The sequence below is a fragment of the Gobio gobio genome (assembly GCF_949357685.1).
Source record: "Gobio gobio genome assembly, chromosome: 4".
Classification (NCBI taxonomy): Eukaryota; Metazoa; Chordata; class Actinopteri; order Cypriniformes; family Gobionidae; genus Gobio; species Gobio gobio.
Genome location: NC_137100.1, coordinates 54,219,725 through 54,495,883, shown reverse-complemented (window position 1 = coordinate 54,495,883; position 276,159 = coordinate 54,219,725). Strand labels below are relative to the sequence as shown.

The 276,159-nt window shown below is 39.9% G+C and overlaps 2 protein-coding genes across 4 annotated transcripts in view; both read right to left on the bottom strand.

Moving 5' to 3' along the window:
- Positions 1-36,535, bottom strand: part of atad1a (ATPase family AAA domain containing 1a) — a 39,146-nt gene extending 2,611 nt beyond the window's left edge. The window contains exons 1-11 of one of the 3 annotated variants that reach the window (XM_079816177.1): positions 36,238-36,535; positions 35,592-35,820; positions 35,236-35,334; positions 32,857-32,977; positions 32,528-32,728; positions 31,503-31,609; positions 31,298-31,387; positions 31,146-31,196; positions 28,852-29,021; positions 27,512-27,629; positions 20,038-21,317 (exon numbers count right to left, since the gene is read on the bottom strand). In XM_079816177.1, the coding sequence (XP_079672303.1) occupies positions 21,315-21,317; positions 27,512-27,629; positions 28,852-29,021; positions 31,146-31,196; positions 31,298-31,387; positions 31,503-31,609; positions 32,528-32,728; positions 32,857-32,977; positions 35,236-35,334; positions 35,592-35,762 (1,131 nt within the window). In that variant the 5' untranslated portion in view covers positions 35,763-35,820; positions 36,238-36,535 and the 3' untranslated portion in view covers positions 20,038-21,314. Of the gene's footprint in view, positions 1-20,037; positions 21,318-25,887; positions 27,630-28,851; positions 29,022-31,145; positions 31,197-31,297; positions 31,388-31,502; positions 31,610-32,527; positions 32,729-32,856; positions 32,978-35,235; positions 35,335-35,591; positions 35,821-36,237 lie in introns of those variants that run through there. The other 2 variants (XM_079816175.1, XM_079816176.1) reach the window with 2 other exon arrangements.
- A 77,053-nt stretch (positions 36,536-113,588) lies between these two features.
- galnt9 (polypeptide N-acetylgalactosaminyltransferase 9) lies at positions 113,589-273,638 on the bottom strand. Its single transcript, XM_079815777.1, has 11 exons — positions 272,775-273,638; positions 256,970-257,150; positions 224,397-224,563; positions 213,213-213,387; positions 175,345-175,542; positions 163,234-163,351; positions 133,543-133,728; positions 120,709-120,846; positions 119,454-119,549; positions 115,342-115,509; positions 113,589-114,656 (listed from the first exon to the last, which is right to left on the bottom strand). Exons 1-11 carry the CDS (start codon positions 273,013-273,015, stop codon positions 114,510-114,512), a joined length of 1,815 nt encoding a protein of 604 aa, XP_079671903.1. The 5' UTR covers positions 273,016-273,638; the 3' UTR covers positions 113,589-114,509.
- Between the last annotated feature and the right edge of the window lie 2,521 nt (positions 273,639-276,159).

Genomic DNA, 276,159 nt, shown 5'->3' with positions numbered 1-276,159 from the left:
TTGACTTCCACAATGTTAAGTTGATAAGTAAAAATAATAATAATTAAAATAAAGAATTATAAAAAAAAAACAGCTTGAGCGACCTAAGTGACATCAGCATAAAAAGTTCTAAATAATAATCTAAATCACTCACTTATCAAGAAAGGTGAATTATGAATCAAATCATGTAAGCAGCCCAGCAAACAAAAACAAGTCATATAAAAAACAAATTCAGTGGAGGCAAAAGTAGCACAAAGCATTTCAAAGGCTTTTGGAGATAAAGATCACTTGAGAAAGCACAGTGAATCTGGGTGCTTTGCATGTTGTTTGTAAGTGGACACAAAACATAAAATGGGTCAGACAATACCACCCACCATTCCACTGAGATTTACATGTTCTGCCCTTCAGGAAAAGAAGGTGGGAGGTGGATGTAGACAGAGCATGTTTGTCAGGGAGCATGTGCTGGAACAAGTACTGGGGCAGAATGACTCAGGGGAGCTAGTTTTTCATTAGCCTTTACCAAATTATAATACTACCAATATTAGTAAAAAAAAAAAATTCATTTTAGATGATTAAATGGGTCATAAAAGGGATTATAAAACCAGTTCTGAATGGAGAGCTATCCTAAAACACAAAACAACTAAATTGAAGTTCTGCACAAATATCTTTCCATTAAAATTTTTTACCTAAAAGTATATAAACCCTAAAAAGTATTTGGATTGTCAAGCCAAAAATAAAAACTCATCATTTACTCGCCCTCATGTTCTAAATCTCTATGCATTTCTTTCTTCTGCTGAACACAAAAGGAGATATTTTGAAGAATGTTGATAATCAAACAGTTTTCCAATGGAAGTCAATGGGATCCGAAACTGTTTTATCTACCAACATTCTGTAAAACATCTTCTATGTATTCCACAGAACACATACAGATAAAGGTTTGGAATGACATGAAAACAGAATTTTTGGGGGGACTATCCCTATTGCCATGTGTAGCATATAGTGTGTTTTGGTTCTGTTTTCTGTATTACCAGTTCGTTTTCTTGGTTGTTAATTAGTCCCACACATCTGTTCTGTTTTTAAGCCCTCAGTTCTTTCAGTTTCCTTGTCTGGTATTGTCTTAGTTTATGCAACATAAATATACTTTAAGCAATACATGAATAAAATTGAGAGGTTTCAAATAAAATTTGCATAAAATGCAAATGACTGTTGGAAAGGTTAATCCTGAGAAAAGGTCTAGTATAGTTTGTTTGCAAATATTGATATCTAATGCCATACAATTCTGATGTGTACAAAAGTGTCCAAATACACTATCCACTGTATATACAATTTGGCAAGTTAGATAAATTAAATAGCTTTAATCTTCTCGTGGAACACTTTTCAAAGAATTGATCTAAAGTGCAGTCAAAAAGGGGCTCTAAAGACCATACATGTTCATAAATCACTGGACAACAATGTAGGATCGACTCTAATCCCAACAATTCCAACCTTGCATTGTCCTAACCAATCCCTTCTATCCCTTGCTTCTTAAAACTAGCAGCTCATATATTGGCGCTCCCAGTCTTGGATTCCTCTTTCAGTCATGCTGGTCCACAGCAAGATTTCTAATTTGCCACAAATCCGCTCTCATTTCCTGCGCTGACCCCCACAGAGCCTGGAGCCGACCACAGTGAAGCCCAATAATGGCAGAAGTGAGCTAAAGCGTCCGACTTACGAGGTAACGTAGCAAGCTTTTCTACTGGCGCACCACAGGCTCCAGCGCAGAATGTCAAGCTTTGAGCCACAGGGCGAGAGTAATGTCACAGCAGAAGGTGAACATGGCAGGAGTGTGCAGTCACATGTAACTTATGATGGTTTCTTACTAGCTCCCTAGAATGTCACATCACTTTTCTTTTTTTTGTTGCCAAAATGATGACGGTTTATCTTTGTCAACATCTTCAGTTAGGCCAGCACTGCTATAATCTGTCATCTGATCGATGACCTGTCATCCTGTCCAATATCAGGAATACACAATACTGTAGGTTCAGATGAACAGAAAAAATAAGGGTCCTTATTTGAATAGGCAAGCAGTGCTATTGCTATTTATCATATTTAAAGGAATAATTCACCACAAAAAACTTGTTTAAACTTTAAAAATAATTAAAAAAATGTTTTAAATGCAACACATACTGTACTGTAAATGTAATTTTTGAAGCATACGAATTGCTTTTTTGAATCCACTTGCCAAACAATTTAGCCAAACGTGTGATATAAAGTTGCAATTGCGAGTTATAAAGTCAGAATTGTGAGATGTAATCCTCAAGATTGGACTTTATAACAACTCGCAATTCTGACTTTATAACTCGCAATTCTGACTTTAACTCTGGAAAGAATTCTGGAAAGAAAAGTCCGAAATGCGAGATGTTAACTCACAATTATCTTTTAAAATGTTTTATTCTGTGGCGGAAACAAGCTTCCATATGTGAGAACATTTAAAAGTTGCATTTACATTTTTTTTAAGATATTAAACAGTTTTAAAGTATTAAAGGGGGTCATATGAGGGTTCTAAAAAGAACGTTATTTTGTGCATTTGGTTTAATGCAATGTGTTTACGGGGTTTTAGGTTAAAACAAAGTCATTATTTTACACATACTGTACATTATTTTTGCTCCTCTATGCCCCTCCTTTCTGAAACGCGCCAATTTTTACAAAGCTCATCGTTCTGAAAAGCGTGTTGTGCTCTGATTGGCCAGCGATCTAGTGCATTGTGATTGGTCCGAATACCTTAAGCGTCTGATGGAAATGTCCCGATCCTTACCATAATGTGGAACATCAGCTCTGGAAGCAAAGCAATATTGAAAGATGATAATGTAGGACCTACCTTATCAATTCGAGCCTGAAACTGATCTGGAAAATGCAGATGACCAAGCTGATCGATCAACTTTGCAAATTTTTGGGTTGTACTGTTCTGGAACAGTGTTGTAAATAAAGCGTAACCACTGTTTTCTAATTGTCCCCTCTTTTGGAAGGCCAAACAAAGTCTTTTGGCTTTCGCAACGAAAAACACAGCGTCTCCATGACATGGCAGCATCGGCGGCAACAATACTACAGCTAGAGTAAAATTGACCAAATTGCTTAAGTTACTAAAACATAAAAATACCATAATATGTTTACAAATATTTAGGGAACATTCTCATGAGTTTACATACTTGTTTCTCCAAAAAACAATGCTACCATGCGCTCCGTGTCGGAATATCTGTTTTTGTTTTGATTTGTGTGATAACGCACGTTGCGAATTTACCCAATAGTATTTCGACACCACAGGTTGCCAGTTGGCGGAAAATACAGCGTATTGCAGCCATGGAAGCCAGCGAACAAACCAGAGATTGCAGATTCTACCCGACCTAAAAAAGCCTCGGCATACATCTAAAAACCTCTATGAACGGAAGCACGTTAAAACGCGGATAAATCAACTGATCAACTTGTTACGTGTCCACAAACTGGCAAGCCGCATGAGCGTCGAGTTTGCGGAGGAGGGGGCAGGGGGTGGGGCCGGGGAAAGCAATTATTTGAATTTGGACTGCAGTACCCATTTCAAACATGAGCTGTCATTCTTACATATAGCATCTTTAACATATTTAAAAACATGCTAAAACTATTCAGAGAGTTGTCCTGATATATTAGCATGTTATTGAATATGGCAAAGTTAATGTATTTTGTCTTTGCGGACTAGATCTCTTGGCGCTGCTGCTGTTGATTATTGCTGGACTTGCTACTGCTAAAAGATACACAGACATGCTGCTGTGAGCATGTAAGATATGCTGCTGCTGAATAAATATACATAAATCCCGTAGCAAATCTAGGCAGGTGGAGCTGGGGAAGGTAAAGGAACTCTGATAGCACGCTCCAGGACTAGGCCAATCAGCCCGTGCCATGTAATGATGTGATTGCTTGCAGATGCATGTACAGGACCTACCAGCCTGCGCCCTCTAGAGTTTCATGACTGGTCTAAGCACCACTCACAAGCAAGTTGAATAAACAGTGGGGAGAACAAGTATTTGATACACTGCCGATTTTGTAGGTTGTCCAACTTACCAAGCATGTAGAGGTCTGTAATTTTTATCATAGGTGCACTTCAACTGTGAGAGACGAAATCTAAAACAAAAATCCAGAAAATCATATTGTATGATTATTAAATAATTATAATTATTTGATCACCTACCAACCAAGAATTCCGTATCTCACAGACCTGTTAATTTTTCTTTAAGAAGCCCTCCTGTTTTCCACTCATTACCTGTATTAACTACACCTGTTTGAACTCGATACCTGTATAAAAGACACCTGGCCACAGACTCCAACCTCTCCACAATGGCCAAGTCAAGAGAGCTGTGTAAGGACATCAGGGATAAAATTGTAGACCTGCACAAGGCTGGGATGGGCTCCAGGACAATAGGCAAGCAGCTTGGTGAGAAGGCAACAACTGTTGGCGCAATTATTAGAAAATGGAAGAAAATCAAGATGAGGGTCAATCTCCCTCATTCTGGGGCACCTTGCAAGATCTCAGGCAGGACCTGGTCAATGACCTGAAGAGAGCTGGGACCACAGTCTCAAAGAAAACCATTAGTAACACACTACGCCGTCATGGATTAAAATCCTGCAGCGCACGCAAGGTCCCCCTGCTCAAGCCAGCACTTGTCCAGGCCCGTCTGAAGTTTGCCAATGACCATCTGGATGATCCAGAGGAGGAATGGGAGAAGGTCATATGGTCTGATGACGGAAATAGAGCTTTTTGGTCTAAACTCCACTCGCCGTGTTTGGAGGAAGAAGAAGGATGAGTACAACCCCAAGAACACCATCCCAAACGTGAAGCATGGAGGTGGAAACATCATTCTTTGGGCATGCTTTTCTGCAAAGGGGACAGGACAACTGCACCGTATTGAGGGGAGGATGGATGGGGCCATGTATCACGAGATCTTGGCCAACAACCTCCTTCCCTCAGTAAGAGCATTGAAGATGGGTCGTGGCTGGGTCTTCCAGCATGACAACGACCCGAAACACACAGCCAGGGCAACTAAGGAGTGACTCCGTAAGAAGCATCTCAAGGTGCTGGAGTGGCCTAGCCAGTCTCCAGACCTGAACCCAATAGCAAATCTTTGGAGGGAGTTGAAAGTCCGAATTGCCCAGCGACAGCCCCGAAACCTGAAGGATCTGGAGAAGGTCTGTATGGAGGAGTGGGCCAAAATCCCTGCTGCAGTGTGTGCAAACCTGGTCAAGAACTACAGGAAACGTATGATCTCTGTAATTGCAAACAAAGGTTTCTGTACCAAAATATTGAGTTATGCTTTTCTGATGTATCAAATACAAATTAATAAAATGCAAATTAATTACTAATAAAAATCATACAATGTGATTTTTGTTTTAGATTCCGTCACTCATAGTTGAAGAGTACCTATGATAAATTTACAGACTTCTACATGCTTTGTAAGTGGGCAAACCTGCAAAATCGGCAGTGTATCAAATACTTGTTCTCCCCACTGTATATTTTGGTTTCATTGCCTTTTCTTTAGCTTGCTTTATGGTTAATTTGACACCTTTCTCATTGTTGAGATTGTCTGTATCCACAAATTGCTCTATGCTCTTGTATAAGCACATCTGTCTCACAAACTGCCAAAAAACAGCAATGCGATTACATTCAATAGTCCCAAAGGAGGTTTAACATGCAAGGTTCCTGGGATGAAAGACTGTAAGTAAAAAGAAACGGTGTGCGAGTCATAACAATTTTGAGAGAACAATTCTCTGTCACTGTCCTTCTCTCTGCCTTTACCTTAATTGTTTTTACCCCAGTACTGGAATAAAAAAACAAGCATTGAAGGGCAATCTGATTGTCTGGTGTAAAACACTGAAACAATAGAGACAATGAGTCTCATTCACTTATAATTGCATACGTAAGTGTTCTTATACACACAGAAAATGTCTACCAGATTCACAACAGCTGCCCACATAATGCTTACCCTTGTCCGATAATGTTGAAGAATTACTAAGTGTACTGTAGCATAATATATGCCTAAAGTACATCAAAAAGTGTCTGCTAAATGAGTAAATGTTCATATGATCAAGTAGATTCCCTTAGTTCAACATTATCCTAAATTTGAAAACAAAAAAAAGAAATGTGGTAACACTTTATTTTAAGGTGACATACTTACACGCTACTACATCTACTTACCATAGAAATAACTGTAAATTATGTGTAATTACAAGTAACTAACCCTAAGTGTAGTAAGTGTGCATAGTTAAATAATATTACTCAGTACTTATTTGAGTAAGTATAATGTAAATACGGCAACTTAAAATAAAGTGTAACCAAAAATGTAAATACAAACTTATTGATGAATTATGATTTTTCATGTTTTACCTGATGTAATAAATATCTTTGTTGATAAGTGTGTATACTTATTCAAAATTAAATTTGAATTTATAAGACAATACTGATTGAATGATCTAAACAGCATTCAAGGGTTTCCAAAATAGTCACATAAGGATACGCCACTGAATTATTGATTTTCGTTTAATATCTGAAAGTTTTTCAGAGAAGACGTCTCCCGAGAGGGAAGCTTTCAAGCATAAAATCTTGCAATCATATAGTTAATGTTAGCACAAAATTGGATGTTTTCCATAATAAGAGAGAGATCAGAAGGTCCCAGAATTCATCAATCCATCAGACCATTCAAACAGTCAACAGACGAGTCCCTGCAGTCAGAGAGAAAGAAAGAATAGGAATACTGGATGAAATTTTCGGAGTGCATGGAGTTAGTTTACTTGGCTCCGGAATATATTTAAGAAAGGGTGAGGATTTGCATACCATTTGTGCCCTTGGGCCAGAAAATACTGAAATTACATTCTGACTATTTGCACATTTCCATTTCTCAATAGCAGTTCAACGCTTATTTATACTAATCTGCACTGTGTATTTAGTAGTACAGTAAAATGCCAATATGAAGATATTTATTTGTATAGGCCAAAGCAATTTCAGAATTAGCCTAACTCAAATAAACAAACGGGAGGTATTAATGTACTATCTGCGGGATACATTCAGGAGATTAGTTCCTCACTCCAACCAACAACAGTGACAAAAGCTACACAATCTCTGGCACGAGGGTGGAATAATTGTGACTTGCTCTACAGCGTGACCCTGTAACAAAAACAGTGCCTAATCCAATTCAAGCCCCATAAATCACACCACAAACACAGCAATAGGGAGGGATCACACCACAAACACAGCAGTAGGGAGGGAAAGCAACACTTTGGATGGAAATGGATGGAAATTATGAACAAGTCCGCAAGGTTGCAGCCAGTAAATATGGGCGAAAAGCACTGTCATAATCACATGCCACAGAAGCTTTTCAAAATTAGCCTATGTACAGCGAGGATAACAGATGATAGTAAAACTTTATAATAAGGTCTCATTTGTTAAACTTAAGGCACTCATCCAGTACATACTCATTAACTCATACTCATATAACACACACAGTTTCTGCCAATCTCATGTTAATATTGAGTACCTAGAGTATTGCATCCTTCATATCTCTGAAGAGTCTTTAGTTTTATCATATTTATAAAAGACAGATACGCTGTACCTATTCTTTCTGAAAACAGCCAAACTCGTGGAGGCGTGCAGTGGGTGGAGCTAATGAGTCACGAGCACACACACACACACACACACACACACACACACACACACACACACACACACACACACACACACACACACACACACACACACACACACACACACACACACACACACACACACACACACACACACACACACACACACACAATACTTCATGACATTATCCGTGGATAACTTTCGATTCACTATACATTCGTGTTGTTTACATTATATGCACTTACGCTCCGATTGCCTACAAAACACAGACATTTGATGCAGTTTCACTCACCGCCTGTGGTTTCGACTCATGACCCGGACCAAACAAACACACTTGCAGAACTCCGTTGCTGCTCCGGAAAAACAAACTGCATCCACTTTTTCATTAACGCTGAAAAAGGTTATCTTTCCCTCACAATTAAAAACACACTTCTTTAGTGACATTGTTGATTTTGTGTTCTAAAAACAAAAGGACAGCACTACCGACGGCTTCCGTTGCACATCTGGTTGATGTGTGCATGTGCTCATCATATGGACATCACTGGGATAAAAAATGGCATGCAGTTCAGTGAATCAGATGATTCAGCAACCGCTCTGATGAATTCAATTTAGTGAAGAATTCAACCATGGCGGAGTTTGAAATCTTAAAAATGCTGCCTTCGGAGGATGCATTCCAAGGTAGGAAGGCATCAAGGCACGTCCGAATCCAATGTTAGCTTCACTTCCTGTCTTCTGAGATACCTTCATCAGATACATTTTTGAAGGCAGCATAGATGTATCCTTCACTGCCTTTGATGTCCCACAATATACAATGGGAGATGAGACTCTGATTAGTTTATTGCTAGTTATGCCCAAAACACACCCATGACTCATTAAGAGACTAGGTACAACCCTTTTCGACCATTTTCCCGTTGTTAAACTAGCAAAAGTGGATTCTGACATGCCTGCGCCATGTGCTTCAGACCATGGGCTCAGATTGTTAAAATAGGGCCCATAAAATTGCATATCCTAAATTTTTTTGCCATAGATATTGTATCTCCAGCTGCTACAGCGAGGAAACAGAAATGGCGGACTGCTGCAACTCACTCAGTGCGGGATCTACTAATAGGGCAGATTGTTACCAGTCATGGACGGGGTTTCCCCCTACTCTTACATAAGAGGATCTGGATCTGGAACCACTCGTTTGGAGAGACTTTTTATGATTTATGGGGATAAAAAAAGGAGTGGGTGGATTTTTATCATTATAGGCTGGTTGTTTACACACATCTGTGGTCAAACACCTTACACCTTAATAGGTCCCCTTTAATGAACAGCCCATCGACTAATCTTCAACATTTTTGCTCTTAAACATTCGTTTTGGATTGATCTATTTTTAGAGTTAAAAAAAAAAGTCACGGACAATTGCGTGACAGGTATGATTCAGTTTACGGCACTTCTCAGTGATTCAACGAAATTCAATGACGTCAAGGATGTAATGTAATGTGGATGTAACGCTTTTTTTCCCAATTGTACAGCCACGGACCCTTGTATCTCCCAATAATAAGACCATCTCTGTGGAACTTCCTCAAACTGGAAGTGCCTCGGATAATCTAAAATGCAGTAGACCCATTAGGAAAAGTGGATAAGAGACACAAGACACAAATGCTATGGAAGCTTATTTCTGCTATGGAATTTTCTCGCAATTGCGAGTTTATATCTTGCAATTCAGACTTTATAAGTCACAACTCAGAGTTGATCACAATTATGAGAGGATAAAAGCCTATATTTGCCTCTAGGTATAACTGTCAGACATCAAAAGCCACATCAAGGAAAGAACAACCTCCACACTTCATATTCGAGAATTAGAATTCAAATACACCACCTCTACAATTTCAAGTTGTCAACACTGGCCTCAGTGTTTTCACTGTGTGCAAATGTGATGAGTCATTAGCTCAGAACTCAGATTAAGCCAAGATTTAAATTTCCAAGCAGGAATTGCTGATCTTTACTTGGGATCACTGTATGAGCAGGTGGTCTACAATGTCGTGAGTCATATTTTCTTCCCAGTAAAGGAGAAATATGAGAGGACCCCATGAGTTAATTAGGCATCATTACCCCATCTCCTGCTTCCTGAGTGGGTGCTCTGCTTTTGTCCTGTTCTATTAGCATCTCTAATAGAGCTGTCATTGTGACTCATGCCCATCAAACTGACACATGGCTTAGTCCGCACTGCCCCGCGTTATGTGCATGAACGACGTTGGGCTGTCATCCGTACACAGATCTAAAACAGGAAGTCAGGAGCGATTATCACAGTATACACTCAATTTAATTAGAGCTGCATGGTATTTTGAAAATTAAGTGTGTAATTTTTATAGAAGCACCAGTCGGAATTGTATTTATTAATGTATTATTTATTTGTATTTCTTCTTCTTATTATTTCTTCTAAGACTTTTTCTATGTACACAAAAGGCTTATTTCTCTCAAATATTGTTCACAAATCTGTCTAAATCTTTGTTAGTGAGCACTTCTTCCAGAGTCCTGCAAAGGTGCGGGTACCCGCGGGTCACCCGTCGAATATTGCTGAAACAGGTGAAAAACATCCTACTGTGTCGGATACGGGTGCGGGGCCGGGTCGGAAAAGGGATAAACACGGGTTTTAAACAGTCACGTGCAAAAGAATATATATTTATAAATATATGTATATTGTAGATGTGTTCCTAAAAAATATATGCATACTTTTAGGAATACATCTAAAAATATGCCTTGCCTGTATCTCAAGTTGATAAAATAATTTCAAATCCATATCAGTTTATTTGTGCCCGCCCTCCCAGAAGAATCACAACTGCGCGCGCGTGATCTGCCTGCACTGCAGTCGTCGAGATGGATCTTGAGGAGTTGAAGAAAAGACAGCCGCAAATGTGGAACTTCATCGCTGAGGAAGCACGCAGATAACTGTGGTAACAAACCAAGCACAACCAGTTCTATCGAACAGTATTTTTGTTTTGTTTCCTGAGTTTGGTCTCTTAATAACACTGTCTTAATAGCCTACATAAAGCCACGTTAAGCGTTTTAGAATGTCCCGACTGAAGTTGTCCATGTGTTAATGTTCGTGTAATAACTTCTGTATGCTGACTATAAACATTTTTGTAAGTGTGTCTATAACGTGATATGCTAAACTGATTTTATTGCGGGTGCAGGTCGGGTGTCCATTCTATTTTAAGCGGGTCGGGTCGGGTGCGGATTTTATTTAATGCTGTTGTCGGAAAACGGGTTGGATGCGGTTTTAAGCACTGCGGGTACGGGTTTACAAAATCGGACCCGTGCAGGACTCTGACTTCTCCATTGCCAAGATGATCCATATCCATATAATGGCATATCAAGATGCTGATTAGACAGCATGATTATTGCACACGTGTGCCTTAGGCTGGCCACAATAAAAGGCCACTCTAAAATGTGCAGTTTTATCACACAGCACAATGCCACAAACCAGGCAAACCACTGATGTCGCAAGTTTTGAGGGAGCGTGCAATTGGCATGCTGACTGTAGGAATGTCCACCAGAGCTGTTGCCTGTGAATTGAATGTTCATTTCTCTACCATAAGCCATCTTCAAAGGCGTTTCAGAGAATTTGCAAGTACATCCAACCGGCCTCACAACCGCAGACCACGTGTAACCACACCAGCCCACAACCTCCACATCCAGCATCTTCACCTCCAAGATCGTCTGAAACCAGCCACCCGGACAGCTGCTGCAACATCAAAGAATTTCTGCACAAACTGTCTCAGGGAAGCTCATCTGCATGCTCATCACCCTCATCGGGGTCTTGACCTGACTGCAGTTTGCAGTCGTAACCGACTTGAGTGGACAAATGCTCACATTCGATGGCGTCTGGCACTTTGGAGAGGTGTTCTCTTAACGGGTGAATCACAGTTTTCACTGTACAAGGCAGATGGCAGACAGCGTGTATGGTGTCGTACGGGTGGCCCATGGTGGCGGTGGGGTTATGGTATGGGCAGGTTTATGTTATGGACAACGAACACAGGTGCATTTTATTGATGGCATTTTGAATGCACAGAGATACCGTGATGAGATCCTGAGGCCCATTGTTGTGCCATTCATCCACGACAATCACCTCGTGTTGCAGCATGATAATACATGGCCCTATGTTACAAGGATCTGTACACAATTCCTGGAAGCTGAAAACATCCCAGTTCTTGCATGGCCAGTATACTTACGGACATGCCACCCATTGAGCATGTTTAGGATGCTCTGGATCGGCGTATACGACAGCGTGTTCCAGTTCCTGACAATATCCAGCAACAAAGTGCTCACTAACACAGATTTAGACAGATTTGTGAACAATATTTGAGAGAAAAAGGACTTTTGTGTACATAGAAACAGTCTTAGATCTTTGAGTTCAGCTCATGTTTGTAACTATTTTAATGAATTGATGGCTGATTTATATTAATTCGTACAATCTCATTCATTTGTTTTTATCCACCTTATTTTTAACGTAAGAGGCCATTTGTAACTTGCATGTACGTGTGGCTGTACAAAACAGCTTGTTATGCGGCTTGATACCGCAAACTGTCTTCTAATATTATTTTAATGTATTAACCATGAACACATTAGTTTTTACCGCAAATAGTTTTACTGTTTATTGCAATTTTGTTATTCTTCTATCTAGGCCTACCTATTGTGGCTAATGAATAAAAATCTCACACATTCACAGAAAATAGCTTACTTCCACGTTGCAAAATAAATATCTGCTTATGCTTGTCTGGCAGTTAGGTTTAGGGGTGGGTGTAGGGGAACTTCATGTTTATGTTTTTTCCCCCCTAAAAATCATACGAATCACATTGCAATCAAATCACCTCGTAAAATAGTAAAATTTTCTCTTGGGTTGAAAATGAAATGTACGGCTCTGACTAAACATTTTATTTGTTGTTTAACAACAGACCAATTCAAAATATTGTGGCAATCATTTATTTGTGAATTTATTATATAATTTGGATGTAATTTACACTATAAAAATGCTGGGTTGTTTCAACCCATGTTAGGTCTAATATTGACAAACCCAACCATTGAGTTAAAAAATGTAATTTAACAATTTAAACCAATGGTTGGGTTTGTCCATATTTGACCCATGGGTTGAAACCACCCAGCATTTTTTAGAGTGTATGTTTTGCTTATCTGCTCGATATCTATATCACTAAATGTTTAGAAAGTTCCACTTTATTTGTGGCTTACTTGTCTCTGTACATTAAACTGGAATATGAGAAATTATATTAACTGAAAAAACACCTTAGAAAATTATTTTTTGGATCAGTTTTCGACTCCCCGACACAAAAACACACACAAGAAGCTGGGTTTAGAGTTGATGATCCATGGCTCTTTTACTTTGATTTGATGGATTAAAGAGGTTTTAGATCAAGGATAGTCCTCCCTCTCTCTCTCTCTGTCTCTCACACACACACACACACACACACACACACGCACGTAAACATACTAAATATCTCAAGACGGTGCTCCAGGTAACTGAAACAAACACACACCCAAAGGCCCACGCACACAGTTCTATAAAGTCTCCAATACCCACCTTTATCTGACGTCTGAAAGGGTCTTTCAAATCCCTCTTTTACACCATCTTTGTACACACTACTTTCATCTGAAAACCTCTCAAAACGCCCCTAGACTCAATCAGCAGTGGTAATGGAGCGGTGGCCTTTATATCCTGACTCAAGCTCTGCTCAGAAGAGAGAGAAAGACAGATAGAAAGAGAGAGCGGTGAACATCCTAATCATTTTCGTATTAAGATCTAGAGCTGTGATATAACCAAGACACAAATATAGACCTACATCCTGTCAGTGAGAAAGGTCATCACTACTAGAGAATTCTCCTTTCATGGCAAAAATGGTTTTGTGGGAAGCCCTTTATGGTTTTTACAAGTCATCCATTAACTGACATGATTTATTAATCATTTCTAGGCTGTACACAAGCACAAACATGTGCTTACTTTTGCTTAAAGTGTACTCTGCACCACTTTTACATTTTGATCAACATACCTCAATATTCATTCTTTTATTCAGTAAGGATGCATCAAATTGATCAAAACCGACAAAAGACTTTTATATAATATTACTTATAAAATTCAAACGTTTTTTTTTTTCAGACATTTTTAATTCATCATGTTCTGACAAGCATTATCAAATTGTATGTCAAAAAAATATGTAGAAAAACGGTTTTCAACATTGATAAAAAAATATTAAGAAATGTTTCTTGAGCAACAATCCAGCATATTAGAATGATTTCTGAAGGATCATGTGACACTGAAGACTGGAGTAATGATGCTGAAAATTCAGCTTTGCATCACAGGGATAAATTTCATTTTAAATGATATGAAAATATACAATTGTTATTTTAAATTATAATAAAATTGAACAAAATTACAGTTTCTACTGTATTTTTGATCCAATAAATGTAGCCTCTGAGAGCATAAGAAACTCCGGTAACACTTTACAATAAGGTTCATTAGTTAACTACATTAGTTAACATGAACTAATAATGAACTGCACTTATAAAGCATTTATTTATCTTTGTTAATGTTAATTTCAACATTTACTAATGCATTATTAAAATCTTGCTAACATTAGTGCTGTGAACTAACATGAACAAACCATGAACAGCTGGATTTTTATGAACTAATGTTAAAAAAGATGAACTAATGCTGAACAGAGGTGTTGTTCATGGTTAGTTCATGTTAACTAATGCATTAACTAAAGTTAACTAATACAACATTATTGTAAAGTGTTACGGAAACTTCTTTCAAAAACATCAAAAATCCTACTGACCCTAAACTTCTTTGGGGTTTTAGGACTACAAACTGAACAACTCTATGGCCCTGGTATAAATACGGAGTTAAAAATTGGGCATGAATGCCCTCTCAAGTTTTAGTTACTACTGGGAAGTTCGGGAATAATTTTGATACCCAAGTTCCCGAGATGGACAGTGATGCAGGAATGACATCACTTTGTAGGCCAAAATGCGGAAGATAGCATTTTAGCACTTGGGGTTCCAATATACCAAAGTCAATGGGTTTTTTGAATGGGATTTTGTTTAAATGGCTGAAATAAGGTTTTTGGTGAACACAAGCTCAAGACACCTACGACATAAAATACATCAGTTTTACTGCACTCGTGTTTCTTTTAAGCTGTTACATGTCTTGAAAAATGGGACTTGAGAATTGAAAGAGTTTTCAGAAGCTTACTGATGGTGATGTTGAATTCGTGGGACTGTGGTGTAGTTCGTTTATAGCCTACCTTTAGCTTTGTACTTCTGGCAAATGCATCAATGCTTTAAAGGGGTGGTAAAACACATTCTTTCGAAGGCTTGATTGTGTTTGTGGGGTGCACTGTAACATGTGTTCATGCTTCGTTTTTAAAAAATTGCATTATTTTTCATATATTTTACCTTTATTCTACACTGTCCCTCCTTGTAAAAACGGTCTGATGGTTTCCGGGTTCTATGAAGCCGGTCCCTAAAAAATACGCAATGGGCTCAGATTGGTTAGCTGGCCCAGTGTGTTGTGATTCGCTAACCGCCTAATGAACGTTTGTCGGAAACGTTACGCCCCTTACCTTTACCGGTAGACTGTGCTTTGGTAGTATTAGAAACAATGGCATCAATAAAACCATACCAATTTTAGTAAAGATGATCGAGCAGAACCTGTTCAACCTGTTCAGTCCTCAAGAGTAAAGACTGCGGATCTATAGTGATCGCTACTGAATGGCACCGTTACTTTTGTATTTTTAGAACGATTATAGCCAAATATCTGTCGCAAGAACTATTAACATTGGTTTACTATAGTATCCAAATCAAACACAGAACCATGTTTAGCATGCCTGTAGATAAACAAGCATGTAGATAAACAATACATAAAAGCTCTAATCAAAGAATAATTTACACTAATTCCAAGTTCACTGTTGAGATTTAAAAAAAGTTTGTAACGTTAGCTGGTTGTCGGATCACGTTAAGTATGAATGAGCATTTAACAAACTGATTTGCGGAGCCAAACAGTGTTGTCATTTGTTTACTTCCTTGCTACAACGTACAATTAACAATACAAACTATTACAGGAAAACACATCCGCAACAACTCTTCCCCACAGCAATACAAAATAGCCTCGCCCCCCTTGTTTAATATTCTCAGAGGAGGGGTTTATGTAAATATTGGGACTGGTGATGTCAGAAACCCTTGAGGAATGTCTAGTAGTCCCTACCGGCCGTTTGCTGTAGTCCTTAGAAATTGATTTCTTTAAAAGCAAATGTCCCTTTGCTTTAAACTTTGAACGTTGTAACTTTGCAGATGTTGTTTATGCTCAAACAGCAACATTACACACTAGCTAAATTTAGTAAAGTGAAATCGTGTTTTACCACCCCTTTAAAAATCATTTGTGATAATTATCTCGATGGACAAAATGTGTACATATCATAAAATTTTGTTGGTCACAGAGCTTGTTTTTTTGTGTTAATCCAAAAAGCCTATGAAAAAATCCTAAGTATGATGCTAACTGCCGGTTGGCCTACAAAGTGACATCATACCTGCACAATAATCATTTGAAGCGTATGTATGTATTATACACAGCAAAAATAGCTGCTTATAGACCTTATGTAGTCCCGCCCCTTTTCAGCGCTGCGCTCGTTGTCTTTTGACTTCTGGTCTGTATAGTTTTAAAATCTTCATGGTCTATTTATTAAGACATCCGCTTCAAACATTACAATGCTCATGATAACTTTCGTTAACTAGAAATATACAGAGCTACTGCAAAAACGGATGTTCAAAGACAAAATTGTAAAGATGGCTGTGCGTTTGTTTCTCTGGCGCATAAGGTCAATAGATAGTGTGGTGAATGTTTAAATGGTTGTCAATGAATGGGACGCTAAAATAATTTTGGCTTTAATAAGATTTTCCCAATTAATAGGCAAGAATAAACCTGGGGTCCTCCATGGTTCCTGTTCTTTCCGACACCAAAGCACTTGAATGCGACGAGCTCGTAATCACGACTTCAGAAGAGGGAAGCAGGACATTTCCGATAGCACGTGAAGGCAGCATAAAATGCATTTTGGTCGATCGGATCCCAAATAGACGAGGATGACACATACCCGTTTACACATGGTGCTTTAATTCGTGACTTTTGTCGATGGCGCCCAACACGGTGAGAGTGTGTTATAATTCAAAAATGGTAGACAAGGGACACACCAAGCTGACGTCAAAGAACTAGCGGTGATGAAAGCTGACTGTGTTGTCGCCTCTCATCGGCTGCATCTCGGCCAAAAAGCTGTGCTTGAAATGGTCTATGTTTACAGCCTAGACTCAAAGAAATAAAGGTTCTTTATTGGCATTGATTGCTCAATAAAAAACTTTTAACTTCCATTAAACCTAACCTTTCCATTGTAGAAAGGTTCTTTACAGTGAAAAAAGGTTCTTTATTAAACTGTTATTCACAAGAAATTAAAATTGTTCAAAGAAATTGCTCTTTCGGGGAACCAGAAATGGTTCTTTTATGGCATCACTGCAAATCCCCCTTTTTTGGAACCTTTATTTTTAAGAGTGTAGTCTACTTTACAAGCCCCAATTCAGTGACAAAGTCGGGCAAACATTAACAAAACTGATAACGTGGATAACGTGTTTCTTGTACCGCATTATACATTTGTGCAATTGGGAACATGATAAAAGGGGATACGTAATCGACAAGGGCTTAATTTCAGCTGAAAAGTTCAGCTCTAAGAAGCAGAAGTCTCAAGAGGTGATGCCTCCTTGGAATATTAAGGCTGATGAGGGATTTGAACCATATTCTACTGAACTTTAAGCAGTAATTCCCCTGAGCTTTTTTCTAAGATCTTTCACACTCCAGAAGTCGTCTCTTTTTTAAATATCAAAGGATTATTAATATACCAAACTTCATATACAAACAGAAAATTCAAACATGCCCTTCAGAACTGCAGGAGGGCGAAACATGACACTCCATTAAAAGAAACACACAGCAAAGCTTGGGCACATCCTGGGAGAGAGAAAGAAAAAGAAACTATTTAAAGTGCAAACACATAAAAAAAAAAACATAAAATAAATGCACCAGGGGAATAAATGCTGCATTGACATTTTAAAAATTGAATCCTCCATTAGAATGCTGAGGGAGTAAAATGTCTGCCACTTAAGATCACTCGAGATCTATGTAAGGGTTAACATTTTCTTTCCATCACAATCCATCCACCTGTGCAGTGGAAGGCTTGGTACATTTCCTGAAGACAACCAGAATGGGTTCCTCTCCAGGATTCAGCTCCCAGTGCTGTGCTTCCTCCCCCCCGAGGCCTGTGAGAAATGCCTCTGCTTCATTATTCTGTTCCCTGCTCCCTGTAGTAGACAGCAGGTGCCAACACTCAAGGCAGATATCTCAATTCTGAATGTATCATTAGCACTTGGGTTCAGCGAAATGACAACGCGTTCACTCGGGCGCTTAAAATTAATAGAATAACTCATGAACGCATCAATTAAATCACAGTGGGGCACTGAATAATACTTGGAAAACAGCCTTAAGTAAAATGCTAGTTCTCGTCAGCTCTGTTTTTCTTTATTGATGCAGACCAGGGTCCACAGAAAAGAAACAGAGGGTCAGATGAAGATGAGCAGTGCTCCTTCCACATGGTCAAATTACGATAAAAAACCCCCCCTAACCTCAATTGGAAGCCAGCATGATGTATTCTGATCTTCAAGCAGAAGGACCTGGATGAAATATCCTGAATGACTGAATGATATCAATCCGCATTCTGACTTGTGATGCAGCCTGAATCATAATCACGCCATGTTCGTTCATGTGGCCAGAGCAGAACTGGCCCCCTGACTGAGCCTGGTTTCTCTCAAGGTTTTTTCTCCATTTCTGACAGCTGAAAGAGTTTGGGTTTCTTGCCAATGTCACCTCTGGCTTGCTTAGTTGGGCACACTTAATTTTCAGTAATATTATTGATTTGGCTGCACTGACACTATTAAGCCACATTACCACCGCAGGAACTTTCTGCATGGGAACTAGGACTTTGGGGTGGTACTTTGTGTGTTTCGACCTCAGGGACCAGGGTTAAATGACGTTTCGGGTAATAATTTACCCCTCAAAAAAGTCCCTGCTTGCAAGGTACTACTTTTTCAAAGTTTAGGAACTTCCGGGGCTGGGACTTGGGCGCTGAACATGCTGATTGGATAAGTTCAGGTAGCATTTTGATTGGTTGACTCCATGCAGCATTTTATTTCAACCACCATTTTTAAAAGACTGTTGCAGTGCATGCAGTAAGAGTTGTTTGCCATTTGAATCAACAATGGAGTTTAAAAAATACAACCGATGGACCAACGACAAGGTTCAGGCTTTATTAAGCTTATATGCAGAGGACGAAATCCAGCGGGAACTGGAAAGTAAGTCACGCTCAGTCCTATGTCGCCGGACTAATCTACATGGTACTTTAGACCGCAATGGAAACGCAGGCTTTGTCCAAAATCGGCCCCTATACCCTTAAATAGGGCACTAGTGGACGGTTAAAGATACACCGAGAACTTACCAACACAATCTTAATTTTTGAGAGAAGTAAAGGTGAACGCATTTACAAACAAGATCTCCATTTAGGATTAAAACAAATTCAACCCAAGCGCTCTTTGGTGACGTGGATGGTTACGTTGCTGTTTATCATCTGTCCATCATCGTATGAAGCCCGCCCTGACAATTTGATTGGTCCGAACAGCTCTGGTTCGAGCATAGTTGCTCCAAAACGGATCAAGTTCAGACCGAACTTCCCGACCTCAAATGTTGTGGGAGGGGCTAAGTTCGGCTGGCATCCAGGCTAACGACATGTGTTAGCTGGGAAGGATTTGCATGCAGGTATGATGTTCATTCTGTTCATCAGGAGCAGTTTTCATGTTTCATTAACAGTCCCTGTTGGTATTGTGTATTATTCAACATGGTAACTGTTGTTTCCATAACCCCAAAATGCCACTTTATTTTCACTTTATGTTATTTTATATATTTTTTAATTAGTGTGGTGGCTTAGTGGCTACTTTATTGTATTAATCAGTTTTATTCATCAGTATTAGTCATATTAATACAATTGATGCGTTTGTTAAAGTAGGCTATTGGGACATTACTCTCTGTCTCATATATAGAGACAGAGGGGGGGTTTCCCGGTACAAATTGATCCGGGTAATTTCGGTGGAAGCAGGGCTTTAGATGAGATGCAAATTTAAACTGCATTGAGCTGAATAATGACATCAGCAGAGCTGCTCTACAACGGATTGAACTTTGATTCATAATTGACGATTTTTGCTACTTCGACACTGTTATTGAACTGAACTGAATCAACACTGAACTGATTTCAGCTGAATAATGACACCATTGTCTTTTTATAAAGCTGCTTTACAGCAGAATTTAATTCTGTTAGCATCATTGATCATTATACTGTTTATTACTGTAAAGCCACTTTGAAACAATCTGTATTGTATAAAGTCCTATATAAACAAAGGTGACATGACTTACTTGGTTACAGTAGTTTCAAAACGTACATCAAACCTGTTTTGAGATACTAGGCCCTGCTTTTTTACAAAACATTTAAAGATGCGGTAATCAGTAAAACAGCATGTAGCCTGCGCCTCTCAATCACACATCAAAACACACTACTCTAATTAAAACAACACGCAATCCTGATGACATCTGGTATTTATTTTACGGTTATAATTTTATAATAAATATGTGCATTCCATAACAGCCTATGATCAGAAATAAATGCAAGAACTCAAATAGTCCTAATGAATACTTTTCCAGTGATTTGCATTTGCATGTTATGGCAGTATTAAAGTTCCTGTTCATCAAGAAACTGCAGAATGATAATAATAAAAAAGTTTCACGTTCCCTATTTCACAGTGTGTGTAGACAGACAGAGAGACAGACAGACAGACAGACAGACAGACAGACAGACAGACAGACAGACAGACAGACAGACAGACAGACAGACAGACAGACAGACAGACAGACAGACAGATAGATAGATAGATAGATAGATAGATAGATAGATAGATAGATAGATAGATAGATAGATAGATAGATAGATAGGTGTTACCCCTCTATATATTCTGATACTGTATTGAACAATACTAGATAAAAGCTTTGATGTTTTGAAAACTACACAACCGTTCAAAAGCTTGGGGTCAGTAAATGTTTTATTAAGAAATTATTACATATATTAATCAAAGATGCATTCGAGACATAAGACATAATGCTACAAAATATTTCTATTTCAAATAAATGCTGTTCTATTCATTGAAGAATCCTGAAAAAGTATCATGATTTCCAGAAAAACATCAAGCAGTTAGACATGTGCCGGTATACGGTAATACAATATATCACGATAATGAACATGACTTCAAAAATACTGTGAATAATTATTTATTACGAATTATTCCGATTTTTAGAATGCATTTTAAGAATACTTTACCCATCAACCGTTTAAGAAGAACGTGCACTGATGTAAACAAACCCAACGTGCATGAGCAGCTCATGGCGGAACGAGTGAAGGAGATGCGCTGAATGAAAAGGCACATTCACTCTCTGACAGCAGATGGCGTTGATGGAACAGCCAAAATGCAGCCGTTTCCCCGGTAATCCTTGTAAACAAAACATACTGTGCTACTAAACAGTAGCACAGTAGCACAGTTAAATGTTTCACACAGCCATTCAGATTTCTATATTCGCTACAGTGCTCATCACATAACCCAATATTTAATACTTAAAGACTTAAAGCTATTCATTTTCAAACTTAAACATTTTTATATTTTAATCTGGACTACATGCCCTAGATATTGTTTGAATATGTTCTGATTCTTTCTTGTTTAGTCACGCACTTTACAATAAGGCTCCATTATTTAACATTAGTTAAATCATTAACAAACTGACAATGAAAAATACTTCTAATGCATTTATTAATCTTAGTTAAATATAAATTTCAGCATTTAATAACACATTATTCAAATAAAAAGTTGTAATGGCATAAAGATGATACCGTATACTGAGATAAAAGCTTCAGCAATTAATCGCAACATGAAAATTTGATACCGTCACATGCCTTGAATATATTAAAATAGAAAACAGTCATTTTAAATGATAATATTTATAATGATACTTAACAATGTACTGTATTTTTGAATAAATGCAACCTTGTTGAGCATAAAAGACTTCCTACAAAAACATTTTAAATAAATCCTACAAACTCATATGTACATTCACATGCTTCAGAGAAGAGAATTACACAGAGGCGAGAGATCTAGATTTTAAAGGAAGCGTTTTCCAGCAGTGGATCTGGTTTAATGCCTTAAGTCAGGATTTAAAGGATTAGTAGACCCAAAAATGACAATTCTGTGATCATTTGCTCACTCTCATGTTGTTCCAAACCCGTAAGACTTTTCTTTTTTCAGACATTTTGAATAATTATACTAGTCACTCTTTTCAATACAAATATGTGGACTTTGAAACTGGAAAGAGGAAGTAAAAACAGTAGCATTTTCATTTTTTTTTTTTTTTTTTTTAAAGACTCAAAATGATACGCTTACGAACTGGACATTGTTACTTGTCCAACATATGTGCCAAAGAGAGCTAGGGCATATTTCAAGATTTTCAGTAAATTATGACTTCAATTTGGGTCCATCCCTGACATAAAACTATGACTTCAAAAGACTATTGAAAAACTATAGAATATTGAAAGCATCAGTTCCCATTCATTGCGACTGCATGGGAAAGAAAACGACAGCATAATTTCAGAACTTCTCCTGAAGTTGTTTTTAGGTGAACTATTCCTTTAAGTCTCGGAAATATTGCAATACAAACACTGCCCTCTTGTGGACTCCTACTGCGGACCGTGATAAAAAACCTCTCCCTTTCAGAGTGGTTCCAGGTTAGAAATTCAATTTGATAATATTCAAGCATATAGTTATATTTCACTTTCACAGAGGAAAACTGCCAAACAACAGATCACTCATTTCAGCAACAGGCCTAATATTGTGAACACTCTGACATCAGTTCTATTTCTGTTTTCTTTCAGTGTCTATTTTTGACTGTTAACTGAGGAATGGAGAGAAAGAGGTGATGAGAGAGTTTTATGATTCAAAGAAAAAAGACTTATGACTGTAACATGTTATGCAGTTTTGATGCAAACGAGGCACAAAGTACAGCAAAGAGTTGAATGTCAACAGCTTCTCTTACGTCTCTTGTTATATTGCTAGAACAGAACACTCTGTACATGAGTGGAGATGGTGAAAAGGCCAAAAGACTGATGTTAACATCAAGAACGGTGAGGGTTTGCATTTTTACTGACAAAAGCCATGATTCTGACAATCATTGAATATATTCCAGATGGGTTTATTAGTTTATTATAAGTTGGGAAAGCACTTTATGAGAGAAGTATTTAATCTTAAATTTGGCCAGACAACGAGTGACAGGGTATCTGCAGGTTTCACCAAGTCAAATTTAAGACTTTTTAAGACCTTTTCAAGACCATTATGAATTAAATTTAAGACCTATATCACGCAATTAAAAAAAAAAAAAACGTACAAAAGGAAATGCAGAATCACAAAATTACTTGCAAAATTAAGTAAGTATTAGTAATCTTGCACTTCCTCATAGCTCAACCCCACCAGGATTAATATACAAACACACTACCCGTCAAAAGTCTGAGAACGAAAAGATTTTTTAATGTTTTAACATTCTGCTCACCAATGCTGCATTTATGTTATTAAAAATACAAAAAGCTGTAATATTGTGACAGTTCTGTTGTGACTATTTTCTATGTGAATATATAGTAGTGTCATTTATTCCTGTGATCAAAGCTGAATTTATCATCATTACTCCAGTCTTCAGTGTCACATGATCCTTCACTAAATCTCTAATCATTCTCATATGAGGATCTGATGATCAACAAACATTTATGATTATTATCAGTGTTGAACACAGTTGTGTAAAACATTTTTTTTGGATTCTTTGATGGATAAAAAAAAAGTAAAAAAAAAAAAAAGATTTCTGAAGGATTATGTGACTCTAAAGTCTGGAGCATGATGCTGAAAATTCAGCTTTGAATCACAGAAATAAATTATATTTTAAGATATATATTGAAATATAAAATAGTTATTTTAAATTGTAAAAAAAAAAAAAAAAAAAAAACATTATTCACAATAATACTGTTTTTGCTGTATTTTGGATCAAATAAATGCAGCCTTGCAGGAGAGACTTCTTTAAAAAACATTTAAAAAATCGAACCGTTCGCAAACTTTTGACCGATAGTGTGTGTGTATGTATATACATTTTTTTTGTGAGATCAAAATTACTGATTTTGTGGTGGTCATTTTCAGAAATGTGCATGTTTCTTTTTTTTTTCATAATTAGGATGCCACATTTACCATATCATTATATTAGATGCACTATAGTCACACATGGCAATAAAAACAAAACAAAATGCATGCATCTTGTTTGACAATAGGACAAATAAATACAACTTAAATATACAGATACCGGTACAAACAGTGCTTTAAGTTTATGTAGGCTACTGTTTATTTTTCCCCGTTGTTGTTGTTGTGTGATTAATACTAACGACACAGGCAGGGGTGGGTATAGGCTAGGCTATATTGGATTGCTACAGTAATGAGCCCATATGGATATCTATGAATGTGCCTAGATTCGGTACACTCGCGCGAGCGCTGACAGGCGGCAAACGCATGCAGAATCCGCGGCCAGTCTGACATCAGTCCGTGTGTCAGTAGCGAATGAGTTCGGGGTTTCCATCGCTTTTTAAACTCTTTGTTTAGTGCTATCGGGCATATCAAACTTTTATTTGGTCATTATACGAGATGGCAGGTGAGAAAGATTCGCCTTTGCTTTCACGATCGCGTGAACTGGAAGAACTGGAGAACTGAAGCTGAAGAATAAAATCCGTTTGATGTGTCTGTGGTACAATCCGAAAGAGACCCGCGCCAATAACACGAAAGCTGATTGGCTGCTATATAAGATGCATGTTGGTCTCTCACTAGCGAAAAAACGAACAACATACACACACACACTAAAACATTGCGGGAGCATTTCAATGAGCAATGGAGTAGCGTTACATGGACGTAGGAAAATTAAGACCTGTTTAAAATTATTTAAGACCTAGAACTCAATACTTCAGCGAATTTAAGACTTTTAAGGCCTTAAAATTTTGATTTAGAATTTAAAGACATTTAAGACTTTTTAAGGTCCCGCGGGTACCCTGGAGTGAATGATTGCTTTTTTCCCCCAAAGACAAAATAAGCAAGGAAATATGATAGAATTTAACAGGGAAAAGCTATTTTCAGCAAAACTATCCCAACATTAAGACCAATATTGTATGCGATAACAGAAGGTGATTGCAACAACAAAAAGCAAGCAGAAAACCTAAGTTTATTTCCCTCATCTCTTTAGATTGTTCATCATAAAACAACCAAGTACCTGATTACCAAAGCAGAACAACAAACATTCAAAGTGGAACAGAGCAGCATTAAAGGTGCCATCTGGTGCCAAAGGAAGCCAAGCCTCTCCACAAACAGTGAATTATTGTGGGCACAGTTTGCCAAACAAGCACGTTTCATTTACATGTTAAGTATGTCATATTGGCAAATAATTGATAAAAGCATCAATCTGAATAAATGTATTTGCCATTTCAATAAGCAATGTTTGACGGACAGTTAATTAAGCTGCCAGACGTAATTTTTTTTCCAACACCCATTATCAAAGTACCACATGGAGACATATGGCTGCCTCATAACATATTCAGCCAATGGGAAAACAATTGCTTAAATCTTTGGAACGGTTTGGCAAGAGCAAAAATTTTGCAATTAGAGCTGGTGAAAGGCCAGAAACTTTAGTAAAGACGGCCAAGAAGTCAAGAAAGAAACTGACCTTTGTGTCCAATTATTACCCGATAAATGAGTATCATGATGCTGGTTTGACACATTGAGTGATATTAATTATGTTCCAAGATAAAGCTTTCTAAACACACTCTGACTAATCCGAGCATCCATATATGATAGATGTTTAACATCTTTCAATAACCAATGCAACAAATGACTTCATTCTTAGTAGATGATACATGTAGCACCATTTGTCCGTGTGATTTATCCCTTTGATCAAGTATATACAACCTTGCTTCAAGTGGACACAATGCCGTCTATACCTAAAGAGCCATTTCTTTATGAGAGGCTTTTTTTATTTTTAGATATTTTTATTTCTACAACTAAATTTTTTTTGTACACTAAGACAAACAAATGATAAATATCTAGTCACTTTGATCTCACAAAAAATATTTCAACCCAAAACCAAAAGATACAAATTTGAAATTAGTCTCAAAGTCTCAAGGCGCATTGTTTGCGGATTGCTATTTTGAGACAAATGAAAACGACTGCGCCATTGACCAACAAAAACCTGGTGTTAAGTCCATGCCGCAATATTTTTGTGTTATTTAAAGAGCGTGTTAGTAATTTGCGCCTATAGCTGGGTCCACAACATGCGTACACTTTGCTTATTACACACACACTGGGACGCGCAGCAGCAAATAAACATTTTTAAATATTAAAAATAAAAGGATTCCTCTATGGAGAAGCGTTCAGTCTTTCCGCTCGCAAATCCCGCCATGTAAATAGCAAATCCGCCATGGTACAGGCGCAACTGGCTTTTAAAGGGAATGGGAGATGATACTCTGATTGGTTTATTGCACGTTACGCCCAAAACACACCCATGACTCATTAAGAGAATAGGGAAAACCCTTTTAGACTAGCAAAAGTGGATTCAGACACACTAAGTGCACTTGCGCCGTGCGCTTTAGACCATGTGCTCAGATCATTAGGGCCCATAGTAATAAAAGACAGTATAATAATACATTCAAAATTAATGTATTGAAATGTAATAAATATAATTATATTTATACTACTATATAATCATGAAGTATGAACTAAATACTTTTAAATAATATAAAACGCATATATCAATATATCACATTACTGTAAAAATTGAGAATTGCCATGAAAACAATGTCACAGTGCAAAAGAAACTCATTTTCCTTATGCAAAATTTTTTGATTTTGGGTTAAAATATGACCCAGGCATGCCCCCTACACAAATGAACACAGTCATCTTATCATGGCTAAATTGGTGTTAACGAAGATCACACATGCACCATTCAGTATAACTTCCGAGTAACACTCATGCATCCTAATAAGACAGTTAGACTTAGTGTTTCAGGAAATGTGGTCCTAAATACTAAAACATTTATAGACATAGCAAAGTTTGTTTATTCCTTACTCTCAAGTCCAAAAAGTGGTTCGATATTTGCTTCTACACAATATGCACCCAACAGATGATCATATCAGAAATATGTATGCTTGTATACTATTATTATTATCATAACATGGTCTGTCTGAATACTCGATTCTGATTGGCTGGAAGGTGTGTAATAAACAAACATCAATAACAGCTTTAAGTTGTCAGTGCTGGCAAAATATAAGCAGGATAATCCATGGCTAGCTGTGCATTAAACGATTTTGCACTTCGTTGATGCAAACTCTGCTTCGCGTCAGGCGGTTCTTTGCCTCCACGTCGTGCATTAAAATAGTTAGCTAGCCGTGGATTATCCCTTATTTACTATTATTATTGTTACAATAAATATGCACATAGTTGTATTCAGTGTGTGACTAAATTCATTATAGTGCAAAGTAATAATGTTTGAGACAGAAATGTGAAAAGGAGAGAAAGACTGAGGCAGAAATAAGTGAGAGAGAAAAAAATGAGAGCATGAACGTGTAAAGTGAGAGGTTTTCAGTCCAGAGGCACCTCTCTCAGATTTGCTGGGTCAGCTGGAACTGTGGCCTGTTTGGACTCTCTCATCTTATCTAGGCCAAACAGCAGGTCCAGTTGAGTCACGGGCCTCAGCTGCGTGCTGTCCACATGCCTGAGGATACACCAGAGGACATCAGGGACAAAATCAGTGACATGAGGCAAGGCTAGATTTAAGTGAGCAATATACTTTTACATTCACTCCTACATATTTACACAGCATTTCAAAACTTTCAAGAATATCTTGAAGAGTATATGACTTTTTTTGCATTGTGACATTATTTTCTTGTCAACTAATTTTCAGTTTTTACAGTAATATACAGTGAGAAAAAAAAATAATTTAAATTCACACTGAAACCATAACGGACAATTCTTGATTTTTTTAATGGAATATTCCAGTATTTATTATAATTGTATCTCTTCTCTGATGACGCATTTACTAGCGTGAGGGCTGGACAACCTGTCACTCACATAACACCCTACGAGAAGCTGTTTTATTCGGATATACATCATAATAGTAAATGGTAAATGGATCGCATTTATATAGTGCTTTCAACAGACCCATGGCCATCCAAAACGCTTTACATATTGCCTCACATTCACTCATTCACACACCGACGGCGGTGTCAGCCATGCAAGGCGCCATCCAGCTCGTCGGGAGCCACTGGGGTTAGGTGTCTTGCTCATGGACACCTCGACACTTGGTCAGGTGGAACCGGGGATTGAACCACCAACCTTCCGGTTTGTAGACAAACCTACATGAACCACTGAGCCACTGCCGTAAAAAAAAAAAAAAAACTATCGCTGTTTCGTGCCAACTTTAAATGACATTATATTTAACACTGTGGTGAGGTTGGCGAGCGAAAGACGTGGGAGGAGTGAGTCCTCTCATGAGGGAGCCCAGAGGCATATAAGAACGAGCGACACCAGTGAAGGACGAGAGAGGACCAGGCCTGGACTTTACGTTGTTTTGTTTACGTTTTGTTACGTGTGTGCACGGCAGTAGTCCGTGAGGGGCTGCTGCTTTTACTTTGCGTTTGTTCATTTATTTATTAACGTCTTTAAATGTTTGCCAGTTCCTTCTTTCCATAACCACAAACGGTATTACAAACACATTTACACATTATCTCAAAACTCACAAGAATATCTTGGTTTGTTTCTCTTCTAACAAAACAGAAAGATGAACCAGTTGAGAAACGACTTGAGATTAATGGGATAGATTTCTACAGATATTATAGACCTCTTTGGTTAGGACATGATGTGAGAGCTGCGTTTTGTGCACACACATAAAATGAAATAACATTGTGTGTGTATTATAAAAAGCATCTTAGACATACTCTTCCTCTTCATCCAGCTGGAACTGTTGTGCAATCTGTTTCATCTGCTGTTTGCGGACATAGTCTCTAACACGGTACATGGCGGCGTCCCTGCACAGCTCTCTCAGATCACTGCCGGAGTAGCCCTCGGTTTGCCCAGCTATTTCCTTCAGGTTAATTGCGTTACTTAACTGATGAAAAATAAAGATTAAAATAAAATAATTTATATATACTTGTATATACACACACAACCGTTCAAAATTTTGTGGTCAGTTTTTTTATTAAGCAAGGGTGCATTAAATTGATCAAAAGGGACAGTAAATACTTTTATAATAACTTGGTATTCATCAAAGAATCCTGGAAAAATATTAAGTATAATATTAAATATTAAGTAGCACACATTTTTTCAACATTAATAATAATAAGATGCTTCTTAAGCACCAAATCAGCATATTAGAATGATTTCTGAAGGATCATGTGATACTTTGATTAAATAAATGCAGTCTTGGTGAGCATAAGAGACATACTTTAACACATTACAATAAGGTATCATTTTTTAAAGGGATAGATCAGCAAAAAAATTTAATTCTGTCATTAATTACTCACCCTCATGCCATTCCAAACCCCTAAGACATTCGTTCATCTTTGGAACACAAGTGAAAATCTTTTTGATTAAATCTGAGAGCTTTCTGACCCTCCATTGACAGCTATACAAATATCATTTTGACACTTCAAAAAGTTCATAAAGAGATCGTAAAACTAATCCATATCAGTTGAGCGGTTTAGTCCAAATTTTCTGAAGAGACAATCTTTTTATATGATGAATAGTTTGAATTTAGGCTTTTATTCAATAATAAACACTGATCAGCATACATAAACAGAAGCTCAACAGAACCTGCTTGACGCTCGAGAACAAACAAACCTCTTGCTGAAGCTCAAACGTGCTGCGTGACACACGAAAATTAACCTCATTGGTTCTTGCAGAAGCTCAAACGTGCTGCATAACACAATAATGAACCTCACTGGTTCTTACACGTCCAGCGAACATGCTTGAGCTTCCGTTTACCATATCTGAGGATTTAGTTGATGTTTAAATGTGAATAAAAGCCTACATTTAATCTGTTCATCATATAAAGCGAACGTGTCATCAGAAAATTTTGGACTGAACCACTCAATTCATATGGATTAGTTTTATGATCTCTTTATGAACTTTTTGAAGCGTCAAAGTTTCAGTTGCAATGGAGGGACAGAAAGCTCTCAGATTTCATCAAAAAGATCTTCATTTGTGTTCCAAAAAGGAACAAAAGTCTTATGGGTTTGGTTTGGAATGGCATGAGGGTGAGTAAATGATGAATTTTCATTTGTGGGTGAACTAACCCTTTAATTAATGCCTTAACTAAAAAAAGAGAAATATATATTTATAGCATTTATTAACCTTTATTAATGTTCATGTTAGTTCACAGTGCATTGACTAATGTTACCAGATACAACGTTTGATCTCTCAAATTTGTATTAGTATGTTGACATTAATAAAGATCAATAAATGTTGTAAAAATATTGTTAATAGTTAGTTCATGTTAACTAATGTACACTCCTGGGCAAAGAAATAAGGAAAATTAAGAAAATTGGCAAGAATTGCACAAATACTGTAGTTAAAGCACAAAATAGCATTCCCCTTTGTTTTATTTAAATGCTTAAGCCATGTGGGTAAACATGCAGACAGTTTTTTTTAACAAACAGTTCATGAGCAATTGAAAAATGTCTCCCTGTTTGATTTTAATGTGAACATTCACAATGAACAACCCACTATAGGGTTCAAAACATGAGCCTGATGGGCTTGTTCTCAAGCCACTTCTTGGTTGTCTCTGGAGCATCACCATGCAACTCGTGTTTCATTGTGACTCATCGCTCCACACACAACTTGCCATATTCTGCCAAAAACTTCATACAGTCTTTGATGTTTATCTAAGACAACAATGTTTTTTTAAAGTATAAGCATTTGCTGAAATTTAGCTAATTTGTCAATAATTTGTGGTTAAGACAATCAAAAGCTTAGTGTTTACCCATTTTGGGCATGGCCCATTTTTTTGCCCTGGAGTTTAGTTGTATAAGTATAATGTTAACAAATGAAATCTTATTGTAAAGTGTTAGCAAGATTTCTTTTTTAAAAACATTTGAAAATCTTACTGACCACAAACATTTGAATGGTAGTGTAAATATATGCCACATCACCTTTAATATAAGTAATATATTTAAACAGACAAAATATTTTGTGAATTAATTTTTGTGCAGATGAGATGAGCTTAATGTCTTACGTTTTCACCAGACAGAATTAGTCGAAGGATTTCTTCTCTTTGAGCTGCATTCTAAAAATAGACCAACAATTATTTAGTTTTGTCATGATTAAGATGGGCAATTAACAAAAACAGAACGTAAAGGTGTGTGTGTGTGTAATAATCAGACTCACAGGCAGGCCTACATGAAAAGCAGTAGGCATTCTGCGCAGAATTGCTGCATCCACATCCTGTGGTCTGTTAGTAGCCCCCATCACCATTACCTGGACATTGACATACATTTTTATTTCCTATCACATTTTATATTCCTAACACTTTTGAAGAAATGCAATGACCTATGTGTGTGTGTGTGTGTGTGTGTGTGTGTGTGTGTGTTACCTGACTGTTTGCTGCTGTGTCTAGTCCATCCCACAGACTCATGAACTGGGCCTTCATCATAGCTGTGGCCTCATGGTCCATACAGGAACGATTCCTCAGGAATGAATCTGAGACAAGAGACAGATTATATTTAGATATATATTTCATAACTGTAAACTATAAAATCAACCCAAAATCAAAAGAAATTTAAATTATATTTAGCATGAGGAAAATTAAATGTAGAACTACATATACACTATTGTTCAAAAGTTTGGGGTCAGTAAGATTTTTTTGTGTTTTTGAAAGAAGACCTTTAATGCTCACCAAGTCTGCATTTATTTCATCAACAATACAGTAAAAACTATTTTGTTTTAATGCTGTTTAAAATGATTAATTTCTTTAAAAAAAAATCTTACTGACCCCAAACTTTTAAATATTTAATTCATATAGTATTTAAACATATTTATAATTTACAGTTTAGGTAAAATTGTATACAGTGCAAAGATATAGTATTTGTAGTTATTTTTTTATATTTTATACAATAAATTAAAGCAACTACATAGAAACTTTTTTGCAGTCATAGTTTTTCTACAATTCTGCATCTTCAGCATCTGTAATTTAATCCACGGTACCGGCTTTAAAAAAAGCACAACTAATTAAAATAATTTACTTTTACTGACGTTTCAGCTAGTACACTATGATAAAACGCCTGAGAGACTCGGCGTGCAGCGTCCAGACTCTTCAGTTTCACAGATGACGGGTCACAGAACAGTATTATTCAAATGTCATCAGCATTGAAAATATAGTGCTTAGACAGAGCATCGAAAACATTGCAGTCATTATGCAAATGTACACGTACCACGTTTTCCATAAAATCCATGAATATAAAACACCGGCATATCCATAGTGATTACAGTAAGCTTATCACCCTAGTAGTGCTGAGTAAATTTATTTGGCACATTAAACAAGCTGGCATTGTAATTTTTTTCCTATCTGTCTGGAATCTCTAAATATCTGTCCAATTTTAGAGCATATTCAGTGGTTACCTATTTCATCAATGAAAATGATGCAAGGCTGAATCTTGACTGCCATTGAGAATACAGCAGCCGTCAGCTTTTGCGATTCGCCGTACCACTTGTCAGTCAAAGTGGAGGCCTGTAGATTAATAAAGCGGCATCCAGATGCTTTCGCTGTTGCTTTGGCAATTAAAGTCTTACCACATCCCGGTGGCCCATACAACAGTACACCTGGGAATTGCAACAAAAAAAAAGATGAATAACAAATTTCACTTTGATATTTTACATATACTGCTACCTGCAAGTATGATAAAAATGTACTGACAAGTTCGGGCCCATACGCTTTTTCCATGACTCACCTTTGGGAGGTTGCAAGAGTTTGGAACCACAGAAGAGATGACGTTTCTGGAAAGGCAAAATGACAGTGTCTTGCAGCTCTGAGATGACCTCATCTAGCCCAGCAACATCTCTCCATGTCACCTTACAAAGAAAAGGAAGAAGATTTTCAATCATATAGGCTAATAATCACTTGGAAGGGCGCTATCGGGCCAATAGACCTTAGTCAGGTTAGATGCCAGACTGAATTTAACGCTGATGAAAATGAGATAATGACTTTACAGTCTTTTTACAGTCTCTTTACAGGGACAGTCTTAACAATGGCACGCACTGTATAAAGGTTCTAGATCATGTAATTTTCACAACTTTTAAAACTGTTTTATGGAGTTTTTGCCTACTGAAAAAATTGATATCCAGAAAGATAATTTGTCATCTGAACAATCGGCATGTTGTCAGGGATGGGCAGTATTTCAAATACATGTATTTAAAATACGTATTTGAAATACAAAATACTATTTTGTATTTTAAAGCCTTTGGAAAAATCTAATGTAATTTGTATTTAAATACATTTAAGATGAGTATTTTTGTATTTTCAAAATACTCAAAATACTTTGAGCCAGTCAACCTCTTTATCAGGGTGCTGTTTTTATGCACATTCATGCATAACTTTTCTGGAATAAGGATGTCATGGTCAATTCTACTTGTTGATAGCTTGTCAAATGAAGTATTAACATTACTGCATGTTAGGGATGGAATGAGTTATTGGGTGTAATGTGATTTATGTTATTATAACTGCCGCGAAAGGAAATTCAAATTCACACTTGTACGTTGGCAGGCAGTTTTTTTGCGCACGCGCTCCGAGACGGAGTGGAACGCTGACAAATAGGCCTACACTTTTGACTTAAAGGCCAAGCGGTGGAATCAGCACACAGTTGCCGCTTTCTCTTTAGCTTTGTGCAGTTGAAGCCACTGTTGCCAACAAATTTTCAGGGGAAGTTGCTAAAGGCAGATCGAGTTGTTGCTAAAAGTTGCTAAATGACGTTGTGACGTCATTGCGCTATGACGTCATTACGTAATCGCAAGGCAAAACTACGCCATTATGTAACGCATAGATATTATTTGAAATACTAATTTAGATTTGTTTGTAAAATAGATTAAAGCAATGTGTTAGTTAATATGTACGGATCGAGCCCCACACATGACGTGCAAGAAAAAAAAAAGTTAATTGTGCGCAAAATTGACAAATTTGTTCCATCGATTTGCTTAACCGTTCACACGATTTACTCATTTGTTCTCTCGATTTATAAATCGTGTGCACGATTTAGCCTACTAGTTTTATCCTGCATGTCTTATGCAGGGCTCCGTAAATATGCTACCTAAATGATCAGCGTAAGACGCTGTGACGTGTTATCTAGTATCTGCTATCGCACCAGATAACACGTCACAGCGTCTTACGTCAGCAGCGTCACTGTGGCGTCGTGAACGCGGATTCAAACAAAAGCGGAAGAGAAGACAATGCTTAATAAAGTCTTAGTTTTTGTTATTTTTGGACCAAAATGTATTGTCGACGCTTCAAAAGAGTCTAACTAACCAAATGATGTCACATATGGACTACTTTGATGATGTTTTCATTACCTTTCTGGACGTGGACAGCAAAGTGTGCATACACTTACATTCAAAGGACTGAAAGCCCTCGGACTAAATCTAAAATATCTTAAACTGTGTTCCGAGGATGAACGGAGGTCTTACAACATTGGGGTGAGTCATTAATGGAAGAAATTTCATTTTTTGGGTGAACTAATCCTTTAAAATTCAAAGCCTAAATTCAATCTGTTGATCATATAAAGCAATCGTGTCCCTTAAGAAAATTAGGACAAATTATCACAGACAGTTGTCATTCACTGCATTTCCTTAATATAAAGTCAGTTAATATAATGATTTTTAATACAAAGTATTTTTCCAAATCAAGTATTTTTCTGCTGTGACCATGGGGGCAGGAACATGTGTGATGTAGCCATGCAAACTTACTAGACCGTCTCATTCTAGTGTTCAATGCTGAGGAGGTGTCTAGCATAGAAACTCCTGAAGGACTGATCTAGGAAGGACGCAGCCTCACTAGGATGCAGCTTTCCATTTGAAAAGCACCCAAGTCATCCTGAAGACCTTGATTAGCTTGTTCATGTGAGTTTGATCAGGGTTGGAGATAAACTCTGCAGTAAAGAGGATCTCGAAGGCCAGAGTTGAGAACCCCTGGCCTATGGTAATAATGATTACAGGTTTGCACCTTCATGGGTGTGAACAGGGAAAACATTTCCAATCTGTCAACACAATATGATGAGATGCACAGAGTGATTTGATGAAAGGTTTCCATTGATTGACATGACAACAGTATTGGTGTTTACTTTGATGCTGCGAGGATCAACAAGATGAGTGGCGATGTTCATCTCGTACTCCGTCAGACTGACGCCCTCTACGCCTATCTGCTTCATCAGCTGCTCTGCCTGGGGAGAGTGCGGGAGTCAATAAATAAATAAATTTACAAGAAATAATGGTCAAGCCATTATCACTATTAAGGGTCTTTTGAGTCACTGGGATGAATCAATATAAGCCATGATGAAATAAATCCTTACAAATTTATTAAGCACTTTGAGCTACAGGCTCGCATGAAATATGTTCTGTAAATTAAGTTTAATATTCCCTGGAACGACATTTACTGTCACAGTTATTATCACACGCCCAGTAGCAGAGATAACTTTACCCTTTTCTTGGCTTGGGATTTTTGTTTTTGTGTTGGGTCCAAAGCATCCACCACCCATTTGATGCTGTAATATGTTGCAGCTCCAAAGATGGTCAGTCTAACCAACATCCCCACCACCTCATTCCGGGTGAGTGGGCGGAGGAGGGCGTCCCGAGGAATGTCACTCAACATCTTGGTCCACCCCCGCTGTCAGCCCATTGGGCAAGAAGAACAAACTGGGTGTGTCGATCTAAAATACAGCAGGTAGAAATAATCAGTGCATCTGGTACATGTCATAACCTCTATCCTATTATATTTTCTTATTATATACTTATGGAGAGATGGATTGACTATATAACAAATTGTAGACTTAATATCTAGTTATGTGTGAAAGATATTCAGACTAGAACAGTATCAATATTACTATAGAGTATAAATATTATTAACAGATTCAATTAATTAAATAACGACGCCAGAAAATAAAATAACTTAGTCGTCTTTAAAAATAAATAGGCTATTTTAACGTTATGCATGAGCCATATCTTCCTGCGAGACAAAATAGAGGTGCGATTTAGAGATTACTTCAGGGACCGTGACCACGGAAACCACGAGTCTCATAAGACATATTAACATCATAAAACAAGTACATTTGATACAATTCACTCACATTTCACTGCATCACTGTAATCCTTAACCGTCGACTTGTGCAGCCGCACTAAACTCGCCGTCCGGAAAAGATTGCTATAAACACAAGTTCCTACGTCCTATCTGATTTTTTTTTTTTTTTTTTAAATCTTTTCAGGACGGCGAGTTAATATATTGAATGGCAAAATGGCATAAGTAGTCAATTTCCAACAAGAAACTGACATGGAAGAACACCAAATAAAATGTACAAACAAATACACAGAACATTGACAAGCCTATCAAAATGTCTTCAGACAGGCTATTAATAGTTCCCCTTCAAGGGAACTCGAGCTGCGTCACCGCTTTGGGAACGCCCCTGCGTGATTGCGTCGTGAAGCACGTATGTCATCAGTCCAATAGAGAGACGGAACGTCATAGGCGGGTGACGTCATAGACCCGGAAGCTATAAAGCACACCGGCAAACACACGCCGTTAGCTTCTGTTGCCTTCAACAAGCGCTCTGTGTTATTCTGTCCAAGTGTCTTTGTGTTGTGTCTGAGTTCAGATTGTTTTGTTACGTTTGCACTATTCACCACATTGATACAAGAGAAAAAAGTATGACGAGCGAACAGCGTTACAGACAGTGTGTTCCTCCCTGCTCACGTTACATCACGAGCGGGGATACACACTTGATGTGCGTTGTTTGTTTGGGAGAGCAGCACGCGCAGTCGGCACTCGAGGGTGCCGGCTGCGAGCATTGTGAGGCTCTGCCTCTTCGTGTGCTGCGATCCCGCCGGGCGCTCTTCGAGGAGGGCGTCCCGGTTAGCGCTCCCCACGGCACGGGTCCCGCTGCTGCTGAGGCTCAGCGGCGACTCATGTCGTGGGGTTCGCAAAAGGATCTGACGGAGGGGATGGAGACGGGCCCCGCCCTATCTCTTCCTTCACCCGCCAGATCCAGCGCTGCCTCTCTGGGATCGGGAGCCCGCTCTGCGGCTTCTCCCGCCCGGGGAGCGGCCGCGATACTGCAGCTATCTTCCTCCGAGGAGGTTGATGTCTGTAGCATCGATGCAGGGGGTGGAGACTCGTCACTTCATTCCCCTGCAAGTGAGGAGCTTATGGAGGTGCTGAGCAGAGCGGTGGCCAGACTACACATTGACTGGCCACACGAACATCATGAGCGAGCTGCCGTAAAAAGCAGACTCGACGAGCGCTTTCTCCCCGCGCACTCTGTTCAGCCTCCTCGAAGGAGTCTGCCGTTTTTCCCGGACCTCCACACCGAGGTGTCGAGGTCCTGGAAGCGGCCCGTGTCTGCACGCATTTTCACCCCGCAAACGTCTGTTTATAGTAATATCACGGGGTGTAAGAGACACGGTTACGGTCAGCTGCCTCGGGTTGAACAGACGCTTGCGAGCCATCTGTCACCCGAGTCTGCGTCAGCCGTAAAGGCTCCGACTTTGCCCACAAAACCTCTGAAAGTGACATCATCGTTTGTGGGCAAAGCATATTCGGCAGCAGGTCAAGCCGCCGCGTGTCTGCACACTATGTCTATTGTGCAGGCATATCAGGCTGATCTGCTAAGGGACCTGGGGGAAAGCCACGAGATCGGAGTCGATACTATTAATGAACTTCGATCGACTGCCGATCTCGCTCTCCGTGCCACCAAGGAGACGGCCCGATGCGTCGGCCGTTCTATGGCAGCCCTAGTGGCCACGGAGAGACATTTGTGGCTTAATCTTACGGACATTAAGGAAAGGGACAAGAGTTTTTTGCTCGATGCGCCGCTGTCTCCGGAGGGCCTGTTCGGTGACGCTGTCACCACGGTTACCGACAGGTTCCTGGAGGCGAAAAAGCAGGCAGCGGCGCTCAAGCAGTTCCTTCCCCGTAAGCCCCAGGTCTCGTCTGCTGCTGGGCGGGAGCAGCAGATGCCGAGTACGAGCTCCTCACACAGGGCGCAGCAAAGAGTGAGTGTCGCCACTCGTACACCCCCGCAGAAAGGGTCGTCGGGTGCGCGGCGCTCACAGGCGCAGCCTTCTAACCCCAGGGCTGATCTGAGGACAGTCATTGTGGCGAGGAAGGCTGCGTCAAAGAAGTCCTGACGCCTCTGGGCCCAGGACAGTGAGGGTGGTCCCCTCCGCGGACGCACGGTGCTTACCGCTGTACACGGTACCCGTGCGTCCGCGGTACCCTCACGGGGTCAGTCCGCCAACCCCGCCCGAGTGCCGGGGCGCGGAGGGGCCCCGCGGGTCATTCGAGCATGGCCCGCACCCTCTTCGGAGGGAAATTATGCCGTCGAGTCAGTCGTTCCCTGCCGGTTCGCCGCTTCAGGGCGCTGCACTCGCGGTGCAGAGTACATCAGAGACCAGCCTCGAGAGGCTGGTTCCCTTAGTAGATTTTGTGTCAGAGTGGGAAAATCTGCCTCACATATCTCGTTGGGTCCTGCGATGTGTAAAGTTGGGGTACGCGATTCAGTTCAGATGCCGTCCCCCCAGCTTCAACGGGGTCCTCTCCACTGTGGTGGACCCGGTGCAGGCTCTGGTGATGACTCAAGAAGTACAGACTCTGCTGCAAAAGGGGGCTATAGAGAGGGTTCCCCCCCCGGACAGGGAGTCAGGCTTTTACAGCCGGTACTTCATAGTGCCAAAGAAGGATGGTGGGCTGCGCCCCATCTTGGATCTTCGCGTCCTGAACCGAGCCGTGGCAAAGCTCAAGTTCAGGATGCTGACACTCAAACAGATCGTGTCTCAGATCAGGTCCGAGGACTGGTTTGTCACGATAGATCTCAAAGATGCGTATTTCCATGTCTCCATCCTTCCGCAGCACAGGAAGTTCCTGAGGTTCGCTTTCAGGGGAGAAGCGTACCAATATCGGGTGCTTCCTTTCGGTTTAGCCCTTTCACCCCGCACGTTCACGAAGTGTGTGGACGCTGCTCTGGTCCCCTTGCGTTTGCAGGGGATCCGCATCCTCAATTACATCGACGACTGGCTGATACTAGCACAGTCAGCGCGTCTCGCGGTTCAGCATCGAGATGTTGTTCTCGCGCATATGAGGAGGTTGGGGCTGAGGCTCAACTCCAAGAAGAGTGTTCTCTCTCCTGTGCAGAAGATCACTTATCTCGGGGTGAGTTGGGATTCGGTCGCTATGCAGGCTCGTCTGTCGGAGCCTCGCGTGGGGTCAATCCTCTCAGCCGTGAAAGGGGTGAAGCTAGACCAGCCGCTCACTGTAAAGCAGTTTCAGAGACTGTTGGGTCTGATGGCAGCCGCGTCCAATGTTATTCCTTCGGGCCTGCTGTTCATGAGGCCGCTACAGTGGTGGCTCAAGACCAGGGGTTTTTCCCCGAGGGGGAACCCCTTTCGCGTAATCAAGGCAACGCGGCGGTGTCTCCGCACCTTGGTTATGTGGAAGGACCCCAGGTTCCTGACCCAGGGCCCGTCGCTGGGGGCACCGTGTCAGCGTACTTCTCTGACCACGGATGCCTCCCTGACGGGCTGGGGGGCGACCATGAGTGGTCGCTCGGCCCAGGGTCTGTGGCAGGAGCACCAGCGTTCATGGCATATAAATTGCCTGGAAATGTTGGCGGTGTTTCAGGCTCTGAAGCACTTCCTGCCGCATCTCAGGGGCCATCATGTGCTTGTACGCACAGACAGCACATCGGTGGTCTCCTACATCAACCATCAGGGGGGTTTGAGGTCTCGTCGCTTATACAAGCTGGCGCGCCTTATCCTCCTCTGGGCTCAGGGAAAATTGCTGTCAGTCAGGGCTATGTACATTCCTGGGCGGTTGAACGTGGAAGCAGACATCCTGTCGAGGCAGGGGCCAAGGCCCGGGGAGTGGAGACTCCACACCGATGTGGTGGAGCTCCTTTGGGAGAAGTTTGGCAGGGCCCAAGTGGACCTGTTCGCCACTCACGAGAACTCTCATTGTCATCTGTGGTTCTCCCTGTCGCCTCCAGCTCCTCTCGGACTGGATGCGATGGTACAGGAGTGGCCGAGGCTGCCCCTGTACGCTTTCCCCCCGATCGCTCTGCTTCCGGGAGTTCTAGAGAGAGTGCGCCGGGACGGGGCCCGTCTCCTTCTAGTAGCCCCGTTCTGGCCGGGCCGGGTATGGTTCTCGGATCTGGTGTCTCTCCTCGACGGCTCTCCCCTGGAGATTCCGTTCCGGAGGGACCTTCTCTCTCAGGCGGGCGGAGTTTTTGTTCACCCCCGCCCGGAGTTGTGGAAACTGTGGGCTTGGCCTCTGAGGGGACCCAGCTCATAAGTTCCGGTCTCTCAACTGAGGTTGTTGAGACCATTCTACACTCCAGAGCTCCTTCTACGAGGAAACTTTACTACCTGAAGTGGAGACTCTTCACCTTATGGTGTCGAGATCGCCTGCGGGATCCAGTTAACTGCCCTGCGAGCGTGGTGCTGGAGTTCCTGCAGGAGAGATTCTCTGCTGGGTTAGCCCCCTCCACACTAAAGGTGTACGTGGCGGCCATAGCTGCTTACCACACTCCTTTGAGTGGTGTTTCATTAGGGCGACACCCTCTAGTAACTCGTTTCCTCCGTGGAACCTTGAGGCTGAGACCTGTGACACGCACCAGGGTGCCGGCCTGGGACTTATCCATCGTCCTTCGAGGCCTTTCCGAGGCTCCCTTCGAGCCGCTCGAGGAAGTTCCTGAGAAATTTCTCACTTTCAAAACTATTTTTCTTCTTGCTATTTCTTCTCTTAAAAGAATTGGGGACTTGCAAGCCCTCTCTGTCGCACCCTCGTGCTTGGAGTTTGCCCCGGGTATGGCTAAGGCCTTTCTCTCTCCGAGGCCCGGGTATATTCCTAAGGTCCTCACTAATCCTGTGAGACCTATTGTGCTCCAGGCCTTCTGTCCTCCTCCCTTTGTGACGTCAGACCAGGAAAAGTTAAATCTGCTTTGTCCAGTTTGCGCCTTAGACGCCTATATCCACAGAGCTGCCCTGTGGAGAAAAACTGATCAGTTGTTTGTTTGCTACGGACCTCCATCCCGTGGGGGTCCGGTGTCAAAGCAGAGGATGAGCAAGTGGGTAGTCGAGGCTATCTCACTGGCTTATGGGGCGGCCGGACAGCCTTCTCCTTTGGCTGTTCGGTCCCACTCCACTAGGAGTATGGCTGCTTCCCAAGCTCTCTTGGCAGGGGCCTCTCTGCAGGAAGTGTGTGATGCGGCGGGGTGGTCCTCGCCGCATACTTTTGTCAGGTTCTATGAGCTAGACGTTAATTCTACTCCGGGGTCTCGGGTACTCGCCTCGTAGCTTGCACAGGCGGGCATCCAGACTCGCATGGGGACGTGGGTATTCTCGTTCCCAAAGCGGTGACGCAGCTCGAGTTCCCTTGAAGGGGAACGTCTCGGTTACGACTGTAACCTTAGTTCCCTGAATAGGGAACGAGACGCTGCGTCACCCGGCCATACTCCTCGCATGCCCGCAAGCGCCTTGTTTCAGGCCTTCTTCAGAAGCTAACGGCGTGTGTTTGCCGGTGTGCTTTATAGCTTCCGGGTCTATGACGTCACCCGCCTATGACGTTCCGTCTCTCTATTGGACTGATGACATACGTGCTTCACGACGCAATCACGCAGGGGCGTTCCCAAAGCGGTGACGCAGCGTCTCGTTCCCTATTCAGGGAACTAAGGTTACAGTCGTAACCGAGACGTTATAGACATACACACACTTCAGCAACGCTTGTGCTTATATGAATTCTATTGCATTACATTGGTTTGCTGGTCTCTTGGTTTACTGGCCTCTAGGCCTGACCAGCTGAAAAGTGACCACAAGAAAACCCAGTTAGACCAGATTAACAATACCAGCTTTAAAATAAATGTAGCTTGATTTGATATTTTTTTTGATAGAGGGCCATTCCTGGGATTCAGTAATATTTCCACTGAATTGTTGTTGTTTTTTTTAAACTTGAATGATTAATTTTCTAAATACCCCACATCATTAGGCACATATCAAACCTCTAACAAGTTATATTTTCCTACCTTTTATTATAGGCATTCCCCCCTCAACCCCGTAATGGACTAAATAGAATTGGTTTAAAAAGGATTTTACACAAAACTAAAACAAATTGTGTGTCTGTGGTCTCTTTATTTTTGTAAAACATGTTTTCAATTTAGATGTGTAACTAAAACCACAATTTTATTGTGTTAGTCATCCTTAACATGTCAGGTGGTGATCAGCAAGAAATGCCCAATTTTTTGCTAAAAGAATAGTTGAGAATAGTGTGACGGGGTTGAAGACTGTAAGAGATTTGAAGGGAGACATTGCCTTCAATTTTATATTTTTAAATTTTGTCTCAATCCCATATTGTGCCCTTCTTTCTGGGTCAACATCTGCATACACAACACAGTCTTTCTGCTGCGGATATGGCAGACATTTCTGACATAGGATGCTTGTCAGTTTTTTAAGTGGACTCATTACATAAAATATTCTATTGTCATGGTTTTGGTAAGTATTTATTTAATTAATATTTTTTTTATTTTTAAAATCATTCATAAATTAAGTGAACATTTCAACCCTGTCACAAGCTTTCAACCCCGAAACAATGAGAAATATACAGATATGGGACAGGGTTAAGGTATTTTGCTCAAAATGGCCACTGCTCCTCATGCAATGAAATAAGTACATTGTATAAACTTATGGATTAAAATAATAATTTTCCATCTTAATTTGATATGATGGGGTTGAGCTGTTAAGCTTGCTCAACCCCACCTATAATACACCTCAAAATATACACCTCATATGAAGTATGAAACTACTTACCATCTTCTGCACCATTGTTAAAGAGACTTATGATACCATTTCTGGTAAATTATGTCACATATAGGTGAAGTCTAAATTATTATGGGCGAAGAATGGTTGGAGTGACAGGGTTGAGTTCAGACTGAGGGACATAACTTTTTGTGTCTATTTTTCATAAAATATCTTACATTTTTTAGAAAATATATTTTTTTCACAAGAAAGTAATGCATATAAATACTTACAATATTGGCAAAAATTATAGACGCTGTGCACATTTTCTTAAGTATTTTCTAAGTATGTATTCGATTAAGTGCCTCAGGGACATGACAAAGGGTTTGGATAGAAACAAGACATTATTTTATGATAAAAGTATGCGCAATTCAATTTACTTAGGCTACCAAAAGTCATGAAGCTGGCTGATCTGCACACATCACTCCCTTATGGATGTATGGATGTCCCTGCATTATGGATGTAGGCCTATGTTCTATCCAGATAGTGTCTACTTATTATAATATACTTCATCACTATATTAGGTTTGTTTTGTTGGCGTCCTGTACCCTCCAGTTGGCTCCGATGGACAGCAATTAACAGTCTTTTATTAATCATCAGTTTACCAATCCAGCCGTCAGTTCCTTTACAGACCACACGAGGGCAGACTTGGCATAATCAAATAAACTAGTGGCAGAAAGAAAGACTGAACAGTTTTGATCGGATCAGCCTCCATAAAAAGCCAGAAACATGGATGCATGTAATATATTGAAGGTTAATTAAACTGGAGAATGGATGTTTGCTGGCATCAAGGAGTCATTATCTTCAAGAACAGGGACTCGTTTTGGCTGCAAGCCAGTGACTAAGCTAAGAATTGCTGTGTTTGATTAGTTGCCATGGAGCTCGCATCTTCCTGTGATGGATGAAAACTGGGAGATGCATTCATCTAATTTCTTCAATCTTTCAATTAGCGGAGGAAAATGTGCACTTAGATAGCGCCGCAAATGCGAATTCTGGTGACTCTCACACATAAGCAACGTCTTTTATTAATCTGTTCATCTTATCTTTTTAGACATTCCTGCTAGTGCGCATTTGGCTGCTATTCAGAAACATCATGTTTGGAATTATAGCCTACTCTTTTTATTTTTATTCCAGCGTTATCTGAGCTAAAGAAGGGAGAGGGCATATTAACAGTTTAAAATGTATTTGTAAGAAAGCATTGAACAATACTTATGTTTTATAGAATATTTCAGTGTTTATTATAAATGATGTATCCACTCACATCATTACTATTTTTTATTTTGCATGCTTATCAAAATAACTCTTGCATCTTTTCTCATCTCTGTTTACTGGTGCAAGGGCAAAATGCCACTCACATGACATCACAGCAATAGCAAACCAACGATCCAATCAATTCTCAATGGACAAAATCAAGTCCCGCCCTACATTTTTTCTTGTTTGAGAAGGTGTTTGGCTACTGGACATCACAATAGGGAAAAAAAGACTATAGCAACTTCCGTATCATTCCGACTTTAAATAAAATGTAATATTCAATGAGAAATTGCAATGTAATTGTAATTTGATGCTCACAGCTGATTCAGAAACACAGGAACTGCCGCATCACATAATGATATATCTGGCGGTGAAGTGCAGTACTAAAGTGCAACAAGAGACCTGCTCAGCAACCTCTATCATCTTATTTTGACATCCCTCACTCCTCCGAGACTAAAAGTCTCTCTCCTTCCCCGACTTCAAGTCACCATTGTATTGTACGTGACTTAAAAGGATCAAGTAGTTCCTGTGGGAAATTGTTATGGTGATTGTTCCTGTCACCTCTCTCCCCTCTGTTGATAGCAAACACAAGCTATGACAGAAGTGTACACTTTAGAGGGAACTGGATTCCCAGAGCACCCAATATCTAATCTTTTATTATGCTGAGAAATGAGGCCAACTTTCTTTTTTTTTTCTCTCTTTTTTTTTTTTTTCCACTGTAATTAAAAAGCGAATCAAACTGCACGGTAAGAAAAGTGGTGCAGAGATGCAGATGAATCCGTTTTCATTTAAAGTCAAGCAAATTAAAAGCAGGTTTCCTCTGTCACAGATTCATGTTTATTTTTCTTGTATTAAATCCGTTAAATCAACTAAAGTAAATATGTAATTTTAATTTAGAGAGAGGGTATTTTTTATTCACATGCCCTCGTAATCTTTAATTAAAATAACTTCCCCTTCCTCCTGCAGTGTAATCTCTCCTCTTCTCTGATGACGTATTTGTGAGGGCGGGACAACCTGTCACTCACATGACATCACAGCAATAGCAAACCACAACCATCCAATCAATTCCAACTGGACAAAATCAAGTCCCATCCTACATATTTTCTTAGTCGAAAAGCTGTTTTACACGGATATACTGTATGTCATAATAAGAAAGAAAAGAAGATCACAACTTCTGTTTCATGCCGACTATAAAGATATAGTCCTCTTCACATAAAATGCAATTGAAAACTGACTGAATTTTTATTTCTTTAATTATAAGAACATTACTTTTTATATCAACATTATAAAAAAAGGGTATAAGGATAAAATAAAAAGCATATTTCAATGTATTATAAAATTAAAGGTAAAAGATACATCATGCAGATGCTCTGGAACACATCATCATTGATGTGTTCTGGAGTCATTGGGTGTTTCGGGTCTCTCAACATCAGACCACCTCGTTCAGGGGACCCGGCCGGAGTTCATCAGACCCCATGTGTCCCAGCAGCATTTGTCCACTGTTCTTCCCTCTTAATCCAAAGCCAACTAGTAGCTTTCTCTGCGGCTTCGGTTGCGGATCTGATCGCCTTCCTATTTGCCTCCCCAATAAAGCTTTACAGAGTGATCGCCCTGCAAATTCTCTGCAGCCCACCTCCAGAGGCTCACAACGTGTTTGCCAGCCTTGCCTCCTACACTCTTCCACTAGCTCCTGGTACTTGGCACGCTTCCTCTCATTGGCCCCGTCCATGCGCTCTTCCTTAGAGACAGTGAGCTCTAACAAGATCAATTGCTTGGTAGAATCTGAGACAATGATCATGTCTGGACGAAGCTGGTAGATATTATCCTGGTTGGGATCTTCAGCTGTTTGCCCAGATCCACCTCCATTTGCCAGTCATTGGCGCTAGTGAGGAGCCCAGACTTTGCTCTCGGTTGTGAATGGACCTTCTCTCCAGCTCTGAGAAACTTGATGGTCATTTGTTTGTGGTGGTCCTTGATGGAATTAATGGCTGTGGCTGCGCTCAGCAACTGCCTTAAGCATGGTTCCAGTGATAGCGCCCATCTCCAAGAGCTCCAAGAGAACAAAGGGGACAAGATGGTGTCTCGCTGTGTTTCGGTAGGACATCATAGATAGTTTAGACTAAAAAACGCTTTTTTAGTCTCGGTTCCCTGAGAAGAGGGAACGAGTATTGCGTTTGCTAAACGCTACAGGGAATTTCCTTTCCTCGAGATTTTGAAGCAAATTTTTATCCTAAAAATACCATGTAAAACGCAGTGCAGCTGCACAGCTCTCAGCAGGAAGCAACTGCGTGCTGATTGGCTGTGTTGCTGCAACTGCAGGAACCTATGGCGAGACCGCTGGGCGGGAAGGACCAATCAGGTCCCTCTAATATTCCCGCCACAGGGGGCAGCAGAATTTGCATAGCCAAGGGTATAAAAGACCCTGTCTCGCCAGGTTCGTCAGGTTAATCGACTGAAGCGACTCCCTGAGCAAGCGAAGCACGGCAAGCAAATGCAATACTCGTTCCCTCTTCTCAGGGAACCGAGGTTACATAAGTAACCGAAGCGTTCCCTTTCGAGAGTACTCTCGTATTGCGTTTGCTAAACGCTACGGGGAACCAATGCAAAATGCTGTGCTCGTTTAACGGCTCTGATAGCCTGGAGAAACCAAGAGAGACCTAAGTGGGCCCGTAAATATGATATTCATAGAAGTCCCCAAAATGAGCCAGACCTGAGTCGGGCTATTTCAATGAGAATAACACACAAAGATATATGTACAGTATATATTAGTGGTGGGCCGTTATCGGCATTAACGTGCTGCGTTAACGTGAGACTCTTATCGGGCGATAAAAAATATCGCCGTTAATCTATTCTCAAAGTTGGGTTGGGAGCTGGGTCTATACTACGCAAGCTATGATGACTTTCACCTTGATATTTTAGCGCGGATGTATACCTAGCCAAAGTGCACTGTAGGGGCGAGAGAACGAGTCTTTGAACCTGTGTGTATGCCTACTAGTGTTGTCAAAAATATCCATATTTCGATATGTATCGATACTGAAATATCTGAAACGATACGAAACTCATTTTCTACAGTATCGATATCAGCTGCGCTCTCCTCTCCTTTCCGACCGACAGCGCCTCCTCTCATTCAGTCCGGTTATCCTCTGAACATGGCGAACGGGTGTTCTGCTGGATTATTCTTCATGACAGCGTGTTAAGCCCGGGGTATACTTCACTTTCCGTGCCCGGACGCGGACCGGTCTTTTCACACTCTTCTTCGACGGCTGAACACTGTGCTCAATACTGTGCATATTGCCACCTAGTGGACTCTTCTGTACTGCTGGCGCATGCGCTGTTGCACGCAGACTGTCCGCGCGGTCTCGAAATTTGGGCTGCGCGCAGACGGGGTGTGCGGCCAGCCGCGAGCCCTCCGCATGACGAAAATTACGTCATGCGGACGGTGCACGAACGCGGACGGCCGAAGTATACCCAGGCCTTTAGTGTTGGTGTGACCGGTCTGAATTTTGCGCGGGGTTGCACATAATGTTAATTCTACTAATTCCCGCAGATTTCGCGCTCGCATCTGAAGCGCACACACACATACTGCAATAAAGCCGCCTCTGACATACAAGTGCAAAAATGAGCTCCTTTTTCCAGCTTATTAATGGTCAAATACACTCAAAAAATGTCTGAATGCCCATCTTGGTGAGTTTTAACGTAAACACAGTCGTAACCAACAGTGTTTGGATCCATGCGTGCGTCAGGTCTTAAAGGGACAGAAGTTGTTTATTATTCAAACTACAAAAAGACATACACATACACATATTCTGAATGGAGAATGTGTATGTGAACCATGAACATTTTAATCTAGATTAATTCCAAGAATACAGTGAGATTAATCTAGATAAAAAAAAAATATCTATGCCCACCACTAGTATATATATATACATAGACCAGAAAGAGTTGGGCCAATAGGAATATTGAACGACCAAACAAGTTGAGTCATATAAGGAATGTGCCTATGACTTATACAATACTTAACCCTAAATGCTTTAACCCAATACTTAAGGGACACTTTGCCCCTGGACAGCATGTCCGGACCCAGATTCAGAATGCCTGGCACATGAGTCGCTCTCAGCGAACTCAGGTTGTGCTCCGCCCATATTAGGACTTTTTTTGCCATGGTGTGCAGACCAATAGATCTTAGGCCGCCCTGGCAATTTATATAGGCTACCACTGACCTGCTGTCCGTTCCGATCAGGACATGGTAGTGCTTTATGTACGGAAGGAAAGCTCTTAGCGATAGCATGACCGCTTTCATCTCTAGACAGTTTATGTGAAGGCTCTTCCGAGTCTGACCAGAGACCGTAGACTGGCCTGCCCTCGTGAAGGGCTCCCCAACCTAGGTTGGATGCATCTGTCGAGATAACTTTCCACTTCGTAACAGTGCCCAAACTCACGCCCGTCTGATACCAGACAGAATTTTTCCAAGGAGCCAGAGCCAATACGCACCTGTGGTCGACCTTGATTTGTAATCGGCCCGAGAGCCATGCGTGAGCTGGAACGCGACAATTCAGCCAGCGCTGGAGAGGGCGCATGTGTAACAGGCCTAGTCTGAGGACTGGCGCCGCCGAGGCCATGAGACCCAACATCATCTGATAGTGTTTGAGAGGAGTGTATACACCGGACCTGAGGGAAACCGCTCGGTTCTGAACAGAGTGCGCGCTGTGATGTCAGTTGCGCGTTCATCTGTAGTGAGTCTAACACTGTTCCCAGAAACTAAACGTTCTGTGTGGGAGACAATGAGCTCTTTGCCACATTGATTCTGAGGCCCAAGCATTTCAAAAGGTTGAGAAGCCAAGATATGTGGTTTAATAACTGTATCTCTGACTGAGCTATTATGAGCCAGTTGTCGAGATAGTTGAGAATTCTCATTCCCCGAAGCCTCAGCGGGGTTAGCGCCACTTCCATGCACTTCATAAACGTGCGTTGAGCCAGAGATGGACCAAAGGGTGGCACCCTGTATTGGTAAACTTTCCCCTTGAAGGCGAATCTCAAGAATGGCCTGTGATGAGGGGCTATTTGGATGTGGAAATAGGCATCATTTAGATCTACAGTGAAGAACCAATCTCCCGGGCAAATGTGCGCGAGGATTTGTTTAATTTTCAATATTTTGAACGGGCCCTTCATAAGGGCCTTGTTCAGATGTCTGAGATCTAGAATGGGCCTGAGACCGCCGTCCTTTTTTGGTACAAGGAAGTAGCGACTGTAAAAGCCTGACTCGCTCTGTGAGGGGTGCACGGTTTCCACCGCTCCCTTTATTAACAGTTTTGATATTTTGGTTCGAAGCACGTGACTCATGTCGCTTCTCACCGTTGTCTCTACCTTAAACACCAATTCCCCCGTGGCGTTTAGCAAATGCAATACGAGAGTACTCTCGAATGGGAACCTGATACAGTGGAAATCTGCTTTCCAAATTTCAGCACAGGTGATCTTCCGCACAGCTCCTTGCTGTCCCATTCCCACCATCCTGCTAGCTCTTGCTTCCTCCACGTCTGCCCGCACTTCCTTCTGAACAATATGTTGACGCTCTTTAACTTGAGCTTTGTCAACTTACCTGGAAATAACCTACACGCCCTGTTGCTATGGGCCCCACAAGTGCCTTGTGCCTCAGCCGTGACTCAGCCACCTCCAGTGATTTTTCTGCACTCCATTTCCTGCCTGTTCACACCTGTATGCCAGCCGTTTGCCACCTTTGGACCCTTAGATTCTCTGTACTGCCATGCTTCCCATGTTCTTAAAACCATGAACTCTTAAGCAAGGCTGCTGATCGGGATTGCAGGACGTTGCTGGTGCCGTACAAAGCAGCACTGCTGTGAGATACACCAAGCTACCTTCACAGATAGCTGCTGATCTTTCTCTCCAGGGCCTCAACAGGGCTCTTCGTAAACCAGCAGGGGCCACAAGACCCAGGGCAGGATAGAATGCTGGTATAGCCAGGCCTTAAACTTCTGTGTTCTTAAAACCATGAACTCTTCAGCAAGGCAGCTGATTGGGGGACGTTGCTGGTGCTGTACAAAGCAGCACTGCTGTGAGATAAACCAAGCCATCTTCACAGATAGCTGCTGATCTTTCTCTCCAGGGCCTCGACAGTTGTTATGGGCACTTAATTTGACCTGATTTGTCCACCTTGCTAAGCCATTACTCAAGCTCTTTGCTGGCTTTCTGAATGGAGGCAGAATCTTTGAGACCGCAGTCAAAGAGCTTACCGAGGCTCTTGACTGGCTGCTAATGGATGGAATGGTGGCTTCCATTGAGTGAAAATTGGAACCTATCCACTACTTTCCCCTTTTTGAGCACTACCTATAATAATACAGATAATAATTTGTAATAAAAAACGATATTTAGTCATCTGTTTTATATATATTTGTTTTGAAGCATCGACAACTAAGAACAGACAAAAAGAACTGTATGTGCAGACTCTTTCCATTTGTTCTTTCCTGCTGTATCTCTATTGTTAGTGTAAATGTCAGATGATTTACATGTCAGATGATTGAGCGTTAATGTCCTGGTTGTCAGTGAAAACCCAATCCACCAAACCCTTCAAATGATGTGACACTGATAGATCTCTTTCACTCTTTATATTACTGTGTCTTATTAAGTCTCAAGGTGTGACCACCTTGTGGCTAGTTCTGTCTTTGCTAATAGAGAAAGAAGCAAACTCCTACTTTGATACAGTATATGTTCCAGATCATGGCATAAAAACACCACAATCTAATTACATTTTCAGTCAAGTTGAAAAAAAGCAAATATACTGTATCCTTCATAATGAGGGCAAAGGCCCAGTGGTGCAACTGATAGGACCTGAATAAAAAGGTAACAATTGGATATTTTTACACTGCCTTTTTTTTTTTTTTTTTTACTTTCACAATGTATGAATATGTTTGTATGCCATTTATTAAATTTTTTCTCTTTTCTAGGGGAGACCGGGCTAGTTGTCACATGGGACGTTTCAACACAATTTCATGGCAATTCGTAATTTTACATTTTGGCGAGTTGGTGGCTAATTCGTATGAATTTGTCCACTCTCATTGGTATGTTTTCGAGCAATCTGCTTATGCCCCAGTGGTGGTTAGGTTTAGGGGTGGACTTTCATGCTTACTTTTGTCCAAAAAAATCATACATTTTTGTACGATTCATATTATATGAATTTATACAAAATCACCACCTTGTAAAATGGTTATGTTTTTTACCCCTTGAGTATGCATTTTGGATATAACTGAAGAGATACAGTATTAAACATAATAGGCTACAGTAATAACACAGAAATACTGTGTGTATTTAACAAACCAATGAAAAAAAAAATGATCATGAAAATCATGTGAAAACTACAAAAAATATAATAGCAACTCGATTACAAACTCAATTGAGTTTGTTCACGTTCGACTAGCATACAAAGAACTTCATGCAAGCTGAACTTTGCATGTCTTTGATTTTAGAACATGATGATGTGATTTAATCAAATATCTCTACAGCTGATGAAGGTACAACTCTGTGGAAACCCAACTGAGAATGTAGAAACTGCTCAAGTTCCCCAGTCTACCAGAGTATGTCGATTTACTCTTATTAGCTGATAATTCTGATAGACGAAATGGACACATTTCTACTGAAACTATTCTCTCTGAGAAAACTTCAGACTGAAATCTATATTGATCTATTCAATCAATATATATATATTGATTGTGATTGTTTTGCCACAGTCTTCAGACTGTGGCAAAACTAGTGATCAGGGGCCCGTTCTTCGTACCTCGCTAACTCAGTTAGCTGGATTTGATTGTTGACGATTTGGCATGATCTTGGATTGTTTGGTTCTTCGAAGCTCATCCTGGACTTGCTGTCATAGTAACAGGTCCGTAAGCTTAAACCTGCTCGGGAGCAGGCTTATTTCATGTAAACAGGATTAGATTGCATCTTGAGGTGATCCTTAAAATCTGTCCCAGCCACTGCTACTTTATTACAAGAGTGCATTACTGAACCAGGGGCAATAATAATCATTTTAAAGAATAATATAAAAATTATATTGTATATGTATATGAGAATGTATAATGTGTATAATAGGCTACTATAGACACAGCCACTTGATTGAGCGATTTATTTGTGATGGAATAATTACTTTATATAATTTTATTTTTATTGGTTTACACATGTTGTACAGTTAATCTGAGCCGTGCATTAAGTGATCACGAATATTATGGGAGTGGCTTGATGCAGTGCAAGAGAGGATAATTTGATCTTGACCCATAAGAAACTTGAATACTGTCACGTTACAAATCTGTTTCAAATTGAATTAAATTAAATTAAATTACAACATTGAAATAAAAATGTAAAGGGTGTACAAATACTGTATAAAATCGTGAATATAAATAATTGGTAATCATGTAAAAAAAAAAAAAAAAAAACATTTATCTATTATAACTTTTATGTTGGTTTGGTCGTTTGGCTGTTTCCTTATAAAGGTTCAGAAATTCGTGGGGGTTTTTTTGTGTAATTTGTCAAGTTTTTTGCCAGGTGGCTTTTTAATTATATGATGTCATTATGTTGCTGTCTTGACGCCAGCCAATCGCTGCTTTGCTGATCGTGGTTTCGAGTATCGATGCATCTGCCCTCTTCAGGGAAAAAAAGAACGCTCAGTAATCTTAGATCATTTAATCCAGATATTTTAATCCAATCTGCAAATTCGTTTGAAGAACCAAATTAGCCAGAGATCAGTTATCACGATTAAAAGATCTGGGATCTGTCTAATCATCTTCAAAATGAAATCAGCAGTGTTGGGAGTAACGCATTACAAGTAACATGGATAATCAGATTACTTTTTTGTGTAAAGAGTCAAGTAACACATTACAAGTAACATGCTGTAACAGTTTATCCACTGGAGGCAAGTTGTTGGACCCAAGTGCAGCTTTTTTTTTTACAAAATCCAAACATAAAACAAAGACGTTGCAAACTAAACTGACTTGACTTGACAAAGAAACAAAGACTTGCCTGACAACGGGTTACAATGACATCAACAGCCCAGGACACACGGTAAACATGAGGGCTTAAATACACTGAGACTAATGACAAGACAAGTGACACCTGTGAACCGTGATTAAACAATGAACCAATGACAGGACAAAACACAAGATTACATGAGGGCATGGGAATCGCATGACAATGAAACATGACAAAACCAGGAAGTGAATTACAAGACTAACTTAGAAACATGACACTCAAACATAACATGAACATGATAAACTAAAAACATAACCCAAGAACAATGAACATGAACCAACACCAAACACCCTGTGACACATGCATTACGTAATCAGATGATTTTTATATTATATTTTTCTTATGTAACTGCAAATTACATTTTAATACCACAAAAACATTTATTTACAGCCGATGAAGTTACTGCAGATTACGTTTTTTCAAAAACGGTATGAACTGTTGAAATTTAGCTATAGATGCATGATGTCCAATTTACTGACAGATGCTTAATCAGAATTTCCTCCCATACAATCTAAAATCAATACTTCGATACTTTAAATGTCACAATGATATGACTCCTTAGATGTTACTTGATTCAACAATTATTTTTTTTTACCTGTAAGAGGATAGAAGGAATGGATATTCCGGCGCAACTTGGCAAAGTCATGGCATGGGTTTCATTCCCAGAGAATGCATAAACTGATGAAATGCTTATATTGAAAAGTGGCTGCCAAATGTAACAGCTATCCCTGTTTTTTCTTTGGTATACTTAAATGCTATTTACTGTGGGTGAGAGCCAAACTATGCGAAAAGTCATTAAAGATACTTTCACTCTTTTTTTTTTTAAATTGTTACTTTTAATAGTCAGTTACTAAGCCAGAAAGAGTTTCTCTAGTGTGATGATTTCAGTCACCTGCATTAATCAGTCAAATCTCGATATTCATAAGGGTTCAAACTGCTTCAACCTTTTTTTTTTTATGCAGATATCATATGAAAACTAATTTCTGTATGATGAAGAAATAGAATTGTCTATTAGTGCAACTGGAAACAAATTTGCAGAATAATGTTCTTGCCAGACAGATGTGCACAAAGCAAACCAGTAAGCGAGCAGCCTAATCAAGAACATAATGGTGTAGCTGATTTGACTCCTCGTGCAAGAATCCGGTAATAAACATCTGATTTCCCAGATGAGTTTCTTTAGAGACTTATGGTAATGTCGGGAAAAGGGTTATCACTTTCTTTGTGAGGGACATTCGGGTTTCAAGGGAATGAAGGCCCTTTACTGAACAAATACAATTGGCTCTTTCCAGATCCCATTCGTCAGTGTGACAGTGCTGGTGGAAATGAATGGATAAATAGAGAGAACACATTTAGGTTGCAGATTATTCCTGGCGCAGGGAGACAACTCTGACGCCAGGGTGACAGAACATGTTTGGAGGACTGTCTTTTGCAATGCATAAACTTCACAAAACACACACACACACACACACACACACACACACACACACACACACACATACACGTCTATATTACCAACAGGGGACCATCACTCCACACTGACCAAGAGGGGACCTGTGTTTCTAGTCATTTTGAAGAAACAAAACTTAGATACAAAATTTTGTTTTAAGGTCTTTTTTCATAATATAACTTCAAATAAGCATTTATTTTTTTATTTTTAAACATGCCAAGAGGGGACCTGACCGATGTCTACCTATCCAACAGGGGACCTCCATAGCCTGCAATGGAGCTGTGTGTGTGAAAGGGAAGAGAGCTGGCAGTCAAGTCTGTCTTCATTATTTAATATATATATATAATTATAATTATATAATGTTCACACAGGCATCAGGGAACACAATGAGCACACAACGGAGAAAAAGCCATGTTGTGGACATTACAGAAAAGAATGTAAGAAATAAAAAAATTCTTAAAATTAAGAGTTATCTTTAAGAAATTCATTCTCTGTTGTGTCTTCATACTTACAGTATATGATCCGTCCACATCTCTCATTTAAGCTTATTTTCAAGAACACCAACACTGTAAAAAAAAATCAGGTCTCCAATTGAAAATTTTCTAGTGACCGATCACATCTAAATTTTTTAGTTGGCCAAATTGAATTTCTTGAATTTTAATTGAATTAAAGTGCATCAATTTACAGAAAATTTTCAATTGGAGACCCACATTTTTTTTACAGTAAAGGTATTTCAATGTGTGACTTATTTTTGAATAAAACATAGTTTCTGCTCTCTAAAATCCCAAAAAATGTCCTTTGTTTTTGAGATTTTTAGAGTGAGATTTGATTTCTTGCACCAAAAAAAAAAATATATATATAGGATTGGACAAGCAGAAATTGTTCTTTAAGGTAATAATCACAGGTCATCACTTTATATAGTAAATAATGATTATGTTAAACACAATGACTCGGTCCCCTGTTAGATAGTAAATCACGACACCAGTGTGTTTGCTTTGTCATTTCTTGCCATCTCAAACACACTGTGGAGATTTAGAGTTTTTATAGCAATAACTGAGTTTTAAGAGTTAAATCAAGCAGAAATATTTCTATAATGTATAAATTGCAGATCATCTTTGAATAATGATTATGTTAAACACAATGACTCGGTCCCCTGTTAGATAGTAAATCACGACACCAGTGTGTTTGCGTTGTCATTTCTTGCCATCATAAACACACTGTGGAGATTTAGAGTTTTTATAGCAATAACTGAGTTTTAAGAGTTAAATCAAGCAGAAATAGTTCTCTAATGTATTAATTGCAGATCATCTTTGAATAATGATTATGTTAAACACAATGACTCGGTCCCCTGTTAGATAGTAAATCACGACACCAGTGTGTTTGCTTTGTCATTTCTTGCCATAAACACACTGTGGAGATTTAGAGTTTTTATAGCAATAACTGAGTTTTAAGAGTTAAATCAAGCAGAAATATTTCTATAATGTATAAATTGCAGATCATCTTTGAATAATGATTATGTTAAACACAATGACTCGGTCCCCTGTTAGATAGTAAATCACGACACCAGTGTGTTTGCTTTGTCATTTCTTGCCATAAACACACTGTGGAGATTTAGAGTTTTTATAGCAATAACTGAGTTTTAAGAGTTAAATCAAGCAGAAATATTTCTCTAATGTATTAATTGCAGATCCTCTTTGAATAATGATTATGTTAAACACAATGACTCGGTCCACTGTTAGATAGTAAATCACGACACCAGTGTGTTTGCGTTGTCATTTCTTGCCATCATAAACACACTGTGGAGATTTAGAGTTTTTATAGCAATAACTGAGTTTTAAGAGTTAAATCAAGCAGAAATATTTCTATAATGTATAAATTGCAGATCATCTTTGAATAATGATTATGTTAAACACAATGACTCGGTCCACTGTTAGATAGTAAATCACGACACCAGTGTGTTAGCGTTGTCATTTCTTGCCAAAAACACACTGTAGATATTTAGAGTTTTTATAGCAATAACTGAGTTTTAAGAGTTAAATCAAGCAGAAATAGTTCTCTAATGTATTAATTGCAGATCATCTTTGAATAATGATTATGTTAAACACAATGACTCTGTCCCCTGTTAGATAGTAAATCACGACACCAGTGTGTTTGCTTTGTCATTTCTTGCCATCATAAACACACTGTGGAGATTTAGAGTTTTTATAGCAATAACTGAGTTTTAAGAGTTAAATCAAGCAGAAATATTTCTATAATGTATAAATTGCAGATCATCTTTGAATAATGATTATGTTAAACACAATGACTCGGTCCACTGTTAGATAGTAAATCACGACACCAGTGTGTTAGCGTTGTCATTTCTTGCCATAAACACACTGTAGATATTTAGAGTTTTTATAGCAATAACTGAGTTTTAAGAGTTAAATCAAGCAGAAATAGTTCTCTAATGTATTAATTGCAGATCATCTTTGAATAATGATTATGTTAAACACAATGACTCGGTCCCCTGTTAGATAGTAAATCACGACACCAGTGTGTTTAATTTGTCATTTCTTCATCTCAAACACACTGTAGATATTCACTGTATATATTGAGATAACTCAATTTTATGGTGACTTGCATTAAAATGTTTATCCGTCTCAATTAAATTATGTGAACTGAATGACTTTTAACATTGACACTTTAGTTATTTAACCAACTGATGATTTTCAAGTCAGCAATCAACACACAACTGAGTTTTGACCTCCAAAATCTTATTATAGTGTATTTTTATGGTAAGTATTGGTGTTTTATGTTTTAAATCAAGCAGAAATCACTCTTTAAGGAAACAATTGCAGGTCACACTTTATACAGTGAACATGATTTCCTTAAATTGACTTAAGTCCCCTGTTGGATGGTAAAACACGACACCTGTTTGATTGCTTTGCCATTTCTTGCCATCACAAACACACTGTAGAGATTTTGAAGGTCAGAACTAAATTTTTTGGTGACTTGCATGAAAATCTTCATCCGTCTCAATTAAATTATGTGAACTGAATGTCTTTTAACATTGACACTTTAGTCGAAGATTTTCAACTCAACAATCAACACACAACTGAGTTTTGACCTCCAAAATCATTATACAGTGTATATTAAATTTAAATAAAAAAAAAAATTTCCTTACAAAACAGTTTGACTCAAGTTTGACTCTCTACTGCTTATTCATTATTGTTTATGTTACATGGTCCATGTTTACATTACAGTATAAAATTGTTCCTAAGTTTTCCCCTTTTATATAGATGGTAATGACTAAATATCCTCGCACACCGAAATTTTCACACGTTAAAAAAAAGATCAAGCACGTTTACACACAGCCTCTGAAACTTTCCTTCCTTCATCATAAAAAAAAATCTGATCAGGTTCAGTTTTCTGCATTTTTCGCATCCATAGCAAGCATTTAAAGAGGGGTTTCAAATTTCTGTGTTATTCATTTTTGTGTTAAAATTTTGAACATAAGTTGAACAGTTTAAAAAAGAAAGTGTGAACCTTCAAATTAGCCATTATAGTTCATAAAGTTTTGCTGGCGTTTGTATCTAATTGAGAAAAGAATGAATGTAAATTGAAAGATGTCGTCATTGAACGCATTTTGTGCCAAAGCAAATAAATGATCCACAGTTTAGCCACATAGGCTGATGTGATCCCTGAGTGAAGAGTTTTGAAAAAGTGATGAGTATTCAGAAATGTGTCCTAGCAGATGTTTAAAAAACCCTGTAATATCACTATTAGTAAGGGATCACTGTATAATATCAGTCTTTAAATGTGAGATATTTAAAGTGAACCTAAAGTATACTTGCAATAGTGTGATTTTAGCACAATTAAATATACTTAATGGATGTTTCGCAAAAGCGTTGTTTAGTGATATTGCGTCCTTGTGTTTCTGCTGTACGTCATCAGCAACTGTCTAAGTTCAATTACAAAACTCAAGAACACATGTACAGAGGATGCACAAAAGTACCCGGATGTTATAAGATATATGAGTATAAATAACTCCATACAGATCTATTGTTTTACAAAAATAATCTATTGTTTACAAAAGGAGAAAACGTGTGTACTTTAATGAAAACTTGGACCATGTGACATAAACTGAAGTTAACAGCAAAAAAATATACTATAATGCTGACTGTTGTTAGTGTTTTTTGTTGTATGAGTTAAAAGTGTATATGTTGGGTGAATCCTCATTGTGTTCTGGAAGAATGAGTTGATTTAAGACATCAATGAAGTGTTTTGGTAGTTTTAGCACATTTTGAACGTGAAATTAACTGCTTTGCTTTGAAAGGTGTCCTAGCGGGATAAGTTTAAGAACAATTTTTTTACATTTTTTACATTTGGATAAGTTTAAGAACAATTTCTTGCAAGTTTTGAACAAAGTTGCGCCTTTCAAGGAGGTAAGAATAAAACAAAGAACAGAACCATGGATGACGGATAGTATTTTGAAGGATATTAAGGAACGCAATGATAGTCTAAGAGGATTTAGAAGGAATGGAAATAAGGATGACTATGAAAATTTTAAACACAAAAGAAATGAGATAAGATGTAAGATTAAAGATGCAAAAAATGATTTTTTTAAATATAAGATTAGTGAGGTAAAACAGGATTCTCAAAAATTATGGCAAGTTCTAAATGATTTAGGATGTCGAAAAAGAGCTAAAAGTAAGGGTTCGAGAATTAGTCTTAAAGTTAATGATCAATTATTGACAGACCAGAAAGAAGTGGCCAATTGTTTTAATAGATTCTTTACTAATGTTGCTGAAAATTTGATAAAGGAGTTACCAGTTCAGACCGGTTTATATAATGACAAATTAGTTAGGGACTATTATGCCAATTGTGGTGTCACTTTAGGAGGTTTTTCATTTAATAAGGTAAATGAGACTACAGTTTATAAGAAACTAATAGATTTGAAATGCAATAAAGCAACAGGTTTAGATAATATTCCAGTAAGGTTTATTAAAGACTCAGCTAATTTTATAACCCCTATGGTTACTCATATTTTAAATCTCTCTATAGGCAAATCTAATGTACCTGATGAATTAAAACAAGCAAGAGTTTTCCCCCTTTTTAAAAAAGGGAGTAGGTTGGAATGTAACAATTATAGGCCTGTGTCTATTTTATCTTCCTTGTCCAAGGTGTTTGAAAAGATTTTATTTGACCAAATTGTAGAATATACTTCTAAATTTAATATTTTCTATGAATTTCAGTCTGGCTTTAGGAAGATTCACTCTACTGAGACAACAATTTTGTATTTGACAGATTATATTAAGAAACAATTGGATAATGGTAAATTAAGTGGGATGGTATTGTTAGATTTACAGAAAGCCTTTGACACAGTTGACCATAATATTTTGTTATTAAAATTAAATGCTATGGGTTTTGACACTAAAGCATGTAAATGGATTAACTCATATCTTTCAAATAGGTGTCAAATGGTAGATTTAAATGGAGTGTTTTCAGATAATTTGCCCATCTCTTGTGGAGTACCACAAGGTAGTGTATTGGGACCCTTACTTTTTTTACTATATATAAATTATCTAAAAATGGCTTGTTCTAGCCACCTTCTATTATATGCTGATGATGCAGCAATAATTGCCACTGATGAGAAGAAGGAAATAATAGAAAGTGAATTAAGTAGAGTGATCGAGGAAGTATCCAATTGTTTTTTTTTTTCAAAATAAGCTGTTTTTACATTTGGGTAAAACAGAAGCTATTTTATTTGGTTCTGCGGCTAAATTGAGAAAATGTTCCAAATTAGAAGTGAGGGTAGGAGATTTGATGATTAATGCTAAGCAAGAAGTGAAATATTTAGGATGTACTTTAGATAATAAACTGACTGGGGATAGTATGGCTGTTCAAGTGCATTCTAACGTTTGTAAACAAATTAAATTCTTAGCAAGACAGGCTGCTTACCTAGATACACAAACCTTAAAAATGTTAGCTGGTGCATTAGTACAAACACATTTTGATTATGCAGCAGCTTTTTGGTATAGTGGCTCTACCAAACGAGTGAAAATTAAATTACAGACTGCTCAGAACAAAATGTGTAGAATTATTTTAGGCCTTCATCCACTAATGCATTTAAATATTAATCATTTTAAGGAAATAGGGTTTTTAAAAGTGGACAAGAGGGTAATTTTTCTTAAGCTGATGATGGTGTATAAAATATTACAGAGAAATGTTCCTAAGTATTTGTGTGACTACTATGTTTTCATAAGAGATGTTCATTGTTTTTCTACAAGGTCAAGGATTAATAATATATATGTGTGTCGGTATAGGGGTATAAATGGGAAGAATTCGTTTTTATATTCCAGTGCAGTTGCTTGGAATAAATTGCCTGATTGCTTAAAACAAATTAAAGAAGAAGGTCCTTTTAGAAGTGAAGTCAAAAATGTCTTTTTAATGATGTTTGAGGTATTATATGTGTATGTGATTGTGTGTTGTGTTGATCTCATTCCCATTATGAACTGCTCGTCTATCTTGAACTCTGAGGACCACAATGGAAATAAGCCTATGGCTTTTTTGTGTATTTTATCCTCGACAATTTTGTTTTTTATATGTATGAAATGGTCTTTTGGGCCTGATTGTACTTGTTTTAAAATTTAATTGTTAAATAAATCAAATCAAATCAAAAAGCGATTGTAGCTGAGAGATAGACGTCAAACAGACTCAAACAAAGACCCAGAATTCTGTGGTGTTACAGCACTGTGGCTGCTGTAAATGGCTGCTGTACGGTTTCTTTATGAAATAACAGGCACAATGGCAAAGATATTTCTGCAAAAACTCCAAAGTAATGTTCGGTTGCAGTGAGAAAGTCACAAGAGACAACTAAAAAAACTCATGCGTGTATTTAGCCTAGTGTAGATCTGTTTGCTTACACATCCCCCAAACTCCATTTACATATGAATACAGGAAAGGCCAAAGCCATTGTCTCACAGGTGAGGAACAGGCCTAACAGAGCTGTTAGACCCATGTCACAGACACAAACTTCTCATCCAAACTAGAGAAAACGCTGGGATTTACCTGGGAAAATTAAATCAATGTACACTTTTTCCAATCCCTACGACACATTTTTCAATACTTGGGTCACTTTTTTAAAACTCTTCACACACTTTTTCACACAAATTCACACAACTGAATTTCAGCTTGGCACAGCAGTTATTTTAGTGTTCAAAATGCACTAAAACTACCAAAAAGGACCCAACAAACACACTTTTTCAATCATAAAACACAGACCTAAAACACATGATCATTACACAATGTTTTCTTTTGTAAAATTTTCTTTTCAAAAAAAGACTTACACTATAATTCACTGCAGTTTATGTTACATGGTCCTTGGTCCAGTACAGTATAACATTATTCCTAAATTTTTCCCTTTTGAATGGATGGCAATGCAATTTAAAAACTAACACCAGCTAAATCTATTTGTTTTGATAGTATTTTAGATTCAAAATATATTTCAATATGGTATTACTGTCGAAATGTAGCAAATGTCTATTTTTTTTAACATAAGTTTAACAGTTTTGAAAAGAGAATGTAAAAATGTTCAAATTGGCCTGTATAGTACATAATGTTTTGGTGGTGTTTGTGTCAAAGTCAGAAAAGAATGAATGTAAATTGAAAGATGTCGTCATTGAACACATTTTGTGCCCAAAGCAATGATAAATGATCCAGAGTTTAGCCACATAGACTGATGTGATCACTGAGTGAAGACAAAAAGTGAACAGTGAAAAAGTGATGAGGATTGAGAAATGTGTCCCAGCAAATGTAAAAAAAATAAATAAAAATAAAACTGTTGACATGTTTTAAATTGTTTTAAAAATTAAATTAAATATATTTTCATCTTATTAGAAGTGATATTTTCTTGGTGTTTAGCCCCACAGCTTTCTGCATATCGCTTTACGTTTTTTTTTTTATTGCATTGGCCAATACTAAATTGATATGTTAAAAACTGTGAATCATTTTTCATTGCTTTCACACAAAATGCATTCAATGACCACATTTTCCAAAATCCACGAACACTTTTGTTATTCGTACCTAACTATCTGCAAAACTATATTTTAGCACATTCTTTGAATGCTAACACACTGCTTTCAGAACTGATCAAACACATTCAAGTCAGAACGATGATCAACTCATTTCTGCAGGAATTATACTGAAATATAAAATCTTAAAATCCAAAGGGACCCACTTTATATTAGGTGGCCTTAACTACTATGTACTAACATTTTAATTATCCATTTGATACAATGCACTTATTGTGTACATACATGTCTTTACATTGTACTTACATTTTTAAATATACCTGCATGTAATTACATCTGTAATTAATTTCTGTAGTTACATTTGTAATTACACTGTTGACACTTCCCTTACATCTAACCCTACCTTTAAACTTACCAATACAACCACACCTAACCCTACCCGTATCCCACCTCAATATCAGCAAAAGTGTTTTGCAATACAATATGAACACAATAAGTACATTGTACCTATTTAAGTACATAGTAGTTAAGGCCCCCTAATATAAAGTGGGGCCATCTAAAGTCATAATTTATCATTGATTTGGCATAAAATACATTCAATGGCGACATCTTTCGATTTATAAGAATTATTTTCTTACTTCAACACAAACACCACCAAAACATTATGAACTGTATAGGCCAATTTGAAAAAATTTTGATTCTCTTTTCAAAACTCCCTAACTTATGTTCAAAACTTAACTAAAATTAATTAAAAACAAACAAACAATTTGCTACATTTCGGCAGTATTACCATATTGAAATATTGGGTGATTCTTTTGAATCCTCAGAATCCTTTTTGGTAGTTTTAGTGCATTTTGAACACTAAAATAACTGCTGTGCCAAGCTGAAATTCAGTTGTGTGAATTTGTGTGAAAAAGTGTGTGAAGAGTTTTAAAAAAGTGACCCAAGTATTGAAAAATGTGTCGTAGGGATTGGAAAAAGTGTACATTGATTTAATTTTCCCAGGTAAATCCCAGCGTTTTCTCTAGTTTGGATGAGAAGTTTGTGTCTGTGACATGGGTCTAACAGCTCTGTTAGGCCTGTTCCTCACCTGTGAGACAATGGCTTTGGCCTTTCCTGTATTCATATGTAAATGGAGTTTGGGGGATGTGTAAGCAAACCGATCTACACTAGGCTAAATACACGCATGAGTTTTTTTAGTTGTCTCTTGTGACTTTCTCACTGCAACCGAACATTACTTTGGAGTTTTTGCAGAAATATCTTTGCCATTGTGCCTATTATTTCATAAAGAAACCGTACAGCAGCCATTTACAGCAGCCACAGTGCTGTAACACCACAGAATTCTGGGTCTTTGTTTGAGTCTGTTTGACGTCTATCTCTCAGCTACAATCGCTAGGACACCTTTCAAAGCAAAGCAGTTAATTTCACGTTCAAAATGTGCTAAAACTACCAAAACACTTCATTGATGTCTTAAATCAACTCATTCTTCCAGAACACAATGAGGATTCACCCAACATATACACTTTTAACTCATACAACAAAAAACACTAACAACAGTCAGCATTATAGTATATTTTTTTGCTGTTAACTTCAGTTTATGTCACATGGTCCAAGTTTTCATTAAAGTACACACGTTTTCTCCTTTTGTAAACAATAAATTATTTTTGTAAAACAATAGATCTGTATGGAGTTATTTATACTCATATATCTTATAACATCCGGGTACTTTTGTGCATCCTCTGTACATGTGTTCTTGAGTATTGTAATTGAACTTAGACAGTTGCTGATGACGTACAGCAGAAACACAAGGACGCAATATCACTAAACAACGCTTTTGCGAAACATCCATTAAGTATATTTAATTGTGCTAAAATCACACTATTGCAAGTATACTTTAGGTTCACTTTAAATATCTCACATTTAAAGACTGATATTATACAGTGATCCCTTACTAATAGTGATATTACAGGGTTTTTTAAACATCTGCTAGGACACATTTCTGAATACTCATCACTTTTTCAAAACTCTTCACTCAGGGATCACATCAGCCTATGTGGCTAAACTGTGGATCATTTATTTGCTTTGGCACAAAATGCGTTCAATGACGACATCTTTCAATTTACATTCATTCTTTTCTCAATTAGATACAAACGCCAGCAAAACTTTATGAACTATAATGGCTAATTTGAAGGTTCACACTTTCTTTTTTAAACTGTTCAACTTATGTTCAAAATTTTAACACAAAAATGAATAACACAGAAATTTGAAACCCCTCTTTAAATGCTTGCTATGGATGCGAAAAATGCAGAAAACTGAACCTGATCAGATTTTTTTTTATGATGAAGGAAGGAAAGTTTCAGAGGCTGTGTGTAAACGTGCTTGATCTTTTTTTTAACGTGTGAAAATTTCGGTGTGCGAGGATATTTAGTCATTACCATCTATATAAAAGGGGAAAACTTAGGAACAATTTTATACTGTAATGTAAACATGGACCATGTAACATAAACAATAATGAATAAGCAGTAGAGAGTCAAACTTGAGTCAAACTGTTTTGTAAGGAAATTTTTATTTTTTATTTAAATTTAATATACACTGTATAATGATTTTGGAGGTCAAAACTCAGTTGTGTGTTGATTGTTGAGTTGAAAATCTTCGACTAAAGTGTCAATGTTAAAAGACATTCAGTTCACATAATTTAATTGAGACGGATGAAGATTTTCATGCAAGTCACCAAAAAATTTAGTTCTGACCTTCAAAATCTCTACAGTGTGTTTGTGATGGCAAGAAATGGCAAAGCAATCAAACAGGTGTCGTGTTTTACCATCCAACAGGGGACTTAAGTCAATTTAAGGAAATCATGTTCACTGTATAAAGTGTGACCTGCAATTGTTTCCTTAAAGAGTGATTTCTGCTTGATTTAAAACATAAAACACCAATACTTACCATAAAAATACACTATAATAAGATTTTGGAGGTCAAAACTCAGTTGTGTGTTGATTGCTGACTTGAAAATCATCAGTTGGTTAAATAACTAAAGTGTCAATGTTAAAAGTCATTCAGTTCACATAATTTAATTGAGACGGATAAACATTTTAATGCAAGTCACCATAAAATTGAGTTATCTCAATATATACAGTGAATATCTACAGTGTGTTTGAGATGAAGAAATGACAAATTAAACACACTGGTGTCGTGATTTACTATCTAACAGGGGACCGAGTCATTGTGTTTAACATAATCATTATTCAAAGATGATCTGCAATTAATACATTAGAGAAATATTTCTGCTTGATTTAACTCTTAAAACTCAGTTATTGCTATAAAAACTCTAAATATCTACAGTGTGTTTATGATGGCAAGAAATGACAAATTAAACACACTGGTGTCGTGATTTACTATCTAACAGGGGACAGAGTCATTGTGTTTAACATAATCATTATTCAAAGATGATCTGCAATTAATACATTAGAGAAATATTTCTGCTTGATTTAACTCTTAAAACTCAGTTATTGCTATAAAAACTCTAAATATCTACAGTGTGTTTATGATGGCAAGAAATGACAAAGCAAACACACTGGTGTCGTGATTTACTATCTAACAGGGGACCGAGTCATTGTGTTTAACATAATCATTATTCAAAGATGATCTGCAATTAATACATTAGAGAAATATTTCTGCTTGATTTAACTCTTAAAACTCAGTTATTGCTATAAAAACTCTAAATCTCTACAGTGTGTTTATGATGGCAAGAAATGACAACGCAAACACACTGGTGTCGTGATTTACTATCTAACAGGGGACCGAGCCATTGTGTAAATCATAAATAAATCAAAAGTGGTTTGTTTAAAAAAACTCATAAATGTATAAGGTGGTAAGGTGGGCCTTTTACACCCCATTTTACATGGGGCAAAAGTCACACATTATTTATACAAATACTTGAGCTAAAATGTTTTTTTTTTAAAATAATGTCTTAACACTTGTTTAAAAGAATAGTAAAGTTTGTACTATTTTCTGTTTATTTTGATAAATACAATAATATTCAATGAATATAGGCTACTGTCATTAAAATATGTTAAAATAAAAAATACAAAAACAAAACTTCTAATTACATTCTGGTTGTTTAGATTTTTAAATCCTTTTTTCTTGGATTCTGTGTAGAATTTAATTGTAATGTAATGCAAAGTTTGATACTAGTCAGGGTATCTAGTAAAGAGATGTAATGCTTGTTCCTTTAGTAAGCAGCCTGTTAAACAGCAGAGTCTCTCTGGGACAGCAGGCCATTCAAACAATAGAGGAGTGTGTGTGAACGACGTGTGTTTAAGAGCCCTTACAGTTCCTGCTCCAGCCTACAGGGGAGCTGCTGAGTATGACCTTAAACACACACACACACTTAGGTCCCCACTTGGTCATAAGTTTTAAAAAAATTACCAGAGTGTTTTTACTTAATTTTCACATGATTTAAACACACACACTTGTAGGTCCCCACTTGGTCAAAAGTAAAAAAAATCACCAGAGTGTTTTTTTAGTGTTTTTACTTGATTTTAACATGATTTAAAGCATGACCAACAGGGGACCTGAAAAATGTCCCCTCTTGGCTCAGAGGTCCCCTGTTAGTGAGTGTGTTACGACACCAAGGTCCCCTGTTAGATAGGTAGACAAGTACACACACACACACACACACACACACACACACACACACACACACACACACACACACACACACACACACACACACACACACACACACACACACACACACACACACACACACACACACACACACACACACACACACACACACACACACACACACACACACACACACAAACAGGGGTTTTCAAACTTCAAACCAAGGAAGGACCCCCATAAATGATGATACCTTTGCAAAGGACACCCTTCTTAAAATATAAAGGCTTTATTTTTAAAAATGAAGAAAAACAAATTTTTCTTTTTATATTGAAAAATTATATTTTATTATATTATATTCATTATTTTATTTTATATTATTTTATATTGAAAAATAGTATATGATATTATAAAGCCAACATGTTCTTTAAAATAAATAATTGTCATTGTAAAAAAAACAATTCTGGAAAACACATACATTTTTTGTATACCCAATATAATATTAGGGAAACATTTTAATTTCATTTTAGATTTATTTGTATAGCATTTTTTTCAAAGTAATTATCTTTCAAATGGAGTTTTACAGATTAAAATGCCAGACTACTTTTGTATGTTGCAAATTATTTAAAAAAAAATTCCAAACTATAGCCAGATTTATATCTTTTTTTTTTTTTTTGCAGACAATAACTGTTTTTGACACTGTAAACACTAAAAAGTTTGCAAAGCACATCACACACAACTTTAAATAGTAAGAATTACTTCTATTTGAGTTCAGTCTGACTTTCCAAAAATACCTTTTTACACTGTGTTGGTTTGCCTCTTGAGCTCTGACCTCCATTCATTGTTTTATTGATTATCATATCCCCCTGTGCCACCCAGAATTCTGTTACCATAGCAACCCATAGAAATGGCGTATCCGTGGCATAAATGGGATTGGTCAACCTCAACATTGTACATACTTATGAAAAATGAATCTGTTGAGTATTGGTCCATACTAGTCTGATTTAGTCTACAGAGGGTGAATATGTGTTGAATTTCACATGCTATTGCATAAAAGAAGCATTTAAAGTGCAGATGAGGACAGGCTTTCTAGGTGAAATCATATATCTGCAAATTTGATTCCTCAAAATGTTGAACAATTGGATTAAAGTGTCATGCTACATTTATTTCGTTTCTGACTGTCCTCTTCTTGGTCCAACAAAAAGTTTTTTTCATTATCACATGGGATCCTTCATCCGAGTAGCATCACTCTTGAAGTGACACTTCCATCATAAATTACATTTCTAGCATTCCCCATCTACCGCTTTCCTCCCAGAATCCACCAGGTGGCTGAACTAACAGCAATAAGTGTCTCTCTCCAGCGAACAAGCCGCCATATTGATCACTGCTCATGTTTCTTCTGAATCAATCTCCATCACCCAGTGGCCATTTTCCACATCATATTTCTTTTCAATGGGAGACCGATGTTTCTGATACTTTGAGAGGGGGGAAGGGTCTCAAACAAGGAGATTCCATCAAAGTAAAGGTCCCTAGTCCCCCCTCAAGGCACCACTGCTAATGCAACCCAACACATCACTGTCACACCTCTAGGTCTCTCAGGTGCAGAAAGACAACACTATCTGTAATGGATTTAAAAGATGTCAAAATAACTCAGATGCCTTCGGCAATGGGCAGTTTCATTGCTTTGAAAACTTTCCTGGCCTATTTTCTTTTAACCCGTGTGCATTAAGGTGACAATTTTACAAGGTAGCTAGACTTATGAGAAAATGTAAAAAAATCGTTCAACTAGTATCTCTCAGCAGATGCTAGAATAAAGGAATAAAGGTGCGGTCATATACCCTCGCTCAGCATCATTTTGTGGGTGAAATCTAGTCATTACAATAGGAATCAATGCAATCGGAAGTTTGCTGCTGGCTTAAAAGTTTGCTTGGTTGTGTGAGCAGTGCTTCATACGTCTCTACGCTATTGACAATTTTGTCCATGAAATTTCTGGCTTTCTTTTTTCACTGTTATACGGTATAGGGTGCGCTATGACATATCATCTGAAAGAGGACTGAATCTCCTTATCAAAAGACATGTGAAGAAGAAGCAGAAACAAGGAATAGCATATGTTAGCAGATACATATGTTAAATAATGCAATCATCAACATTAAACAGCATATAAATAAAAACTGGCTAATGTTATACCGAATGAAATGTCGACCAAGGACATGTTTTAATGAAATTTACCCACATTCAAGTGTTGATAAAAATAAAATGAAAATTTGTGAATAAGATCAAAAATGCTATTGATTTAAAAAGAGTTGGAAAGAGGGGAAAGAGTTAAAATACCTATTATGCAAAATTAACTTTTATGTGTGTTGGAACATAAAGGTGTGTTGGCAATGTGTACACAACCACCCTATAATGGTAAAAATCCACCCACTCCTTTTTTTTAATCCTCATAAATCATAAGCAGTGTTTCAGAATAAGCCGTTTGCAGTTTCTAACCAATGTCACGTCATATTGCACAGGCCCCGCCCACAACTGTTTGCAGACTCTGCCCTATTAGTATAGACCCCGCCTTGAGTGAGCTGTTCACAGGCCGCTATGAGGAGATACAGCAGCATTCAAGTAAGAAAATTATTATTAAAGCTACTAAAGATATTCAATCAAGAGCAGTAAGTTATTTTCTGTTTTTCTTTCGTTGTTTGATTCATATTAACAGCATATATAGCAGAAGGTACTTTATATTATGCTGCTTTCACTTTAATATAGATATATAACACATGTGATTTCTTAACTTGCTGTTTACGTTCAGACATAACTGACTGTGTTTATATGAACTTTGTGTGTTTTTGACATAACCTTGTATGTATTTGACAGTTAAAGCACAATAAGACGTGAAAGAGAACTCAGTTCAATACACACGGGATGCGCCGTTTGACATCCAGCTTTCTGTGTGCGTGCTTCGGGTGTGTATCAGAAGTTAGACTGATATGGCTTTAAAACACATGCAGATAATACACTTTCATGATAATGAAGAACTGCAGTGTCACGTGAGCGTGACCGCGACTGCGATAGAGAGGATAATCAAAGCCAAACAGATGTTTTATTTTTTGGCAGAGTATCAGAGGCATGAGCTGTAAAGGCTCCGCCCTCTTCTGGAAACTGGGCGGAGAGCTGCAGCTCATTTGCATTTAAAGATACATGCATGAAAACAGAATATTTTTCCTTCCTCTCAAAAATGGGCATTTATAACATGGTGTAATGATCTGTGGGGTAACTTCACAGACATATTCTGGGGACAACTGATACTTATATTATATTACTGATACATCTTGTAAAAAGGAGCATAATAGGTCTTTAAATAAACTTTAACTAAACACTTTAACTAAACACTTTAAATAAAGTCACTTAACTGTTCATGCATGCATATGATATGATGTAGATAATAAATTAGTAATACTTTATTACTTAATTAGTTCCTTTTTTTAGGAAGTAACAAAATATTGTAGAAAAATATTGTTACTTTTAAAAGCAACTTTCCTTGACACTGCTCATAAGTGTTTTTGATCCACTAAAGAATTGGCTCATAAGAGAGCTTAGTTCGAGAATCGGACTACACTGATTGCTTTTTGATTCATAAGAAGATTCGGCTCACATTCGGGAATCAGACTACACTTGTCACGCTGGAACCGAGAAGAATCGGCTCAAGTTCAGGAATATAACTACATTTTGAACTGTATGTTTGGATTCACTAAAAAGAACCGGTTCATAACAGTGATTCGTTCACTAATTGAACTACATGTCTATTTTTAATTAACTAAAAAGATTCAATTCATAAGAGTCAGCCATGAATAAGATACCTGATCACAATTGTATCATTCTCTCAGAAGAACCGCCTCAAAAAAGACATTCGTTCAGGAATTGAACTATGCTGATTCTGGTGTCAGTTTGATTCACTAAGAAACCAATCCATAGGGAAATCAGCCTAGACTGGTAGCTCTGTATGTTCCGCAAATACATTAAATAGTGCACAGAATGCATAATCAAGAACTGTCAACAGAACTGAACTTCATGAAAATCATTCAGTTGTTGAACTTAAAGGGATAGTTCCCCAAAAAATGAAAGTTCTGTCATTAATTACTCACCCTCATGTCGTTCCGACATACTCACCATCATGTCAACCTTTGTTCATCTTTGGAACACAAATTAAGATATTTTTAAAATCCAAGAGCTCTCTGGCCTCTCCATAGACAACTATTTAATTAACACTTTCAATGCCCAGAAAGGTAGTAAAAACATTGTTAAATAATTATTTTTGTGCGCAAAAACAAACAAAAATAACATATTTATTCAACAATCTTGTTCTAGCCTGTGCCAGTCTCCTACACAGTAAAAACAGTGCAGCTCCCGCATCATCATCACACGAATGCGTAGTGGTGCTCACGTGAACAGCATCGGCTAAACAAATAATAAAATTATAAAAGAATGCCTGTTTTCATATTGAGTATCAGGTATCAGGTCCATAACGAACCTAGATGTGTAAGTATATTTTTTTTGCACTACAACAATTGAATTTTTGATTACTGAATAAGTGCAATTTACCTTTATTCCTCAAGGTGGCAATGTCTGATACACAATGATGAAGTGACATTTCACTCATAGTTACTGCAGGCAGAAAACAAAAGAATAGGAAGTACTATCAGCCAAACTTGAAAGGGCTCAAGGATTTACTGCAGAGCAAGTACTGAATGCAATCAAATATTAGTGTCACTTTCACTTGATGGTGGATCTGGTGAAAAAGTATTGATTTTGAAGATGTTGAAAATTATAGTTTTAAAAACTTATGCCAGATGCTGTATGCACTGGGAAATGAGCTTTGACGAGGACAGTGATGATGGTATAAAACATTTGCTCAAACTGAACCCCTCCAAGCTCCAAAAGGTAACAAAATATGTTTTATTTTATTCTTCTGTAATTGTTATTCTAATATCAGGGGGTTTTATATTATCACGACAGGTAGAGATCCATCTGTGTTATATATAGTTCCGGGTCACTAAAGACCCGAATATGTAAGAATGATTGGTGAAACATTCATGCATTTAAGGGTTAAAAATAGAACTGTGAATTTAAGAGGGTGATTTAGCCCTCTACTAATAGCACTACTATTTATGGAAACAAGTGTATAGTGCTTCAGATAGACCATGATTTACTCTAATAATGAGCTTTGCATTTAGATACTTGATACGAGTGCTTGCTAGAGTCACCATAGCGGCTCTGAACTGTGAAATAGGGTTGAGTTTCTATTACTTTTCTTATCTCCAATGACTGGTCTCTCTCCAAAGCTCTTAAATGGGTTTTTGGCCCAGAGAAAATTAATATTGACTTTCTATTGACACCAGACCATTGCTGCGGGTCTTCAGTATTACACCCAAATGCATTGTTCATTTCCCAGTGAGGCTGATTCAAATTTGTGGCCTAGCTCTTCAGAGTGTGCACTGAACCAGCTACTGAATGCAATGAAGAGAACTGTCGGTACAGCTCACCTCTAGATTATCTTATTCATTTAGATGGGTCCTTGACATTGAACTCTACACTGACCATTTTAATTAAATTTTCACAGTATTAGAATCTAGGCTAATTCAAACCATTAAAAGGCCCCTCAAAAGATGTAAATCTCTAAGATTTATTGCACATGAATTATCCGTTTATATTCAACATTCAAAAATGTTTCATTCTTGACATGTTATTAGAGTTATTAAGCATACAGAAATGTTAAATGCTTAATTCCTGTTTTCCTCTGTTGTCATGCCTTAAATAACATACTGATGTTAGTTTTTTTTTGCTAGCTGTTCTCATGAAGAAAGAAAAAAACTGCCTTGACAGTATCTTGTTAAGGCCTACTCAACAAGCACACAGTAACCGGGAAAAACGTTTTTGTCCAATAAATTACACTGTCCTTTTTTACCTCTTTTAAAATAATCTGTCAGAAAGTTTCTCCATTTTTTTGCAACATGTACTTGCCTTGTCTATAAAAATATCAATTTGATATCCATTATGAAACACTGTGCTTGTCAGCTTGAGTCAAATGGAGCTGTCAAGGAATGATTCTCTCATCAGGCCCGGTCTGTTGAACAGCTTTACAGCGCGCAATTGATGTTTGGATAAGAAGCCAGTCTTTTTCATTGAAAGGTGGCCTAAAGTGACAAATTTTAGCAAAGGTTTACAAAAGTTGGCATTTTGATAAAGCAATACAAATGTCTTAGGTTCCACAGATGTAGAAACTACAAACCTGATCCTTATTACATAGAGCACAATGAAAAGTATATATATATAATAAAAGGCTTTATGAAGTGTGACTTTATATATTGCTGTGAGAAATGAGAGCTGGCGTCGTGGTTGTGAGTTATGTTGGACAGGATAACAGGGCTCTAAATCATGAATTCAGTGACACAATTCTGCCACAGTATGACAGATCTGATGTCTGAATTCATTATATAGATTTGTTACTGACCTCACAAGAACAAAACGGATTAAATACTAAATACTATGCCGGCTTGGCTTGTTATAATCGTTACCCAGTTTGGAACAAGTTTAAACTGTCACTCATTTCCTTTATGACAGCATTGCACTGATGTGCTGGCCTCCTGTTTGTTGTTGTGTACATTCTGCATAAAATGACAATACAATACTTATTTTTTTTAACATCTCTAAAACACACAGGGTCATTTTGTTTTATTTTAATGGTTCAACACATTTAGGCAAGAATATTCACTCAAAAAATGCTTGTAAATGTCACAATTAATTACAAAAACAGCAAGTAACACGTTGAATTAAATGTGAAATATTTAAGTAGAAAGACAGAAATAGTATTTAAATTTTTTTATCATTCAAATAATTTTTTACAGTGTGGATGATCGTGTTTTAGATTGCCCAAAACAAACACAACTGGTGAGACCGGGCCTAGCTGTCATATTTCTAATGTTTTTTTTTTCAGCATTTCTAATGGTTTAAAGCCAGTTTCAGTATAGGCACATATGAACTTATTACAATAAAATATATTGAACATTTAGAGGAACAAAGAAGCAGTTAATTTAACACACATTGACCTTTTGTGACAAGAACAAGAACATGTAGTCACACTATACAAGGAAAGCCCAGTGTGACAACTTGCCCCGTTCTGCCCTATGCACTTTCAAAAGTAATACAGAGGTCAAATGTTCAAATGTTGTCTTCTAATAATATTCTTTGAATCAGTTCCTGGCACCATCTCTGTATCACAATGAATGTGCTAAGGCACCTGTAGGCCCATGGCAACTTTTCTGCTCTGATGCAAGACTTGCGCGTACCACGGAAATGATTTCTGCATTGTAGCTCAAAAAGATATTGTGAAGACATTATCCGATATGAATGAGGGACTGAATACGCACCTTGCAGCAGCAGGTCTTCTCTCCACTTTTTCATCTCTTTCCTTTAGACTTTCACATTGCCCAATTTTTCTCTCATCAAAGCCTCATCCTCCCAGCTCTGACCCCTCTTTCTCAACCTCGGCCTCATTCTTCTTCTGTTCTTGAATTCATTTAATTCCCACCTGTGTTCGTTCCTCATAGACTCTTCAGCAACAGATAGCCCACGAAATTATGTTTGACTGAACTCATATAACATTACTATTACTATTTCTGCCAAAAAAGTATAAACATAAAATCCGATATTAATACAATCTGTGCATTAGTGATGGGAATCAAGTTACTCTTTTCTGCAGGTTACATAGATACACCATAGATAAACATAGATAAACGATATATGCTCAACAACACTGATCCATTCAGCTAATCAGTTGTCTAGCTGCATCCGAAATCGCATACTCTCTTGAGTAGGTATTTGTTTTGATGTGTAACCGGTCCTACTTGACCCGCTCCAAGCTGGATTTGAACCGGGATTTCCAATGGAAGGGTGGGCGCATTAACAAGGACACTAAAGATCACAGCTGCTAGCATCAGTCGCTAACGTGCCTCTTGAGGTCAGGGGAGTTCAGGGTTGCCAACTCTCACGCATTTGGCGTGAGACACACGCTTTCAGGATCTGTCTCACGGTCTTACTCTGCCCAATTTAATCTCACGCCAAATTGCCAAACCTGCTTTTGATATTAAACAAAGTCTAAGCTTGTACATTTTTTTAAGATTTAATGTGAAATTCAAACAATAAATAGCGTTTTGGCGCTAATGTGGCATAACAGTTAAAGGGTAACTTTAGTGATTAAGCATTAGGCTTTGTATCAGTAGAAACCCGGTAGTATATTAAAATTATGGTACTTTCCCCCCTCATATCCCCCTGAGACGAGAGAATTATGAATTTTATTTCTTGAAAAAATCCTCAGATGACGCAAATATCGTCATTTTGCGTCATCGGAGGATTTTTTGACCAGAGGCTAGAGACTACAGCCACTAGATGGAGCTGTTCCGCATGTTATCAACCCGCCCATAGGGGAGAGATCTCACGCACAGAATGTAAGACACAGACGGCCGCACGGACAATCATAACGGATCGATGTAGAGCAAAGTGAGTGTTTCAACTTTTCAATGAATTTCTGTGATAGTTTAGCTTCTATGCGATCTGAAAACGTCCCAGACGTGATGAATGAAATCTGACTCTTCATGATGAATGAAATCTGACACTGCTGCGTCTGTGCCGTGACTTTCGTTCGGCTCACTCACACTTTATTGAAAAGACACGTTTATTTTTTAATTGTAGTGTTTATTCTCTAACTGAACGAAATTATTGTATTACTATGAAGATCAAAACGACGGTGTACAGACTACAGAGTGGCCTCGTAGGGCAGCGAAGCAAGTCCATTCTGGAAGTTGTTGTCTTTCATCCACATGAGACAAAAATACATTTTCTGTCTTTTCTCAGTCTAGAAGGCACCAAATTCAAAAATCATTTCACATTTCTACGACATAAATGACCCAGTTTAAATACAAAGCTTAATGCTAAATCACTGAAGTAACCCTTTAAAGCCAGAGGCATTGAAAAACGGGGTTGCGGCATGATTTCATCTCACGGCGGCACGCGCAGTCATATGGTTCATGAGCTCTCAATACTTCTAGTGCTGTGTCAATACATTTGAATGGCTTAAGCGGATAGACAACAGTTTCACTATACAGGTTTTTGCAGCAAGTTTTGGTAAACAGTACAGCATAGTGTGCATTGATTATTACGTCAACCATATTTACAGGATCGTTTTATAATGGAGAGTGATGGAGATGCAACATTGTTAACATTAATGTTAATGTTTTTCTTGTATTTTGGCCTCATTGCTTACTAATTATATAGGTGAGATTAGGTGACCATAAGTCTGAGTGGACATCCATGACATGCGGAGTCCCACAAGGGTCAATTCTTGCACCACTCCTATTCATCCTGTATATGCTGCCACTCAGCCAAATAATGAAAAATAACAAAATGGCTTACCACAGCTATGCTGACGGCACCCAGATCTACTTAGCCCTATCACCTAATGACTACAGCCCCATTGACTGTCTATGTAAATGCATTGATGAAGTTAACAGTTGGATGTGCCAAAACTTTCTTCAGTTAAACAAAGACAAAACTGAAATCACTACATTAGGAAACAAAGATGAAATTCTCAAGGTGAACGCATATCTTGAGGCTAAAGGTCTAAAATCAAAAAATCAAGTCAGGAATCTTGGTGTGATTTTGGAGTCAGACCTGAGTTTCAGTAGTCATGTCAAAGCAATAACTAAATCAGCTTACTATCATCTGAAAAATATTGCAAGAATTAGAAGCTTTATTTCCAGGAAAGACTTAGAGAAACTCGTTCATGCTTTTATCTCCAGCAGGGTGGACTATTGTAATGGTCTTCTCACTGGCCTTCCCAAAAAGACCATTGGAAAGCTGCAGCTTATACAGAACGCTGCTGCCAGGATTCTGAGCAGAACCAGAAAATATGACCATATCACACCAGTCCTCAGGTCTTTACACTGGCTTCCAGTTACATTTAGGATCGATTTTAAAGTACTATTACTTGTATACAAATCACTAAATGACCTAGGACCTCAATACATTGCAGATATGCTGATTAAATACAAACCCAACAGATCACTCAGATCATCAGGATCAAGTCAATTAGAAATACCAAGGGTTCACTCAAAGCAAGGAGAGTCTGCTTTTAGCTATTATGCCAGCCGTAGCTGGAACCAGCTTCCTGAACAGATCAGATGTGCTCCAACAGTAGCCACTTGCAAATCCAGACTCAAAACACATCTGTTTAGCTGTGCATTCACAGAATGAGCTATGCCACTGTATGTGCGACTGATTGCACCTTATCTTATGCATTTACTCAATGAGCTCTGTGCTTTGTCCGAACTGCTTGCACTTTAAATATGTTTCATTTTAACCCTGTTTTATTTTTATTTTTTATTTATACTTTTATTTTTAATTATTTTTTATTTTGTTAAGGCTGTATGGGTGGAAGAGGTTGAGAGACGGGGAGAAAGTAAACCTGACTCTCCATCTTCTTCCACCCCAGATAGGGGATTTCATCTTTATTTTTATTTCCTTTTAATTTCCTTTTAATTCCTATTATAACTATTATACTATATATATTTTTATTTTATTCAATTATAACTATTTTAACTTCATTTCTGTGTAAAGCACTTTGAATTGCCACTGTGTATGAAATGTGCTATACAAATAAACTTGCCTTGCCTTGCCTTGCCTTGCCTAATTAGTCACACTTATACTCATTGGTGGTCAAATGTGACCATACACCTTAGCTATTTTGCAATTAAATAAATGTTATATATTTTAGTTCAATAATATTTATTGAATATTTTGAGGAGATCTTTTGGTAAATACTATTTGTGCAATAATTGTCAATTAATGACCACATAAAATATTTTTTTTCTAATATTTGTATTATTTAAATTACAATTAGTATAGTAATTAAGTTTAAAATAGACAATTCCAATTCAAAGAGGCAAATTAAAGTCATTTTGTGGCTAGAAAAACGTTAATAACTTACATCCTAATATTTTTAATGATCAGGGGCATCGGACTGGGGGTAAAACCAGTACTGATTACCAGGGCCCCAAGGGCAGAGAGGGCCCTTGAAAAGTCTGGGATATATTTTAACATGGAACATGGGGGCCCATCGGGACTGCCTATGCCCCAGTTAATGATACTTATATAAGCACATGCAAGTGAATATTAATGAATGCAAGCTCATTCAATTTAACCCAAGAAACATTTAAAATAGTGCTAAAATAGCGCTACGGCAAACTTATTTTTCCTTATATGTACAGTAGGCTATATACATATGAATTGATACTGAATCAAGATCGAAATCGATATCACCTCCATCCCCCCTCTCTCCCCCCTAAAAAATAAATAAAATCTCACTCCAACCTGAACTTAAAAATTGGCAACCCTGGGAGTGAGATTTATACGCACAACTCTTACTGGCCTATGTCCGTTACACTCATCCCCCTAAACCTCACACCTATCTTGGTCGTGGCACCAAATGTCACCGGTCCTAAACTTGACCTGCTCCGAAGGGGATTCTGGCATGGGAGGTGGGTGCGCTAACAAAGATGCTAAAAACTACAGCCTCTCGCGGAAGTCACTAGTGCGCTTTTTGAGGCCAGGGGAGTGAGGTTTACTCACACAGCTCTTAGCTGGTCTAAATTACACTCACCCCCCAAAACATCACTCCCCTTCAGGTCAATGGCACCAAATGTTACCGGCCCTTTACGTCCGTTACACGAGTGATAAAAATGTATGTTCTAGTATGAATGTAAACCAGACATATTTCCGGCATGTTGTCATTGTCATGCGACCTACCAGCGTCAATTGCGTTGCTTCACTGCCTTTCATAAATCCTCTACTGTGGCCTCATGGGATAGTAAAGTGTCCATCATATGCACACTTCAGAATTTCGCTGTAAATAATAGTACATCCGAGTACTTTTTATCTACTCTTTTATCAATCACATTCGCAATCGTTCTTGCACGACTATTATTACCTGCCCTAATATTCAAAACATGTAGCCTAATTCCCAGCTAACAAAAATATGTTCTAAGAAAGTTGTGCTAATGTTCCCATTAAGTTATGGAAACATTATTTCTGAATTATCAAAATGTTCAGTTCTTTTTAAGTTATGTGAATTTTTAGGGGACATTCCATTTGATCATTTTACAAACATTATGGGAATGTTAATTTTGAATGTTCTCTGAATGAAAGATATAAATAATTTCGTGCAAATGTTTTGAGAATATTATTAGTCAAGTCAAATCACCTTTATTTATGTAGCGCTTTATACAATACAGATTGTTTCAAAGCAGCATTACAGTGATAACAGGCTGTGCATGATTCGGCTATACAGCAGCTCTAAAAGAAAATTGTGTCACTATTAAGTCAGGTCATTGTTGATTCATTTCCGTTGTAAAGATCATCAATTATTAAATACCAGATAACTCTGAACGAATGTTCTATTAATGTTACTGGAAGAACACTTGTTCACTGCAGAGAACCTTAGCCAAAGTTCTGAGAATATCTGTTTGCTGGGTTATAAACTGCGCAATTATTTTCACACAAATCTGTTATTGTAATTGAATCTATTTCAGATAAATATGCCCACTGCACTTAAAAACAAAATTAACTGTGACTGACTGTTGATGTGTGGCTACATAAAACGGCATTACCCATTTAATCTTCTCCTCTACTCCTTTTTTTTCTTCTTTTCAGACTATCTTTCATCCTCCTTCCTGCATGATATACTTTTTTTGTCAGAAAATAATGAGGTTTGGTTACCCTTACAATGTTCCTTCACACAAGGTTATGCAACCACATGCTGGCCCGTCCCCATTCAACACCATGGTTCAGTGGGAGAATATCAGTATCAGACTGATGAATAATACATCCTGATTGCTGTCACATTTATGGGCTATGATGCACTACAAACACAGGGTTCACGGTGAGGGTAAGCAAGTTGCTCAGCGCAATGAACATAAATTGTCCTGCTTCTTCGGCTATCACGGACTATGATGCTATAGAAGCTATTAGATTGAGAACATTGTTTCTTGAGAAGGCCTAAAACACCCCAGTAAGGTCTGATTTTATGGCACAAAGAAAAAAAGTACAACCAAATCAACAAATAATAAAATACAAAATACCATCAAAAGTTTACAAAGACCAGTATGCTAACCAGAAGGCCCAATCAGAAGCTACAGCAGGGGTTTAGATCAATGAAACTAATTATGATACGAATAGGATACCTGTTTTTGACTATTATTTTTCAGTAGTATATAATATGTACAACAGTGAATCAGTAAACAAACAGTTTAGTTTCTCTCCAGACTATCAAAGTCACTTATTTGCACAGAAATTGGATGAAGGCACCTCGGATGGGAAGTCAAGGTTTTGTTTGTTTTTGTTTTGACTGTGAAAAGAACTAGAGGTCCAGTTCACGTCATGTGAGGATTTGGGATTTGATATGGTTCTGAAACAATGGGAGGCCTCCTTTAGCTCATTCCTCAAATGGATCCTGGTGTTCTTAGCCTCAGTTTTCACACACACACACACACACACACACACACACACACACACACACACACACACACACACACACACACACACACACACACACACACACACACACACACACACACACACACACACACACACACACACACACACACACACACACACACACACACACACACACACACACACACACACACACACACACACACACACACACACACACACACACACACACACACACACACACACACACACAAAAAACATGTATAACATTACATATTTAGGATGTAAATTGTCAGTGAAACAATACTAGTGCCTCAAAATGTCCAGTCATGCTGATGCAGCAAACAAAATGCAGTGTTTTAGTACAGTAAAATGCAGTTAATGAGTTGAAGAAATGCAAAGTAGTACAGTTAGAATGATGCAGGAAAGATTAATGAGCATACGTTGGCGTATCACTTAAAAAGTTGTTGTAGTACAAAATCATTTGACAAGAGGTAATTGATTACAAGAGTCTGGCATCAGGTACGGAATATTGCTTTTATCTCTGAATGCAAATGATGTGATTATGATTAATGGGCTCTGGCCTTGGGAGTTTTGACTTTTGCTTATTCTGCATCTGGGGAAAAGCATGAAGTTGATGCTGCATTTGGAAACAGAGTGGCTTAGAAAAACACAACACTGCCCTTGTGTCATTCAGCCATTGGCGAGGCTGTCACCGCAGCGCTGGTAAATTCTGTTTTTCAGACAGTAGGGTACAACAAAGGCCGATTTAATAAAAATGCCATCAGCATGACCGAAATGGTTTAAAATCTGAATAAATAACTGAAATCCGCTTTCAATGTGATGAAAGGTTCTTTCATAAGATTAGAATGGAGTTGAGAAGGGCTATCATTTCTAAACAATCCAATTCCCATATACATTACCCATGTTAGGCGCAGCAGATCACCAGAACTTTTGTATAGAATAAGGAGACAACAAATGTGAGGTGAAATCTTATAAACTGAAAGAATAGATTAAAGTTTAGAGCCATACTTTTAACTTCAGATAGAGGAAAAGCAATAACTGTGAAGCAAAACCCCGAAGACAGTTCAGAGAGATTCTGATGTTCACTCAAAGCTGTTATTCTAACTGAGGAAATATGACCTTATAAAGCTGGAGGGAGGGACACTTTTTATCCATGTCATCAATCAAACTCAGAAAACAATTTAATGCCTGTCAATAGAGAATGTTGCATGGCGTTCAGCACAGACGCCTCCAGAAGACATGACTAGTCAAGCACACGACTGACGCTTTCTCCAAATACCCTTTTCAAGACAGAGGATCAAAACTAAAAACTACCCCCCCCCCACCAGATACATTTAATGTTTTGTTGCAATTGATTTTTGATTTATCTTTCTCTTTGAGGTCCCATAGATCCCAATAACATATGAATGAATAATTTTCATTTAAAATTTATGATTAATAATTGTATTAAAAAATAATAGTATTTTAAATTAAATGAAAAAAAAATCCCCCCTTTAAATTCCTTTAATATGTTGCTCTGATCTATTTAAATTCTTAGCAGATCTATTGTATCACAAAGTAGACCAGCACTTTCCATAAATTTCATTGTTAATCAGATTACAGTGTTGTTCCCTTTGGGTTCATATTCAATAATATGATAATCCCAAACTGGTAGGAATGTGTACACGTATAGAAAAGCATTGGAAATGTGGAGTCCCCAAAGAGTTAATTTACAATAAGTTTTCTTATAAGTTTCAACCTGATATTTTAGAGTTAACATGATGCCATGTATTGTGCAGTACTGCCAACTAGATTTTATTTTTTATGCATAATTGCTTTTCCAATATCAAAAGACTGCAGGACACAACTTGTTTGACAAATGGTTTTCAGAAGATAGTTAGGTTTTTGTTGAAAAGTCATTCTTGTATGATAGAAAAGAGCACAAAACCTTCCCCTATTGATGTATTCTAAGAACAAATGTGCCTTGATCTTAAGAGACAAGAGGGCTTCTTGAAATAAATCGAAAAGAATGAATTTGCAGTGCTTTCCATGGCAAAAAGAAAGCCTTACCATCAAAGGTTCTCTTATGAAGGCAAACTGGCTCTATTGAGGACAGAGGAATTGTACTGCCATTCTCTGCACTATTGGCCTTGTTGAAGAATATGGATAATTTCAGCTCTTTTACTCCTGCGGTGAATGCATTTCTTTCTTTCTTTCTTTCTTTCTTTCTTTCTTTCTTTCTTTCTTTCTTTCTTTCTTTCTTTCTTTCTTTCTTTCTTTCTTTCTTTCTTTCTTTCTTTCTTTCTTTCTTTCTTTCTTTCTTTCTTTCTTTCTTTCTTTCTTTAATTTATCATCAACATTGCACTCTCCATTTTCAGTACTCCAATTTTTCCCGAAAATGTAACCCAATATTCGGCTAACTCATTTGCTCATATTCAACTAAAGCTATTTCTGGTAATCCAGTAGACCATGACTGATTTTATTGCATATTCTCTGTGAGTGCTTGACTATTTCTTGCCATATTAGCAAAAAATGAATTTGCACACATTATAGCCTGAAGTCCTTCTTGTGTTGAACCACTTTTTATATTGATGATAATCTTCTTCTCCAAGAAGCCTAGAAATAGTGATTAAATGTTGATTTTCCATCAGTGGAGCGGCAGATGAGATTTTACATCCCCATATCCCTGAAATCAGTTGAGGACTGATAAAACGAGCCATCTGAAAGCAATATCCTCCATGTTTCAGGGGTGATAGGGTCTGCTTTCGGTGTAATACAGTTTTTTTTATTCGCTTTGGTACTATTTTCACAAGCAAGGTGTACATTTTCGAAACTCATAGTGCTAACATCACAACAGATCATCAAAAGTGCACTTTTTTCAAACATTTAAGCATATTTTCAATTGTGTTAGTACAATACACAAAACCACAAAGTATCCTTTTCACTACACAAAATAAGTGTTTCATCTTTATAAATGTTTCATTCACAGTAACTGCCTTTCATAAAGCTCTTACTATCAAACTTTTGATTTGCATCTCTTCTCGTTCAGTTTTATACATTTGTCTTTTATTTAATCCAACTGATCTTAATGGTTAATCAATGAATCATTTGGTACACCAATAGATTTCTATATATATTGATTATATAGACATAGTTTCTACTTTGTTTGCAATTTCCGAAATGGATAACCATATGAAATGAATTATTTTAAGTTTATGATTTATCTTTGATTATAAGGTGTGTGTTTGTGGCCTGGTAAACTCTACATTATGGGGACAAAAAGACAGCAATATCCTAAATCCTTTTCCTTGCAGGGACATTTTTTGGTCAAGCTTATGAATCATAGAGAATGAGTTTTTTTGAAAATGTGAAAATGCAGAAATGTTTCTTTGATGTGTAGTGTAAGGGGAAAGAATATAGATTTCGAACAGTATAAAAATCATAATGTCTATGGAGAGTGGGACAGAAATATTTTCAATTTGTGAATAGAGCAGAATAGAGTATAAGGGAGTGGAAATAGTCAATGACGGTGTAACATCAGACTGATCAGAAATCAGAAGAAGGGAGACAGATGGTATCAAATATAGAATTTTACATTACAGTATGTATGACATGTGATACTGTAAACAGATTACCATGGTAGAGACTGCCACATTACTGTAACTCACCCTTATAAAGCTCAACTACAGTAGATTCAGTCATATGGTACAGTGAGAACATGTATGTGAGAACATGTATGGGCAGCAAACTCTGTTATAGCACAGAACCTCATGGCTGTGTCATAACTTTATCACACCTTTTTGATAACACACTGAATACTATTACAAACATCATTGGATTCAATTACATAAGTTAGGTAATGCAAGTGTATTTTCTAATGAGGAATATGTAGCCTGTGTTACTGTAGATACTGTAGATAATTCAGCAACGAGGGAGATTTGAAACATGTATCTTGCATTGTTTGCTGTTGGATGAACTGATTGTTTAAAGTACTAAATTGAAAGAAGATCACACTGTTGTGTCTTGGTGATTAAACCAAATGTTCTCATTACATATTACAATAATCTTGTGTTTGAAAAAGTGATTATGTGGACTGAAAATATGTGCAAGTGAATGAAAGCATTACATCAGGTTTTGAAAGAATGACTTGTTGTGTTACAAGTGTGATCAGTTTGGATTTTTGTACGATGAGTTTTGAAAATGTACACCTTACTTGTGAAAATAGAACCAAAGCGAATACAAAAAACTGTAAATTATCTTAATGCTTTTTAACTAGATGACAAAACAGGAATTTGCAATTCTTGCTTTAAGCCTCAACACATCTTTGTGATGAAGCTCTCTACTATCTCAATAGGTTTATGGGTAGTGTAGTGTAGTTCTTAACTTCCTGGTTGAGAATTACATGGGCTATGTTTAAGTCAATTTTTTATATGCCCTTCATTTGCTAACTTCCCTCCGCCTCGTTCACTTGGATGTACATCATTGCTTACGTTGCACGAGTGCCGACTATTGGCGTAACCCTTGCAGTGTGTGTAAATGGAACGCCCTAAGCCCTTGATCACTTGGAATCCACAATGAAGTTTATGTATTATTTAAAGTTTTTTTTTCCTTGAATTTGTTTTACGCACCATTCTATAGACCTGTAAGTATGCTTGGGCAGTTGGAGAAAATATAAAAAAATACACAAATGAAAATGACATGATACAATAAACTATAACTGTGTAAAAAAAATAGTCAGCCTAGATGTAGTTAAATGTCAAAATAACTCCAATATCACTAGATTTGTGTGGGGTGGGAGTAAATTAACCCTTAAATGCTTGACGGTTCTGCCAATCATTCTTACATATTCAGGTCTTTAGTGAACTGGATCTATATCTAACACGGATGGATCTCTACCTGTTGCGATAATATAAACGTTTCTTACATCAGTCATTCATGTTAGTGCTGGGCTAATACATCGATACAGTTCCCACATGTGCACCGCAATAAATTAGAAATATACACATGGGTTTGTTGATGGACATACACTTGTTATTGGTGAGAAATTACAGTTGCAACATCTCATAATGTACCTCAGCGCTCAGGTTGATATGGTAAAATCGTCTCCATCATTACTGTCTTTACGGAAGCCTCCGGAGCTGAAGTTCAGTTATGATAATGGGCGTTTAGCTTCCGACACGCGCTGTAAGTGGTAGACCAATCCCAACAGACTCTGGCCAATCAGAGCAGAGCAGGCTCGCAGAAAGGAGGTATTTAGAGACACTAATTCATCCAACGAGTCGTTTGAGAATCAATGAAAAATGTGGTGATGTGCAATGTATGTCATGAGAAAATGAAACTCTTTTTTGACTTTTGATGCATGTAAACCTGTTGTAAGAGACCTCCAAAACAAAAGTCTGGAGCCTTTAAAATAGCATAATTGGGCACTTTAAACAAGGAACAAAATCGGCAACTGGTATCGGAATTGGCCAATTTGCTTGTAAAAAAAAAATCACAATCATTCATGAAAAATCATGATCGGTGCAACACTAATAATAAGTACTGCGGTTATTCCGTAAAAAAAATAAGAATTGTCTATTTTATTTCCTGGTGACTTCAAGCTGCAGTTTTGAAAACAGCTGAGCTACTGTTACTGTACTGAAAATGTATTTTAGTGAGGTCACAAAGATGCTTGAAAACTATGCATTATTCCCCTTTGCAGTACACACTCCAATTACTTTACATTCATTCATATTGTTTGACTTCCTCTAGGTCAATAATACAGTACATTTATCCAGTCTTTATTAAAGCCAAATTGTCCTCAACAATTTCAAACATTTGTTTGTGAGTCTATCATTGAGTGAGTGCTGGGTAATTTCAGACTCCGTCACAAAACGCATTTCATTCCGCTACTGATGTCAGGGAAGATGGAGCACTCCGCAGTGTATCATTGCAGGGCTGGACGCTGTCCAATGAGAGGACGCCAACTCTGACAATTCAATTAAATCATCCAGCGGCCATACCGTGGCTAGCTGACCCGCTTGTCCGCACTGAAGCTGCAACAAAATGATGGTGTCATTTGCCTGAGTGTTAGAGAGTTAAAATCCATTTAGGCAGCTCGAGCAGCTATTCATCAGACTAACTAGAACGGTACTAATAGAAGGCAGTGAGCTGAGAAGAAATCCATATGTACGATGAAATAAGACGTATTGTATGATGTACTCATTTAATTTTATTTGTAAGAACAGTGTTCTTTTTGGAACTGCATTTTTCCGTGGCACTTGAGCGTATGCAATACATTTTAATTGTGAAATGAGGTACTTTTCTGCAAATTGTCCTAGGCAGAGAGGGACTTGCCTCAAGTGCTAAATTACCAGTGTATTTCTGACTTCATTAGCAAATTGTTCTTCTGTTGCTGGAGGCCTCTGTGCTTTTTTTATGCTGCGGTGCTCAGGTGCGCTCACCATTGTAAAAGATGTGTGTTTTACTTCCATGCTTTGTTTTGCAACAACAAATAGTTTCAGATCAATTTTTAAATAGCTATTAATGTGTGTTTGTTAAATGAGCTGTTCATCAAATGATAATTAAAGTGTGATTTTTATTTTAATATTGTGATTGTGTTCTTGTCTGTGTACAAAAGGTTTTTGCACAAAATGTACAGACCTTTAGGTGCGTTAGGACGCCAGGTGCGACGCAAGTGTTTTTTGCTAGTTTCAGTTTGACGCAGTTATAATTTTCACATCCAGCGTCATGTTGTTTAAATAGCAAATGCATTCGTGCCCATCTGTTCGCCCTTGGGTGTGCTGGTCTGAAAAAAAGGTGTGTTCAGGCGCATTGTTAGCGTGTTGCTATTTTGAGGCAACTGAAAACGACTGAGCCATTGACCAACAAAAACCTGGTCTAAAGTCAATGGCGCAGTATTTTTGTTGTTATTTAAAGGGCGTGTTAGTAATGCCTATAGGCGGGTGCATGACACTTGTACACTTTACTAATTACACACAAAGGGACGCACAGCAGCACACACATATTAAAAATAAAAGGATTAAAATGTAAAAGATTATTATTGTGTACATAAAGATAAAAATGCCTACATGTCATAATGGATAGTCATTACATGTATCAGAATTACCTATCTGCAGTAATGATGAATGAAAGTGGCAAATTATTTGACCAATCAATACACGTGGCAATACACACAATTTAACTGACTCGTCATGTTGAGGGTGTCTATTTCCCGGCATGTAAATAGCAATCTGCCATGGTGCACGTGCACCTGGCTTTTAAAGGGAATGGGAGATGACACTCTGATTGGTTTATTGCATGTTACGCCCAAAACACACCCATGCCGACCATTTTTTTTCCATCATTAAACTAGCAAAAGTGGATTCGGACAAGTCCTAAGTGCACCTGTGTAATGTACTGCTCCAAGACACAAAGGCTGAGGATCCAAACGCAGCTTTATTAAGAGGATAATCCACAATCGTGGTCAAAAACAGGCAAAAGGTCATACACAGGCAAACATCCCAATGTAGCAACAATGAGTTTCGGGGAATAATTAATTCAAATGGTATAACTATTCATGAGTCTATGAATATGATTTGCTTGTTGTACAGACAATATCAACGTATAACAGAACCTTTAATCATTTAAAAGTAACCTTTATCCAAATTGATTTCTTCATCTATTATCAATCTTACAAACCTTAAGAAACATTCATCTGCTTGATCAGGACAAATAATATCTCTTATGTTTGTACAATTTGTATTACTGAAGTAGTAATACAAGAAAATCAAGCTTAAATGGGTAGCTAAAATCTTACGTCTCATTGACTTTGATATTTGTGAGCAAAACAATACGGATTCACTTCAATGCAATCATTGGGTTTTAATAAAACAACTACAGTTTACAAAGCTACGATTCACACGGGGGGAAATATGCATATGTAGGAGAAAACGTCTCGGTTACGTATGTAACCCTCGTTCCCTGAAGGAGGGAACGGAGACGTACGTCGGAACTGACCGACGAATTGGGATCTGATCTCAGAGACCAATCTACTTCGAGTGTATTAAAAACGAGCCAATGGAGATTGGCATGCGATCCACGCATTCCACGCACCGCCCCGCAGCGCGGGTATAAATAAGGAAGTGGAATGCTTGATCATTGCCTTTTTCTGCTGAGGAGCCGAACTAGTGACTCGGCCCCCTAGCGGAAGCACAGCACCTGGCGACGGGACGTACGTCTCCGTTCCCTCCTTCAGGGAACGAGGGTTACATACGTAACCGAGACGTTCCCTTTCAGTCGGTCACGTTCGACGTACGTCGGAACTGACCGACGAATTGGGATCCCTACCAAAACGCCAGGGCGCTGGCCCTTCCAGCGTCCTGCTTGAGCGCACTGGACCGTCTTAGATGGTACGGAAGTCAGGGCTCCAAGCAGGGAGGTCAGTCACTGCTGTTTCTGCAAGACCCACTCAGTGTGACTATTGGATAACGCTGGGAAAGCGTGCCCGTCTCGGGAGATGGTACGCTGCGGAGCCACGTCCTTCGTAGAAGGCTAGGTGGCAGAATACACATAAGGACTAACCTGGCAGGGTAGTGCAACATATGGCAGTCTCTGGGGTGGTTCCAGCCTGGTCCCAGGGGGGAAAGAACACGCCCAGAGACGACAGAGCGGGCTCTGTCAAGGGAAAGACACGGGGCTAGCCGAGTAGGGCAGCTGGTACCGTGGAAGAATACACATATGGGGTAGCCGTGAGGGGACCGCTACATATGGAACCCAGCCTACACACACGTTTCACAAGCATACGGGTGCAGGCCTGGCGTCAGACGACCGCAACGTCTGGCACCGCAGGGGTGACGGAGGAGCTCGACAGGGTTAGCCGTTTCCGGGGAACACAACTGGAGAAAATAGACGCACGTATCCGGCCCAGAGGGCGGGAGTGGCGTTGCAAGCCGACACTTAGAACGGGCACTTAGCGCTACTGGCCACTGGGGGCGATGATGCGGGAAGATACCGGCTCTACACGGAGGCTATAGAATCTAGCGAACGTGTTAGGTGTCGCCCAGCCCGCAGCTCTACATATATCTGTCAGCGAGGCGCCTTGAGCCAGCGCCCAGGAAGAAGCAACACTCCTTGTTGAGTGTGCTCGCAACCCGAACGGGCAAGGCACGTCTTGGGACTGGTAAGCCAAGACGAAGCATCCACTATCCAGTGGGCTAACCTCTGCTTGGAGACAGCCTTTCCCTTCTGCTGGCCTCCGTAACAGACAAAGAGTTGCTCTGAGGTCCGAAAGCTTTGAGTCCGGTCGTCGTAAGCGCGAAGAGCGCGGACGGGACATAACAAAGCCTGGGCTGGGTCTGCCTCCTCCGAGGGCAGCGCTTGCAGGTTCACTACCTGGTCCCGGAAGGGAGTGGTAGGAACCTTGGGCACGTATCCAGGCCGGGGTCTCAGGACAACGTGAGAGTTGGCCGGCCCGAATTCTAGGCACGATTCGTTGACCGAAAGTGCATGCAGGTCCCCTACCCTCTTGATGGAGGCCAATGCCGTCAGAAGCACTGTCTTCATTGACAGGATTTTAAGCTCCACAGACTGCAAAGGCTCAAAGGGAGGGCTCTGAAGTGCTCTGAGCACTAGAGCTAAGTCCCAAGAGGGTAACGAGTTTGGACGAGGAGGATTTAGCCTCCTCGCACCTCTGAGGAACCTGACGATTAAGTCGTGCTTTCCTATGTACTTACCTTCGACTGCATCGTGATACGCCGCTATTGCTGCGACGTACACTTTGAGGGTGGAGGGAGACAGCCTTCGCTCCAGCCCATCTTGCAGGAAAGAAAGCACGACACTAACCGAACACCTTCGGGGGTCTTCCCGGTGGGAAGAGCACCATTCAACGAACAGGTTCCACTTCAAAGCGTAGAGGCGCCTCGTAGAGGGGGCTCTAGCAGAAGAGATGGTGTCCACCACTGCCTGTGGTAGACCACCTAGAACCTCCGCGTCCCGTCCAGGGACCAGACATGGAGTTTCCAGAGGTCTGGACGCGGGTGCCATAGAGTGCCCCGTCCCTGAGAAAGAAGGTCCCTCCTCAGGGGGATCGGCCAAGGAGGGGCTGTCGCGAGGAGAGTTAGTTCTGGGAACCAGGTCCGGTTGGGCCAGTAGGGCGCAACTAACAAGACCTGCTCCTCGTCCTCCCTGACCTTGCACAGGGTCTGTGCAAGAAGGCTCACTGGGGGGGGGGAACGCATATTTGCGCAGGTCCCGGGGCCAGCTGTGCGCCAGTGCATCCGTGCCGAGGGTGCCCCCGGTCAGGGAATAGTACCACTGGCAATGGGTTGAGTCCGGAGAGGCAAACAGGTCTACCTGTGCGGCTCCGAAGAGGTCCCATATCAGCTGGACCGCCTGGGGATGGAGTCGCCACTCCCCCGGAGGTGTCGACTGGCGAGAGAGCTCGTCGGCTGTCTGGTTCAGCGCACCTGGGATGTGAATGGCACGAAGCGACCTCAGATGCTTCTGACTCCAAAGGAGGAGGTGGCGGGCGAGTTGGAACATGCAACGGGAGCGTAGACCACCCTGACGGTTGATGTACGCAACGGCCGCAGTGCTGTCAGTACGGACCAGTACATGCTTGCCACGTAGCGGCCCCTTGAGGCGGCGCAGTGCCAAGTGTACCGCTAACAACTCGAGGCAATTGATATGCCAATGCAATTGAGGTCCCGTCCACAGACCTGAAACTGCATGCCCGTTGTACGTGGCCCCCTAGCCCATGGAGGAGGCATCCGTGAAGAGCACAGCATGCCTGGACACTTGTTCTAAGGGCACCCCGGCCCGGAGAAACGAAGCGTCGGACCATGGGCTGAAAGTTTGGCGGCAGTAAGGAGTCACGGGGACCCGGTACTGGCCGCTCTGCCACGCCCACCTCGGGACTCGGCCATGGAGCCAGTGTTGAAGCGGTCTCATATGAAGCAATCCGAGCGGCGTTACCGCGGCTGCAGATGCCATATGCCCCAGGAGCCTCTGAAAAAATTTCAGTGGGACCGCTGTCCTGTTCTTGAACGAATTCAAGCAGTTCAACACCGACCGGACCCGCTCTTCCGTGAGGCGCGCAGTCTGGCTGACCGAATCCAGCTCCATACCGAGATAAGAGATCCTCTGCGTGGGACAGAGTTTGCTCTTCTCTCGGTTGACCCGAAGGCCCAACAGGCTGAGGTGACTGAGCACCATGTCCCTGTGTTCGCACAACTGCTCCCGAGACTGGGCGAGTATGAGCCAGTCGTCGAGATAGTTGAGGATACGAACGCCGCGTTCTCTGAGCGGAACAATGGCTGCCTCTGCGACTTTCGTGAAGACGCGAGGCGACAGGGACAGCCCGAAGGGCAGGACTTTGTACTGATATGCCTTCCCCTCGAACGCAAAACGTAGGAACATCTGTGTCGAGGAAGGATAGAGACATGAAAGTACGCATCCTTCAGGTCGATCGCTGCGAACCAATCTTGGGGACGGATGCATTCGAAGATGCGTTTCTGCGTTAGCATCCGGAACGGGAACTTGTGCAGGGCCCGATTCAGGATACGCAGGTCCAAGATTGGCCGTAACCCACCCCCTTTCTTGGGTACAATGAAGTAGGGGCTGTAGAACCCCGCCTTCATATCGGCTGGAGGAACCGGCTCGACCGCGTCCTTCGCCAGTAGGACATCGATCTCTGACCGCAAGACCTGAGCATCGCTGCTTCGCACGGAGGTGAAGAGGATGCCCTTGTACTTGGGAGGCCGGTGAGCGAACTGAATCGCGTAGCCGAGTCTGTTGGTACGGATGAGCCAGCGAGACGGCCTGGGGGCCGAAGCCCAGAGACCGCACAAGCGGGACCAACGGCACCACAGACGTACCCGGGGTGGGGCAGCGAGGCGGAATAGACAGACCCGACTCGGGAGGCCCGGAGGCGGCCCGGAGTGTTGTCTGAGTATTCCAGGGTGGGGCAGAGTGTGGGTGAGAAGGCCCGGGGGCGTTCTCGGTGCCCACACTGCTGCCCCCTGGCTAAGGGAGGGGAGGAAAGAAGTGACAAAGCCCGGGGGCGTCGCACACTGCCAACCTGGCCCTCTTGGGGCCCAGGGAGAGAGGAAACTGCTCTGAAAATGTGGGTACCGCTGGACTCCGGAGAGCCAGCGGCAGAGTATTGACACCAGTCAGGGCCCCCGGTCCTCCTCCGGGGGGGTGAGGGAGGGGTGCGGACACCAACTCCCTCGGAGCAGCTCCTGTTCTCCCTGGGCTGCCCATCTCAGGGCCGCTTGCCCTTACGCTTGCTTGTAGACTAGCAAGCCCTGAGTGGGTTGGGCGCCTCCCTTACGTCCGGCACCCTGCCTCCCAGATGGAGGCTGCTGCCTGGGTTTCGCAGGGGCAGAGGCGGACGCAGGGGGGGCGCCCTCGGCGACAAGCAGGCAGAGGTGCTGCGAATTAGGATTTTTTTTTTTTTTTTTTTAAACCACCTCTGTCTGCTTCTAGGCCATCGAGAACTGCTGGGCAAAGTACTCGACGGTGTCGCCGAAGAGGCCAGCCTGACAGACAGGGGCGTTAAGGAACCGAACTTAGTCGGACTCACGCATATCTGCCAGGTTTAGCCCCAGGTTCCTGGACCACTAGTGTGGACATCGCCTGACCCAGGGAGCGTGCAATGACTTCCGTCGCCCAGAGAGCGAGGTCCACCACCGCACTTAGTTCCTGCATAACCCCTGGGTCGGGACTACCCTCGTACATGCAGGACAGAGGGTAGTGAGAGAGGGAAAAATTTATACAGATTTCGGCCCTTTTGGTGTTCCATATTTTGACACCAAATAGTTCCATACTGCTAATTTTTCCAATGCCCATCCGGGAAAAAAGGCACGGGGGTAGGCAAGGCGATTTAAGCGTTGCACTACGCCTCAGCCACCCGGGAAAGCATGGCTGCCAACTCTGAATCTGATTCAGCAAAAGCACACACCATTATAGTGGGAAACTCAGCCTCATCATTTCCAGTGCATAACAGCCCTCTCTCCGATGCTGCAATTGACATCTGTCCTCTGCCAGAGCCACAAATGAAACATTAGGTCTCCTTGTTTTAAAAGGACCAGCAATCCCATCTGTAAGCTACCAGCAGGCATGTGAAACAGTGAACGTGGCCGTCAAACTCGACGGCACACGGTGCGCTGAACGCTCAAGCCCTATGAAAAGGCAAGACGAACACCGCACCGACGTGGTCATGTTCTCATGAGAGAACATGAACCACCCACGAACAAAGTCTCGGCATGCTCATGATGCGATAGAGGAGTGGGGGCCCGAAGAGATGTACCCGGCGGGGATGCCCCACTGTAATCCTCAGGTCCACCAAAGCTTATTAACTAAAGTAGTCCTTTTCTGATGCACCAGAAAAGAAACTAGATCAGGGAATAAGGAAAGGGACTCAACCCCATTTGAGGTTTCATAGTCTGGACCGCGCATCTAGAGAGTGCCGAGTGACGCGCTGGGTTGCCGTGGCAACCCCCGCTGTCAACCGGCGCTCGACGGCACACGGCGCGCTGAACGCTCGAGCCCTTACGAGAAAGGTGAGACGAACAACGCGCCGACGTGACCATGCTCTCCTGAGAGAGCATGGATCACCCACGAACGCAATCACATATGTTTATATGTGAGAGAGATCGTGGCCGTCAAATGAGGACAGGAAACAACCGCATCCAGAAACACACGGTTTGAATGACATCTTGAAAAAGACGCAGGGTCAAACCGTGTTGCTCTTTTAGAAAAGGAAACCCGCTCTTTCAGTGCTGAAGCACTCAGGGAGATGACCGCGGCTCACGCAGTTCAGATAGTGCAAGCCTGCGTGAGCACTCAGAAATGGAAACGCCCAGCCAACCAACAAAACCAGCTCTTTATCTCCTCTGAAGCGGCCACCCGCTGAAAAGCGCCGTCACACCCGCACTGGAACAGCAATCCTTCTCACGAGACTCGAATAACACTCTTCGTAGACACAGCAATGACGCTGTTCGGCTCCGAAAAAAAAGGCAATGATCAAGCATTCCACTTCCTTATTTATACCCGCGCTGCGGGGCGGTGCGTGGAATGCGTGGATCGCATGCCAATCTCCATTGGCTCGTTTTTAATACACTCGAAGTAGATTGGTCTCTGAGATCAGATCCCAATTCGTCGGTCAGTTCCGACGTACGTCGAACGTGACCGACTGAAAGGGAACAAACAATATGGTACAAACAAGGAAACATGAAACTTAATGAATGAGGGAAAAAGAATGATGGAAAGAGAGAATTAACAAGGGAGAGAGAGAGAGCGAGAGACAGCTTCATAGTCCTTTCGCAAGAGCCCTCAAGAAATTAATAGTCACGTGAACGGGAATAATTCAGACAACCTTTTCCAAGCAGTTTGATTGTGAAATAGAATACTTGCATTATTACGGCTTCTCGTGTAAGTGTCTGAGTTCGAATCGTTGGGGAAGTTCGCTAAGGATTTGCGGGTCCAGGAGAATTTCTTTGAAGTTTAGGAAAGTCGCTCCAGAAGTCTGCCAGTTCCTCTCTCCGTGCGGGGAGGCCTTCTCTCAGGATTGGGAAGACCAGGGTTGGTCTTCCCCTTCATGGCGAAATGCCAAGAGGTCCGTTCCTTGTGGTGGCGAAAATGCAAAGAGTTGATGGTCGCTGCTGTTCTTGTAGAGGGGATGGCCGACGCCCAAAGAGTTCAACGCTCCAATCTTTTGCGGCTACACGATGACGCCTCGGATCTAATCAGCGAAACACACAGGCCCTTTGTTTAAGTATGATTTGATTAAAAAAGTCATGAGGGCTGTGAGGTGTTCAGACTTTGGCCTTCCTGCCAGACGACTGATTGAATCATTACTGTTACACCAAACAGGCAAACATGGCAGGAGAGACAGGCAAAAATGGTAATCCACGGAACAGGCAAGTAATCCAAGAGACAAGAAACCAGGGAGAATGCTCAGAAATGCAGTATTACACTTAACAAGACTAAACAAGGCTGTGGATGTAATCAGGGATGAAGAGTCTGGGGAGTTATGGGAAATGAAGTCCTTGATGGAGTGACAGTCCGGGGTGGAGTGCCCTCTGGTGGTAATCACCGGCACTCACACTGGTGAATCGTGACAACCTGCTCCATGCGCTTCAGACCATGCGCTTAGATCGTTAAAATAGGGCCCTTAGTTTGTTGTGGCATTTTCTCTGTGACTCTTTCTGCAGGTTACACATTAGCCTGTAGGTGGTGGCATGTGACAGCCTTTGTGAGTCACTGAATCATCCTTTAAAATGATTCGTTCAAAACGCTGATTCATTCAGTAAATAAGGCACTCACTTTATAAGTGAGTCATTTATTCTACGAGAGCCCGGTGCTGCAGCTATCAGAGCTATGTTGGATGTGCTCAGCATTGATGCAGGAAATTGAAAAAAGTTATTTTAAATTGTAAAAATATTTCACAATAATACTGTTTTTGCTGTATTTTTGATCAAATAAATGCAGCCTTGGTGAGCAGAAGAGACTTCTTTCAAAACCATTAAAAAATATTTTTGACTGGTAGTAATTTGCATAACCCTCAGCACCCCACCACCCAAGTTACATTACTGCCAATGGAGGCCTTTCTGAGCCATCGGATTTCAACAAAAATATCTTCATTTGTGTTCCGAAGATGAACAAAGGTCTTACGGGTGTCCAACGACATGAGGGTAAGTAATTAATTACATCATTTTCATTTTCATAATTTTCATATATATATATATATATATATATATATATATAGATAGATAGATAGATAGATAGATAGATAGATAGATAGATAGATAGATAGATAGATAGATAGATAGATAGATAGATAGATAGATAGATAGATAGATAGATAGATAGATAGATAGATAGATAGATAGATAGATAGATAGATAGATAGATAGATAGATAGGAAGATAGATAGATAGATAGATAGATAGATAGATAGATAGATAGATAGATAGATAGATAGATAGATAGATAGATAGATAGATAGATAGATAGATAGATAGATAGATAGATAGATAGATAGATAGATAGATAGATAGATAGATAGATAGATAGATAGATAGATAGATAGATAGATAGATAGATAGATAGATAGATAGATAGATAGATAGATAGATAGATAGATAGATAGATAGATAGATAGATAGATAGATAGATAGATAGATAGATAGATAGATAGAGGGACTTCAAATGCACTTTCAAATAAAGTATTGGGATCACATCCTCCAGGCTCACATCAGAGAGCTCTTCTGTTTTTTCAGCGTTCTAAGAGGCAACCATTATAACTGTCACTTCTCATGATGCATAAAGGACTCTGAGCCGATTGGATGACCTTGGCAGAACTAATTTGCATAACCCTCAGCACCCCACCACCCCTGCCAGTGTGCCATTCTCAGTTAAGGCATGAAAATGCAGCTTGCTTTAAAAAAAAAAAAAAAAAAAAAAAAAACCTTTCCCCCTCTCAGACACACAAACACATAGTTCGTAATTTGCTTGAGAGCTTCGGATATTACAAGATCTGCAGCTTGATGTAAATAGAGTCTATACTTATGACTTTGCAGAGTGCTCACTGATGCTGATCTTATGCGGCAAATTCATCCTTTATTGGTTTTTAAAAGTAGAAGAGACGTCGGAATGTAATTATTTGAGTATTGTGTATGTTGCTGCATAGCTTCGTGCAAGCTCATTAATGTGTTTGTGACTGCAGACAGAGAGAGGAAGACAGACAGATTGCATCTTTGCAGTACATTTTTAGCATAATGAAATCAAAGGCTTTTTGAAAACAGAAAAATATAATTTAAAGTAAAGATCCTTATGTCCTTTCTGATGTTCAAACAAAACCTACATCACTTCTCAGATAAATTGTAATCTTTATATAACATATTTGTTCTGGTTATTAGTGTGTGATATATTTCTAGCATCGGCTTCTAAAAATCGATACGTCTAAACTTTCACCATAAATCTCACATTTACACAGGATTTTTGTGAATAGGTGTGACAGTCCTTTCTTTAGAGTAATTGCAGTGCTTTTAATTGCATTTTCAATCTTGGTCCAAACAAATCTTCACATTCAACAGAGATTTACATTTAAATTGACATTTTATCTTGAGAGCGTGGCAGATGTTTCATTCTCCGAGGCTTTAAGTGTAAACTTTTCAGATGCTTTTCTGTCTTTGTTGAATTCAATGCATCTGATACGTGGGCATGCAGTAAGGGTTAGGAGATCTCAAATGCATTTTCTGTATCTTTAAAGGGATAGTTCACCCAAAAATGAAAATTAGCCCATGATTTACTCACCCTCAAGTCATCCTAGGTGTATGACATTCTTCTTTCAGACAAATAAAATCGGAGTTATATTACAAAGTCCAGGCTAATCCAAGCGTTATTATAGCATTAATAGTCGCTCTGTTTTGAAGTCCTTAAAAAAAAAATGCATCTGTCCATCGAATAAAAATATCCATGTTTAAAACTTTATCAAGTAAAGTTCCAGCCGATCACCTTCCATGGAAAAGTGTTGAATGTGAAACTCAAGATGCGTACGTGACGTCATGACGAGCGTACCTGGTCACGTTAGTCTTTCGATCGGCAGAATACCATTCAACACTTTCAATAAATTGAACACGGAAGCGGTCGGCCGAAACGTTACTTTGTAAAGTTTTAAATATGGATATTTTTCTTACATAAACGCGTCAATTCGCTTCAGAATATCACAGTTCTATGAGAGGACTCAAATGCAGGAATGAGTGATCAGGGGTTTATTGACAAACAGCTGACAAGACAAGAAATGGTGAGGAGGTGCACAGTCCAAACAGTAGGCAGGTTAGGAGCACAATCACAGGCAGGAAGAGCAGCCACAATAACTAACTCCAGAAGGTGGTAGACTGGAGAGCAGTTCTGACAGAGCAGCATGAGACCAGAGGATACCAGCGATGACCAGGCAAGAATCCTAGGGCAATGCAGTCAGGTCTTGTCAGGAAACTCACCAAGCTTGCAGCTAGGCAAGGAGAGAAAGCTGCCTACTTGCAAGCTCCTGCAAGCTCTACTTGCAGGACAGGAACTAGAGACACAGAAAACAAGACCGAAAGGCAGCACAAACACTTAGCAATACTAGCAACCACACGTAGGTACAACGTATAATGAACCAGCAACCACATGAGGAAAAGAACACACTTTATAAAGGGAGCAGAAAACCTGAGGAACAGGTGAACGCACTCAGACAAACAAGGAGCAGAGAACATGAGAAAAGGGTGAGCACACTCAGAACAAGGAACAGGTGAGCACACAATCAGTTAATCAATGAGGACTAGACAAGTGCTGCATCCCAATTCGCATACTCTCCGTACTAAATAGTATTCGGAAAAAGAATTAGTATGTCCCAAATCTTAGTATGTTGAAAAAAGTATTCCAAAGATTCCCGGATGGTTTACTATTTCCGGTCAGAATCCGAAGTGCAGATCGATGCGCACTCTAACAGCTGATATTGCCCACAACCCATTGCGAGATGGACGAGGATTCGATTAGAACTACAAACGCGGATAAAAAGTGTTTAAAAAACTACAAACATGACGGTTACGCGGGTCTGACGGTTAAGTGGAGAGGATTAGATAAAGTGGTTTGAGTGAGCAATTATCAGTATTTAACCTGACGAAAAGATATTTATTCAATATTATCCACATTATATTTCTCCTTCAGCAGCATTGAGAACTTTTGTAATGATACGTTTGGCCATTAACTTTGCAAACACATGAGAGGAGTCTCTGCATTAAAGACCCACGAAAGGCAGATCAACGAGCGACTACATTTCTCTCCGATACGGTAGGAAATTAAATTGAAAGTGGGGGATTTGAACTGTGACGATGATTGACAGGGCAGTTTAAATGGTGACGGGACGCACGTAACAGAGTCCGTTAAAGATGACGAAGTAGTATGTCCCAAAGCTTGCATACTCTTCTGCTACACACTCAAAAGTATGTACTTTTTCTTCACAAAAAGAGTACATACTTTTAGGACGTAGTATAAGTAGGCGAATTGGGACGCAGCCAAGGACTAAACAAGGGGGCGTGCTAACAGGAAACAAGGAGGCAGGACACAGTGAGCACATGGCAAACACAAACCAAGACAGAGCCATGTGTTCATGCACAACACAAACAAAGACACATTAAACAATGACAAAACATACAGAGCTGTCAGAGGAGAACCCTGACACAGAAGGCCTTTATTAACACCCCGGAGCCGCGTGGAGCATGTTATTTGATGGGCAGATGCCCTTTTTATGGACTTCAAAAACAGAGCAACTATTAATGCTATAATAATGCTTGGATTAGCCTGGACTTTTGTAATATAACTCTGATTTTATTCGTCTGAAAGAAGAATGTCATATACACCTAGGATGACTTGAGGGTGAGTAAATCATGGGCTAATGTTCATTTTTGGGTGAACTATCCCTTAAGTGTGCATCCATTTATTGTGGCATCTAAATTTGGATTTTCTGAGAGCTAATTTCATTTACATTGGGTACAGTATGAATTAAGCAAATCATACCAGCAGACTGATGCCCAGATTAATTGTACACCATCATAAAAATGCTATTCCTGTTTATTAAAAAAAAAACTGTTCAGCTGGCTTGTGATCACAAACCCTGTTAAAATCAGCAAAACAGACTATAGCCTTACTAGCCTGGGAAACTATCTAAGACTATGAGCTAGGCTGGTTTAAGCTACTAAAACAATATACGTAGGCCCACCTTTTGAATTACAGTAAATCCATGACCAATTTTGTATGGTTTTAAAATCATACAAATAAGGTAGTCATGTGGATCAATAGAAAATCAACAGTGACCATTTGAAAGCCTGAAGTAAAAATACAGGACCTTGCAAAAATCACTTTAGAGAACGAGTGCAGCTTTATTGGAAAAATAAGGAGTGCAAAGGCTCAGAATCCTATTCGAGAGCTCTTAAATGCACCGCACCCCACTTAGAGATCACCCAGTCATGCTGCAATTCAGCCAGAATCTCAGTCAGTGACCTTGACGTCTCAGCCAAAGACAGTCCCACATATCAAAAAAAAAAAAAAAAAACAGATGTGAGACCAGTGGCCTGCTGTGACCGGCAGGCAGGAGGCAGCATCAGCCAATCAGGTGTTAGAAGCACTGATATGGACACACAAGTGGTTGTGCTAATGAGTATTCTGCACATTTCTAAATCAAGGGCAGCAATAAGAGGGAATAATCATAGACATTCACTGAATTAAGTCAATTCAAAGATGATAATATTTCAGTTTAGGTGTTAAAAATCAAAGAATCATTTAACATGAGATTTACCCTCCATCCAGCGAAATAAAAAAATGAATGCAAATGCAGCAACTTCATTCTGAAATTAAAATCTTTCCCTGTGAGAAAACACCCGCAATCCAACTTTTGAAGCAATCCTAATTCAAAAGGATTTAATTTTCAACTTAAATATTTTAGCACTTTACAGGAGGGTTGTATACATTAAGTTAGCATGAAAAATATATTTTCAGGATTTCATTATTTCGGTTAAAGTTAATTTCTACATTCTCTACTCCATTACAAGTTGTATATCGTCGCTGTCCGATGAAAACCACGTATGTCCATTTTGCAGATTTTGAGATTTTTCGACGGATTGAATGTCCAGGTTCATTTCTGTATACAGTATGCTTCACATATCTAAATGGCCAATGAAAAGTTGTGAAATCATGTCATCTGATTTTCACGTATATCCATTTGGTGCCAAAGCTGTCAATCACGCCGCGGATCTCCCGCCCTGTGGAAGCATCTCGCCGGTCTCGTGAAGTTGCATCTTCATTTTCACTTTTCTTTTCTGCAATACATTGCCAAATAAACATAGCCTGGTGAGACAATGACTTTCCTTCATCGAGGTAAACGTTTCCCCCCTGACGCCAGACGTACGTCTAGGAGTGACAAAATTACGGTAGGACTGTACAAACAAAGTATCTGTCTAGCATTACCATGTCAGTGTATTGATTCATTGTCCCTTCATAGTTTGCAAGAGACATTTAATAAATGTATAATTAATATTAAATAAACTAAGCGTATTTAATAAACTAAGACGAAGGCTATTTAATAAACTGAGCGTATTCCTCTGTCAATATGAAACGCGACTTGGCCATTCTAATTAATGATCGGAAGAATGCGTATCGACCACCGTACTGTAAAATATGTCCATTTAAACTCAATTTTGGTCAAATGTGGATTATATCATTACACTGGCAAGAATATGGTTACATGTAAAGATGCCGTACCAAGTATGACAACGCTACATTCAACTGCTTTTGAAATACGGTGTTTTTTTCACTTCCTGAAAAGTAACTGTTTTGGACATACGTGAGTTTCATCGGGCAGCGACGATATGTTAACATTAGTAACATTAACTTAATGAACATTGGTATATTTATGCAGTAAATTAATATACAAATGTGTTAAAGTGGTCATGAACTGAGAAATCAAATTTTCCTTGCGCTTTTGACATGTAAGAGGTCATGATACTATAAGAATATCCTGTAAGTTTCAGAACTGAAAACTTCCTTGTTAGTCCAAAAACAGCTTTTATTGTTCCCAAGCCCAGAAAATGACACAATGTGGAATGTGCCTATGACAAAATAGATAGGTGATAGACCACCTCTGCAGATCAACACCTACATCATCATTGCAACTTTCGACCTGCCCACTGGTGTGTTAGTGAGATGACGAGGAGAGAAGAGCAATACAAGATGGACTACAAATAACATTCCCTTCCAAAGGATCCTAATGCTAGGAATGTGGTTGCTTATTTTCTGTTGAGCATTATTAATTTGTATGTGGTACATTTCACTGTGGATTCTTTGGTAAATCAGTTTCAATTTCAGTGCAGGCTTTGCAAACAGACTTTTACGATATGGACTCGACAGAATGTAAGTAACTAATGCCTGATCAGTGACCAGTGATTTCTGATATGTAATGATTCACGTATAGTCAGATGTTCTTTTTCTACGTGTCAGTAAATCAAACCAGTGACTAAACAGTCAACTTTACATTGTTTCTCTTGGTAGGATGAAAATAATATGTTATTTAAACTGTGATTAAATTACAGAAAGATATCAAAGAAAGCACCCTTTGCAATTAACCTTATTTTTTATTTATTTATTTATTTTATTTATGCATTTGGCAGACGCTTTTATCCAAAGCGACTTACATTGCATTCAAGGTACACATCTTACATTTTTGTCAATTCTTGCTTTCCCTGGGAATCGAACCCATGACCTTGGCGTTGCTAGCGCCATGCTCTACTGTTTGAGCTACAGGAAACCTTGAGAGCTGTAGTAAAAATATGCTAAACGTTTGAGACAGCAACACACGAAGAGCTCAGATGCAAAAGCCGCTAAACGCAACCTCTGTCAAAAATGAAATATAGGTAAATGAAGATAATGAGATAATACAATTGAGCGAATGTTCTCCGCACATAAAATACTTTTATCAAATATTTTCGCTGAATCCTAGAGTCAGCCCATTTGGAAATACAGATTCATTGTCAGAAACCGCTAAACGCCACTTCCCTTTGTTAACAAAATCCTCAAAGTCCACAGAATCAATCGAATCATATGATTTCAAGACGAATGATGGTGTGCGTATGAGCCCACTTTCAGTTGCCGAGCTGCAAGTTTTCATCATGTTTTAATTCAATATTTTTTAATTTACAATTTTTTGAAAGATGTTTTTTGTACCAGAACAATATGTCACATTTGGAGAGATGTTGCACTATTGTGGTCTGTGAGCTGAGGAGGAATTTTCCAGATTTTGACAGGTAAGTAAGAAGGGAGTGACCAGCCTCTGATCAAAGCAGTCCAGCTGACGTGTATGTTTTTTCGTAAGAACAGGTCATTGACTTCATTGAAGACCACAAAGTGTCTTGAAATTACTTCTGGCAGCTGCGGGGAGCCAGCGCAGAGACTTGAGCAAAGATGTGATGTGTAAAAATTCATGAATGTTCAATGCAAGTCAAGCAGTGGTGTCCTCAATGTTGATGCAGTCAGGCCAGAAAGGAATAATTTACAATAAGCATGGAGTGTGTATATTGTGGGACACTGCGGCAGTAGCTAGAAGTAAAATTTGGCCAGTGAAATTCGGTTGGTTGTTTGCGACAACTCCTCTGCTTTGTACACACAATAGCCTATTGTTGAAGAAAAATAATTTTAGTATTATTTATGAACTGTAACGTCAAAGGGTAAAATAGTCAAAAGCAGTCAAACAACTGATAGCCACGCCCCAAACGCACAACAACTATTGAAACAGAACAAAATTGATGAGTGTTTATCTCACAAATCTCTCATGAGATTCTCTATGCTTTTTAGTATATCCATGCAGTAAACAGCTTTTTAAAAAAAGATTGCTGTTGCTACTTTATTATAATCGTCAAAGTTCTTTCAGGTGTATTTGCATACAAATACAGTCATGCAGGGTCTGGTTTTAATTGTGTCTTGGAGCGGCATCTTTCTCTCTCTCCTCTGGAGATCTCATTACGGTTTCTGCAAGCTGTTCGGCCTCAGCAGTTGTCACACATGCTCATCATTATAACACGGCTTAGCTCACTGATCAGAGAACTGTTGTAGTGGACCACCTACAGTGTCTAAAATGATGTTGAAAGTGCTCATTCTAGATCAGTGTTTAGAGCCACAGCCACACCTATATTGTTTATTCTTGTTATACACACATTAAATGAGAGACAAATATGTACTTACAGCCAGTAACATTTTCGAGAGACTGCTCGATTCACTTCCTGTTTTGCCAACAACACCTTCTCACCGATTCCTCAGACTTCTATAGCCAGCCCTTACAAATTAAAACTATGGCACTGTGATGGTTTCAGATGGTAATACCACAAAAAAGAAAAGCTTTGATATTGAGAGGGAAATGATTGCCATATTCATGTACTGTTATTTATATTAAGATTCATGGCACATTTAAGTAATTCTGTGCAAATTTAAAATATTTCCACAGTTAAAAATTTTTGATTTTGTATTTTTTTTTTCTGAAGAAAGACATAAATGGTGTTGAAAGCCAAACTATTAAATGCCATGGATGAATATTTATAGTAATCAACTATAAAAAAAAAAAAAAAAGATATCTACCTTTGGTCTGAGATATGGAAGCCCTGAACGGCATGGTGGAGAAAAAAAAGAAAGAAACGTATATAGTGAATGTGACACACATTCCACATACCACACGTATCTCGTTATTTCAAGATATTAAGTCGTTATTTCGAGATATTAAGTCGTTATTTTGACATTATATCTCGTTATTTCAACATAAGTTGTTATTTTTACATAATATCTCGTTATTTCAACATAATAAGTTGTTATTTTTACATATCTCATTATTTCGACATGTCGTTATTTCAACATATCTCGTGATTTCAACATAATGTCTAGTTATTTCGACATAACTCGTTATTTCGAGATATTAAGTCAGTATTTCGACATAACTAGTTATTTTGAGATATTAAGTCAGTATTTCGACATAACTAGTTATTTTGAGATATTAAGTCAGTATTTCGATATAAGTCGTTGTTTTGACATATCTCGTTATTTCGACATAACTCGTTATTTTGAGATATTAAGTCAGTATTTCGACACATCTCATTATTTCGAGACATTAAGTCGTTATCTTGACACAATATCTTGTTATTTCGACATAAGTTTTTATTTCGACATAACTTATTTCAACATAATATCTCGTTATTTCAACATAATATCCTGTTATTTCGACATAACTCGTTATTTCGAGATATTAAGTTGTTTTTTTCGACATCATAACTCGTTATATCAACATAACATAAGGGGATATTCTAAGATGTATTAGGATTACGTTAAGTGTTTTCTTATAATGGTTTTCTATGGGAGGAAAATGCTTAATGTGTAATTAAACGCGTTGCGTTCATATTCTTGGCTCATCTGATTTTTTTGTGCATAGTATACTTTATTCATGATGTTTACTTAGTTTACTTACTAGTTTGGCCTGTTAATATCACTGTATTAATGCATTAAGTCACGTTAAAGAATTAGTTTACTTCAAAATGAAAATTTCCTGATCATTTACTCACCCCCATGCCATCCAAGATGTTCATGTCTTTCTTTCTTAAGTGGAAAAGAAATTAAGTTTTTTGAAGAAAACATTTCAGGATTTTTCTCCATAAAAAGCACTTCAATGGCAACCAAAATGTTGAAGGTCCAAATCAATGCAGCTTCAAAGGTCTTCAAAGGGCTCTGCACAATCCCACCTGAGGAATAGGGTCTTATCTAGGAAAACCATCGGTCATTTTCTACAAAAAATTTAAATGTATATATTTTTTAACCTAAATTGCTCATCTTGCACTGTTCTACGACACACCATGGATTGCGCAATCACGTTGGAAAGGTCACGCTAGACGTAGGTAGAAGTTCAGACGTGATTGCGCAATCCGTGGCACGTCGCAGAGCAGCGCAAGATGAGCAATTTAGGTTAAAAAGTACTTAAATGTGTAATTTTTTCTTGAAAATGATCGATGGTTTCGCTATATCAGACCATATTCCTCATCTGGGATCGTGCAGAGCCTTTGAAGCCCTTTGAAACTACATTGATTTGGACCTTCAACCCGTTGGTTGCAATTGAAGTACATTATGTGAAGAAAAATCCTGGAATGTTTTCCTCAAAAACTCAATTCCTTTTCGACTGAAGAAAGAAAGACACGAACATCTTGGATGAGATGGGGGTGAGTAAATTATCAGGAAATTTTCATTTTAAAGTGAACTAATCTTTTAAGCGTTTTCTTATAATGGTGGTTTAGGCTTAAAATAAAAAAAGAATAAAATAAAATAAAAATGAAGCATATTGTAATTGCTCAAATGTTTCTGACTCTGATGTAATTTCCTCTTTTGTAAATAAAAGATACAATAAAATGATGTCTGACTTCGGTTTGAGACAGTGTTTTAGGCTCCAAAATGGAAAATACATTAACGTAAAATAAAATAAAGTGAAATAAAAATTCTGAATAAAAGAAATGTTCCATTTTCACTCTCCAGTCAGTACCTCAGTGAAAGTATTCTTGGAATGGTGTCCTCATGACCTGCTTCTCTTCTTCTTCTCATTCCCATCCTGCCTTCCTCTATCCCGCCATCCATCCTGGGTGTCAGAAGAAAGAATGGAACGGATAATGTGAGCCGTACATCAGTTTCCACTCTCCTGTGTTGTGAGGGGAGCTGCCCTTGTCAAAGGCGTGAACCTGTAACTGTCCTCTTTGGGTAAATTGAAAGCTGTCTCTCTCCTTTTGTGTCCTCTGGGTGTTTAACAACTTTGGGAGTGAAAACATTAACATTTAACAACTTCTGCTTTTATCCTGCCAGGCCAGACTACACAACACATTTGTTTTTCTCTCCCTCAAACATGAAAGAAATACTGTTGTGGAGACACTGTCATTTGAAGACATTTACAATCATAATAACTCTTCTGACAGAGTGAAGATAAAAGTAGAGGCATTTATTTTGGTTTTAGATACAATCAGACTTACGGAGAGTTCACCCAAAAATGAAAATTCTCTCATCATTTACTCACCCTCAAGTTGTTCCAAACCGGTATGAATTTCTTTCTTCTGCTGAACACAAAAGAAGATATTTTGAAGATTATGCAACCAAACAGGTGATGGGCCCCATTGACTTCCATAGTTTGGGGAGAAAAATACTATGGAATTCAATGGGACCAATCAACTGTTTGGTTACTGTTAACTGTTTTGGCCCTTTGTGAGCTTATTTACCAGGATAGTCTTTTGCAGCAGCTTTAAAGTCGACATGAAGTGAAAATTCACCCTATATGTATTTTGTAAATGCATGTTATAAATCTTATTGTGAATGATCATGTAACATTTACATGTTTTTTTGCTGCTGCTTGTTCAAATTGCCTGATTAAAAGGAGCTAAAGCAACACAATTGCTATTTTTGGGCTAACTTAATTTGATTGTGTTCAATCTACTTAAATATAAGTCAAATTGAAGTTTACTATACCTGTTTGTGTTGGGATTACAATGATTGGTGTTGCATTATCTGAAACGGGGCATTGCTTGTTAGTTCCCAGCATGCTTTGCATATGGCTGAATCAAAGGAGAGTAAATGTTGAAATTAAGTGTTATTTTATGGGTTTTTGAGCAAGATGAGAAAAGGGGGAGACTTGATAGTGTGTAATAGTGTTTAATGTTCAATTAAATTGGAATTATTAGAACCATTTAAATTACACTGGGTTACCATTATGGAGAAGAGTGGAGCATTTGCTTAGGCTGACTGATGCTAATTTCATAACTGCTTTGTTGAAGAAGCATATAGCCTATGTAATAAGGGGGCAATTGGACTATCCTCTCTGAGCGCCTCTATAGCAGACAACAAGCCAACTCTGTTTACCACTTATGCTAAGATTATGAGGGCATGCAAACTCATGAACTATAATATAATACAATATTTGTGATTTATATCTAAAAGGTGTATCTAGACAGAATGCATGCACATTTCTGAATGTGCATCAATGTAGGAAAATGCTTTTCGGAACCAGATGTGTAGCTTATGGAGCCAAACTCCTTTTGAAGCCAAAATTGAAGGTATAAAAGGAACAGAAGTTTTTAATTGGCTAGAAAAAAATAGTGCTGGCCAGCCTATGGCTGTCACAGAGACTATGTGAATTCTCAGGACACCTATTTCAGTGATTTCTGTCAGGTAGCAGAGATGTTTTATGCATGGTATTCAAAAACATCACTTATTAAACAACTTCTCCTATCACAGATTAATGTGCAGAGACAAAGTAAGGCTTTTGTAGGCTGATTTCCCCAAAGACTGTAAACACTGTGACTCTGTGAAGCTTTCAAAACATGCTGTGCTTGTCAACTTATGAATCAGCCAATGGCATGAGTTTAGTGCCGAACCAAAGTCCCTTTTAAGGAAATTCTGATCAGTTGGCGGCCATATTTGCTACTCTTCTGGGCAGCTATGTCGGGCATCCAAGACCAAGTCCTATCTATTTGAATGGGGGAAATCTCACAAATCCTGAAATCTCAAAAACTGCTTTCCAAACTCGCAATTAAATAACATATTTCAAATCGGCAACAGAATCTGACATGAACTATCCCATAAATGCAGTCCTATGTGCAAGTCTCAGATTTCTATGGTAACTGGAGCTTCTAACGGCAGTTACTGGGACGCAATGACTTTACCAATCAGCGATTGGCTCTTTTATTTAGAAGGCGGGACGTATTCCGGCATATTGCACGCTGGAGTTTATCCCATTCATACCCTCATTTATTCGTAATTCTCAGGGTCAGTATCTCATCCATTTTGTGACTCACCCCACTTCAGTGTTTGGCATGGAATAACCAAATTTCTAACTACAATTAACTTGTAAATTAGTGTTTTATTCAAACAAGTGTTTTAACTTATTAAATGTAAAAAGCAGTACTTCTTTTTAACTACAAAATTGTGTTTTTCAGTGTACGCTACACACTACTGGCTCAGAGCGCAGGACTCAGCAGATCTACTGCATTAGTTGGTCATCCTGGAGGAAGCAGATTGTGGAATGATTCATTGGTGCGTGCTCACTGTGCGTTTCCTCCGATGACTTCATCGCTGAACTGCATCCTGTGTAAAAAGGCATAAGCAAAAACACAGGCGCACCAGCCTGGTTATGTATTTCTCCTATTTGTTTCATTGCACCACATGCCTGCTATGAGCACATTTGCAGCAACAGCGTTTGTTGAGTCTCCAGTGTGGTTTTAAATAAGATCTGCTCCTTGTAGATGAGTGGAGGGAGAAGACGCTTTTTTATGAAACCATTCGAGCTGAACAGCTGAAGCCTGGCTGAGCAGGCTTCTGCAATCTCTCTTAGTAAACTTTTAGCAATTCCGATTTAGCCTATCGATTCAGATTCTTTTCGATTTCCCATTTTGATTCCAGTAAGGTAAAAATATTTATTCAAACATTTATATCAAACATACTTATTCCGTCTTTTGGCAAATCATTTTGTTGCAGCTGATTTCCATGATTAAAAATCAGCAGCCTATAGAACACTAACATTTTCCTATGGTTTTAACAAAAGTACCACAGCAAAAACAACTGGACGAATGAATATAAATGTCGAACATTATTAAAGATATAAATAAACATAATAAAATAGGAGCAAATAAAAACAACCGAACAAAGAAATTTGAGTTAAATATTAAACAGAAATTCTAATCAAATGTAAAATACCACTGCATTGTTTTCTTTTTATAAATAATATATATATAAAACCTTATTAAAGTTACAAAAATTATTCAATCAAGATCAAGTGAGTGCTTTTCTTTTTCCTTTTGTTCTTTGATTAACATTAAAGCAGCACTAGGTAGTTTTTGCTCTCTGGCTCCCCCTACAGTTGGGAAACAGTATTGTCCTCTACTACTGTCGTAAACTGTCATTCTACATCAGGGGATGCATCGCACGTGCATTTGTTGACATGACAACTATGATAGCCCTGAACACTGCAGGAGGAGTTCACCTGTCTATGGAGTTCACATGCAGGTGTTCTGCTTGCGTCGCGTGTGAAATGTCTTCATCCCAGGTACAGTGGCATATGTTTCAGCATGTCATATGAATATAATTTCATGGGTTTTATTTTTTTTCAAACGCCAAATGATCGCGATGCTCACGTTTACAAGCCAGCGTCATTATAGTAGCCTCATAGCCTTATAGTTAGTTTTACGGAATCTATATGATACTTCAATTCAATGTTTGAGTGGTAGATAATAACCATATATCGTCTATATTATAATATCAAGCTAGCCTAGATGAATCTGCAAATTTGAAAAATTGATTTGCATTATAGCTTGAGGCAAGACAAATAAACCAATATCACAGACATGTTAGGTATCCTAAAATATGATTTTGTACGTCTTATCATATGTATTTACTTGCAAGAATGTAGCCCCTCCTCCTCCAGCTCACGCCAACGAGCAAACGCTGGCCCAATGTTGATCCTCGTCCTGCCTTTAATCCCATCACTTTCTCGTTTCCTCTTTTTGCTTTCCTCCGACAAAACCTTTGCTTTCTTATTTTTCTGTGCTGCTTCGGCCATGACTATAACATCCGGCAAACAAATGATAGTTGTTTAGTTGCACGTTCGAATTTAAGGAAGTGGAGGTGGTGGTGGAAGTGACCGATATGCCGTAAAGCAGTCGAATTTTGTAGTTCTTTTTTTCTCGGGTTACTACCCGAAACCCGAAGTTTAAAAGTACGATTAAAAACGATACAGACCCCGTCAGGCTATGGCAGACGTGTCATTCAACCTATTTTAAGTCGATGTATCATCACAAGAGGTTTGAAAATATATTATAAAGGTTGAAAAGTTACCTAGTGCTGCTTTAACGGCACAGACTGCAGTTGGTTTATTAGGCTGCTGTCACTTCATGCAGGATCCAATATACTGTTACTTACACATGCGTTTTCTTTCTCATATGTTTACGTTCACTTAAGACAAGACCAATTGTGTTCATGAAGATATTTTGACATAATTTCCTGCGTATTTGTGCATTCAATTGCAAGAAGATGTGTACAATAACTCAATTCAGTAGTGTACACTATGAGAGGTGGCTCTCTATGCATGCTTTGGATGTGTGCAAAATGAAAATAGCACGTGGTGCCGATTTGAGTTCTCTTTTGCGTCTTCTTGCTCTTGAAAATGGGTTAAAATCATATAAAAATACGCACACAAAAAACGATAAGTGGGATAAGCCATAAGTATCCGATTCCTGACCTTAAGCATCCGATTCCAGAATTGGAATTGATTTTTGATTCCCAACCCTAGTAAACACTCAATTAGAAATGCCTTGAGAACACACAGGTGGCCATATAAGAAGTGCTTACAGTTGGATGGCTTCTTTCTGCATTCAGGCACTATGCTCTCTTTCAGGACTACGTTAGCAATACATACTTGAGAGGAAAGTGATGGAGTGGCTTTCACTGCAGATGAGAGAGGAAAAAAAGAGAATACATCAATGACAATCAGTGACATTTATTTTCGAGATTTTGAATTTGCTTCAGAGGGAAAAAAAGAAGCTGCACGTTGAGATTGATCGCTTTGAGAAGCGTTCAATGCTCCGATTATGTGTTGTGTGGTTTGTAATGATTAGACTGTACAACCTGTGGGGAAAGAGTGTGTAAATGCAAAGCTTAACTTCGGTTTTCTTTTCTGTGTCAACCAACTAGTTTCTCAGGCCTATGGACATAGATAAATATGCCAAGCTTCAGAGAATAACCTAAGGAGGCAAAACATTTTAAAATCTAAATTCACTTTTTAGTACATATTCATGGTTTTACTTTAAACGCTTTATCAGTGAAAAGTCCAATATTCAATAAAAATCTACTAAAATAAAAGCCTATAGTTTTTGGTATTGACAACCACATTTACTTACAGGTGTGAGTCTCAAAATGTCCCGTTCACACAGCAACTTAATAGCATCTTGGATACTGTCAAGTCAAACCCCTATTCTCTTACCAGCAACCATAGTGATCGTGACCAAAGTCCAAGACCAAGTGACCAAGATGAGGAGGTTCATACAACTGTAAGTCTTTCACCTTTGACACGACGAGAGCCAAACGAGCCGAAAGTTTGTGTGTAAAAATCTTTATTAAACGACGGCAGCTTTTATATCTGGGCAGAGGATGTTACACTCTCCCCTCATAACCTCACTCCCATCAGGGTCACGGCACCAAATGTAACTGCTCCTACTTGACCCCAGCCGCGGCTCGTCTGTAAGGGCAGAGCCCCCCCTAAATATTCATCCAAACATAGACCTAATAATAAATTATAAATGTGTTCAGCATTCTGCAACAAATATTTTTGGGATTTTCTAGACTATTTTAAGCCATAAAGTGAGCAGGATATATGGATTCGACAGGCATTTATTTCTGATACTAGATGGGGCAGCTGACCTCTGAGCAATTTAAACATGCTCATGTGAATAGATTTATATACAGTAGTTATGTGGTGTGTGTTTTATGTTTGTTCTAAGAATAGACATGGCTTTTTTTACTCACTGGAATCCCTACATAACTTGTGATATTCTAAAACAACATTAGGACGCAATAAATAATCCAATTCTAAGATTGCGTATGTTGTGTGTAATGAAGTCTGTCAATCCTTATTAGAGCGCCACCCTCAGGCTAAATAACGCAAGTACATTAGAATTCTGTCAAAAGTGTTCAGCGATTAGAATATAAAGCTTAGGTTATCATAAACTAGTGCTAAGAACCAGAATCTGCCCTACGTAAATTTACAGCCAGGAGCCGCTACTGCTTGACCCACTCCAAGTAGGATTTGAACCGGCATCTCCGGCATATGACGCAGTCTCTGGCATCAGTTGCTAGTGTGCCTCCTGAGTGAAGTGAAGTTTACTCGCACAACTCTAACTGGATGGCTTCTGTTACAGTGACCCTCCTAAGCCTCACTCCCATCCGGGTCACGGCACCAAATGTAACCCCTCTACACATGAAAACCCGCGACACATAGATGACACGCATTTATGCAGAGCAGAGCGGCTCTCTTGCACTGTATATGATGTGACAGACAACTCGTTCACACAGCGTGGGTTTTCAATACAGTTATGAGTCCTAAAAATTTGTGTGAGTTCGGTTAAAGAATGCGGTTGCCACTCCTGTAAAGAACCGTACTGGGTGAATGTAACTGTATTAAGGACTCTATGCTACAATATGAAACAACTTTGATCATTTTACAGCACTGATTTTCACATATAATACATCATGCAACATTGTACAAAAGAAAAGAAAACTTGTTTTTATTGTTTTGATCTTCCTGGATTATCATGTTTTGAGTATTTTACAACGCGTTTCTACAATAAGACCTCTTAACATTATATTCATATTTTAATTAATTTAAAAATCAAACATTTTGTACATGCTTAGGGAGGAACATTCCCTGGTCTGATGGCATAAAGATGGAGAAAGGCACATGAGTTCTTGAGTGAACACATGGTTTTGTTGTGCATTAGCAAATAAGTCTGTAAATAAAGGAAAGAAAATACACAAATAAAATAGCTGAAACTATTGTGTCGGATTAAAGTCTATTCTACTTTCTTTGTTTGTTTTGTAGCACTTGGGATTAAAGTTACAACGTGGATAATCAATTATCCAAAGCAATTCATAGCCTGAAGAAAAAGTGTTGATATGGCAATTGATAAGAAGTAACACTCGAGACTTTTGTTTCCTCTCTCTTTGTTTATCCGCAACTCTTTAGAATACTCCTCTCGGAATTTCACTAAGACAGCTCATCAGAATTCCGCTTGGGAACACAAGTATGCTGCAGTACGCTGGGAGTCTGTACAGTGGACTTACAAAGAGCAAGTCTTTCTCCTGTGATGACGGTCTTCTGATTTAGCTGCTCATTCAACAGTAAATGCGTCCAAAGACAATATTCCACCTTTAGACGTCTATATTGAAAGCATTTTACCCTGAAAGAGAGTATCTTGCACCCGAGTTCATCTCTTCTGTCTCAACCCCAGACTCAGGGTTTGTGTCTATGGCTACTCTTCAGCTCAGGGAGGTTATTTTTCAGGTTGGATGTTCCTCAGTGTCTGGGGTGTTTTATCCAGTTCCGAATCATCCATTTCTGCCCTGAGCAGCGCTGGACGACCAGCCGCAGGCCAAAGTTCGCATCTTTTGACATTTCAACCTCCAGACAACGTCCTGTGTCTCGACTAATGATGGGCCCATTCTAAGAAACAAATATTCAAGAACACAAAGGAATTTTATTCAGCAAAAATGCATTCAATCAATTAATTAAGTGTCAGCAAAAACATTAATAAATGCTGTTCTTTTGAACTTTCTATTAATCAGAAATGTACAGTTTTCACAAAAATATTTAGCAGCACAACTGTTTTAAAAATCGATAATGAGAAATGTTTCTTGAGCAACAAATCAGCATATTAGAATGATTTCTGAAGCAGTAATTTTAGTGTCACGAATATACCATTAGTTGGTATAGTTTTGGTTAATATTTAGAATTCGATTGTATTTTCTATATTTTCAACATTTCAGCATTTTGTTGTTTTACCATTTTTATTATGTTTTGTCTTTATAAAGATAAAATATAACAAAATATTAACAAAATATAACTGTTTTAATCAGTATTTTATCAAATAAACAGACGTGGTGGGCATAAGAAACACCAGTGTGCATTTATAAAATATACTTGAAGGTTGCTTATTGAAAAGTAAAACATTTTAAGAATCTAACTTAAATACTTGTTGCTTTTTTTCGACAAAACAACCATCTTCATTTCGGAAACTCAATACTTAAGACTTAATACATACTTAAGTCTCAAGTGGAAAATAAAATATTAATATGAAGAGTTCAGCAAGCTAATGAATAAATTGTTTTGTATGAGTGCATTCTTTTACCTGAGTAAAATCCCAGAGCCTCTGGGAGGACCGGGTGACAGAATCACATTTTTTCAAGCTGGGACTCCTTCCTCTTCCATCATCCACCAGGCATTTCGTGTCAGGCAGAAACGTAGTCGACCCCAGGGGTCCTAACTGCAATAAGCCCTCGGTGGTGTACCTTGCCAGCTGAAATGAAACATCAAGTTACAATGTGTAATAAAAAAAGAAAATAAGAAAAAAGAAAAAGAAAGTATGTGATGTATAAAATGAAATAGAAGATCTTAGATTCATTTTAAGAGGATAGTTCACCCACAAATGAAAAGTCCATCATAATTTTCTCACCCTCATGCTGTTTCAAACCTGTATGACTTTCTTTCTTCTGTGGAGCACAAAAGAAAATATTTTGAAAAATATCTCTTTTTGTCCAAACAATGATAGTCAGTGGGGTCTAAAGACGTTTTGGACAACATTGACTTCAATTGTATGGACAAAAACAGTTTCTTCAAAATATCTTTTTTTGTGTTCTGCAGAAGAAAGAAAAGTTTAAAACAGCATGAGGGTGAGAAAATTATGATGGAATTTAACAGCTTAAATAGCTGTAATTCGTGAATGATTTGGAATAAAGACATAAAGTTGGTCTCTTAAAAAAAAGTTATAAAGTGTAATTTTACTCTAAAGCAAATGTGAACTAAACATTTTTAATTTCATATAAAATATATATTATTCAAAATAATTTGGACTCTAAACTTGCTAGAAAATCCAAACCATGCCAGGTTGTGTTCCAAATTTGAAGTTGATATCCCAAAAATTGAGCTAAAAGGTTTTAAAGTACCATTTCCATGCTTTCGAATGATACCTAATTTATGATTACTAAAATATGTGATAGTAAAAAAGGCAATAAAAAAGCTTACCAAATGTCCCGCTACCTGGACACTGACAGTTAAATGAAAATAGCAATATATTCTATTTACACTAAGTGACAATAGCAGCATTTTCTTAGCAATGCTATTTACACTAAGTGAAAATAGTGATATATTTTCACAATGTAAAAGTAACAGTTCTTATATGTGTAAATAGTATTGATGCTATTTAACATTTATTTTGGAAGATACATACTATTTGCACCCCAGTATTGTTGTACATTAACAGGATGCAATAACAACACAGAGTGTAAAAGATTATATTTATTACTATTATTAAATGGATGCCGCCTTAATGGGGCAATAAAAGTCCTCCCTACACCTAACCTTGTCCAATAAATACTCAGTAACACTTTACAATAAGGTTTTGTTAGGAAACATTAGTTAATGTATTAACTAACATGAACTAACCATGAGTACATTTGTTACTATATTTGTTGATCTTTGTTAACGTTAGTTAATAAAAATACAGCTGTTCATGGTTTGTTCATGTTAGTTCACAATGCATTAACTAATGCTAACAAGATTTTAATAATGCATTAGTAAATGTTGAAATTAACATAAACAAAGATAAATAAATGCTTTATAAGTGCAGTTCATTATTAGTTCCTGTTAACTAATGAACCTTATCGTAAAGTGTTACCAAATACTCGTATTATTATTAAAAAAAAATGATAGGCACTTAAAAGTGCACGTTAGGCACCTTATTTCCACTTTTAGAACATTTTCTTCATTTTTATTGAAAGTAAATGCCTTTCTGATGTGATATGTATGGGAAAAGGGACCACATTCACAGACAGCGCGTTCTCTTTTGTCTTGTCGCGCTTGAAAGGTTTAAAAGTATTCACACGAATAAGAGCGTGATCCTATAATGTAATGCTAGCCAAAGGATGACCGCGTTAATTGCGTTAAGATGAAAAAATGTATTGCATGTGTTAACGCACTCATTTTGACAGCACTAATCAACACATGACCATAAACATCGTGTGATTCATCAAAACCTCAGGCGATTCATTCAGACATCAAGTACGTCACAAACTGAACTGTTCTTTTAAGAAAACTCCAGATATGAGCAATTCTTAGCTGTATGATTAAAACCACCATCATACTGAAGTGTACATAAACTAGCCAGAGAGATGGAAGTCTAGATAGCAGCTATCTATTACGGTAAGTACACAGCACTGAATAACACAGGTCAATAATTCAGCTGAAAGTCAATCTCTTAGACATCAGATCCCAAGGTCGGCACATCACAATGAAGTACAAGTTGACATTCAATGAAAATCAAGCTCGCTCTATTGAGTAAAGTTAATCTATAACTGAGGGTAATTGTCCAGTGACCAAGGTGAAAAACAGCACTTGGACAATAGAGTGAGCTCATCTTCATGTGTACTGTAACCCAATTCCAGCTCTCATAGTGGTCATGCATTCACTTATATGATGCGCTCACAGAGGACAAAGTAACACAAGATTTTTGATTAAAAGGATGAGACGGCACATTGTTTTAAAAGGCTTGACAATTAAAACGATGAAAGAAAAAAATGATCAACATTTTTTTTTCCTCTCCAAGAGTCTTAGAGAACAAATACTTCAATCACAATAAATACAACAAAAGACCTCGCACAGCAATTATTCATACCAGTAATTCTACAACCAATATTAATTATATTCATTTAAATAAATAAATGAAAAACGAAAAAAAACAAAAAAACATCAATTCATTCACATGGGGCTTAAATGGCACATGAATCGTTCCTGTTTTTAATTTGTCACTGGGCAAGGATATGAAAAAAAAAAAAACCTGGATTGAAATGAAGCTAAGCTGTATCGTGTAAAACCAGCTTTTATTGTAATTTAATGATACAATGGGAATATACTTCAATTGCTTTATTTCCCTTAGGCCTGGATTATGGACTAAGACTGTCATTCCCTTACAAGATTTAGGAGGGAGGGAGAAAGAAAGAGAGAGGGAGGGAGAGAGAAATATCGTATTTGAAATTGTTCAAAGGATCATATCTCTCTTGTGCATGGATGACAGCGAAAAGGTCACATCGCACTGTCAAAGGTCATAGCCCGGTAGGAGAACCGTTTAATTATTCCACATCCATTTAATCCGAATGAATAAAAATGTCAGATGTCAAAGTCACATAAACTGACAACTTATAACCTCTATTTTGCAAGGGAGGCAGTTATGAAAGGACAGTACACAGAAGTTGAGATATAATCTACTGGTAATTTGCTCTCTATCTCCAGGCAATGTGAAATAAGTATACACTGAGGTTGCAAAGATGTTTCAATTACAAATCTCATTTAATTCTTGCAATTCGCATCAATATGCACTTGTGAAAATGGTGCATTTTTTCCGCTGCATATGTCAATATGGATATAGTAATTTATCTTTGCAAACGTGGCATATTCTTGGCTCCCTGTCCTTGCATTTGCCAGTAACAAGATTTTTACTGTCTGTTCGGGATATAAATGTAATGTAAATGCAATGATGTAACCACATGAAGATTGAGAACAAGATTGAGGGGAACAAAATGTAATGTTTGAATAAATTTTTTTTAACCCTTGAAAAAACCCTTTCAGTTGACTTTAATCTACTAAACATGTCACACTCATGTCTATGGTGATTAATATAACACTACCAAATGAACCAATGAAGACCATGAAATATCACGAATGAAAATGTAAGAATTATGCAGTGACTTCTAATATTACATTTTAAGTTTTATTTATAACTCTTTCCCCGCCAGCATTTTTGATCATTTTCCCAAAATTTTCATGGCCCCCAGAATATTTTGTTGTATGAATATCTGAACATGCAATATATCAAAAGAGAGAAAATATCATCTGCTTTTAAAGGTGCAGTATGTAGTATTCATTAGGATCTATTGACAGAAATTCAATATAATATACATAACTATAAGTTTTCAGTGTTGTATAAAGACCTTACATAATTAGAATGAGCCATTTCAATCAATACACCGCGGATCCATTTAAAATGAAATCGCCATTTTGCGGCGTCATGTTTCTACAGTAGCCCTAAATGGACAAACTTCTCTACAGAGCGCTAGTCACTCTCTGCTCTCTCCGACGAGTTGATTTTGACCTGTGTCGGCCCCCGTAGCTTCTCTATGTGCTTCGAAAGGGAGGGGTGTGATTGCAATTCACAACCTCACCGCTAGATGCTAATATAAACACACTAACCTGCGATGACATGCCATGACATGGGTAGAGAATGGCCCTGTCATCCTCATCTGACCCCTGGTCAAGGCAGTACCCACTGGCTTTACTGTTTCGCACCTGAAAAATAAATAAACAATAATAAACACAGACAGCTAAATCATGACGCATCAAGCATGAGCACACATGTACTATTAAGTCACCCAATTAAGCCTATAGCATTTGTGCTGCTCTGAAGGTTGAACATAATTGCACATACACATACTTTGTCAAATCCATTTGGGAGATGACAACACTGACCATCCATAAAACCTAATACTGGGCAGAGGATGAGATATATGGAATCTGTGGTCTAGCAGGGATATTTTCAGAGACAAACTATTCCAATACAGCTATAGATTTTCCGCCCCAGCAGTTTCAGAGATCAATGTAGAAATGCAGGTCTCATTTTTTTCTCCGACAAATTGAAAATGCTGTAAGATTTCTCTTCTTTTGAGATTTAGGCCTGTTGAATTCTAATACACACACACGTTGGGTTTTCAAGTTTTATGGGACTTTCCATAGACATTTTGATTCTTCTACTCTACAAACTGTATATTCTATCCCCTAAACCAAACCATCAAACACAACCCTCACAGAAAGCGTCATTCATCATTCTGTATAATTTATACTGTACACGTTTTTCCACATGAGGACCAAAAAATGTCCCCACAAGGTCCAAGATTCGTGGTATTGCCATCCTTGTGAGGACATTTGGTCCCCATAACGTAGGGAATACCAGGCACACACGCACGCACTCTAAAGTTAATAAGGGCCTCATTAAATCTAATTATAAGGAAATTGGAGCTAATCCCAATGCTTGCTACAGTGTTTCTATGGAAACCAATTATCTTTAAATACATTTCTGTTGTATTACTGCAGTTTTTACCATCCAGTACAAAAATGCAACTTGCAGTGCTTAAATAATGGAATCATATGGAAATGGCTATACTCAAATATATAATGTTCTAAGTCACTATAGACAGATTTAGTCAAATAAATCATAAACAAAATAGCATCTATCACTTCACTTACAATGGTTCTTTCTTCACAGGTACTTAGTATATACTTAAAATCTTTTGCAAGCTCCTGAGGTGACATTATTACTTTAAAATCTGCCAAAAACTAATTGTAACAGAATGATGGATTCTTCACAGGAGTATAGAGGCATTAAACTAACAGTGTATGAAAGGTTTGGTTGATTTAAAAGGGGCCTAAGGGGTTGGATTGTCTTTATTACCTCTCCATAAGTGATGGTGTTATTGTAAATTCTCATCTCGGGATAGACATGCTCAAGGTACCAGCGAAAGCTCCTGCAGTTCATTTTCGTCCTCAGCGCTGCACGTTCTGACACGTCTCCAAAATCCACTCCTGGGTTCTGGAACAACAAAAAGTTACGTTTTATATATAATTATATTAAATATAATGTGTATATAATGCTGAAAAACAAAATCCACTACCCCAAGTGAAGTGTTGTTAGGATTTATTGTCACACTAATAATAAATGGTTTTATGAATTTAGCCTGGTAACTAAAGAACCTTTCATTTATGAAGTTATTGGGATTACATTTCCACAACCTGCTGTTAACTTCACAGACTGTTCAAGCTTTTTATGAACTAGTTAAGTAGCTTTGGACAGTCTGTTCCTGTAGTTCGTGTTCGTCATTTTGAATTTCATATTCACTGTGTTCGATCATTAGACCATCGCACATAAACAAAAGAGCTCTAATCTGCCTGAAAATTGTCAGGGAGAACAGGAGGAGTGCGTGTTTGCGTTTATGTCAGTCATGGGAGACTGCAATTGTTCATTCATTAGGAGCCGCTAACATGCTAATCATCTGTTTAATTACCAGCGCTAGCGAGTGGGCTCAAGTAAGCATGGAGAAGTGCTCAGTGAACTGAAGCAAAGAACTTCTAATGGTATTCAAAAACTCTCAGAATCTAAAACTCAATTTCTGATTCTCAGTGGTAGGGTTGCCAACCATCCTGTATAATTCAAAAATTGTCCTGTTTTTCAGGGAACAGAACTATGTTCCATGCATACCGAATGAAGTCTGTCCCATATTTGGGAAGCTTGCACCTAGCAGCCGAGAACCCTTTTGTATTCATCCATATTTTTCACTGGTTTTGAAGCTGTGTTAATTAAAGTGTCCAAAATACAAAGCACTTACAATGTGAGGATTTTCAACTTGACATATTTACATACAGCCACAACTCTCTGTTATAATTTGTCTATGTAGAAGCTAAATTGATATGTTTGTAATGATGTGTAACAATTTATTATGACATTAAATTTAATTTATGTTTACAACGGAAGCAATGAAGTCATACGTCAGTAAGCAAAAACATCGAAGTGAGTGTATTTCAAATGCATTTTAACACTTAATTCAGTCAAGCAATTAAACTTTTTATACACATACATAGCTGCAACCATGTCAGTGCTGCAGCAACACAGTTGAATAAAATAGAAAAACAAATAAAATAAAACAAAAAAAATAAAGAATTAACCTAAAATGTAACTTTACTTTATCAATACAATAAGCAACATAAAATAATGGAGTAACCTATATATATATATATATACACACACACTGAACAAAACTATAAACACAACACTTTTGTTTTTGCCCCATTTTTCATGAGCTGAACTCAACATGTACACAAAAGGCCTATTTCTCTCAAATATTGTTCACAAATCTGTCTAAATCTGTGTTAGTGAGCACTTCTCCTTTGCCGAGATAATCCATCCACCTCACAGGTGTAGCATATCAAGATGCTGATTCGTCCACACGAAGCCAGAGCTTTCCCTATCCAATCTTTTTATTTTCCTTGTTTCAAGAAATATCTGTGTACACACGAGAGCATGAAAAAGGCTCAAAACGATGTAGTGTACATGCCAGGCCAGTATGTGGCGCTGTAATTCTGCCACAGAAATACACAAAAAAGGGAGAAGAAGAGTTTTGGCTAGAAGGGGTACGACAACAGTCGGAGGTGAGGCAAAATCTCACAATAAAATAACAATAAATAAATGTGCTACTTACCAGATGTGTTTTATTAAAGCCTACACCTACCCCAACCCTAAACATACCCTTACAATAATGCAAATACAGTAATTAAACGACGCAGTATTGATGTGCGCATGCCCAGTGCGCGTAGTTGTATCCCTTCTAGTCTTCCCTGCGCAGGACGTTGTGTGATGACATCACAAAATATACGGATTGGCTGTACACACGAGAACGCAAGGGTGTCGTTTTCAGATTTATCCACTCTGGGACCCGGTTTCAAAAAATATCGGTTTCATGCTCCCAAAACGGCGGATCTGTGTGGACGAAACTCTGATATGGTACAAAATTTTAATGTACGCGTCTCCGTGTGGACGGGGCCTAAAATGTGCAGTGTTATCACACAGCACAGCACAACGCCACAGATGTCGCAAGTTTTGTGGGAGTGTGCAATTGGCATGCTGACTGCAGGAATGTCCACCAGAGCTGTTGCCCATGAATTGAATTTCATTTCTCTACCATAAGACATCTCCAAAGGTGTTTCAGAGAATTTAGCAGTACGTGTGTGTGTGTCACAGATGCATCAGCGTCAGACCTCTACACTCCGCCCATCCGCTCCGCTTCACCCGAGTTCTGATTCACCGCACCTGTGTTCATCACCTGTCCCTAATTCCCCATCACTGCACTTCCTGTTATAAGCACCTTCAGTTCCTACAGTCATTGTCAGGTCTCGTCGATACTACATCGCCATACTGACTCACTCACTCGATCCTTACCTTCAGAAGACTTACCTGTGTTCCTTCATCCGACGATCCTTCCTCAACCAGCCTGCCTTCTTCAGATCACCAGCCTTGAACTTTCACCATCCCGACTTCCATCCTGCATCAGATAAGAGACTCATTCAGAACACTTCATCAGTTACCGCTCCAGTTTATCTCATCACTTCTTCCTGTCTGCCGTGACCATTATATGTTTGTGTTAAATAAATATCCTTTCAACTTACCTGTTTGTGTCATTCAGCAACCCTGACAGAAGACCTGACCAAACATGCACGAACCATCTGGTCACGGCGACGGAGAAGCTTCCACGCCGATCTTCACCACTGGATCCTCACCTGTCACTTCATCACCCGCCATCAATTCTTCTTCGTCTGCCTCTGTCAGTCCCATGGCCCGGCCAGCGCCCTTCTCTGGCGAGGAGGGGGAGTGCAGCGGATTTCTCCTGCAGTGCGAGCTGTTCATGGAGATGAACGCATCACAATTCGCCTCCGAGAGATCTAAGGTAGCTTTCTTCATTTCCCTTCTCACTGGAAGAGCATTGCTTTGGGCACAATCGCTTTGGGAAGCGAAAGGAGCTGTGACTGAGACCCTGAACAACTTTATTAGTCACTTCCGGGTTGTATTTTCTCCAGTCGCTAATGCTTTATCAGTTCATGATCAATTATTTCATCTACGACAAGGCAAGTCATCTGTTTCTTCATATGCCCTTCAGTTTCGAACCCTAGCAGCCTCTAGTGGATGGAATGAGCCGGCTTTAATCACCGCCTACCGGCAAGGGTTAGATCATGAGATCCGGTTACAACTCACCATTCATGATGATGCCATTGGTTTGGAAAGTCTCATTCAGCGTTCCATCAGAGTGGACCAACGCCGCACTGCCTGTCTGCTCGCTCAACCTGCACTGCCTCCTCCTCGTCCTTCCACCACAGTCAACCCTCTAACACCAGAACCCATGGACCTCAGTTCTGCACATTTATCAGCAGTTGAACGCCAGAGACGTATCTCTAACAACCTGTGTCTATACTGTGGATCCGCTGGCCACCTGCTAGTCTCTTGTCCAGTTCGTCCCCCACGACCGGCGGTGAGTACAGTACATCTTCCATCACCCATTTCTCAACTGAAATACACTACTGTTCAGATCTCACATCGTCAGCACTCTCTTCCAGCACAAGCGCTAATCGACTCTGGGTCCGCTGGTAACTTTATCTCCCGTTCCACTCTTCAAAAGCTACAAGTCCACCATGAATCCATCCCGCAGTCTCTTCAAGTGCATTCCATCCTCGGCAGACCGCTCGGTCGTGGGAGGATATGTCACCGCAGCCCCTCTGTAACAATGAAAGTTGGTTGTCTTCATCAAGAGGAATTGTCTTTTCTGGTGTTGGAGGGTTCTACGGCAGATATCATCCTGGGACGCCCGTGGTTGGAACTTCATTCTCCAGATATCAACTGGTCTACGGGAGAGGTTCGTCAATGGGGAAGTAACTGCTTTTCACGCTGTTTATCTCAGGTTAAAAGGGTGTCTCACCATCACTCATTACCCGTCCAAAAGATTTCCATGTGTACTACCTCCATTGAAAGCCCAGCTATTAACGACCATCATGAGATTCCTCACAGTTACCGGGCGTTCCAGGATGTCTTCGATAAGCAGCTGGCCACGAAACTTCCACCACATCGGCCATGGGACTGTGCGATTGACCTACTGCCTGGGGCGGTCCTACCGCGTGGTAAAATCTACCCACTGTCCATCCCAGAACAGAAGGCCATGGAGGAGTACATCGAGGAGGCACTTCACCAAGGATACATCCGACCTTCTACTTCCCCTGCTGCTTCAAGCTTCTTTTTCGTCGGTAAGAAGGACGGAGGCTTGCGCCCCTGTATAGATTACCGGACCCTCAATAATTCCACCGTCAAGTATAGGTATCCTCTTCCTCTGGTCCCAGCCGCCTTGGAACAGCTTCGTGGTGCAAAGGTATTCACTAAACTTGATCTCCGTAGTGCTTATAATTTAATTAGAATTAGAAAGGGAGATGAGTGGAAGACCGGATTCATCACTCCTGCAGGCCACTATGAGTACCGCGTCATGCCCTTCGGGCTGTCCAATGCTCCAGCGGTCTTCCAGGGGTTTATGAATGAGATATTTAAAGATTACCTGAACCAGTTCGTTATAATCTACATCGATGATGTCCTTATATATTCTACCAGCCTGTCTGAACACCGCCTTCATGTCAAGTCAGTTCTCCAACGTCTTCGGGATCATCAGCTGTATCTAAAACTTGAGAAATGTGAGTTCCATCAAGAAACCCTCCACTTCCTAGGGTATGTGATCACTCCTCAGGGAGTCACCATGGACCAGAGGAAGGTGGATGCCGTTGCCAACTGGCCATTACCCATCACCATCAAAGAGCTGCAACGATTCCTGGGCTTCGCAAACTTCTACCGTAGATTCATTCAAGGTTACAGTCAAATCAGTGCTCCTATCACCTCACTCCTGAAAAAAGGGGCCAAGTCTCTGTCCTGGACCTCTGAAGCCACCCAAGCGTTTGATGTGTTGAAGCAATCATTCAGTTCCGCTCCTACCCTTGTGCATCCCAATCCAGATCTTCCTTTCACCGTCGAAGTGGATGCGTCCAACACTGGGGTAGGAGCGATCCTCTCTCAACAGCAGGGGAAGCCTCCTCGACTCCATCCATGTGCCTTCTTCTCCAAGAAGATGTCCCCGGCGGAGCAGAATTATGATATCGGCAACCGGGAACTGCTGGCTATCAAGCTAGCTCTGGAGGAATGGAGACACTGGCTGGAGGGAGCGAAACATCCCTTTATAGTCATCACAGACCACCGAAATCTGGAATACCTTCGAGAGGCCAAAAGACTCAACACTCGTCAAGCTCGCTGGTCCCTTTTCTTTACAAGATTCAACTTCAAGGTAACATACCGTCCAGGGGACAAAAATGTCAAGGCTGATTCACTATCTCGTATACATCAACCCGATACCTTCACTCCAGAACCAGAACCTGTCCTCCCTCCAGCCTTGATTGTTAGTCCCATCCAGTGGGGTATAGATGACCATATAGCCGACGCCACCCGAACCGAACCTGCTCCGCCGGGAGGGCCAGTGGGACGGACTTATGTTCCCACGCGTCTACGTCCGTCCCTCATGGACTCGGTCCATACTTCGCTGGGCTCTGGACACCCAGGCAGTCAACAGACCCTCTCGCTCCTTCAACGTCGGTACTGGTGGCCCAGTATGAGCCAGGATGTGTCCCAGTACGTTAAGGGCTGCTCAGTCTGTGCCATGGCCAAGGTCCCTCGTCGGCTCCCAGAAGGTAAATTAGTACCCTTGCCTATTCCAACCAGGCCGTGGTCCCATCTGGGGATAGACTTTGTTACCGATCTCCCTTCTTCTCAATCTCAAACATGTATACTGGTGGTTGTTGACCGTTTCTCGAAGGCCTGTAAACTCATCCCTATGCCAGGTCTTCCCACTGCCTTCGAAACGGCAGAAGCATTATTTAACCAAGTCTTTCGTCACTTTGGGTTACCAGAAGATATCGTCTCTGATCGTGGACCTCAGTTTATATCCAGGGTATGGAGAGCCTTCTTCAACCTTCTGGGAGTCACAGTCAGCTTGACGTCAGGATACCATCCCCAGTCCAATGGCCAGACTGAGCGGAAGATACAAGAGGTCGGACGGTATCTTCGATCCTACTGCCATGACCATCAAGACTGCTGGAGCAGGTATCTACCCTGGGCCGAGTATGCACAGAATTCCCTTCAACAGTCTACTACTGGTCTCACGCCGTTTCAGTGCATACTCGGCTTCCAGCCGCCCCTGTTTCCCTGGTCAGGTGAGCCTTCAGATGTTCCAGCAGTCCATCATTGGTTCCAGGAGAGCGAGAGGGTCTGGGACTCAGCTCATGTTCATCTCCAAAGGGCTGTTCGGAGACACAAGAGTCAGGCCGACGCTAGAAGATCTGCGACTCCGAGGTATCAACCAGGGCAAAAGGTCTGGCTCTCCACCCGGGACATCCGTCTCCGTCAGCCCTGTCGTAAGCTGAGTCCCCGATATATAGGTCCATTCGCAATACAGAGGCAGATCAACGACGTCACCTACCGGTTATCACTCCCTGCACACTACCGCATCTCACCTTCATTTCATGTCTCCCTGCTCAAACCCTATACTGATCCTTTGTTTCCTCACTCCTCAGAGCCTGGCGCTGATGAGGTACCTCCTCCTCCCGTGGACCCCGCTGACGAGAACATCTACCAGGTCCAGGGCATTCTCGATTCCCGACGACGGGGCAATCAACTGGAGTACCTCGTGGACTGGGAGGGTTTTGGACCTGAGGAGAGATACTGGGTTCATCGTGATGACATACTAGACCCTATGCTCCTACAGGACTTTCACTCATCTCATCCCAATCGTCCGGCGCCGAGAGGTCGAGGTCGGCCCCGTCGTCGGGTCTTTCGGCCCTCAGGAGCTGGCCGTGGAGGAGGGGGTACTGTCACAGATGCATCAGCGTCAGACCTCTACACTCCGCCCATCCGCTCCGCTTCACCCGAGTTCTGATTCACCGCACCTGTGTTCATCACCTGTCCCTAATTCCCCATCACTGCACTTCCTGTTATAAGCACCTTCAGTTCCTACAGTCATTGTCAGGTCTCGTCGATACTACATCGCCATACTGACTCACTCACTCGATCCTTACCTTCAGAAGACTTACCTGTGTTCCTTCATCCGACGATCCTTCCTCAACCAGCCTGCCTTCTTCAGATCACCAGCCTTGAACTTTCACCATCCCGACTTCCATCCTGCATCAGATAAGAGACTCATTCAGAACACTTCATCAGTTACCGCTCCAGTTTATCTCATCACTTCTTCCTGTCTGCCGTGACCATTATATGTTTGTGTTAAATAAATATCCTTTCAACTTACCTGTTTGTGTCATTCAGCAACCCTGACAGTGTGTGTGTGTGTATATACAGAGTATATATATATATATATATATATATATATATATATATATATATATATATATATATATATATATATATATATATATATATATATATATATATATATATATATATATATAGGTAGCAACACAGTTGATAAATAAAAAAATTAAATTAAATACAATTAAATAATAAAGAATTAACCTAAAGGTTTAACCTTACTTTATCAATAAAATACGTATCATAAAATAATTGAGTAACCTACTAAAAAAGTCTTACAGATAACGCTTACGATAACTTACGTAACCTCGGTTCCCTGAGAAAAGGGAACGAGTATTGTGTTTAGCTAAACGATAGGGGAATTTCCTTTCCTCAAGATTTTGAAGCAAATTTCTATCCTAAAAATACCATGTAAAACACAGTGCAGCTGCACAGCTCTGAGCAGGAAGCAGCTGCGCGCTGATTGGCTGTGCCGCTGCAACTGCAGGAACCTATGGCGACACCACTGGGCGGGAAGGACCGCCACAAGGGGCAGCAGAATTTGCATAGCCAAGGGTATAAGAGACCCTGTCTTGCCAGGTTCGTCAGGTTAATCGACTGAAGCGAAGCAGGGCAAGCAAACGCAATACTCGTTCCCTCTTCTCAGGGAACCAAGGTTACGCAAGTAACCGAAGATCCTCTCTATGACCTGAGGTAACATTGAGATTGGGGGAAAAGCATAAAGAGGAAGTTTGGGCCATTCGTGGGCCAATGCGTCCTTGTGCTTGGAGAAATATATTAGGCATTGAGCATTGTCTTGTGAGGCGAAAAGATCCACTTTTGCCTCGCCAAACATGCCCCAAAATTGTCTGAATCATTTGTGGGTGAAGAGACCACTCTGCTGGGGACACTTTGCCCCTGGACAGCATGTCTGGACCCCGATTCAGAATGCCTGGCACATGAGTCGCTCTCAGCGAGCTCAGGTTGTGCTCCGCCCATATTAGGACTCTTTTCGCCATCGTGTGTAGACCAATAGATCTTAGACCGCCCTGGCGATTTATATAGGCTACCACTGACCTGCTGTCCATTCGGATCAGGACATGGTGGTGCTTTATGTACGGAAGGAAAGCTCTTAGCGATAGTGTGACCGCTTTTATCTCGAGACTGACCAGAGACCAGAGACTGGCCTGCCCTCGTGAAGGGCTCCCCAACCTAGGTTGAATGCATCTGTCGAGATAACTTTCCATTTTGTAACAGTGCCCAAACTCACGCCCGTCTGATACCAGACGGGATTTTTCCAAGGAGCCAGAGCCAACACACAGCTGTGGTCTACCTTGATTTGTAATCGGCCCGAGAGCCATGCGTGAGCTGGAACGCGGTAATTCAGCCAGCGTTGGAGAGGGCGCATGTGTAACAGACCTAGTCTGAGGACTGGTGCCGCCGAGGCCATGAGACCCAACATCCTCTGAAAGTGTTTGAGAGGAGTGTATGCACCGGACCTGAGGGAAACCGCTCGGTTCCGAACAGAGAGCGCGCGCTGTGACGTCAGTCGCGCGTTCATCTGTAGTGAGTCTAACACTGTTCCCAGAAACGAAACGTTCTGTGTGGGAGACACTGAGCTCTTTGCCACATTGATTCTGAGGCCCAAGCATTTCAAATGGTTGAGAAGCCAAGATCTGTGGTTCAATAACTGTATCTCTGACTGAGCTATTATGAGCCAGTCATCGCGATAGTTGAGAATTCTCATTCCCCGAAGTCTCAGCGGGGGTTAGCGCCACTTCCATGCACTTCGTAAACGTGCGGGGATCCAGAGATAGACCAAAGGGTAGCACCCTGTATTGGTAAACTTTCCCCTCGAAGGCGAATCTCAAGAATGGCCTGTGATGAGGGGCTATTTGTATGTGGAAATAGGCATCCTCTAGATCTACAGTGAAGAACCAATCTCCCGGGCGAATGTGCGCGAGGATTTGTTTCATTTTCAAAATTTTGAAAGGGCGCTTCATAAGGGCCTTGTTCAGATGTCTGAGATCTAGAATGGGCCTGAGACCACCGTCCTTTTTTGGTACAAGGAAGTAACGACTGTAAAAGCCTGACTCGCTCTGTGAGGGGTGTACGGATTCCACCGCCCCCCCTTCATTTCAACAGTTTTGATATTTCGGTTCGAAACACGTGACTTGTGTCGCTTCTCACCGTTGTCTCTACCACGGCGCGGAAGCGCGGTGGTCTGCGAGCAAACTGTAGCGAGTAACCTTGTTCTATTATGTTCAACACCCATTTTGAAATGCCGGGAATGGCCTGCCAGGCCTCAGCCTTCGAAGCCAGGGGCTGAATTAATTTGTGGGGCGAGCCGCTGAGTAACAGGGACTCGGTGGCCCGATAATGTTGTGTTAAAGTGGCGCTTATCAGAGCGTGTTTGTTCACGGGCTCTCTAACTGCGAGAGAATTGTTTCCCGCCGCCTGAGTGCAGGGGGCCGGGGGACATAGAATATTGGTGCTTGTGTACAGGCGAGCGCATTTGAGTACGGGCTCGTTGACTGTTAGGACAGTGTTTCCAGCCACCTGGTTGAAGGGAGCTGGGGAACGTTTTGGAAGAGAGCGAGGTGGTAAACTGGCCGAAGCGGGTATTATCCACATTCTCTTTGTGCCTCTGGCTAGGACGGCTTCGGCGGCTTGGGTTTCGACACATTGCTGGGTCGGGGACCTCGACGCTCCGGCGGTCTGCTGCGGCTCGAAGAGCGGGAACGCTGTCCAGGCTTAGAAGCCGTGCGAGGCTGGTGAGCTGATGGCGCTGCCTTTGTGGGCCGGGCTGGTCCAGCCTTAGTGTGATGGCTAGCGGAGGAGCTGGAACGCTTGGGCAGGAAATGTTGCATTGCCTGTGAGGCTTTTTGTGCCTCGGTGAAGCGTTCTGTGAACCCAACCACAGAAGGACCGAATAATCCTGAAGGCGACATGGGCGCGTCCAGGAAAGTGGTCTTGTCCGAGTCTTTCATCTCGGTTAGGTTGAGCCACAAATGGCGCTGGCCATGCATCTGCCGATCGTCTGAATGTTGGCCTTGGTCGCACGCAGGGCCAGGTCAGTGGCGCCGCGCAGGTCCTTCATGGGCCTCGGTATCAGGGACAGACTCATCCAGGGAATGGAGGAGTTTGGCCTGGAAGACCTGAAGCACCGCCATAGAGTGTAGCGCTGAGGCCGCCTGGCCGGCGGAGGTGTATGCTCGAGTAGTGCGGCAGGCCTTAGATGGGTGTACAGCCTTTGACTGCCATCCCCTGGCGGAGGGCGGGAAAAGTTGTGCAGCGACAGCTTCCTCGAGGGGAGGAAGAGCGTGATATCCCTTTCCCTGAGCGCCATCGCCCACCGAGACAAGGGAGAAAAAGAGGATTTGCCGCGAGATGAAAATGGCGCCTTTCACGACTTGGATAATTCCTCAAGGACTTCTGGGAAGAAGGGAGCGGGTTTTTGAGTGATCGGGTGGCGGCGGTTCTCGAAAAACCACTCGTCCAGCCTGCTTCTCGTGGGCTCCTTGGGTTGAGACCAGTCAATACCGAGGTCGTCCACGGCCTTAGTGAGCAGGCGCATAAGCTCAGCGTCATCTGAGGTTTTGCCGCTCATGGCAGTCCGCGTCGAAGTAGCGTGCTCCGAGAAGATGTCCGACCACCCACATTCAGATGCAGCAAGCTGTCATCCTCCTCCTCTTCCGGTCCGCCGAAGGAAACAGTAGCAGCCGCCAGACGAGGGGAGCTGTGCTGTTCCTCGGCGAACATGACAGGCGATGGCGAGGCACGCGGGGAAATGGCCGGCGTTTGCTCGTCAGAGCGCTCCGGGGGCCTCTGGTCGCGCCGTTTCTTCTTACACGGCTCGAGAGGCTGAGAGCAAGGGATGGGATTCGGATCGAAACTGGCGAGCCGAGCCCGAAGGGTCTGCAGCGCCAGTTCGTCGCACTCCGGGCAGCCGCCCTGGTAGAGTGCGGCCTGCGCATGGTCTCGTCCGAGACATGAGACGCTGATGATGTGCCGATCCTCGTCCGGGAGAAAACCTCTACACGAGGCGCAGGAGGAACGAGACATTTGCAACAACGTCTCGGCTCTATTCGTGAGTGTGTAGCAATGGCAAACACACGGATTGGTATAAAAGGATATGTGCCGGATGGTGCAGCTGGAAGGCAGGCTGAAGGTGGAGAATCCAACGTCCTCAGGCTGCAGAGTTCCGCTGGGTGCGTGTCGACTACAGGCTTCAATCCAGAGCTCAGCGAGGTGAGTCGTTGAAGAAGAAATAATCTGATGAACCTGGCGAGACAGGGTTTTTTATACCCGTGGCTATGCAAATTCTGCTGCCCCTTGTGGCGGGAATATTAGTCCTTCCCGCCCAGCGGTCTCGCCATGGGTTCCTGCAGTTGCAGTGGCACAGCCAATCAGTGCTCAGCTGCTTCCTGCTGAGAGCTGTGCAGCTGCACTGCGTTTTACATGGTATTTTTAGGATAAAAATTTGCTTCAAAATCTCGAGGAAAGGAAATTCCCCTAGCGTTTAGCTAAACACAATACGAGAGTACTCTCGAAAGGGAACCATTTTATAAATGACAGCCATTATATAAAGGAAATATTTATTTAAAATACATTCTGAACTGTTTATGTGCTGTGTGAAACAGAGCAGAAACAAAGTGTTTAATAAATAAACATCACTATCATTGAGTACTGAAGACCAGTTACAAGCTTAGTGAGGGCACTTCTGTGGAATGCAGGAATTCAGAATGCACCATGTGGAATTGAACACTACAGCATTATGAATAACTATTAATAATGTTTGCTTGGCTATTATGAACTTGCTTTCCATTTAAAAATCATCTGATATAATTGTTAAGAGGTGAAGTATCTCGTTGCATTTATTGACCAAGTCCATTCCTGAAACACTTCAATACAATTAAACCTTTTAATAACTTAAGTGCTGGCTCTGGTTAAATTCAGGAAGAAAAATGCCTTGTGTTTACAAATCATGATTCGTCCAATTAAATGCATATTTTATGAATGTAATCTGCAAATTGCAAGGTACAAGAGTGCCATTAATAAAAAACTTTAATTGACATACAGCTTATGCATTTACAGCATATTTGAGTGCAACTCGACATAATCTACTGCACAGACAATGACTGCAGTAATTGTGTGTTGAGGACGACATTAAAACTGACTCTGACAAGTTGCCAAACTTAATCTACAATCTCGTTCTGTGTATTGTGCTTTGCGCAGAAGACGCACAAGTAAATTAATCATGACAAAATTAATCACAGCAATCATTTTCCATTAACCATTGGCTGTCTAGACTCAAACAAATGAGGTTGGGTGAGCATGATTACTAAAACGTTCACTCACATTCATTGGGATATTCCAGGCCATGTAGACGTGGGACTTGAACTCATCCATCCAGACCTCTGCTGCCCGCAATGCATTTCGCTTGGCATAGTAGTCGATGTCATTGTTGTATGGTTTCTTTGTACGTTCAATGTGTGCCACTCTGGCACATGGAAGAACCTCCATACTGCCGCCGCACTGCCACACCTGGGATTGAGAGAGTAAATAAAAGTTAAAACTATTTTTCTCTATCTTTTTTTAATAGTGTGTGAACAAAAGTTTCTAGCATGTGCAAAACTGATGCTAAGATGCCTATCATTGAATAATAAAGGTAGTTACACTGGCAGTTAAAAGTGTGGAATAATTAAGAATGATGAAATGTTTCAGAAAGAAGACTTTTATGTTCAGAGAGACTGCATTTCTTTGAGGAAAAATACAGTAAAAACAGTGTAATATTATTATAATTTAAAATAACTGATTTGTATTTGAATATATTTTCAAATATAATTTATTTTTGCCATGGCAAAACTGAATTTTCACTAGCCAGTCTTCAGTCACATGATTCTTCAGAAATCTTGAGCTGGTTTGGTGCTCAAGAAACATTTCTTATTATTATCAACGTTGAAAAAACTTGTGCTGCTTAATATTTGTGTGGAAACCTTGATACACTACCATTTCAAAGTTTGGGTTAAGATCTTCTTTTTTTAAAAAAAGTTTCATTTATTTCTTTCTATTCATCAACGAATCCTGTAAATAATGTCTCCTAGTTTCAACAAAAATATTGAGCTGCAAAAACGTTTTTCAACATTGATAATAAAAAACATTCATAATAATTGAGCACCAGAAATAATTTATAATAACTGAGCAATAAATCAGCTTATTAGTATGACTTCTGAAGCATCATGTGACACTGAAGAAGTAATGATGCTGAAAATCCAGCTTTGCCATCACTTGAATAAATGACATGTTATAAATATTCAGTTATATATAGTTATTTTAAATGGTAATACTATTTCACAATAAATCTGTTTTGACTGTATTTTATCAAATATATTTAGCCTTGGTAAGCAGAAAAAACCCCGTAATTATTCCAAACTTTTGACTGCCAATGTAAACATAATTTTTACATTGAAATAAAAAAAGCGCCTTTTTTTGCTTATTGTGTGCAATTCTGACAGTTATATAACCATAACAAATGATGTGCAATTTATAACATATGAAAAAAAGTCAAAACATTCTCATCCAAACATCAGATTGTGCTCAAAATGATCTGCTTTTTATTTGGGACGCCTACTTGCCCGTTGAGGTTTGCCTCCTTCATAATAGAAAGTGTGTGAGCTTGCTTGATACAGCAATTAAGTGTTAAGGGCCATTAGTTTGTGCTGAGATGAGAGAAACAGGGGATGATAAATGAATGTGTGGAAGAACGAGTGCAAATATGTTCTTCCCCCGAGACCCACCAGTCACACTAATATGCTGACTTTGTCTGCCTCCACATCAGAGAAATATATGAAAAAACAGGCAGCAAATGTACACTCTAAAAAGTAATACAGTGGACCTGTTACCACAACTAAAATAAATGTATGATTGCAAGTTAAAAATTCAGAATTACTGATTTAATTAAACCTTTTAAGATATTTTTTTGAGTTCTGTTGACATAATTTTGATCGTCACATTAACTTAATATTGTCTTGATAACTTTGGAAATTGGGCCATTATAAACCAGATCCAGCCTGCTGCTGCAGTGACAGGGGCATGAGAAAGTTCAAGGAAACGTCACTGAAACGGCTTGGAGTAGATACAGAAGGTCTGCTGACCTGAGAGGCCGGCTCCTTACAAATGAACATATGCAGATTAATAATCGGCTATTAACATTACATGGCTATGGCATCCTTGTGCTTTAAAACAGAAATATGCTACTGCTATGCTGTGCTAACAGAATATGGAATATGCTATGCTATATAAACAGAACAACAACAGCAGCTCTAGGCTTGAAAAGAACAGACATTCTACACATGGTCAAAGGTTTTTGCACCAAAAACAAAATACTTTTCTACCGTCATTATGGCTGTTAGAATAAATCATGCAATGTCTAAGAGTTCTATATGTAAATTACCTCTGTTATGATTTACGCTACTGTTTAAAAGTTAAGGATCAGTAAGAAAAAAATTATATTTTTTCCCAGTACGGATAGATTAAATGTATAGCAAAAGTGATAGTAAAGACATGCACACAGTAACAAAACATTTCTATTTCTAGTTCTAATCATCAAACAATCCTGAAAAAAGTATGGGTTTCACAAAAATATTAAGCAGTCTTCAACATTGATAATAATAATAACACAGCCTTTGCCATGACACTCAAAATTGAGCTCAGGTGCATGCTGTTTCCACTGATCATCCTTGAGATGTTTCTATAACTTGATTGGAGTCCACCTGTGGTAAATTCAGTTGATTGGACATGATTTGGAAAGGCACACACTTGTCTATATAAGGTCCCACAGTTAACAGTGGATGTCAGAGAATACAAAATGATATAAAACAAAGTCAAATTAGTCATAATATAAATAGAAAGGAATTTATTATTTTTACAAGATTAAGAATGGGTCACACCAATCTTAATGCAACATTACATGGGCAAACACAACTCTGGTTTTTGTAATGTATATCAGGAAATGGAAACTGTAGAACATGTTTTGATCAGATGTAAAAAAATTTAACAAGAAAGAATTGATCTTATAAGAGATATGCAAGCTTTGGGTATTACAGATTTCACCATATATAATATTTTGAAGACAGTCTTTAGACCTCCGAGACAGGATTGTGTCTAGGCACAGATCTGGGGAAGGGTACAGAAAAATGTCTGCAGCATTGAAGGTCCCAATGAGCACAGTGGCCTCCATCATCCTCAAATGGAAGAAGTTTGGAACCACCAGGACTCTTCCTAGAGCTGGCTGCCCAGCCAAACTGAGCGATCAGGGGAGAAGGGCCTTAGTCAGGGAGGTGACCAAGAACCCAATGGTCACTCTGACATAGCTCCAGTGTTTCTCTGTGGAGAGAGGAGAACCTTCCAGAAGAACAACCATCTCTGCAGCACTCCACCAATCCAGCCTATATGGTATGGCCAGATGGCACGACAGTCCGTCTTGAGTTTGCCAAAAAGGCACCTGAAGGTCTCTCAGACCATGAGCAACAAAATTCTCTGGTCTGATGAAACAAAGATGATTCATCAATGATGAAAAACGACATGTCTGGAGGAAACCATGCATCACCGCTCATCACCTGGCCAATACCATCCCTACAGTGAAGGCATGGGGGTGGCAGCATCATGCTGTGGGGATATTTTTCAGCGGCAGGAACTGGGAGACGAGGGAAAGATGATTGCAGCAATGTACTGAGACATCCTTGATGAAAAATTGCTCCAGAGCACTCTGGACCTCAAACTGGGGCGAAGGTTCATCTTCCTACAGGACAACGACCCTAAGCATACAGCCAAGATCACAAAGGAGTGGCTATGGTACAACTCTGTGAATGTCCTTGAGTGGCCCAGCCAGAGCCCAGACTTGAACTCGATTGAACATCTCTGGAGATTTTCACATCTGAAAATTGCTGTGCACCGATACTACCCATCCAACCTGATGGAGCTTGAGAGGTCCTGCAAAGAAGAATGGGAGAAACTTCCCAAAAATAGGTGTGCCAGGGTTGTAGCATCATATTCAAAAAGACTTGAGGCTGTAATTGGTGCAAAAGGTGCTTCAACAACGTACTGAGCAAAGGCTGTGAATACTTGTGTACATGAGATTTTTGTTTTGTTTTTTATTTGTAATAAATTTGCAAAGATTTCAAACAAATTTCTTTCACGTTGTAATTATAGGGTAAGGCTGTCCCATAACAAAATGTGGAAAAAGTGAAGCGCTGTGAATACTTTCCGGATGCACTGTATGTTGCTTGCATATTTGTATTCAATCAAAATCCACAGATAATTCTGAGTATGAGAGAGGTGCTTTTTGCAGCCAGATGGTGTAGTTACGACATATACCAGCAGTGGCGAACAGAAACCAGGGACTCTAGAACTAGAACTAATTGAAGAGCAAATTAATTAAATTAATGTGTTTGATTAAAAGAATCTAGACAAATAAAGGGAGAACAACATAAACACACAAGAAATAATGAAAAACATAGAATTCATCAAGCGAGAGAATAGGAAACTGGGGGGAAGACCAAAACACAATTAGGAGTAAATCAGTTCAAAATCAGTAAAATACTATAATGCTTTTCTTCTGAAAAGGGTTGTTTTGAACAGAATTTGCATCTTTGGCGACTTTATGATCAAGAACTACTAGTAAAAGGGCACTACATCTCTTCTGCACTCCTTCGCTTTGAGAGCTTGCGGTCCTCTATCTTCCACTAACCGTGACATTAATGGAACTAGCTATGCATTCACTGACTTTCATTAGCTGTGGAAATACTTTCAACTTCAGCACCACTGATCCATAGTGCAACCTTGGTGTACAAAATCAATCTCAGAGTAGTAGAGTCCTGTTATGGTCTTACTGCCAGACGACACACGCTGTAGGGCTACCTTTTTTCCTGCTCTCTCTTTTCTGTGAATACTCCATTGTATGCTTTGTTCAAGCTCAGTAAAAGCCTACTTTCAGTCACGGAACAGACAAAAGACAACAAATTAACTTGTTAGCCCTGACTGTTTGGATTGGAGTTGTGTAAAGAGACTGCCCACTCTCTGAGAAGGAAGTTAAAGGGCCTGCATTACAATTCTAAGATTAAAACCATCAAAATAGGAGTTAGCATTAAGGTTATCTATATGCTAATGCACTTCTAAATGTAGACAAAATTAAATTATAGCAGACAATTTTCATTGAAAAAAAAAAAAAAATCATTTTGAAGAGGCATATTAAAATAAATTTTTTTTTTAGTTGTCTTGTCTTTAAAGACCAGCAGCTTCTGAATCAGAAAATCAAATCAGGGTTTGCCTGGTGTCTTTATTGCTTTCGTCTGTTGACAAGCAAGGTTTTATAGGCCTGTGATGTTAACTAAAGACCACTGACTACTTTAAAAAGGCCCAAGCATTAAATGTCCCACTGCAACTTCCTGTTTCAATAGGAAATACATTAGTACTGTACATTAAAGAGGCCATATTATGCCCTTTTACAAAGTCTTGATTTTGTTTTAGGAGTTTATTGGAATATATTTTCATGCTTGAATGTTCAAAAAACACTATTTTTCACATATTTCACATTATTGCAGCACCTCTCTTCCCAGTCTGCCAGTAACCCCAAAGCCACTAGACGGCAAGCCTGCAACCTTTAGCCCCCCCCCCCAAAAAAAGCGGACAGTTTGGGCTGTTTCCACTAGATTCCAAAAAATTGTGGAAAAAATAATTTTGTCTGTATCATGTTGTACGCAAGATTTATACAAATGGATCTGAAGGGAGGACCTTCCCACCACTTACCCTCCTACCCCCCCCCCCCCCCCCCCCCCCCCATACAATATATAGTGGTATAAATGCAATATCCCAGTGTCATTGAATTCTTTTTTCCAGTGTTTGCTGACATATGCTGGAAACAACCAAAACTGTCTGCAGGGTGTTATAGGGCACACAGGGCCTGAGATATACACTTTCAAAAATGCCTATTTTGTTTGTCTGTTTTTTTTTTTTAATATTTTATATGTTTATTATATCACACACAACCTATACTATAATATTTATCACTTTATCAGTGTTGTAAGTAATTTCAGGGTTTTCTGTAAAAAAGACACAGGGTTTTGCATTTATACCACTGTATATGGGTATGGGGGGGGGGGGGGGGGGGGTAGGAGGGTAAGTGGTGGGAAGGATTTGAATAAATCTTGCTTACATGATCCAGACAAAAATCTTTTTTCCAGTACAGTGTTTCTCACACATAGACTAATTTGTGGCGGTGCGCCACAGAATCAACACTGGCCACGTCAAATTATTTTGCGTATGCGTATGGGCGGGAATTATTGAAATAATTTCCCAGAAGAAAACTCAAGACCACAATCGAGGTGATTCAGGGAGTTCAGAAACAGTGCGCACTGATATCAAGAATAACTCCCTTTATATTGGACTTTTTGCTTTGTAACTTTGCAGACCTTTTTCATGCTCAAACAGCAACATTACACACTCAAGAGAGTTGAAAATGTAAAAAAGCACAATAGGTCCTCTTTAAAGACACTGCAAAAATGCATATGCCACAAATAATTTGTTAGTGAGCCATTGTTTATCAAATATTTAATATTCAGCTTTGCATGGGTATGTCGATATAATGCATTTCAGTGTCTTTCATATCCAGCAATGACCTCTGTTTTTATGCTTGCTTCTGAATGACCGGGTATCACTGATTAAATAACAACATTTATGTAAGATGTCCTCTATAAAAATGGTCTCTTTTGCTGTTTAGATTTGACCTTCTTTGCGTACAAGCGGGGGTGATATCGTATGATTGAAGGGGACGGTAGGTCAGCGGCATGCAGGTCACGTTCCTGCGCGTCTTCCTGCAGGTCTCCTTCAGAACATTAGTAAAACAAATCAGACTCTCTCTGGACTCAGGAGCCATGTTGATGAAATGATGATTGTTGAAGAGCACCGACAGGAACACATTTACCTCATGCCGAGAGGGAGGGATTGTCATTACTGAGTTCCACTTTTTTTCCCAGCCGTAATTAAGCGGTCTGGAGAAGAGGCATCAAGGTCAAAAAACACATGCAGAACAAGATGGTGGCAGTACAACTGTAAGAAGCTAAAGCCAGGAACACACTATAAGATTTTGCTGTCTGAGACAAACCATTCTGTTAATATTGCTACTAAATGTTTCCAAAGCCCTCAGAAGAATATTATACAGTGTGTCATAAAAGATGTCACTAAGGTCATATCAAACAAACAACAACAGCATAATGAACAAAAAAGGACAGTGTACACTCGGCTTAAAATAAATGATATATATGGGCTGCACAATATATCGAAATTATCGAAATATTGCAATATCATATATGCATATCGCAACGGCACGCAATATCTAATATTCGCCATTCAATTAAATAAAAAGATTGCAGCTTCAGAAATGACTTTCATCTTGTTTTATAGCTCATTTGAGAACGTTTTATGGCGTTAAATGTTGAGAGCACATTATTGTAACATGAGAGTGCATCCATGTAACCAATCTCTCCGCTCACAGGCAGATTTCTTTTTACTCTAGCACAAAACTTACCGGAAACGCGCTTTCAAATATGGCTCTGCTCTCGCTCACATTTTACGCGTACACACTCAAACTTTGTCCAGTGTGCTCTCATGAATCTCCTTGCTTCTTCTCTAGAAATGTCTTCTGATTTGTCCAGAAACCTGCCATTTTCACTACAAGGATAATTTACTAAGCATGCCCAGCACCTACACAGTCTTTGCAAGGGACTTGCCTCATCGTCATGGCAACGGTTTGTGTCCAGGTCAGATTACATCAGAGTTTGTTGACATTTGTTGGAAAATCATACCACAGTGTTTAGACATACCACGACCCAACAAACGCTAATTGAACATGTTCAGTCTGGTGAAAACAAACTCCAACCAACTGCAACAGATGCCGAGAGGGGTAACACACTGATCCACTCCGACAGACTTGTTTGTTGGCATATGTCTGTGTGATGTGAATTGGCCTTAATATGCTGATTTGGTTGTCCATTTCTTATTATTATAAACAGTTGAAAACTGTTGTGCTGCTCAAATATTTTGTGGAAACTGTGATATACTTTTTGGGGGGTGGGGGGCTGGGGGGCTGGGGTCTTTGTTAAATAGAAATGTCAAAAGAACAGCATTTTTTTTTAAATAACGTTTGTATTTGTAACAATATAAACGTCTTACTGTCACTTTTAATCAATTTAATGCATCCTTGCTGAATAAAAGTATTCATTTATTTTTTTAAATCTTACTGACCCCCAAACTTTTGCATGGTGTTTTTTGGGGAAAACACTAAACAGGGATAATGTGTGCTGTATTTCTTGTTTACTAAAACATCTGCATCCAGTTTAATCAGGCATTTCTAAAAGCCTACAGTAGCTATTAGAACCAACCCCTGAAAATTGTGATGAGCAAAATGCGTTCAGCACAGATTTTGTGGGTGTGTTTGCAGTTACATGTTTTGCATAATTCCTTTAGTGAACTGTGCGCTAAAACAATGCAAATAGCACATGCAAATTAATGGCGGGAGCAATTCATTCACTCCTCCCTCTAACTCTTAATCAACCGTGCTTGGCCAGAGTTTGAGCGATATATTTTCATTTGTTTTTACAAAGTTACATCATCTTATCCTCTGAGACACATCCCAACCCTTTGAGAAAATCCCGCTCCTCCTCTCTTACTCCCTGAGCATTATATTCTCTGTCTCACTCTCTTTTCTATTCTTCCTATGACAGGGAACAGACCAAGCTTTGCCATCTATTATTTTAATCACGTTAATTATATCAGACGGTTTTATGTGATGTACGGTTCAGATCAAGCACTGGCTAATTTAATTGGACCCTCTCGCCAGCCTGTGCTCTCTGTTTCAGTGATCAGCCGCTATTGATGATCATTACAATGATAAAAATAGCTATAAAAGGCCATGCCTTAATGCTGTCACACCAGCAGATAGATAAAAGTGCCTCTGTAATTCAAACGGAGATTTCAAAAAGCTACTAAAAATGATTTTGACATCATGTCTCATTTGCTAAAAAGATTTCCCTGTATAAACTATATGGTGCCTAAGGTTTGGTGGTGAACAACATGCACAGGCTGCATTCCTCTATAAAAAAAATGGACCAAACTGACCATGCTTTCAGCCAAAATACAACAGTTAATACAGCTATTACAGTAAAACTGCGGGGACCTGGTATTAGAAATCAGTGTCAAACAAAAAGGAAACTGACTGAAAGAGATTCCATAATCATTTACTATGATTTTACTTTAAGATAATCATAGCAACTGTGGCATTTTGGAAGAAACAGTATAGTCAGCATAAACCAATATATTTGGTAATTAAATATATATAACTGAACTAATACAAATTACTATAGCGCATAACAAAATTACTAAAACTTATTAAAATAAGAAACAGCAAATATAAAGATACATTTTTTTCATAAATACTACGAAAATAACAATGATATAAATGCATACAATAAACCAAAATATTTGGTAATTGAAGTAAAGCTGGAATAAAATTAAATATAAATATTAATTTAAAAATGTAACCGTTGAACTGAACTAGTAAAAATTAATACAGCACATAAAACATTACTAAAACTTAAACTAAAATTAAAATAAAAACAGAAAATAATAAGATAAAAAATATTCATACTGTAACAGTATACATACTACTAAACTACTAAGCATAAACCAAAGTATTTGGTAATTGAAATAGAGCTGAAATAAAATAAAATATAAATATTAAATGAAAAACTTTAACGTTGCTTTAGGAACTAACTGAACTAATCAAACTTACTATAGCACATAACAAAATTACAAAAACTTTAACTAAAAATAAAATTCAAAATATTCATAAATACTATAATAGTATAAATACTACAAAAATAACACTGATATACGTATGCATTGAGTTTATACTTGGACAGGAAGGATAAATCTGGCTAGACGTGTCTAGCTTTGGCTACTGGAGTATGAAAGAGAAGCCACGAGCCTGAAAGCATCTGTCCACTGTAAGCAACTTGAATAGGATAATCGACTTTTCCATTGTGCCCTTTGGGGACATTCTAAAAAAAAAAAAATTAGTTTAAGATTCAAATTACATATTCATTTTCCCTCCCAGGACAGGATGAGATGCATAGGCTGCATTTCTGCCAGTGAGCTTTACTAAATGAATTATCATTTCCCCCTCAGTCGTCGCTAACTGTGTTTGCCGAGGATCTTTAAACTGTTTGGATTGAGTTGCATAGTAATAGTTTTTGCCAAGACATGCAGAAGATAAAAATGACAGAAGGAAATAGGGCTGGATGATGGCACGTACTTATCATAATGTCACGTATTAAAGAAGCATACACACATCGGCATTCAAATAAGATTGATGAGGAATTAATGAGGAATCCTTTGAGGTAAATGAAGGTTTATATTTCCTGTTCAAGAGATACACAGTAAATGTTTGCTCTTGTTCACATTACATGTCTAAGCCACTAGTGAATGAGGCATGCTGTGGGATTCTTGGGGCGTAGCAGGGAAAATAATCTTCTCACGCAGAGCATGTGATGATATATAACGCAGTGATGTTTGAAGGTTAATGTAAAGTTTAAGCTCAGGGATGTTAGATATCATAAATCACGGCTTGGCTTTAAACTGTCAGACAAATGCAAGCACGCTAAGGCCCAATATTCTATATAAGGGGTTGCTAACTATCTGATGTCAAGGACCCCCCAATATGATGATCCCCTTGTGATCCCCTTCTTTATATACAGGCAGCTGTACAATTTCATGTATGACCCATTTAAGCGGTGTGAGACAAAACGTAATATTACAAAGACAAAAATGTTTGCAAAATGAAATAATTGACTGTAAATATAAATATGTTATGAAGACAAAATTAAAATGTTATGTAGAAATTATTCAATTTGTACTAAGTTGACATCTGTTTTTCTACCCACTAGAGAGGTTCAATTACATTCAAATTTATTTGTGCAGATTTTTTCCTCATTGCTAAGCCGTTTTCAGAGAATATTACCCTTCAATTCCCATGTGAGCAAGATAAAGGCAACAATAGCAGGGAGAAACTCTGCAAAACGATACAAGAACAAACAATTTTTTTATGACAATAGACAAATCTATATGGAGATTTTTTTTATTTTTATTAATTATTCATTATATTATTTTCATTTCTGTCAAATATGATTGTCAGCAGTGTTGGGCAGTAGCTAGCTACAAGTAGCGACTCTACTAGCTTAACTACATTTTTTAGTAGCTTGTCAGTAGCTCAGTTACTTTTAAAACAGTGTAGCTTTTCCAGTAGCTAACTACGTTATCCAGCAAGTAGCTGTGCAGCGCGATTTAATTATTATGTTATATAAATACAAACACATGCATGTATATATTTAAAAATATATATATATATTTATATGTAACATATTTATATTCATAAATAATATAAATGATATACAAATATATACAGTATACATGCAAATATTTCTTATATACATGTATGTGTGTGTGTATTCAAATATGCATAATAATTAGAAACAGTACACACACACATATATTATGTAAACACAAACTTTTATTTTGGATGCGATTAATCGCGATTAATCGTTTGCCCAGCACTAAAAATATATTAAAACAGAAAATTATTTTCAATTGTAATATTATTTCACATTACTCTTTTTACTGTATTCTTGATCAAATAAATTCAGCCTTGGTGGGCACAAAGGGGATGGTCACACTGCACTTTTCGTTCCATTGACTTCCATTCAAACGCAAGCGATTGGGTTAGACCGGAAACGCAAGCTCATGCGAAAAGTTTGGCATTTCGCTGCATTCCAAAGTTCAAGCTTGGTGAACTCATCGTGACAATTTTATTTTTGCAGTAAAGTCGAGTATATATTGTATATATTTTTTTGTTACATTTTGAGTGCATTACTATTTGTTATATGTTGAATTCATGTTTATAAAAAAGAAGCTTTTAGAGAGTGACGTCATATCACGACCGTTGCCATGTCGGAAGAAATTTCGCATGCTCAAAGTCTAGTGTGACCGCGGCTTTAGAGACTCTTTCAAAGCATTAAAAAAAAGATCTTACCGACTCCAAACTTTTGAACGGTAGTGTATATTTGAAGGTTCCTTTATCTATATTTGTTCCCACCACAGTATCAGAAGAAGGCAAGTTAAGTATACATGATATTCAATGTCTATCAATATTCTCCATGTATAAGTATATGTGCATTTTTTTTAGTGTATATGATTAAAATATTATGATATTTAATAGCTAAGTCTGTACGCATGTGAACAGTTGTACCAGTTCTAGAAGAAACCATTTAAAATTCAACTCATGCCATCTTATCTTTGCTTTACAAGCTTTTACTCTAAATTCTGACATTCTTGACATTTGCTCTTTTCCTTTAATATGTGTTTGATAAGCTGTAGTCTCTTCCCCCCCGACGCCAGCTGCTAGAGTACTCAGGCCGCCCTAGCTCAGAGCGCCAAGCTGAGAGAAAGCCACCATGAAAAGAAGAACAGCCATCCATTCCTTCCATTTTAACAAATTGTCAAAACTTGGTGCCTCAACTGAAGCACAAAATTACTAGCTCTCTCTGTATATGTGTACTCTGATGGGTAGGTACAGAACGGCGAGAGGATATACCCGTGCACACACACACACACACAAACACATAATGTAGACACTTCACATCCCCGGAGAACTAGTCCTCTGAAACAGCATGATCTGTGGGATGTATCAAAAACCTCATATGAGCCATAAGGGAGCCAAGCATCGCCTGCATCTCTCATCTCCTCTCTCTTCACTAAACACAGAACAGGGGAGGTAAAATGAGTTTGTTCCAGATCTGCAGGGTGAACTAAGCCTAATGGAAATTATAAAGCTCAATTTTGGCTTAGAGGAGAAAATAAATTCAGATCGTACAGTGAGGGAAACATTGGAACAAACATATCCTTGGCTCAGGTCTTTACGAGCTTTCTGTGCCATATTATTTTTGTCAGCTGTCAAGTAATATATTCATTATAAGATTTATAAGACAAATTAGGCTATAAGACCAAAAAAAAGGGGACATACATTTTTATATTTTTGGGGCATTAAAGTGATGGTCGGCCTAGGAAAAGTGATATCTTCACCCTTTATTTAAACATTAGAAAAAATTAAGATTTTGTACGCCTATTACCTAGTTGTGCTTGGAGTCAATTGTTTTATTTGTGATAATGCCATGAAACATAGCCAAACACATGCAAAAACGTATATGAATAACTGATTATGTTGTGTCAATATGTATGCTTTTTCCTGAGCTTTTATTTTTCTATGCATTTTTTGCACAGTACAATAAACCCAGCTATAGTTAGCTTTTTTTGCCAAATAATTTTGTCACAATAAATACATTTACATTTACATTTACATTTATGCATTTGGCAGACGCTTTTATCCAAAGCGACTTACATTGCATTCAAGGGACACATTTTTACATTTTGTCAGTTCTTGCTTTCCCTGGGAATCGAACCCATGACCTTGGCGTTGCTAGCGCCATGCTCTACTGTTTGAGCTACAGGAAAGCCTTAACCAAGTTTAGTGTTTTGTTCTTCCCTCATATTTAAAATGTTTTTTTTTAGACCCCTTAATCACCTACGTCACTGTGACGTCATCGCTCTAGCTGGAGGCAAAACATAAGGAAGAACTCATAGCAGGCGTGCTAAAAGTTTGGTCCTAGTTTGGTCTTTTAGTCCTAACCACTACATACACGGTGGGGGGTACTCTGGGTTCGGGCCAAGTCCGAGCTCGAAGCCCTCCCCCCGGACAGCACGCCAAATATGCATTTAAATTTACTCTATAAATTATATGTAAGTGTGAACTCGTGAATTGTGGTTGAATGCAATACGGCCCGTAGCTTTTCTCGTCTGTAAACACTTGGTGACTCGATGAGGTAAGTGTAGATGTCCGGCCACTCCATCCTCGGCAGCCCCGTCAACTCTTCATGCCACTCCCGTGGCCGTATGGCATACGGGTCAGGCAGCCTGCTTCCATCCGCGAGAGTTAATTTACAAAAATAGCTGTCATGGTCCCGCAAAGTTAGTGACTGTACATATTCGGACAGTTCCGAACATTCTTCTGCATCCATGTTTAAAAAATCCCTCCAAAAACGCACTTGTCAACATTGTGTCCAGCGCCTTTTTTTGCCTCCAGCTAAGCCCCGCCCACCATGAAACGTTGCAATGTTTACAAACTTTTAAGGGGTCTATATCATACATCAAATATCATTCTAAACAAGCATCCCCTCCAGATATCACTTTTGTACACTACAATATTGTGTTGGTCCCCCTTTTGCTACCAAAACAGCTCTGACCCATCAAGGCATGGACTCCACTAGACCCCTGAAGGTGTGTTGTGGCATCTGGCACCAAGATGTTGGCAGCAGATCCTTTAAGTCCAGTAAGTTGCGAGGCGGGGCCTCCATGGATCGGACTTGTTTGTTCAGCACATCGATTAAGATCTGGGGAATTTGGAGGCCAAGTCAACACCTCAAACTCGTTGTGCTCCTCCATGTGTTCCCCAGGTAAGCGATGCACACGCACCCGGCCATCCATGTGATGTAAAAGAAAACGTGATTCATCAGATCAGGTCACCTTCTTCCATTGCTCCGTTGTCCAGTTCTGATGCTCACGTTCCCTCTGTTGGCACTTTCGGTGGTGGACAGGGGTCAGCATTGGCACCCTGACTGGTCTGCAGCTATGCAGCCCCATATGTAACAAACTGCGATGGACTGTGTTTTCTGACACCTTTCTATCAGAACCATCATCAACTTCTTAAGCAATTTGAGCTACAGTAGCTCGTCTGTTTGACAGGACCACACAGGCCAGCCTTTGCTCTCCATGTGCATCAATGAGCCTTGATTGCCCATGACCCTGTCACTGGTTCACCACTGTGCCTTCCTTGCACCACTTTTGATAGATACTGACCACTGCAGAATGGGAACACCCCACAAGAGCTGCAGTTTAGGAGATGCTCTGACCCGGTCATCTAGCCATCACAATTTGGCCCTTCTCACTCAACTCACTCAAATCCTTATGCTTGCCCATTTTTCCTGCTTCTAACACATCAACTTTGAGGACAAAATGTTCACTTGCTGCCTAATATATCCCACCCACTAACAGGTGCCATGATGAAAAGATAATCAGTGTTATTCACTTCCCCTGTCATAATGTTATGCCTGATCAGTGTGTGTATATATATATATATATATATATATATATATATATATATATATATATATATATATATATATATATATATATATATATATATATATATATATATATATATATATATATATATATATATATATATATATATATATATATTTTTTTTTTTAAATGCATACATGATCAGAATGATAGTAAAAATGGAAATAAAAAGACAATAAAACAAAAATAGGATTAAATTGAAAATAAAAAAGAAATATAGAAGAATATACGAAAACACAATGTTAAAAAAAGGATAATGTTTTGAATTAAACAGGATTAAACTGAACATAATTTGCTGCTGTACTTTTATGGCTATCATCATTCAACAACAAAAAAATTAGACTTCTGAGTAAACACTCTCCCTTCAAGTGAAATGAGCAGCCGCTCTTACTAATGGTTTTTGAGTTCACTGTCAGGTCCAATATAGTTTACAGTTCCCCATCCTTCATTAACAAGCTCTTTACAAAGCTACTTTTTTATGTAGTGTTAAATTCAATGACGTGAATTAATTTCTAAATTTTTAGGTCACTCTTCCCATTATGAACACAACAGCTGTCCATGTGGGCTAAACTGTGGATCGTTCATCATTGCTTTGGCACAAAATGCACTCATTGAATACTTTTTTCAAATTACATGAACTGTTTTCTCACTTAGACACAGCCACTACCACCAAAGAAAAAATCAATGTCCATACAGGCCAATTTTCACATATTCTTTTCAAAACTGTTAAACTTAAGTTCAAACAATGATTCAAAACCGAATAAGACATTAATTTGCTAAATTCTTTACAGTAATACCATATTGGAAAATATTCAAAATCTATACGTCATAGCTCACGATATCACCCACAAAACAAGTTAGACTACATTCCAGTTATGATGAGTTCTTTATCTTCCAGGTTACATCAGATGGGTTGTGAAATTACCTAGAAATGTCTGTGATTCTTAGAGTTCTGAGCTTGTACACATTTCAGAGTCTGTTGATCTTCTTGAATATAATACACACAGACAGGGGAATGAGCTCCAAAGAAAGCGTTCTGTCTCCGTGCCTCTGGCAGTTTTCTAAAGCAACTAATAATCATACCCCCCCCCCTCCAATAAAACAATTAAAGTGAAAAGCTGCACTGATCCATGTGGTTAGTCACTAGTTAGTTATGCAAATGAATTCCATCTATCTACATAAAGCAACAAGAGACAGGCTCTCAGTAATCAAGCAGCTTCCCATAGCACATATCAACAGGACAAAATATATGCCTTTGAGTCCATTAAAGCTGAATTCGATTGACCCAAGGTCAACCAATTGAGTACAACCTCAAGCAAAGATGCTGCTCAGAAATATTTAAAAGCTTTACAGTTCGCCAAAATGATCCAAAAGGTCATCTTCCTTCTCTCTTTTCACCGGTTGGTTTTGTATTTGCCTTTCAGCGTATGTATGTGTGTGTGTGAGTGTGTGAAGTGAAGCAATCGCAGATGGAAAAGACCCGCTCGCCCCTGTTCATAATGGAAAAATTGCTCCGTTTTGGATGGTTTAAAGCAAGGACAAAAGTCTGACATGCTGCTTTAGCCTCTGTTCAGGTTTTTCTTTACATGTGATTCTACATGAAATCCATCTCATTAAGTCCTTTGAATCATTAGAAAAGTTTCTGCAGAATCGAGTCTGTCTCTGAGCTGAATTTGTTCACCGTTTGTTTCATCCTGAATAAAGCAGGAAAAAAGATAGCAGAAATCTGTGAAAAGATGCCTCCATCTTTTGCCATAGTTTATTTTTGAAATCATTGACACTGATTTCATCACACATTTTTACATAAAAAATTGTCATAGTTTAGAAATAAAAGGCATTTTTCTTAGCCTGATTAGCGCTTGAAGGGGCGTGTCTGCTGTGAGGCTTCAGTGTAACGCCCATTGCTGTGATTGTCTGACATCTTTGTATATGAAATAGCTAAGTATTACATGTGGAATTCTCTCAAAAACTGTTAGCACGTTTTTACTATTATAGCTCTCAAGGTTCACTAATTGTGAAAAGTGTTGATTATAGCATTATATTTAGATTAGATATAGAGATCGGTATTGATTTAGATATAGAGATCTATAGCCTTACATTGAGATAGTGGCATGAAAGGTTGCAGTGATGAGCATTGTTGCCGATCACAGATATGTTGAGCGCATGAATGCAGCGATCTCATCATTACAACTCGATTTCTGCACACTGTTTCATCATAACAGTGCAAACACGATGCAAATAAGCGATTTGTTGATTATAAAGGGAGTTTTGGCGAGAGTCCAGAATTCAGTCACTGATCTCAAACTCACACTGTTTGATTGACAGCTCCAGCGATTGCAAAGGGAGCGTTCTTTGAACGCTTAAAGGGTTAGATCACCCAAAATTGTGAAAATTCTGTCATTAATTACTTACCCTCATGTCGTTCGACACCCGTAAGACCTCCGTTCATCTTCGGAACACAAATGAAGATATTTTAGTTGAAATCTGATGGCTCTGAAAGGCCTCCATTGGCACAATGCATGGTACACTCTCAAGACCCTGAAAAGGTACTAAAGACGTCGTTACAAAGTCCATCTCACTACAGTGGTTCTACAATAACTTTATGGAGTGACGAGAATAGTTTTTGTGCGCAAAAAAACCCTAAATAACGACTTATATAGTGATGACGATTTCAAAACACGGCATCATGAAGCTTCGAAGCGTTATGAATCAGTGAGTCGAATCATGATTCGGATCGCGTGTCAAACCGCCAAACTGCTGCAATTTGGCGATCCAAACTGCTGAATCGACTCACTGATTCATAACGCTTCGAAGCTTCATGATGCCGTGTTTTGAAATCGTCATCACTATATAAGTCGTTATTTAGGGTTCCCTTTCAGTCGGTCACGTTCGACGTACGTCGGAACTGACAGACGAATTGGGATCTGTCTTCAGAGACCAGTCTACTTCGAGTGTATTAGAAACGAGCCAATTGTATTGGCATGCGGTCCACGCACCGCCCCGCACCGCGGGTATAAACACGGAAGTGGAGTACCGCATATTGCTTTTAACTTCGGAGCCGAACGGTTTGCTGTATCAAGCTGTTTCTGCAAAGAGTGTTTAAACGAGTCTCGAGGAGGATCGCTCTCTTACCTGGGTGCTGGTGTGACGGCGCGAGTCAGCGAGCGGCCGCTGCAACATACACTTGTTCCTGGCCACGATCTCTCTCGCATATAAACATGTGAGATTGCGTTCGTGGGTGATCTGCGTTCTCCCAGGAGAACGTGGTCACGTCGGCGCGTTGTTCGGGCTCGAGCGTTCAGCGCGCCGTGTGCCGTCTGGCGCCAGCTGACAGCAGGGGTTGCCACGGCAACCCAGCGCGTCACTCGGTCCTCTGGTGCGCGGTTGAGACTGTGATACCTCAAACGGGGTTGAGTCCCATTGCTTATTCCCCGATCTAGTTCCTTTTCTGGTGCACCGGAAAAGGTCTACTTTGGCTAATAAGTCTTGGTGGCCTGAGGATTATAGTGGGGCTTCCCCGCCGGGTACATTCCCCGTGGGCCCCCACTCCTCTATCGCATCACAAGCATGCTGAGACTTTGTTCGTGGGTGGTTCATGTTCCCTTATGAGAACATGACCACGTCGGCGCGTTGTTCACCGTGCCTCTTTCTTGGAGGCTTGAGTGTTCAGCGCGCCGTGTGCCATTCAAGTCGGACGGCCACGCTCATTGTCTCACATGCCTGCTGGTAGCTTACGGATGGGATTGCTGGTCCTTTTTTGAAAAAAGGGGGGACCTAGCGTTTCATTTGGGGCATCTGGCGGAGGACAGATGTCAATTGCTGCATCGGAGAGAGGGCTGTTATGCGCTGGAAATGATGATGCTGAGTTTCCCACTATAATAGTGTGCTCATGCTGAATCAGATTCAGAGTTGACAGCCATGCTTTCTGGGGTGGCTGCCCGGATGTGCATTGGAAAAACTTAGCAGTGTGGAACTATTTGGTGCCAAAATATGGAACGCCAAAAGGGCCATAATGTTTAAGTTTTTTCCCTCTCTCACTGCCCTCTGTCCTGCATGCACAAGGGTAGTCCCGACCCAGGGGTTATGCAGGAACTGCGTGTTGTGATGGACCTCGCCCTCCGGGTGACGGAAGTCACTGCACGCTCCCTGGGTCAGGCGATGTCCACACTAGTGGTCCAGAAAGCTGGGGCTAACCTGTCAGATATGCGTGAGCCCGACAAAATTTGGTTCCTCAACGCCCCTGTCTGTCAGGCTGGCCTCTTCGGCGACGTCATCAAGAACTGTGCCCAGCAGTTCTTGGTGGCCCAGAAGCAGATGGAGGTAAAAAATAATAATAATAAAAAAAAAAAACTTCCTGCCACGACGACCAGCTGCTGCCTCCACCCAGTCGTCGTCCGCAGCACCTCCATCTGCTTGTCGCCGAGGGTGTCTCCCTGCGTCCGCCTCCGCCCCTGCTAAGCCAAGCAGCAGCCTCCACCCAGGCAGCAGGTGGCCGGGCGCAAGGGAGCCGCCCAACCCGTCCAGGGTCCCGCAAAGTCCGCTGGCAAGCACAAGGGCAAGCGGCCCTGAAACGGGCAGCCCAGCAAGAGGGGAACTGCTCAGGGAGTCGGTGTCCACACCCCTCCCTCCCCCGGAGGAGGACCGGGGGGAGAATATATTTTTCGGTTTCGGTCCTGCCGCTGGCTCTCCGGAGTCCAGCGGTACCAACGTTCTCAGAGCAGTTTCCTTTGTCCCTGGGCCCAGAGAGGCTCAAGCCGGCTGTGTGCGACGCCCCCGGGCCTTGCTACTCCTGGCTTCCCCTCTCTTCTTCGCCAGGGGGCGGTGTGAGGCTAGAGGACGCCCCCGGGCCTTCTCTCCCACACACTGCCCCACCCTGGAACGATCAGACACAACTCCGGGTCGCCTCCGGGCCGTCCGGGTTGGGTCTGAGCGTTCCACCTCGCTGCCCCACCCCGGGTACGTCTGTGGTGCCATTGGTCTCGCTTGCACGGCTTCTGGGGGCCTGGCTAAGAGAGCCCCCAGACCGTCTCGCTGGCTCATCCGTACTATCAGACTCGGCTACGCGACTCAGTTCGCGTACCGGCCTCCCAAGAACAAGGGCATCCTCTTCACCTCCGTGCGGAGCAGTGATGCCCATGTCTTGCGGTCAGAGATCGATGTCCTACTGGCGAAGGACGCGGTCGAGCCGGTTCCTCCAGCCGATATGAAGTCGGGGTTCTACAGCCCCTACTTCATTGTATCCAAGAAAGGCGGTGGGTTACGGCCAATCTTGGACCTGCGTGTTCTGAATCGGGCCCTGCACAAGCTTCCGTTCAGAATGCTAACGCAGAAATGCATTTTCGAATGCATCCGTCCCCAAGATTGGTTTGAAGCGATCGACCTGAAGGATGCGTACTTTCATGTCTCTATTCTCCCTCGACACAGACCGTTCTTATGCTTTGCGTTCGAGGGGAAGGCATATCAGTACAAAGTCTTGCCCTTCGGGCTGTCCCTGTCGCCCCGCGTCTTTACGAAAGTCGTGGAGGCAGCCATTGTTCCACTCCGAGAACGCGGCGTTCGCATTCTCAACTATCTCGACGACTGGCTTATACTCGCCCAGTCTCGGGAGCAGTTGTGCGAACACAGGGACCTGGTGCTCCGTCAGCCTCAGCCTGTTGGGCCTTCGGGTCAACCGAGAGAAGAGCAAACTCTGTCCCACGCAGAGGATCTCTTATCTCGGCATGGAGCTGGAGTCGGTCAATCGGACTGCGCGCCTCACAGAGGAACGAGTCCAGTCAGTGTTGAACTGCTTGAATACATTCAAGAGCAGGACGGCGGTCCCACTGAAATTCTTTCAGAGGCTCCTGGGGCATATGGCATCTGCAGTCGCGGTAACGCCGCTCGGATTGCTTCATATGAGACTGCTTCAGCGCTGGCTACACGACCGAGTCCCGAGGTGGGCGTGGCAGAGCGGCCAGTATCGGGTCCCAGTTACCCCGTACTGTCGCCAAACCTTCAACCCTTGGTCCGACCCCTCGTTCTTACGGGCCGGAGTGCCCTTAAGACAGGTGTCCAGGCATGTTGTGGTATTCACAGATGACTCAGCCACGGGTTGGGGGGCCACGTACAACGGGCATGCAGTCTCGGGTCTGTGGACGGGGCCCCAGCTGCATTGGCATATCAATTGCCTGGAGTTAATGGCAGTATGTCTTGCGCTAAGTCGCTTCAAGAAGCTGCTTCAGCACAAACACGTACTGGTCCGCACGGACAGCACTCCGGCCGTTGCGTACATCAACCGTCAGGGTGGTCTGCGCTCCCGTCGCATGCTCCAACTCGCCCGCCACCTCCTCCTGTGGAGTCAGAAGCATCTGAGGTCGCTTCGTGCCATTCACATCCCAGGTGTGCTGAACCAGACAGCCGACAAGCTCTCTCGTCAGTGTCCACTTCCGGGAGAGTGGCGACTCCACCCCCGGAGCGTCCAGCTGATATGGGACCTTTTCGGAGCCGCACAGGTAGACCTGTTTGCCACTCCGGACCCGTCCCATTGCCAGTGGTACTATTCCCTGAACGGGGTACCCTCGGCACAGATGCACTGGCGCACAGCTGGCCCCGGGACCTACACAAATATGCGTTTCCCCCAGTGAGCCTTCTAGCACAGACTCTGTGCAAGGTCAGGGAGGACGAGGAGCAGGTCTTGCTAGTTGTGCCCTACTGGCCCAACCGGACCTGGTTCCCCGAACTTACACTCCTCGCGACAGCCCCACCCTGGCCGATTCCCCTGAGGAAGGACCTTCTTTCTCAGGGAGGGGGCACTCTATGGCACCTGCGTCCAGACCTCTGGAAACTCCATGTCTGGTCCCTGGACGGGACGCGGAGGTTCTAGGTGGCCTACCACAGGCAGTGGTAGACACCATCACTTCAGCTAGAGCCCCCTCTACGAGGCGCCTCTATGCCCTGAAGTGGAAGCTGTTCGTTGAGTGGTGTTCTTCTCGCCAGAAGACCCCCGGGAAGTGTTCGATTAATGTTGTGCTTTCTTTCCTACAAGATGGGTTGGAGCGAAGGCTGTCTCCCTCCACCCTGAAAGTGTACGTCGCAGCAATAGCGGCGTATCACGATGTAGTTGAAGGTAAATCCTTAGGGAAGCACGACTTAATCGTCAGGTTCTTCAGAGGTGCGAGGAGACTAAATCCTCCTCGTTCTATCTCGCTACCCTCTTGGGACTTAGCCCTGGTGCTCAGAGCACTTCAGGGCCCTCCTTTTGAGACTTTGCAGTCCATTGAGTTAAAAATCCTGTCTATGAAGACGGTACTCCTGACTGCATTGGCCTCAATCAAGAGGGTGGGGGACCTGCATGCGCTTCGGTCAACGAATCGTGCCTAGAATTCGGGCCCGGTAACTCTCACGTCATCCTGAGACCCCGGCCCGGATACGTGCCCAAGGTTCCTACCACTCCCTTTCGGGACCAGGTGGTGAACCTGCAAGCGCTGCCCTCGGAGGAGGCAGACCCAGCCCTGGCTTTGTTATGTCCCGTCCGCACTCTTCGCGCTTACGTTGACCGGACACAAAGCTTTAGGACCTCAGAGCAGCTCTTTGTCTGTTATGGAGGCCAGCAGAAGGGAAAGGCTGTCTCCAAGCAGAGGTTAGCCCACTGGATATTGGATGCTATCGTATTTAGCGTACCAATCGCAAGACGTGCCTTGCCCGTTCGGGTTGCGAGCGCACTCCACAAGGAGTGTTGCCTCCTCCTGGGCGCTGGCTCAAGGCGCCTCGCTGACAGACATCTGTAGAGCTGCGGGCTGGGCGACACCTAACACGTTCGCTAGATTCTATAGCCTCTGTGTGGAGCCGGTTTCTTCCCGTGTACTCGCCTCCAACGGCCGGTAGACGTGAAGTGCCCGTTCCTGTGTCGGCTTGCTACGCCACTCCCGCCTATGGCCGGATTTGTGCGTTTATCTTCTCCAGTTGTGTTCCCCAGAAATGGTGAACCCTGTCGAGCTCCTCCGTCACCCCTTCGGTGTCAGACGTTGTGGCCGTCTGACGCCAGGCCTGCACCCGTATGCTTGTGGAACGTGTGTGTAGGCTGGGTTCCATATGTGTTGGTCCCCTCACGGCGACCCCATATGTGTATTTCCACGGTACCTGCTACCCTACTCGGCTAGCCCCGTGTCTTTCCCTTGACAGAGCCCCGCTCTGTCGTCTCTGGGTGTATTCTTTCCCCCCTGGGACCAGGTTGGATCCACCCCAGAGACTGCCATATGTTGCACTACCCTGATAGGTTAGTCCTTATGAGTATTCCACCTCTCCTCCCTTGGAGGACGTGGCTCCGCAGCGTTCCATCTCCCTGACACTGGCACGCTTCCCAGCGTTATCCAGTAGTCACGCAGAGTGGGTCTTGCAGGAACAGCAGTGACTGACCTTCCCTGCCGGGAGCCCTGACTCCCACTCCAACATAGGAGTGGTCCAGTGAGCTCAGGCAGGGCGCTGGAAGGGCCAGCATCTCTGGCGTGTTGGTAGGGATCCCAATTCGTCGGTCAGTTCCGACGTACGTCGAACGTGACCGACTGAAAGGGAACGTCTCGGTTACGTATGTAACCCTCGTTCCCTGAAGGAGGGAACGGAGACGTACGTCCCGTCGCCAGGTGCTGTGCTTCCGCTGAAGGGCCGAGTCACTTATTCGGCTCCTCAGTTGGAAAAGCAATATGCGGTACTCCACTTCCGTGTTTATACCCGCAGTGCGGGGCGGTGCGTGGACCTCATGCCAATATAATTGGCTCGTTTCTAATACACTCGAAGTAGACTGGTCTCTGAAGACAGATCCCAATTCGTCGGTCAGTTCCGACGTACGTCTCCGTTCCCTCCTTCAGGGAACGAGGGTTACATACGTAACCGAGACGTTTTTTTGCCCACAAAATCTATTCTTGTCACTCCATAAAGTTATTGTAGAACCACTGTAGTGAGATGGACTTTGTAACGACGTCTTTAGTACCTTTTAAGGGTCTTGAGAGTGTACCGTGCATTGTGCCAATGGAGGCCTTTCAGAGCCATCAGATTTCAACTAAAATATCTTCATTTGTGTTCCGAAGATGAACGGAGGTCTTACGGGTGTCGAACGACATGAGGGTAAGTAATTAATGACAGAATTTTCATTTTTGGGTGAACTAACCCTTTAATACATATAATTTAAACATAGTTTAAATAACAGATTATCACCCTACTAAGAGAAACAATGTGAAGTTGACCATTTAGTTACTGGCTTGATTTACTGACACATGAAAATCAATAAACAATTTTGAGAAGATCATCTTCTCAAATAAAGAATATCTGACTGTACATGAATCATTACACATACATAAACACGTACACATAATCAGTACATGTCAAACCACCTTTTACTCACACAAATGTGTCACGCCATTACTGTCAGATCCAATATAGAAGGCACAGCATTGTTTTTTTATTTATTTCAGTCTCTCTGCAAATCCAGCATCAGAAGGAAGGTTACACAGCGACAGTTTTTCCCAAATCTGGCACTGCACAACATTTTGCACTCTTCAAAGGCATGTTTATCGCTTAGCTGCTCGATCCAGTGTTAGTGTCACGTACCTTATTTACCTATTACTTGTCATGTGCCAATCAGTGGGTGGGGCTACAGAGGTAACGATGTAGACATAGGCGTTGATCTTCTTCTGCATAGGCGGTTAAATAGGCACATTCCAGAACGAGTCGTTCTCTGGGCTTGGTTTTAATAAAAGCTGTTTTTGGACTAATAAGAACGTTTACAGTTCTTAAACTTACAGGGTATTCTTATAGTATGATGACCTCTTTTTTGTCAAAAGCTCAAGGAAAATTTCAGCAGTGTCATAAGATAACTGCATTTGCTAAATGCATACATGTAAACGAACAAAAAAATGCAGTTGGAAAAGTAAGTAAACAAATGTGTTGACATTCCTCATACAATAAAATACCACTCAACAGACCCCTTTGAGTCACCCTCCCCCAGCATGAACTCCTACTTGCAATGCTAAAAGAGCAAAATGTCACTTCAGAATAAAATTTTACTGATATACACTAAAATGCAATTACTTTGGGCCATAAGTGTCAATTCAGCTCTTTCTGAGCCACTTTACAGCAGTTTTAATTTCCCCCGTGGGCATTTGGTACACTTCACACAAATTAAACTCCCATCATACCTCTTCACATTTTTTCTAATGTTTTTTAGTCTTTATATAACCTATTTAATCAGTGCCAATTCCTCTGAATTGTCATCTCTTCGACTCCCCACCTCTGAATATCTTTAAGAAGGGAACTAAGGTTGTCTGTTTGGTGTGACATAAGGTTAATTATTGAATATGTTACTGTCAGTCAAAAGTTATCCCTCTTGAATGAGCTGCATCAGCTTTGGCGGATTAACTAGAGGCTGAGATGGATCATATGTTCCATCACTGTGTTCGGCATCAATAAGCATTCGGTTTATTTCAAAGCTGAGAATTTGATGCATTTGCTAAATTGGCTAGCAGCATGCAAGGAACAAATGGAATTGACATTGAACAGTCTGCTGGGCTCATGCAAATAGTGGGGAGACATGCAGATCCCATGCTTGTGGTAAAATAGGATAGAGTGGGGTAAGCCTGTGCCACTTTTTATTTAAAGATGTAGTTCAACCAAAAATGAAAAAAAAAAAAAAATCATGAGTGTTAGCAAACGCTGACCAAGTATTTGAAGGTTAAGCAGTGAGCTCATTGGCTACTGATACAGCAGGAACCAATCAGAATATGTGACCAGTGCTGGCAAAAGGAGTCAAATTAGCAATTTTTCAAAAATTTGTTATTGTTACTTTCACATTCTCTATTAAAAAACCTTTTTGAATTTGTTTGAATCAGACAAAAAATGACTGAGCTACACCTGTTTGAAATCAATAGAGTCAGCTCTGAAGGTTTCAAAACAAAATCACCATGCAACCATACCTTAAAATCCCTGGTAATAACACCATATTTGACACACACCTTGCATCAAATATCTATATGAAAAATATATATATTTTACTTTTGTTTCTCCAGTATACCAGAATTGTTTGATTAACATTAATGAAATAGACAGTCTATATAAGACCGCATGGATCTAAAATAATGTTACACATCAGATGTTTTTCCCAAACAGTTAACCAAATGTTCACAGAAGACATAACAGATAATGTTTGCGTGAATACTCGCCAATAAAGATATTTTGAAATACTATAATTCTGTGTATATCGGGATCGCACACTGTCTGAGGCACTTTTTACTATTTACTAATGCTTAACCCGTCTCCGGCGTGATGACTCAGATTGTTCGAATATTCCTATTTAATAATTGTTAAATCGATATGTCATCCTCAATAAAACCCGTCTCCGGCGTGTTGCCTCCGATCTTTCGAATATTGCACTTTAATAATTGTTTCATCAATACGGCATCCTCAATAAACCCGTCTCCGGCGTGATAACTCCGATATTTTGATTATTCCTATTTAATAATTATTTAATCGACACATCATCCTCAATAAACCCGTCTCTGGCGTGTTGCCTCCGATCTTTCGAATATTCCGATCTATTATGACCTGTAAAGTTGTCAGAATAATAATCATACGCTGATTGTTAATTGGCCAGAGGAGAACTGGCACCCCGACTGAGCCTGGTTTCTCTCAAGGTTTATTTTTCTCCATTAGGTCACCTGATGGGGTTTTAGTTTCCTTGCCACTGTCGCCTCTGGCTTGGCGTGCTCAGTTGGGGACACAAAATGTTTCAACTAAATATCCAAATAAATCTAATCATTAAACTAAATTAACCATAGAAACTAAATTACTGATCTAATTACTGATCTAAAGCCCACATTGTCACTGTATGATAATTGAAATGAACTGATGACATCCCCATTTTCTCCGGAACGGCTATATGGCTGAATACAATTCTGTTGCATTATTTTCCTGTTTAACACTGTGGAGCTGCTTTGAAACAATCTGCATTGTTAAAAGCGATATATAAATAAAGTTGACTTGACTTGACTTGAGGCGTCTTTGAGCGCACAAATCGGATCTGTCAGTCAGCACGAGTGAGATAATTTTCCTGAACAAAAAAGGAAAGGTACTCCTCTCCGAAAATGTACAAATAAAGACACTTTTAGATGTTGTATTACTATTTGGAGCATTGGGATCGCTGGACGAAGGCTTAATTAACTAATTTTTTGTGAAAACCTCAAAATCGAACAAAATCTAAATTTTTCGCTTATTTTGCCTGTAGCTCGAAATTATTCAGTGCTCATTCTGATTCCTTTTGCCAGCACGGGTCGCATGTAGTAATTGAAAGCAGATTAAGTTAATGACCTATCAGTCTGCGCTATCTAGAGCTATCTCCTTTGTAAAAGCTTTACGAGGCATAAATAGTCCCCACTTTAGATGAGCTCACATAATTAGTTAACTGACAAATAGTAAATGTTTTATAACTACCTGACTTAATCATGAATTACAGTATGAATACATGTTAATAAAGCATTTATTAACACCGTGAGTAAGTATTACTATATTTCTAAATAATAAGATGTATAAATGTACATTTAAATAGTTTATTAATCCTTTACTTACACTTTCTAGATGATCATATGAACCACTGACAACTCCTAAGTAACTGGTTCGTAAATAATGTAATACTTAATTTAGAAATTATTAATTGATCATTTATAAAGTATGAAAATACAATTATTAAACACATTATAGATATGCTTATAAATCAAGAATGAAGCATTTATAGCTGTATTTATAAACAAGATATTAATGTATATTAATGCTTTATAAATTAACTATTAACTAATGCTTAACTAATGCTTCATAGCGTGTAGTTATTATAAAGTGTTACCCATTTTTTAAGTAAATTATCCAAAAACCACTAGGCCAGTGTTATATATTTTGTTCAATTGAGTACTTACAATATCCCACATGTTTCCTACTATTTGTAAATCGTGAGAAATTCGCTATTTTAACCAAGGAACTGGGACACGTGAGGGAGTCGCCTGTCAATTGTGTCATATCTGTGTTACCTTTGGTTTTCGCTTTACTCTTATTGCAGTGTGCAACAAGTGTCATAGTAGCCGCCGAGCGGACGCACAGAGTAACGTCATAACATCATTTTCAACACACCCAAATATATCTAATTTGATAAACAGAGCTGCGTTACCTCATACTCATGACCGGAAAAGCGGAAATGGCGCAGATGACTGTGGCATAATAAAAGCTCTGCAGCTCGCGAGGCGTGTGTTGTGGTCATCACTATTGCTCCGGCGGCCTTGTTCAGCTTCCACAACACTCAGTCCTGCTCTGCTTCATACTACAGTAACGTTAATAATCGCATCCATGAATATGATTTCTGCCTGAGTCCTATCCCGATTCTTTTCCACCGGCTGTGAGGCGAAGACCACATGTCCCAAGAGTCTGCGCTCAAACTTCCCGTCATCAAACTATGCCTTTGTTTTGAACAGACGACCTCTAGCGGATGGAAAAGCTACATAGTGCACCTTTAATAGTTAAAAAATAAATGAAATAAATAAATATTACATATATGAACTTAAAATATTGGTAAATATGTGAACAATTTACATTTCAAATAAAAATATTAAATCTTATTTTGCTGCTTAAATCAGCCAGGATATGTCTGACCAAACACAGCGCCACAATAATCTATTGTACAAAAGCAAACAAAAATGTCTTAAAATCAAGTATCAGCACATAAGCAGCTAAGGAAAATATCAGAACATGTGTACTACTCTCCATACTATTAGGGTGCAAATAATCACTGTGCAATTTCAATCAAAACCAAAATAAAGGAAAAACTATGTTTCAGCAACACTGTTGATGCTGATTTTGTAACTTTGAGACTGACAACTGTATGTATGTAAGAGAAAGTACAACATTACAGGAAACTGCTTACAAAAGAAGCCCACAAGTGACTCAGTCTGCTATTGTGTTAACTGTCACTGAGACTTAACAAACAGACAATTTAACCCTTCTTCAATTAGACATTTCAAACAATACTATTTGTCTCTATAGTTCAGTCTATCATCAGGCTGAAAAGACCTTTCTGTCAACCAACACTGGCACTGAATCTTTAAAAATGAATAAAGGATTTTTATCCAAATTATGCAAATCTTCCAAGGATATTCGACACCCCACAGAAAGAACAGTTTCTGAATTTAAACAAGTTCAATTCTCCACAGGCTCACGGACCATGTGGGCCATGAAATTTCTCTCAGGGCTGCAGCTGCAGGAATCTACTTTCTTTGTACCCTACTGCCTTTAAAGCATTCAAGTCTGTGTAATTTGGCACTGAGTGCTTCCATTTCCTGTGGGCAATGCATTTACCCCTTGATGGAGTGAGGAATCTGCATGCTTACCCCCAAAGTAAGCATCTAGTATGACACCTTGTGCATGAAAGCATGAAGAAATATAATTAAACCTATGTCAAATGCTCGAGCTTCGTAAACAGAGCTAATTATATTGTCACCTGTGTATTTACAGAAAGGGTGGCCAGAATAGTGAATTGTAAATTATGAGAGGGTCTCATATGCTTCAATGCTCCATGATGAATTCCAATTACGGGAATACACTGCTCTGTGAATATCTCAAATGAACAAAATGAAGGCAGACACTTCTTTGTCTCTACTGCAACTTGAAATGATTTTAACAAATGTTTAATTCACCATACTTTGCTTATCTAAGGCAAACAATGATATTAGTGCTACTCACCCTCATACCAAGCTCAATGTTCTCTCCTCCATAGACCTCCATGCCTGGGTCAAGCAGTCCGATTTCTCCAAAATACTCACGATCCACCACAAAGGAGCAGCCAATCATTGCCGGTGTCCTGTTTAAAAGATAGAGAAATGTAGATGAGCAGTGTATTCATATTCATACATTCAGACAGACAGGACATGCATGGATGGATGGATGGATGGATGCACATAATGATAGATAGATAGATAGATAGATAGATAGATAGATAGATAGATAGATAGATAGACAGACAGACAGACAGACAGACAGACAGACAGACAGACAGACAGACAGACAGACAGACAGTAGATAGATAGATAGATAGATAGATAGATAGATAGATAGATAGATAGATAGATAGATAGATAGATAGATAGATAGATAGATAGATAGATAGATAGATAGATAGATAGATAGATAGTAGCTGACTCTGAACATGGCTAGGAAAAGAAGTGCTGATGAATTAATTGCTCTTAGAGAGAGAAGTCGACTGGAAATCATTTTACGAATCAGAGGTTGCAGAATCTGCCCTCTCACAGAGCATGAAGAATTTGTGTTGAGTGGGAGTGAGATGAACCAGAAGTCATAATGTAAAGTAGAAAATGTGTGTTTAAACAGAAATACACACAACTGAGAGATTGTGCGGTGAGTGTAATCATGCATACAGTAGAGAAGTGTTTATTTGTTTTGGTAAGTGGGTCTCTTTCTTTCCACTCTCCCTATATTCTCACTTGGTTTCTTTCTCCTCAGCGTGTAATATTAAAACAACTCCACATATGGCAGTTTGCTGAGAAGGCAGTTATCCCTAGATTCCCAGGTCAGAGATAAACAGAACTTCTTTTAAAGAGTTTGGAATTCAAAGTTGTTACGAGCTCCGAGGATTTTGTGTATGGCTGTTGTTTGTCCTTTACTTTCACTTTCTCTGCTATCACCTCTCAGGGCGATACTATTGGCTGGTATGCTGTCGGGCATCATTACGGCACTGACAGCTGAATGGCCTTCTCGGTGATAAAAGGCAGACGCGAACCGGAAACGTTTTTTTTTTTTTTCATTTTCAAGTTTTTCTAACGCTTTGTCTTTCTTTTTGTGTGTTTTGGGTTTTTGTTATTTTACTTTTTGTTTGCTCCTTGAGAGTATGATTTCTGGTTATGAGCTAATTCGTTTTTGTCAGGGAACTGAACAAAGAAAAGGTGCGAGGACAACGAGGTTGCAGGAAAAGGGTTTAATGTGACTAATAAAAATAAAAATAAACACAAACCAAAGCACCCACGAGGGGAAAACCAAACTAAGAATACAATAAACAACTGGAGTAGAAACATGTAGCACAACGGGGGAAAACGGATGACAAAGACATAAGACAACGATCCAACACTGGACTGCATACACGAGGAGACTATAAAGGGTACAAATCAGGAAACAGGGGCCAATTAAACAATAATCAGATAACAAGAGGGGTGGGGTCAAGACAGAACACAGGAGCACATGGTCCAGAAATAAACCAAAACACCACATGTGCTAAACAAGACAAGACAGACATGTGACAGTTTTTTTGGCCCCACTTTATATTAGGTGGCCTTAAGTACTATGTACTTACATCAAAAAATAAGTACAATGTACTTACTGTGTTCAAATTGTATTGCAAAACATATTTCGCTGATATTGAGGTGGGATACGGGTAGGGTTAGGGACAGGTGTGGTGGTGTGGGTAAGTTTAAGCGTTGGGTTAGGTGTAAGGGAAGTGTCAACTGTGTAATTACAAATGTAACTACAGAAATTAATTACAGATGTAATTACATGCAGGTATTTTTTTAAATGTAAGTACAATGTAAAAACATGTATGTACACAATAAGTGCATTGTATCAAATGATTAATTAAAATGTTAGTACATAGTAGTTAAGGCCACCTAATATAAAGTGGGTCCGTTTTTTTCCCTTTTGGTGGTTTGTCCTTGAGTTATTTGATAAGTTGAATCTTTATTCTCTTCTATTGGATATTTTTCCCTCCAATATTTTATCTCGACCAGGGAGTAGGGAACAGGAGAGAATGTCAAGTGACTTCCATTTCGCAACATCTAGGGAACCGCGTTGTTGACACACTAGGTAAGGAGCGGGTGCCATCATTGTATGTTTTGAGTTTTGGGTAACACTATTTTAAGGGTCCAGAATAATGCATTAGTTAAGCATTAATTAAGGATTAACTTATTCATAATTAAGCATAAGTTAAGCACGAACACACTAGTAATTAATGATTAACTTTACATTTTAAGGGTCCGGAATTATGCATTAGTTAAACTAGTAATTAATGATTTGCTTGTTCACAATTATAGTTAAGAATGGACACGATAGTAATGAATGATTAACTTAACATTATAGTAAGGCCATAACATATTAGCCATTATTTAGAATTTACTAAAACATATATTATTTTTGTGAAGTGATGTAATTATATTCGGTGTATTTTCTGTTAAGTTAACTGAACAATAAGCTAGTAATTATGTTTAATTAATGCTGATTCTGCCGTTATAAATTGCTAAAATAGTGTAATAAAGACAATTTGAGCCCCTATTCTGAAGTGAAAGTTGTATTCTCATTAATTATGGCACTTATTGAGTGATATTTAAGTTTATTAACCAGAATAAGCCAATAATTCGTAATACTAGTGTAATACTAGTATGTTCGTGCTTAACTAATGCTTAATTTTGAACAACAGGGTTCCCGCAGGGTCTTAAAAAGTCTCCCCGTTTTCTTCATTTAAACTCCATTTGCTCTTGTGTTATTTTTGCACCAGCACAGTTGATAACGTCAACCAGGGTTAAAAGATCCGGGAATCTATTCATTTATTTTATGTTGTGTTGTGTTCCCTCATGCCCGTAGCCATCTTTGGGACGTAAGAAAAGTAAATGTCATTCTTTGACAAGATTCTGATGGCCATTGATTCAGGAGTAAAAATAATAATAGTAGTTTCAAGATGAGATACTATTAGTTTTATACAATTTGATATGACTCTTTTATATAATTAATGGTAACACTTAATAATAAGTATGCAGTAATAAAGTATTTACAAAATATTAGTTTATAGTTAATTAATGGCACATTATGTAATTTTCACCGCTAGAGGTCACTTATTCAAAACAAAAGGCGTAGCTTGATAATGCCTTGATTTTTCGGAATCATAGGAGTTGTCATCTTCACGGTAGAAAATAATCTGATGGAACTCGGGCAGAAATCATATTCATGGATGAGCTAATGTCTTAAAGATTTATTAGCGTTACTGTAGTATGAAGCAGAACAAGGCCACGAGCGATTGCTAATGAGAGACGAGTGCGACACACGGCTCAAGAGCAGTGGAGCTTTTATTATGCCGCAGACGACCGCTTTCCGCTCATATGTATGTGGGGTAACTCAGTGCTGTGTTCTCATATTAGATACATTTGAGTGTGTTGAAATTTATGTTACAATGCTACTCTTTGTATTCACTCTGCGCTACTATGAGAAACTTGTTGCACACTGCAGTAAGCTAGATCGATATTAAGCATGGTAAAACATGGCACTCACGGTAAATCAAGAAAACGAGATTTAAACAATAGATCACTATGGGCCCTATTCTAACGATCTGAAACGCAAGTGTCAAAGCGCGAAGCGCAAGTAACTTTGTGGCCGGGTCTCGGCGCTGTTGCTATTTTCCCGGCGGGATAAATGGCTCTTGCGCCCGGCGCAAATCTAAAATGGGTTGGTCTGAAGTAGCTTCATTATTCATAGGTGTGGTTTGGGCGTAACGTGAATAAACCAATCAGAGCGTCATCCAACGTTCCCTTTAAAAGCAGGTGCGCAAGTTCCATTATGGATTGCTATTATTATGGCGTATTTACCAGGCGCACGCCAGGAGCGGTTCACAGCCGAGGAGACTGATGTTCTTGTAAGAGCAGTGAAAGACAGAGAAGTGAAGTTGTAATGTTGTACATTATGGTAAAGGTGATTTCACAGTCTTTTTTTTTTCAGTCTTTCAGTCTTTTCAGTTTTTCAGTCGATTTTTTTTCCTGGTTCTTGACGGACAAACCAATTTGTCAGATGTCCTTATATACATATATGTCTTGCCACTATTGGGCAAACAGGTCTTATCCTTAATTATTACAATTAGCCTGAATAATTTGTAAGCTAGATGTATGCCTATTTTTTCACATCTTCGTGGCACACCACAATGATTTCCGTCATCTCATGTGTTAATATTTTTTTAGTGTAACAATTTATGATTTGCAAAAATAACTGTTGCATCTGTGTAGATTACATGAGCAAAGTGTATGCGCGTTGTGCACGCTATACATTATGGTCAAGCATGCGCCCTTAAAATAGCATAATGAACAACGCGCAACGCGCCACTGACTTTAGACTAGGTTTTTTCTGGTCAGTGGCGCAATTGTTTAATGGAACAGCAAAATAGCACCAGGGATTGTTTGTGCCGGAACACGCCTCCTTTTTTGCGCTGAACCGCCCAGGGAGCGCAAGTTCATTCACTAGTTTAGCGACGTGCTTCTGTGGAGGGAAAAGCGCGCTTTGCGCGGGTGCAAAATAGGAATGACACATGCGTCGGTGTACAAAGTCAATTGCGCTGGGTGCAAGATAGGGCCCAAAGAATGAAAATGAAAAAAAAATCACATTTCTAAGGGTTCACTTGGTTCGTACCACAAAAAAAAAAAAAATCCTGCTCTGCTTAGCGTTCAGATTAGCATTTTAACACCAAACCTAAAGATATACCTAAAGGCAAAGGGATACATTCACAACCTGATTGGTCTGCTATTATAATGTATTGCCTATTTTGAGACGGAATTACTGAACATCCAAAACAATGCTGTGTGCTGGGATAAATGCGCTCGTTGTACGTATGATCAACTTAGAACTCATGAATAGCTTCTAAAATGTGTAAAGGAGTCAAGGAATCCCTCCGTCACACACACAAACGAAGATCTGCTTTGAGGAGATGCGGTTCTGATGCCTGTACTGAACTGTGATGTGCGACTATGATTAGAAAACACAGGTATGCGTGAGCATTCTGTCCTTTTTAGGGTCTCATTCCTGTTTTTGTTCATTCCGGTTCGTTTACATATTTCATATTTAAACCGCACCAGAGTACATCATGGACGTGACCTTTCCGACGTGATGAAGCCATACATCGTGAAGAAGCACAACACCGAAGTCATGCATTTGTGGTTAAAAAGTATATAATGTATTTTTTTCGCAAGATAAGACTCTATTCCTCGTCTGGGATCGTGCAGAGCTTCTGAAGCCCTTTGAAAGTGCATTGATTTGGACCTTCAAACCGTTGATTGCCATTCAAGTGCATTATGTGGAGAAAAATCCTGGAATGTTTTCCTCAAAAAACATAATTTATTTTCGAGTGAAGAAAGAAAGCAATTAAATCAATAGTGATACTATGAAACATTTTCATTGTATCGCTATTGATTTAATTGTGTTTTTTTTACCCCAGAGTAAATCATAACCACTATACAGATACTTTTGCAAAGAGCAGATCGTTTCAAAAGAAATGTTTTCATTGCAAAAGTCTGGTATGTGGTGTGTTTTGACAATGCGGATTCACACATTTATTCCTTTAATTTTGCATTTGCAGTCAAGTACAGTGCCTATAAAAATATACACACTCTTGGAATGTTTTATGTTTTATTTTCTAACAACACTGAACCACAAAGGAATTCATTTGACCCATTGTCACTGAACAGAAAAATTTTCTTTTGTCTGACAAACTCTTTACAAAGTTGTGCAGTGAAGACAACGTTCCGGGTGCGATGTGATGTGGTCCTGGTTAAAATGGCTTATTTCTCTGGATTTGAACATTCTCTGAAACATTTGGGATAATATAAGGACACAAGTCAACAAAATGTATAACATTGTCTAGTTGTTTTTTGATATTTTAATCCAAAAATCTTACACATTGTGCCTTAAATAGTTTATAAACTGTAGTTAATACATTAATAGACTATATACAAACAGTGAGTTCTTCATTCATTGACACTGTAATTAACAAATTATTATTGTTTAATTGCTCATAAACAAAGAGTTAGATAATGCTAAGTTAGATAAATAGTTCTCAGTTTAGATTAGGTCACGGAATATCGGAAAATGACATTAATTAAGTGCTTAACCTTTATTGGACATTAATTGCATTAATATTAAGAGTTCCTTCAAATGTTTATGAAAGTACATAACGACAGTGTTCTATTTCTGGGTAAACGCCACATTCACACATCAACAGAAGACGGTTGTCAGTCCTGTATTTAAATCCTTAACGTTCACACACAGTTCAGTTTTTAGTTCAGTAACATTTGACAGATGAGCTCGCAGCTCAATTGGACTTTTGCTTGTGTCAAAAGTGATACGATTTTCCAGTTTTATGGATGTCCCCATCTTTGATATTACTTTGGTCACTGTCATATGGTTACTGGTAAGAGTTTGCAAGTTCATACAGTATTCAAGACGCTGTTGTAAGTTGCTGTGTGAACGGGACATTTCGAGACTCACACCTGTAAGTAAATGTGGCTGTCAATCCAAAAAACTGGCAGTGTGAATGTAGCCATAATGCCAGAAATGTGCATCTTGAATGCTTTGTAAGTCAAATTGAATAAAAGCATCTGAAAAAGCATTATATATAAATGCATAAATATAAGTAACATATATTATATATTTATATAAGCAAACATAATTGGACAACACAACACACAAAACATATATATATTTGGAGTTCTTGTATAAGTTGAAGAGAAACCTGCATGAGCATGTAGGAGGCAAGTAGCTAAATAAAACATTTCTATTTATTAGCCTCAGTGTGTTGGAGTCAAACAGACACAAAGTACTGAGTTTTTTCACCAAGTTTACGTTTCACTTGTATTTGTTCAAAAATGTTGCCTTTCTTACAAAACTTTTGGGTCAGAACTGAGGGTTGTTGTGAACACAGCAAGGGGCAAGAATGATTGTGAGCCGCCTCTGAAGCTGTAAAATCTCCATAGACAAAAGATCTGTTGTGTTTCAGAAACTCAAGAATTTGTCATTGAATGTCGTTTTTGGTTTGGTGCATTGCAGGTGGGATGAAAGTGAATTGTTTGTTGGCGAACCACAGGTGGGCTGCTTTGAGAGGCTAATGAATGCACAAGCATTTCTACTGTGATCCATTATTTAGATCACAAAGAATGAAAATAAAAAAAAATCACATTTCTAAGGGTTCACTTGGTTTGTACCACAAAAAAAAAAAAAAAAAATTCCTGCTCTGCTAAGCGTTCAGATTAGCATTTTAACACCAAACCTAAAGATATACCTAAAGGCAAAGCCCTGAATAGCTTCTAAAATGTGTAAAGGAGTCAAGGAATCCCTCCGTCACACACACAAACGAAGATCTGCTTTGAGGAGATGCGGTTCTGATGCCTGTACTGAACTGTGATGTGCGACTATGATTAGAAAACACAGGTATGCGTGAGCATTCTGTCCTTTTTAGGGTCTCATTCCTGTTTTTGTTCATTCCGGTTCGTTTACATGTCTTTGGTCCGTGTTGCGTTCATATTTCATATTTAAACCGCACCAGAGTACATCATGGACGTGACCTTTCCGACGTGATGACGCCATACGTCGTGAAGAAGCACAACACCGAAGTCACGCATTTGTGGTTAAAAAGTATATAATGTATTTTTTTCGCTAGATAAGACTCTATTCCTCGTCTGGGATCGTGCAGAGCTTCTGAAGCCCTTTGAAAGTGCATTGATTTGGACCTTCAACCCGTTGGTTGCCATTCAAGTGCATTATGTGGAGAAAAATCCTGGAATGTTTTCCTCAAAAAACATAATTAATTTTCGAGTGAAGAGAGAAAGCAATTAAATCAATAGTGATACTAGGAAACATTTTCATTATATCGCTATTGATTTAATTGTGTTTTTTTTTTACCCCAGAGTAAATCATAACCACTATACAGATACTTTTGCAAAGAGCAGATAGTTTCAAAAGAAATGTTTTCATTGCAAAAGTCTGGTATGTGGTGTGTTTTGACAATGCGGATTCACACATTTATTCCTTTATTTTGCATTTGCAGTCAAGTACAGTGCCTATAAAAATTTACACATTCTTGGAATGTTTTATGTTTTATTTTCTAACAACACTGAACCACAAAGGATTTCATTCGACCCATTGTCACTGAACAGAAAAATTTTCTTTTGTCTGACAAACTCTTTACAAAGTTGTGCAGCGAAGACAACGTTCCGGGTGCGATGTGATGTGCTTAAAGCTCACACTTTAGAACCAGTTGTCTGTGCTTGAATGGGTTCAATTCTCAGGTATGGAGCCCCTAAAGGGACATGGTGAAGGAAAATTCAATGCAGAATTTTGTGAGCAAAGGCAAATGTTTCAAAACATATTTTTTCCTCCCATTTAATTTTTTTCACCACTGTGTGCCTTTAGTGGCTCCGTATTTAGGGAATGCATGAACTGATTAAATAAAAAATACCTTTAATGCAATGTAAGTCATTTTGGAAAATGTGTCTTGCAGTAGTCTATTGGTTTACATTTGTTCTATCCAAATTAATAACACTTTATTTTTCATATCTCGGCTGGTCTTTAATTTCATATTACCGAATAGAAAATATTGCACCTTAATTTAGCTTAAAAATGTGGAAATCATGTTTGTGAGAAAAAGTATCATTTTAATTTCTTTCAAAGTAAAAAAAGAAAAAGAAAAAAAAGAGCAGAAGTAGACACTGAATGTAAAACTATAACTTTACAATAAGATCCCATTAGTCAACATTGTCAACATAGTCAACTATTATTTCATGTAGCTCAGGCCCATTAAAAATCAATTCAATAAATCGTTCGGTTACACTTTATTTTAAGGTGACGTTACATTGTACTTACTCAAATAAGCACAGAGTAATATTAATTAACTTGGGTTACACTTTTTTTTAATAAGGTGTTATTGTTACAGTGTAATTATATATTTAAGTACTGAGTAATAATAATTAACTGCATGTACTTACTCTAGGGTTAGAGTAGGATTAGGGGTTGGATCAGTGTCCTTGTTACATATAACATGTAACAAGGACACTGTAAAATGAAATGTTACCACACGTACTTACTATAGAGTTAAGGTTTGGTTTAGGGTTCAACCTTCTTGTAAAGTGTTACCACTATAACTCAAATTTTCTATCAGAGTGCTCCTAGTGAATTAAATCATTGATTATTTTAGATGACTTTATAGAAATTTGTCTTCATTTCAAGAGTAGAGGATCTTTTTCTGTTGATCAATGCCAGAAAGCCCAATTAAGTACATTGTGATTCAATGCTCTAAAACAACAAAACCTAGTGAAATTCATAAGCACTTGTATGCATTTTCATAAGCACTTCATGTGCACAGCCTAGCCAAAGGTGGTCCTTCTGGAAAATGTCTTTGTGGAATATCATAAGCAGTCATGGCGTTTATCCCCTTAGAGCGACTAATTGCTTATTTACAGACATTTGAACCGGACTGTCCTTCATTTAACAGTAAACATGAATCATTTAAATAAACCCTGCTGCAGTGTGCTATGAGTCTTGGGATCCTCAGTGCTGAATAGCCACAGGCTAGCTGAGCTGCAGTGGATATACCGAGAGCTTGAGAGAAGTGGAGCTGGAATGATTTCCAATAGCGCACCACATTGACACACTGCAGGGCCGTGGGCGGCCATTTTTAACCTGTCAATATCAGCACTTTAGAAAAGGGCCACATGGACGATGAATGCTGCCTTTTTCTGTAATGAGATTTTGTTGAAAGATTTAACTTATATTGTTACCTCAGGTCATATATACATGTTTTTTTTTTTATTGAGTAGTGAAGTATAGTGGAAATCGATCTTGAGAGATTAATCATATTCATCTAAATTAGTTTGGAAAAACTCAATAATCAAGAGATGTAGAAATGCTCAAAAATATAGGTTTATTTCATTGTATGTATAATAAGTGAGAGTAAATATGCCTTTACTTTAAAAATGCCATATTATATGCTCTTTTTCAAAGTCTTTATTTTGTTCTTGGTGTCTACTAAATTAGGTTCCTAAGCTTGGATGTTCAAAACACATTATTTTCCACATATTTTACATTGTTGCAGCACCTCTCTACCCAGTCTATCAAGTAACGCTATGTTTAGTTCTGGTCTCTTTGAGGCCCCTCCTTCCGAAAAGCATAATGCGTTCTGATTGGTCGGCAACAATCAAGGGAATTTTTAGGGAGTTCAGAAACAGTGCTTACTGATATAGAGAATAACTCCCTTTGGAGTAGACTTTGTGCTTTGTGACTTTGCAGACCTTTTTCATGCTCAAACAGCAACATTACACACTCAAGAAAGTTGAAAATGTACAAAAGCACAATAGGTTCTCTTTAATAATTACACTTACGAACACATTTCACCTGGTGGCATTCTTACAAGATTTGTGTCTCTAAAGTTTAATATACATTTAAAAAAATATGTTTAAGATGCAATGTGCTAGATACAAAAAATGTGTTATATGTATGTTAGGTAGGAATAGCTATAAAAACGAATGAGATCGCCCTGGCTCTGCAAATCAAAAGCTCTTAGGATATTAGATATTCCTGGAGAAAAGAAAAAAAAATAATAATAACTTTTCAGTAACCAATATGAGGCATCACGGGAATCAGCTCCAGTAATACTGGGCTACAGGCCTAGTTTCTCTCTCCAAATAGCTATCAGTCAGAGGCATGAATAATGAATGGGATTTCAGCTGTCCTGATACTCTCACACAATAGTGACCTTGACCAGATTTCATACGAAATGAAAAAGTCCACTCTCTTCTGGCTGGGTATATCCATTGCTTTCGGGGGTTTAGGACTGAGCTGTAACAAAGCTCATTTCACCAAGTTGGTTTTAAGCATAAAATGAGTATCTCACAGTAGAGGCTCATGATTTGAGAATTGCAGCATGGGCTGGGCTGAGCGACATCAAAATTATACCTTGGTATATGAGCACCTTGGTAGGAATACTAATTGTAGTTAACATGTTTACACCATCTGAAATCATTTTACTTGCATACGGTACAGTGAACCCAAAAAGTATTTGGACACTTAAAAATGTCGGAATTTGCATTAGAGTCATATGCAAATAAATAATGATGCTAGAGCTTTTTTCTAGAGAGAGTTTTTTGCGCACAAAAAGTATTCTTGTCACTTCATAAAATTAAGTTTGAATCACTGTAGTCACATGGACTATTTTAATGATGTCTCTACTACCTTTCTGAACCTTGCAATGATGTTGCTGCCTATGGATGGTTCAGAAAGCTCTCTGATTTCATCAAAAATATCTTAATTTGTGTTCCGAAGATGAATGAAGGTCTTGTGGGTTTGGAACGACATAAGGTTGACAGATTAATGACAGAATTGTCATTTTTGGGTGAACTAACCCTTTAATTGTAGTTTAAGCATCCAAATACTTTTTGGGGGCCACCATATATAGGTAATATTTGAACAAAAATATATTTCATACTTGTAGAGCTTTGATTATAATTAAACTCCAAGTCCAACATGAGTCCAAATTATTTCACATATGTGATTAGATAAATGTCGAATCACATTAAAATAGTTACATTACATTTACATTTATACCTGGCACACACATTTGACATTGATATTTACATTTATCTACATATTTGGCAAACGCTTTTATCCAAAGCATTCGAGGTATACATTTCATTAGTTCAGCCATTCCCTGGGTCAAAACATACCCATGATTCTAAGCAGCATCACATTGTCATCCAGTTTAGACACCAAAAAAAATCCAAAATAATGACCTCAAACTGTGGTAAACCATGGTACTTTTTTAGTACTGGTATGACGTGCAATCCTAGAGTGTTGACTGAATTTTTTTCTACACTCTATGAAATAACACTAACAAATGCTTCAGGGAAACGAAAACATTAATACATTTATTGCACATGCAGGAAGCTAACGCCACCTTATCACTTCTAAAATATTAATCTCTTATATCCCTGGTCATTTATATTTCAGAGAATGTCCTCATGCATTATGGAGTGGACCACTGGATGCCCTTACCTGATGGGGGCAGTCTCATCTCCTTTGTCCAGCCAATCCTGCGGCGGGATGATGTACATGCACCAGAGGCCCCAGTTGTAGCCATGAGCTGCATTAGCGTATTGCTGCACCTCAAAGGTGTTGTACTTGATATTATCTATCGCAGGGAGGATTATCCTAGTGTGATCTTCTTTCACTCTGGTGAGGATAGGCTCAGCCCTGAATAAGTGATAGAGATCAGAAAGAAAGAAGAATAAGAGAGAGAGAGAGCGAGAGAGTGAGTTGAGACATATTGAGCTTTTCTTACTTCCAGTACAAATAGGGGTTGTTATATTCCTGCTACACAAAGCAACAGAAATAAAAGCAAGTGTTAGGATGTCAATGTAAAATATTCATACAACATTTTCTTAAAATGTTCTCCAAAACGCCTATACCAGAGGTTGAAAGCCGGACTGATGGGGGAACCTACATTCTACGACTGAGAAACTGAGAAACAATAACACTTGCCTGTATAAATCTTCTCAGATTTCATCCATATTGTCCACACAAATCAAATTTTGCATGTCATAAGAATACCAAATTAAAACAAATATTTAATGAGATATCCTTTTCGATGTTTCTTTTTCTTTTGATGAATAATTAAAGTTGTTGACAAGGTGTTATATTCACATTTTACACTGCGCCTCAGTGAAATTGTGAAAAGTAATACAATTTGCCTCAGATGCCTCCATAGTCAGCTGACATTGTAAATAACCAAAACAAATTAAACGCTACTTTCTCGTTCAATTCATTCATTTAGTATACAACTTCTGTGTTTACTTTAAAATCATGTGGCTGTTTCCAAGAATAATCTTGGGTAGAAAATTGATTCTGTCATTTTTGGAAATAAGCTTGTTTTCCATTATCAAAACTGGTGTTGGTTTAAAAGGAGAACAATCAAGCCTGACAGCGTAATCATCACATATTGACATTTTCAGAAGAAGCAAACACAAGACTAACAAGAAAACCTGCATAAACTTTCAGTCCCTCCCATCAATGTCCTTTTTGTACCTTCTTCACCACCTCACAAATCATTTTTGTACACTGTCACTCTTTGTCTTCTGAATGTAGGCCTACTATTTCTTAGTTTTACATCCTCACATATCTCCTACTTTGGTGTCCTGTCCTTCGTCTTTTTTCGAGGTCATCCTTAAAAAAAGCTCAATCACATTAAGGTAATGATCAACATGGAGACATGAGTTTTAATAGGGATGGGAGTAGGGCTTTCAAAAAAAATAGCCTGCTGAGAAGCTTCTTAATGCATGTGTCCAATTAACAAGAAAAAAAAAAGTGTTTTAAAAGGGCTGCATATTGGTATCTGTAATGAAGTTCATTGATATGGAAGAAGGAGCCGGGAACCGTTGAACGTCAATAGACTTTAATCAAATAATAAACACAAAATGTAAAATTGTTTTGTTCAAAATTTATTTATTTATCACCAATCCTTCTTTCAAAATGTGTTTTTGTCTTACCCTGATTTACTATGGTAAGCCTATTTTAAGAATTTATATTTTAGACCAGGTTAGATGGTTTTCATTGGAAATTGTGTACATGTTACCCACCAATGCATGTCACGTCATATCCGTAAATAGAGAAAAGTTGCTCTGGCTATTATCTATTGTGCAGGGTCAATTCATTATGGTTGTTCTAGCTCTGTACTGGAATTTATTTTCAAGGATGTACCGTGTCTATTAATGGTTATAGCTACAGTAACATCTTCAGCTAGTCAGCTTCAGATCCTTCAAACAGAGCATTCAAGCCAGAGGGCTAAAATCAGGATAAAAAATGCAGTTTATCTGTAAATTATGACATTTAATGATGTAAAAATCATACTAACAACATAAGTACACCTAAGGAAACATTATAAAATAATAAAACATCCATATCATGGGACATGTAAGCCTGCTAGTGAATGTTTTATGAGAGGTCTCTTTTTTTTTTTTTTAGTTATGACAAGGAACCATATTTGTCTGCATAGTCACGCAGAGCTAAAGCACAACCAAAACAATGTTCTTCTGCAAAATGCATGCAGTTTTGTTTTATAGTTACATAGTGCACCTTTAAAATTGATTTTTTTGTGACATTCATTTATTTTTATTAATTTTACAAATTTAAGGCTTCCTTTTTTGAATTAAAGTATCAATTTCTTAATTAAGACTCTAAAGCTTTGACTGGTAGTGTATATACACCCAGACAGAAAGAAAACATAATATATACAGTATAATAACATATAACACTTTGGGGGTTTTTATTCATATATATTTTTTTGAGTGAGACAGGACATGATGGGTAGAAAAATGAGGATGGGATTGGAAAATGTCACAAGCCAGATTTGAACTTAAGTAGCCTCCAGGCCAAGTCTGGTTCCAACTGACAATTGGGGTACAGGCTGCACATATTTACATCCATAATTTTTGATCTTTCATGAAAGCTTGGTCCTCAATGAGCACGACACAGCACATGTGGGGAATGCGAGGATGTACTAAAATGCTAACCTTGCACGATAAACCATCCCTCTTGCGAATCCATCTATTCATCTTCTCTGTCCTTGGGCCGCTGGCGTCATAACCTGGACTAGCTACATGTTAGATCCCAAAGGAGCCCACTCTGGGCTATAAAAAAACCTGTGGTGTGCAGATAAGATTCACAACGTGTAGTCGACTCTATTGGTTATCATATATTGTGCTGTTGAAAAACAATCTGATAATCTATCTAATCTGATAATTTGCTTAGTAGAGTATCCATAGTGAGCTGAGATGGTAAGAAATGGTTTAGTTGAGAGAAAAAAAATTCCAGTGTGATACATTACAATTTTTACAAAGCTAATAGCAATATATTAAATATGCTAATGTGGAAACATGACATTCAAATTAACCAAGCACATCAGCTTTCCCTGATTTTATCATCCTATTTTATAGTCTTATGTTATCACTGAGTGCTAATATGCATAACCACTGAATGCAAGTAGGAATATATCTGTCAAAAAAAATTGTTATGAAAGGAAATGTTACAGCCCACGTTCCGTTCACTCCAGGATGTCACCAAAGAGAACAAAAACAAAAGAAAGAGGGGGGAAAAAATCATCAAAATATAACCTTACAGTATCACAGTACCATGGCACACACCAGAGAGCTACATAAGGCTCAACTCAAAACAAACATATCAAGTGCCACAAGAGACAGAAGGAGAAGAAGAAAAACATATAGACTATAGACAGAATTTAGCAAAAATTATGCTGCATTGCCTCCCATAAGATGAAAGTCCAATTTTAAAAACCCTGTCCTTATACTAACACAGCTGCCAGTAATTGCTAGGATTAATTACAAAAGGGACTCTCTTTGGTATACAAGACGGGGTGTGCAGAAGGGCAACAGTGATCAGTTCTTTCATTACCCACAGGATCTTTCCAAAATAGATGAAAATGCCAGACATGAAATCAGAAATAATAAATAAGAAAAAAAAATAGTCTTCGCCTTAGACTGACAACCATATACAATTAAGAAGCCTCAATGCCACATTTTAAGTGTCAGATTTATTTATTATTATTTTTTCTTCATTCCTTCATGTACACTTTGGGCGCTATTTTAACGGTCTGAGCGGATGACACAGGTGCACTTAGGGTGTTTCCGAATCTACTTTTGCTAATTTAACGATGGAAAAAACGGTCGGCATGCCAGGCGCATGGACCTAAAGGGTTGTACCTAGTCTCTTAATGAGTCATGGGTGTGTTTTGGGCATAACATGAACTAAACCAATCAGAGTCTCATCTCTCATTCCCTTTAAAAGTCCGTTGCGCTTGCACCATGGTGGATTCGCTATTTACATTTGAAAGCGAAAAGACTGAACGCTTCTCCAGAGAGGAATCCTTTTATTTTTCATATTTAAAAATGTTTGTGTGCTGCTGTGCGTCCCTGTGTACGCATATTGAGCACTCTCACATAGGCGCATATTACTAGCGCGCCCTTTAAATAACACAAAAAATACTGCGCTACTGACTTAAGAGCAGGTTTTTGTTGGTCAATAGCGCAGTCGTTTTCAGTTACCTCAAAATAGCAACACGCCAACAATAAGCATGGCCACACCTAGTTTTCAGACCAGCACACACATGGGTGAAGAGATGGGCACGAGTGCATTTGCTATTTAGACAACGTGGCGGTGGATGTGAAAATGCTAACTAGCAAAAAACATTTGTCGCGCATGGTGTCGCATTGCGCCAGGTGTATTATAGGGCCCTTAAAATGTATATTATGTTTCAGACAAAATCCAACTCTGGATGAATCTTACAGCAGACACACAGTGGAGTCCAAAATGTCTCCAGGAATCTGGGATTCGAAATGTAATGTAAACATTAAAATAAACAAAGAATATAAAAGTACATATTTCGGGAATTTTTTTTACCATTTTATAACATTATCATTTATATAATATAATTTTTTTTTTTTTCAGATCAACTTTTCACTCAAATTGTTATGCTGATAATATTTATGTATTAAATGTGAAAAATTAAAAACAGAATGTAATGAAAGGTCCACTGGTGGCAAGTTTTATGAACCCATGTGCAGTTTTATTTAAACAGCGTGAACAGATACAAAATAAAAAAAGGCTTTACTTGACTTGACTTGACTTGACTTGACTAGAAACAGAGAACTCACCAACAGTGATTTACAGGGAACAATACTCAACAAGGACACATGGCAAACATGAGGGCTTAAATACACAAAGACTAATGACTAAACAAGACACACCTGTGAACAATCAAGACAATGAACCAATGACAGAACTGAACTGAGAACACATGACTAAAACAACCAATCAGAAAATAGGCTTGTTCGATTTGATACAGCGCTGCACAGACCGATTGGAGGCTGGCCTGAAGCAGTGCATGCGGGTTAGAAATTTTGTCCGACTTGAGGCGGAGGCGGAGCCGACACCACGTGACTGTGACGTATGTCAACAAAGTGCCGCGAGAGGGATTCGACTGTAGCCAGCTGGTGCATTTTGTGCAGCTTTGCGAGAGCGACTGCACGAGCTCTGCATGACGACATAGCTGTTCCACGATTGGCCGGATTCACCCATGACAGCGAGCACATGTGGTCCGTGTTAATTCTAAAACCTTCAGTTCCATTATAATGCTCACAAATATTTTTTTTATAACGGTAAAACCTCTTTTCATGTAGTCACAATGTTATATTGTCATGGTTATCAAAATAAATCTGATAAAAAACGTAGACCCCACTTCATTGATAGTGTAGGTTTATATGTTGAACTTTATTCTAGTACAAACAGACGCTGTATTAAGCAGTATAGCCAACATAAAGTATTGAATGAAAATGTCTCTGAAACATCTGTGTATTTGACAAATATTGCATTTATTTCACTTCAGCTGTGATAAAGTATGCAAACACGACGAGAGCATCACTGCGGGAAGCAGAAAGTGTCTGACTTCACGTCTCCGTTTGCAGCTCCTCCCCGCCTGCACGCGGCTACTCTCGCCGATCGGTTGCATCCAGCTTCAGCCGATAGGTGTGTTCGACATCGGCTGCGGCTGGATGCAACTGATCGGTGAGAGTAGCCGCGTGCAGGCGGGGAGGAGCTGCAAACACAGACGTGAAGTCGGACACTTTCTGCTTCCCGCAGTGACGCTCGTGCTGTGTTTGCACACTTTATCAGCTGAAGTGAAATAAATGCAATATTTGGCAATACACAGATGTTTCAGAGACATTATTGTCATGTAATACTTTATGCACTGCTTAATACAGCGTGTGTTTGTACAAGGATAAAGTTCAACATTTAAGCCTACACTACCAATGAAGTGGGGTCTATGTTTTTAATCAGTTATATTTTGATAAACATGACAATATAACATTGCGACTACATGAAAGGAGGTTTTACTGTTATAAAAAACAGATTTGTGCGCATTTTTGGAGCTGAAGGTTCTAGAATAAACACAAAACACACGTGATCGCTGTCATGCGGTGGAACGGCTGTGTCGTCATCAGAGCCCGTGCAGCCTCATGCAGTCGCTCTCGAGAAACTGCACCGGCTGTATTCGCCGGCTGCTCTCGAATCGCTCTCGCGGCACTTTGTTGACATACGTCACTGTCACGTGGCGTCGGCGCTGCCTCAAGTCGGACAAAATTTCTAACCGGCATGCACTGCTTCAAGTCAGCCGCCGATCGGTCTGCGCATCGCTGGGTGAAGTTGAACAAGCCTAGTGTCAAACACACCTCATGACACAAGAGACTAGGGAAGCACATGACATGATCACATGAGGGAACAATGGAATCACATGACAAACCAGGAACACATGACAGTGAACATGAACCTGAAACAAAACACTAGACATTACACAGAAGCATTCTCAGTCTCAAACGTTCTCACCTCACAGTATATGTTCTACCCAGTGTTGTTATTGTTATCTAAAACTATTAACATTGGTTTTGGTAACAGAAAACAGAAAGTTGAAATGAAATAAAATATAAAATATAAATATTAGCTGAAAAAAATATTTAAAAGTTTTAATAATTAAGTTTGCGTACTACCTAAACATATAACATATAACAACATTGTTTTATATTACATTTATATATATTACAAAAAGGACAAAAGCACATAACAAATTGAGAAATCTTAAAATTTGAAAGCTAAATAAAAAAATAAAAGCAAAAAAATATTAATAAATAATATAATAGTAAATAACGCTAAAAAACACTGGTAAAACAAAGGGTGAGAAATAGATGTACAGTCTGTTCAGTGATCAAATACTGAACATTTTGACGCAACCTGAGACCTTAAAACACGACAATCCCGCAACCCATATGTCTATCTCTCACAGCCACGTTTTCATTCATGTCAAATTAAATATGGCGTCTACCTTGACTAAGGTCCATGGGGTACATCATAAATCACTTATACTCTTAGTCGAAACAATAAAGCTCTACCCCGTGCACAGTCTCGGACAATTTACAGAGTAAACGGATCTCTATCACCCACTGTGCTTGACTTGGCATGTCATCTTATGGAGGTAAGTCCTCCTATCTTCCCTGTCTTCCTCCCTTTACAGATAGCCAGTAACACAGTCCTTAGAGATTAGCCCTCCATTCTCCACAACTGATGAAACTCCTGTGAGACATATCCAGAATTAGGAAAGTTTCTCTCATGTGCCTCTATCAGAAAATGAAATCTTGCCTCATTCATTGCGAAGATCCCATGGACTGCTTGTGTCTGCTTAGTGTGCTGGGAATAGTGCCTGGTTAAAAAGGTTAGTCTAGGCCAAAATGTTCCCCAAAGCTTTTTTTAGGATGGAGGATTTAATTTTTTACATGCTGTTTTTAAGCACATTATGGATCTGTTGAGCAGCTCAGAGCTGGGATAGATTTATTGCCTTTGGACATGTTGCAGCCTGTCACGGTAAAGCTATGCTAGCCTCATCCTGTTAAATGTTTTACTTTTTTCCCTCCTAAATATTTACAAAATGTTGCCAAGAGCAAGTCCATCATTCTCACAGTATCTGTGTGCTAACTTTATAATACCATGCTCTAAAAATACATAAGATCAATTTAGAAAGTAAACTCATTACATTACGTAAAAAATTGGCCACTTGAAGTATTATCCATATTAATTAACTATAAACAGAATGATTAATCACTCACCAAATATGATAAATGATTAATTTCATTTTCCAATAAGCCGATACAACTAAATATGTATTAATTCCTTCAACATCAAGGTATATTCAAATCACATCGCGCTAATTGGTGATTTCCTGGACAGAGACTAAGCCCACTCTCCTGATAAATCTTTTAAATATGGATTAACAGTATTTCTCTATAATATGAAATCAGCAAAGACCTTGACTAATGTTTGAAGTTTGAACATAATTTAAGTCTGAATTACTAGTTTTACTTATCCAGACATTTGATTATCAGCTGGTCCAAACTGCCGCTTGGTCTGGCTAATATGATGGGTCGATCTCACAAACACATAAAGTTACCAAAATAAAAATACATGAGAAAGATGATAGAAAGAACGATAGACAGAACGATCAATCGACAGACAGATAGACAGACAGACAGATAGATTTTTGTAGCTGTTTTGTACTGTTTCTGATGCAATGAAATGCAGAGATTTTTAAGTGTGACTTAAGGTGTGTGAATACATTTACATTTTATTTATATATATATTATAAATATATTATATACATATTTTAAAGCTGCTTTAAAGTGCTTTACACAATATAAGAACACAATCATTAAAAAATACATTAATGAAGAGCTATACACAATATATGAACAAACAAAATGTAATAAAAATATAAAATATCAAACCTCGACATTCAAACGTCATTTAAAAAAAGACACACATTCAGCAAGTCTAATATCCACTGGCAAACTATTCCATAACTTTGGAGCCCTAACTGCAAATGCTCTCTCTTCTTTAGTTTTACTAGTTTTAATACGCTTCTGGAAGAATGGTCACAAATTCCCATAAACACACTCCCAAACCTTGTGGAAAGCCTTCCCAGAAGAGTTGAAGCTGTTGTAGCTGCAAAGGGTGGGCCAACTCTATTAAACCCTACAGATTAAGAATGGGATGGAATTAAAGTTCATGTGCATGTAAAGGCAGACGTCCCAAAACTTTGGGCAATATAGTGTACATAGGTGCAAAACCATTTAAATCCTTTGTATGTTAACAATAAAATCTTAAAATCAACCCTAAAATGAACAAGTATATAAAAAAGCTAAAACAGGTGTAATATGATTCAATAACTTTGTTTGTGTCAATAGTCTGGCCACATGCATTCTGTACTAATTGTAAACGCAATAAAGTATAATATGATATAGAAGAAAACAAAGCATTGCAATAATAAAGACGGTATGAAATAAAAGCATGAATAAGCTTCTCAGTATCATTAAAACTCAAAACCCAACTGATATTCAAAATTTAGATTGGTGTCAAAATAATCACACACATTTCCGACTATCTGCTTAATATTCAGAAAAGACTTATTATTACATAATTATTATTATTTTGGCAACACTGTGTATGTCCAAAATAAAAAATAAAAATGACCAAACCTTAGGCCTTAAGCATGCTAAAATAGTCCACAGCCTATTTATTTATTTGATTGTTTTACAGTGGATGGAAAATATGTGTATAGGAATCAAATATAACCTGAACTAACTGGCTATGCTGAGTATGAATACGCTGAAAGTCAATGGCATGAATATCATTGGTTCTGTAGTGGAGGTCTGGCCGTGAACCTCTCACTGCGAGCTTTTAGCTTCATTTTGCAAGTAGCCTACTGTGTTTGTACTTCCAAATGACTGACTTCAGAAATGCTCATCTCTCATACTTCATTAGTTTTAATCACTTCAAATGTTTCATCTGGAGTTCTTCATCAAGTTCCAGTAGATTAGTGTGGTAAAAGGTGAATCAACAATTATGTAAAGCAGCTCTAGAAAGTCTTCAATGGTGCATGCAAGCTAACAGAAAACTGCACCTGTCTTTAGTTCTGAGAATATCACATCAAAAAGGGCACAAACAAAAGCATAATGACATTTTACCAATATCACTGTTACACCTGCCAGCTGGAGTGCCCATGATGACCAGAGGGCACACCTTCCGTCTCCTTTACTGCTTCATCAACTACATTTCCCATAACCCATTGCCTGGACTGGTCTGATCACTGCCACCTGTTTGTAATTATCTCGTTTATGTTTGACAATATAGCCCTGTGTGTTCTTTCACTCGTTGCAAAGTCTTGTTTGTATTATACTGAATTTCTGAGCGCTACTTTTGGTTTCCATCTTCAGCCAATCTCCCTGGATTTCCCTGTTTGCCTGTGCCTTGGACTTTTGGATGGTTTGCTCTGTGGTTTTGACCTTATGCCTGTTTTATGGATTACACTCAATAAAGATGCATTTGGATCTTCAACCCAAGTCTCGGAGCAGTACATACCAATCACACAGATTGTCAAAGTTGTAAATAAAAGTCTCGGTTACGTATGTAACCCTCCTTCCCTGAAGGAAGGGAACGAAGACCTTACGTCAGTTACTGACGAAATGGGGGTTTCGCTTAGAAGCCAATCGCCTTTGAGATCAACAAAACAAGCCAATGGCATGAAAATGCCATGGGTCTGCGGAATTTGCATAATGCAACCTCGCCCCACCGCGTGGGTATAAAGGGCGTTGCATTGCACACTCACATTATGTTTACCTGCTGAAGAGCTGAGGCATGAGCGCCTGGCCGTTCCAGCGGTACAGCGATAGTGGCATGGGGACGTAACATTCCCTTTCAGTCAGTACACTACAAGTTACGTCAGTTACTGATGAAATGGAGGTCCCAATATCAATCTCGCCACGACGGCTGTCTTCCACAAACGAGGGACTGGGCTCAATGCCAATACCAAGGTACACTGGGAAGCATATCCCACGTGGAGAAATGCAACACAATGCTTAAGAGGGCTTAAGAATACACATATGACCCCCGTAGGGACTGCATACGGAACACACTGGGGTATCCAGCCGCAGGTGGAAAAATTTCAAACACGAGGAACACAAGGGCTGACCAATCGGGCATGCACTCTGGTGTCCGCATCAACTGTGCTGGAGGAACTCAGGGCCTGCTGAGAAGCTCACCTGAGTGGAGATGCGCACGCATCCAGTCCGAGGAGTGGAATGGCGCAGCAAGCGATGACACCTGAGCCTGTCCAGTTACTGCCCATTTGGGGCGAGTACACGAGAGGACACAGGCTCCACTCAGAGATTATAGAATCTTGCAAATGTGTTGGGTGTTGCCCAGCCTGCAGCTCTACAAATGTCTGACAGCGAGGCGCCATGCGCTAAAGCCCAAGAGGAAGCAACGCTCCTAGTGGAGTGTGCTCTTACCCCAAGGGGGCATGGCATGCCCTGAACCTGATATGCCAGGACAATGGTGTCCACTATCCAGTGAGACAACCTCTGCTTGGAGAGAGCCTTCCCTTTCTGCTGCCCTCCGTAACAGACAAAGAGCTGGTCTGAGGTCCTGAAACACTGCGTCTGGTCACAGATCGGCCAGGAATGCGGAACTCGCTGGACCGCACGTCACACCAACACTCTGGAGAGAAGCTCGTCTTGAAGAGATATAGAAGCTCAGGCAAGTAATACTCGGCTCTGAAGCAGAAACATAATGCGAGTGTGCAATGCAACGCCCTTTATACCCATGCGGTGGGGCAGGGTTGCATTATACAAATTCTGCAGACCCATGGCATTTTCATGCCATTGGCTCATTTTGTAGATCTCAAAGGCGATTGGCTTCTAAGCGAAACCCCCATTTCGTCAGTAACTGCCGAAACTTGTAGTGTACTGACTGAAAGAGAACTAAAGGCGCGTTTCCACCGCAGGAACTTTCCCCAGGAACTAGGAACTTTGGGGTGGTACTCTAAATGAAGTGGAGGGTCTAAATGAAGTTCCGGGTAAATATTTCCCCCTCCGAATGACCGTAGTAGGTAGAGGTAGTACTTTTTCAAAGTTCAGGAACTTTCAGGGGTTGAACTTGTGTGCTGAACATGCTGATTGGTTGAGCTCACGCAGCATTTTATTTAAACCGGCATTTTTAAAAGTCTTTTGCGAGGTTCGTTCTGCGTTCAGTAAATATCAGTCTTGCTGTTTCTGTCCGATGGAGCGTGTTGGTCTCAGCCATCTCACCGTCAATGTCCGTAATAGCTGATAATAACCTACATTGTCTTATTTTAAATCTAGCTTTACGAGCTTTCAGAATACACTTTAGTTTCAGTGCTCGTTTCTTTTCCACCGTTTTGTTAATGACCTCTTTAGTAAACCAATACATAACCAGCAAAAGCAGCGCTGCTTGAATCTCCTCCATACTTGTTATTGTTGTAGACAGTATCGCACAAAAAATATTACTGTCCGTCGCTGACTGGGAGGAGCAGTCGCGCCCAGTCCCACGTCTCTGGACTAATTTGCCTAATCTTACGGTACTTTAGACCGCAGTGGAAGCGCAGACAGTAGCAGGTCTGGGGGAAAAAAGTTCCTGTAAAAAAAGTTCCTGGTACAAATTGTTCGGGTAATTTCGGTGGAAACGGGGCTTAAGATTATTACAGTGTTCTACAAGAAAACTATTTCAGTCTTTCTGCTTCAAAATTTAATGTTTAATTTAACGTGTTACCTGTAATTTCTTTTTAATTGTTTGTCAAATTTACAAGTAATGGGCCTCATTCATGAAACACGAGCAGAATACACTTTTGTGCAATTCGAAAAGCCGTTCTGATGTACATTTTTTGGATTCACGAAAATGTTTGTATTTTCAAAATGTTAGTTGGTACGTAAAAAATGTACACCTGCTCCCTACCACATGTAAATGGTGTGTAAAACATTTAAATGTTCTGTGTTCTAATAGCAAACTGTTGACATTGCATTTTGATGCAATATGTACGATAATAATATTTCACGTGTTGATTTGCTCAGTGTTTTTTTTTTTTTTGAACTGTTCAATGGGTAATAGGCAGTGCTCGTCACTGTTACTTTTTACTCAGCCATCCAATCACAGTGGAGTAGGGGAGGGACAAATACTACACCGACCAATCATCCTACTTGTACAATGACTGAACAACAATGGAGAAGTTTATATTGCTGGTTACAGCCTTTTTATATTCAGTAATATTCTTCAAAATGAGATACTAATAACACATTACTGCCATGGATATTCTGTAGAGCTGTTTTCAGAAGAGCACCAGGCATTTGGGTGGACACATGATAATTGAACATTTATTGCTAGGCAAATGGCAATTGGTCTCTTAAGCATTTATGTAATATACTGGAGCCAAACCTGAGAAGGAAGTCCAGAAGATTCCACAGTGTTCCTGGACACAATATTTGTGTAGCTGTAACTCATTATGCTAATTATGAATGAGCGTGCAGGCGTGCCCTATTTACCAATGTTTGGAATTCATTAATATGCACACGTTTAACTATCGAATCCGTGGTATACCAAGCGTTTGTGAATCCGGAGGAGAAATTCGTAAAGGTCAGTTTTACGCTCAAATCACTACGAATTTTCTCATATATTTACGAAAGTTTCATGAATGAGGCCCAATGTCTGTGTGAAAACGTTTTCAAAGTATGTCTACACCATTTACAGTGTACAGAACACTTTTAATTCACACTCTTTTCCCGTGTTTTCATTAGCTTCTTAGAAATTTTACACTTGATTTCTAACCTAAGTTAGAACAAAGTAATTTAACAGAAATTAAGCCTACACAAATAGTATTGACCTACAGTACCAGATATTTGGCTCCAGATACAAATAATTCAACCATTTAGTGAACTACAGTTTTAAAACTGTTAGTGGTATAGCCTAGTGGTTAAAGATTCGATCTGATAATCAATAGGTTGTGGGTTCAAACCCTGCACAAAGGGGAATCTATAAACTATCATCATGTGACCTTGAGCAAGACACTTAGCCTGACATTGTTCATGTAATAATACTGTAAATTGTTTGGGATATAATTGTCAGCTAAATGACAAATTTGAAATCATTTTTATCCTGAGATTCCCTTCCTGAGATAATGTAAACATTTATGAAACCATTGATTAAGCAATTGAAAGGTCATTTCAATAGTGCAACTGAATGGCAAACAGAAAGGCTTTCATTTGGAGGAACAAGGCCATGAATCCTTGGAGGTTTGCTTGAAATGTTCATGTGGGCTCCTGAAAAGATCTGTCCAGTGAAAGCGGTGTATTGATTAATGTTTTCATTGAGATACTGAGGTCAGAGTGAATAAAAGTCAGGCTTTAATGTGAATCCCATTAATCATTATTTTGAAAGTATGTGACACTAATTATCGGATTTTTGCTTTATTGATTTTTGAGAGTGCCTTTCTAACCAATAAGCAACTGTGTGGTACATGTAAGATATTATCTTATAGAAATCTCTCCTCCACAACACCACTATGGTAACCACCATGAATGCATTTCAGTGCTATGAAATCATTAGATGTAGATTTAAACTGATCTAAATCTCTTCGCAAAATGTTACAGTCACAGGCGGAATGCCAATTCACATCCTATTTAGCACGCAAGACTAGGATCAGTGCATCCCAAACTAGACAAAAACCAACGCAGATAATCCCCAAATTACAGTACATCACTTCTCAGACATTTCAAGAGTGCTGGCGAAAGTTACTTGGGAAAGTAAAGCAGTACAATATTTTGTTAGTCCTTAAAAAATTTACTAATTGCATTAGTTACTTTTTATGAAAAGTAATGCGTTATGTTACTTTTGCCTTACTTGGGCTGGGCTTGCTTGTTTGTTTGTTTTTAATAACAAAAAAACAAAACAAAAAAGCAAAATTTCTATTTTTAGCAAATGTAAAGGCCCTTTCACAACAAAAGTGAAATGAATAAGCCTCAGGCTGAAGGAAGTGCAAATTTACGTCTGTACAGTTAATAAAGTGAGATTAAATACATAAAGTATATGTGTTATTTTTTATTATTTTAGCTCTGAGTAATATTCTTGAGTTTGCATTTAACTGTTTTTATTCATTTTGAGGAATACTGAATCTGTTTTTGTGCAAGTGAGATGAGTAAATGCTTGCTCACATTTAGTCTAGAGCTACAATAACCATCATGTTTAAACAGCACAAACAACGCCTCAGCACTTACACCCGATTACTCTCAACATGAGGACAGGAGAGGTATCAGTCAATAAATGGGAAAACAAAGTAACTTGTGTTACTTATTTTAAAAAGTATCTCAGATATTTTGTTGTAAAATTAAAAGTAATGCATTACTTTACAAGTTACTTGAAAAATTGGTGAAAATAAGTGTTGACCAGTGGCAACATAGACCAAAAAGGGTATGAACGTAGGTTGCCGTAGGTTGGTATCTAATGCAGTGTGCATTGGTCTTAAATTGCGCACACATGCATTTAGTCTAAAATGTTCTACAGTTTTAAAAAAATGACAGTGAATAAAAGGCAACAACATTTTAAATGTATAAACCTAAGATTGTGTAATTATAAACATTAAAGCAATACATTGATACTAACACTTAAGCCCAATTATGTCAAGTGTATGCCATAGCTACGCCGTTAACTGTGTGTTGCACGCGTAGCCTACGACGTACCCTGACGTGCACCTCTCCAAAAATGTAACAACGCGTCAATTCTACGCGGACCGCATTGATTGGTCTGCCAGAACCCCTCCCTTTGGGGTACACATGCTCCCTCTGCATGTGTAACTGCACGTTGACACAGACAAGGATGAAAACTGACACGTAGCCCATGGCGTAGAGGCTACGGCGCAGGTCTGACGCATAAGTATAAATCAGCCTTTACAGTATGCAACAAAGGGGTCTGTGATCCTTTTACTGCACACAATGCATTTAAACACAATAACATGCTATACAACTATGTAAATTGAGATTCAGCCACAATCATTAGACAAACCAAGAGTATAGTAAACGTAACCAGTTGACTACACTGAGTTAAGTAAAATATTCACCGCACTAACTTTAGCACTACTATATTAATTGCACAAAGCAGCAAATGCCATAAACATCATATAACCATCCTACAACCCAACCATCTTGTACATTGCTTTAAACACTTGTACATTAAACAGTAAGATAAAACACACAAGCACTTTACTCATAGTATTTGTAAGTCACACACACACACACACACACACACACACACACACACACACACACACACACACACACACACACACACACACACACACACACACACACACACACACACACACACACACACACACAGTTGTTTTTTTCTCCAGTGTGTGCAAGTGCAGCCAAGTCCTGCAACTTCAACAAGGTCACATTCTGGCCCACATAATCCATCTCATTTATCAGTCTCTGCCATCCTATATTGCCATAATATGAAGAATAGGATGTTTCAGCACCTTTGTTTATGAATATATTTATGGCTACAGTTATCAAATCCATTGAAGCAAAGGTGAAGGCATAGAAATAGCCTGTTGTACACGATTTACATCTATTTCAGCAATAATCTTGTGGTTGCACAGAGACTTCGGTGCTGTTGTACATGAGAGGACAGTAGAATCGTGTATAAGGAATTTGAAAGATTAAACTGAAAGCCTACTTTACTTTTACTTTGCTATCTAAATGGGGACATTCCTTAGACTATTATTTTTATATACAGCTAGTTATAAATACTATAACCTAACCCTAATAAACATCCTAACCCTACACTCTAAAAAATGCTTGGTTAAAAATAACCCAAGTTGGGTTGAAAATGGACTAACCCAACGATTGGGTTGTTCCCTTTCGAGAGGTCTCTCATATTGCGTATGGGAAAACTGCTTGGGTTATGTATATAACCCTTGTTCCCTGAGAAGGGGAACGAGCACTGCATCGGAACGACGCTTTGGGGATGCTCCCTTAGCATCAGCGAATCTGAAACCAGAATGCCAATTAGGCCAATCCGATTGGCGTGCGTGATGACGTCATTGTGACGGCATACCCGGAAGTATAAAAAGGGAAGCTGGAACGTAATGGCGGTAGTAATTGCTCTGAAGCATGCGCTCCAGGCGCGCCGAGGTGTGGCGTCGGGATGCAGTGCTCGTTCCCCTTCTCAGGGAACAAGGGTTATATACATAACCCGAGCAGTTCCCTTTCGAGGGAACTCGCACTGCATCGGAACGACGCTTTGGGGAACGAGTACCCACTAGGCCACACCGAAGGGTAGCACCTGCCCTAGTGTGAAGCCGGAGACCGGGCACAGCTAGGACTGGAGCACCCTAGCACCAGGCGTCGTAGGGAGATCCAGGCTATAGAACCTGATAAAAGTGTGTGGGGTAGCCCACCCGGCCGCCTCGCAGATATCCTGCAAGGGGACCCCAGAAAGAAGGGCCACCGAAGAGGCCATGCCTCTGGTGGAATGAGCCCTCACGGCCACAGGTGAAGGCAAACTGCGCACCTGGTAGGCCATGGTAATCGCCTGGACAATCCAATTACTGATTGTCTGAGTAGACGTAGGCAATCCCTTCTTAGGTGAGCCAAAACACACCAACAGTTGTTGCGATCTCCTCCACTGTGCAGACTTCGCCAGATAAACTCTAAGGGCCCTAACCGGGCAGAGTAGGTGAAGCCTCCCCTCTTCCGCCATCACGTGAGGCGGAGGATGGAATGCCTGCAGGACCAATGACCTTACCACCCTTGAAGGCACCATAGGCACGTAGCCCGGCCTAGGGTGTAAGATGGCTTTTACTCCTCCCGGGGCAAACTCCAGGCAGGTCGGCGTTACCGCCAAGGCCTGGAGATCTCCCACTCTCCTAAGAGAGGTAATGGCAAGGAGAAAAGCCACCTTAAGGGTCAGGTCCTTTGGTCCAGCCGACTCCAATGGTTCGAAGGGGGCCTCAGCCAATCCTTCAAGAACCACTGCCAGGTCCCAGGTTGGAACTCTGGAATGAGCCGCAGGCCTCATCCTCCGAGCCCCACGGAGGAATTGTACAACCAGATGGTGCCTACCCAGAGGCCCATCACCCATAGGAGCGTGGAAAGCCGCAATGGCAGCCACGTACACCTTGAGTGTGGACGGGGTAAGCCCTGCAGAGAAGCGATCTTGGAGGAACTCCAGCACTGAAGCCACCGGGCAGTTAACTGGGTCCACCTCACGCTCCCGGCTGTACAGTCTCCTCGTAGACGGAGCCCTGGAACTGAGTAAGGTCTCTATCACCTCCGCCGATAGGCCAGCCTCTAGGTACCTGGTCCCCTCAGGGGCCAGACCCACAGGTTCCAAATCTCCGGCGCGGGGGAAAAATATCGTACCCGCCGCCTGAGATAGGAGATCCCTCCTCAGAGGAATCTCCCACGGCTGACCTGTTAGCAGAGCTATGATATCCGAGAACCAAACTCGAGTCGGCCAACGGGGTGCTACCAGAAGCAGACTGACCCCCTGTCGCCTGACCCTCTCCAGGACTCCCGGAAGCAGAGCAATCGGGGGAAATGCGCACAGACACAGCCTCGGCTACGTCTGAACCATGGCATCCAACCCCGGCGAGGCTGGATGCGTGAGGAAAAACCACAGTGGGCAGTGGGACGTCTCTCGAGACGCAAATAATCCACTTCCACTGGGCCGAACCTCTTGCATATGGCCTCCACCACCTCTGGGTGGAGTCGCCACTCCCCGGGCCTCAGCCCCTGCCTCGGCAGGATGTCTGCTCCCTGATTTTGGACCCCCGGGACATCCATTGCCCTGATGGACAACAGTTTCCCTTGGGACCACAGGAGGATGTGATGCGCCAGTCTGCACAGAGGGCGCAACCTCAAACCCCCCTGCCGTGCCCCAACCAGTGAGGGAGGCGTCTGTTGAAACGGATTTCCGGCAACAGGACGCTCCCAACACTGGCCCTTGGGACAGAAACCAAGGTTTCTTCCATATGACTAGGGAACGAAGGCCACTGCGTGTTACCCTGATCATACAGAATGGATTTCCCCTCAAGGAAAGCCACCTGGTTTACTTCCCATAACCACGTCCCAGCCAGTGAGGGAGGCGCCTGTTGAAAAGGATTACCGGCAAGAGAACGCTCCCAACACTGGCCCCTGGGACAGAAACCAAGGTTTCTTTCATATGACTAGGGAACGAAGGCATCTGCGCGTTACCCTGATCATACAGAATGGTTTTCCCCCCGAGGAAAACCCCTTGATTCCCAGCTACCACTGTAAGGGTCTCATGCAGCAGGCCAAGAGATATTCTGTTGGACGCAGCCGCAATGAGCCCCAGCAGACCTTAAACTGCTTCACAGTGATGCTGTGGCCTAGCTTCATTTTAGAGACCACCGCCCGTATGGACTCGATACGTTCGGGAGACAATTGTGCCCACAACGTAGAGAATCCCATACGACTCCCAGGAACACAGTTCTCTGAGAAGGCGTCAACACGCTACTGCGTGTAGAGTCTCAAAGGGCTAGGCCGCCTGGAAGAACCCGATATTGGTACGCTTTGCCCCAAAAAGCGAACCTCAGGAACTTCCTGTGACACAGAAGGATGGATACAGGGAAGTATGCGTCCTCTTCAGACCCATCGTGACAGACCAGTCCTCAGACTGGATCTGAATCACAATGGAGGAATTGCTAAGCATCTTGAATCTGAATCTCCTCAGAGAACGATTCAAGTACCTCCGGTCTAAAGTTGGATGCAACTCGCCATCCCTCTTAGGAACTATGAAGTACTGGCTGTAGAACCCGGACTCCCTGTCTGGCGGAGGAGCACATTCTGTGGCCTCCTTACCAACAGGGAGTGAACTTCCTGTTCCATTACCCGAACCTGCCCAGGGACCACTGCCGTCCAGACCACCCCACTGAACTTCAGGGGAAGGTAACCGGACTGCAGTCTGTATGCCCCTTCCTACAGTCGCAGGCCCCAAGCTGATATATTCGGAGGCATAACCATGCGCCGAGATATTCTGCTAAGGGAACCAGCCTCTCGAGGCCGGTCTCGGGTGTCAACCGAGCCTCTTCCCCGACCCCCTGAAGTGGCTAACCGGCAGGGCGAAATCAAGGAAGATTTTCGGTATGCGTACACGTTTGCTGGACCACCGCAAGTCTTGCTAGAGGCGGCTGGTGCAGCACGCGTGCACGGGGAAACGATGTGGCCCGAAGCGTACTAGACGGCGGGAACACAGCATAGACTCCCGAAAAACTCCACAGGGGAGACGACCTCGATCGCTCCTACCCGGGAGAGGGGGCTGGCCAGCAGGGGCCTCATCTAAGGGAGCAGCTCAACAGGGCCACAACACTAGAGCGGACACTGCGATTAGCAATTGCCTGAAACTGATGTGTCCCGCAGGCCACAAGGCGGCGAGAACGACATCAACTTCAGGAGGGCTCCATCTTAGACGAATATCCAGTTCACAAGTTAAACACGCTTGGGTGACAGAATTAAAGTATCCAACTTATCAAAGTCGGATAACATGACACTCAATTCCTCGGAATTAAATGCCATCATAATCACCAAACCCGTGCAACCTGATCTGAATAATAGGCTGAATAAAAAATATATCTAACTCCTCAAAGTCAGATAATATTTTAATTTAATTCCTCAGAATTAAATGCAGCCACAATAAGGTGAAACATAGTCTGAATGATAGGCTAAATATCTAACTCCTCAAAGTCAGATTATATTTTATATATATTTATATTTATCGTCATAATACAATTGGTTTTCATCCCTCGAGAAAAAAGCCAAACAGTGTCACACAATACGGTGAAACATCATACAGAATGGATTTCCCCTCAAGGAAAGCCACCTGGTTTACTTCCCATAACCACGTCCCAGCCAGTGAGGGAGGCGCCTGTTGAAAAGGATTACCGGCAAGAGAACGCTCCCAACACTGGCCCCTGGGACAGAAACCAAGGTTTCTTTCATATGACTAGGGAACGAAGGCATCTGCGCGTTACCCTGATCATACAGAATGGTTTTCCCCCCGAGGAAAACCCCTTGATTCCCAGCTACCACTGTAAGGGTCTCATGCAGCAGGCCAAGAGATATTCTGTTGGACGCAGCCGCAATGAGCCCCAGCAGACCTTAAACTGCTTCACAGTGATGCTGTGGCCTAGCTTCATTTTAGAGACCACCGCCCGTATGGACTCGATACGTTCGGGAGACAATTGTGCCCACAACGTAGAGAATCCCATACGACTCCCAGGAACACAGTTCTCTGAGAAGGCGTCAACACGCTACTGCGTGTAGAGTCTCAAAGGGCTAGGCCGCCTGGAAGAACCCGATATTGGTACGCTTTGCCCCAAAAAGCGAACCTCAGGAACTTCCTGTGACACAGAAGGATGGATACAGGGAAGTATGCGTCCTCTTCAGACCCATCGTGACAGACCAGTCCTCAGACTGGATCTGAATCACAATGGAGGAATTGCTAAGCATCTTGAATCTGAATCTCCTCAGAGAACGATTCAAGTACCTCCGGTCTAAAGTTGGATGCAACTCGCCATCCCTCTTAGGAACTATGAAGTACTGGCTGTAGAACCCGGACTCCCTGTCTGGCGGAGGAGCACATTCTGTGGCCTCCTTACCAACAGGGAGTGAACTTCCTGTTCCATTACCCGAACCTGCCCAGGGACCACTGCCGTCCAGACCACCCCACTGAACTTCAGGGGAAGGTAACCGGACTGCAGTCTGTATGCCCCTTCCTACAGTCGCAGGCCCCAAGCTGATATATTCGGAGGCATAACCATGCGCCGAGATATTCTGCTAAGGGAACCAGCCTCTCGAGGCCGGTCTCGGGTGTCAACCGAGCCTCTTCCCCGACCCCCTGAAGTGGCTAACCGGCAGGGCGAAATCAAGGAAGATTTTCGGTATGCGTACACGTTTGCTGGACCACCGCAAGTCTTGCTAGAGGCGGCTGGTGCAGCACGCGTGCACGGGGAAACGATGTGGCCCGAAGCGTACTAGACGGCGGGAACACAGCATAGACTCCCGAAAAACTCCACAGGGGAGACGACCTCGATCGCTCCTACCCGGGAGAGGGGGCTGGCCAGCAGGGGCCTCATCTAAGGGAGCAGCTCAACAGGGCCACAACACTAGAGCGGACACTGCGATTAGCAATTGCCTGAAACTGATGTGTCCCGCAGGCCACAAGGCGGCGAGAACGACATCAACTTCAGGAGGGCTCCATCTTAGACGAATATCCAGTTCACAAGTTAAACACGCTTGGGTGACAGAATTAAAGTATCCAACTTATCAAAGTCGGATAACATGACACTCAATTCCTCGGAATTAAATGCCATCATAATCACCAAACCCGTGCAACCTGATCTGAATAATAGGCTGAATAAAAAATATATCTAACTCCTCAAAGTCAGATAATATTTTAATTTAATTCCTCAGAATTAAATGCAGCCACAATAAGGTGAAACATAGTCTGAATGATAGGCTAAATATCTAACTCCTCAAAGTCAGATTATATTTTATATATATTTATATTTATCGTCATAATACAATTGGTTTTCATCCCTCGAGAAAAAAGCCAAACAGTGTCACACAATACGGTGAAACATGGTCTGAATGACAGGCTGAATATCTAACTCCTCAGAGTCAGATCATATCTCATTTAAATCCTCAGACTTAAATGCAGCCATATCAGACAATACTGATTTAACGTACTATACGGACTCGCCGTTAAGCCAACCAGTATCTCATGCACACCGATCGCGTGTGTTCACTTTAATTGCAGACCCATAACCTGCGCGCTGCCTTTTTTTCTGCAATCGCGAGATGGAATCTTGCATATTTAAGAAGTGCTTATAACTTCGACTGCCACGATGCTGAGCACGTCTAATTCCTCAGAATCAGACCGCTCACACATCGGGTCCTCCGCCCCGGGGGAAGAAGCCGCAGCGCGGGCTTCCACACGGGGAAGGAGAACATCTGAACTGTCAGATAAAGACTGGGAAGATGCCTCAGCAGTCCCAGTCCCGCTGACAATCCATCCGTGAGCCCCATGACCAGCCTCGCCGCACCGCCTCGGCGGATGCGGGACCGATCCACGGGGCTCACGAGGCTGGCCGGCCTCATCGAGCACGGCCAGCCGAGAGCGGAGCACCCTGAGCGTCAGCTTCTTGTAATGCTCACAAGCGGCTCCCTCGAGAGCCGCTCGAGCATGCTGAACGCCCAGGCAGTGCACACACAGCAGGTGTGTATCCGAGCCCGACATGAAACGGGGACACTGATGCACACACTGCTTAAACTCTCTCACATTCTCACATTTTTCCATTTTTGCAATCACACACACTTTCACTGACATACAACAGTAAATAGACAAACAGTTTGACAGATAGCGCTTGCTGAAGAGCAATAACTACTGCCATTACGTTCCAGCTTCCCTTTTTATACTTCCGGGTATGCCGTCACAATGACGTCATCACGCACGCCAATCGGATTGGCCTAGTTGGCATTCTGGTTTCAGATTCGCTGATGCTAAGGGAGCATCCCCAAAGCGTCGTTCCGATGCAGTGCGAGTTCCCTCGAAAGGGAACTCCTTTTCTCGAGAATATGAAGCAAAACTTTTATTCATATAAGTATCTTTGTAAAACGCAGTGCCGCTGCACAGCAATACAACAGAGCGAGGTGCGCGCTGATTGGCCGTGCTGCGGCAACTGCAGGAACCTATGGTGAGGCGGCTGAGAGAGCGAGCCAGTGGGGGTCACTAGAAAGACCCGCCGAAAAGGGTCTCCTAAATTTGCATATTGAAGCTATAAAAGACCCTGCTTCGCCATATAAATCAGATTTTATCTCCTTCAGCGATACCTTCGCTGACCTCCGGAATTAGCAACCGCCGTCGAAAAGCAACCAGCGGAACTTCCTTGCAGCCCTGAGGATGTCGGATTCCCGCCTGGTCTCCGCCTTCAGCCTTGAAATATCCTTTATATACAACAGAGTTGTTGAAACTGTTAGGGAAGTGAGCGGTGAAAACCGTGCACCCGACGCTAGCGGGTCAGGATGGTGGCCTCAGGCCCATACCTCAGACATCTGAACAAAGCACTTATGACGTGCTCGTTCAAGATGCTGACGATGAAACAAATCCTTGCGCACATTTGCACGGCGGATTGGTTTTTTACAGTCTACCTGAAAGATGCTTACTTTCACATTCAGATAGCACCCCGCCACAGGCCATTCTTGAGATTCGCCTTAGAGGGTCAGGCTTCTCAGTACACAGTCCTACCATTCGGGTTATCCCTGGCACCTTGCACTTTTACGAAGTGCATAGACGCATCTCTAGCCCCACGGAGCTGCTGATACTGTGGTAAGGGTTGCCGGTTCGAGCCCCGCTCTTACAGGCTTCTCAGTGAAATCTCAATTTAGAGGTTTTTTCCTCTGTTATACTGTAGGCATTGTGTCCATGATACAGTGTGCACCCCCGCATATAGCACTGTTTATTCAGTTTCACAAAATCACCCTAAAGTCCCGCCAAGGCTGGATTACCACTATACTCAACTACCTCAACGATTGGCTTGTAATAGCCCAATCAGAGACACAGTTTAAACCACAAGTCCTTCATGTATGGCCCATCAACGGATACCAGGGAACCTCTCTGAAAGAGTTCTGAATACTATTTCCCCCCCGCAACCAGGCGGCTCTATGCTCTGAAATGGTCAGTATTTTCTAACTGGTGTACAGTATGAAACCTCGACGCGCATTCGTGCGTGGTGGCAGAAGTGCTCACCTTCCTTCAAGAGCTAATGGACACGGGTCGTTCCCCCTACACGCTCAAAGTATACGTTGCCACCCTAGCAGCTTATCACGCTCAAGTCGCGGGACAATCACTGGGGAAAAGTGAGTTTATCATACGCTTTCTTAAAAGGACCAGGAGAATGAACCCACCTCGCCCCCCCTCAGTTCCTATATGGGACCTTGCCACAGTGCTAGAAGGTATGAAGGGCTCCCCCTTCCAACCGCTTCAGTCTGCGAGCATAAAGAACTTTTCACTCAAAACCGCATTTCTACTGGCACTGGCCTCAGTTAAGCGAGTTGGTGATTTACACGCACTCTCCGTGAGTGCTTCCTGTCTTGAGTTCGGGCCTAACGACTCCAGGGTTGTCCTCAAACCGAGACATGATTATATACCAAAGTGCTTTCCACTACCTTCAGAGCACAGGTAATTTCACTGCTGGCCTTGCCCGAGTCACAGGGAGAAAAAGACGCTAGCCTGCTCTGCCCAGTCAGAGCGTTGAGAATATGCCTAGAGCGCTCCGCCCCTTTCAGGCAGTCAGATCAGCTCTTCATATGCTTCGGTGGCCGCACTAAAGGTTGTGCTGTCACGAAACAAAGACTGTCACACTGGATAGTGGACGCTATCTCACTGGCTTATAAGTCTAAAGGTCTCGTTTGCCCTATAGGCATCAAAGCCCATTCCACTAGAGGCATGACCTCGTCATGGGCATGGTCATGTGGCATTCTATGGAAGATATCTGTGCGGCGGCAGGCTGGGCCTCTCCGTCCACTTTTATTAGATTCTATAATTTGGAAGTTCCTGCTTTGCAAGTGGGAGTTCTCTCCATCTAGAGGCTCTCATATTGGCCCTTATTGTGCCCTTTATTCACGTACAGATTGTCTTCACAAGCATGTGTTACATTATACCATAGGCCCGATTATGTCTGGTCAGGTGTTCATACGGCACAATTTTATCCGGCCTCTTCATTCCCTTTATAGGCCCACTCTTGTCGGGCGCACCAGAGATTTCATTACTACCCATTATCATGTGTAACTGGTTCCTCGGACCAGGTTGGGTCAGTCAGCATGCACAGCGTTTTACATTGGGTTCCCTTAGGCAATATGAGAGACCTCTCGAAAGGGAACGTACTCGATTACTTTCGGAACCTCAGTTCCCTGAGAGAGGGAACGAGTATTGCGTTCCTCCCCGTGCTTGTGCTTCTGCTTCTCAGGTATCGCTTCAGTCGATTTTTAAAACCCGATTTCTTTGGCGAAGCAGGGTCTTTTATAGCCTCAATATGCAAATTTAGGAGACCCTTTTTGGCGGGTCTTTCTAGCGACCCCCATTGGCTCGCTCTCTCAGCCGCCTCGCCATAGGTTCCTGCAGTTGCCGCAGCACGGCCAATCAGTGCGCACCTCGCTCTGTTGTATTGCTGTGCAGCGGAACTGCGTTTTACATAGATACTTATATGAATAAAAGTTTTGCTTCATATTCTCGAGAAAATGAGTTTTCCCATACGCAATACTCGTTCCCTTTCTCAGGGAACCGAGGTTACGAAAGTAACCGAGTACGTTTTAACCCAGCAATTGGGTTATTTTAAGCACACATTTAACCCAACCTCTGGGTTAAAACAACCCAATCGCTGGGTTTGTCCATTTAACCCAGCATTTTTTAGAGTGTGCCAGAAATCTTTCTGCATTATTACAATTAAAACTACAACTCTTTTACTTTTTATATACTGTCATACTATATACAATTTTATCAGATTTAGCTCACTTCTGAGTCAAAAGTTGTTCCCAAAATATGTTGAAATAGTAGGCACACATACAAACATTGTGGTTTATAGATGGCATCCTGTAGACGCGATCATCACTCACTCGTTTGTTTGGGTGGCATTTTCCTTTTACTTCTATTGTATACTTGGCAGGTTCCCACAGTACAGATGATTTCAGGTTTTACCTTCCTCATGGGGATATCTGATCTCCACAATGTATGTAAAACCTCATGCACACACACAGGAGAAGACAAAATAGTTGAAGGGTGTAATATGTGTGCCACTTACGGGACTAAAGAATAATGATTTTCAGGGTTTCATGCAGATCTTCCAAACACTCCAACCACCCCATTCCATGTTTTCCATTATTTGGTCCGGCTCAAAATTCTAAACTCTAAATCATATGGAAAAGAGGTTTGTGAAGTCACAGCGTAAAGGTTTGGAACATCATAAGGATGTATAAATAATGAATTCTCATTTGTGTGTGAACTATCCCTTTAAAGATGAATTATGTATTTTCTGTTAAACTAGCAGCACCAAACCTAATAACAGCTTACCAAATACTCAATTTGTTCACGTAATCCCACTAACAAGAAGTCAAAGAGCGTTAGACTGCTAAAAACAATCAAAGCCACATGTTTACAGTCTTCAAGATGTCAACTAAGTAAGCCATTCTTATAAATTCAGCACACTAAACTGGGACAAGAGGAAGTATTTTGAAATTGAAAAAAATGACACGCTTCTGCTTTAAAACATATCAAAAGATCAGACAATTACACCCACAGAAGGATCTGATAAGCAACTACTGTATGCTTGTTTATATTGTTGTGGGACAAATACCTACAGGACTTGATTTTTTTGGTGTTGCTATTGAGTTTTCAGAGTCTATCTAGAACCACATATGTAATACATTTCAGATTCTCTAATGTATCACTGTGTTTCTCCCTTTAAATCAAACAAAGCTCCCCAGAAACCTAAGGCATAGATGCAGGAAGAAATTGAAAGAGAGAGAAAAGGTGTGGAAAGATTGGCAAATCAAACCAGTGCCAAACACAACAGTGAACAATGGGGACTGGAAGAATAGGACACTAGGGCAAAAGGTTACAGCAGTGCGAGGTTGGACATACTTTTTAGAAAGGAAAAAAAACGCCTACAGATGAGGGCTCAACAATATCAATTATGAGTCAACCGTCTAATGACGCACACACGCACGTTTAGCATTTCAGAATTCAACAGCAGATGATAAAAGACCCAAGTCATGAATAATCAATAATGTTCAACAGAGGCCTTCTCCTGTATTCATACAATCACAGCTAATTCGGCCAGTCTACCGAACACTGTGCTGGGCCACTCTGTAAAGGTTAAGCATGTTTTATAAATAATGAAATTCTGTCAGGAGCCAGACGCTTTAATTCAGGCCTGTATGCCCAGTACAATGCATATTGAAATGCACACTGATTGTGACTGATGCAAAGGTAGATCTTGTTCAGTTCAGGCAGCTGAAAATTTCTGAAATGGAAACACCGAGATGCAAATAAAACTGTGACGTTCAAAATTTAATTAAATACCTGCATTTGATTTGAAGTTTAGAATTTTAACTAGAAAAGCACATTTGGCAAGGCAAACGTTGAATGCTGACTAAATATCTTATTTGAAAGGTTTTTAAAAAAGCTTATTCCTGTCATTTCAATTCAACTTTGCTTCAATAAGTCATGTGAATGAATAATGAATGAGTTTAGAACACTATGTTCTGTCCTGGAGAAAAGGTTTTGTGTAAGACATAGTAGGTGCAATTTATGACCTACTGGACTGGCTGTATACTTTATCCTCATGCCACACACACACACACACACACACACACACACACACACACACACACACACACACACACACACACACACACACACACACACACACACACACACACACACACACACACACACACACACACACACACACACACACACACACACACACACACACACACACACACACACACACACACACTACATCTTGAATCTGACAGGCTGACACGTTCAAATTAGGGTGGAATTACAGGCTGTGGTTTAATTTGTTATGTGCCGGCCACAAGTGTCACTCACACTGAAGACTGAAACACCTTTAGAAAATTACATAATTCACAATCTAGAGCTCTACAGACGACAAGCTAAATTACACATATGCAACTGTGTGAGAAGTAGAGTGACTGCAAAATTCCCCCATGCCAAAATCTGGAAAAATCTAACCTTGTTCATGTAATATAATGTAGAATTATAGGGGGACACATACACTTTGAAACCATGTACCATGCACCAAAATACCAACAAGGAACAATGCTCAACATGACTTGCATAAAATGACAACCCACAATATTACTGATGCATGATCTCTGCATAAAAGTTGGCAACAGTGATTTTGGGTTGAAAAGATTTGCTGAACCTGTCAGGAGTTAGAAGTAAGGTTGAAAGATAACTTGTCAGACCATAATACACTTTCCGTTGCCCAGGGGTCCAGGTTTTATGCTCCATGCACCAGGTTATGTCTTTGTGTGTTGGCCTTAGAAACAAGAGGATTCGGAACAACATCCCAGCCATAAATCTGAGCTTTGTGAAGCTCATGACATATAGTCTTTTTCCCCAGCTCAGGTCACAGAGGATTCAGGTCTGTGGTCATTTTTAAGGGTCTACTTCTGAGGCACCATAGCAACTGTACTGTGAAATATTCATCTACTTCTTTTGGGAAAGGAAAAAAAAACTTTAAGTGAGGACTTGAACTGCGCTCACTGATAACTGGTTATTTTCACACTCTGTCTGGGTTGTTTCAGAGCTTGTTTCACTAAAGGAATTTCTATGCACATTAAGCCACAAAATCTAAACTCAAAATAATCTGCATGACATTTACAGTGGGGCAAAAAAGTATTTAGTCAGCCACCAATTGTGCAAGTTCTCCCACTTAAAAAGATGAGAGAGTACTATAAAACAAAAAAAAAATCCAGAAAATCACATTGTCTGATTTTTAAAGAATTTATTTGCAAATTATGGTGGAAAATAAGTATTTTTTCACCTACAAAAAGCAAGATTTCTGGCTCTGACAGACCTGTAACTTCTTCTTTAAGAGACTCCTCTGTCCTCCACTCGTTACCTGTATTAATGGCATCTGTTTGAACTCGTTATCAGTATAAAATACACCTGTCCACAACCTCAAACAGTCAGGGTGCGTTCCATTCGACCGTAAGTGGACTGTGAAGTGGACTTCAGAGGGTATTCCGCCATCTAAAGTGAGATTCCAATCCAAAGGGAGCGAACATGTTCAGTCCGAAGGGTACTGCGAACGGCGTAGGGAAGAAGGGAACATCGATACATCACTTCACAGGAAGTAGAGAGTGAAAATCACCCAAATGTCTTTGCGCGTCGCGTGCATCACCTGTCTGAACTAATGATGGTGCAGAGCCGTTGGTTGGAAGAGTTTTTAAACAGCTCTGCGATTAAGGAGTTTACATATGCATTTGAATATTCATAGTTATTATACAAACTAGAGTATTTATGAATGGTTATGGCAATAACTGTTACATTTGTATATTATATTTTATGAAAATGTAAACAAATTAAAAGTGTTGAGAAGCACCTGAGGGCTGTCATGTTTTATATTTTACTTTTTTTACCTCAGGAATGTTTACTGTGCAGCTGCACTTGGGAAAGAAAGCGCACGAGATGAGACCGCTACAAAGACCATTAAGAATAGCCTACATAGTTAACCAAATCAAAGTATTTTCATATTGAATGACAGGTGCATCTTCAAATCTGTTCATAGTCAATACAGGTTATAAGTAAACTAATAAAACTAATGGACAATGTTTTGATTATATGTTTTAGATAGCCTATACTGTGTGTTTTTGTAAATGTATTTGCTTATTATATGGTTTTCAATTTGAAAGTAAAGTAAATTACAATATTAATTTATGTTAGGCTATATCATAATCTGCACCCGTCGTTGCCTTTCTTTGATGACGTTGCAGGGCGTTCCAAATGAGCGATTATTGTCAGGGAAGTCCACTTCAACTGATATACCGTGGTCAGGGAGTAGGGAGCAGGGAGTAGGGAGCAGTGAACAGTGTGTAGGGACCCTGTCGAATGGAATGCACCCTCAGACTCCAACCTCTCTATGGCCAAGACCAAAGAGCTGTCAAAGGACACCAGAAACAAAATTGTAGACCTGCACCAGGCTGGGAAGACTGAATCTGCAATAGGTAAGCAGCTTGGTGTGAAGAAATCAACTGTGGGAGCAATTATTAGAAAATGGAAGACATTCAAGACCACTGATAATCTTCCTCAATCTGGGGCTCCACGCAAGATCTCAACCCGTGGGGTCAAAATGATCACAAGTACGGTGAGCAAAAATCCCAGAACCACACGGGGGGACCTAGTGAATGACCTGCAGAGAGCTGGGACCAAAGTAACAAAGGCTACCAACAGCAACACACTACGCCGCCAGAGACTCAAATCCTGCAGTGCCAGACGTGTCCCCCTGCTTAAGCCAGTACATGTCCGGGCCCATCTGAAGTTTGCTAGAGAGCATTTGGATGATCCAGAAGAGGATTGGGAGAATGTCATATGTATCGTGAGATTTTGAGTAAAAACCTCCTTCCATCAGCAAGGGCATTGAAGCTGAAACGTGGCTGGGTCTTTCAGCATGACAATGATCCCAAACACACCGCCCGGGCAACGAAGGAGTGGCTTCGTAAGAAGCATTTCAAGGTCCTGGAGTGGCCTAGCCAGTCTCCAGATCTCAACCCCATAGAAAATCTTTGGAGGGAGTTGAAAATCTGTGTTGTCATCACTGCTCTAGAGGAGATCTGCATGGAGGAATGGGCCAAACTACCAGCAACGGTGTGTAAAACCTTGTGGAGACTTACTGAAAACGTTTGACCTCTGTCATTGCCAACAAAGGGTATATAACAAAGTATTGAGATTAACTTTTGTTATTGACCAAATACTTATTTTCCACCATCATTTGCAAATAAATTCTTTAAAAATCACACAATGTGATTTTCTGGATTTTTTTTTCTCATTCTGTCTCTCATAGTTGAAGTGTACCTATGATGAAAATAACAGGCCTCTCTCATCTTTTTAAATGGGAGAACTTGCACAATTTTTGGCTTTTTTGCCCCACTGTAAGTGCTCATGGTACAGCACTAGCATCACTATATGAGCTCCCTAGTTAAAATTCTGTCATAATTTATATGTATCTCCAAACCTGAATGACTTTATTACTTCTGTGAAACACAAAAGAAGATATTTTGAATGTTTCAACTGCTTTTGTCCATACACTGTGAACCCGAATAAGTTGGCAAAACTCCAAAAAAGTCAAGTTAAGAAAATCAAATTTAAAGGCGCAATATGTACGTTTTTTTTTTTTTTTTTTTAAATATCCAAAAACCACTAGAACAGTTTTATGTTGACTTGTGTACTTACAGTATCCCAAAAGTTTTCAAGAATGTTTAAATCCAGAGAAATAAGAAATTTTAACCAGGACACGGACCGTGTCCGTGCGTTGCCTATCAATGACATCATACCCGCGTTACCCTCGATTTCCGGTTTTATTTTGCAGAAACCATGGAAACACCAAAGACACTTTAATATATTATGTGTTTAATTGGACAGGTGAGCAACTGTTTGGATACATTCATCGACAGAAAGCTAATCATTATTATATAGCTCAACACAGTTAGTCTTATTGTCTAAATCTCTTTATTTACCACGAGTACCATATTTTACCATGCCTAATAATGATCTAGCTTACTGCTTCGTAGCATTATAACAATTTTCAACACGCTTACATTTATCTAATATTTGATCGCGTTACCCCACATACGCATGAGCGGAAGAAGCAGAAGCAGTCGTAAAAGCTCCACTGCTTTTGTGTCGTGTGTCGGACTCGTCTCTCATTAGCAATCGCTCCAGCGGCCTTGTTCCGCTCCAAAGCTTAACGCTAAATATGAATAAATATTTAAAACATTAGCTCATCCATGAATATATTTCTGCCCGAGTCCCGTCGGATTCTTTTCCACCGGCTGTATAAGGGAACACAACAACTCCCATGATTCCGAGAAATCAAGACGCCATCAAGCTACACCTTTGTTGTGAATAAGCAACCTCTAGTAGTGAAAATTACATATTGTGCCTTTAAACCAGCAGAACTAGCATATTTTTATTTTGTACTCATACATTTTATTTGCTCTTAACTTGAATTAGTTAAGTAAGCTAATTCATACATTTAACTTAAAATTATCATGTAACCTCAACTGAAATATTTTTAGTAGTGGGGATTTGCCTAAAATTAACTAGCTAATTCAGTAAATACTTGTTAATTGCTAAATTTGCTAATTGGTAACACAATGCATTGATAGCATTAGCATAGCATACCAATTGCTGAATGAGTAAAGCAATATAGAACATTTAACAATATACCTGATCTCAAACCAAACTCATGCTCCACTCATCACCCTGATGGTAACCCCCCAAAAACCCAACATAATAGAAACTCTTCTAAATTAGCATAGCAAAATATTAAAAACCACTAAACATTAGGCTATAATATAACACTAAATTTTAGCATTTACTTTGAGTGTCATGGTAAAGCATGCTGGAAAATAGAAATCCCAGCTCAGTTTCAAATAAATGTAAGATAATCTAAATTAAAATAAACAAGTTCATAAAATTCAAAACAATTAAACAATTCAGATAACTTTTTTGTGTCAGTTTTGTGAACTCAAAAGAAAAAGAAAGATCTATATACTCCTAAAAGTTCATTTGATTGAAATAATTTGTTTAATTTAAGTTTATCCCACTCAAACCTGTTAATTATTTTAGCATTAGGGTTTACAGAAATTTAAAGGGGTCCAACACAACATTGGAGGCCGAAAAAAAAACCCCACTGAAACATTCTTCAAAATATCTTCTTTTGTTTTCCACAAATAAAAGAAAGTCATACGGGTTTGGGTCAGTAAATGATGACATGAATTACTACAATTTAAAAACTGTTGTTCTTAGCATATGAAATACTTCACATTTTCTGTAGGCGAAGCTCTTGCAGTTCATATATTCACTAATTGGCCTCTTTGCATTTCTGTTAGTTGCCTCCAGTTACTTTGAAACGTACACATCAAAGTGCTAATTGTCAGCCCTCCTGCATTGCATGATATATACTGCCAATATGAAATCAACTTTCCTTTGAAGCTGTGCTTTACATCAAGTTACTTCAAAGTTTAATGCATGATGTTTCTATAAATAGAAAAATATTTTTCGTAAAATGTGGACCATATCCATGAGAAGACCAGATGGTACAATGACTAACAATAACTATGTGCATTTAAAGTCCTGGGTCAGGCGGTTCTATCTGACAACAACAGGGTGGCGACCGAAAGGATGGGCCGGTGATGACATGAGTTCAGGAGTTCTTATTTTTTAACTGGGATATAAATCACCCTGTGAAAACTAACAGTATGTTAAAGGTGCCATTTTTTTTGGAATCACATTTTCCTTGATCTTTACACATACAGGACCTTGATGTACTATGAAAATACATGCTAATATTCAAAACTTCTGCTCATTTTACACGTGAAGAGGTTGTTCCTTAAAGGCGCAGCAGCTAAACATATTCTGTTTATTTCTAAGAGTCAGACAGGGGGAGGAAAATCCGTATGAAAAACAGAATTACATAAAACAGGTGGAAAAATTACATAAAAAATAATCTCAGGGGAATGCTTAAGGAATAAAATCATAAATTATGATATGACCCCTTTTAAATAAAAAACTAAAACGCATTTCATTTCCGACCGTCTCATTTCACACCCTGAAATTTGGAGCTCACACAGAAGGAAAACCCATTTAAATGAAAGAGCAATCCAAGTTTTGCATGAGGGAAGCGATAATGAAACGAATTTCGGTTTGGCTCCAAAACAAGGTATGCATCTCCTGTCTTTCTGACCGCAGATTCAGCATCATGTGCCTGATACTGTGGCCCCATTCAGAGATGATCTCTCCATTAAATGTTTATGTTGTGGAACAAAGAGGAAAATCTCATTAATGGTTAATCCATAATTCCCCAATGGAGGTCAGTCATACTACTCTAATGGGAGGCCTTAATGAGAACTCATTGCTGTCGAGTTGAAGGAGGTGACAGATGAAGGATGCTTAAGTTCATTTAAGGATTGGGAGTGTGGGCTGGTAGTGCAAGTCTCAGCACATCTGAGCTGTTTTGTGTTTTTGGAGGCAACAAACAATGGATCTATTACTGGATTGTAGAGCTGAATTATTCTGGATAAATTGAGAATTTGTTTCAAATAGAGATCACGATTCTCCCACGATTCTAAACAGCCAACTAAATAAAATAACGCAATTCACTAGAGGTTCTGACAAATTATTAATTGCTGCAGTCTATTTTAAAATGTTTAATTTATTAGAATAAATTATTTTAAAAAAAATATTGGTTTAAATGAATGATTCAATGACTCACTCATAAATACTTCACTTGTTTAATTACTGGATGAATCTTCACTAATCACTAGCCTGGTTTCCATGACAAATTTTTTTTGTGTATTTTCTAAATGTCGATAAAAAACTTTTGCAAAATGACGCCGTTTCCATTAATCGATGTTATGCAGCTAAATTTTTTTTTACCTCTCGCAATAAGTAATTCCAAAAATCATGGCAACGGATGTTGGTAGGTTTATGTATATAGCAGCCATGCAACATCGCATGGCGGTTGGGGACAGTACCTCTGGACTGGCAGACCGGGGTGGTGGTCCCTCTTTTCAAGAAAGGGGACCTGAGAGTGTGTTCCAACTATAGGGGGATCACACTTCTCAGCCTACCCGGGAAAGTCTATGCCAGGGTACTGGAGAGGAGAATTCGGCCGACAGTGGAACCTAGGATTCAGGAGGAACAGTGTGGTTTTCGTACCGGTCGTGGAACACTGGACCAGCTCTAAACCCTTTTCAGGGTGCTGGAGGGTTCATGGGAGTTTGCCCATCCAGTCCACATGTGTTTTGTGGATTTGGAGAAGGCATTCGACTGTGTTCCTCGTGGCATCCTGTGGAGGATGCTCTGGGAGTATGGGGTCGGCGGCCCTCTGCTTAGGGCTGTTCGGTCCCTGTACGACCGGAGCAAGAGCTTGGTTCGCATTGCTGGCAGTAAGTCAGACTTGTTCCCGGTGCATGTTGGACTCCGGCAGGGCTGCCCTTTGTCACCGGTTCAGTTCATAATTTTAATGGACAGAATTTCTAGGCGCAGCCAAGGGCCGGAGAGTGTCCGGTTTGGAGACCACACGATTTCGTTGCTGCTTTTTGCGGTTGATGTTGTCGTGTTGGCCTCCTCAGACCAGGACCTTCAGCGTGCACTGGGGCGGTTTGCAGCCGAGTGTGAAGCGGCTGGGATGAGAATCAGCACCTCCAAGTCCAAGGCCATGGTTCTCAGTCGGAAAAGGGTGGATTGCCCACTTCAGGTTGGTGGAGAGTTCCTGCCTCAAGTGGAGTGGAGTTCAGGTATCTTGGGGTCTTGTTCACGAGTGAGGGAAGGATGGAACGGGAGATTGACAGACGGATCGGTGCAGCTTCTGCAGTAATGCGGTCGCTGTACCGGTCTGTCGTGGTAAAGAAGGAGCTGAGCTGTAAGGCAAAGCTCTCGATTTTAGCGGTCGATCTACGTTCCTACTCTCACCTATGGTCACGAGCTGTGGGTCATGACCGAAAGGACAAGATCCCGGATACAGGCGGCCGAAATGAGCTTTCTCTGTAGGGTGGCTGGGAGCTCCCTTAGAGATAGGGTGAGAAGCCCGGTCATTCGGGAGGAGCTCGGAGTAGAGCCGTTGCTCCTCCACATCGAGAGGAGCCAGCTGAGGTGGCATCTATTTCGGATGCCTCCTGGACGCCTTCCCAGGGAGGTCTTCCAGACACGCTGGAGGGATTATGTCTCCCGGCTGGCCTGGGAACGCCTCGGGGTTCCCCCAGAAGAGCTGGAGGAAGTGGCTAGGGAGAGGGAAGTCTGGGCGTCTCTGCTTAGACTGTTGCCCCCACGACCCGGCCCCGGATAAGCGGAAGATGATGGATGGATGGGCAGCCATCGTACTAGTGTTAATTTCGTCATCTATTTTTTTATTTTGTCTCAGTCTTAGTCCTGTGTCACATGTGCTTGTCCTGTTTTTGTTTAGTCAAGTTTTAAGGTCCTTCCACACCGAACGCAAATCTGCTGTGACGAAAAAACAACATTTATTTTTTCAGTTTCTATGTCGATTTTTTTTTTACTCTAGCAGCGACAGAAACGGCTTCAACCAATCACATACAAGGAAACAAAGGTGACGAAATGTCCAATTGATGTCACTAGTTTTTCAATCTACATTAACCATTGCCAGGTATCGCATTTCTCACGAGATTACAGCTGTAGTTATAGTTACAGCTGTACAGCTGCATCTGTGTTTGCCCACTGTAGGCTACAGACAGCGGTCTTTCGGTCTTGGCGAGCAGCGGTCTTTCGAATCGGCTTTGGCCGCGACTCTGGAAGACTTGTTGTTAAGCTTTTCTTTGATGAAAGAACAAAGATCGGCACTGAAGTCATTCTTAAGAAAGGAAGATGTGTTCTGAGTTTTGCCGACCGGATACGGCGAAAGCTTAATCTATCAACTAGCTCCGCTTCACCTTCTTCGTTGCTCTGGTTGGTTGTAGCGCTATCCTATTGCGTGGAAATTTGAAAGACAACCGTTTATCCCGCCCCTCAGATTGAGCCCTGCCAATGGTGAGTTCCCAGACCCAACATCTTGATGTGGGTCTGGCTTGTCAGGCTACGGGCGACCGTCATATTAACGAAATTAACACTACATCGCACTAGCCATTATTTTAATCGAAGGAGACATAGGCGCGTTATCCAAGCATTAATGGCAAGGAAAGCCCCTTTTACTTGGGAGAGGCCACAGGTGTTTCTGGGTGCTTCTCCCGCATATCTGCTTCAAGGTCTTGATAAATTGTGGAATTTCTTTGTTGTTTAGAATCCAGTATTCCCATAATTATTTTGTCTTTTATGGGTTTAATAAAGAACTCTGTCTCGTCTTCTGTCCAAACATATTTAAAGAAATCTTTAAAGAATGATTATGTGACTTTTATGACTTTTATAAGCGGCAAGTTACTTTCAAAAGGGGATCTGCTCTATTTTGTTTGTTACTGTAGACATTCTGCGATCATTTGAATTATTGTATGACAGAAATAATGACAACTGTTTTGTTGAAAAGACTGTTTGTGAAGTTGTTTCATTCATGTCGACTGCTCTCTCTGGGTCAGCAGCAGCACCGACAGAGATTTGAATGTTCCAGGGTGATTTTGTCAAAGTTTTAATAGACATCACTGAATCGTTGTCATTTAGGAATAAGATTCTGTGGATCTTTTAATGATTAATCTTGCAGCTCTACTGGATTGACGTTCATACATTGCAGCTCAATGTATGAAAAAATACATTGGTCACCAGTGTCTATTGTAGTTTGGATGTGGGTTCCCAACCAAACCAGCACTAAACGGCATGCAACTTGAAAATTCCTGTCGGTCTTTTTTGTATCATTGAAGCCCATTATCATCAGAAAGGAAAAGGTTTATTTAATTAGGGCACATCTTATTCATCCATTTCTGAGATCATTAATCTACCAGTTGATTTTTGACAGACGCTTTAGATAAAAATCCATCAGGCAGCTTTCTTCGGCATAAAGTCCCATTGATGTCATGATGAATATTCTCTGATAAATCAAGCCTTTGTCTTGCGAAGCATGCCAGTGATACTCTGAGTGGCAAGACAATGCCTGTAAAATAAATAATAAAAGACTGAATCCCACTTACCAGCCCGTGTTGAACTCCACGTGGGCGTCAAAGAAGCCCACAACAGGAGCAGTGGCTGCGTTCCAGCCATGAATCCTGGCCCGTATGAGTCCCTCTCTCTTACTGTTCCTTACAATCTTCACCAGGCCAGGATATCGCTTATTCACGTAATGATCCAAATTGAACTTCAGCTCCACTACGAGAGAAAAACAGATAATGTGAAGCAAGGAAAACTTCCTACATAAATAATAGGGATCTTGACATTTGTCTTTTTATTATATGAAGGTTGTATTGTTTTGTAAAGCCTTTTCCCTGCCACATTGCCTTTCTTTTATGTTTGTTAATTGTATGTGTCATTTTTATTGATTATTAATGGTTATTGATTCAGGCCATCAAACTTATGAATTCATCATACAAATCTAAATAATTTAATAATCTAAACAAACAGTAAAATAAACAAAAAAATCATAATTTGTATAAAATGTTAATCTAAACCAACATTTCTTTTTTTTTTTCCAAATGTTAGTGTTCTTGGTACATATACATACATATAAGGCTACAGATGCATATAATGCTATATATTAAATGTTGTGTATATATACAGTATATATACACACACATATATACATACATATATATATATATATATATATATATACATATATATACATACATACATACATACAACATGTCTCTTAACAAGAGTCTTTTTTCCTCAAAATTTGAAAAGTAATGGAAATGTCCCTTAAAAAGACACACAAAAAAGGCAATTCTTCTGTGATATAGTTCTATCCACAGTTGCATGCAAATAAACAAATTAAACATTAGTGAGAGTATGAGTGTGTTTTAAGTGAAGTTCACATGGCTAAAATCTGAAGAAACACCCATAGACTCTTTCGCTCATGAACTTGAACCAAAATAAACGTTGAAAAAACGTTCAGGTTTAAGGAAAAGGCTTGTGCGGAATCCTGTATAATAAATATAACGGCATAAAAGAAAAAAGAAGGTTTTAGTGCCACTATAAATGACATGGAAAATAAATCTGCCTGAATCTCCCCGCTCCTTTAGTCTCTCAGAGTTAGCTATCTGTCCTCATTCAATAAGAACTCTGGGAGGTAAACAAATGGAGTGCAAGGAGAACACGCACACACTCAGAGAGATGCATGCACACATATACACACTCAAGAAAGATAGATGAGTGTTTGGGCTCTTTCCTGCAGGTTGCTGAGTGCTCTAGTTTCTATGGGGAGAGGAGTAAGGAGGAACAGAGAAGTCTTTAAGGCACTGATGCACACAACTACCTCCCCTCTCATTCATCAGCTCAGAAGAACGATTAACAATTCAATCTTTCAGGGCAATGGGAAACCTTAGAACTGGGCTTAATCACCTAAGAATATAATTTGAAATCAAATATTATAGGACACATAGGCCATAGGACAAGTATGACTATAGTGCTCTGGAGGTTGACGTCACGCAGCCTAAACTCCGCCATTTTGGCAGGCAACCAGGGGGGCGCTAGAGCGGCTGTTGCATTGGTATCTATAAACTAATTTAAAACCAGGCTGTTTAAACCTTACTATTTCAACATGATGGACAGGTGATGTGCGCCGGGATGCCAGAACAGGCGGGGGAAAGCAAATGGGAAATCGTTTTATCACAGTTGTTGAAATGCCGTGAATTTCAGTTTATTCCTTATTCTTTTCTACTTTTGCCTCACGTAACTAATGATAAAAATAAGTTCCCATTAAATACGATACTTAATCGTGAATCTTTTATATATAAATAACACCAAGACAGGCTATTTGAAATGAAATTAAGGATCAATAAATAAATACTGAAACAAAAAATAAGAAATGACATTTATTGATTATGACTGATCTTATTTGACATGCACAACGCGGACCTATGGAACAGATGCACACAGCGGCACGCTGTTTTGGACGGGTTCGTGAGCTCCGGAGCTCTATTTACTTTAACATTATGTATTAAAGTGCCCAATTATGCTATTTTAAAGGTTCCTAATTTTGTTTTGGAGGTCTCCTCAATAGGTTTGTATACAGGTCAAAAAACACTTTCTCACAATATACATTGCAGCATCACCTCTTTTCTCAGTGTCTGAAACGGTTTGATCAAGGATTCAGTCTCTCTCTAAACCCCTCCTTTCCGAGAGCCTTGCTCTGATTGTTTAGATGACCCAGTCTGCTGTGATTGATCTACCGCTTACGCTGCGTGTTGGAAACGAAACGCCCATTACCATATCTGAATTTCAGCTCTTGAGCTTCCTCAGCACTTGTATACACAGTGATACAAACAGTAACGATGGCATAGGTTTTACCATATCAATTTGAGTCCTCATCCATGCAAAGGGGATTTGCTTTCACAGTGCAGAAAACTCAACATGTCGACAACCTGAACCAAACTGTCCCATATGGCTGGCATTAAGCAAATTTGTTACAAACCTTGTTGCAAACATAGGTTCGTGCAGGAAGTAAGACTGTCAGGTTTCAAACAAATCAGAATCAGTTCTTTCTTTTGTGGAGACAATAACTCCATTTATCATGCACTTTGATTTTTGAACATTTGCAGACTTTGACATTCATGTAGTGTGTAAAACACCTGTTTGTGAAAGTCAATATCCGAAAAAGAATAATAGGGGCGCAAAAATAAAAACTGTTATAGTGTTATGAAAAAAATCTCGTTCTCATTACTATTATAAATAAATAATATACACTGCCGTTCAAAAGTTTTTGATCTGTAAGATTTTTTATGTTTTTAGAAGAAGTCTCTTATGGTCACCAAAACTGCATTTATTTTTATTAAAAATACAACAAAAAAAGTTATATTGTAAAATAGTATTAAAATGTAAAATAACTGTTTTCTATTTGAATATATGGTGCAAAGCTGCATTTTCAGCATCACTATTCCAGTCTTCAGTGTCACATGATCCTTCAGAAATCATTTTAATATGCTGATTTGGGGCTCAAGAAACATTTATGATTATTATCAATGTTGAAAACCGTTGTGTAAAACATTTTTTTCTGGATGCTTTGATGAATAGAAAGTTCAAAAGAACAGCATTTATTGTATGATGTCTTTACTGTCAATTTTGATCAATTTAATGCATCCTTGCTGAATAAGGGCCCTTTCATAACTACCTTGTTTGGTCCAGATTTTTGGAATTTTCAGTCCGAATCAAAATTACAGGCGTGAAACCTCCCCCGGATCACGGTCCGGGCCAAACAGACAAAATTTGGTCAGACGAAAAGAGGTAGTCTCGGTCCGGATCAAACGGAAAAAAGGTTCGGTTCGTTTCTAGTGTGAAAGCATTTTCTGTTTGGTTCGGACTTTCAGACCATTTACAGGAAGTTCCTGTTTATGTTTAAATATTATAATGTTATTTTTAAATTTCATCTAGGCTATATTGATTATGAAAAGTGAAAAGATTTGCAATAAGACAGAAGAAAGAAGGTCAGAAATGATTTTGACCACTTCATTCAGTTTTGTTTTGTAGAAAGCCTTTCTTTAAAGTGAATTTCGTTCAACACTGATGTTTTTAAGTGGTATGGTATAAAATTGTGTTAAAACACAATTAAGCCTTTGGAAAAACTATAACAAAACTGAATTAGCTTGTGCTGTTACACATACATACATTTAGCTCATGCATGTGCTAAAGTTGTATAGCAAATATGGCCAAGTCAAAAGAACTCTCGCAAAAGCGATAGTGAACAAATTGTTTTATTACATAAGAAAGCCTACGGCTACAAGAAGATTTCCAAAATACTAAAAGTTTAGAGACACAGCTGGAAGCCTTATTCAAGCCTTATTAAGTTTAAAATGTGTTGTACCAGAAAACCTTTGAGGGTGTTGAAGAAAAAGCATAAATAAAAAAGCACAATATCATTAAAGGGTTAGTTCACCCAAAAATGAAAATTCTGTCATTAATTACTCCCCCTCATGTCGTTGGACACCCGTAAGACCTCCGTTCATATTCGGAACACAAATGAAGATATTTTAGTTGAAAGCTGATGGCTGAGAAAGGCTTCAGACAGGCCTCCATTGGCATTCAGTACATTGACACTTCCAAGATCCATGAAAGGCACTTAAAACGTCGTTACAAAGTCTATCTCACCACAGTGGCTCTACAATAATCTTACAATGCGACGACAATAGTTTTTGTGCGCAAAAAAAAATCAAAATAACACCTTTTTCCAACTTGTTCTCGACTTCCGTGTATGCCTCCACGACGCATGCGCGAGAATATGACGTAGCGCCGGTGTGCCAAATGCAACTCTTGACCAAGAAAAACATAAAAGGCCGACTTGAATATGCTAAAATTAAATTGGACAGACCTGTGGAGCTCCAGAAGAATGTTTTATGGAGTGATGTGATCAAACTGGACGTTTTTGGACCCGTGGATCAGCAGTATGTCTAGTGCAAAAAAATGCAGAGCTTATGATCAGAAGAACACCATCTCCATGGTCAAACATGGAGGCGGTCCAGACTTGTTATGGGAGTGCTTTGCTGTTGCAGGAAGTGGAAATCTTGTATGAAGGAGATCATGAATGTATCAAGTAGGGGTGTAACGGTACACGTATTCGTACCGAACCGTTTCGGTACAGGGCTTTCGGTTCGGTGCACGCCTGTACCGAACGGTTTCCGAATGTAATCTTTAACAATTAACAGTCGGCTTGTTTTAAGCGCGGAACACACTTCAATCCCACACAAACATGTTAAGTATTCAGTCCATTTTATCACGAAATTCAAATGATAAATGCCGTTTTGACGCTCTTTAATGTGGCGTGACTGAATAGGCGCGTCAGTTCAAACGGCCGCGCGGCACACATGTGAACGCAATCATCTGTGAACGCGATCGATCAACATGCATCAATATCTTAAGGTATGTTAAAGATACATTACAACTTCCTGAAACGCATTATATGTGGTGTAATCGCTCAATCTGTGTTTCAACAGGAGAAAGACGTCAATATTTAAACAGCTAATGTCACGCAGTATCACATTTACCTCAGGCAGTCATTCAGTATCCACAGCTGTTAGTTTACTAGAAAAAATCATCTTTCACTAAATATATGACCTATATTAGCCTATATATTCATTATATTCTACTGAACCTGTTACTGAAGTCTTGATTATTTAATGCATGTTCACGAAAATGACAGCCACTGTGTATAAATGATTATATTTCAACAACGAATTGAAGAAAAAACGTTCATAATTTGATTTAGAAGTTATTGCAAAAACTGCCTAATGTGAAGTTTACATGTTTGCGTATTATGTTATTTGAGTGTTGATTATTATACCTAAAAATAAATAGCAACCATCTTTAGGCTCATAGTTTGGGCTCTGTTGTTAACCTTTAATATTAATGTTCAAGTAAGGGCTCCCTATAGTTTACAGCAATATCTTCAATAAACTTTGTTATAATTTAATTCATTTAAGGACAGACACAATTTTTTTTTCAGTAAACCACTGTTTAATAAAATAAATAAAAAACAATTTTGTAAAACTGCTGTACCGAACCCGTACCGAACCGTGACTTCAAAACAGAGGTACCTAGTATCAAGCCATTTTGGCAAAAGATGGTCATCTGCCTTCGTTGCAGAGACTGCCATCCCTAAGTATTCATCAAAAACTCGAAAACCAAAGATATTATCAGTGATCTGAAAGCTGGGTCAAGTGAGGAATGGGCCAAGAATTCAGTAATAATAATAATAATAATAATAATAATAATAATAATAATAATAATAATAATAATAATAATAATAATAATAATAATAATAATAATAATAATACGTTTATTTTTTATAGTGCCTTTCAAGAACCCAAGGTCGCTTCACAATGTAGTACAAGAGTACAATCAATTGACAATCAAAATAACAGTCAGCCTGCTCATTATTATAAATAAACAAGCAGATGGAGACAACAAACAACTACAGATAATTAACATAAGAAGTTATAGAATCAAAGAGAAAATTAAATATAATAAAGAAGTCATATAACATAAAATGAAAAAATGTGAAATCACTTGAAGGTAGAGAAGTAGAGAGAAAAATAATTATTTACTGAGCATAGAGAATAGATGAGTTTTAAGTTGAGACTTAAATGTCTGGAGAGTATGTGCGGAATGAAGATTCGACAGTAGAGAGCTGACAGAAGCTTCTAAGCACTTACAGACAGCATTTATTGGCTGTAAAAAATATATTTTTTAAATTCTGCACAAAATTTGACTGGGGTTGAATAATTTTGCACATGCATGTTTAATCTATTTTATTTTTATTTTTTTTCCCCATCAGCTTTACTTTCCTCAGAATCACTCAAATGTGTATTAATAAACTTTCTAATAATTTACTGATGCCTTTTTTGAATTGTTTTCATAAAATGTTGTTCTTGGCAGCAAAATGTCTTGCAGGTCAACGGGGTTGAATCATTTTTAATGGCAACATTTTTTTACATTACAGTAAGCTACTGTGAATTAAGCCAGGGGGTTTCAATGTGATTGTCAGGAAAATACAAATGCAGAAAATATAATCCAGAATTAGCTTTTTATATATATATATAAAAAAGATATTGAATAATATATGCGCACATGTAATTTTATAAATCCTTTTGATTTGATTTGGACATTTGGGATTCTTATTTCCAAGAGATTCACTCGAGTGCTTTTGAGAAAAGTCTTAGCTAAATTAATAAATGTGAATGTATAATACATAAATATGTTTTTAGTGTCAGCTATGCTCTGGTGATTACAACATGGCCACATTAGAGCAGGCACAAAATGCAATTGCGTTGAACAGCGCGCACACACACACACACACACACAGAGAAATGTGTTAGGGAAAGTTATAGGATCCCCTCTGGTGCATTCTGAATGATACTCAAATTAAGAATCATGAGGCAGAAATATTTTATAAACATTCCCCAATCAATATAAAACAAATATCCATCCATCATACTGTGAATAGAAAAGCAAAAATAAGTTCTGCAACGCAGCAGATCAAAATTGAGCATTATGACAATATTTGAAATGCATGCTGATCCAGATAAATGAGCTATGGCAAAGGGATTGCTTTGATTTATTTAATCAACATAGGAGTTTTTATCATTTTTCATCTGCATACATCAAGAACTCCGGCTTGATATACAACCACACACAATAAATAGTGAAGGCTGCGTATGGCACTGGAATAGTAATTAATGTAATTAAAGAAAGCCATTTTCCTCATGGATGCACATGTGTACGTGTGTGTCATTACACTTGTGTAAAAGTAAAGCTTAAAGGGATAGTTCACCCAAAAATGAAAATTCAAATAGTTCTCCTTTTGTGTTCCATGGAATAAAAAAAAGGGTTTGGAATGACATGAGGGCAAGTAAATGATGATAAACGATTCACCGCTAATGTTATCTATAGAATTTGGCTAATTATACAATTAGATTTCAAATATATTAGGATTTTAATTGTGTAGTTTGCTTTTGGGGATAAATCCAGATGTCATTTACTAGCTTTATTCTCATATAAAAGAACGTCCTTGAAAAGTATTAAACAAACTCTTGATCTAAAGGGTCTACATTTGGATTGAAACCCATTATTATCTGTTTACAAGCACCGTCTAAATGAATTGAATTTCAAGGGCGCAATACAACCCCATGTCTGATGAGATGAGAAAAAAATAGATGCAATGTCCCTTAATATTATTCACAAGGTGAGAATGAATGTTACCCTGCATAACAGGATTCAGCTGAGATTAATCCAAACAGACAGGGATGATGGAGGGACAGAAAAGGAGGACAAAAACCTTATTGGCTTCAATGAATAGTGAAACACGAGCACGGCACTCTATTAAATATCTTCATAATGGACAAGAGACTTAGAGAGACAGAGACACGCTCTCTAAGGTCAATTCATTATTCAAGTGTTGAGGGTGCCTGAACGGTTTTTGGGCGTGAGCGCTAAACCAGAGACGACAAGCTACAGCGCTGAGAAAAGGTCAAGCAGGCAACCTTTGCATGTTAACAGTTTAATGTCAGCTGGAAGAAGCTGAAACATCAGCAGGAAATTAGCATATGAAATTAGAAATGGTCAACGCCACATTCAGAGAAGCTGACTGTGTGAGATAACAGCATATTGGGAAGATAACGGTACTGCAAGTTATCTGTTCTCCACAACGCTGCACCTGTGTGGGTATCTCTTTTTGTTCCCAATCGAGATTGAGAAGTACTGCCGTTTTAAACGTGCCGTTTGAAATCTGCTAAAGGGTCATTCTGTCAGCATTTAGGAGTACACACTAGCATTTAGAAAAAGTATAATTAAAAAAATACAAATATATACATACACATCCACTACTGGTCACAAGTTTGGAATCATTAGGATATTTTAAATGTTTCTGAAACATGTTGCTGCATTTATGTGATCAAAAATACTTATACTGTGAAATATTATTACACATTGTTTCCTATTTGAATATATTTTAAAATCAGTCATAAGCAGTCATTATTCCAGCCTTCAGTGTCATGATTAGGGTTGGGTACCGAAATCCGGTGCCAATATGGTACTTATATAACCGGTATGTACCGGACCGAATCAGAACGCAGATTTCGGTTCCTCATTTCGGTGTCAAAATTCAAACGTGCTTTTGCGCTTTGGCTGGCACCGAGCCAGAGACAGACGCTCAGCGCTGGTCACATCACAACTCATGACAACTATTCAGTGTTTTCAACCACATCATGTTTATTTCAGGTTTCAGACATTTAAATGCTCATAAGTAGTCTATTAGCAAAAAACACACACTGATGTCTATGAAAGCGGCTATGACAATCCTTTCAGACGGTTATAATTTGACTAACGTTACGTGTTTTATTCACATCAGATACATGCACATTATATAGTAACTATATAGTTTACTCTATTCTTCTTCCAGTTCACTGGTCAATTACTTTCATGTATTCCGTGAGACGAGAATGAACTCAAGTGTTGTAAATCCGACAGATCCGATTCTGAGGCGCAAACTAACATGGCGCCGCCCATTGTGCTTTATAGATCAACTAACACACATTCACTCAACATTTGAACATCAGATAGTTTGTGAATATTTTGAATAAAAAGAAAAAACGAAATAAACCCGATACAGCTGAGCTGTCAGCGCTATTGCGGCTGCTGTGTGTCATGTGAGAAACATGACGCGTCGCCATGGAAACATTAAGGCGATGCGTTCTAAAATATTTAGCCAGAGAATATGATCATATTTAAAAAAAAAAAAAAAAAAAAAAAGCTGAAGCTCGAAGCTGGTTTGTAGCATACCAAGAATACAGACTACTGCTGTTCATGATCCTCCAGAAATTTGGTGTTCAATTATTATCAAGAACTGATCAATTAATAATAATGGTTCTTATTATTATCAATGCTTAATTATTAATATTTTTATGGACAACATTATACATTTCTGCCATTTCTTTGATGAATAGAAAAAGAACAGCATTTATTTTAAACGTCCACTGTGTAATATTTATGAGGATCTATTGACAGAAATGCAATATAATACACATAACTATGTTTTTAGTGGAGTATAAAGACCTTACATAATGTACCGTTATGTTTTTATTATCTTAGAATGAGCCATTTCTATCTCCATACACCGCGGGTCCCCAAACAGTGAAGTCACCATTTTGCGCCGCCATGTTTCTACAGTAGCCCTAAATGGACAAACTCCTCTACAGAGCGCTAACTACTCTCTTCTGTCTCAGAAAACAAAATCTTTGTCCAGTGTCAGCCCCCGTAGCTTCGAAAGGCAGTGGTGAGTGGTGTAAACTCATTTGCTAGATGCCGCTAAAATTTACACACTGAACCCTTAAATGATATTTTTTTACATTATAAATGCCTTTACCGTCCCTTTTTTAAATCAATTTAATGCATCCTTGCTGAATAAAAATGTATTATTATTATTATTATTATTTAAATCTTACTAAGATTTTGAACTTTTGAATGGGTCTTACAAAAATATTAGGCAGCAACATTGATAATAATAAGAAAATGTACCAAATCAGCATATTAGAACAACTGTTTTGACACTGAAGACTGGAGTAATAGTTCCATCACAGGAATACATTACATTTCAAAATATATTACATAATTTTAATTTTAGATTGTAATAATATTTCATAATATTAGTGTTTTTTTACTGTATTTTTGGTCAAATAAATTATTTTTCACAAAGAATAAAAATACAGCACAGCAGTTTCTGGGAACTCGGAGAACTGTTGAGAATCAGAGAAAATGGTTTAAACCATTTCATTTTAATCCTCAGAATGAACAAATCTGCTAAAATGAATCCAAACAATACTTCAGAGAGTGGCCCTGTGTCAAACGCCACACTCGATGCAGACTTTTGGTCTCATGGCCTTCGTTCAAGCGTGTCCATGAGCCTGTAGGGTATCCCATTTATCATTTTTTGATTCAGAAGGGTGCTCTGAGCGCCACCCTTTGCATCCTCTGTGGTCCCAAGCCAAACCTGCAATCAAATGAACTACTACCCAACAGCGATGAAGAGGATTCTAGAAGAGAATGATTGATTATTGCTCTACTTACTTAGTTTTTAGAACGTATGCTATACAAAAATGTGGCACATTTTGTTAAAATGTCACAAAAAAAAACACTATTTTGAGAACGGTTGAGTTGTTGTCGCACTAATGAAAATTAAGACATATTCAGTTAGTAGCATCACTACTTTTATACTGGTCTAATTTGACCAGATAAAACGACTGCAAAATCTACATTACCGGTGGCAACAGTAAAAAAAAAAGTATTTTCTTGAAATGGTTATTTATAAACCTGGAGCTGTGTGTACGAGTACACACCTAAAGGTTTACTCTCAAGATGTTTTTCTCTTGCTGTTTATTTTTCCTCTTTTTCTTAGTCTTTAAACTCTGTCTCTAACCAAGCAACAAAAATGTTTGTTTGCTCAGACAAAACCCAGACTGTAGCTGCACACCAAAACAGGTAAGTCATATTTTATCTTGGGATGTCGTGCTCTGTTTATTTACACCGCATTTTATGTACACTTTCTTTATAAAAGCTTTTATGTCTGGAGCAACAGGAGAAATTGGTAAACGTTTAACAGCTGCATTTGTTTCAGACTAAACAAAGCAATAAACAAACAAAATCATTAAAGGAATCACAAAGGGATGCGTCCTTACCACTGTCACTGTTGTCATCCACCAGTATGATTTCTTTGAGCAGGTGTGCCGGGGTGTGGTTGACCACGCTGTGTACAGAACGCAAGATGACAGATAGAGCTTCATTCACAAAGATGAAGACCACAGAGATCTGGGGAAGGTCCTCGGGGTAGGTCAACTGCTTACACCTGGAAAAAACAGACAGTAAGGACATTTAATAATTTTATTTGATGGAAAAAATCACAATTGACCATACTGAATAATACATTTTCCAGGATTTAGAGGAAGAGTAGGATGCTTTATTGTCATTGTACAAGGTACAACACATTTTAGAGTGAAATTTTTTAACTAATGTTGTGTTGGTCCCCCTTTAGCTGCCAAAACAGCCTTGACCCGTCGAGGCATGATCTCCACTAGACCCCTGAAGGTGTGCAGTGGAATCTGGCACCAATATGTTAGCAGCAGATCCTTTAGGTCCTGTAAGTTGCGAGGTGGGGCATCCATGGATCAGACTTGTTTGTTCAGCAAATCCCACAGATGCTCGATTGGATTGAGATCAGGGGAATTTGGAGGGCAAATCAACACCTCAAACTTGTTGTTGTGCTCCTCAAACCATTCCTGAACCTTTAAACCTTTAAAATTTCATAAAGTAAATTACACTTTTTGTGTAAGTTGAATACGGAAGGCGATCGGCCGGAAGCTAGAAAATTTACTTTATAAAGTTTTAAATATTGGGTATTTTTCGTACACAAACACATCGATTCTTTATTAACCCCCCGGAACCGGGTGGAGCAGTTATATGATGGACAGATGCACTTTTTTTGGACTTCAAAAACTATGCAACAATTCACTGCCATTATAATTATTGGATTAGCCAGGACTTTATACAGTACACCTAGGATGACTTGAGGGTGAGTAAATCATGGGCTAATTTTTCATTTATGGGTGAACTAACCCTTTAAAACATAGCATTTCAGAAAACCTGCAAAACAAAACAATTGTCGAAATGTATGGTGATTAATAATTTTACCTTATTCACCTGTGGTGTCTTGTCTCAAGAAATGTAAAAATGTCACACATAAAGGGAGAGGCTGCATTATTCTCCACACTGTGAGCAAGACTCAAACCCCATTGAATTTCAGTCAATACGTCATCACAGCTCCAGTCGTGACCATAAGAATTTCATGATATGCCAGTTATAGTCTTACTGGGGTATATTAGAAACATAAAGCATTGTATTACATGTAGGACCCCTAGAGGAGTTCTTACACAAGGTAGGAGGACTTATGACTTTTAACTATTCAATCTACAGTATTAGTATTTTATCCTTCTTAAATGATCTTAACATGTAGCACTTTGAGATTTGTTCCAAATGTAAAGTGCAGTACAAATAAAATGTATTATTATTTATTATTATTATTATTATTACTAAAGCAATATAATACAACCTTAAATCTCAAAATTTAGGATTAGTTGTCTTGCCACCAAAATAGATGTGCATTTTGACTGTGTTGCTAACACTTTCTGCATTCTAGCTACTGACAGAAGCTGACAAGCCCCTAAATTCATTCCCACATTTACCAGTATCTTGTGGGGAAAATTGAGGCATGCCAACATAGCCTTTATTTCACACTGTAAATGCTGACTAGTTACTATGGCAACCATAAGTTCTTGATCAACATCTCACTGTGAAATCCCTCCCTCTATCCATCCTGAGCCCTGCGAAAACAGCATGAGGCTCCTGCCTGTGTGGACTTTACTCTCAGCTCTTTTAATATGGCTGAGGATTATGGAGCTCAGGAATAGGTTATATTTCATAAAAAACGATTACAGAGTCTAGGTTTGGCATTTAGCAGATTAAAATTCTCTGGGCAATCACATTATTAAAGAATACCAATGTTGTTTGCACACAAAAAAGGTATACTGAACAAAAAAAATTATCAAATTATATGCAACCAAGGCAATAAAAGCATATATGTGCATCAATCTTGCATAAAACCTATTTTGAACCAGAAGATGAACTGGTATTAGTTAATAAGCATCAGTACAGTATGTATCCAAACATGTGCAGACACTACATCATAAACTATTTACACGAATACCAGAATTGATTCTAAAAAATCTTTTAGTCAAACAGCAGAAATACTAAGTAGAATCTCAAGAGAAATGTAAACACTTTCCACACGTCATGTTAACAAAACACAGACAAAAAACAGAGCAAAACAGGTGTGTATACACAGGGATAACAAGGGAACTAATTAAGCGACATGTGAATGTTATAATTAACTCATGAGAAACCAAAACAAACAAGGGTGATGAGAACGATACACTGAAAGCATATACAAGAAACCAAAACACATGAACAAAACACAAAGAAACTAAACATAACTCTTGAAATTTTTTTTTATTTTTTTTTGCTGGCAAAACAGCCCTGATCCATCGAGGCATGGACTCCACTAGACCTCTGAAGGTGTGCTGTGGTATCTGCCACCAAGATGTTAGCAGCAGATCCTTTAAGTCCTATAAGTTGTGAGGTGGGGCCTCCATGGATTGGAGTTTTTTGTTCAGCACATCCCACAGATGCTCGATTGGATTGAGATCTGGGGAATTTAGAGGCCAAGTCAACACCTACAATTCGTTGTTGTGCTCCTCAAACCCTTCCTGAATCATTTTTGCTTTGTGTCAGGGCGCATTATCCTGCTGAAAGAGGCCACAGCCACCAGGGAATACCGTTTCCATGAAAGGGTATACATGGTCAGGTAAGTACATGTCAAAGTAACATCCGCATGGATGGCAGGGCCCAAGGTTTCCTAGCAGAACATTGCCTAAAGCATCATGCCAACTTGCTTTCTTCCCATAGTTCATCCCGGTGCCATGTGTTCCCCAGGTGATTGAAGAACACGCACCAGGCCATCCACGTGATGTAAAAGAAAACGTGATTCATCAGACCAGGTCACATTCTTCCATTGCTCCGTGGTCCAGTTCCAATGCTCACGTGCCCACTGTTGCCACTTTCGGTGGTGGACAGGGGTCAGCATGTGCACCGGCTATGCAGCCCCCTATGCAACAAACTGTGATGCAGTGTGTATTCTGACACCTTTCTATCAAAACCATCATTCACTTCTTGAGCAATTTGAGCTACAGGTCATCTGTTTGATCTGACCACAGGGACCAGCCTTCGCTCCCCACCTGCATCAATGAGCCTTGGTCAATTATAAATTTAGCCCACGGCCCTGTCGCCGGTTCACCGCTGTTCCTTCCTTGGACCACTTAAGGCCTTTGCACACTGAGTCCGAAATTCGCATGCAAAATTTTTGCACGTCAAAAAATAAATTCTACCTCACGTTATGTCAATCACGCTTGCACACTGCCTCCGAAACTTTCGTCAGTCAAAAAAAAATTCGGAACAGGTTCAATTTTCTGCGTTTTTTCGCATCTACAGTGCTGATGCCCAACCTAAAACTGCTGGCAATGGTGGTGAACAAATCGCCAGTGCCTACAATTATATATACATATATTATTGTATCAAAAATACTACAAATATTATTATATCACAGCTATAATTATAGCACACCAAGTCCCTGTAAACCGCGCGTGTGTGTGTGTGTGTGTCTGCGCGCGCATGCGCGCGGTTCAGGATCGATTGATTCAAGGAAATTGGTGGTCTTCTTTTTAATATGTGGCTCCAGTATCGCTAGCAAAGCATCAAACTGTCAGAGTTTTTGTCTTGTAATGTTTTATTTTGGCAACTAGAGGTCCCCATAGGACTCATGTCTAAACATGTGCCTTTTGTAATCTGTGCTATTGTTTTCACCTGTGTCTCATTCTGTGCTGTGTATTTAAGCTGGTTTGTTTCTCTGCATCCTTGCTTGGTTATTGTGGTTCCTAAACCTGTGACTGCCGTAAGTTTGCTCTTGTCCCAAGAAGTTTTCTTTTGTGCCTTTTTTGTTTCCAGAGTTTGCTTTTTGCTGTTATGGGAACCTTTTTCCTGAGCTTCTGTTTTTGAGATTGTTGTCTCTCCTTTTTGATTTTTATGTCCTTTTTGGACTGGATATTCCTCTGTTTTTGTGAATGCCTGGAAGAAAGGGCTTTTTGTGCCCTTTTCCTTTTTTGTTAATAAACTCTTTTTGATTCAATTTAAGCAAGCGTCTGACTATTGGGTTCAAGCCCCTCCTGTGGCTCAGTGGTGGAATCTAAGACTTTCACGCCAGAGACCCGAGTTCGCTTCCCGGCTGTGACAGAATAACCAAGCCAACATTATGAACCCAGAGACGCCGAACCCTCAAGAACTCTTTGCCACAGTTACTCAGCATGAGTCCACAGTTCAGCGTCATGAGACAGCCCTAGCTCAGCAGGAGACTTTGATGGCTAAACACTCACAGGTACTGACCGATATCATGACTTCTATCCGTCAGATCTTTAACCGGCTGCCATCCACTCCAGCTGCTGCCTCTACTGCTGCCTCTGTACCTCTCCCGGAGTCTCAAATGCTCTCTCCTTTGGCTGAACCTCGCCTACCTCCACCACAACGTTTCTTGGGTGATCCCAGTGCATGTGATGGGTTCCTAACTCAATGCTCCCTCACATTTGAACTACAGCCATCTTCCTTCCCCTCAGATCGGGCCAAGATCGCATATGTTATCACCCTCCTTTCTGGCAAGGCTCTCTCCTGGGCAACAGCGGTCTGGAAGGCAAAGGCGGTCTGCTGTTCAAGTTATTCTATGTTCAAAGAGGAGTTCAAGAGAGTCTTTGACCACCCCCTCAGCGGTCGGCAAGCCTCTAAGAGACTTCTCACCCTCCGACAAGGTAATGGCAGCGCCGCTGAATATGCCATTCAGTTTCGGACAGTTGCAGCGGGAAGTGGTTGGAACGACGAGGCCCTCATGGTGAGTTTCCTGAACGGTTTATCTGAGGCAATCAAGGATGACCTGGCTACCAGAGAACCGGCCCGTGATCTTGAGACTCTTATCGATCAAGCAATCAGGCTAGATAATCGCCTCAGGGAAAGAAACCTGCATCGCCAGTCTGCTTCCACACTGTCTGCCAGCCCAGCTCCTTTTCAAATGCTACCAGTGCCCCAAGATTCTCCAGAACCCATGCAGTTGGGTAGGGCTTGACTGTCTCCTTCAGAGCGAGACCATCGTATAAGAGAGCGCTGTTGTCTATATTGTGGACTGCAGGGTCATTTTCGCTCCTCTTGTCCCGAGCTCTCGGGAAACGCCCAGTCCCGCACAGGCAAGGAAGGACTGTAACGGGAGTAACATGCACTGCTTCACCTTCCAACGCTGGGTTGTCCCTTCCCATCACACTCACTTGGGGAGACCAGGAACACCAACTCCAGGCCTTTATTGATTCCGGTGCGGCCGGGAACTTCATGGATATTTCCCTTGCCAATAGTCTCCAGATCCCTACTAATTCCCTTCCTGCCCCCCCTAACTGTAACCACCTTGGATGGAAGACCGTTAGCTCCTGGGAGAATAACCCACATCACCTCTCCCCTTTGTCTCTTCATTAACCAGCACCAGGAGAGAATGCGATTTCACATAATACAGTCTCCAGAGTTCCCTGTTATCCTCGGTCACCCCTGGCTCCTCCAGCATAACCCACACTTTGATTGGTCCACTGGCGCAGTCCTCAATTGGGGTTTCACCTGTCAGACTACATGCTTGGCCCAGAACTCCCCTTATCCTGTTCGCGAGTCCCAGGAACCCTTAGACCTGTCTCAAGTACCTACTCAGTATCACCACCTTAAGACTGTGTTCAGCAAGAGGAAGGCCACCTCCTTACCTCCACACCGCCCCTATGACTGCGCCATTGAGCTACTCCCTGGAACCTGTCCGCCCAGAGGTCGTATATTCTCTTTGTCTTCTCCTGAACGAACTGCTATGGACAAGTACATTGACGAAGCCCTTTCAGCAGGTATCATCCGTCCCTCCACTTCCCCTGCTGGAGCTGGATTCTTCTTTGTTGGGAAGAAGGATGGCGGACTTCGGCCATGTATTGATTATAGGGGTCTTAATAAGATCACTGTTCGTAACCGCTATCCCTTGCCATTAATGGGCACTGCCTTCGAAATTCTGCAAGAAGCCTCCATCTTCACTAAGCTTGATTTGCGCAATGCCTACCATCTTGTGCGCATCAGACAAGGAGATGAGTGGAAGACCGCATTCAATACGCCCACTGGACACTATGAGTACTTAGTTATGCCCTTTGGTCTCACTAATGCCCCTGCAGTCTTTCAAGCTCTCATTAATGATGTTCTCAGAGACATGCTCAACCAGTTTGTTTTCGTCTACTTGGATGATATACTCATCTTCTCGAGTTCCCTCCAAGAGCATGTGAAACACGTCAGTAGGGTTCTCAGATGCCTTCTGGACAACCATCTGTATGTCAAACCTGAAAAGTGTGAGTTTCATGTGACCAAGGTCCAGTTCCTGGGGTTCATCATCAAGCCTGGCCAAATACAAATGGACCCTCAAAAGGTTCGGGCTGTTGTGGATTGGCCCACCCCCTCATCGGTAAAAGAGGTACAGCGTTTTTTTTTTTTATCGCAAGTTCATCCTGAACTTTAGTACTGTAGCTGCCCCTTTATCTGACCTCACTAAGGCAAACACAGCCGGCTTTTGTTGGGGGACTGAAGCAGAGTTGGCCTTCAACAAACTCAAACGCCGTTTCACCTCTGCACCTGTTCTTATTCTACCGAACCCAGATATTCCCTTCATTGTGGAGGTTGATGCCTCGGACGTTGGGGTTGGAGCTGTGCTGTCCCAAAGGGGTGAGGACAACAAGCTGCATCCTTGTGCATTCCTTTCCCACCGCCTTACATCGACAGAGAGGAACTATCATGTGGGGGATCGAGAACTACTGGCAGTTAAGTTAGCGCTTGAAGAGTGGAGGCATTGGCTTGAGGGGGCCAAACACCCATTTCAAGTGCTTACAGACCACAAGAACTTAGAATACATTCAGCAAGCTAAGCGACTCAACCCCCGCCAGGCACGGTGGTCCTTATTCTTCAATCGATTCCAGTTCATCTTATCTTACCGCCCCGGCTCCAAGAACCTCAAACCTGATGCGTTGTCCCGAGTATATGCCAACACGCCTCACGAAGATTCCATTACTCCTATTATACCCAGTTCCAAGATAATAGCTCCTATCAGGTGGGAGCTGGAAAAGACTGTAAAACAAGCCAAGCCCGAGAACCAGACCAAGGAGGAGGGCCAACCAACTGTTTGTTTGTCCCGAAAGCTGTCCGCTCTCAGATCCTCCAGTGGGGGCACTCCTCACGCCTCACCTGTCATCCTGGCATGTCTCACACCCTTGAGTTCCTCCAGAGACGGTTTTGGTGGCCAACTATCAAGGAGGATGTCACAACATTTGTAAATGCCTGTCCCACATGCAACCAAGGTAAAGTCTCTCACCGTTCACCCCAGGGGCTACTGCACCCTCTTGCTATACCACATAGACCATGGTCTCATCTTTCCATGGATTTTATTACTGGACTTCCGCTATCACAGGGCAACACCACTATCATGGTCATAGTGGATAGATTCTCTAAGGCTGCCCGATTTATTCCCTTGCCCAAACTACCCACTGCAAAGGAGACTGCGGAATTGGTTGTAAACCATGTCTTTCGCATCTTTGGCATCCCACAAGACATTGTCTCTGATCGAGGGCCCCAATTTTCCTCCCGGTTCTGGCGGGCATTTTGTCAATCTCTGGGGGCTACGGTGAGTCTATCTTCTGGGTTCCACCCGGAGTCCAATGGGCAAACAGAGAGGCTTAACCAGGATCTTGAGACTACCCTGAGGTGTATGGCGGCTAACAACCCATCCTCTTGGTCCTCCTTCATCATGTGGGCAGAATACGCACACAATACACTTCGCTCCTCTGCTACGAGCATGTCCCCTTTTGAGTGCCAGTTCGGGTATACTCCTCCACTATTCCCTGAGCAAGAAGTGGAGGTTGCAGTCCCCTCCGTGCAACAGTTCGTCAAGCGCTGCCGCCAGACATGGAAGAAGGTCAGACTCAAGCTCCTTAAAGTCTCCCAGCAGTACCAGCACCAAGCTAATCGCAGACGCAGACCTGCCCCCACTCTGCGCCCCGGCCAAAGAGTCTGGCTCTCCACAAAGAACATTCCCTTGCGGGTGGAGTCCCGTAAACTTTCCCAGAGGTTCATCGGCCCCTTCAAGATTGCCAGGAAAGTTAACCCAGTCACTTATCGGTTATACTTGCCTAAGTCTTTAAAGATAAATCCCACATTTCATGTCTCTCTGTTAAAACCAGTTTTGTCTTCTCCCTTTCTTGCGACAGGTAAACCTCCCCCTCCTCGTGTCATTGGTGGCCAGCCAGCCTACACAGTCCGCCGAATACTGGATGTCCGTCAAGCACGTGGGTCCCGGCAGTATCTTGTGGACTGGGAAGGCTATGGCCCTGAGGAGCGCTCCTGGGTCCCTGCCAGGGACATCTTGGACCCAAAACTAATTCGAGAATTTCTTGCTTCCAAGACTGGTCGTCCTGGAGGGAACGTCAGGAGCCGTTCCTAGAGGAGGGGGTCCTGTCAGAGTTTTTGTCTTGTAATGTTTTATTTTGGCCACTAGAGGTCCCCATAGGACTCATGTCTAAACATGTGCCTTTTGTAATCTGTGCTATTGTTTTCACCTGTGTCTCATTCTGTGCTATGTATTTAAGCTGGTTTGATAAGCTCCTTGATAAGGAGGTGGAACTCTCCTTCCTCTCTACAAGATGGCAGGAGTGGATGGACCCATTATTTCCTCTTTCTTTTTCTCTTTTTAAGAAGAGAGAGGACAAAAAAATCATCTTCACTACTTGAAGACGCCATTTTGTATTGTTTTGCGTTTTTGTTCGTAACGCATTCATTAATACGCATCGGACTCAATGCGTAAGGTCTCTGTGCATGACAAATTTTTCGGATCACGAATACGAAAAAACGCATGCGAAAATTTCGGACTCAGTGTGCAAAGGCCTTTAGTCTCGCTCAAATCCTCACGCTTGCCCATTTTTCTGCTTCTAACACATAAACTTTGAGGACAAACATTTTACTTGTTGCCTAATATATCCCACCCACTAACAGGTGCCGTGATGAAGAGATAATCAGTGTTATTTACTATGCCTGATCGGTATAAATATATATATATATTTCAAATAATTTGGCAGCAGTTACTGCATTGACACATGCATTTTCTTTCTCAACTATTTACATTCACTTAAAACATAACTGACTGATTTTACGAGAATACTCACCAAGACCGACATTTTGACATTATTTTGTGTGTGTTTGAGTTCTTTTGTGCTGCTTAAACATTTGCGCTTAAACAGTCAATTTAGTACTGAGAGGAGGCTTCATGTGTGCACACTTTGGGTGTGAGCCCAAAATTTGCAGGAATTATGCGCAATATGCCAAAATTCAAGCCCTGAAACACCAACAATATTCATCCAGAGCAAATCAAATGAGTGAATGAGGGGAGGAGGGTGTGTGTGTGTGTGTCAACTCCCTGTCGGAGAAATGATCGAGATGCGAGAAAGCGCATCTTGTATCATGTGTCTATTCTGCAGAGAATGAGTATTGGAATCGTAAAAAAAGAAAAATTTGATACTGAAAAAAATCTAATGGTTACATGATTTATGCATAAGTGCTTCTCTACATTATTACAGGACAAGAAGTTTACTGTGGGCAAACATCTGAAGCCTGGATTTTGTGTTTTTTTAGCACAAGTATAAGTTGCATTCATTTTTTTGGCGAACTAATGTTTTTTTTTTTTCTTTTTTAACTTTTTGCAGATTGCAGCTTTCTGAAATGCAACTTGTAAAATAAAATCACCTCTGGCATTTGGGAAACTACTCTGTTGTAGTTTAAAAGGGCTGGTTTTATGTTCTTCTCTGCATTCGGCGAGTTCCTCTCCTCTTGACGCCATCATTTTTCATCCGCGGCAGCATACTTTCTGCATACTACTTATAAAGCTGCTCTAATGCATGTTTTCATCTTTACTTCGAGCATAAATAAGTCATCTGTAGATGAATATGTAGAGTGGCCTCTTCCTTATCTCTTTGACCTCGAATTTAACTCAGCACAACCGCTTCTGCACTTGCACACACGTAGAACTCTGCAACGCTCTCCAGCCTAACACTCACAGTACTACTGTGAATACTATAAGACATCATATAAATGTTATATTCATTGTATTATAAATAAATTACCAATGGAACAGTTACATAATTGCCCATTTAAGGCTTTTCCAGTAAATAAACATAAAGCATTAGACATAATATATTATAAATAATAAAGCATTAGACACAATATATTAGCTAAATATGTCAAAAGCTTAATAATCCTGCTGCTGTTTTTAATGTAAATCAAACAAAGGACAAAGAAATCACTCACTGCTCTTAGCTGAATGACTTTAATAAAGATTCATCTATATTTAATTTATGCAGTGAAGACTATGCAGTGTTATTTATATTACATTTGATTATTCAAATTTTGTACCTGAAAACTACTATTAGAACTACCTGAAAACCTGAAAAGCACTATTTCATTTGTATATTTGTTCTATTGAATTTGTTCTTATTTTACTACTGACTGTTTACTTTTCTTTAATACCGTTTTAAATGTACATGAATACTACTAATAGTTTGTAGTGTCAAAATTGTCACAGAGAATATTAGCATAGAGCCCTGCTGAAGCAGCTCTAAACATCTGCATATGAAGAGTGTATACAATGTGTCAAATGAGGCCATTTTTTTCATTTATACTGATCACAGATGACTAAGAGTCCACGAAAACAATGAGTGTGGCAGTTTATGCATGGGAATTTCTTTCATTACAACCTCCATAAATTAGCTGTAAGATCTGAGGACAGCAGGCAATTCACAATCACACTATCACTCTATCCCAAATACTATTTTTCTTATGCCGAATGAAGGCTTTTTTGAAATAGCAAGCATAAAATATCCCTGTCTGACAGACATCACTGTAATACTGTAGTCCTGAGAAATCACAAAAGACTGTGTCTTAGCCCAAGGCTCTGTACACAGTAAAAAGGATAGCCTATCAGAAAACCTGGAGTCGCACTTTTACCCTGTCAGTCATACATTGCAGCATTGATTTTGAAGGATGGAGGTGAAGAAAGGAGGTATGCGGTTGAAGGGATGAGATGTGGTCCTCAAGGTCCACTTACTTGCAGAGTTTAGCTCCAACCTTGATTAAACTCAACTATCTTACTAATACTTACTAGTAATCCTGAAGACCATGATTCATTTGTTTAGTTGTGTTCGGTGCTTGACATTAACTTGGCACTAACCAGCCACTAGCCTCTCAGCATTTTCACTGGCCACAATTTTGTTGTTGAGAAATTCTGTTTTAGTAGGGGTGTGACGATACACTTAGCTCACGAGACAAGACAATACATGACCGCAGACAACAGAAGTTAGATAGTTTCCTAATTCCTACTGTATCACAATGCATTTTCCCGGACTTTGTGAAGTCATAATGTTACTCATATAAATAATCCCCACCCACGGAATATGCAAATAAGGGGACGAGGCCTGGTTGAGCTGCATTAAAGAAGAGAGTGTTGTTGCCATGTCAAAGAGACACTGTTTTGTCCACCCTTTTTCCAAAACTCATTTGTTTGACCTTCCTAAATCTGACGAACTTAGAGTGGTTTAAATTTATTTTGACTGTACCTTATAACCCCAACATTTAACTGTGTGCTGCACGTTTTACGGAGAAAAGCTTCCAGAACCTAAGAAAGTACAATGCAAGCTACGCGGGTGCACAACGCGAGTACACTCTACTTGTTACACATACAAGGGGTTAGCTACACATCAGAAATCACTGATCGCAGATCAGGCATTAATGAACACTGTTGCTCACTGTTTCTGGCGGTGCTGTTGAATCCATATCGTAAAGTCTGTTTGTAAAGCCTGTGCTGACATAAACTGAATCCATTTTCTCTGAATGCTCTGGGCGGGCAAAGCAGAGGAAGGGGAGGTAACCTTTCCTGGTATGACGTCACAACAGGAAAATTCAAGATCAGCTCGTCTGAGCTGTCATTTTCTCAAAGGCAGAGCAGGATACCCAGAACTCTGTTTACACCCATCACAATTTCTAGCCACTTGGGGACCATATACAGGGTAGGGGAACTCATATTAATGTTAAAAAACCTCATCAAATGAAATTGTCATGCCATGGGACCTTTAAAAATAAAAGGATTCATCTCTGAAGAAGCGTTCAGTCATTCCACTCACAAATTCTGCCATGTAAACAGCGAATCCGCCATGGTGCAAGCACAACTGATTGGTTAAATCAGCATGTTACACCCAAAACACATTCTAGGTACAACCCTTCAGGACCATGCGTCTGGTGCACAGACCTTTTGTTCCATCATTAAACTATCAAAAGTGGATTCGGACACACCCTAAGTGCACCTGTGCCATCCGCTTCAGACCATGCGCTCAGATCATTAAAACCACTTCAGCTCTGCACTCCCTCACCGACCCACCCGTGGGTCCAATATTGCATCATCATAATCATTAGAAAAAATCTATAAGTTGTACAGCACAAAACTAGGCATATATGGTATCGTTTGAAAGATTAGAACCTCAGGTTTCTTGATAACCCCATCACTTTTGCATTTATGTTACATTGAAAAAGATAATAATGTCTGAATTTGACCCCCCTGCAATGACCCCCCCTTTAGAAAATCATATGAATAATATTAAATTTCATATTTATATCACACAATCTCACCAAAAATAGACAACATATCAAATGAAAGCTCTTAACATCAAGAATATCATTGTGCAGTTTATTTTACCGATCCAACACTTTACAGTAACGTTATTATCAAAAGAATCACAAAGATGGAAATGACTCCTTTGAACAAGCAAACACATGAGTCATATTCCGGTTCGGATCAATAACGTGTTGTGGACAAACGCTATATCAGCTCTTTCCTTAGGTTGTTTTCTTCAAAATGAGACCATTTTCACATGTCTGTGAGCATGCATGGCCAAATGACACTGTAATATGTCACAGATGTCCAGATCAAAACCTGTGATGCAGACAAATATTTTTATTATCCTTAGTTTTGATCGTCTTTGTTAGCCACAATTTTCGATGACGTCATCATGTATTGAGTCATACGTCAAAAAAACTGAGTATCTCAGCTTTCTATAGACCGATCATGCTTCTAGACCAATCAGAGCAACAAAGTTGCGGAAGCAGAAACTTCTTTTCAATTTCCTAGCAGCTATGGAAAATCAATGGAGATGAGTAGGAGTTATTAGATAGTTTGCACAGATTAATCTCAATAACTTTTTTTTGGAAGGAGATATCAAGAAAATTATTTCCCCCCCTTTTTACTGACACCTAGTGGAATCCACAGAAACTTTCTGAAGGGAAGAAGACCAAACAGATTAAAAATTATAGGTTTTCAAATAACAAATTAATAAATCAAAATACTGTATGACTTTGTATATATGTTTATCATAACATTGTGAATAAATACAATATAATATATGCAATATTCCACCACTGTGTTAAAATTTAGAGTGTTTTGTGTAAAATGAGACCATTTTTATCAATTTATTTCAATGTATGTGGGTAGGGCGCTCTTTTAAATTCAGATATGCCTTATTCTCTAAAAAAATCTAAATATGCTGCAGAGCTGAAGTGGTTAAAATAGGGCCCAATAAATCCTTATCTTGAGGAAAATAAGCAAGCTGACATTCAGTACAATCTACATCTTTTATTTTGATTAGATACATATGTAATTTACGTCTTTTAGTTTTATGTTCAGATTTAAAGCACAGTTTTTGAAGAGTTCGCATGTGTATGTGCTCATGTATCTTATGTAAGAATGAGCCTATGATTGAATCTGGAAATAAAGCAAAAAAAAATTTAATTATTCCTCAGATGCTATGTCCGTAATTAATAACAAAAAGGCATTAATTCGATTTCAAGCGTATTCATTAAAATAAATTATTACTCAACCGCCTGAGTGACATCATTAACCAACATGATGAACGACAAATTTGCAACAATACAGTTTCGGGAAAAAGTTGTGACTAGCTAGTTGATTTCTTCAACGGTGCATCATACTATAGTAGTTAAGCAGCTAGTTATGTTCAGGGCTGGACTGTGGCTAAAATTCGGCCCTGGCAAACCCAGCCCATCCTGCCCATGAGTTCCCTGTGAATGTTTTTACTGGGGTTAGGGCCTTAAATTAAAATTTACCTCGTCATGTATTTACATGCTCGTGGCTGTTTTAAGCTAAATTCACCACAGAACCTAATGTTCCCATATCACACAACTGTATAAAACAAAATTCAGAGTCAAAGTGCCGTTATTCACTTCATAGAGCAGCAGAAACACAGCGTAGGTTCGTCAGCGGCAGCGCTGTGTGGATATTCACCTTTTGCAGGTTCCCATGCGCTCAAACAACAACAACAAAAAACAGTCTCTCTCACTTTGGCCAGTCAATTCAGAAGACAAACCAACGGGCCGCTGTCCCTGCATGATGTCAGTGGCAAAAACAATTAAATAAATAAATAACGGCCCCAGTGTGTCAGCCCACTAGGGAAATGCCTGGTATTCACGATTACCAGTCCAGCCCTGGTTATGTTGTTGTACAGGAAACACACCCCTGGACGATCCTCTTGTTTGTTAACATTCTTAAGTCTAAATCAGGCTTGAATTGGTTTGAAATTGACGGCATCCTTTAAATTTACATCTGAGTAGAGCTCACTGTTATGGGTCAATGTCAATCACAACACACTGAACGAATCACTAAACATTTCGTATTTCGTAAGGCTTCATCACGCTCGTGCCAGACTGGGAAGAGAGGCGCTGTAATAATGTAAAATATGTGAAAAATAATGTGTTTTTTGAACAATCAAGCAAGAAAGCATGTTCTAGTACACCCCAAAAACAAAATCAAGACTTCATAAAAGGGCATAATAGGACCCCTTTTAAGGACATGGATAATGTTTCCTGATGCCTCCTGCTACCAATCAATAATATTTAATGGCTCTGCCCCCCTGCAGGGAAAATCCCCTCACCCAATCTGGAGCAACAGCTTTCCCTGTGTGAATTTACACACTTGCACACACACACACACGTGTGAAAGAGCCACGTAGTCTTAGCCCTATTCGGACGGGATTAGTTTAACATGGGGAGGTGGGGGTAAAGTAATTTTACCTCAGGACGTCTGTAATATTAATGGCCAATTCGCACGGGATAAGACATCTCAGTAAAACTAGCAGAATTGGGAGGGGTAACTCGCTTTACGCACCAACGTAACCTCCTTGTCGTCATGTGCGTTGCTTCCTGTTTTCACGTGAGCAAACACACAATGGGCCCTATCTTGCACCCAGCGCAATTGACTTTGTACACCGACGCATGTGTCATTCCTATTTTGCACCCGCGCAAAGCGCGCTTTTCCCTCCACAGAAGCACGTCGCTAAACTAGTGAATGAACTTGCGCTCCCTGGGCGGTTCAGCGCAAAAAAGGAGGCGTGTTCCGGCGCAAACAATCCCTGGTGCTATTTTGCTGTTCCATTAAACAATTGCGCCACTGACCAGAAAAAACCTAGTCTAAAGTCAGTGGCGCGTTGCGCGTTGTTCATTATGCTATTTTAAGGGCGCATGCTTGACCATAATGTATAGCGTGCACAACGCGCATACACTTTGCTCATGTAATCTACACAGATGCAACAGTTATTTTTGCAAATCATAAATTGTTACACTAAAAAATATTAACACATGAGATGACGGAAATCATTGTGGTGTGCCACGAAGATGTGAAAAAATAGGCATAAATTTAGCTTACAAATTATTCAGGCTAATTGTAGTCTAATAATTAAGGAGACCTGTTTGCCCAATAGTGGCAACTTCTGGCAAGATATATATGTATATAAGGACATCTAACAAATTGGTTTGTCCGTCAAGAACCAGGAAAAAAAATCGGTGAGGGTGGACGCAGCGATGTCCTCTGCTGGCGTCAGGTCCTGAGTAGAGGCAGATCCACCTCCCGTTACACGGCGTGCCCGATTGATGCTGGCAAGCTTGGACTTTCCCCGTCTTCTGATGTCATTGTAGCGCTTGCGGCACTGGTGCGACGTCCTGGGGATGCCAGCTGATGAAACAATTGTGGCTATTTCCTCCCACGCCTGTTTAACCGACGCTATTTTGGGTGGGTTTCTCCCATCCCCATACAACACAACTTCTCTGTCTTTCACTGCTCTTACAAGAACATCAGTCTCCTCGGCTGTGAACCGCTCCTGGCGTGCGCCTGGTAAATACGCCATAATAATAGCAATCCATAATGGAACTTGCGCACCTGCTTTTACAGAGAATGTTGGATGACGCTCTGATTGGTTTATTCACGTTACGCCCAAACCACACCTTTGAATAATGAAGCTACTTCAGACCAACCCATTTTAGATTTGCGCCGGGCGCAAGAGCCATTTATCCCGCCGGGAAAATAGCTACAGCGCCGAGACCCGCCCACAAAGTTACTTGCGCTTCACGCTTTGACACTTGCGTTTCAGATCGTTAAAATAGGGCCCAATATGTGTGTGTGTGTGTGTGTGTGTATATATATATATATATATATATATATGTATATAAACATAAACATTTAGGTCCAGTCTAACGATTCTGTTTGGATTGTATTGTTAATAGACACTTACCTAAAGCTAAAAGAAGTGTTGTGCCTCTAAAAAGTGCTTTCGATCTTATTGTTGCTTTAAATTGTATGCGGAAAATACTGGAGGTTTGCCACAGAGTTGTCCCACCCAGTGACGCCGCTACCACCACGCGCATCACGCGCTGCGCGTAGGGCACCAAGTGCTCCGGGGAGCACCACAAGAAAATGCTCTCTCGACCCTCCCGCGGCTGCAAAATTTGCGAACGCCGCCACTTAGGGCATCAAAGCGGCCAGCGGCGGGACTGGTCCCACCACCTACAACGAAACCGAGTGCTTCTTCAAGCGCTTCCATGCTTGCAAAATGCGCCAAAACTACTTTTAAACAGGAAATGATGGAATTTTACCGTACATTTTTACACCGGGTCTATTCGAACGGGATTAGTTTTACCCAAGGTCATTTTTCCGGACCTTTTTACAGAAGGTAAAAGTCTCCGTAATCTTTACTGACATTGTCCGTAATGATTACCGAGATGGCACATTCGGACGGGACTAAAATCACAGAGAACCTCTGGTAATAATTACTTTACCCCCACCTCCCCATGTTAAACTAATCCCGTCCGAATAGGGCTTTAGTGAGTCAGTAATGGTGATGTTCAGTGTTTTAACTGCAGGTGGAGAACAGTCAGCCTGAAATGATGCAGCACTAAGTGTTGGTTTAATCCAAGATATCCAAAACACAATTCCCATTAGGTGTTAAATCACAATACGTGTTAAAAATCTCAAATCCCAGCTTTATGTATAAACTATATGCAAACAATTAGTGCACTATAGACTAAACCAGGGTTATTAGTTAAAGTCAACATGAAACGGAAGTTGTGAAGTATATCTTTGTGAAATATTCTCAAACTAATAAAAAGGGTGGGACTTGATTTTGTCCATGGGATTTGATTGGATGGTTGTGTTTGCTATTGCTGTGATGTCATGTGAGTGACAGGTTTTCCCGCCCTTGCACCAGTAAACACATCATCAGAGAAAAGGGAGGGGAGGTTATTTTGAATAAAGATTACGAGGGCACTAGCCTGGATGCCAGCCGAACTTAGCCCCGCCCACAACATTTTTACTCGGGCAGTTCGGTCTGGACTTGCTCAATAGAGAAATAATTATGCCCGAACAGAAGCTGTTCGGACCAATGAATTTGTCAGGGCGGGCTTTAGACGATGATGGACAGATGATAAACAGTAACGTAATCATCCACGTCATCAAAGAGCGCTTGGGATGAATTTGTTCTAATCCTAAACGGAGAACTTGTTCATATATGCATTCACCTTTACTATTTCTCTCAGAAATGATGATCGTGTTGGTAAGTACTCTGTGTATCCTTAAATTCTTTTTTTTACAACACCGGCAAAGTTTGTTTACACTCATCTTTTTCTTCTAACGTTAGGCTACTTATTCCAGCGTGCGTGCAGACAGGGTTGCCAAGTTTTTACAACAAAACCCGCCCAATTGCTAACGTTCCTCAAAACTAGCCAAAAACAAGCCCAGTAGCTTTCCAGGGGGGTTCTCTGGGAAAAAAAGGCATTTGGGGGGTAAAATATGTGTTATTTTGGAAGGACTGCCTGCTAAAATTTGCATTCCTGGGTCTGTATATCACATAATTGGGGTCGCTTCAACCCGCGGACATGGCAACACAGTGCAGTTGAGTTCTGTTGACATTTGACTACTAACGTTATGCGTGGCTCGGTCGCTCCGTTGCTCTGATTTGTTGTAGGTCTATCCAATTGAGGTCTTTCCTGGTTCGGTTGAAACACGCCCCATAATCACAGCCCAACGGAGCAGTATCAAACTCATATTCTGACTAGAATTGAGTATGACGACGTCAGGCTACGAGGGCACATGAATTAGAAAAAGAATTATGTGCACAGACAAACAATTTATAATAAATTTGGCAATATTCCATAAAAATAAGTGTCTTTAAAACAAAAACCATTAAAAAAACATTTTTGTTACTTGAAAATAAAAAAGCAAGTTGCCACATTTGTCATTTTCATTTAGTTAAAAATATAGTAAAACTTAAACTGAAATAAAAATGACTAAAAACTAAGATCCATAAAAAAGAATCTTGAAAATGAAAACGGAAAATATAAAAATAAAAACTAATTAAAGATTAAACTCATATCCCTCAGTGATACTAAAACAACACTTACATTTACTCATTTAGCAGACACAATTATCAAAACTAGTCTCAAAAAGTCAAGTGATCAATTCTTGGATTGCATGATTATGGAATAGTTCTTATATCAGCTAGACTGTTCTAAAGTGAGCATGCAGCTATGGCTATAACATCCAGTGCATAAAAAAATATTATGATAGTTTCAACAGTGACAGCTGTGCAAATATCATTCAAAGATATTTATAACAGTCCTCTAATACCATGTAGTTTTGCAGCCATAGCAGCATAAGGAAGGTTTGATTGATCAGGCCATTAAAGCATTTTTTTCCCTTCCCAGCAGGCTGCTGTTTTTACAATCCCTTATTTTTTTTCTTCCTCAATTGCGCATGCAAAGCACAGTGAATGCAAAACTGATGTTACCAGCCGTATTTTCCCACAAAATGTGCATTAATACATAAAAGTAAATCCTTCTACATGTTATCACAAAGAAAAGCACCGATGCGTTCAGGTGAAATAGCAATTGTGCCAAAACAGCAATGCAAAGTCATATCAACACTTAAAAAAACAAGCCTATTTTAAATAATTTGTGTAATCTTTAAATGAGTACAAATAAAGTGTATATATAAAATACATACACAACAGTTCTTTCTGATTGGCTGAGAGCATTTTTTCTGCCATGCAATATTCTTCCAGTATAAGCACTGGAACTGCTTTACCTGCTTTAACTGTGGCTCAGTGGTTCATGTAGGTTGTCTACTAACCGGAAGTTCTATCCCCGGTTCCACCTGACCAAGTGTCGAGGTGTCCATGAGCAAGACACCTAACCCCAGCTGCTCCCGACGAGCTGGATGGCGCCTTGCATGGCTGACACCGCTGTCGGTGTACGAATGAGTGAATGAATGGGTGAAAGATGTAAAGCGCTTGTAAAGATGTAAAGTGCCATTGGTCTGTTGAAAGCGCGATATAAATGCAGTCCATTTACCGTTTTATCACATGGCAGTCAAGCAAATCTACCATATTTAAAAAAATACTCCCAGTTGTTGTGTCACGAAATGTAGTTTTAAAGGGGTCATAGAATGGTACATGCACTTTTACAAGTTGATTATACGGAAATGTGTGTTGGCAGTGCCTGTACACAACCATCCTATAATGATAAAAATACATCCAGTGTTTTTTTTTAATCTCCTTATATATTTTCCCCTGTCTCAAATCGAGCCGTCTGATCGTGTGACGTTACACGGTGTACGCCCCTCCTAAGATTGTTGATTGACAGCAGCGTTTCAACACAGACCCGCCCTGAGCGAGCTGTCATCAGTCCGCCATTGTTGATACTCTGGAGCAGAATGGCGTCTAAGCGATTGTGGTGTTGTGTTGTTGGGTGTAATAACGAACACAGCAGTCATTTTGATGTTCCTAAATCCGAACTGTTGAAGACCCAGTGGCTGCTGAGTTTTGTTTTAGAAGGGAATATTCCCCCCGATCAACGTCAATGTTTGCGCGAATCATTTCTCAGCAGACTGCTTTATAAACGAGCGTCAGTATAAAGCAGGTTTTGCTAATAAGCTGCTCTTGAAAAATGGATCGTGTTCCTGCTGCACCTCAGGAAGATGTGAGTGTAACGTTTTATTAACCTTTATATTAATCTTTGCAAATCGCTTGCACGCTTCACGATGAATGAGGCTAAAGTTTACAGGGTAAGTTACATTACGGCATGCTTTCTGTGTATGACGTTCTCAATATAATTCATAATCCCACATTTATAATGAACAACGCGTTATGTTTGTTATTACAAACTGTGTACTCGGGTGATAAAGTTAACGTGGTAACACTACACTAAGCTTACTTTTGTACATGGTTTATAACGGTGTCTGTTACTGATTAAGAAGTAATGTAAAAAAAAAAATCTTATAACATAACATCAATCTGTCAATGAACTAAAACATCAGTAAACACATAGCAACTACGCTACTCTGCCAGTACAAAGATAGATCAAAGTGACATGACGTTAACCAACCATTCAGAAACGTCCTGTTCGAACTTCGATGGGTTCGTCATCTGTTCCTGGTCCGACTCCGGTTCAAAATGATAAGGTTGCTTAGATGTGTCTTCAGAGACTCCCGTTGCCATTATTTCTCGAAAATATACCCTCAAATGTTGTCAAGGCAACACTCCACGTGTGTTGTGGTGTTGTGTCGGGTCGAACCGAACGCCCCACAGAGCAGAGGGGGCGGGGTGAGCAAAGCTCATTATCATTTAAAGTCACATACACTGAAATGACTTGCAGAAAACTGAGCTGGTTTTGACCAGGTAAATTGAGTGTTTTCTTACAATACTAATGAGAATTTTTAATTAAAGTATATTACAAACTTTTCATTTAGACACTAAAGAATCATATTAACTTGTACAAAAATGTAATTCTATGACCCCTTTAAGAGTTATTTAGTCAAGGATGTAGTTATTTAGACCTCAAATATCTGATGTATATATAAAAGTAGCTCCTATTTTACAATTTGTTTTGATGCTTTCGCAGATGCAAGTTTCAGGCTCATGAGAACAGCTTCATATCAGCCAGTCCTTCAGGAATTGTTACTCTTATGTAGATAGTATAACTGTATAATTAATTTGGGATATATCGAACAGGCAATCTTTGGGTTAAGGGAAAAATATTTAGGCTATATTTTAACTTAAATCCTCTACACTCTAAAAAAAAAGGCTCGTAATCATAGGGGAACCTTTTTTAGTGCTATATAGCACCAATTTTGGTGCTTCAGTGGTTCTTCAGCGGTTCTTCAGAGGTGCTATATAGCACCTTAGTCAAAGAACCGGTGAAGAACCTCTGAAGAACCTCTGAAGAACCGCTGAAGAACCACTGAAGCACCAAAATTGGTGCTATATAGCACTAAAAAAGGTTCCCCTATGATTACGAGCCAAGAACCATTTTTGGTGCAATATAGAACCTTTTTTTTTTTAGAGTGTACTAGAGCGCTACTTTTGTGTTCCCGGACTGCAGTGGTCAGTATCTATCAAAAGTGGTGCCAGGAAGGAACAGTGGAGAACCGGCCACAGGGTTCCAAGGCTCATTGATGCATGTGGGGAGAGGTGTTTGTGGTCCGATCAAACAGGCGAGCTACTGTAGCTCAAATTGCTCAAGAAGTTAATGAAGGTTCCTGATAGAAAACAGTGGGCACATGAGCATCAGAACTGGACCACCGAGCAAGGGAAGAAGGTGGACTGGTCTGATGAATCAAGCTTTTTTTTTTACATCACATGGATGTGCTGAACAAACAAATCCGATCCATGGAGGCCCCACCTCGCAACTCACAGTAATTAAAGGATCTGCTGCTAACATCTTGGTGCCAGATACCACAGTGGAGTCTAACGGAGTCCATGTCGTGACAGGTCAGGGCTATTTTGGCAGCAAAAGGGGGACCAACACACAATATAGCCATAGCTCACTTTAGTACAGTCTAGCTATATAGTTGATAAGATAAGATACATTCACCTAAAGGATTATTAGGAACACCTGTTCAATTTCTCATTAATGCAATTATCTAATCAACCAATCACATGGCAGTTTCTTCAATGCATTTAGAGGTGTGGTCCTGGTCAAGACAATCTCCTGAACTCCAAACTGAATGTCAGAATGGGAAAGAAAGGTGATTTAAGCAATTTTGAGCGTGGCATGGTTGTTGGTGCCAGACGGGCCGGTCTGAGTATTTCACAATCTGCTCAGTTACTGGGATTTTCACGCACAACCATTAGGGTTTACAAAGAATGGAGTGAAAAGGGAAAAACATCCAGTGTGCGGCAGTCCTGTGGGCGAAAATGCCTTGTTGATGCTAGAGGTCAGAGGAGAATGGGCCGACTGATTCAAGCTGATAGAAGAGCAACTTTGACTGAAATAACCACTCGTTACAACCGAGGTATGCAGCAAAGCATTTGTGAAGCCACAACACGCACAACCTTGAGGCGGATGGGCTACAACAGCAGAAGACCCCACCGCACGAGCCGCACGAGCTCACCAAAATTGGACAGTTGAAGACTGGAAAAATGTTGCCTGGTTTGATGAGTCTCGATTTCTGTTGAGACATTCAGATGGTAGAGTCAGAATTTGGCGTTAACAGAATGAGAACATGGATCCATCATGCCTTGTTACCACTGTGCAGGCTGGTGGTGGTGGTGTAATGGTGTGGGTGATGTTTTCTTGGCACACTTTAGGCCCCTTAATGCCAATTGGGCATCGTTTAAATGCCACAGCCTACCTGAGCATTGTTTCTGACCATGTCCATCCCCTTATGACCACCATGTCCCCATCCTCTTATGGCTACTTCCAGCAGGATAATGCACCATGTCACAAAGCTCGAATCATTTCAAATTGGTTTCTTGAACATGACAATGAGTTCACTGTACTAAAATGGCCCCCACAGTCACCAGATCTCAACCCAATAGAGCATCTTTGGGATGTGGTGGAACGGGAGCTTCGTGCCCTGGATGTGCATCCCACAAATCTCCATCAACTGCAAGATGCTATCCTATCAATATGGGCCAACATTTCTAAAGAATGCTTTCAGCACCTTGTTGAATCAATGCCACGTAGAATTAAGGCAGTTCTGAAGGCGAAAGGGGGTCAAACACAGTATTAGTATGGTGTTCCTAATAATCCTTTAGCTGAGTGTATATGTTGCTTGTATATGCAGTATATGTTATTTTATAATTGACTCATCAAACCAAAAGAATCTGTACGCACATTTCAAGTGACAGATGCTTTCCTATACAATGTGGGCTGCGCTATGTCATGTATTAATTTAGCTTCACGACCATAAGTAATGTTACACTTTCATTGCTCTAGTTACTACCTGCAATCTAGGCCATTGCTCAAGTCTGAATTTGTACCGCTGGACAGGGGCAGGCAGCTGTGGGCTGTAACAAGATGAGAGATGGACTCATCCGTGTGAAATAGAGCCAAAGCTGGCTGTCCAGTTATCATAATTTGACCTGGAACAAAGCATGACAGAAACAGACACCTAGATTAAGATGTATTCCCATCTCGCTCTCTCTCTCTCTCTCTCTCTCTCTCTCTCTCTCTCTCTCTCTCTCTCTCTCTCTCTCTCTCTCTCTCTCTCTCTCTCTCTCTCTCTCTCTCTCTCTCTCTCTCTCTCTCTCTCTCTCTCTCTCTCTCTCTCTCTCTCTCTCTCTCTCTCTCTCTCTCTCTCTCTCTCTCTCTCTCTCTCTCTCTCTCTCTCTCTCTCTCTCTCTCTCTCTCTCTCATCTTTAACATTTCCTTTGCATTCTGGTTCCAGTCTTGAAGCAACTTTCTGATTGTGATCATATACCTCTGCTAAAAAAACAAAATTTGCCTTGTCACTGCAATGTTTTCACTGATAACATTTCATCAGTAGAAGAAGGAGTGTTGATAGATCTCAACACCCTTTTGATCTAATTCCTGATAAATAAAGGCTCAAAAGAAGAACAATCCATTGGTTCTTTTATACAAGTTCTCTAAAACCGTAAACACTCTCTTGATGCCATACACACAACGTGCCAATACATTTCATTAATTTGTGATTGTTCAATCTCCTTACAGTTTCCTGCTTCATCCTTTCCTGAGTCAATAATAAAATGGCTCCTTGAAGTAGCTATATCGATTTGTTTTCTTTGGTTGGTGGTAAATTAATTTGTAAATTAAAGCTTGACCTTTTTAAGAGAGACTTTTCTTGTGCCTGCATAAAAATATGCAGCCTTTGTAGTTTGAGAAAACACATCAATTAGACCTTCAGCCAGAGAGACCGAAGAACAAGGTCCTGGATATCTGCAATTAAATATACATTAAAGAGAAATGGCCATCAATGCACTGCCCCTTCTGGACATCTAAGACCTTTGGAGAATGACTCCTCAATTAGCCAAGTAACACATCAACAACTGCATGAGATTTGCGTCAGAGAAACAAACCACTCTGAGGCTCAATGCTGCTGGCTGAATGCAACTGGTTGTGTTTTCTAGGAACTGTTTCAAAAGAGCACTGGGCCCTGGGGCATTAACATCACAAGGACCATCCAAATCTACCAAGCGAAGACCTATACAAACACACCATCCATAAAACTCATGTAATGAGGTCTTCAAATTATACTGCTGATGCAATTATTTGCTGCATACACTAACATTTAAACGTTCAGCATTTTAGAATGATTTCTGAAGGATCATGTGACAATGGAGTAACGATGCTGAAAATTCAGCTTTGCCATCACATTAGTAAATAAACAGTAATTTAAAAAAAATTATGAAAAACTGAGACCTTTCTGTCCCTCCATTGACAGTTACGCAACTACCGTGTTGACACTTCAAAAAGTTCATAAAGAGATTGTAAAAATAATCCATATGAATTGAGCGGTTTAGACTCGATTGCTTTATATGATGAACAGGTTGAATTTAGGCTTTTATTCACATCAATAAACATTGATTAGCGAACATAAACAAAACCGGCTTGATGCGCGAGAACAAATCTCAATGGTTTTTTTTGGAAGCTCAAACGTGCTGCGTAACACGAGAATGAATCTCATTGGGTTTTGCGGAAGCTCAAACATGCTGCGTAACACGAGAATAAACCTCATTGGTTCTTGCGGTGCTCAAACATGATGCGTAACACACGAGAATGAACCTCATTGGTTCTTGCGGTGCTCAAACATGATGTGTAACACACGAGAATGAACCTCATTGGTTCTTGCGGTGCTCAAACGTGTTGCATAACACACGAGAATAAACCTCATTGGTTCTTGCGGAGCTCAAACGTGTTGTGTAACACACGAGAATAAACCTCATTGGTTCTTGCGGTGCTCAAACGTGATGCGTAACACACACAAATGAATCTCATTGGTTATTGCGGAACTCAAATGTTCTGCGTAACACAAGAATAAACCTCATTGGTTCTTGTGAAAGCTCAAACGTGCTGCATAACACACGAGAATAAGCCTCATTGGTTCTTGCGGAGCTCAAACGTTCTGCGTAACACAAGAATAAACTGACACAAGAATAAACTCAAATGTGCTCAAATGTGCTCAAATGTGATGCGTAACACACACGAATGAATCTCATTGGTTATTGCGGAGCTCAAATGTTCTGCGTAACACAAGAATAAACCTCATTGGTTCTTGTGAAAGCTCAAACTTGCTGCATAACACACGAGAATAAGCCTCATTGGTTCTTGCGGAGCTCAAACGTGCTGCATAACACACAAGAATGAATCTCATTGGTTCTTGCGGAGCTCAAACGTTCTGCGTAACACAAGAATAAACCTCATTGGTTCTTGTGAAAGCTCAAACGTGCTGCGTAACACACGAGAATAAGCCTCATTGGTTCTTGCGGAGCTCAAACGTGATGCGTAACACACGAGAATGAACCTCATTGGTTCTTGCGGAGCTCAAATGTGATGCGTAACACACACGAATTAATCTCATTGGTTATTGCGGAGCTCAAATGTTCTGCGTAACACAAGAATAAACCTCATTGGTTCTTGTGAAAGCTCAAACTTGCTGCATAACACACGAGAATAAGCCTCATTGATTCTTGCGGAGCTCAAACGTGCTGCATAACACACAAGAATGAATCTCATTGGTTCTTGCGGAGCTCAAACGTTCTGCGTAACACAAGAATAAACCTCATTGGTTCTTGTGAAAGCTCAAACGTGCTGCGTAACACACGAGAATAAGCCTCATTGGTTCTTGCGGAGCTCAAACGTGATGCGTAACACACGAGAATGAACCTCATTGGTTCTTGCGGAGCTCAAATGTGATGCGTAACACACACGAATTAATCTCATTGGTTATTGCGGAGCTCAAATGTTCTGCGTAACACAAGAATAAACCTCATTGGTTCTTGTGAAAGCTCAAACTTGCTGCATAACACACGAGAATAAGCCTCATTGGTTCTTGCGGAGCTCAAAAGTGCTGCATAACACACAAGAATGAATCTCATTGGTTCTTGCGGAGCTCAAACGTTCTGCGTAACACAAGAATAAACCTCATTGGTTCTTGTGGAAGCTCAAACGTGCTGCGTAACACACGAGAATTAACCACATTGGTTCTTGCGGAGCTCAAACGTGATGCGTAACACACAAGAATGAACCTCATTGGTTCTTGCGGAGCTCAAACGTGATGCATAACACACAAGAATTAATCTCATTGGTTCTTGCGGAGCTCAATTGTGCTGTGTAACACACAAGAATAAACCTCATTGGTTCTTGCGGAGCTCAAACGTGCTGCGTAACACACGAGAATGAACCTCATTGGTTCTTGTGGAAGCTCAAACTTGCTGCATAACACACGAGAATAAGCCTCATTGGTTCTTGCGGAGCTCAAACGTGCTGCGTAACACACGAGAATAAGCCTCATTGGTTCTTGCAGAGCTCAAACGTGCTGCGTAACACACGAGAATGAACCTCATTGGTTCTTGTGGAAGCTCAAACGTGCTGCGTAACACACGAGAATGAACCTCATTGGTTCTTGCGGAGCTCAAACGTGCTGCGTAACACACGAGAATGAACCTCATTGGTTCTTGTGGAAGCTCAAACGTGCTGCGTAACACACGAGAATGAACCTCATTGGTTCTTGTGGAAGCTCAAACGTGCTGCGTAACACACGAGAATAAGCCTCATTGGTTCTTGTGGAGCTCAAACGTGCTGCGTAACACACGAGAATGAACCTCATTGGTTCTTGTGGAAGCTCAAACGTGCTGCGTAACACACGAGAATGAACCTCATTGGTTCTTGCGGAGCTCAAACGTGCTGCGTAACACACGAGAATGAACCTCATTGGTTCTTGTGGAAGCTCAAACGTGCTGCGTAACACACGAGAATGAACCTCATTGGTTCTTGTGGAAGCTCAAACGTGCTGCGTAACACACGAGAATAAGCCTCATTGGTTCTTGCGGAGCTCAAACGTGCTGCGTAACACACGAGAATGAACCTCATTGGTTCTTGTGGAAGCTCAAACGTGCTGCGTAACACACGAGAATAAGCCTCATTGGTTCTTGCGGAGCTCAAACGTGCTGCGTAACACACGAGAATGAACCTCATTGGTTCTTGTGGAAGCTCAAACGTGCTGCGTAACACACGAGAATAAGCCTCATTGGTTCTTGCGGAGCTCAAACGTGCTGCGTAACACACGAGAATGAATCTCATTGGTTCTTGCGGAGATCAAACGTGCTGCATAACATTCAAGAATGTTTGTTACATGCAAAATTATTAAAGTGAGGACTGCAAGCCAACATGTTTATTTTAATTTATCATGTTTCTTACCAAATAAGGAGCCAGTTAATTATTTACCATGATTCTCTACCTACAGTAGCCTACGTGATAAAGAAATCATTATCATTGTGTTTTCATTCTCATAACAACGAGAGGTTCCTTCCCCTCGTGCAGAGTGAGGGTTGGATTTGTGATGGCTTGGATTGTGCAAGTCAGACAGAGATATCTTAGGTAACACATGTTTGTGTACAGGAGCGTGAATGATTGTGTTTATCAGCGATGCAAGCAGGAAGCATTATTGTCAAGACGCACACAAAATGAATCGTGATTTACACAGTTTGAATCACAACAACTAAGGCGGCTTCAGGACAGCAATTGCAAGACAGCCTCTATCATCTACAATGGCTTAAATGAGACACAGATCCATCAGTATGATAAAAGCAACTTTTGTCTAGAATATCTGGGGGGAAAAAATCATATTTTTATATGTAGTTTTTACAGTTCACCACAACAAACCAAGCTAGGATTTATCGAAATAAAATCCAGTTATGGATAGTCTATATTATCTCCTCTCAATCACTGGATCTGTGCTTTGGGTCATGTTCTAAATATATAACTTATTATGAATGACCATTAATATTCCGGTGCTGTTTCTAAGGTCGTTTTCCCCACATATAAAATACTCCTGGACTGTTGCTGCATTATTAACATTCCTACCATTAACACTGTTCTAGTGGGCAGGGATACTATTCCACACAGTGATATTTCCTTTGTCTAACACAATGCTGCTAGCTATTGACTCTATTAATGTGATTCTTCCCTGAAGGGCGTTGTAATGCTAAAATGTGGGAAGTGGTTCAGCCACTGGGCTATTTATAAACCTGTTTCCTTTGTATAACACCGTCTGAAAATCAACCCTGCAGTGTAGATGGCGTTAAAGGGCCATGGTGTTTGTGGCAGGAACAGTCAAAGCAACCAATAAAGTCGCCTTTTGTTGCACACCACTCGAAATTTGACTTTTACTTCAGAACATATCATACAGTGTGAGTGAATGTTCTCAATTATCTTGTGAACAAATTATGTTTACCCTCATGTCGTTACAAACCAATATTACAAACCTTCTTTTCTACTTTTGAACATAAAAGAAGATATTTTGAGGAATATTTCAACTGTTTTTATTCATACAATGAAAGTCAATGGGATCCTAGTCCCTAGCCAGACCTTCAGACTCCGGACTATTTTGGCTGCTTTCATTGGCCCAGGACCGCCCAAGAGGACATTTGACTGACATGTAACACAACCAATCACAGTCTTGTTCCGCGTTTTGTTCGCGTCATGTTTAGGGCCGTGAAAATGTAAAGTCGATGTCACTACAATAACAGACCGGCGTGCATCTTTAAATTATTCATTCAAGAACTTTGTGCAAGTTTACTGCAACTATGGAGCCACGAACGTCACATATTTTTTGAAAATCCAGCATAAGCGCTCATTGTCACGTTAAAGAAAGCACGCACACATCTCACAGACATCCTGTAGAATTCAACCAATCAGATGACGACTTCGAAACTCCTGAAGTGTTTCCAGAAAAGTGTGCCATATGCATCAGAAATTCACCCTACGGTCCGTGGGTGTGACCAGGGGCGGACTGGTACTAAAAAGTGGCCCTGGACTGTCTGGCACTAAGCGGCCCATCACACCCGGTCCGCAACAACCTCACCATAAAGCCAGCTCATTATGCACAAAGCAATTTTAAACACCACTTACTAACATAAAAATATAAATAATATTTACATCGAAATATAAATGCTATTTTTTTAAATGCTTATCGTTATAATTTGTCTTTCCTGGTGCACATGGCAAAATAAATAATTTTTTGTTTTTTTCTTTTTACAAATTTTTAAATCTCTTTTCCATACAGTGGGGGGTAATATCACTAAAGTTCAATACATACCATAAAATCAGTCCATATAACACAATGCTCTGTAAAATAAAATCTCCTTCGATTTGATTGGATGTCTCAAACATTTTGACATTGACGAGTGCTTTTACACCACTGAGACAGATCATCAGACTAAATAGACGAGAGTTTTTGGCTCAAGTGGGCTACGTGGGCCATTCGTCTGGGCTGAAGGAAGGATATATATTTCTTTATATATATTTACGTAGCAACGGGCCTGCCCACATTGTCCAGCGGCCCACCGGAAAAACTTCCGGTGCTTCAGATGGCCAGTCCGCCCCTGGTTGCGACGTCTGAGGCTGAGACTAATGGGATCCAAATCAACATCGAACCCAATTAACTTTCATTTTATGGAGAAAAAAATTATGTTTGTTTGTTTGTTTGTTTATAGTTTAACATCATGTCTATATTCATGGTGAGAAAAAAAGAAGATATAAAAAATAAGTAAATAAATAAATAAAAAACTGTGTTCCACACAAAAGTAAGTAATTAGTAAAGAACCCTATCTCATGTCGTTCCAAACCCGTAAGACCTTCATTCACAAAAAATATTCTCGTTGCATCATAAAATTAAGGTTCAACCACTGTACTGTGGACTATTTTAACAATGTCTTTACTACTTGCCTAGAAAGTGGTAATAACGATGCAGTCTTTCGGGGGTCAGAAAGCTCTCAGATTTCATCACAAATATCTTAATTTGTGTTCGGTAAAATGAACAAAGGTCTTATGCTGCATTCACACCAAACACGAACAGAGCGTCTGGAGCGAGTGATTTCAATGTTAAGTCAATGTAAAGACGCGAATGACGTGAATCGGCCGTCTTGCACGTTATGTGAGTTACGCGCAAGTGATTTTATTTGGTGCTTTTTGTGCATTTGCGCGTTTGAAGCAAATTCGCGTCTGACGCCCAAGTTGAAAAATCTGAACTTTGGCATCAATTCATGCCTCGTTAACCAATCAGTAGCCTGCTTGCTGCTGTCACATGGTAAAGTGACGTGATGAGAAACCCTGCATAATTTAAAAGTACTACTGTTATTGCGTCACAAAATGTAGTTTTAAGACTTTTTCAGGCAAGAATGTACTTGTTTAAAGCTCAAATCTGTGGTTTATTTATAAAGAGAGCGCCTATTATAAAAAATGAATCTTGCGTTTTTGGAGTTGTGAGATCCAGACGATCACAGGGCGCTCAGAGCTCATTAACCCCGGCGAGAGCAGCCTTTCCTCGGCCAGTCCTTCAGACTGGACCACATTTGTGTGGCTATTAATGTTTAATATTTTTTTTATGAAAATGAAAAGTGGAGTTACATTTGATGACCAGTTGTCCTTCAGAGAACACATTGCTAAGACAGCTCGCTCATGCAGGTTTACGCTCTACAACATCAGGAAGATCAGACCGTTCCTAACAGAACACGCAACACAGCTTCTTGTACAGGCCCTGGTTATTTCTAGACTTGACTACTGCAATGCGCTTCTGGCTGGACTCCCCTCTTGTGCGATCCAAACACTTTGAATGATCCAGAATGCAGCGGCACGTCTGGTGTTCAACGAGCCCAAAAGGACCCACGTCACACCACTCTTCATCTCTCTGCACTGGCTACCACTCGCTGCTCGCATCAAGTTTAAGGCGCTGACGCTGGCCTACAGAGCCACCACGCGCTCAGCTCCTGCATACTTTGACTCTATTCTACAAATCCACACCCCCACTAGAAGCCTTCGTTCAGCCAATGAGCGAAGGCTTGTAGTACCATCACAGAGAGGCAAAAAATCCCTTTCCAGAACATTTTCATTCAACGTTCCCAGCTGGTGGAACGATCTGTCCACCACCATCCGAAATGCTGATTTGTTAACAACATTCAAAAGTCAACTAAAAACTCATCTCTTCCATGAGCACTTAACCTCTTAAAAAAATATATGTATATATATATATACTGTATATATATATTCTTTCCTTTCCTCTTTCTCCTCCTCTTTCCCTCCCTACTCTAGCCTGTGCTAGAACAACATGAGGTTTGTAACAACATGAGGGTGAATTTTCAATTTGGTGAATTTTTGGGTGAACTAATCTTTTAAGAATATTTGGAATTTAATTGCTCCATATATTCAATGCACAAAATTGTTACTTGAAATAAAATACATATTAACTTTAACATTAAAAAAATACTTTTTAAAAATGCTAACTTATTTTATTTTAGCTATTCCCAAATAAACATTTGACATTTTCATTTAGTTTAACGTTATAAACTATATAGTAAAAACGATGTAAAAATATTAAGAATAATAATAATAATGACAAAAACACAAAACAAAATTATTAAAAATAAAAAAAAATTGAATGGAAAATATAAAAATAAAAACGAATTCAACCTATTAATAAAAACCGTAAGTGTCTCAATGAAAAAAAATAATGCATCAGAACGAAATTAAATTGCAGCCTTTTTTAGGAGTGTGTGCCAGAGTAAAACAAATGCCTTTGCACACTGCGGCTCGCCTAAATGTCTATTCTTATCTCAACCTCCAAGGGCATATTCTGTGTTTGAAGTCATTGCAGCACACTCACTTTTTCGGCCTGTAGTCCGGAATGTTCCTGTCCAAGGAGATGCGGTCACTCAGTTGGGCATTGTAGCCGTACTCCTCGTACCTCCCTTCGCTCTCTCGGCTGTCCTCCCCCAGGGTGGCAGCTGCACCTCCCTGTCCTAGACCTCCAGGACCCTCCACCAGTCCCATGGGTTTGGCTAGACCTGCGAAGCAATGGGGGAGAGAAGATGTTTGACTTCAGTTAACATGACAAAGGTCAGCATAGCCCATAAGTACGCTAAAGCAAAACTAGGTTCATTACTGTGGGAGTACCCACTGGTGACACGCAAATCACAACTGCTGAACAAGAGTATGGGCGATAATTGGATGTTGGACACCAAGACACCACCTTCGCCTTTTGTCACCTCTTTCATAGAGACCTCCCAGAGGGAAAAGGTGGAAAGAAAGTGAACTGTATTTAAAGGGTTGTCAGGGCGAAGTAAGACTTCTTTCCCTTTGGAAATTCACCTAAAAAGGTCTAATCTACCCTCTCGCTCTATGCTAGTTACAATGGGATTGATGCGAGGGTTGTTTCCAGCACAAGGCACATCAAATCTGTGCAGTTTGACACCAAAAGAATATGACAAAGAAGAATTTCACAGAATGTATCTATTATACTAGATAGTGAAATCCAGACGGTTGTTCCTAATCAGTGTCATTGGTCAGAATAATTGACGTTATTTAAACGCCTAGATTTAAACCTTTGCCGCGCTCTTTAAAAGGGATGAAATACGTGTAACATCCATTAAATATGCTGTTTCATTTTGACATTTAAAAGAGCAAAGTGATGCGTTTCACTTAATTATTAACAGCTACATAAAAATTCTATCACGTTTCAGATTTAAGTGGATGATCCAAGGATGTTCGTTTTAAAAGCCTTGAATAACAAAATTCTAAGTTCTAAACTGGTACTACATATTATATTTTACTTGCTCTTTTCATAAACTGTGCCATTGAAGTTCAGAACCTGCATTTAGTTCAAGTGTGGCATGTTCTAAGATGCTGCACAATATCAGTCAAAGCATTTGCAGCTTGGCAAACATAAACAGCCTACACTAGTTAAGTTAATATTACTACTTGGCAGCGTTTTTTGCATTGTTATTAATACACATGCACATATTTATTAAACATCTGTGTCTTTTATAATGTTGCTGTGGTTGTTGTTTTCTAAAAGCAATTAGCAATTAGTGTATACTAAGTGACAGTTCATATATAACACATAAACACAGTTTAAAACTACCTAAAACAATAAAATACATTTAATGTAGTGTTAGTTTTAGACTGACTAAGATTATTGTCCAGTATATTATATTCTAGCATACTGACCATGTACAATCAAACCAGGAGCAGTGTTCACTACTATTAGATTCAAACATTAATTGTTGCTTCAGAAGGAAACAAAATGTATTAAGAGCTGAGGTTTGGGGGCTTTTGAACAGGATGAAGATGTCCAATTTTTTCTTATTTACATGTAGTACTGCCCTCCGGAAACAACAGAAGGTACTTGCATGTTTCCCGGAAGACAAATTAAGTACAATTTACCTTGATCTTCAAATTCACCCCCCCCCCCCCCCTTTTTTTGTTTTCTTCGGGAGCATCAGTGAATGTTTGAACCTTTTTTTAATGGTGGTGTTGGAGTCCCTCAGTTGTTCTCAGTGTGAAAAGATGGATCTCAAAATCATTCAGTCACTGCTGGAAAGGGTTCAAATATGCAAAAGATGCTGGAAGACTGAAGAATTTGCAGGAACTGAAGGATTTTTCTGAAGAACATTGGGCAGTTTAACTGCTTAGGACAAACAAGGGACTCATGAACAACCATCACAAAACAAAAAACAGCCGTGGATCATCCAGGTAACGACATACAGTATTAAGAATCAAGGGTTCATAAACTTTTGAACAGGGTCATTTTTATAAATTCACCTATTTTTTGTCTTGTGGACTATATGTAGACATCTCAGGACTGTACTAAATAATGCATTTTGTATGAATTTTGAATTAATATTTTATTTTGTTAAAATTATTCACATTTTCCCACTATGGAAGTAAATGGCTACCGTCGACTGTCCGGTTACCAAAATTCTTTCAAATGTCTCATTTTGTGTTAAAGAGAAGAAAGAAACTCATACAGGTTTGGAACAACTTGAGGGTAAGTGGTGACAAAATTTTCATTTTTGGGTAAACTACCCATTTAACTGTGGAAAATACACAATTGTTGTAGCCTATTACGTTATTTTACTGTGCTCAGGATTTATATTTCAGCTCATTATGACTCTGGATGTTCATGTTTCTCAAGACCACACATTTGTAACCTCATCTACCAGGCAAAAAGCTTCTCTGATCATGAGCTTATCCTTTCACAAACATCATTAGAATTGATAGGATATAATGACATAATCTTTCGGGGTGATTTTTGAGAAGGGATTTGGCTCAGCGGGGTAACCGTGCTTGGCAACAGAACGTACAGATTGCGTCTTGGAATCCAAACCAGTCTGTTCCGCGAACACCAGTTGGTGCAGCATTAAACCCTATTCCACCCTGAACCCTAAAGCAACCACAAATGGCTGGGTCCCAGCTGATCTAGATAAAGTGTTCCAGGTCTGTTTCTCTTCCTGGCAGTCGTAACCTGCCAGAGTGTTGACTTGACTTGGAGGCTGGTGTTCTCGCAAGCTTGAGCTGGAATTGTAATGTCTCTCTGTAACCGTCTGAGGTTTTGTGTCTCTTTCACTGTCATTGTTTTTGCCATTGTCTCGAAGGCTGCCTCTGTTAGCTGTTTTGAGAGAATTCTATTACATAGCGGCCTGGCATTTTGACACTAATCCCTGAGAGCCAGCTGTCTATGGCAGAGAGAAACTGCATATCACAGTGACTTAATGCAGCGGTCTGCTAATACAATGCAAAATGTTAAGGTGAAACATAATATTATTTTCATGAACATCATTGTATAGTACAACACAATGCTTTTGCTTGCATATCTCGCTGCTGAAAAAAAAAAAGTAAAAGCTGATTTGAGCTGGTTTGCTGGTTTTACTGGCCAACCAACAAAACAAACTGAAAACTAATTTGGCCAGGCTGTGACACCTTCTAGTAGCCTAGAAATCTAGACGCACCCTTACGGCAGCAAATGTAATTTGCAGCCAGGGTAGTCTAGCAACTCTCTGTTGGCTTGCAAGCTGGGAAAACCAAACTCTGGTCAGGCCAATCACATCGTGTATAGAGTCGGTGGGCGGGCTTAACATAATGACGGCAGAGTTGCCTCGGTTCCGCGTGCTACTTGTAAACAAAGAAGCTGGCGAACAGCGGTCTTTCGAATCGGCTTTGGCCGCGACTCTGGAAGACTTGGAGTTAAGCTTTTCTTTGAGAAAAGAACGAAGAACGGCACTGAAGTCATTCTTAAGAAAGGAAGATGTGTTCAGAGTTTTGCCGACCGGATACGGCAAAAGTTTAATCTATCAACTAGCTCCGCTTCACCTTCTTCGTTGCTCTGGTTGGTTGTAGCGCTATCCTATTGCATGCAGAGGGAATTAGAAAGACAACCATTTATCCCGCCTCCTCGGATTGAGCCCTGCCAATGGCGAGTTCCCAGACCCAACATCTTGATGTGGGTCTGGCCTGTCAGGCTAACCTTCTAGACCAGGGATGTCTAAACCTGCTCCCCATTTTCCTGCAGAGTTTAGCTCTAACCCTAATTAAACATACAACAGCTAATCTTAGCTTTTGTAGCTTTTAGTATGACTATGTTAGCCTTAAGGTTATGAATAAGCTGGTGTGTTCCAAAACAATGACAAAATTCGCATTTAGGAGATAAAAGCATTCAAAACTTACAATCTCTCACTTCCATTAAAATGGATCACAGATTTTTATGATATCACCGTGGACTTCAGCTTCTCATCACATCTTCTGTCCAATCAAATGGTCTCTAGAATCTGAAGCGTCCCGCCCCCTACACTATAAATAGATGCTGAAGCTGCAGCTGAAATCGGTCAGTTGTTCTTACATTTACTATTTTCTACCTGGTGAATGGCACATAGCGCACTATATATGCGATAGGAAACGATTCAGACAGTGTAAATATGCTTTCAGTTGAGGCGAATGAAGTCTGGTTTCACCACACACACACACTAACGGCTCTGGTCTAGACTAGAGACACGAGAGCGCAGAGCGGATGAAAATGCGCGAGTCGGCGCAGACAACAAAACATATCGGACCCATTTAAATTCTGCAAAGGATGCTGTATTTCAAAGCAATATGGAGGAGATTATGATGATAAACGCTTAGAGATTAGGAGGAAACTGTGGCTTTACCAAACAGAAAGGCCCTAGTCAACGAAACGCTATTGGCTGTTTTAAAAATGGGGAGGAGCTGCTTACAGCTCGAGCCGTTTCAGGGGAAATGACGTCAACACATTGAATAATACTGCGCGTTTCAAGGCACTTCAGTGGGCCTTTAAGCAAAGCCACTGGAAGACAAGCCTGCAACCATTAGCCAAAAAAGCATAACGGCTCATACTAAAGCTGGTAAAAATGGAAGGAGACCAAAGGACGTTTTTTTTTAAATGGATGTCAATCGAGGCTTCACCCATCAACGTGTTATGCAAAATAATTTTGTTGGGAACGATATGTAGATATTTTACTATAATAAAAAACGTTATTTTATAAGAGAAGGGAATGTTGTGACAGATAGGACTCATTTACAGCGTTACCATAGTATTTAATAGTAATATTGAGTGACATTGTTTATTGTCTAAAGAAAGTAAAAACAAATACAGATGTTTTCTTTCTTTGGCTTTCATGTTTTACCAGATATGACTTGAATTGTAATGCATATGAAGCTGGTATTATGCATTTTAATGAATAAAGATAATTTAAATATTGTGTTATATTGCATGTTGTTCAATGAAAAAAAAAAAAAAAAAAGTGTTTTTTCTAAAGCTGCCAGGTTAGACTTGTATTGCAATGATTTATGACTGCTGTGCCTACGGCTGCATCCGAAAACGTAGGCAGCTGACTTGTTGCCTTGCTGACTTATAGGCAATGACTCTGCAGGCAGCGTTTATGAAGGAAGACACTTCACGAAACTGAATTCGGACAGGCTTCTGAGGCAGCATAACGGTTTAATGATCTACAGCAAAACAGATCGAGCTTTGGTGAGAACTAAAAAAATATTTAATTACTACAGTAGTAATTTCTCGCTAGAAAAGATCTAACGTACATTTACACACAAACTGGCCAGCAACCAGAAACTTACAGATGCCATCTTTCTTTTTCTAGCTTAACTGTCACCAAATGGAACATGTAGGATTGTGGGATATCAAAGGCAGCGAAGGACACAACTATGCTGCCTTCAAAAATCGATCAGATGAAGGTAGGGGAGAGCAGGGCAGCATAGTAGGGGAAAGCGAGTGTAAATCCACTTGGGGTTCAGAGTATTTATTTTTCCCCACATACACACATATCTAGTACAATTATGTGGTTTTGTTTCATTAATACAGTGTATACTTTTTTTTGATTCACAGCAAAAGAATGGAAGTAGGTGGGGTACATTGTAACATGTGAGGTGCATGACCTTATGGCATCTTAAAATGTTATCTGATATAATAAATAAAAAAATCCATGACAAACTAAAATATTAACTTTTTCGAATAAAAATCATTAAAAACAAACTAATTTTTAAGTTTGACAACAAACACACCTAGAAACACAGCGATACAGCATAGTTCAAAAATAATAATAATTAAGCATTTCTGAACATTGAAAGAGTCTTTATTCACCTTTTTCTCATGGTTTCTCAAAATAATTCATAAAATATTTCTAATAGGGGTTCATTGTAACGCAGTGTTACAACACGCCCCAACTGAAGCAACTTGGATTTAAGCCCGGCTTGTGTCTTCTGCTGGTTAGATCAGCATTAAAGAACTATCTCTTAAATAACAGATTTAAGATTAAAATAATATCAGATTTGTCTTATTTTAAATAAACACAAAAAACAGTGTAAGAAATGTTAAATAAATGTTGAGTGATATCTTCCAAAGATTGTTTAATTTTGACGAAATTTTTTCTCTATATAGTGTTGATATGGCAACTAGTAAATACACAAAGTTTGGTCATCCTGGCGTGTGTGGAAAGTGTTAAACCGCGTGTGTTACAACTAACCCTGCGTTAGGTTGTGCCCCGCTCTCCCCAAACTCAGGAGACAGTGCCTTGAAGGCCTCCTATCTTGGAATGCGTACTCCGAAGGCAGCATTTTTAGGTCTTCGGATGCAACCTACATTCGGATTCATCAATCAAACAAAACAAAAGTTGTGCATGTAAACATAGCCACGGTGTCTGAAATGGCTCAATCAAGGATCCGGTCTAAAAACTCAACCTTGCTGAGAGCCTACTCCGCTCTGACTGGTCAGATGGCCCAGTCTGTTGTGATTGGTCTACCACTTACAGCGCATACCAGAAACGTAACACCTATTACCTTATCTGAAATTCAGCTTCGGGGGCGTCCTCAGCACTTGTAAACAGTGATGATATTGGTGGTCAGTTTTATTGTATCAATTCGAGCCCAAGTCTTCTTTCCTTGGAAGTCCTTTTTGGCAATATAGCAAAAACCTCCATGAAAGTAGATTTAAGCTATTTCAAAACTAACTCCAAACTAACTAGCTGACTGACTTTCTCTGATTTTTTTTAATGTGGCTGCTAAAAAAATCTGGCAAAGGAGATTGTGTTTCAGCTGCTGCTCAGCTGTTAATGTCCGTGTGCATGCGTGTGTACTCAGATAATAATATGCTTTGAAGGCTGTAAAGAGACAGCAGTGATTACAGTGAGCTGAATAAATTAAGTTAAAGACCAAAGGAAACAGGCTCTGTTTGTGGACGAGCAATTATTCGGTTTTCTTCCCTCTTAAAAAAACATCTACAACCCTCTTTCCATTATTTCATCCTCCAAATGAAAAGAGCATGATAGAGACGGGTGATTTGAACATTTCTAGTTTACAAATCTTCAGTAATGAGATAAACGTGAAGTCTAGAAAATAATCGGGTGTTGCTCTAAACCATTAGCACTGTTCTGTATTTTCTGCTCTATATGAAAAGTAACGTCGTAATTACATCAATTTATGAAATACATTTCAGAAAACAGCAACAAACAAGAAGCATTGTTTAATGGTGTTGCATACAGGACACATATTAGGGCACAGATAAAATTTACCGATTTCTCATATAGAAAAATTGACCAAATCACTGATAAACTGATAATTTATTTTGCATTCATTGAAATGCTTACAAATGGATGCCTAATGTAATGAAAAGTAAATCATTTTTTTTAATGATAAGAATAGTTCAGCATGGTTGATAAAATATCTAATTTCGATAAAAAAAAAAAAAAAAATGATTCTAAGGGAATTATATATATCTTGTTTTTTGCATAATAATTCATGTGATATAAGAATTCATGCATCAGATGGTAATCCATTTTTTTAATAGGAAATGTATTAGCACTGGAATTGTAATTGTAATTGTGTTCCCTTCCTTTCTGTTTCATGCATTCAGTAAAACACATTTGTTTTATTTAATAGAAAGTAAAAATAAAAATTGGACTTGTAATTTGGTCTCAAAATGTGAGCAAAAAAATATAGGACACCATTTTTTTTTCTGAAAAAGTGACGGATGTGTGCCTGAAATTCATGATACTCTGGTTAGAGGGATAGAGTAACTATCTCTCTCTCTTTCTGTAATGGACTGGACTTTCCAGACTCATTATTTTAACAGGCTGCTCTGCAGTCTGTCTTTGAGAAGCGGCTTATGAACACATCCTGTTAGCTACTTTTCGCAAATGACTTTGAATTTCTTGACAGATAGCTCCAATTCCACTTTCTTTTAGAAGCATATTCTGTGCATGTGTACTTAGGTAGTTCAGAAACATTAATACCTCACTCATGATAAGCTTTACAGTCCTGACAAACAGCATACAGATCTCAGCCCAGACGGAAAAAAAATATTTTTGCTTAGAGGTTACAGTTTGATAGCTCACTACACTTAATTGAGTTGTCAGTTTAAGTTTCATTAAGTATCAACCAGATCTTAAATGTCTCTTCTGAAGTTACTTAAAGGGATAGAGTTCACCCAAAAGTGAAAATTACCCCATGATTTACTCACCCTCAAGCCATCCTAGGTGCATATGACATTCTTCTTTCAGATTAATACAGTCGGAGGTACATAAAAAAATGTCCTGGCTCTTCCAAGCATTATAATGGCAGCCCAAAATGTGAAGCCCAAAAAAGTGCATCTATCCATTATAAAAGTAATCCTTACGGCTCCGGGTGGGTTATTAGAGGCCTTCTGAAGCAAATTGATGGGGTTTTGTAAGAAAAATATCCATATTTAACACGTTATAAAGTCAAATATCTAGCTTCTGGCATACATTCATGTATGAATGCATATTTGATATTTTAATTGAACTTAGGACTGGTGGTGGTGCTTAAGATATTGTTGGTCATTCAGTGTTTCTGTAAAAAATCATAATAGTAATAGATAGTAATTATTAATAAGATAATAATAATATTACAAATTCTACTACTAATAACAATATACAACGCACTAAGGATTGATGAGCTGCTGGGTTCATGAATATTAATCACGTTGTCTGCGTTCGCTTGAACTGATTTGCTGAAATCAAAACAGTGAAGGTAATAGATGAGCACCAGCCAATGAGATTGCCATTTGCGCATTAGTTTCGCCCACTACCGGAGAAACCGTTTATCTTCTGCTTGTTCTTAAAAGCTGAATAATTCCAAATGAACTCCATTGTTTTGACAGGAAAATACAACAAAGAATATGGTTTACATGTCGATTCTGCATCGTATTTAAGAATATCTCTCTTTGCGCGTGTGTGAAACAAACAGCTCTCTGCAAAGCTAAGGCACGTTGTGCGCCTTCACACTAGAGTTTACGGTACATCAAATACAGGTATGCTGCGCAGCCATTGAGCTGAACTGAAATAGACAGATCGTTTGACAGAGAGCGAAACTGTTTCTCTGTGTTCAGCGAGTGAAAATAAATATGCTAAACTTATTCTTAGCCTCTAACACACACACTGGCGAGTAAAATCTAATAATTTATTAGCCAATGGCTAATGACAGATATTATTTAGTCACCCAGAGTGAAAATATACTCGCATATGCGAGTAATTTACTCGCATTGTAGAGGGTTGAATATAAAATTATCAATTTGATCTGGAACAAGTAATAGATTAATAAGACCAAAGATTGCACATTTGATATACCCCAAATTAATTATACCTCATGTTTAACCAAAATGTACATAAGAGCCAGCGGCAAATTCCCAAAGCACTGGCCGAGATGAAGCTGTTCTCAGTGGGTACGCGAGGGTAATGAATGGACGCTGACAGCCTGGAGCTCGCAACTGCAAAAGCATCTAAACAAATTGTCATATAGGTGCTATGTTTATAAGAGTCACATATTTTGTCTAAGTAACTACATTATCGCCTATAAAAACTCTTGAAACTACATTCTGTGACACGATAACAGTAGTATTTTTGGTAACACTTTAGAATAATGGTCCATCATTAATAGGTAACTATGCAGGAAGAAATGCAGGACTAATGAGTAGTACTACATTAACACTTCAGCAACTACTATTAACTAATTTCGAAAAAAGCCTAACTAATCAGTAAGTAATATCAAATGTAGGACTAAGATAGTTTCTGATTAGGTAATCAATAACTGAATGGGATTGGCATCACTAATAACTAATAGGTAACTATGACAAATTATAAAGAATAAAATGCAAGTCATAAAATGCATCACTAATTACTTAAATGTTACCTAGTCACTATGCAGGAACTACTAGTGACCTGGACCATTATTTTAAAGTGGAAAAGGATGTTTTTTCACTTTAAAATAATGGTCCAGATCACTAGTAGTTCTTGAACAATTTGGTCTCACAGAATTCTGTGAAATGAACACGGGTCCCTTAACTCAAAATCTGTGTCAGTTTCACAGAATCGCCGAAAATTCCGGGATGGGTCCACGGAAGTGATTCCTATGCAAGTCAATGACATTAAAAAAGTAGACATGATTTTATGAATATTTATAGGCTACTTTTATATTTTGGAGCAACTAACTCCACTCCTGCCCTAAACCTACCCACTCTCAACAATATAAAACACATAACAGGCAAATACAAGTACAGTCACATGTATTTATTGCAAAAACTGACCAAAACAGTATAAAAGAATGAACTCATGATGCATTCCAAGTCTTCTGAAGTCACACGATGTCTTTATGTAAAGAACAGAGTTGATCTTAATGTTTTAATCGCTAAAATGATGATCCCACCGCTCCGTGAACGCACTCATTCATATCTCATTCAAATAATACACACGACTCTTTAGCATGACACGATCGGTCACGAGACACACGAGAGCCAATAGCATTTTACAATCAAAGCCGACGTAATGACGCAATTGGTCACGAGACATATGACAGCCAATGCTGTCAAAGCTGACGTAACGTTTCTTCCGGCGGTAAAATTTGAAATGTATTTTTGATCTTTGGCGGATGGACTCGACGCTGCTGGACCCATCACGGAATTTTCGGCGATTCCGTGACACTGCCATGGATTTTGAGTTAAGGAGCCCATGTTCATTTCACGGAATTCTGTGAGATCAGGTTGTTCTTGAAGATTGTCCTTCTTTACTCTGAATAAAGTCATAAAATGCATCAGTAATTACTCAATTACCTAGTCACTCTTCAAGGACTACTAGTGATCTGGACCATTATTTTAAAGTGAGAAAACATCTTTTTCACTTTAAAATAATGATCCAGATCAATAGTAGTTCCTGCACAGTGACTAGGTAACCCTTGAGTAACTAGTGATGCATTTTATGAATTTATGCAGAGTAAAAACGATGATTGATTACATCTCAGACACACAATAATGTTCTTTATAATTTGAAAGTTAGTTAATAGTTATTAATGAGGCAAATCTCATTCAGTAAATATTGATTAACAAGGTACTATCTCCTAAATAGCTGAAGTGTTAATGTAGAACTACTCATTAGTCCTGCATTACTTCCTGCATAGTTACCTATTAATGACGGACCATTATTCTAAAGTGTTACCGTATTTTTTTAAATATATGGTGTATTTGCTTGTCCACCATGAAAGTTGCCACAAGCAGAGTGATACAAACTGTGAAATGGTTTGAGTGCTTCTACTGGAGGAATATCACATGGCTGGAAAAGGCTCTCAACCAATCAGATTCGAGAACCAGAAAGAACCAATATATTAAAAAAAAATATATATATATATATATTTACTCCACTATATATATATACTCCACTGTGTTTGTGGAGGTCTTTCAGCCATCCATTTGTGATACTGGTCAAGTTTATCTCCTGCTTTCTTGTAAAGTGCTCTGACAGCATTCAGGCCTGATGCACTTTACTCAGAATTGCTTTGAATTATGTAACAAGATTTGAAAAGAAAAAAAAAAGTCTTACTGACCCTTTATGGATTCCAGGATAACAAATATTCCTTTTTGAGGTGATATGGGGACTGAATGAATATATGAATTCATGTCAAAACTGATGCTAGTGCAGCATAAATATTCATGAGGAAAAATGTGGTTATGGGAACATAAAAGGCAGGATTGGACAGCCCCCTTAGAATCCACTGTGAATGCATTAGACAGTAAAATGTGCTGGGCCATAAAGCATCGATGGTGATTAAATACTTACTCAAAAAGCTGATTTATACCCAGAATTCATAAAGTAAGACAAGGTCATATAAATTATGTAACAAATTATAAAAACTTTTGTAAAAAAAAACAAAAAAACAATTTAAATTATATAATATCTGTAATCTCAATTATGTTGTACATTGGGAACAGGAAGTTAGTTTATTGATATTCTAATTTATTTAATTGAATTTCATTTTAACTCTAAATTACTAGAGCCAGGGAAATTACATTATCTTTAGTACTAGCACTCTGTATCAGAACAATGTCAAGGCGGTCATACTTTTTATAGATGTATAGCATATGGAACACCTACACAGCCTGAACCCTATAGGGGGCTACCACACGGTGTGAGCCATAAATATAATGGTTAAGCTTGCCATTTAACACTACACAGAAGCTGCATCTAAGTGCCAAGTGTGTTTTACTGTGAAGTGGGATGTCCTGATTAAGTTTTTGAGCCCCCGATCCGATCCGATCCGATCAGAGTCATTGAATATTAAGTAATTGTTTTTAACATTGATAATAATGAAAAGAAATGTTTCATGGGCACAAAATCAGCATATTAGTATGATTTATGAAGGATCATGTGACACTGAAGACTGGAGTAGTGATGCTGAAAATTCAGCTTTGCCATCACTGGATTAAATTACATTATATTATTTATTTATTTATTTTACATAGTAAAAATATTTCACAATATTTTGTTTTTTACTGTATTTTACTGTGAGCATAGACTTTCTATATAATATATAATAATAATAGTAATAAAAATAATTGCATCAACCTAAAATTTTGAATGGTTAGTGCAGCCTTCTTTGTTTAGATCACTTCCCAGTTAGAAATCGGTTCAGTCTACCGCATCTGTGTTTGCAGAGGTAAACCGGACTACAGCTGTAGAAATTAAGCACACTTTAGCAGTAATGCTCACGGTAGATCTGCTGCCTAATCAAGGGGCTAATTGCACATTCTCATAGCTCTGCATTTTATAGCAGTCAGATAAAAGTTATTTTCACAATAATCCAGCATTTCTAAAAAACTCTATCCCTGAATGGCTCTTTGCGTCTTGGTTTTGTCCAAATAATAAATGGCATTACACTTCCTGCGCTGATTAACTTAATCTATGCTGCCGTAGTTTATTGTAATGTGTAGCTTGTGAACAATGTCTCAGGGTCACTGATTTACATGCATTATTTAAGCAATTGCCAAAACATTCAGGTTTTATAGTGACATTTTCACTGCACTTTAGACTCACAGCTATCCCTCAACGTCAGATTTAGTTGAGTAAACCAATTCTATAAGAATAGCAAACGATGATGAATGTCATAATATGACTTGAAACAGCTTAGTTATCACAAACCAAAAATTATTCAGACTCCAGATATCATTTTTTACTAGTGGATGCAGGACACTATAGTTCATGTATGTAAGTGAGGATAGCAAAATAAAGTTAACTGTGACATATTATACCCAAAAATTCTTCATACAGTGGACTACCAGTAAAATTGATACAAATTTGGGACCACCTTGACCTGACCATGTTTTGCTGAAGTGTTTTTTCTTCAATTCGAATGCAACCTTTTTACACTACAGAATGAACTAAATTAAGCAAATTGATAAATTGGGATTATCTAATTGTGTACTTAAATTGAACAGCTGACAGCTGATTGGTTGATTGTAAGCCATTACATACCTTTCTATCAAAGTTATCTGACATTATCAATGTTAATTTGTTCTGACACAGTTTAACTCTGCGTTCTTGTCATATTTTATTACCATTTTCGAAACTATAGCGAATAAACTGTGATCATGTGAGAAAATGTTGAAGGTGTCTGAATAAATTTTGGTTTGACTGTATATACAAATCTATCTATGCTATTGAGAGGGAAAATACAGCCTATATGCTAAAAACTTCACACCATCTTGCACAAACTACATGCATTACAATACACGATCACTGGCTGTCAGGTTCAGTAGCAATTTTGCCAGGCCCACCAACTGTGCCACTTCAAAAAAACAGGTGCATGATCATGCTGTGCACTATGATTCTCATTTAATGAATGTTGGGGGTTGTAAATGATGATACATCTGTCCATCTCAAACCAGAAGCACTGTCTGCGATTTATGTTTTATATGTTCTCTTGGAAATTATTCATCAAAGTAATGCTCATACAAACTTTTACAGCATATTTGCTAAGATGTTTCAAGGGATGAGGGCGCCATCAACAGCCAGACAATTACTGCTTTCTTGTAAAACTCGCTGTGTCCAAGAAATGCAATCAGACCTTGGCGTAATCCTCTGGGTCTCATTGTCAAGACAATAAACAACTGAAAAATGGACAATTACGCCAAATCACCATTGGAAGCAAATACGGCAACAGTAATGTGAAAACCTCAAGGGGAAAACCTAATCCAGACGCAATATCGCATACAGTCGGCGGATACAATCTCACAAGTTTTATGCGCATCAGATAAATATGTGTCGGAATAAAATGTATAACGGCCCCAATATCAAGAAGATTTGTGACAGACTGGTGAATTCGACAGAGTGGAAAAGCCTCCGGGAGAAATATGTGGTGGCACTTGTGCAGAATGAAAGCCCTTTCAATCAGTAGGGTACATTAGAGCTTTTTTATAAAGCAGTGCCTCTTGGCTTTCCTTCAAACGCAAGAAGGATAATTCAAACTGACAGAGTGACCCCCTTCATACACAAATGATGCCGGTCTTACGGAATAACAATCAGATCAAATAGAAAAGCACTAAGAAAAGGAAAGAGAGAGTGATAGGTCTTTTAACAGACAGTTAAAGGAAGGATAACACATCACGTGAACTATGACCTTCCGATGTTTTCCGGAAGAAAATGGTCTATGGTCTAGGAACATAATGACTGAGGAAATGGGCTTTAATATTCTAAGAAAAGAACTCAGAAGAGGGAGCACAATTGTGGTTATGGCAAGAACAGATACAAGTGCATGGGAAGCAAGATTGCCGTAGGAAAATGTCTTTTTAAAGGCTTAGAGAATCTGCAGACTTTTTTTCTGCACTGTTTTAGGGGTTACATCTGTGGGATTATGTAGATTGGACTTAAAAATGGTGAACTGTACTATACAAATCTGAGAGTTCTACATTCTTATTGGTAGCTGAAAGGCATAATCAATTTAGCTAAAAATACATGAACGACGAGAGGAAAGATAATTTGAATTTTATGAATGACGCAGTGTCTAATTCAGTGGAAATCCTCCGATTTTTTACATGGACATGAATATCTGAATATGGCCATTTTCCCCAACCATGATTGGGGATTTTTGAATTGTAATATGTATCTAAATTCTGATTCATTGATTTTGCTGTCAAATTAAATAGGTACATGAATAAACAGCCTACAGGCAAAAATGAACCTCTTCTAACTATATATCACATAATGTCAAGAGGGGTCAGTTCTATGTTTCAGATTTAAACAAGCAGAACTGCATTTGAATTAAATATGAATTAAATTGACCTTAAGAATTAATACACATATCGGAAGACACAACATACTCTGAGAAATGCGCGCGTTGTTGTCAATACTGTCATAAGGTAACAGAGAAGTAAGAAAACTTTCAGAACAACAACTCTGAAACTACTCAACATGCCTGTAATTAGAGTCAGAACAAAATGTATTACTATTACAATCAGGCAATGCGCCCTTATTAGTAGACTGCAAAATCTCTAATTTCCCAGATAGCACTTTCTATTTCAGCAATGACATTAAAAAAACATTATGAATCATATAATGCTTAATAGATCATTACATTTATCCATTTAGTAATGTGCTAACTCTTTGGTTGATATATTTTGCACCTAATCCTGTCGTGATCTTCCTGGCATGTTTATTGCATCATATGTCTATATTAATTGTCATGTGATAAAGTCTCAATTTCACAATAAAATCCAAAGTGTATGAAATCATATCTAAATGTCCATAAAACACGGATTTATTATGCATTATATAATTCATGTCAACGACTTATTCATGAAAGTCAAAGATGATTAAAAGCTCACATACCATTTAACTGGTTATAGACCACATCTTCCAGTCGCTCGAGCCTTTTGAGAATGGACTGTCTGTCCATGGAGTTCGTAACTTTGGCATTCCTGCCTCGCAGTCTCTGATCCGACAGCCTCCCGATCTGCACGAGCTCTTCGGATCGGTCCTGGATCCTGCAGTAGACCGAGAACAAGATGATCCCGACGAACACCAGAATGTTGACCGTCAGCAGAGTTTTGATCTTGCGTGCCACAGCCATTAAAGCCGGAGAGCGACACTGTCAGACCCCTAATATTGATCCATATGATCCGCTGTGGTGGGAGCTGTCCTTTCAGCACCACGCACAACCCGCGCGCGCCGCAGTTTCTCAAGCTTAACAGCTGATCAACGCGCGAATATGATGATGCAAGTACATATGATATACAAGTAAAACAGGGGTTGCAATCAATCGCCTCGGGTTCTTGTGCTGACCCCCATTACAAACGTTTACAAATGTGTCAGAGCAGCCTACGGAGACTGTGCTCCGATTAAAAGCACGCGTTTAATCACGCCGTGCACTCATGAGTCGAAATGCACGAGATGTGCACGGTTCAGATGGCTCATTTTAAATGTCAGTGCATGTCAAACAACGATCCTCCGTGTGCAGCATCCTTCACGCGACTCCGTCTATCTGTTAAAGCAAAGATGCATCGCGCTCGGGCATCTAAACGAGATACGATTTCAATGACCAGGCAGAAGACATCCACAATCCTTATGCAACGAACGCAGGAGGAAGTAAAAAAGACGCTGTCAAGCGACGGTTTGCATGGCAGCGTTCTTCTCTCGCGCTCCCCGCATGCTCCCTCCCTCACATCCCGCTATTTCACGCGCTGCTCAGCGCTCTGGTGACGTCGGCAAACTCATAAATATTCAAAAGACTGTGTGAGGGGATGAAAGGCTGGAATATGATAGATGATGAGGATAGCTGTTGGATTACATTCTTCTGTTTTCACGGAGATTGGCCAATTAAATTACACAGGGTTTGTATAAGAATATATTTTGTATGAAGTCTAAATGTGATATTTCCAATGAATAATACAATCAGTGGGTCATTAACAAATTAATAAGTACATTAACTTTTCTTGAGTTGAAAGTACTTGTAGCATCTTATTTGTAAATTATCGTAGAGCTTGCGCTATAAGTATACCTTTATAAAATAGAAACAAGATGGACACCGCAACAACATTAGGCTACAATATATCATTATTGTAACTTTTGAGTCCTCCTTTTGTCTCTCTTGCCAGTTAATTCTTTCAACCTGTGTTTTCGTTTTCTTGCTTTAACTGGGCACTCATGAGCTTCGAAAGCCTATATCTATCAAATGTTTGGTTTATCATGAATAGGCCTACTTAAGTCTTCAGAGAAGCATTTTCAAACGTTTCTGTGACTACAAAAGCAAAATAATACCACAAGTCAGCCAGAATGCACTTAATCTAGGCTATATGCTCACAAAGTCACGTTCATCTCAAGAGGTTAGGCTATAAACTGTAGGTTGCTCGAGCATTTTCCATTAACAGTATACATTGACAAAATGATAAAAATTCATAATAGATTTGCACTCAAATAGTTTAGTTTAAAATAAGTAGTTGACCGTATCAAGCGGCATTTGTGTTGCGGTTGTCATGATCCCAGGCTGTGTTTACCTGTCTTGTGAGGACTTTTGTTATGTCCTGTCTTGTGCCATGTTTTGTAGTTCTTTGTAGTTTTTCATGTTGATTAGTCTCCCCAGGTGTATCTTGTTAATTTGTTAAGCTTGTTTGCCCCTGTGTATTTAAACATCTGTGCTTCAGTTGTTGGGTGTCGGTCGTTGTTTTTGCATGCATGTTCCTTTTGTTAGTTCTGCCCGTCTTCTGTGGATACTATCTCCAGGATTATCTCTGTTTATGTGTTTAATAAGTGTTATTTGCTGCATTTCGATTCTCACTCTGCTTCATTCCTGCTCACACGTTACAGAGATAATCCAGGAGAGAGTATCCACAGAAGACGGGCAGAACTAACAAAAGGAACACACATGCAAGAGCAACGACCAACACCCAACAACTGAAGCACAGATGTTTAAATACACAGGGGCAAACAAGCTTAACAAATTAACAAGACACACCTGGGGAGACTAATCAACATGAAAAACTACAAAGAACTACAAAACATGGCACAAGACAGGACACAACAAAGGTCCTTAAAAGACAGGGAAACGCAGCCTGGGATCATGACAGCAGTAGACAATCAATTGTCTTACTTTATAGGTTCAGAAGACCTGGAATAGGGCCCGAGTTCCAGAAGACCTAGAATAGGACCACCTTTATGATACTTTAAAGTTGCGCTCAGAAAGTTACTATTTGGGGAAAGTTACTTTTAAAAGTAATGCATTGCAATATTGTGTTACTCCCTAAAAAAAGTAACTAATTACATTACTTAGTTACTTTTTATGGAAAATAATGTCACATTACTTTTGCATACTTTTTCTCATCTTGGCTTGCTTGTTGTTGTTTTTTGATAACAGCATCAGGCTGAAGGAAATGCAAATTCACACCTGTACAGTAGAGGGCGCAGTTAATAAAGAGTGATTAAATACATAAATGCTTGGTTTCACAGACTAGGCTCAAGATTAAAATGCATGTAGGCTATAAACGTTTTTTTAACTGAAATCAACTTGCACTGACGTACACTATATTGGCAAAAGTTTTGGGACGCCTGCCTTCAACTTGCACATGAACTTTAATGACATCCCGTTTTTATCTGTAGGGTTTAATATGGAGCTGTCCCACCCTTTGCAGCTTTAACAGCTTCCACAAGGTTTAGGAGTGTGTTTATGGGGACTTTTGACCATTCTTCTAGAAGCGCATTTGTGAGGTCAGGCACTGATGTTGGACGAGAAGGCCTGGCTCGCAGTCTCCGCTCGAATTCATCCCAAAGGTGTTGAGGTCAGGACTCTGTGCAGGCCAGTCAAGTTTCTCCACACCAAACTCGCTCATCCATGTCTTTATGGACCTTGCTTTGTGCACTGGGGTGCAGTCATGTTGAAACAGGAAGGGGCCATCCCCAAACTGTTCCCACAAAGCTGGGAGCATGAAACTGTCCAAAAAGGTCTTGGTATGCTGAAGCATTAAGAGTTCCTTTCACTGGAACTAAGGGGCCAAGCCCAACCCCTGAAAAACAACCCCACACCATAATCCCCCCTATGCCAAACTTTACACTTGGCACAATGCAGTCAGGCAAGTATCATTCTCCTGGCTATCAAGTATCAAGTATAATGCCAGACTTTTGGCATTATAGTGTATTTGAAAAAAAAAAAAAACATTACTGTTGTGCATTTTAAGAGCACCATTTTTTAAAGGTGCACTTTAAAAAGTTACTAATTGAACTA

What these genes read in the sequence shown, in the direction of transcription:
- galnt9 (XM_079815777.1), bottom strand. Translation starts at nt 273,015, where the DNA reads ATGGCTGTGGCACGCAAGATCAAAACTCTGCTGACGGTCAACATTCTG. An exon ending in ACATTGAGCTTGGTATGAGG is followed by an intron (nt 133,729 to 163,233) that starts GTGAGTAGCACT and finishes TCTCAATCCCAG; the next exon opens with GTGTGGCAGTGCGGCGGCAG. An exon ending in GGCTCTGGGATTTTACTCAG is followed by an intron (nt 114,657 to 115,341) that starts GTAAAAGAATGC and finishes TTTGTTTCTTAG; the next exon opens with AATGGGCCCATCATTAGTCG.